Source organism: Coloeus monedula (genome assembly GCF_965178545.1).
Source record: "Coloeus monedula genome assembly, chromosome: 1".
NCBI classification, from domain to species: domain Eukaryota; kingdom Metazoa; phylum Chordata; class Aves; order Passeriformes; family Corvidae; genus Coloeus; species Coloeus monedula.
Window position 1 is genome coordinate 124,271,941 of NC_138781.1, and position 288,358 is coordinate 124,560,298.

General features: G+C 41.0%; 9 protein-coding genes and 1 long non-coding RNA gene across 13 annotated transcripts in view; 5 read left to right on the forward strand and 5 right to left on the reverse strand.

Annotated features, from left to right (window-relative positions):
- The first annotated feature begins 49,363 nt into the window (after positions 1-49,363).
- RRS1 (ribosome biogenesis regulator 1 homolog) lies at positions 49,364-50,588 on the forward strand. Its single transcript, XM_082277172.1, has one exon. It carries the CDS (start codon positions 49,397-49,399, stop codon positions 50,471-50,473), a length of 1,077 nt encoding a protein of 358 aa, XP_082133298.1. The 5' UTR covers positions 49,364-49,396; the 3' UTR covers positions 50,474-50,588.
- Positions 50,589-53,130: 2,542 nt separating this feature from the next.
- On the forward strand, positions 53,131-73,121 carry ADHFE1 (alcohol dehydrogenase iron containing 1). Of its 3 annotated transcripts, XM_082285510.1 has the most exons (14): positions 53,131-53,194; positions 53,524-53,561; positions 55,804-55,847; positions 56,021-56,074; positions 57,264-57,418; positions 57,585-57,781; positions 58,181-58,258; positions 59,392-59,497; positions 60,740-60,892; positions 62,042-62,140; positions 63,089-63,167; positions 63,310-63,406; positions 66,533-66,690; positions 70,298-73,121. In XM_082285510.1, the coding sequence occupies exons 1-14, from the start codon at positions 53,139-53,141 to the stop codon at positions 70,379-70,381; spliced, it is 1,398 nt and encodes a 465-aa protein (XP_082141636.1). In that variant the 5' UTR covers positions 53,131-53,138; the 3' UTR covers positions 70,382-73,121. The 3 variants fall into 3 exon arrangements, with proteins under 3 accessions (XP_082141636.1, XP_082141637.1, XP_082141638.1); XM_082285511.1 differs by lacking the exon at positions 60,740-60,892 and having other exon boundaries at positions 61,997-62,140; XM_082285512.1 differs by lacking the exons at positions 53,131-53,194; positions 55,804-55,847 and having other exon boundaries at positions 53,235-53,561.
- A 9,108-nt stretch (positions 73,122-82,229) lies between these two features.
- On the forward strand, positions 82,230-96,560 carry VXN (vexin; the record flags this gene model as incomplete). The annotated part of the gene is made up of 6 exons (XM_082296322.1): positions 82,230-82,296; positions 85,221-85,276; positions 91,103-91,250; positions 93,737-93,798; positions 95,461-95,546; positions 96,374-96,560. 6 exons carry the CDS (start codon positions 82,230-82,232, stop codon positions 96,558-96,560), a joined length of 606 nt encoding a protein of 201 aa, XP_082152448.1.
- A 20,179-nt stretch (positions 96,561-116,739) lies between these two features.
- Positions 116,740-137,895, reverse strand: MYBL1 (MYB proto-oncogene like 1; the record flags this gene model as incomplete). Its single annotated transcript, XM_082281627.1, has 16 exons — positions 137,840-137,895; positions 134,023-134,125; positions 133,827-133,898; positions 131,057-131,149; positions 129,656-129,876; positions 127,688-127,871; positions 127,394-127,468; positions 125,820-125,921; positions 124,336-124,569; positions 123,662-124,027; positions 123,045-123,187; positions 122,714-122,828; positions 121,004-121,120; positions 120,813-120,917; positions 118,707-118,886; positions 116,740-116,868 (listed from the first exon to the last, which is right to left on the reverse strand). Exons 1-16 carry the CDS (start codon positions 137,857-137,859, stop codon positions 116,740-116,742), a joined length of 2,259 nt encoding a protein of 752 aa, XP_082137753.1. The 5' UTR covers positions 137,860-137,895.
- Positions 137,896-149,091: 11,196 nt separating this feature from the next.
- VCPIP1 (valosin containing protein interacting protein 1) lies at positions 149,092-165,420 on the reverse strand. The gene is made up of 3 exons (XM_082298302.1): positions 162,564-165,420; positions 157,284-157,370; positions 149,092-154,315 (listed from the first exon to the last, which is right to left on the reverse strand). Exons 1-3 carry the CDS (start codon positions 165,250-165,252, stop codon positions 153,444-153,446), a joined length of 3,648 nt encoding a protein of 1,215 aa, XP_082154428.1. The 5' UTR covers positions 165,253-165,420; the 3' UTR covers positions 149,092-153,443.
- Positions 165,421-182,461: 17,041 nt separating this feature from the next.
- Positions 182,462-238,090, forward strand: LOC309573498 (serine/threonine-protein kinase Sgk3). 2 transcript variants are annotated; one of them, XM_082282508.1, is made up of 17 exons: positions 182,462-182,552; positions 211,712-211,916; positions 216,646-216,729; positions 218,651-218,723; positions 221,521-221,596; positions 227,331-227,418; positions 229,293-229,342; positions 230,436-230,493; positions 231,291-231,374; positions 231,471-231,602; positions 232,790-232,902; positions 233,110-233,146; positions 233,259-233,345; positions 234,116-234,211; positions 235,057-235,212; positions 236,270-236,359; positions 236,796-238,090. In XM_082282508.1, the coding sequence occupies exons 2-17, from the start codon at positions 211,839-211,841 to the stop codon at positions 236,964-236,966; spliced, it is 1,473 nt and encodes a 490-aa protein (XP_082138634.1). In that variant the 5' UTR covers positions 182,462-182,552; positions 211,712-211,838; the 3' UTR covers positions 236,967-238,090. The 2 variants fall into 2 exon arrangements, with proteins under 2 accessions (XP_082138634.1, XP_082138633.1); XM_082282507.1 differs by lacking the exon at positions 182,462-182,552 and adding an exon at positions 204,514-204,635.
- A 3,836-nt stretch (positions 238,091-241,926) lies between these two features.
- Positions 241,927-251,390, forward strand: MCMDC2 (minichromosome maintenance domain containing 2; the record flags this gene model as incomplete). The annotated part of the gene is made up of 14 exons (XM_082302399.1): positions 241,927-242,026; positions 242,109-242,239; positions 242,330-242,389; positions 242,702-242,897; positions 243,890-244,012; positions 244,202-244,309; positions 245,541-245,669; positions 246,197-246,428; positions 248,110-248,315; positions 248,627-248,793; positions 249,057-249,233; positions 249,945-250,087; positions 250,617-250,726; positions 251,224-251,390. The coding sequence occupies 14 exons, from the start codon at positions 241,927-241,929 to the stop codon at positions 251,388-251,390; spliced, it is 2,049 nt and encodes a 682-aa protein (XP_082158525.1).
- A 1,047-nt stretch (positions 251,391-252,437) lies between these two features.
- On the reverse strand, positions 252,438-255,787 carry LOC309573989. Its single transcript, XR_014226481.1, has 4 exons — positions 255,667-255,787; positions 254,014-254,124; positions 253,089-253,194; positions 252,438-252,679 (listed from the first exon to the last, which is right to left on the reverse strand). It is a non-coding gene; the product is annotated as an uncharacterized lncRNA (long non-coding RNA).
- Positions 255,788-258,778: 2,991 nt separating this feature from the next.
- TCF24 (transcription factor 24) lies at positions 258,779-261,687 on the reverse strand (the record flags this gene model as incomplete). The annotated part of the gene is made up of 2 exons (XM_082302561.1): positions 258,779-258,892; positions 261,304-261,687. 2 exons carry the CDS (start codon positions 261,685-261,687, stop codon positions 258,779-258,781), a joined length of 498 nt encoding a protein of 165 aa, XP_082158687.1.
- Positions 261,688-276,569: 14,882 nt separating this feature from the next.
- Positions 276,570-288,358, reverse strand: part of PPP1R42 (protein phosphatase 1 regulatory subunit 42) — a gene marked incomplete at both ends in the record, with an annotated part of 14,269 nt that continues 2,480 nt past the window's right edge. Inside the window, 5 exons of the mRNA XM_082285541.1 lie at positions 276,570-276,656; positions 278,061-278,212; positions 279,400-279,528; positions 280,836-280,953; positions 285,988-286,104. Coding sequence (XP_082141667.1) covers positions 276,570-276,656; positions 278,061-278,212; positions 279,400-279,528; positions 280,836-280,953; positions 285,988-286,104 — 603 coding nt within the window. The remainder of the gene's footprint in view (positions 276,657-278,060; positions 278,213-279,399; positions 279,529-280,835; positions 280,954-285,987; positions 286,105-288,358) is intronic.

The following is a 288,358-nucleotide window of genomic DNA, read 5'->3' on the forward strand; positions in this document are numbered from 1 at the left end:
TGCACCTGCATGTGATGACAAAGGGTTTCAGGCTAGATGATCTAAAGGTGTTTTCTGGCTTTAAATCTTCATACTATTTTCCTATCATCTTCATTAACCCATCTTCATTCCCCATTTTCACACCCCTCTTCATAATTTTTTTGTCCTTGATGATACCGAGCCAGCTTCACCAAAAATGTTTTCAACAAAATGCTCATAAGCATTTGCCCATTTAGAGTCTTTTTGAACTCACTGCCATGGTTAATCCAGAATTTGTTTGTGTTTAAAAAGTAATGTATTGATGCACTGAATTTTTGAATGACTCATCTAATTCTTTGAGTAGGTGGACTGTATGCCTTCACACAGTAAAAGTATACTTTAATCTCAGCCACCCAATTCTTTTAATCTTCAAAGGCAGAACGACTCAATGCAACAGCATCATTGACTGCTGTTTGAATTTATGAGGAAGAGTTATAGTCCTGCACCTATGTCATAAAACAGACCTTCAATTACCCTAGAGCTTACCAACATACCTTCACACTTACTCAGTTTTCCTCTGTCTCCAAGAAACTGGTTTAGACCATGGCACAATTCAAGCCAGTTTTGAAATCTCTGGGGCTCTGTGTGCCTCTAGGGCTGCGGGAGCTGGTAAAGCCAATGGCTGTAATATCATCTCTTCATGCTCCTCTTCTCCTTGGCTCAGACTCTTGTCTTCCTAGCACTGACTGGTTTGAATCTGACTCCACTTAATAGCACCAACTCAGAACAAGATCTTGAGGTGCAGGTACACGTGTAGCTGTTCCTGTCTTTGGATCACAAAGTTGGAGGCTGACATGCAGCAAATATTTATTGGTAGTCAAGAGACCTAGAAGAAATCAAATGCAAGGTTTCTTGCTTCCTATGTATGGCCATCAGACAGTAATAACCTACTGGTAAAGAAAAACTCAGTTATGTCTCTTTCTTTTAGAAAGGCAAAATATGGATACGGATATTTCCTCCTCAATCCCAGCTGGTGCACAGTGGTAGCCTCTGCTGTGTACTACTTAAACCTTTCTACTACAATTGAATAAAATCCAGACTGAGAAACAGGACATGAAACTTAACTCCTATATTTAAGTTTCATTTGAGCTGCCTTGTCCAGCTGACCCACCAGCTGTTCCATGTGCCAACATACATGCCTGATTAAAAAACCAGAAGTCTTCCATTAAATTTGCAGACAAAACAGAATAGATGCAGTAGTTCCCAGCCTGTGTTCCCAGTTTGGCTGAGTGTCAGGCTGTCTAAGCACATTTCTTAAAGCAAGAATGAAGGTGGTGTCTGCATCAGATTTGCTGGAGAGAGTCTTTAATAACTGTCCTTAATTTGGTATAAATTACACAAAGTCAGCAACCCCAGCTTCAAAAAATAAATCATAAAGAGTAAGAAAGTGGTATTAAATCAGCCAAATCAATGCAGCACAGGTAAATACAAGTCCTACATGCAGTGTTTGACTCATTTATAATTACTTAATTCCCTGAAATTAAAGAAAAATGAACTGCCTGATTGATCTTATAATTCAGGGGCCACAAATCGCCCTTGTTAATAGAAGACCTGCTGGTCTGGATAATAGAGACAATTGCTAATTTACTTGCTATTCACTATGCTATAATTTTTCCTCTGAACTGAATTGTTAAAAATAAACAATTTTTTTTCCTTCCCAAATAGGAAAAAAAGAGCGAATTTATTACCAAAAGTGTCTTGTGGCTTTAGGGGGAAAATTAAATTTAGAACTTAGACTAGCTGCACAAAATGCTTTATAAATATTTTAAGGAGCTAGCTTCCCCTTTCTTCTGAATATAGATAGGAGCAGGGAACAAACAGAAACAAGGGTTTGGGAAGGCATGTTGTTCGGGAAGGCATGTTTTTCAGGAAGGCTGATGTACTTCTGAAAAGGAGGGAATGTATTCTGCTTGGGATTTAACCTTCTTTGACTCTGTAACCTGGCTTTATAAAACTACAAAGCCCACGGCAGCCAGACTGGTCAGAGGGGAACCTGTTGGTGACTCAGTCTGTAGCCCAAGAACTCCCTGCCTCCTGGCCAAATGTGCCTGCACTGGTCCTTCCTCACCTATAAACTGGGGTATGGCTCTGGCTGCTGCTCCTTGGGCATGGGCCCAGGTGGTTTCTCACTGAGCCTATGCTGTATGAACACATCTATTTGTTAACACCTAGATATGCAATGTTTTCTGTGCAATACCCAGGAAGCAGAGGAGACAAGTCCCACTCTCGTTCTCAGCCTCACCATCAGCTGTGCCTCAGCCTACCCACCCCTGTGCCTCTGCAGAGCCTGGCTTTCCCTTTCTGCACCTTTTCTGATTTAACTGGAGCAAACCTGGATGTCATTAGAGTGAAATAGAACCAGAACACCACCTCCTTGTCTCAGCAAGCAGGAGACAGCTGGGAGCCCAGTAAAGCCAGTCGCCTCCCATGGGAAACACGTGCCTGCCCGAGTTCAGCCTGGGACACACGAGAGGCAGGCTCAGGCTGAGGTGGCTGATAGGCAGACAGGTTCTCCCATCAGCTAGTCCTTCAAGTGGCTCTACTGAAGGAGTATTAAGGACTCTGGGATATGTTTCTATAACTCCTTTGCACCAAACTCTCTCTGAACTAATGTGCCAGAATAGAAGCAAAGAATGTGGATAGTGTGCAAAAAACCCCAAAAACTTGGCCAGACCAGAGGTTTGGATAAAAGCCTGGATCTGGGATCTGGGCACACTTTGCAGTGTATATACAGTATATGTCAAGAGTGACATTTTAGAAGAGCTTAGGAGAAGAAGAAATGATGACTTGCATCTCCCTGAACATAACTCCAATGGCAGTACTAGAAAAGAGCAATCAGCCCTTTTTAACCACACTTGTTCTCACAGAAGAGTCAGGAAATTAAAGATATTTTTTTAGGCAACAAAATCAAATGAATTTTGGTCCCATACTTAAAAAAACCTGGCAGTTTTACCAAACAATAGATATTTTCAATAGGAAAGGACAATTAATTACTCCAAAGAGGCCACTAAATGCTAATAAGCACAGAACTTAGAGATAATAGTTTTCATCTGACAACTGTTCCCATTAAGGGCTGCTGTATTAAGGAATATTTAGAAATCCTGGGTGAAATTTTTAAAGATGAAGACAATAATGCTGTATTGTTGGATGTACTCACAAAATGGGCACAATACATAATTTTGTTGTCATGGTGCAAGTACAGAGGAAAAAGTATTGCACCAATGCAACACACCAGAGACAAAACAGAGCTGCAGCGGTTTATATAGATGAGTAATTAGAAACAGTTAATTACCACATACAGAAACTAATCTATAGCATGCACGCAACAGGGCAGGCCTGGACTCAAGCAAAGACAAATGTTGTCCAGACTTTTGAGCAGATCTGGTCAAAGATTTATCAGAATGGCATATTGTAAAATGGATTCATTTCTTTTGTAAGAAGCTTTGGGATTAAATATTAATCATAAACTCTCATTGAGATGATGTCAGCAACCACTTTCATAAGGCATATTATGGAGAACTATGTGAGTATACTTAGGAAAAGAAAAGTAAATTTTTTATTAATTCATGGAGTGCATGTATATACATGTGCTCATAGTTTCAGAGGGAGAATAATTTAAATATTGTTATTGTCAGTCTATTTTAACCCAAATCTCTTTCTTGTCACTGTGCTACTCTGTAGAAAATCAACCTGCAAGCAGACAAACACATTGCTCAAAGTGCTTGGGAAGCCACAGTAAAAGGTATTTAACACCTGACCCAAGAATTGCACAGGGCTGGTGGTCATAAAACAGAGTCTAAACCCAAAAAATATTTTAAGGTGTCTTTAGTTGTGGATTCAGGATATGTTTGTAGCTGTGGGTCAATGTACTGCTGGTTTCACAGAAGCAGAGAATGGTCGAGGCTGGAAGGGACCTCTGGAAGGCACTTGGTCCAACCCCCCTGCTCAGGAGGGCCACTCAGAGTCAGTTGCCCAGTAATGTGCCCAGGCAACTTTTGAACATCTTCAAGGAGAGAGATTCATAGGTGGCACATTCCTTTTTGTGTTATTACTGAAGCAGAACTCGGCATGACAGTACCACATCAAGTGAAATGAAAACCATACATAAACCTAAGGTTTATGCTAAACTAAGCTCACAAGTTTTTATGTTTTAGACTAAATCTACACAGGTCACTAAAGCAGAGATTCAATTTCACTCATTATTTCTTCAGGAAAAAGAATCCTGAAGAAATATACCATACCTAAAACAGAAAATTATTTCTTTGTTCAGAGTTGGTCACACTTCAGGATTAAAGGTGCTATAAAAAACCATAAGAATTAGTACTATTAACATCATGTGACAGCTTTGTCTAGCACTTTGCTGTTTGTCCCTAGATTTTAAACGAATTTGAGAATTAATTCTGTCACATTTCAGGCATGACCCCTCATGTGTTCTGACACATCCCACTGGGCCATACATGTGACATCATGTTTTCCTTAAAGAAAGGAGTCTGATGTGACCTATACAACTGCACAGTGAGTCACAGCATGCGGCGTTGAGCAGGAAACTTGCATATAACGCTTTTGCAAAATCCACTATTAAGAGTTAATTTTTCAACTCGGGAAATAAAATGCTAAAAAAATAGTAATTAAAAAAACCTTCTAAATATGCCAAATTCTTCTTCACATGTTATGTAGGTCTAGACTGGTGGTTGCAATGTAGGATTTTCTTTTAAAGACTTAAATTAACAGATAGTTAGATAGCAAGAGAAATGTTCTTTTCAAGTTGTTTTTCTTCTTGCAAAAAGACATTCTGAGTATATCTTTATTTCCTAGGCAAGATAAAGGTGAAATTGAGCAAACTGCAACATTCAATGAGCCAATGAATGCATCTCCTTATCCTGAAATTGCAAAGAGAACAGCTCTTTGCTAGGTCTTTTAAGCCATATTGTATCACTTTCATAATGATAGCTGGTTGAATTTCAAACCCACAACACTTATTGAGTTGTTACCTTCATAGCAGTATTTTATCTCCTCTCTGAACTCTTCTGGGTCACAGCAGAGCCTGAGCAGCATCAAGTACACAGCTGTTTTTTCTAGCAGTTTGGTGTTGTGGAGCATCGCAGCACCTTGGAATCAAAACTAACTGGATTTTGGTTCAGCTCAATGTCCGCTGAAGTCAGACACGTACAAGCCATACATTATACTCTTACAAATAAGACTCTGAACTCTTCCAGCCTACCATGAAGTACCTTTAGAGAGCTGCAGCCCTTCTCTGACAGGAAGCACAGTGGTGTCTGTGTGTGTGGGGATGCTGGAGCCAGAGACACAAAGTTCCTTGCAGCCCACTGCTGTGAGTACAGCTCACCACTTTCCATGACTGCCCAGCTTAAAGAGACCAGGAGGTCATGGAAATGGCTTCTGTGTTGCTGCCCATAGAGCTGCTTGTGTTAAGCAAGTCAATGAAAAAAGCGAATTTAAACATCAGATTTGGATTTGTTTTGCTCAGTTTCACTGAGGTGGGAGCACTTGCACAGCTAGTTGGGTAAGCAGATCACAGCCATAGCCTCTGAGTGGGTAGCACTGAAAAGCTGGGGCAATACATCTTCTACTGGCAGAGTCACATCCTGGACAAATTTCCCACAACCTTTTTACTGAGTGTCATACTGCTGTACCTAAGCTTTTCTGGGAGTGGAAAGGAGCTTTTCTAGCTCATTCAAAACTTTCTCAGGTCTCTCCAGGTTACATAGCACTGTGAAGAGGACACACCTCCACAAAAAAATTCCTCCTCAGCATCCAGGAAGTTTGTGGCTGCATTAGTCCCTGGATTGCCTTTGTCTTTGCCTTCTCAGCATTGCAAGATAGTTTGATGCAAGAAAAGAAAAATTGGCACCAATGTGTAATGCTCATACATTGTGATGGAGCATGACTGAGGGCCAAAGATGCCAGTTGAAAAACCTTGGAGTAAATTCAGGAGGTAGCAGATTGTGCATTGTTGGTCAGGGTGCAGTCCAATAAAAGACTTTTGGGGCGAGCCTGCATTGAATAACCTTATCAACTTAAGTTATTATAAAATTATTTAAGTAAAATTAAATGCTGTGAATGCTCACACCATCCTCTGTGTTTCATCCTCCTGATTTTTGCTGGCATGATGGAATATAGTCCTGCATATTTATTTCCCTGGAATCCTTCCTCCCCTGCCCTGGTCAGTCATGAACAAGGAAGAGTGTCTCTCCTCTACAAAGCTCTCACCCCGCTCCACCTCCCTGAGAGCTCAGTGGCAGTTAAAGATTATGCTTCAGGTAGAGACTCTCCTCTAGTTCTCTGGGGAATGAGCACTGCTAATTCACTTTTTCCTTGCCACTGCCTACAACAGTCCTCTCAAATCAGACTGCTCCAGAAGGAACATGGTCAAGTGAACTGAATGTCAGCAGCAATTAAATTTGTGATGATCTCTAAGCAAATATCCTTGCTCAGTAATTTTCGTTTGTTTGTTTCTCTCAGGAAGCTTCTGTAGTCAACTTCTGATGAAGTTTTTTGACTCAAGTGAGCCAGAGCTGTGAAAATAATACATTCACTTGAGCACATTTAAATTCCAGTTATAAAAAGACAACTGTTGCCGGGTGGGCAACTAAATTTAATGCATACATGTTTGGGAACAATGAAATCTACATATGTATCTGTAACACTGCCTCTATCAGCTTTGCACCTTACTTTTACACTGGCAGTGATTTTCTGAAAAGGAATAAATCTGTCTGCTATATAAATTTCAGGATAAGAAAGCTTTTAGGCATACCATCAAAATAAAGTGGTTTGCTCACAGTTCTGTAGATTTTAATTCAAGCTCAAAGTACAAATTTTTCTTCTACTGTGCAATTACACATCTCCATGTTGAATAGTATGCCCTTTATTCAACCACCTCCTTGTATTAGCTGAAAGTTAGCCATATCTTGTCATAAATTGTACGTCTCCATAAGAAATCCATAAATTAGGTATTAATTGAATGGCATTCCCATTCATATTTACGTGTTCTTAATCGCATTAAGCAACTATTTCCTTGAATGCTAATTTTAAATCAATTGGATGTTATGTTTGGAAATTTCATTGCATAATATAGCTGACTGGAGTCATTAACTTGTGCATAACATTAATGTAAAATCCATCTGGAATCTTCTGCTTGAGGCGAAGGAGAAAAGCAGTTTGTTTACAGCAACAGTGATGGAAGATAGTCTCTAGATGCTCATAGGAATTGTATATAATTTGTGGAAGGGAATTTGAATTTATCCAAAAGCAAGCAGACTGGAAGAGAAAAATTTAAGCCGAAATATTTTTTTTCTGAGGAAACAGTGGACAAAGGAGCCAGGTTTCACACCTCTGGTTTCAGGGCTGGATATGTGCCCTCTGTAATGACAGCAGGGAAAGAAGCGTTCAGGTAACAGCTTAGTGATTTATACCTTGTGGTGTCTAGAAAGACTGATCCAAACCTTAAAGACAAATGGAGTAACTCTCAGATTTACACCGTTGTAACTTAGAGCAGCATTTGCTTGTGGGTAGTAGAGGAAATAGGAGACTTACAACTATAGCACAAAAGTCCTTTGTAAGGTAGAGTTGATGTGATTTTTTTCAATAGGTATAATGTAAGTACTTAGCAGAGTGTCTTTCTCTGGCCCCTTGACATTTAAAGAGGAATCTATTAGTCAACTGATGTCATTAGCTAAAGTACATTCTTTCTAAGGATGACACTGATGATCTAATCGATCATCATTATTAAGCTAACATCAATCAACTGCAGGTAGACTACAGAAGCTGCCTGATAGATAAAGTTCCTCTACTAAAGTTGGAGGCAACAGACTTCTTTTCTATTCCTTGCTGGTTTTAAAACTCATAAAACGTTGACAGGCCAAATTCTGCCACTGGTTTCAATGGTAGTGTTATTTTAGATTTATGCTGGTGTAAGAAAGTAAGAAGAATATATTTCCTTGTTTCAGCAATGGGAAGACCATAAAAGTGTCATGGTTGTGGCATAGTTCAGAGAATAAATAAGACTGTTGCCTGTTAGGTATCAAAGACAAAATTTACTGACAATTCTCAGCTATAGACGTCAGTCTAATACAGTGAGATAAACTGTTAGAAATTCCTGGTCATTTTCACAGCAAATTTTAGCAAAAAATTAGAGGATGTTGGAAATTCCTGGTCATTTTCACAGCAAATTTTAGCAAAAAATTAGAGGATATCCTAGAAATAAGATGAATATTGATCTGAATATTGATTCATCCACCCACCGACTGCATTCACTGTGCTCCCTTGATTTGTTGAAGTTATTTTGCAGACAATTTTATATGTATGTTGAGCAAAGTTAGAAACTCCTACAATTATATTAATTGTGTTCAGGGAACAGGATAGTACCAGCTTCTGATTCTTTTCTCGGTTTGCTGATGAGAATTGTGTGAATCATGAGAGTGGGTGTGGATGGACAATGACCTCTACCAAGGTGATACTTCGAGCAGTAAACAAGTGTGAGGGAAGAGGTGAGCTTTGCCAGGAAAAGGGCAGGCAGATACTATCCTCTTCAAGGAAGGAAAAAAGAAGCAGTGCCTAAAGCACTTCTTTAGTCATTATTCAGTTATTCTTCTACAATAATGTAGGACTGATTTTTTTAGTGCTAACCAGCTCAGAGACTGCATGCTCCTCATAGCAGGCATCTGGCACCAAGCTGGGTCTGGAAGGATTATGGCATTCTTGAGCTGGTAAATACACGAGACTGAAGCAATCTCCATTCCCAAGCCTGTGCTCAGGAAGAATCCCCTACTGCTGAGTTTTGAAAGGGTAAACAGAGAAGCCCCTGACCATGAGTAAACAGAATGTGGGCAGAACTTGCCCATTTCAAAGACCCGTGCCCTGATGGCTGCCATCAGAACAGCAGCAAGGCTGTGAAATAACCCCATAAAAGCATGTTTCCCTCCAGTGGCAGTGAGACCCAGGCAAGCAGAGCCTGTGCCATAGGGAGATGCCATACCAGCATCTGAAAGACAGGAATGAAAGGCAGAGGAGCAGCAAGCCAAGATGGGGGTGCCTGTCAGGTCTGCCTCATCCCTGTCAGATGTCAGCTGCCTCCACTGCTTCTAACTATAAATGTGACAGATAGGTACCTCATGCCAATGAGTGCTTATAATCATGCATGATGGAAGGATCTGAGATTATGGTGCTGTCAGTGGATTCTGTGTCAAACTGGAAATTTATATTTAGTATTTACCTCACTTGAAGTTACTTAAGTTATTACCACAGTTCTTAGCCAATTCTGGGCTCCGCTCCTTCCACCCTTATATCTGACTGAGAAGTTATGGCAGTGATATTCAAAAGAGCCTGTGGGAGGCAGACGCCCAACCTCCAAGGAAATTCTGTAGGATTTGGGTATCTCAAAGCTCCTTCAGAACCCGTGCCCACTGATTGCCAAGTAAATGGACTGGTTAACCCAATCCCTCAGACAAGCTGTAAGTGATGGAACAAGGTGTCAAAGAGCTGGCATGACAGAAGAGCTCAGCAGCAAATCATGGGACACCCATTAAGTGATGCAAATGACTGGATACAGGCTGGCTTTACTCAAGATACCTGGTCCAAATGCCACCTACTTCTATTCCAGATTCAGGACAAGCTCTCCAGTCACCTGCATGTCTCCATCAGCAACTATGCCAGGATCACCTTGTCACTGTAACTCTACTGTGAGTTACTACTCAAAGCTACAGTTTTCCAAGGTGGATGACTTCTCACCAGAATAAATATTGCACCAGAACAACTGCCTTTGGGCAGGCTCTGATGGCACATCTGGACATCATTCATTCAGAGAGTGTATTAGTCTGAAGCAAAAAGAAGGATGTGACAAAAAGGAAACTCAGCTTTAGTAAAATCAACTCCACTGAGACAAGAGATTGACCATCAAGTAACAAACATGCTTGCAGGGATTTCTTGCTCTTCTTTCAGTTAAAAGTCATAACCAGACTAGTTCCTTGTTAGTTTTGGCATAACCTGATCATCAGCAAATCATAGTGTCTTTATGGTCCATATTGCCAGAAATGTTGTGTTTGAACCCAATGTAAACAGGAAAAATGCTGGATTCTCTGCCTCAACAGTCCAGTGATAATAGCATGTGATTTTACTCCTTAAGGGTGGACTAAAACAGGAGATTATTGGGCCAGAATTTTATATTTATATTTATAGATACAGATATAGATATTCCATCTGATGTAAATATCTGTACAAGATAAGTTAGTTAGAATCTTGCATCCTATTCCTTTGCAATAGTCTCCACAGTTACCCAGCAAATGAGGTCTGATGCACTCAAAACCTACTGGTGTATGGCTATAAATTATGTCCCTGAAAGATTCCACATTTGACCTTGAATATCATTTGTATTTAACATAGAAATCTAGTTAACAACAACCAGTTCACAATACTCGGTTCTGTATGTTGTGTACAAAATTTCCTAATCTATATATAAAAAAAGCACAGGTTGACAGATACCCTTCTCTCAGACTGTTTTTTGTACCTCTGAATCACATTCTCATCATTTTTTTATGTGCTTATACCAAATTGTGGGCACACTTCCAGATTACCGTTTTAATATCACTCATTACTTTTAATGTTACAAAATGGCAGCAGTGGAATTATGACTTTAAATGAACAGAGTAACCAGTGACATAGAAAGTACTCCAATACTTCATGAATTTCATTAATAAATATTTATTTAGTCTACAGCAGAAGTAAAAAAACTCTGCCAGCTGCATCAAATTGAAAATAAACTGCACCGTTAATCCTTAATTTTCATGGCTCCATCTGGATTTAAAAAAATTTTTAAAACTTTCATGGCCATTTACTGGTGGAAAAATAAATGTAACTTTAGTAAGTAATACTATTAGGTTCTCATTTTAAAATGGTTTAGCTCTGGTTTATCATCAGACAGCTCTTGTTTAACAGGCTGGGTCACCATACCTTAGAACACCTGAAAGACAGAATTTTCCCATGAGGAAAACTTCCTGTTTACATCTAAGAATACTCTGCTCAAATTCGGCAAAACTTTGCAAAACAAGTTTTAATAGAAGCCTATTTCTTTCTTGATACCTTTCAAGAAGAGGAACTGTTGCTTGCCCTGACCTTTTCTCAGAATGATGCACTACGCCTATACCTGAAAGGCTCAAGCTGATTTTTACAGTACCTACTTCTGAAAGGAAGGGGTCTCAGTCCTCAACAGAAGTAAATCAAATCAATGACCTTTACTTTAAATATATCTGTAACATCTTGCAGTGGTCTAATGGTTTTCTCTTTCCCATCTAGGGTTAGAGGGGTGAAGAACTTACCTATGTGTTGTAGACTGTGCAAGTCCTTACTGTTTTTCTCCCAACCCAAACACAAAGTTTCCCAGATTCCTTGGGCACATTCAGCACTGATCTGCCTTTTAAGATACTGGGAAGACTTTATTCTCACTTATACCCACAGAAATCAAGCAGGTGACTCAGCATGTCCTGAAGTTAATGAATCCTCTAGGACTCCCTCCCTAGCTGACTCCTTATTCAGACCCAGTTTCCCATTTCTTCCTGACCCATCATCATGATGTTCAGGAATGCTTCCTGATATTTGAACAACAGAAGTGTATTTACAGACTTCCAGCACACAGCACTTTACAGAAAAATTGGTCTGCAACTTGTTCAGATTATTTGATTATTTGATGGGTCCCTGGCCAGTGTTAAGATATGCAATATTTACTAAAGGCCTCCCCAGCTTTTTCAAAAATTTTTGCCTCGTTGAACATCAGAGCCGAACACCTTTACTCACAGGGGCTAGTTTCTGTTCATGTGTCTAATGTTATTGGAATGCTCAATTAAAATTACTCCAAACACCAGGATGTTTCAAAGCTTGCCAAAGAAACGACCGGAAACTGGGCTTTGCAAAGAAAGCTGGTATCCAAAATTTTGTTGCCATTTAGAAACTGCAAGTAATGAATGGCTCTTTAGATCATATTTCATGTGTTCTCATCAGGAATCCTAACTTACCTTGTGAGCTTTTCTGATTCACATCAAGTTGAAGCTTCCTGGAATTCTCTTGCCCAGCTCTTTTAGCATGCCTGTTTGTTCCTCACTACTCCCCTCCTTACATTTGTCCTTACAGACTATTATTGTCTTAGTGACTACAAAATTCAAACCAGGAGCCCCTGTTGCCCTGAGGTCAAGCATACAGAATCCTGCTGATGCTGCCTGTGAGTTCCAAGATATTGAATCTTAAAACACCTGCATCTTTTGGGGATCTCACTCTAGAACACTTCATTTTGGGGAACACCACGGAGAAAAGAGACCAAATCCTGGGAGGAAAGCAACGAGAAGGAAAACAAAGCCAGAGATATTAAGTCATGAAAAGTAGACTTAGACCAGCAGCATCCATGCTGTTAAACAAGCATTTCACTACTTTGCCCTTTAAAAAATGGACTTTTACATTTTTGTTTGGCAAGATACGGAAATTTGCTGATAAATATTCATAATTCCTTTTTTATTTGAACAAATGGAAGTAAAATGTCATAATTTATGTCTTGTATCTTCTGATGCTAATGAACATATGGTAGAAATAAAAATTTTTAAAAAAGATAACCCAAAGTAAGGTAGAATATGATGAAAAAGAAAATTAAATTGATTTATCCTTGAAAGATAACAGTAATGTTTTTTTATTTAAAAAAAAATATACTAGCACTCTCTGTATTAAATGTTAATTGCCAGAAGAGTTTATATCATCAAATGTTTATGCATCTAAGATGTAGAAACAATAACAGATTTATTCAAATTTTCCTCTGGGGCTCTGGTGAAGGTTTGAATGCAAGTGTCTTATTAATTAAATATGAGGAGAACTTCTGCATCTGACCTGTTAAAATAAAGCATGCCAATTTTGTCCTCAGCTAATATAATTCAGACCATAAGTTTCATTCTTCATTCTTCTGCATCAGAGAGGTATGTGCATAGTACCAGTGATATCACTAGGCTTATGACCAGCAAGATTTATGTTAAGAGAGTAGAAAATCAGTGTAGTACACTTTTCATGCTGTATAACATCCAGGGTTTAAGCATATTTATTTCAGGCATAAATCAAGTGATACATAAACATAATTTATGTGATACATAAACATCATTTACCATTAAGCTTTGTACAAAATCCATCAAAACAGATGAAAATACTTTCTTGACCTCAAGGTCGCTGGATTTCTTCCCTTTCATACAATGATGTGGTGCTCCCTTTCAGCAGAAGTCTATGAGACCTCTCAGACAGCAGAAAATACAGTGAGGACTGACATTCCTGAGAGGGAAAAGGTCAATCATCCCAACTATTTTTAAATTAAAGTTATTAATAGTGCCTGCACACTAGTCTATAATCAGTTGGACTGGGATCTCTAAAGGAGATTCTTCTCTGGATATGAAACAGCCGACTTGAAGTTATCTTCTTTGTCTGACAGGAGGTGAATCCAAAGGCTGTCCTAAATATGAGGCTTCCCTTGAAAGGAACAGAGGATGGAGAAGGCAAGAAAAGCCTTAGTATAACCTAACTGCTTAGTACTACTTTTTTTTTTGAGGGTGGAAGAAAATCCTAGCATTTTCACCTTTCTAATGAGCCTAAACATGAGGCACATTAGTCACTTTCTGCATATGTTTGCCCAGTGTCCTGTCCAGCTTCCAGCTGGGATTGTACTCCTGGGATTGAGAGCAGGAGGTAGCTGGAATGCCCACTGGGGAATAGAGGAGTTTTGCTTGATATTCCTACCCTTAATAAGGCCACCACTGGACGTGAACATCCTTCAACTGCGCTACTTTCAAGTGGCCTAAAAAGTAGGCAAGGGATATCCATGCAGTTTTTCCTTTTACTGTTTTGCAGTAAGTGATTGGAGAGACAGAGGCTGCAATCTGATTAGCAAAGTCTTCCATGGTGGGCAGCCAAGTGACAGGCTGTCCCAACAGTGTGACAGGGCATCTGGGTTTGTCTCCTGTTTTTGTTGGTATTTCATTACTTGTACACAGGGGGATAACAGGGACAAGAGTGACTGGGAACCTTTTCTCTCCCCACCATCTCCTGCCTGCCTCTCCACCTTAAAAAATCCACCCATTAAAACAATCTCCGAGACACTTAGAAATGTGGATATCAAAACTGCTTTGCAGAGGCTAAAGCTGACCCAGCATCTCCTGTCTGGTGGTAGGGAATGCTCTTGCCCTTGAGTTACTGGTCTAAACAGGAGCCACTGTCACACAGAGGCTTAGGATTTACAGTTCCATGAAAAGAAGAGGAAATTACACATGGTTCAACCTGAACACAATTTGTTCCCCATTTTACCAGCCATCATGCAGCCCTAATTTTGAACATTAGCAAACGCCTCTATTTTTACAGCATCTTTATTCGAGAGCTCTGACTTCACAGAAGATTACAAAGACATTTAGAAGCAAGAAAGGAGGAAAAATATTTATGCAGTGTCACCTTTGATATTACTTTTTACAGTGTGCTAGAAGCATTAACTGTTACAAAGATTTGCTTGTTCAAAGTGCTATGTTTATATTAACTTAATAAAGCCTGTCATGGTTTATAACTACCTAAACAGCAGCAGAATTCTGGTACAGAAAAAAGTACATAAACTTTCTAGTCAATGGATAAACTTACTGCATCTTTGGTGTTCCACGGAGGTCAATGCTAAGAGGATAAACCCTACAGTCAGAATAGAAGAAGGTAAAATTTACGTATTTGCTGTGACCTTTGACACCTCGCTACTAACAGCTGCTAAACTGCATAAGTAAAGAGCTGCCAGGAAGAAAAAGGCCATGGTGTCAACACAAGAAGGACTGAGGAAAAAAAGGTAGTGGTCAGAATGATGTAAAGACTGTCCTTTGCCATGCAGGAAAAACAAAGGAAGGACCCCAGGGAAAGCTCTCCTCCAAAAGCCACGTAATCCCTCTCAGGGCTACACTAAGCTTTGTCAAACACCCACCACAGAGCACCTGGTGGACAGTCTTGTTGAAGGCTCTGACCTTTTCCCTCAGCCAGTCAGAACTCCCCTTCCAGACCAAACATATCTACTAGCAGCTATGTTTACCTTGTTTCTGCAATTTGGCAAAAACTGCCCTGTCCACTGGTGAGGTTGGGCTTTACTTCTGCATCTGGATCCACAGATGGGGACTGGGTAGCTGATAGGCAGTCAACAGTAGAACTTGGAGCCACTGCTGGTAGAAAGTGTCTTTACTGAAAAGTTTGCCTTACTTTTTTATTTATGTATTTTGATTTGATGTGCAAAAATGCCTCTAAGCACTCTGACAGTAATTAAATTTACAATCCCCATAGGATTACTCTGTGAACTATGCCAATGTAGGTATTGACAAAAGGTTTTATTGACATAAAACCATATTGTTCCAGCACACAAAATGAACATATGTGTCATGCTGAGGGAGTAGTACTGTTGGTGTACGCTCACCTCCCACATGAAATGCCATCATACCTGTTAAATGACACTTGAAAATGTGTTAGCACTTAACCAGAAATATTTTCAAAATAACACTTGAACATAAGAGTCCTTAACTGCTGGAAACTTTCCCCTAATTTCCTGCTAACATTTACTTGCTGAAGAAGCTCACTTCCCAAACAGATTGCAAGAAAAAATTAGACCGACTGGCTGAGCTGAATGGCCAGACTATGAGTGCTTTTTAATAAGATCTTGACATTTCTCATTCTGACCCCACTTAACACAATGCTTTTCAATTCTGCTTCCTGTAAACATCTTTTATTGAAAAGAAAGAAACAAAAAGTGTAAAAACCTCTTGCGAATATCCAGAGCTCACCCACATTGCGTTAAATACAGACTGCTGAGAACATTAATGTTGCACTTAAGAAAATGCTTGAATTAAAGTTGCCTGTGGTGAAAGTGGTGTATGACTGCGAAACTGAAGACAGTCATAGGGCAAACAAGAAGACTGTGATAATCCCCCATACGGAGATTGTATAGGCAACCTAATCATGTAATTTTGTATATTTTGATGTTTGAAGCTTCCAACCACAGTATTCTGCTCAGTTGTTTTATGTATAATTTTCTAGCTCTGCTAGAAATGCTGGAAATTCTCCAGTGTTGTTTCACAGTGACACTCATCATCAGCAGGACCACAGTCACTACAGAGTCACCAGACAAGATAGGAACAAACACAATTTCTAGAAAGCTCATATCCAGACCCACCTTAGCTCCAGCTTCTGGTCAGGCTGTGACTTGGCCCTGCAGGGTGAGAACAAGAGAGCTGAAGGTGAACCAGAAGCTCAGTCCAGGCATTTCACAAGCAAGCACTGGTATGAAATTCTGCTGGGTTGGTCTGGGACAGAGTTAGCTTTCTTCATAGCATTTCACATGGTGCCGTGGCTTGAATTTGTGACTAAAACAGTGTTGGTAACACACCAAAGTTTCAGCTATTGCTGAGCAGTGTGTTCTCTGCTCCTGGCTCTGCCTCCTGGGGAGAAGGCTGGGGGGGGGCAAGAGGCTTGGTGGTGGAACAGCTGGGACAGCTGACTTGAATTACCCAAAGGGATTTTCCACACCATGTAAGCTCAGCAATAAAACCTGGAAAGACCAGTTTTCAAATGGCTACTTTCCAAACTAGCCATTGCTCAGAGACTGACTTGGCACCTTTGGGATGATTATCCTTCACGTAATTTTATTTCTTCTCTCTCTCTCATCCCTTCACTGACTAAACTGTATTTATCTCAACCTAGCAGTTTTTTCACTTTTTCTCCTCTCCCCCATCCCACTGAAGGGAGAGAGAGAGTGAACAGCTGGGTGGGGACTTAGTTGCTAACCAGGATCAACTGAACACAGAAGCTTGATTTTCCTGTTGCTGTCAGCAGTTACTTAGCGCAAGAGCTGGATACAAGGTGGTCATTCATCATTGTACCACACCAACAATAGCATCAAGAAAAATGGCACTGCTGGTTCTGTAAAGCCTGTGGGGAGAATCCACCTTGCTGGCTTTTACTCAAGCAAGTTGCAGAATCTGATCAGGACACTTCTTTGACCAGTAGAGAAGAGCAAACATCCCTGTGCTACAGGAATCTAGGAGCTGAGTAGCCAGCAAATAGGTTGTAGAAGAGATGGTAGTCACCAGCTAAAGAAAATCTTGCTCCTCTCTTCAAACCTATAACTTTGATTCAAGGTTTAAATGTCAGTGCTTGTCACATCCACTTTTGGCACCTCAGGCTAGTCCTACGATAGAAACATCTCCATATTCTTCTGTGCTTAGAAATGATTTTCAGTGGACCTGACATTTTCCTGACCATAGACTGGGATGACTAATGTCATTTTTTAACTTGCAGTTTGACAACAGTCAAAAAATTCAAAAACTATTGTGCTTCAAAGTGCAGGAAGTCCTGAGCCGTGATACAAATTCTTAGTCATACCACTACCGTAGGACATGAGTTTCCAACAGGATTACAAAGTGAATTGATTTTTTTACTTCCGATGTTCTTAAAGCTTTGGACTTACTTGAAATAACTCATAATTTGGTCTGTATCTGTTTTGCAATTTACTTCAAATTTCAAAAGAATTAATTAAAGGACTCTGTGAAGAGCTCCCCCAGCCAAGTGCAGCGGCCTATGGTGACAAATCAGCAAAGGAGTGTTTGTGATATCTATACCATCACCAGCAAGTAGCAGGCATCACTCTCAGACTGTCTCCTATATGATGACCTCATGACACAGGGATTGATACAAACCATAACCAACATTGCTAACTACCTACAGCAACAAAACCACTACCTATAGCAATGAAAATGAAGTAGCTGTAGAAGTTTACTGAAGTTGTGCAGAATTCTGAATGATCTAAAAATATGCTACTAGCCCTTCCTTGTTCTTTGTAAGAGTGTCACAGTCTGTCATATTGTGAAGTTGGGTAGGCTTTTTTTATTAGTATTAATATGCAGAAGACTTAGTCCCCTCCTAACTACACACCAAAAATACCTTTTAATATGCTGCCAAGACGTAGCCACCTTTTGAAGGTCTGGGGCATTTTGAATACGATTTAATGGCAAGTGTGAAAAACAAATGAGTGTCATAAGTAGTCCCCAGAGATTTCCAAATGCCATAAGCAGACAGAGAGTTATTGATTGTTGCTTAACATGCCTGTAGAAAATAATGGGGTAACAGCATCTGTGCTGTAGCAAATAAAGTTATTCTGTCTGTTGTGCCAGCACCAATATTTGGACATGTCCAGAGCTGAAGACTCATTATTTGTAATGCCAGCTGCACTGTAACCAGAAGGGACAGCAACCAGGCTCCCAAGCCCTTGTGCTTTTGCTGTCTTGCACCAAAATCATGAGGCGGTTCAAGGAAGAAAAGGCAAATCAATAAGTAATTATTTTACAGCCCTCACCACTCTTTGCCCATGTCAACTAATTGAACTAATAAATAATTCATGAGTTTCTTGCTACCTCGATGAAGACAGACAGCAGTTTCCTACAATATGTCATTGCTGTTGATAAAGAGGTGACAAGGATGATCTTTCCACATCTCCTTTCGGTCACAAGTAGACTCATGAGTTTGACAGTGGTAGTTCAGGGTCTCTGCCACGCTGAGGGGAAAGAGGAAGGCCCAGGGTGCTCAGGCTGCATAATAACCGAGTATTATGTATTGTATTCTGTCTGCTCCTAACAATACAGGTGGGCATGGAGGCTGATGTACATGGTCCCCACTCATGTGTGTATCTCCAAGGTAGCTTGTAGAAGATGACAACTGGGGACTGCCAGGGCACTACAGGACCTGGGGGCTCCTTGGGTAGCAGTGGGAGCCCCCCTGCACAGCAGGACAGACCCTGGCAGCCCATCCCGTCCAACCCCAGCCATGATCAGGGCACTCAGGGGGCACTGGGGTAGCCCCAGCTCCAGTCATTGGGCACCTCCCTGGGGATGGGCCAAGGTTAGAACAGGATGTCAGCCCACAGGCAGGGATCAAGATCAGATCCAGTGAGTGTAAACAGGGTCAGACACACCCAGAGTGGTTTGGCTCACTTCTGGCCACATTATCTCCATGACCAAAGGGCTGGGGACTGCCCTCAGCACTGCATCAGGGAATGTACTCGGGGCCCTGGCAGGCAGGAAGCTAAAACTCTCATGAGATGGGTTTGTGAGAGCTGGAGAAAGCAGGTAAGCTGTCAGGACATCTTCATCCCACTGTACTTGGCAGTGGTGAGGCCACACCTTGAATCCGGTGTTCAGTTTTGGGCCTCTCACTACAGGGAATGCACTTGAAATGCTGGAGTGGGTCCAGAGAAGGGCAACAGAGCTGGTGAAGGGTCTGGAGCACAAGTCTCATGAGGAGCAGCTGAGGGAGCTGGAGATGTTTAGGCTGAAGCAAGAGAAGCTCAGAAGGGACCCTGTCGCTCTCTACAGCAACCTGAGAGGAGGCTGTAGCCAGGTGAGGGTCTCCCAGGTAACGCACGATAGGACAAGAGGAAATATTGTCAAGATGAAATGGGGAAGGTTTAGATTAGATGTTAGGATGGGGGTTTTTTTCACAGCAAGGGCTGTAAAGCATTGGAACAGACTGCCTGGGGAAGTGGTGGAATTAAAACAATTTAGTAGATACTGTGAAGTTGTTCGGACCTACAGTCAGTAAACCTCAAATTGCCATGAGGAAGCTACGGAAAGAGAAACTGGAGCCAACTGCACATGGAAGTGGAAATGGAACAAACAGCTGGGTGGAGAGCAGCAGAACAATGGCTGGCACCATTCAAACTGTAATTCAGTGATTAGGTCATGGGTGAAGGTGGTTTTGCCATTGACTTCACTCTAGAACTCCAAACTGCTGTAGGTCCATCAGCACGAGCAGGGTGTAACTTCAGGATAGTTACAAATGCATTTGAACTTTTAAATAATAAAATTGCCTTTGGCCTCCACTAACAACTCACTTCCCACTCTTTTCTCATGCTGTGCTTGTGCCTGTAGCTGTAAGCTAACCATGGACAGTCAGCAGGAATAAGATGTCACTGATGTACTGGCTTAAATAGCAGTTGCTTGGATTTATACCTACCTGAGATCCTACTCTGGAAATTTGTCAGTTAGATTAAGAAAGCTTTAATTCTGAAATCTTTTGTATTTTAAAATGAAAATGTCTTTGTGTTCTAAATCTAAGCCTGTATCAGCTGTAGTTTACTAACAAGGTAATATGAAACATGAAGAACAGGAAGCAATTCAGGTAAATCAGAAATCACTTAAGGTTTGATAATATTGAGGACTTTTACCTCCTGCAGTAGTATGTAATAGCAACTTGGTTAATCAGCAGAGGAAATGCACAGGATCCCTATAAATTATTTAATTCAAAAGTGACTGGAAAAGATTATTAATGAGTGACACTTCCATATAATGTCCTCATGGTGAGACCACCTGTAGTTTAATGAATTAACATTGCTACCAGGATCTTTGCTTAAGTCTTATACATTTAATTTGATGTGTTAAATGCGCCACTTATTTATCTTTATTAATGGGATTTCTATTTTTAGATACGGGACTCAACATGAGCAATGGGACAATATAATCAAAGTGGCTTCCATGATACATACTCTTTACAGGAAGAAGGCAGTTTTTCTATGTGCATCCCTTTCATTCCTCAATTTTTCATCTGGTCTTGCTGCAACTGCAAGTATAAGCCGTGACAGAATCAGCATCTAAAGAGCAGAAGATTATGAAGACTAATTAGGTGATGCAGGAGGCTCAGTCCTATCAAGAAGTTTTTGCTTTAACTTCAGGTAATAATTTTTATTACAAGCAGGGAAATGTCATATTTAATTCTGAACCCTGCTCTGCACAGTTTTATCTGTCTTTCACCTACAGTTCACCCCATGTTTGTAGTACCACACCAATATTGCCTTTTTCATTTCACTAGTCTGATTTATTCCTGGTCTGTTCCTTCTACTTTCAAAAGTTTTGTCCCTCTTTCAAAGAGATTATGGTACAACTGCAAAACATACAGAAACCAAGGCATGAAGGGACCTCTGGAGATCTGATCATACTGCCCCTCAAAAGCAAGGCTTCAGATTAGGTTGCCAAAGTCGCCATCAAGTCAAGGCTTGAGAAGCTCACTTGTAGTGAGGGAGATGTCACCACTTCTCTGTGTACCCTCTTCCAATGTTTAACTGTTCTCATAATGAATTTTGTTTTCATGTCTACAAAGAGAATTTGCCCTGAAATAACTCGTGTCTGTAGTGTCTTGTCCTGTCACCATGCAAGCCTTTTTCCTTTTATGGGGCACCAGATTTTCAAGCACTGTAAATCAGCACAGTTCTGCTAACCCTAACCATCTGCAAAGGCGAACCCAAGCACTGGGAATCTGTGCTTTCCCTACCCCAATGCGACATCAGATCAAGTATCCTTGGGAGTCTCAGCCTGAGAGCCCACAATCAGGGACCAGAGGCTACTATAGGTATCAAACCTCCTGCCTCATTGACCTTCTGAACATCTCTGCAGATGGTGTATAGCAGGGGCACTTGGCCTAGAATGTTTAGGTTAGAGCCAGACAGCCTGAAGACTAATCCATCTTCTGCAAAAGACACAGAAATGCTGGCAGGCTCAGATTGGAAGCCAGAGAAATTTTTCCAGCAGTTTGTGACCTGCTGCCTCCCTTTACTGAAGTACTGCAGCCCCTTCCTGCTACATCCAGTCTCATGGTCTCTTGCACATACATGGTCTTGTCAATTTTGTTCATGTGACATAGCATGCTGGATTACACGGCACAGAAACAGCCACTGCATGGAGTCCACGTGACCTTCCACACTACACCTCTCTTCAAAGCCAATGTATATTTCACCTGGCCCCTAATTTATTCTAACCTTCCCCTAGCTTATGTGAATGTTTAAATACATTTCCTGCTTTGGGTTTAGGGGTTTTAGAATTTGTGGGGGTTTGCCTGTTTCACTGGTGGTGTTTTTTTGGTTGAGTTTGTTGGGTTTTTGGGGGGGGGGGTGGGGCAGGCAGTTCTTAACTGAATAATTAAAGCTTGGGTTAGGAATAAATATTTTTTGATTATTGTTCAAATTCCAGCCAAACACAGTAAGACAACCAGAAAGGTCTTTAAGCGCAGGAGAAGAAGGGGTTTTTTCCACAAGCAAAGAATACAGAGAAGTAATCAGAAGGCAAAGGACCTGTCAGAGTAATGAATGGTCACACTGTCAGCAGTGTCAGCAGTCCGTCAAAGGTTGTGCTCGAGCTGCAGAAGAAAACTGGAAATTAACAAATAAAAAGGCTAGAAAAACTCATTTTGGAGACTCACCCATAAGTAACGCTGTCCTTCCACACCCTCCCTCCTACCCTAGACAAGTAATTACATGTGAGGTATAATAGAGAGCTTGATATAGACTGCTGTTTCAGTGAAGAGATGTGGCATGGATCTGATCCCCTTCGCCCAAGAGATGTGGAAAAAAATGAGTTCAACCCAGGCAATAGGAAGAGCAAACACATAAAACTATCCTTAAGACTAGTTAGAGAAAATTCAGCTTGAATTAAACCTAGGCAGCATGACTGAACATGACTGCTACATATCAGTGCCAAGCACACCATGAAAATTAACTTTTTTAAAATGCAGCTAATACCAACAAAGAGGAAACACCACACTTGGGAAGTGATAAATTCTCGTTCACCTAAAGTGGCAGGTAGCAATCTCAGGTCTCTCCAGACTTTCTGGCACTAATAGATCTTCTAATTTTTTTTAAAATGTGAGTTCTCACTGTTTGTCACATCCTCCCAAAGTGGGAGGTAGAACCGAGGTCACAACATCAATTGGGGTCACTCCTTGTTCATGGGTTTCCTGGGGCTGTAGGGAAACACTGGCCAGAGGCCAGCTAAGTAACCTATCTTCTGATTTCTTCTACTTTTAGCTGATCAATATGGCCATCATCCCAAAAATCAAAGCATCTCCTTTTTTTCCTTGATTTCAGCACTTCATCATTTCACTTATTGCCATCTTGCAAATCTTTTCATAAAACCTTGCTTATTGAAAATGTGAACTCAACCAAGTTTAAATGAAGATTTGCACCCCAACCGGAGAGAGTATCAACTTGAAACTGAAGTCCTATTTGAACTAGCAATTAAAAAAAAATGTATAAAAAAAGTGTCTTCCACAACTCTCCAGCAGAAAACATTAACTAATTTAGACCACTTTTGAAGACCAGTATTGATGCATTTGGAATCAAAGATGTTCAAAAGATATTGCACCATCTTCAATATAAAAATTTTTGTAAATACTGCTTAAAAATATGAAAAATTTACTCAAAAGCCCATTCACTAGGAAAAGAAAAGTTAGCTATGAAAGTTTTTATCACTTCTCCTGCTGACTTAAACCCACAAAAATTACCTCACTCTTCTTACAAAATTGCTTGTTACCAAAACTGTGTCAGGTCTTTCAGCATATATCTGAAAAGAAAAGAGAATGACCCTACATTACAAATACAACTTAAGGCTTATACACCTACATAAAATATTGAAATTATCTCCTGTCCAAATGCCCAAATATTTTGATTCATTTGTCTTATTTCTTGAATGACTGGCTTTATTTTCCTTTCCAAGGAAGGAGAGCAGGATCCTGAGGTAGAGTAAATGTTTTAATACGTAAGTAAAAGCAACATATTGTTCTATACAGAAGAATGAGTAAGATGATCCACTCGTGGTCAAGCAAGTGCCTTTGGTGGGTGTCCAGCCAATTTCCTCAGTGCCATTATCTTCTCTATAATATAAGACACAAAAAAACCCTGAACATGGAAGACCTATCTTAAACATATTTCCAAATAATTACATTCTTGCAATTAATTATGAAGTTCCCACTACACTAATTAGACATTCAAATCCACCTAGTGTCTTTGTTGACACCTTCCACACATCCCCTGATACATCTGTGGATAAGATGCAGGATCCATACAGTTATTTTAGGAACATCTTCACCAGAGATCTGTTGCAAAATCTCACTAATAATGCAGAAATGTACAACTGGAAATTATGCAGACTGATGGTGGGTTTTGCACTCCTTTTGCAAAAATCATCATGAAGCAGAATTCAAATGTTATGCACTGCTCTACACACACAGGGCACCAAACAAGTACATGCCCTTATACTGCCATTTATGTCAGTAACAACAAAATGTGTCTGAAGCAAGTTTTCCATTTGAGAAAGCAGATTCTCTGATTTTGCTGTGATCTTCACTGTGTTCAAAAGGAACAGTAGGTGCATTTTTGGTGCAGAAATTTGCTGCTTGGGTCCTTTAAAGGGGGCAGTGGGCACACACAGATGGTTGGGAAAGGAGCTGTAGAGCTACAAGGAACCGCAGTGACAGTAGCAGCTCCCCCCCCACCCCGAGGCATTCCCTGCTCTGGGTGCTGCCAACAGGCTCAGGGTAGCTCAGTGCTGGCACAGCCAACACGGGATCTCCCATGCCCACAGGAGAACATGGCCAGAACACAACCTGGCCATCCTGGGCCGTGAAGCCCAGGGCTGCCCCAGTGTCCCCCAGCTGCCGGGCTGCTGGCTGGGGCAGTGGGTCCCCAGCTGGTTCCCCACTGCTTGGCCCTCCGCAGTCATTCTGAATTTGACACCCAGCAGATGGTGCAAAGTCATTTTGTGTTCAGTTTGCATAGAAGAACATGTGAGTTCAAGAGCCTCAGGCTTTCCATGAGAGATTCACCTCAACTGATTTTAAGGGCAGAAGCCATCTGCCTGAATGCGAGTGCCTGGTCCCACATGAGGTCCCTGAGGCTCTGCCACCCAGCCTCCTGCACTGCTCCAGCAAGACACAGACTCCCCACTGCTCCTGCAGGATACCTCCAGCCTTTCCATGGAATGGGTCATCTCTGAACACCTATGCCAAGGAAACTACACTGAGCACTGACTGTGTATATGGTAAAAGTGAAATTCCTTTTTGGTTTCAGACACTTAAATTTAGCTGTGACAGATGTTGCCATGGGAGACAAGTGTCTGTGCCTTCCATGACTGCCAGCAGAGCTTTAATCAATACAGTCAGGGGAGGTAAAGAGCTGCCCAGATAGAATTTGTTTACTTTTCGGTGGGCTAAATCACTTGACACCTTGAGTGTCAGGGAAGAGCGAGAATGGGTCTGCTTTGGAAGGGGAGCTGGGATCCAAAGGTAGAAGAAGCAGGATAGGCAGGGTGGAAGCCTTGCTGACACTGGGCACTTTTCTGGAGCATCCAGGAATGAAGAGCTGAGCAGACATGGTAGTGGAAACCAGCATTAGCCAAGAGCCCTTTGATCCCACAGGGATAACTGCATGTAAACCAGTCCTGAGCCCAGGCTGCCAAACCCCCAGGATTCAGAGGGATTTGCACATATCCCTGACAGTAAGCTACACTGTCTGCTCTGAGTAGGAGATGGATTCCTGTGTCAAGGATGGACATCTTGTTATGCTTGCAGCATGTCCTAGTGTACCGTCATGCTGCTTCAGAAGGGTTGGTCTCTCCTGTGGGTCCTATAGCATATCTGCTAGCTCTGAGCAAATGCATTTGATTCTCTGAGGGATTTCAAGTAGCTATATACAGGAGTTTAGGCACCAGGCAACACCACAGAGCATCCTACTTGTAGGCACACAGTTGTAATCTGTACCCAAATCACACTCCAGGTGACCTGCTCAGCTAACTGCCTGCACTCTCTCTGCCAGCAGTGCTGAGAGAGATGCTCCAGAGGCAGTTTGGCTCATTTTAGGTGAGTTAGACAAATACCTCTGTAGAGGTGCCTCCCATCTTTGTGTAGAGGGGTCTAGACAGAATCATAGAATCGTCAAGGTTGGAAAAGCCCTCTGAGACCATTGAGTCCAGCAATTAACCCAGCACTGCTATCCAACCTAAAGCTAAACCATGTCTTCATGTGCCACATCTAGACCTCCCCTGGCACAAATTGAGGACATTTCCTCTTGTCCTGTCACTTGTTACCTGGGAGAAGAGACCAACTCTCAGCTCACTACAACCTCCTTTCAGGCAGTTGAAGAGGTTTATAAGGTCCCCCCAAGCCTTCTTTTATTCAGGCTAAACAATCCCGGCTCCCTCAGCCGCTCCTGACAGGACTTGTGCTCCAGACCCTTCACCTGCTCCATTGCCCTTCACTGGACACACTCCAGTCCCTCAATGTCCTTCTTGTAGTGAGGGGCCCAAAACTGAACACAGGATTCAAGACGTGGCCACACCACTGCCGAGTACAGGAGGACAATCACTGCCCTGGTCCTGCTGACCACACAATTCCTGATATAAGTCAGGTGGCTTTCTTGGCCACCTGGGCATACGCTGGCTAACATGCAGCTGCTATTGACCAGCACTTCCAGGTCCTTTTCCACTGGGCAACCTTCCAACCACTCTGCCCCAAATCTGTAGCATTGCATGGCATTGCTGTGATCCAGGTGCAGGACCTTGGCAGTTTACCTTGTTGAATGTCATACACTTGGTCTCAGCTCCAAAATAGTTATCTAATAACCAGCTAAAGTGGGATGAGATTTGTCCCAACACTTTTTTTCAGAGATGTGGCTGTGCCAGAGATAACTAAAGACTGCAGCACATGATCCTAGTGCAAGTTCCTAGTGCAAGGACTAACTAACACTGAGGGCAGCTACACTGCACATACACCTACAGTGTAAAAATCTGCATCTGGGTCTTCTCAGAAGTACCCCAGCCCTGGCAAAGTTAACTCGCAGCTCCTTGGCTCCTGTCTGCATCCTCTCAGGAACTACAAACCAACAGCTCTCTGTTTTGTCTGCAGCACTTGAATCACTCAAGAAGAAAATCTCTGTGTGCCCTAATACATAAAGGGCCCCACAAAAACAGAAAAGAGGAGCAATTTCCTCATTTCTTTCCAGTAATTTAGTTGAAGCAACAATCAGTCAGCAGGTGGGAGACTTGGGCTCAGTGACCCACCTTCAGCTCCACACACTATTTCTCCAGAGCCCTTTCCAAAGACAGAGAGAAGAAAGCATAGACAGAAAGAATACATGAGAGCATCTAATCAGATGTGTAGAGCACTCATTTGAGAGAGGAGAAATTAGCACTTCAGTTTCTGCATCAGCTATTATTTATTTTGTCAAATGGCTGCCTGATATAAACTACAAACATTAATTGGCATGGAGAGTTGTGGTATCAAAGTTCTTTGTTCTTGTTCTTATACCCCAAGTAACTATGGATCCCAGTGAAAAATCAGTAGAAATTACATAATTCATTTGCCTCTTAATACATCAACTCATCAAAAGCCTATTGAAATATTTCTTCCTGCTCTCTGCATCACACACCCCCACTAATCAGGACTGGAAGTTTGTTAAGGTGATTAATACAACAACACAGTATCTTGGCATTAAGTTATGTAAAGGTGGAGGGTGTAACAAGGACAGAGACAGACTCTTTTCAGTAGTGCCCAGTGCCAGAACCAGAGGCAATGGCACAAACTGAAACACAGGATGCTCCCTCTGAACATCAGGAAAACCTTTTCATTGTGAGAGTGACTACACCCTGGCACAGGTTGTCCAGGAAGGTCGTGGAGTCGTCATCCTTGGAGATATTCAAAAGCCATCTGGACACGGTCCTGGGCAATGTGGTGACCCTTGCTTGAGCAAGAGATTGAACAGGCACCCTCCAAGTCCCTTCCCACCTCAGCCATTCTGTGAGCCTGTGCTTATTTCATTCTCTGGGTCTGGAGAAACACCTACTGACACCTGCTGTCAGTAGGGTTATTGAAGTGCTTTCAGGCTGCGACACGAGCTGTGACCAGAAGAACTCGGGTGCCAAAGTTTCAAAACTGCTGAAAATCCCCACAGAAGAGAGAACATTGTAAAAAGAAAATAGATTACTCAGGCACATGACAAATTCTGCTTTGCCCCTGGGAAAACTACTGGAAAAGGTCACTGATTCAATTTATTTTTGACCCACTTTAAACTTTGTAAAAAGGACATGATTCTGTGAGCTCATTTACACTACGCTGAAGAGCACAGTTAATATGCCTTGGGTGATAATCATTTCAATTAACAAAAACTAATAATTTTGACTGAAAAATGTAAGCAGACTCATATTCTTCCTCACAGCCAAATGCACAGAGTCTCTATTAATTTCTGTCAATCCATGAAGTGCAGTTAGGTTTATCTCCTCTCTTTGAGGCCAAGCTCAGTATTTGACTGCAACCTGCCCTCTTAAAGTCTCACCTGTCACTCAGCAGGAAATCCACAATCCTGGTAGTTTTTTCAGGACACAGTTTGTCCTTCCAACAAAGGGCATCCTGTTTTTCTTTGTTAGGCAGTTTTCCTTTCCTCAACAAAAGCCTTGCATAATTAAAACTGTAGCGCTGTTTTAAGGTGTCTTTAAAGACAGTTGGAAGGAGTGCATTAACAGCAAGGCACATACCAATGGGAGTATAGAATTGTACACAGATTCTCCCTTAAACAGGGAGAAATGGTGAGAAACAAATTGCTGTGCTATGAAAGCTGACTGTGAATCAGAAGCAAATTAAAACAACCATTTTTCTGGAAAAGTAGAAACATAATCAATGGTATAAGTGTTAGAAACAGTTAATAGCAAAACTCTGAAAGGTTTGCATCCTTATTTTTCTATAGCTCCCTCTAGCTTGGTAGCTGGACAAAAATATTTCTAAGTTTAGACCCATGAAGATGTAAACTAAATATAGGATATAAAACAGCACTGTTAAAACAAAAGTCTAAAATTTTCAGCTGTGGGTGTCTTTGGCAATATAGTCACTCTTAGGTGACTCGATGTAGATCTTAGTCATTTAAATAGGAGTTGTGAAACTATGCATTTCTGAGCTCAAGGACACTTTTATCCAGCTGTGTCAGTGTATGGGAAGATGTTCTGAACCTGCTCTTTATTTTCCCAAATTATTTCTTTTAATCTTCTTTTTTTTCTCTGCTTCCCAACTTAAACCTTTTATCCTCTGCTCTTATCTAACAAAGGCAGACATGACTTTGATTCCATACATCTCTCATCTGGAAATTGTCTCCTCTTGCTACCCTCTTCCTAAATTTGATGAGACCAGGAGGAATGATATTCTCCTCTAGTAACAGCAGGAAATACCACAAGGTGTTGCTCAGTGAAGTATTGAGGGTTTTTTGTTCTGTGTCATCTTCCAGTAGCACATGGAATGTAAATTCACAAGCAGCAAAACAGGAGGAAACAAGCACTGCAAACAAACTCCTTCAAAAGTTGGGGACATTATCACACAGCTCTGCCATTACAAGCTCCACAGGAGGCAAACAGCCAGCCTAGCTGTTACCTAGCTAGGTATGGTCTGCATATCTTTGAAGATTTCTCCCTTCTCCAGCTGCAGCAGTTAAGCACATCCTGCAGAATTTATATGTCATTACTGGGGACAGTCTGGTGGAGTAAGGAAATGACACTTCATTATATGCATAAAGAACAAAACTCCCATAAAATTAATTGGGGTCATTCTGCCAGTATGGCAGAAGTCAACCCCAAGTGCAGAAAGTAACAGTAATCACAGAATAAACACCAGCCAACAATACTGTTTCTATCTCAAATCAAGAAAGTTCATTTCAAAGTTGTAGTGGTCACTCTTTTCCACCTAAAATGTAACACTTTTTCAATGAAACTTGACTCACTGGAAGCAGAGTAAGAGCTATCCCTCTTTAGGAAAACAATATATGACTACTATTTCCTCCTATCTATGACTAATCCCAGTAAGAATTTACTCTTTTTATAAATATTCAGGCATCATTTGACGCAATGTTGAAGGAAGATAAATCTGAAACCATTTCTGAATGAGGAAGAATCACAAAGATCATTCAAAGGAGGCAAATGCACTCATCTGTTAGAAATGGGAAGTGAAAGCTCTACAAGGATGGAACACTCTCAAACTATCTGAAGCACTTGATGGATCTTTTCCCACCCTCTGTGATTAATAGAATGCATAAGCTATTCAGTCTCCAAGCATTTTGCTTGAGGAAGCTTTGATTTGAAAAATGAGACAAGTGCTTCCAATGCTGTCATTGATAGGAAATTAGGTGATAGAAGAGAGCACATTTAAGCAGCTCTTAAATATTCATAATTAGAGCTGTCAAACTGCTATACAATCCCCTCTTTCTCTTGCATTTACCCAAACGTTCTGTCAGGAGTAATGAAAACAGCAAAGCCAGGGGGATGTGACAATACTAAAGTACTTCAGAAGTGATCACAGGAGGACAGAGTTAGGAGTTTGGTTTTTTGGTCTAGACCGCAGTACAGACATAACAATCAAGTCAGATAGATGCACTTAAATAATTTGCTATGTTGTGAGGTTTTGAGTTGCTTTACGTTTGATGAATGGTGCCATCACAGTTCTTCTACTTCCCCTCTGTTTCGTGCAGTAACAGAGCATTTGACTCGCCAGCTTTGGATTGTTTTCCTAGAAGTACATTCCAAGATGTTTTTTCTTGTGTCTCTGAAGTTAAAAAAAATAAAATATAAAAAAAATTAAAAGAGAGATAAAATTATCCAATGAAAAATTATAATTATTATTTTAAAATAGATAATTTATTTAATATTATGAAAATAATACATATTTATTAGATGTTTTGATTCTAAAGCCCCATACTGACAGAAGGGGCTCTCAAACCAGGATATCCCAAATACAAAAGTCAAATAAATGAGGGATTTAATTTGTTATGAACTTCATTAACTTCTGTTCTGTAACTCTATTAATTTAGAAGAATTACAACACAGCTCTGCTTTTTTAGTCAGTTCTGTGCGTCGTGTGGGAAGAAACTGCAGAACTTCACCAGTAGGCACGAGATGTGCTTGAGCAGGCAGCCGCACGAGCAAAGCAGTGTTACTGAGTTCAGGTTGCCCCTGACTGCACCACATCTCTGCCATGAACAGTCCCAAAGAGCAGTATCTGCTCAGGGTGCAAACTCTCACCATTTGGTTTATCACCACAAAAACATCTTCTGTGAGCACAGCTACTCCTACAGAAGACAATCTTTGCTTCATGCATTTTTTTTCAAACAGTTTGTCAAAGTATGAGTTCCTCCTGTGCTGGGAGGTCACACAAGCAAGCTGCAGCTGCAGGCACCGGCGTGCAGCCAAGGCCTTAACCTGCTGTAAAGCACGCTGCAGTGGCTCCCAGCTGCCTCCAGGTCCATTAGGCTGTCCCTTTAAGAGCAGCGGGGACAGATTACCATTTGTCACCTCAAATGTGCAACCACTGCTGGCACCATTGCTAAATTGAAACAGAGTTATAAGGTCGACTTGAAATGCACCTGAGAGGTAGAGAGCCGTACAAGGCAGTAATTGGTACACAGTAACATTGTCCTGCAGCCTTGGTACAGGAAATGAAGACAAATGGCTTTTGCAGCTGACGTTTCAGGAGGATGTATGCATGAAGAATGGAATTACTTCCACAGACTTTTGGATAAGTCCACATCCCTACACTAAAGAAAGGAGACGAGCTTGTAAAAATTAAAGGGATTGGCATATCAGTTCTGAGAGAGATGATACATTTAGGGCTAGGGGAAAATGACTGATTCCCAAAGCATATTGATACAGAAATTGGTTTTATAACAGGAAGGAATGAAAAATTTCAGTGTATGCAATTCTCTCAAAAGGGAACAGAGTCAAGGACAGACTGTCCAGGTGGTAGATGCTGAATGCCCCAGTGTGTCCAGCTCTGACATCCCCAAAAGGCGGACTGACTCACAGCTGCACATCACAGACGTGTAATGAAAGATCTGGCAGACTAAAAGAAAGTGGCCCCTACTGGGGAACCAAGATCCAACCAAATTGTTGGATCTTTATCCCAAAGTTATGCACCCAGATCATGTTGGAAACGGAGCAGGCAGAATGAGGGTTTGCAATGAAAGCAGGATGTGCTGAATGCATAGGTAATATTCATCCACATCTGCAAAGAGGTTGATTGAATGTGAAACTTGCAGACAAGTATAATGAAATTTTCTGCATTTGTGATAGTTCACATCTTGAAAGTTTTTGTGCTCAATCTACTATTTCAAAAGCCTTTCTTTAGAGTCAGAGGAAGGAGGAACTACAGTGTTTTCCCTTCAAACTGGATTGTTTTGCACCACCTTGCATCCTCCTTTACAACTCTAGGAAAAAACAAGCATTTTGACTTGCAAAACTGTAAAGGACTCTAAGGAAAAGTGGACTTTATGGTTTGTTAGGCTGGATCATTATGACAGTCTTTCTGAAACAAGCAAGTCACTATTCCCTGTCCCTTTATTCAAGTGGTGGGTGGATACTGAAACATTTCTGCTGACACTTTTTGATTTTATTTTATGTGGCTTCATGCTGAGCCTTAATTTGCTGGTTTTTATAGCTAAAGTGTAAGGAATAGAGTTGAACAAATGTTACTAGCCCCCCTCAAAAACAAAACAAAACAAAACAAACAAACAAAAATTACAACCAAAAAAAAAAAGCAAGCAAAAACCAAACCCTGCTGTGAATATTGATTTGCATTTGTGAACAAATCCGCTGGGATTACAGTCCTAGTTTATCTTTGACAGGCAATCCCGTGAATTCTCTAATGAGAAGCAACAGCAAATGTGAGCAGGGAGCGTTGTGCTTCGGGCAGGGGGCAGGCTCAGGTCTACTGCAGAGAAGTGAAGGGGCCTTGGCCAACCCCCTGAATAGTGGCCACCCTTTCTCATGTAACAGGACCCGGCTGAGGCTGGGAGGGAGCCGACACAATCTGGCTTCCCCTTTTGCAAAGCCCAGGACAGTACTTGCCCTCACACATCAGTAGCACAATATTGTTCAGGCAACTCACACTGAATTTCTGCCTCAAAAGACACAAGAGGAGAAAGTAAAAGCTATTTCACACCTTTTTTTTTTTTTTTTGCCTTGACATTCCCTTCATGGCTGGATCCGAAGATCCAATCTACAGATGGTTTAGGAATCACTTCTGAATTCCAGTAGTGTGAGCAGGAGCAGAGTGCAGCCTGGTGTTACAACAGTACATAAAGCATATGTTATATAAGTGCTCTCCAGTGCAGGGACATCCCTGGTTTTAATGTTGTACTGAAACGTTTTACAGTATCTTGGTCTCTAACCATGCAGAGTAAGCAGGAGAATACTGACAGCACTTTAGAAACACAGCAGCATGGAAACAGAATGAAATCCAGAGCCACTGAAGACAACAGGAAATTTCTGAAGGAGCTGACCTGGATCATTGTGTACCACCTTTTCACAGATATTTTAAAGATATATATACTGCTTTTACTCTGCCAGAGCCCAGCAGTTCTGTACCTGAAAGCCCACAGTTTCAAAGAGAGCAAAGAGCAGAAATCTCCTCTTTCCCTCATAAGAAAAACTCATTCACTTTTAATGTGATTTTCTGCTGGTCCATCCCCTGAGCTGACTCATTCTGAGGTCAGACAAGTGCCACTGGCACATAGGAAGTGCAGGGTTCCACAGGTAGGGAGATGGGGGAAGAAAAGGTCACCACCACCCTCTTTCAGCAGCACCCAGCCCCTAAACCAGGGGAGGGGTTTAGCTCTATCATCACTGCACCCTGAAAGTTCCAGTGCACGAGTCTCCTGGCAGAGGATGAAATACATAAATCTGCCATGAGAAACTCCAAATAGGACAGAAAATCACTTGGAGGAGCCTCTGTGAGCACAGGGCACACTGGGTAAGACCAGTTTCACTGCTCTGCACAACCCCTTCTCCAGATCATAGGTTGGATAACTGGCCATGTCAAGAACCTCAGGTCAAGGACTGGAAGTGGATGGCACACAGATAGGGCAAGAGGAGAACGTTCATCAAGGGCAGTCACACGAGTCTGTCCAGCTTACTGGCCTGCTTTTTGCCTTTAACTCTCAGGAGATGAGCAAATATTTTCAAAGAATTCCTTAAGTAACCTCATTGCCAAACCCATTTATATAGACCCATCATCATCTCAAAGCACTGAAGAGTAGAAAGAAAAATAGACTATGAATAAAAATTTTGAATAAGGGATGAAAAGAAACAGGAAAGGAATGTGGAGGAGAAAAAAATAGCTTTTTCAGAAGAAATAAAAATAAGGAAATGAGAAAAAAAGACTCTGGATAGGGAATATATACATTGTACCTTGAATGGTCTCTATCTGTTGAGGTCCCACACAACAAAGATAGGATCATCTTACCTACTGTGACACCTACTAATGAGGGCTATACTTGGGTTACTCAAATTGCCACTAAGATTGCTGAAGAGAAACAAGCACTTCTAGGGCAAGCTTTGTCTGGTCTCAAAGAAGTTACCCAGAGTATCTTGGTATTTCTTGTTTCTCTCGACTGGCTCTAAAAGAAGCCTGAACAACTAGCTGTGTGTGGCTCCCCAGATTGTAGGCACCTAAAGCTAGTTGAGGTTATTAACACAGTAATATACCCCATGCTCCTGCATGGTCTCTTCTGCTTCTTGATGTTCCCAGGGACTCTTGAGCTCCACGTCTCCCACCTCCCAGAAAGAGGTGCCCACCACAGAAAAAGATGTCATGCTGCCAAGCTGAAGATCAGCTGAATGTTTTGGAAGCCAGGACCTGGCACACCACTAGACGCAAGGCAGGCAGGCTTAGATGTCTCAGGGTATCACTGACACCTACTGCCAGTTTCTAACCATAAAGCCTGGCCAAGCAAAAACCAGTGTATTCCCCCCAGAGTGAAAACTTTGAAAAATCATGTAGAAATGGCCCACTTAAATTTGTAAAATACAACTGCCTGTGGTAAACTGTCCTTCAAGGGCTGGGTTCAGGTTTTGTGTAAATCCACTGAAGTCAGGGAGAAATTGTAACGGGAACAGAGCACAAGCCCATGTAGAATGACAATAGCAGGCACATTAAGTAGCATACTAATTCAGTTCACTAAATTGGGCACTATCCCACTTTATTTAAATAATTATAGTGAAAGAGACATTTATAGAATGAAAAGTTTGGAACAAAGTTAGATTTAAACAAAACTGAATGAAATAAAAAGGTGCATTTTCAGTTGGCAGAAAGAAATAGGCTATATTTGGATTTTGGTCAGAAATGCAAGGACTGTTTTTATAGCCTCTAAATATGGTAGCAGAATTCTGAGGTCCCCGGTACTGGAAGTGATTCTGGAGGCACATCCTCTTTGGAAGAAGATTAGGGTAATTTTCCACACATTTGTGTTTATTAATAGAGGGGGAGAAGAAAGATTCAACTGTCTCAGAATTGATGGAACCTTGTAAGAGCCTCAGAGACAGGAAAAGCTTCTCTTCAGAGCCTGTACTTTCCACTCTACCAGGCATCTTGCATCAAAGTATTGCTGCCTTCAGCAATCCACCTCTTCACCCCAAGAGAAATTGAAAAATTACTAGGAATCCCTAATCCATTTGAGAACATACTTTTGAATCTGTTTTCAGGCAGGTGTTCAAGTAAAATGACATTGAGTTCAAGTCACAACTATTAGCTAGGCAACAAACAGGGATGGTCTCAGTTTCTATCCATGGTGGCCTTCCAAATGTTGCTAGCAGAACCTGGATACCCTTGCTGGACAATGACATGGCTCAGCTATTTTCCTTTTTTCTTTTTTCTTTTTAGCTGACAGCCTGGGTTTTGGTATTTTTGGATGGATTTGGGCCAACAGCCAAGTGACCTTGAGCTCATCATGTTCTGCCAGCTGTTCCGTGATGCTGTCTGCCTACTTCTCACCTCCCTCCCCATTCCCACCTGCAGTGCACAGGGGTGTCAGCTCATCCCAGCAGAACAACTTTCCTTGCTCCCTTCTACTCTGCAGAGAAAGGTCTTCAGACAAGGCCATAGTTTTCAAGCTTATTGGCTTCAGTGGAATAACTTCAGTTTCTACCTGCACAGCAAACAGAGTGAGGATGTGCAGTGAGCATCACTGATGTACTAGTGAGGAACTCTGAGGTGACGTAGCTCTTTTAACACTTTTGTGCAATCTTGTGCCCTCCACAACATCTGTGACCTGAAGTTTCAGCAGGATGAGATACTTGCCAGGGCTGAAGAAGCAGTGAAAATGGGAACTGCTGAGATCCAGAGGTGTGACTGCAGCTCATACTTGAGTCACCTTCAGCTGCCAGCTCTGGCACTGACAGCAGTATTTCTGCACAGACTGTGCATACCTGCCCAGGACCCTGGGTGAGCACTTGGCTGCAGACGTCCTCAGCGTCACAGCTCCCTTGTTACCTGTACCCCAGCCAGGAAATTTCAGGTGTGCTCAGGATGGAAAGGCAAGCCACAGTCCATACCCTGAGGTGCACAACAGCAAAGGTGTAAACCAAAATGCATGGAACCTCTTGGTACTTTAGAGATCCAAGTGCCGTTGTTGGCTTGCTGGATGGAAAGGATGCAAACAGACCACACAACTCTCCTGAAAACCTCCTGTATATCTACACATGCACCAACCTCCCTGTGAAACAGCATCAGGTTAACTACATGCATTCATAGAACCATTCAGAGGCTTTTAAACCTTGTGATCATACTGGAAGAGGAAAGCAGAAAGCAGGGCATTTATTTATAATGAAGGCATTTACAGAAAACTCTTTTATCTGTTTATCTGTGGTACCAAATAGAGGATTCTGAGCATGTGCATCAGATAATGCTGAAAAATGTATCTACATTATTTTTGTTAAATATCTCATTAATGTGAAAGAAAGACTAAAGGTCATCTGTCAAATGTAGTTGTGAGGCAGGAAAAAAATCCTCTCATGTTGCATATCTTGAAACCTTTCAACTCACGATATTTTTGTTGAACAGAGAAAATGTGATCAATTAATCATTCAAAGTCCTGTGCCTCATAATGGAAATCAAGAGTTCCTTTTGATGATGAGTTTAAGATGCTTTTATTAACCTGTCTCAAGATGGTTGATTGCTTTCTAATGTGATGAGATCCTCTCCGGCACTTGAATTTTAAATATTTAGAGATCTTTATTGTCAAATGCTTCCCAGTAATACTTCTCAGTAAATGTATTACTGTGCAAATTAAGCTCAAGTTAGTTTCTTATAAAATTTCAGTATTCTGTAAAGACTAATCATGTTTTACAAAGTACTTGCTAAAATAAAGGTAACTACCAAGAAAACACCTGGAAATTAATGAGGAAGTAGGTGGATCTCATTTTCTTTTTAGACAAAGTTTCTGGGTATGTAAATACTCTAATTTCTAATTCTAACTGCCTCCAGGCCTCCAATTAAATTTTGGCTCACCATAACAGTGCATATGCAAGTAGAAATTAATTCATATATGCTCTGGTCCTAAGGAGCAAAGCCATTTTCAGCCTTAATGCTTTCTGATACAAAATCTATTTTGCATCTCATTGACTATATAGATTACATTCACATTTGTTTCACAATTCTGTTACACAATTAGAAAAGTTCAAAGTGATGTCTTACTAAATGAGAATCAGGCCATTGCACATAAATTTTCACTCCTGTTTCAGGATGTCAATTCCTATTTCATTTACACAAAAGTGAAAAACAAAGAAATCCATTTAAATCCACTGGACTGTATAAATGGGAAAACAGAGTAAGAAAATTTTAAATTAGATGAGATGAGCAGCAGTGTTCCACATTTAAATGGCTACATGTTTTGTAGAGCTAAAATATATAGGATTTTGTTCATACACACTTTTCAAAACTCTGACAGCTTAGGCCTTCTTCTTGAAAGACAGTTCCTGTACCAGTTCTGAATTTATAACAAGGAACAGAGCACAGTTTTTCATTAGGTCAGGCCAGCCCCAACTATTCATGATAGAGGAGTTTCCCGTACCCTGTTTTCACCTGGTGATATATTAGAAGACAAATTATTAAATCACAAATTAGGCTGCTATCTGGTTAAATTCGTATGACTTTGCTTTATTGTACAGCTATACGACATAGTGCTCAATTGTCTCATCTGCCATCTGCTTTAGTGTCAAGATGTGCTTTTTCCCAAGTGACATTCTGTTGTCAATTGCAGCATTCTTGACATTTCAAACTGTCTTTGTTGAGAACTTTGTGGTCTACTTAAGGTTTCCACAAAAAGTGTTGTTGATCACCACTACAGGACTTGCCATTGGTGGCAGCCAAAGGGATTGTTCACCCTGCCTTTTCTAAGCAGCACCCTATAAAATTCTGAAGCTTTGCAGTCCTTTCTCCCAGTTCTCTGCCAGTTTCACAATTCCCTGCCAGTTTCACTTCTGAGTGAAGAATTCAGATGGGTTCACTCACTCTGTTTGCTATTTTGCTCTTCACTTGATCTACATGTTCAATATTCCTCTATTCATCTATACAATGCAACTACGATATCAGAAAATTAAAGTTGGTCCCATTCCATGAGGCCTTAGTCATCTCATACAGGTCAGGACTGCAAGAGTTAATATGTCATTGAGACGCTCAGTTTACTGTTTCCAATTTAATTTAATATGGACTATATTATATTCTCTACTGTATTATATTCTAGAAGGGGGAAGCTCTCATTAGGCAGCAGTTGTGCACAAAATGATGTTATACTGCCTCATGAGCTGAATATGAATCAAGCATATGAAAAAAGAGAAAAAAATCCCAAGCCATTCTTACTCTCTGGGGTACTAAAAGGAAGGCAGGACATCCATTGGCTAGACTTGGGAGTTATGTTACTGATTTTCATTTTGGGTATCAAAGTCTAAGAAAGATGTAGGCACATTTGAGAGCTTTTGGGGGACAGCACAAAGAAGAAAAAGTCTGAAGAACCAACCACAAACAAGAATGGCTTAGAGGCACAATTATCACTGCAAACTTCTGTAGGTCCTTCCCCTTCTCAGTGCTGTGTGTGATTTTTGAATTCTTGACACAATCCTTCCAGCCCACAAACACTAATGTGTTCTCTTGGGAAAACTTAAAAAAAATCTCAGGAAACTGTAGGGAATAGGTCGGAAAAGCTGCCTTCCTGAGGTCTCATTCACAGTGCCTGTGTGAGTATGTAATGCAAGTGACGAGAATGTTACCAATTGTCTGAAGTGCATGATTATTTTCCCCTTCCACACCCTTTTCAACTGCTTAGCTTAACTGTACTCTCTGAGGGTACCTACCTGTATCTTGCAGATACTCAGACAATTAGTAACATCTTTGTACCTAACTGTGCCCTAACTGTACCCTCAGAAACAAACAAAACAGAGCAACTGTGGTTTGGCAGCTGTGGCCTTCTAATTAGTCTCACTGAGAGGCTGTGCACAAAAGCGGCTCAGATAGCTGGCAAAGCTGATGCAACTTAAGGCAACACCAAGTTACACCTGTCAAGCATCAGGCTGTAGACCTGTACAGTAACAATGAGAGAATTTGGTTTGTAAAAGCTTTCTGCATCAGGTCCCACATAGCTTTCATAATGAATTTAAATAACCTCTCAAAAAGTAGTTTGTACCATACAGAAAAAGGTCACGAGAGCATTTCTGTTTTTACAAGTGGTAATTAACATGTTATTTGGCCTTGCATTTGTTAGTTTTTATAAAGTGATGTACATGGCCAGCAGTTACTCAAGGACTCTGTTGTACTAAAGTTAGCTGAGAACAATTTCATTGAGAAACCCTAACAGGCGCATAGGTGGACTCACACTGAGAACAAATACATGAAGTGTCTATGGCAGGCACTTCCCAAAGGTTGTGTACGTTGAAACAAATCACACATCCAACAATCCCTGTTCTATTGGCACCCATGCTCCTTCATGCTGATACCATGAAGAGAATGCAGGGTTTTACGATTTTGTGCTCAGTGACATACACTACTGGAGAATTTTGCTTTCAAAACTTGCAGCTAAATGCAAACCTCCCTTCAAACCCTTAAATCAGTAGGACTCTTCATGTGCCTGAGTACCTTCCTGAATCAGGCTGCAAACAAGAGGAATTTCCCCACCTAGTTCAGCTAAAGATGAAGCTGAGAGATGAAGCAAGGTAGCAGTCAGCATATTTTGATTTGTCTGAACAGTTCTCATCTACCATTAGCTCTCATTATCTTAGCAAGCCCCACTCACTGCCCACATGTGGGGAATCTAGCTAAATTTTGCTCTTCTCTAACACAAGTGGTAATGTATTAGTGTGCTTTCAGTGCTGCTACAGCAAAAGTCTGCTACACATTTAACGTCAAAATGTTTTCTGGACCCTGAAAGCTGTACCATCCCTTCAGTTTTCAGACAGAAGCATAATGTGATAGAAACTTTTCCTTGAAAATTGCTGTCATGCTAGCACCCTGAAAGATAGCAAAACAAAGGAGTATTTCAAGTCATTTCGGGGGCTTGTACATCTGGGCTTTTGCAAAGAGCAAGTTTGCAACAATCTGCTAAATTTTCCAAAATTATAGTGAAACAAACACTGAAGCATAGCCTGTGTCCTGTTTGATCACATCTCAGCTAATCTGCATATAAAAAAATTGGTGGATTTCTAAAAGGAAGGGATCAAAGCTCCAGTTCATAAAGTTCATAAATTCATGCTTAATATAGTCTGCTTGGGAAAACACAAGTGGCTAGCTTGCAAAACAAAAGTAGCTAGCTGAAGGGAGGCAGGAAAACAGGTTTGCCAGGATATATTATTTTTATATGTATGTAATTTTAAACTAATGTGATTTACACAGAAAATGCAAACTTAGATGCAAAAGCATAAAAGCAAGATCCAGTTTTTCCCCAGAGGACAGCAATCAATACTGCAGTCAAAGTGCATTTTCCCTTATATGTAAAACGAAGGTTTCATGCCACCTTGAAAACCACTGCTAAATCCATTGAGATGATGACCACAAATCTTTGAATTTCCAATCCAAACCCAGCCTTTTTGTCTAATAAGATGTTTGATAGTATCCATCTACTTTTCTTTTTGTTCAAATTGTTTGAGTTTAGAGGGTTAATTTAAAAGACAGGCTTAGTGTCAGGTGCTTTCATCATAATAATCCATAGCCTGAACATGATGTGTGAATATTCTCCATTCAGTCCTAAATCACCTACTGGGTTGTTTTTTTCTTTCTCTAATCAGCAAAACCATAATGAGAATATGCTTTATCTAGAGCTGTTTTGCACAGCTTGAGTAAATTGGAGTGAAGGAAAAGCTGTGGTCATTCAAACCGTTTATTTAAAGAGATGTTGCTCACCTCCTTCTTCCCTACTGATCTTCGAAGAGGCATTTATGAAGTATTTTTCCATGTACCTTTCCTCTTCTTTCATCTAATCTTTCTGATTGTAGATGTCTGTATTTTCATTGGTGTAGGATACAAAACCCAGGAAAGGCCTTACCAAGTGAGTGAAAAGCAATTGCTTTCCAATATAAAACACTGCCCACAGCAAATGTACAGCTGGGATTTTCCACGATCCTCTAATTGACAAGTAACATCAATAAGGGTTGAGTCACAAGCTTCATTCACAGCTCAACTATTTCTCAAACTTACCATCAGCTCTTTCTCAAACTTACCAACACCTGTTTCTCACACTTACACACCATTCACACTTATTACGCATTTAGATCAGTGCATTATAGGAAAGTTCAGCCTGGCTTACTCACACAATTTGGTAGGCACATTTCCCAGGTCCCCAGAAGTGCTCTGTAGACCTGCACCAGAAACTCATGCTCTGACACACCTGGACACTGCACGTGACTGTTCTGACTACCAACAAACCAGTCCAGAGACAGGCTGCAGGCTGATTGCCTCAGAGATCATGGGAATTCAAGCTTGGTGCATCAAAGAAGTAACTAGAAACACTAATGGGCATGATCAGGGTAGAGCACAGGCTATGAAGAGCAGCTTCAAATACAGGAGCAAGTAAGTAAATATAGTAGGCTTAACAGGCTTTGTAGATTGAATTGAAGATCTCCCTGCTCATTGCAGGCAGTTAGGACTAGGTGGCCTCTAAAGGTCCCTTTCAACCCAAACTATCCTATGATCCTGTATATGCTTTAATGCAGTGAAGAAAAAGGAACAACAGAAGGAAATGAAAGTGACGAGAGGAAAACAAAGATCCAGGTGATGGGTTCTGTGGAGAACCTCCAAGGCACTCCAGATAACGTGTTCTGGATGAAGCAAAGCAAGAATTTGGAAGCCCAGAGAGGAGGCAGGTATAACATCACCTTCAAGAGAAAAGGAAGGTGTCCTTTGTCAGAGCCAGGGATATTTGGGCAGCTAGAGAATGTATATGTTTGGCCCTGTAAATGCTATAGAGAAAGGGGCAACAAGGAGCAGCAATGCAGCCCAGCAAATGCCTGTATTTCCACACACTGACAGGTAGTCCCAGAAGCAAAGACTGAACATCAGTTGCATGAGAAATCCACAGGTTTTAACGCAACAGTTAACAGTGTTGTGGATTAAGTAATTTGTGCACCCTTGGCTAAAGAAACAAACCTTCCATTTTGTGCCTTTAATTTATTGTGTGAATATATTTATCTATTTTCCTTTTATTGCTCCTAACTACTGCTACACACAAAATTGCCTTGTCCTGCTTTAAAAGTTCCTCAGTAACTCAGAAAAATTATAGACTGAGCAGTTCTCACAGTACCTGTAGGATTCTGGAAACTGAGAATCTATCCTGTTTTGTCCCTTTTCATGTAGTGCAGTTGCTGAGGAACAGAGGTACATTGCAGAAAACAAAAAGAAAAAAGATGCACTGTGCAGAACAGCTGATTTGGGGTTGTGGCAGCATCAGGGAGGCTCTGAGCAGCTCAGAGAGTCTTATCCCCTCCAAGGACTCAAGACTGCAGATTAGGACAGGGATTTCCTGTCCCAGCTCTGAGGGCTCTGATTCAGCAGCAGCAGCAGCAGGGAAGTTACCTTGTGATGGCCAACATCATTCCTGCTTCCAGTTATTCCCACCCCACCCATCTGAGATGTTCCCAAACCTTTTGCAGGAATGACTGAGCAATCTATGTAGTAACTTGTTTAGTTTATAGTATATTATAATAAGGTAACAACAAATTGCTGCCTTTTTCCCTTAACACAGCAAGCTGTGAGCTCTGGTTGCTACAGGAAGAGGGATGGGAGATCTCTGCAGCTACATGAGCAGTTAAGCCACCTTTGCAAGACAGATGTCTTCAAGAAGAGGTATGGTAGGCTGTATAGATACAAACCATGATTGCTTCTCCAAGGGAACACATCCCTGATTGTGAGTGAAGCTGTGGCTAATTCCCTCAGGAAAAAAACCAGTTTGAGAGATTGCTGTTCCCTCTCAAACGCCTAGCCACGAATTCACACTCCCACCCCATCCCAGAAGCTATGCTGATTCAGCTACCCTGTGAGCATGGCCTAAAATGTGTGAAATGACTATGTTAATCTCTAGGACTTCTTTTTCAGCATAAGAACTATTTTAACCAAATCTGTCGTCACTTGGTAATGATGTAGAGCCACAGCCCTAGGCTGTATGACATTCAAAATTAATAACATTTGTTTAACAGAATTTCTCCTAATTTACTCTAAGCCACAATATACATCCTAGGTAGAAGATCACAGAAGTTTACAGATGATTCTTGGCTTACAAAAGTCACCTGTGGTTACATGTAGTTGAAATCCTCCTTAGTATCTTGGATTGACCCTTTAAAGTGCCCTATTTATGTATACAAAAAGATCTAAACCAAGATTTCTTTCCCATTTCATTAATAACTACAAACTGGAAATCTATTAGCAAGACCTTGAAGTCTTTAATGTATCTTTAAGAACAAAATGGTCTAAAACCACACTGAGGACAAAATTCCATCCTGACAGATCAGCCTTGCTGATGGATGGAAACATGGAGGATAAAAGGTTACACACCATGTTTGGGAAGCCTTTTTCTTGCTGTCAAGTAGTGCTGAGGCTTTGAAGACTGACTTTGGCAAGCAGGACTTCAGCATGCATCTCCATGTCATCCAGCAAGGGCTGGGAGAAGATTCAGGCAGTTGAGGTGTGTGAAATGTTGCGGTATGTGTATGAAATGATGCTTGGATGTATGCCTAGTCTCAGATACAAATTTCCCCAAGAGGTTCCTGAAGAATCCTGGTCCTGAGTGCATTGCATTGTCTTGCTTTAAGATCAGGTCTCATATTTTTTCCTTTACCAAAATCAATACCTGTATCTCTTGCAATAAGTGAATGATGTTACCTGCATAGGTTTAATCACATGCATGGAGTATCTGTACATGCACATAAAAGGATGAGATTTTCTATTGAAAACATGTCCCAAGAAGGCCACTGCTGGGAAATGGATTATTTCTGACTCACAAAAGCAAGAGAATACAGGAACTGGCATGGTCATTGTCAGGAGACATACATTTACCCTTCTTTCAGATTCATGGTATTGAACCTCTTGCTCCATTTACTTTATCTTATGTCCTTCTGCCAACAAAAATCAGTAGTGACTATGGCACATCTTTTGTGTTATGGATGAAGACTTATATGTTTCATCTTGCTTCCAATGTTGGAGATAATTCCAACCGTGAACCCAACCCAAGAACAGAGGAACTTGTTTTGTTCTTCTGTTTACAAGTGCACACTTAATCAAGGACAAATCTCTGAGCATAACAGATTTGTTCTAAAAGAAGGAAATGTGTTCATTGGCTTTTTTTAACTTGTAGAAGTAATCTTATGCCAAAAAGTAGGTCTACTCTAGACAGATGATAAGAAGGACTGACCCTGGAAAAGGAATGTGTTACTATGTTGCCTTTCTTTCCATCACTGCCTGGTAAAGTTCTCATTCTGTTCTGCAAATTATCCTAAAAAACACCCAACAAAACCAAGCCACACCATTGCTGGTATTTCTAATATTAAGACTGTGCTACAAGAAAACTTTTTCAAACAAAAATCAGGTCACAGTTAAGCTCATAAAAAAGCAAACCACATCACAATCTGTTCTCAGTCTGATTCCCTAATGCATAGCAAGATAGGCATCAAGCACTTGGGAAGGCCTCAAATTAGCTTAGCTTTGTTTTGTTTACCCAAAATCAGTTCAGTGAAACCACAAAGTCACAACCAGTCAAATGATGAAAATAGGTTCTGGTCCACCCATCACTTTCCACAGTGCCTGCAGTCATCCAAATCTCCCTGCTATCTCACCAGCTATCTATGTTCTGGCTTCTGCACCAAAAATCAGGCTCTGCTTAGCTATCCACTTGTAGCTGCATTCCAAACTACCTAGTCTTAGGTTTTGGAACTAGAGCTACAGCCTCCTGAGTTTCATCTGCATCGTTTTTTTCGTAAATACAGCATTCTGCTATAATCACATTAAATCTTTGGACAGGAAATTTAATCCTGCTCATTTACAAACCAACCAGAAATGTTTTTAAATGTGTGAGCACAGATAATATCATCACCATCAACATAACTTGCTTAGAATTAAGCATGTTCCCTATGAGGTTCCTAGTAAGGCCTTACAGTGGTGAAACTATGAAAAGGAATGCCCCATTATCTGCAATGAGTAATTTAATTCTTGTAATAGGAAGAGCTTTGACTACCAGATGTATTTTTGTTATACTGCTGAAGTCAACTCTCACATTTTATAAAAGATGGTGCCTTCAATCTTTGTGACTTTTTTTATTCCTTACAGACAGTTTTTTCACATTATATGGACTAGTGAGTAGGAAAGAGCCTTTTTTTAGTCAAATTTGTATTCCTATATTTTCTTATTTCGACTGAAAAAGCACTTATATGTCCCAGGAAATAGAATACATGCTGAAATACATGACATGTATCATACAGGGATTAAAAAAATGTATCAGGAACCAGAACTGGGTCCATAAATTGTACTTAATATAGCTTCAGTGAACAAACAACTCCCTTATTCAAAAAAAATCCTACAGCACAGATTTTTACTTCAAAATGTACTGAACAAAGTCAGTGGAAGGGAATAATTCGGAGATAGTGGGGATATTTTAAGGGCACTTTCTATTATTTTCCAAAATTATCAGTACTTTGAGTTTGCCTGATAAAAGTGTTCTTCATAACAATCCTCACAGCAGGCTTGTGAATTGATTGAATCATCTTGTAACTACATCTACTGCCATCCAGAGGTAATTGGCAAAAGTTTGAAGAGTTAATCTAAGTTAATGGTATCACTAACAGTGAGACATGAATCCTGTACATTAGAGCAGCTCCTATCAAACACAAACTTCAAGCTGTAGCCCAGCTGAACAAAAACTACAAAAATATAAGTTAAGTAGGATAATTCTTTATTCTTTCTCACAAGAAAAACAAACCTGACAGTATATTACACCGATGTTGTAGTTCTTTTGGTACATCACGTATATCCTGCATTATGCTTTCAAATAATCTTTTGGACAAGTGTTTCTGCAAATTATACTCTGCCATCTTACGTTTCTCATGCAGCTAAATTTTTCATGTGGTTAAAAAAAAAAAAAAAAAAAAAAAGACCCAAAACTCTACAGCCTTCTTCACCCCAAAGAAAAACTGCGCTTTGCAAGAGCATCCAAACCCTGTCTGGTCACCTCACAGTAAAGAAAGCAAGCAAACAGTACAGCATTAAGCACATATATGCACATACTATGACATGTATGGCTATTGTTCATACAGAAGAGATAAAGCACCTCAAGGAAAGGGAGAGCAGAGATGAAATTGTTTAATTATCTATGGATTGTAAGTGCCCACAGTTAGCTGTTGTCAAGCCCTATAGCTGAGCACAGCCCACAGGCAGTTTGTGAAATGTGGTATTTGATATGCCAAAAGGAACACAGGAACCCCAGAACAGAGATGATCGAAATGAATAAACACTTCTAAAAATTCATTCTTTTAAAAATTTCTGGAAAAGTCTTTTTTAAAAGCTAAATTAAACATGAGATAATAAAAACATTCATTTCCTAAAAGCTGCTTCTATAACTGAACATTGGTATTACCCTTTCATCTTTTGGAAAGCCCAGATTTGCAGAAGTACACACACACACCTACTCCCTTAAGAGAAGCCATGTATCTGGTTGTAATCCCCAGTTCTAAGTTGGGAGCACAAGCTCAAAGCATGACTATCATTACTACAGTAAGTTCAGAAGCTCCTCCTCAGAATGGGACAGTTTCCCAAAATATCCATGACTATTTACAAATCTTTGTTTACAAATCTATTCCAATATTCTTCCAACTACCACCTTCCCAACCACACTGGGAAATCACAAACTGCAAACGCCAAAAGCAGGGTCACACTCTGAGGTGCAGGTTCCTGGAATACATTAAAAGGCTGGAATTCAGATCAACACAGCAGATCAAAACAGCAGTTTCCAGAAAGTAATTTTTACCTTCTGAGATTCCTCTACATGTTCTCAGGTAAAACAATAAGTTAATTCCTGGCATGCACTCCTTCTGCTATTCTAGTGGTAATCATTAACAGTTCAAGCAACTTTGGAAGTGCAATAGATATTACCAATTATGTCCCCTCAGCCCAAGGCATCTGCCTGAAGCATTCTGGACTTTGTAAAAATACAGACCAAAAGAACTCCGAGAGTTAGCTGCACAAGGATAAAACAGGAAGGTACATGGATCAGTGTAAAGGTACCGACCAGACTGCCAAAACAGTGGCACCTTGCAGTACAAAAGTTTAAATTTATGCCTAAATCTAGATAGTGCCTATGCATCTCTTCAAAGAACTGTCTTGAAAATTAATTTTATCTGCAATTCCAGGTGAAAATATGAGCTGTCCAAGACAGGGTACAAAATATTATCCAATGCCATCTTGTGGTAAACAAGAAAATAGTCCATGCCAACCAGCTTGGATTTAAACACATAGGGACTCTGTTGCTCCATAGTACACAAATCACGCTGAAAACGGCTGACTTGGGGAAAAAAAATTTTCTTAGTTAGACTGTGGGTAAGTTGTGTTATGTTAGCCATTAGAATTTGAGAATCAGCTATTTGTCCTCATCTTACAGACACGGCACTTTGTTTTAATTTCAACAACACTACTGTGGTATTCCACTCAGAATCATTTCCGTCACTCCAAAACTAATTTAAAGGCACAGATACTAACTTAGAAGAGAATTGTACCTTGTATAAAAACACCCATCATTTCCCTCAACTACAGCTAAGTGCTATCGTGAGCTTGTCTTTAGGGCACCAGGGATCAGCCCAAAATGTCATGGCCACACAAGCCAAATCACTGTATAGCTATAAAAGGATTCTTCTGTAGCCCATTTGTTTAAAAATATCACGGAGGTATCTTTGACCCAGCTGACCTTTAGATGCATGCCAAATCACCCTGATCACCTCATTTATAATTATGTCTGTTGAGACATCTGCCAGGTGATATTGCTTCCCAAATGCTGTTCCTCGCCTCCCTTCTCTGCGGGGAGATTTACCCACAACACCTGTGTCAGTCTCTGTGGAGCGGCAATACAGTACTTGAATTTTGGTGCTGCAAGGAGCACTTAGAGGGACTGTTCCACAGCAAGGAGAATCAGACAGAAGCATATGCTTTAAAAAAATCATCAACAAACAAACAAACACCCCCCAAACAAACTAACTAACAAGCCACAAAATAAAAAAAAAATTCTAAAAAAATTAAAAAAAAAAAAAAAAGGAAAAGTCAGTTCCTGTGTCTCAGTCGCAGTGTTTGGATGCCATGGCACATCCCTAGTGCAGGCAAAGGCAAGGCAAGCTGCGGGGCCCTGTTGACTCTGCGATGGTCCCACCCCTCTGCTTTTGGCATTGGCCTTCCGTCATGTGCTGACTCTTCCCACTTATTTTCCACCTCAGCACCACCTCATGGTGGAAGCAGGAGACAGATTTGGGGCCACCCTGAACCTCACACAACCCCAGCCTGGGAGCCACCGGGGATTTCATCAGTATCATTGGTGAAGGGTCCAGAAGGTTAAGTCCCATGAGGAGCGGCCAAGGGAGGCAGGGTTGTTTAGCCTGGAGAAGAAGAGGCTCAGGGGTGATCCTATCCTTCTTTACAACTGTGTGAAAGGAGGGTGTAGCCAGGGGGGGTTCGGCTTCTTCTCCCAGGAAACCAGTGACAACACAAGAGGACATAATGTTAAAGTGCACCAGGGGAGGTTCAGGTTGAATACTAGAAAGAATTTCTTCACCAAAAGGGTGATTAAACATTGGAATGGGCTGCTCAGGAAGGTGGTGGAGTTACTGTCCCTAAAGGAAAGACGGGACGTGGCACTCAGTGCCCTGGTCTAGTTGACATGGTGATGTTTGGTCACAGTTTGGACTTGATGTACTCAGAGGGCTTTTCCAGCCTAAGTGATTCTGTGACTGGAAGCACCTGTCCATAAGCCACGGCCGCAGGGTCCCGTGGCAGAGGAGCTGAGGCGCGGTGACACCGCAGCGGCGGCCGCGGACCCGAAGGTCTGTGGGGAGCCACAGCTCCCTCTGGCGGGCCGCCGCAAACGGGACTACATCTCCCGGCGGGCATTGCGCCCGCCCCGCCCCCTAGGGCCCGGCCGTTCCGGTGCGCTGACCCGGCGGAGCTTTGCCGCGCTCCCGGAGCAGCGGCGGCGCTGGTTGCACGTGGAGCCGCCGCTATGGCGGCCGTGCGGGTGGAGGCGGTGCTGGCGGCCGCCGAGGAGCAGGAGGCGGAGAAACGGCGAAGCATCACCGTGGAAAAGGAGCTGGAGCTGGAGTACGACCTGGGCAACTTGCTGGCGGTGGACCGCAACCCCCCGCCAGCGGCGGCGCTGCGCGGGGCCGGCCCGCGGCGGGAGGCGCTGCTGCGGGCGCTGGCCCGCGACAACACGCAGCTGCTCGTGTCCCGGCTCTGGGAGCTGCCGGCCGAGCGCGCCGGCGGCGCCGGGGGCCCGCTAGTAGCACAGCTGCCCGAGCCCACGTTCCGCCTGCCGCGAGAGAAGCCGCCGCCGAAGCCGCGGCCGCCGACGCGCTGGGAGCAGTTCGCGCGGCTGAAGGGTATCCGCCGCAAGAAGAAAACTTCGTTGGTGTGGGACGAGCAGGCCAAGGAGTGGCGGCGGCGCTGGGGCTACCGGCGGGCGGGTGGAGACCCGTCCCGCGCCTGGCTGGCGGAGGTGCCTGCGGGCGCCGACCCCGAGGAGGACCAGTTCGCCCGGCTGCGGCGGGAGAAGCGGGAGCGGGTGGCGCGCAACGAGCTGAACCGGCTGCGCAACCTGGCCCGAGCCCACCGCGCCGGGAGCGCCGTGCCCGCCGCGCCCCTGCACCCCACGGGCCACCAGGACCGCGACGAGCTGCGCCGGGTCGCCCGCGTCGCCCGCGTCTCCACCGCCTCGCTCGGCCGCTTCCAGCCGCGGCTGCCGAAGGAGTCGGCGGAGCCGCCCTCTCGCAGCGGCGGCAAGAAGCGCCGGTTCGAGCCGCTGCTGGGCAACCTGGCGGCCGAGCGCAGCCGGCAGCTGGAGCTGCTGCGGGACATGGGCAGCAAGAAGCCGGTGCTCGACATCACCCGCGCCGTCAACAAGCAGCTGCGGCAGGAGGAAGCCGAGGCGGCCGCCGCCAACAAGGGCAAGAAGCAGTCGAAGCGGGGCAAGCGCGGCCGCCGGCAGCAGCGGCCTGGGCGCAGCGGCAAGAAGAGCGGAGCCCGGCGGCAGCCACAGCAGCAGAAACCTGCGGGCGGGGGCAGGAGAAAGAAGGCGTGAGGGACCGTCGTGTGCAGCATGGGCTGGGGATGCCCACCGAGGCGTGGGAAGGGACTGTTGCTGCCAGCCTCCTGCCCCGTGCTCTATTCACACACGTATCTGTCAATAAATGCGTTCTGGCCTTTATAAAATACCCTGCGTTTGGCTCTTAGCTAGTAGACAAGGAGAGCTGTGCTCTCCATCCAGGGGAAATCGGTGTCCTGTGAAGGGGGTCGGGAGCCCCGGTTCCCCCCAGGCTGGCAGTTTCACAGTGACTTGTTTCACAGGTAATGTTGCTTCACAGTTGGCCTGCAGCATTTCCGCCAGGACAAAAGCTGAGCCAAGCTGTCCCATTTTCAGGTAGCTGGGCTGGGGGTGGACCGCAGACGTGACCTGGAGTTTTGATGAGTAGCAGCCACAGATCCAGTTGAAGGATGTGGCTGCTGCTCTCTGCCTTGGGCAGGTGGCCTGACGGTGGAGCTCGTGCTCTGTAAGCCAACTTCTGCCGCTCAGCTCTCTGGTATTCAGGTTCAGTTACAAAAGGAACGTGGAAATTTACTGTATGGATTTATTGCAGGGCCTAAGAAATTGTACAGGTTTTCTAAAGCATTTTATTGATTAAAAAATAAAGTCAGTAAAGACCAGGCATTGAATTCAGCAGAAAAGTGTTTGTATTGTAAGGGTTAAAACCTAAATTTCTTCTAGTAACAGTAATCCATCATTTTATAGAAATATTCTTACAGTGTTTACCAAGCAACTTGAGAGCAGGTAGTAGAAATTCTCTCAGACTTCTGCCCATTACTCTTTTGAACTTTGTAGTGTCACATATACTCTTGAAATAGAAAAAAAAATCTGCTGTCTCAGTGTGTGGCTTAGCTACAGGAAAGATGCTGTTCCCTGGTAAGAAAGTTAGTAAAACAAGTTTTAGCAATCTCAATTAAATTAGGTTTTCAAACTTGGATGGTTTTGAGTGGTTAATGATACTGTAATGCCTCACTGCAAGTGAGTTTTTGAAAAAGCTGGGTGACTTTAGCAGTTCTCCTGTCTCATTCTGTAGCACTTCAGTTAGGGTGGTAGCTTCAGTAAAAAGCATCAGAAAGTAAATCCTTTGTGTAGGGGAGCCACTGAGGGCAGAAGGGGTCTATATACACCTTGGAGCTTGGATGGCATTGATGAACTTACCAGTGCCCAGCCTATGGCCTTGCATAAGGTGTGTTCTTTGCCTCTCTGATGCTTCTTGCCCATGTGCTGAGCAGTCTGCAGCACTGCAGGCTGCTTTGGACTTGTCAGTGGCAGGAATGGTCTTGTGGACACAACCCTCTGTTATCAACCCTTCAGTGTATCAAGGCAAAGCAGGGGCAACAAACACTTGGACAGGTGGAAAAGGTTACATAGAGGCATTCCAGACCTCTGATCTTCCAGGCATTTCCATAGGGCACATCTTGTATGTGCTGAGCCCGAGAGAAGGGTTCTTTTCCCGTATGCATAGACACCTGATAAGAATTCTGTGCTGCTTACAAGGCTATTGGTCAACTTTCTCCACCAAAATCCTGTGGAGTTTGTTCATTTCCAGCAGCAATGTGGTCACCTGAGCAGATGTGCAGGTGCTCCTGTGGTGTTGCCACTTCCTGGCTCTCACAAGTGGGTAAAGGTTTTGCAGCTTCATGTGGGGGCCTGAGCAGGCCACTAACCTGCTTTCCCAAGCTCAGCACCTTGCAAAATCATGACTTTTAGGCTCATCTGATCTGCTCATAGAATCATTGAATGGTGTGGGTTGGAAGGGACCTTGAAGATCATCTAGTAAGACGTAAGAGTACGCAAAGGCAAAATATTTACATCTGTTACAGTGATGCTTTTTTTTCAGAATTCAATTGTTCCATTGCTTAATACTGGTATACTACTCTGCTGACAGCTAAGCAGCATAGCTTACAGCATCGTAAAAATTTGGTTATAAAATTTTGATCCATCCTGCACTGTAATTTACCATAATTTCACAGAATCACATAATTGTTATGGTTGGAAGAGACTTCTGGAGATCATCTCATCCAAGCCCCCTGCCAAGGCAGGGTCATCCAGAGCAGGTGGCACAGGAACGTGTCCAGGTGGGTTTTGAATGTCTCCAGAGAGGGAGACTCCACAGCCTCCCTGGGCAGCCTGTTCCAGTGCTCTGCCACCCTCGATGTGAAGAAATTCTTCCCCACGTTGAAGTGAAGCTTCTTGTGTTTAAGTTTATGGCTATTCCTCCTCATCCTGTCACTGGGCACCACTAAAAAGAATCGGAAAAGTATTTCACTTAATTTTAAACTGCCCCATGCTCTGGACCATGGCTTTTTTATTATTATTTTCACTCTTCAACTCTATTACTTCCAATATTTTTCTGTGACAAATACTATGATACACACTCAGTCCTAATTAGGTTTTAGTCGCTCTTATTGGCATTCTGTGCTGTGTGTTTTAGCAACCAGGTTTTGCTTGCCTTAAAACAGGCGTGAGCGGGGTTTTGCCAACGCTGGGACCGTGGACTGGGGGTGCTCTCTGCGGACACTTCTCCCCTCACCCGTGCGAGTCCCTGTTTGTGTCCCCCGTGTGTCGGGAGCTGTCCCGGGAGGAGGCGCTGCCGCCTGCCCGGCCCCGTCCCTGTCCCGGGCCCCGTCCCTGTCCCGGGCCCCGTCCCCAGATCCGGGCGATGGCGGCGGGGCGGGCGCGGGTGTCCCGCCTGCTGCGGCAGCTGGAGCGGGCAGCGTGAGTGCGGCGGGACGGGGCGCGGGGGTCCCTCCCGGGGGTCCCTCCCGGGGTTCCCTCCCGGGGGTCCTTCCCGGGGGTCCTTCCCGGGGGTCCCTCCCGGGGGTCCCTCCCGGGGCCGGCGGCGGGCCGGGGCCGCGGCTGGAAAGCGAAAAGCGGCGGCCGCTCCGCCCCTGCGGAGTCCTCCCGTGCCCGCTCCCGCCGGGCTCAGCTGCAGGCCCTCGCAGTGGGTGCTTACAGGAGATTTTTAGGACGTAGTCGTTCGTCTGCTTTAGTTTTCCCCTTTTAACCATACTTTTTTTTAAAATTATTTTTAACATTTTAACTAGTTGTCGGTGCCCGAGCCATGGCCACACTTATTCCCAAGGTAAGACTTAATGTGTGTCTCCAAAATAACTCTGTAGGAGATCATGGCCCTGCAGAGGGCCGTATGTTTTCATGTTACCTGGGCAGAGGGTGCAGGTAACAGTGGGAAGGAACAATCTAAAGGAGAAGGTAAACAGCCTGTTACTTTGCAATTGTAAGGTGGTAGTGGTTGTTGTTGGAGAGAGTCACTGTTCCCACATAAACCACAGTTACTGCCTCCTGTCCCCTCCCACCCCATACCGTGGGGCAAGCTGATCTGAACTTGGCTCTGGCTGTCATCACCTGAACTATCTCAACTTTAGATCTGCTTTTGGATACACATCTTTTACATTAGAAAAGAAACAGGAAGCAATATGGATAAAAAGTAGCTTTTCACAGAGGTCTGTGTTGGCCTGGAGAATAAAATCTCCATAGGCTTTTAATACAGTCAGTCCCAAGAACACAGCTCACTTAGGCTAGGATTGTGGACTATGAGCAGGGGAGCTGCGCTGAGTAACCCAGGTCACCCTGGGAGGTGTCTCTGTTTGCCTGGACTGTAGTGAGGCTAGAAGAATAACTATCTTTCAGCCTCCAGATAGTTGCTCAGTCTTCAGATCCACTAAAAATTAGTGGTTTGGGCATCAGTAATATGTAACTCTAAATAGTGTGGTTTCATATGCTTAAAACACTTCTTAAAGAATTGGCATTGTCATTTTACATATGGAAAAGCTATTTATATGTTCAGATACTTGTTTTGCCCAAGACCATCGCACAGCAAAACAGTAGTGCAGTTGAGAAATAGAATCTCATTCTTTTGCTTGTCTGCTTGATGGCCTACTCAGTCAATCCAAGCTAAGCTCTTGCTAAACAGAAGCCTGAGTTAAGAGCCCTCTCTGAAGGTTTTAGGCAGCAATAGAGTCTATAGTGTAGCAAGATGATATCAGTTCAGTAAATCTCTGAATAGTGGGAATAGGTTGAACAGTGACTATAGCTGGAAAAAAAAAGTTCTTTGCCTTTCCTGGCAGTGTTTGAGGAAATAGTGCAATTTTTGAACTCAGTAAAATTCGCCCTGAAAGTTAAGTTTGGTTCAAGAATGTAACAGCAGGGCGTCTATTATACTATCAGAAAACAAGAGAGTAAATGGTTTGGACATGTCCTTAGCCTGTCAAATTAATGACTGAAAGTACAGCAGACTCCAGCTCCAGAGGTCAAACATGTACAGCCTGGCAAAAGGTGGCAATGAAAGAGCTGATAGCAGCTGGCCTGTGCTTGAATAGAAAGTACATAAAGGATTTTAATACATCTATTTGTTACTGTTGTGGGTCAGTGCTTCAGTGCACCCCAGAGTGTTTGCAAGACTCATTATCATGGCTTCACTCATTGGATCGGAATCCAAATTGCGTATTTTCAATTAATATAGCAGGCGTAAAGCATGACTTCAGCAGGAAGAGCAGAATGCTTCGCCTGATCTTTTCTTGAAGAAGAATGGGCAATTCCAGTTGATGTAGTTTGTTTCACTCTGTGGCAAAATCAGGATATGCCAGAAATTGAGTTTTGTGATAATTCATGCAAAAATGACATGGTGGAGAGAGGTTGTGACTGCAATAATGTCCTTATAAATATCTTTTCTTCTAAGTAAAGTTAATAGTAACACACTGATTCCTATTTATTATTAGCAGTGCATGCAGTAATTTTCTAGCAAGTAATTCAGTTTCACCTGCAAGTTCAGGAATAGGCAGAAGTAAAAAGAAGGGTAAACACCTGTTAGTATTGCTCCCATGCATACAAAAGTTGTTCCCTATCCAGGTGGATGTAGAGGATGTCTCATGAATTTGTCTTAAATGTTCTGAAGGTTATCACGTAACCCCTACGTATTTCTAGCACCTCTCAGCTTGTATGTAGCAGCTGTATGTATGCTCAGTTCTACTTACTGTGTGCCGTTCTGGTCTTTGTGGACTGCAAACAAACTCTCATGCAACCTTCCTGCTAATTTATTCAGTTTTTATAAGCAATACCTAATTCTTGAAAGAACTTGAAAATACTTACTTGTTTTGTTGGATTATATGAGTGAGATCAAGTACTTGGATCATTTAGTCTCATAACAACAAAGGATGACATGGTTAACTGCTATCCAGACAAGCTGAGATGACCTGTGCAAATATATTAGTGATTCTAAAAGCAAGGGAATCTGTCAACTCTTGAGCTGAGAAACAGATTTAAATCACTTTTTTTTCCCTAATTCTACCGTTTTATTTCCATTCCAGCCCCTGAACAGCCCACCCTGGGGAATACAGACTATGCATTTGAGGTAGATTTAATAATAAAATATATTTCCTTTAAAAGTCGTATAAACAATATTTCTTGACAAATACAGCATTTTAAAAATATTTACATTATTAAATATTCATATTTCACTTTGAATGAGTAGGGCCAGATGCCATTTTTGTCGAGAAAAAAAATGTTCTTTTTTTTTTTTTGTAGATGGCCATTTCGAACATCCGATATGGAGAAGGAGTCACAAAGGAGATTGGCATGGTAAGTTGCCATGGTATAAGTCCATCACTGGTGAAAAGTTATTTCCTCAAGGGCTGCCAGTGCTATCAATCCACTTAATAAAGGAATATGGTGTGTCTGAATCTCCACTGCTTTGCAGTTATGTGTGGTCCTATGTATCAGTGTAAAAAAAGGTTGGAACATACTGTTGGTTAAAGAGCAGAGTCATGGTGCATCAGTGCTGCTGTGGTATGAGTACCTGAAATGCAGCTCAGGGGGTAACTGGGTCATTGATCATTTGCTAGAATTATGCAACCATATTTTTCTCTGACAGGGAATTTAATTCAGAAAGTTTTCAGTCCTGGTGACTCACTAGGATTTTCTCAAGATCACTTTAATCTCTCTAGTGCTCATTAAAATAAATCAGAGACTTTCTGTTAAATTATCTAGATATTCAGCTCTCAGTTTGTCCTGTGTAAGTGTAAAATTTTTGTTTCAGCAGTGTGAGATGGTTCACCTGAGTACATTGTTCCAGTATACTCTTATCTCTGGGTTTTTTCATTTATCATTTTTCCTCCTTTCTTGGAATTTCTAGCATTAATAGATCTCTTTTTTATTTGCAAATTTGTAAGGCAAGATTATAGTCAGACAGTAAATGAATTACACAGAACCTGTCTTTATACAGCACGAGAATTATTTATACATATTATATAGCTATTGTGACAATTAATTTAGCTAAAATTAGGAAATAGCATTATTTTTCTTCCTTTTGCCGCCTCATTTTGATTTTTCGTCAATAAATTAATAGTCAGTATTACATTTTCAAAATTTTAATGCTGTGCTTTGGTAGGCAGTTAGTGGAGACAACCTGTGAAAAGGCCTTTTTTATTCTCATGGGAACTGAGGGAAAAATATTTTTTAAAGTATTTTACATTTTACTGTAGTTTCAAGTGGTTACATTTGGTTCAGCAGCTTCAGTTTTCTCTATCATAAGACTCCAACTATATAAATTTGGTAACTTTAAACTTTATTCTGCTTTCTGTATTCTACATGTGTGTGGTTAATGCTCTTTTTCTTCAGCTGATATGGTTTTAAAAATTTTACAATAACCAACTATTTTTAAGTCAGAGTTCTATTATTATCAAATGGTTTGGTTGATTTGGATTAGTGTTTAGATAGTGAAGTGTTTGATTTTATACCAGTTGTTTGGTTTTTTGATTCGTTATTGTAGGACCTGCAGAATCTTGGTGCTAGAAGAGTTTGTTTGATGACAGATAAAAACCTCTCCAAACTCCCTCCTGTAAATGCAGTATTGAATTCCTTGGCAAAATATGGTATAAACTTTCAAATGTATGATAATGTCCGTGTGGAGCCAACAGATCAAAGGTACAATTCACTTCTGATAGTGCACTTCTCCAAGTAGTGCCTAGGCCTTTGCAGGATTCCATATGGCTGTTTAAACACCTCCTTGTGGCCTGCATGCTGGTCTTAATAGTTTCTCTGTGTACTGGTTTCATCCTGACTAATTGGAAAATCTTTCTTGGGTTCCAAGTTTCCTGGATGCCATTCAATTTGCTAAAAAAGGAGAGTTCGATGCCTATGTTGCTGTTGGAGGTGGGTCTGTAATGGACACCTGTAAAGCTGCCAACCTGTATGCAGCCAGCCCTTCATCAGAATTCCTGGATTATGTCAACGCTCCTATCGGGAAAGGGAAGCCTGTCACTGTGCCCCTCAAGCCACTTATTGCAGGTAAAGCATGAGGAGGGTGTGTGGAGAGTTGGGGCCAGGGGAAGGTGAGTCGTTCTACACTCTCTGATATTTCTACTGAAATCAGTTTACCCTGACTGTTTCAGCTTCCTTTGGGCTTACTTCCCCTCTGGTTGTATTCAGTAGCAATTTTGCTATTTACTCCAGTGGAGGTAAAATCAGAGGTTTTGTCATTACTTTGTCTTGTTTAGCTCAGTTAGACTACTGAGAAAAGAGATCAAAGTAGCGTTTCCCTTTGATCTGCTGGCTTTGGATCAGGGATACCTCCAAGATTTCCTGGGTCTTGTATTTTTGGTGGTGTTACTATTGTGGTTTTATTATTTATTTTAAAATATTGTATATTTCTTAATATTTGTTGTTATCCCCATTCTTTCTTTTAAGTTCCTACAACATCTGGCACTGGAAGTGAAACCACTGGTGTTGCCATTTTTGACTTCAAAGAACTAAAAGTTAAAACCGGTGAGGTTTTGGTGTTTTGTTTTGGGATTTCTTTGTTTGTTTAGTGAGGTTTTTTGTATGTTATTCAAGACAATTGCTTTTTCAATGTCTTTGTTATTTCCCTGCCTTGAAAGGAAAGGATACTGCATGTCATTTCAGGTGTCATTTTGTTTGATTCAACTGCCACAGGCAAATTTTAAAAGCTCAAAGGTTTCCTTCTTGAATTAAATTTATAGCATATTAACATAATGAAATACCTATGTAATACAGTGGATTATAGTTGGAAGTCAAAACAGGAAACTAAAATCTTTCAAGTCCTTAAATGGCAGAAAATGTTAATTGCAAAGGAAATTTCTACTTATATTCAGGGTCAACCAACTGTTCCTTATTTCCTCTGTCTTTTTCTTTCTACTTTTAAGACTTCTGTTTCTTTGTTGTATAATTGCAACCAAATGTTCCTTTTCCTGACTTTGGAAACATCAGGCCTGGGATGCTGTGCAAGTGAGGGACACTGTCTTCCTTTAGCCTTTTCATCCCTGGCAAATAAAGATTAAGGCTAAAATGTCATCTTGATGTTCATAACTGTTTTAAGGTTTTGCTTCTAAACATGTGGATTTTATGTGCCACACGGTCTGCGGAACTTGGGACCCAGATGGGTGTGCTAAAGAGGTTTGACAATAGCTCAAGAGTTTTCTAGTCTATACGTAGTCAGTCAGTCTGTGTCTGTCTCTGTCTCTCTCAAAGCTACATCTGTGCTCCCTTAACCAAAATGCAAGGACATGGTTACTACAGATGCTGAAGACAGCAATTGGCAATAGCAATTGATTGTAGATACAAACCAGTTTTGCCCTCTGACTGTCCACAGACATTTTGCAAGGCTGCTCAGGGAGGGTTGCAAACGGAGAGAGAACATTGTCTGGTATAATCCACATCAGGCAAAAGTCTCAAATCATATAACTTTGTTAGAGAGACTTCATCATCAGTAAGCTTTACATTCACAGATACTCTATCCTCCCTTCTCTCTCTTTGCTTTTGTGTTCATAGTTTCAAATATATTTTCTCTCCTTATTGTCGTCTTTGGAACATTAAGCTTATCTTGTCCTATTTTGTTGAAAAAAACCTTTAACTGATTTTCCTCCCTTTACACATTGCAGGTATTGCTTCAAGAGCCATTAAGCCAACACTGGGTATCATTGATCCTTTACACACACTGTCTATGCCTGAACGAATAGTGGCCAACAGTGGCTTTGATGTGCTTTGGTGAGTTTTCTGTGTAGGCTGCCACTTGAGTTTATTTAAGTTTTGTGTCTTTACTAAAATGATTGTAGAAAAAACATATTTTGAGAGCAGAAAAGGCTGCTCTTTTTTCCTCTGTTTGCTGTTCTTGTTAAGCTGAGCTCTCTCACACTTTCCTCTTTCTCAGTTTCACTGCCTCCCTCAGAATGTACGGAAATAAGTCCTGCACTTGCAGAAATGTGAATGTTTTTGCTGTGCACTGGAGAAACTGTTTGCTTCCAGAATAGCTGTTGTCAGGGAAGAGAGTCCAGGTGTTCCTTTTTAAGAGATCATGGAGATAGATGATTAATCACAACTGTAATAGCATTTATCATGTGTCACAGACATGGCAGAAAACAAGAATTTTCTAGCAAAAGCCATGATGTGTCAATCAAAATTTGTAAAAGCTAGTGAGATGCTGGCAGGTCTTCACCCAGCTGTGGTCATCTTTGGAACCAATCTCATAAGTTTTTTTTCACTTGGCACAAAATTTTCTTCATTTTAAATCTACAGCTTAACTGCACAAAATGCATTGACATTTCTATTTGGAGAGTCAGAGTTTACTTTGCTTCTGGGTGCTATGTATATTAAAGTAATAGATGTGTAATGAAACTGCAGTTTCTCAAGCTTGGCGAAGGACCCTGGACTGCAATGTCTGTCAAGCAAAAAAGGCATTTGTTCATCAATGAAAATGATTTGTCTGTAGTTTTGTTCACCTAAATGGAGCCATGTAGGCAGTGCCCCTTCTTTATGTAGTTGGATTCGTGAGTATCTGGGAGATGAGACTATTGGCATTTCCACTTAGCGTAAATATCATACCCATAATTTTTTCAAGACCAGTACTTCTAAAAGAAAAGTACCTTATGAAGCTTCCAGTGCTAAAGCATCTTATGGTTCCTGTCCTACACAAAGGAAATGCACTCATTGCACACGTACAGCCGTCTTTAGTGAAAAACAGCACAGGTGCCAGTGCATCCAGCCAGGCTTTTAGCATGGTGTGAGCTGATAGAGAGGGAGTGTGTTGAGATTGCCTTCTGTGTGTTTGTTGGAGAGGGAAGTGCTCTGGGGATGCCCACCCAGCATTCTTCCAGTTGTCTGTGAGATTGTATTTCTTGTTTCAGCAACTGTTGAACACTAGAAATAAGTAAGAACCTGCATTCAAAGGACAGCAGGGCAGTAAAATGGAGCTCCCCCCCTTAAATAATGGATTCCTTATCTTTCTGTTAGCCATGCCCTGGAATCATACACTGCCCTCCCTTACAACGAGCGCAGTCCCTGCCCTTCCAATCCCATCCACCGCCCAGCCTACCAAGGCAGCAACCCCGTCAGCGATGTCTGGGCTCTTCACGCTCTGCGCATCGTCGCTAAGTATTTGAAAAGGTAACCCCTTGAACAGCCATCTCCCATGCACTGTGTTCAGTCTTCAGTGCCCAAAAAGGGATGCTTACAAGAATGTAAGTTTTAGGCTAGAATAAGGCAAGCTGCAACAGTAAGCTTTCATTTTCTACCCTGGATCTTTCTTAAATAAAGCAAAGTATTTTTCAAATAAAATTTAAAGTAAAATTTGGATTAGTAGTTTGTCTTGAGGAGGTAGCTTTATAATTCCTCTGTGAATCTATTTTAGAAGACCTCAGTTAAAGGTATTTCAAGCTGTTCAGTTAATATGGGAACAGCATTTCATATTTTTTCAAGAATGTCCTTTCTATGACAGTATAAGGGGAAAATGTAACAAACTAAATAAAATACTGCTGATGTTATTTCTGTGGAAATTAAGATACACATCCATCAAGAAGGTAATGACATGCACTTATGAATGTGCAAAATTTTGCATTTATTGCAAACCTGTTCATTCTTAGGATAGCTTCAGTTTAGAATAGATATTGACTTAGCTTAAGAGTTGGTTTTGATCCCTGTCAATAAAGTTTTAGCCTCTTTACAGCTTTTGCATACCATGCACACTTCTATTAAAGATCAGTGTGGGGTTTTTTTTGTAGAAGACTTTTCACAGTACCTAGCAAGTCAAAATAGTTGGGTTTTGTTCCTTTGAAATCTATTCATGAGACTTTTTCTCCTTTTTGTCAAACTACACAAGGAGCCTGAGGCATAGGAAGGCAAGGCATCCTGTCTTCTTCCCACACAGGTGGTAGAGTCTAGAGCACCACCAAATGAGATGGTGAGAAAACTGCAGTGATCCTGGAGCCATACACAGGATTACCAAAGCTCCTAAGTAGAAGTTTTTAATTCACCACTGAGGTGAATATGGTTAAATTCACTCTATTCACTTGTTTTTTGGAAAAGTGAAAGGAAGCTTGCCCTTCACTGAACCAGTATGATCTACTTAAGTGATCCAGATGCAGGATTGCTCTTTTACCAACGTGGGAATTGATTCCATTTCCAGCATGTTTATCCCAGTTTATCATTAAGATTTGTTCTATATCTGTCCATAAAGAAGCTCCCTCTTCCTTCTCCCTCCTGAATCACCAGTCTGTTTGTGATTTCATTGGTACCATTTGCCTCCATGGTGCACAGAGCCATCAGAAACCCTGAAGACCGTGAAGCAAGAGCCAACATGCACCTGGCAAGTGCTTTTGCTGGTATTGGCTTTGGCAATGCTGGTGTTCATCTCTGGTGAGTACAGAGAAATAGTAACCCCATCTGAGGTCAGCTTATAGCTAGTGTTTGTTTCAGATTGTCAAAGATGTTGTTGCCTTTGTTGTTGAATGTATACTAAGGGATTGTTGCCTGGCCTGTGATGCTGAAGGACCTGTGTGTTGTGATAAACTGATGGGCTCTTGGCATTTATGTGTATAAGGATTGTGTATTCTCCAAGGGTTGTGATACTCAAAACCAGTCACGTCAAAATTACGAAACACAGCCTTCTTTGCCTTCCTTGGTAGTAAAAACAAGAGTAAAAAAAGTCAACGGCATTTAAAATGTTAAATTTCCTGCCAGCTGTTCCACAGTGAGGCAGCAATGATGTAATCCCGAGTTTTTCCTGAATTGATGCGATAATCTGGAAGTTTGTCTGTGGGGTAGACAATCAGCAGCCTTAAATGAGCTGTAATTAATATTGCAAGGCAATATAGCTTCATTTGGATGAAAATCTCAAAGAAGCAAAGCCTAAAAGTGAAATGTGTGCAGAAGTTATTAGCAGTCATTCTCTTCAGAGACCTTCCTTTCATTCCTTTTCTTTGAGCAAGTCTACTCTTTTAATTATACCTTAAAATTAAAGTTTATTTTTCTCAGGCAGTGTGAACCCATAGGTATGCAGATTGTGATATTTTTGGCATATCTGTATTACTTCAAGAACTGACCATCTTTCAGTCCAGTCACTGAAGTAATATAACTTCACACTCACAAAGTAAGGAGGTACTGTTTTTTACAGCTAGGTCCCTGAGGTGCAGAGGGATGAGGGTTGTCTGTACCTTATATCCACACCATTCCTCTCAATACCTTCTGAGTATCTGTACTGAAGAGACTTGCATACTGAAAACTGACCACACAAGGGACTGAACACAAATTTTCCAAATACTGGTAGAGCTGCCCTAACCACTCTCTCTCTGCTCTCTGTTCCAGCCATGGAATGTCTTACCCTATTTCTGGTTTGGTGAAAACTTATAAACCAAAGGATTATAATGTGGATCACTCTTTAGTGGTAAAACTTGTTTATTTTGGGGATTTATTATACATTTCAATTATCTGTTATCTGTCATTAATGAGCATTAAAGTCCATTGAAGTTAAAAGTACATGTCCTGTTGAAGTGTCTAATTCTTTTTTTCTTTTTTTTTTCCCCCAGCCACATGGCCTTTCTGTGGTGCTGACATCCCCAGCAGTGTTTGCTTTCACAGCACAGATACATCCTGAGCGGCATTTAGAAGCTGCAGAGATTCTAGGTAGGAATCTCTATAGGTACAGTTCTCATGTACAGTTCTCATGTACAAATGGAATTCTTTCCAAAATGATATTCCAAAAAATGTATGCAAGCAATTGTCATTTCTTGTTGGGAGGGGTTTAAGTTTGAAAAACAAGATTCTGGTGTTACATGTAATGCAAATTAGATAGAATAATGCTGAATTTTGATATTGAATGTTGTGATTAGAGGAGCAACCTGGAGAAATCTGATTCTTGCCAGAAAACTGGACAGCTGAAACTAACTGGAGGTCTGTTACAAATCAAACAAGAGTAGCTGTGATTACACAACTCTTGGTGCTTTGTGGAGAGTAGTTACCATAAAGTGAGCTAGTACTCAGGCATTTGTTAGCTAAAGGAAGGATTTTTCCTAACAAATTCCCTGCTGTGGCAATGAATTAGAACAGTGATATTCTGTCACTCCTGCTCTTTTTCCATGGCACACAACTGTGGGTTTTGGTCTTTCTAATGTAGGCCTAAGGTTGTTTGTAGGTGTTGGAATTTCTCAGTGGCTGATGTCAAGGGAAAGCTTTTCTGGAGTAGCTCTTCTGTGGACACACATGTAATGGCTAAGAAGAGATTAATGAACAAAGTGGCCTTTTCTGCTTTTTAGCAGAATAAAAGTGAATGCTGCAAGCTGACAGCTCATTTAAAGGTTATTTTCTCATACAGTGCCTTGTTATGTGTGCAACCCATCATCAAAGGGTGTCCTAAGAGAAAGGATAGCTTTTTATTGCACCCCCAGCATGACTATGTGTAATAAACCAGCTTTCAGTGATGTAGTCTCAGCTAGCTGTGACGGCATGGCTCTGCAGTGAGCTAATTTATTTACATGTAAAGTCAGGGTTTCTGTCGGCACTAGGTTCTGTGTCATAGCTAAACTGCTGCTAATACCCATGCTGGCTAAGGAGCAGTCACAGTCACGTGCACAGCAGTGCAGGGAGTGAAGAAAAAATGGTTAGGCAAACTCTCCTGGTATTTGGGAAATTTGTGTTCAGTCCCTTGTATGGTCAGCCTTCTGTGTGCAAGTCACAGCAATCCAGTCACATGTATGACTTGCTTGTGTAAGTAATCTGAAAGCATTGGGGATTTCAAGAAAGAGTGTGACTTTTATATAGACAATGAAAATATTACAGTATTTTAAAGAGGGTGTAAAACAACATGGTCAGAAAAACTACATTGGGTGAAAGTTCTGTTTATTTCATAAACAGTCTGTGAGGTTGTTCAGGCTTCCTCTAAAGTATGCTGTCCTGCCTGTGGCCAAAACTGAAACACAAACCTAGCTGGAATCATATACTAAGCTAATAAATGTCTGTGTTCCTACAGCAATAACACACAACTAAAATTAGATGAAGAAAATGTGTCTGGATAACTGGTCAGCACAGCATATCAAAAAATTTCAGCTCTGGCTCTTGATTTTGAAACAAAAGACTGAAAAACAGTTCCTTTAAGTTTTGTGGTACTAACTGCTGCCATAAATTCTGTCTCTAAAAGTTCTGTTAATTTTCTCAGTAGAAATTATAACTACGTCATTGTGTGTCTTGCTGTAAAGAGACTCTGCTGAAAACATGTCACGTGGAACTGAATTTATTAATTCCCATCTGGGGTGTTTACTTCTGAGTCCAGTCCAGAGTCCAACTGACTACAGTAGCTGATTCAAATCTGTCATGTTGCCAAATGCAATGACTAAGAAGGTATTTTATGACATGAAGCAGATTACTAAATAGTTATGTTGTGTGTATGTACAGCTGTGAATTTGGGTACAGCCAGAAAAAGCTTAATACCTCCCTGGGTGGATTCTAATACAGTTGAAATAGGTGTACATGTGGCCAGAAATTTTCTAAGTGCAATCAAAGACTGATGTATCTTTTAGGTTGAATGAAAAGAAAGTACTAGAACTATAGCAATATTTTAAAACTGCCGATCACATTTACTGTCATGTTTTACCCTCCTCCCTTTTCCTTTTACTTTAATATCTGAAGATAGGGTTTATGTTCGAGTTACCCCTTCACAGCAAAACCCAGGATAAACTCAGACTTCATGGCACAGTCCCAATAGCACAAGACTTTGTACCAGACTGTCATATCTTATTCATCAGTTTCTCCCAGACATTATTTGCTACATTACTGCCAGTCTTATCTGAGTATCTGAGCTCTTCAAGTGAGCTTGTAGGTCTCCTGTTCACTTAACTCCCTTTGAATGTTACACTGAGCTGCATGAGGATCACAGGAAATATTTTGCCTGTAGCTATGTATTGCTCTTACTCATCTCTCAGTAAGGCACTTGGACCTAACATAGTTCCGGCGTAACATCATTGAGGTTACACGGAGAACCAATTTAGCTCGGGTTACTTTGAAAGAAATCATATGGAGGAACTTGGGTCTCCTGTCTGGACATACTTTTATTATTACTTTTAACTAAGTCCTGAACATTCATTGAAGAAGGGGACACCAGCTATTCTGTAAGAAATATTTGTAATCTTTCATTTTATATTGATGTTTTCATTACTGTTCAGTGTATGTTTCAAAGAGAGCAGTTCCTTCTCGTCAGTTCTACAGTACCCTGCAGAAGTCAGCGCAAATTCAAAGAGCAATAAATTTAGAATTTACTCAACCCCCTGAACAACTGCCCTGCTGTCTCCTGCCTTTTCAGCCTGCATGCTGTAGTCCTCTCTGTGAATGTGTAATTGAACAGAACAGTCCTCTAGATGTCAGCAAACTCAAGGCCTTAAAATTAAGTTAGGATTTGGCACACTGTCCATACAAATAAATATCACTGACGTTCATGCATTAGCTTCTTTCCTCCCAACAGTTAGTCAGACTGAAAAGTGCTTCTCCCTGTAAGCACAGAGGGAAAGGAAGTTAACCTCATGTGGCAGTTAGTCTTTTTGGCAGCAGTTAGCCTGCTTCTGATCTTGTTGTATTTCACCTTTCACAAACTATTCCAACTGTAAAATGAAGACTGATTCCTCTTTTTACTTCATGTTGCTTTTAGGGCAGTGGCTGTTATGTATGGATATGTATTCAGCTGATATTATGATTAAATTAAGTCCAGGACAGGCTTCCTCTGCTCTCTCCACCCTACAGTCAAGGCATTATGTCTTATTTTAGGAGCTGACATCCGCACTGCCAGAATCAAAGATGCGGGGCTTATTTTGGCAGACACTCTCCGGAAATTCCTATTTGATCTGAATGTTGATGATGGCTTAGCTGCAATTGGTTATTCCAAAGCAGACATCCCTGCATTAGTCAAAGGCACTCTGCCTCAGGTAAGACAGAGAGCAAAACAGTTTTTCTTGTCAAATAAAATAGAACAGATTTGGGCAAAAACAGAAGTGCTTCTTTTCAAGCAAGTTTTTTTTTCTATTCCTACATGAAAACTATTTAAATTGAGAAAATTATGGATAGTCAACTGTATTTTGTTTCACTCCACAGTTTAGGTTTTTCTTTTCAGTGGGATGGAGTGCATGCTGCAGTTTTCACATGGATTCAGAAAAAAAGGGCTAAGTGTTTTGCTAAGGGGATTTTTTTAATGTTACAGTTTTTAAAAAGAGGATGTTTTTCATAGGCCTTTGATCTTTGTAGTAGATACTGTTTTTTCATAACTACCTCTCTTAATTATGTATGCAGGTGGTCTATAGATAAAGCCTTAATACTGAGTGCTATCTGGTAAGAATGACCAAACTCACTTTGCATTAAACTTTCCATATTGAGAAGTTGCATTTTTCTTCGCAGATGGCTTTTTTGTTCCATTGACCCCCATCAGAATTTGAAATAAGGTCCCCTGGGATGATATAGATTAAACTTGTAATACCCTTTATTGTTTCAGTGCTTACAAAGACACTGCAAAGAGCAACACACCACTCTTAAAGCAAAATCCAGTGTCTTCCTTATAAAAAGACAGTTTTATTCAAATACTATGGACCTAGTATTTGTTTTCCACCAAGTTGCAAGTGAAATATATACCATGGAGAAAGTGAAAATTTTGTAGGCCGAAAGATTATTCACTTTTTACGGGAGATTCTGTATAGTTCTTCTCATTCATTAATCTCAGAGCAACTCAGAGCAGTTACATTAATAGTAAATATTAATGTTCCTGTTTTATACCTGAGAAAGTGACACAAAGGTGCAACTCTTTAGGATCACACACAACAGAGTAGTGGCAAAGCCAGGAAGAAAACTAAGGTCTTTGAGTGCCCATCAAGCAGGTTATGCATGTATATTGTTATGGGGCATTTGGAGGGTTTGTTTTGATAAACATGTTTCTTTAAAATAATCACTGAATGTAAGTTTTGCATAGCTGGGGGAGGGTTCTTCACCAAAAGATGTTGAAGGGTTTTTCTGTCATCTTATGGCATCGGTGATTAATTGTACTGTGTAAAATGAGATGACCTAATAATTTCTCAACCCATATTTTTTCATATCAGATGTAACATGATGAAAATGTATCAGTATTCCATAATAGTCTGTTAATAACCACAGGGTTAATCCATACAGTTTATATTTTTGTATCGTTTCTTTACCTTTCATCTTGCAGTAAGTTTGCTTTGTAATATAACAATGGCCCGTTCACATCAGCAAAGCAGTGTCGTGCAGTGGTGATTAGCACTAAGAAGTTTGCAAAGTATATTCCATGCTCTGAAGTGCAGACTGCAGGGAAAAAAGTAATCTGATTGTTGGGATTTGGGGTGGGGGTTCTCTTCGGACAGATATCTATGCTTGAAGTTAAAAGAGAATTTTATTTTCCTTCCTAAGTGAGTTTATTGAAATTGATCTTATTTACAGACAGCAGTGATTCTAGCAAAGAAGATGCTGTCTCATGGTTCAAGGTGGCTGGCCCTGTGGTGGTGTTTGAGAGGAGATGGGGGCACTGAAAATGAGAGATGGTGGAAGGGCTGTTCTCTGTCACCCACCCCCTGCAGATGTCCCGGAGGCAGCTACAATGGGGCTGAGCTGGAATGATGAGTCCGGAGCTGCTCGGTTTGGCATGAGACCGGAATGCACTGAGTCAGACTGAGGGAGCCTGGGCCTTGCTGTCTGGGCACCAGCAAATATCAGCAGCCTTGTGCAGAGGTGGTGCTGGTGCCTCTGTGTCGAGGCATACGGGAGGAGCATCCATTTGCAGCCTTCTGTCGATAGAGCTGGGAAATGCTCCAGTCTGTCAGGCTGTCAGGCTGGCTGTCTCCTGTCACCCAGTGTGATTTTACAGATAACCCTGGACATCTCAGTGCGCAGAGCTGCAAAACTGGCTTTGGCCCAGAGTGTCTTAATATAAGCCTGATGAATTTATGAATACTTGAGCACTGTGTTATTTTATTACGCATATTACGAGTCTGAAAAAGCAACACACTTTTGCCCTAGTGCTTTTTGAATTTTCCATTTGGTTTCAAAACTGCATAGAAGAATCTTAGTCTTCTCTTTGGCTGGATCTCTTTGTGTAGCAGCACTGGTCAGGGATGGGGGAAGAGGTACCATTTGATTGCTACTTATGCACCAGTAGAGCTTGTTCTGTAGGTAAAATTATGCACACAGAGCTGCACTTTTCAGACTCCTCACAAGCCATGCTAACCATGATTATGAACTGTGAATACCTCACAGCTGGCTTCCTCACCATGCTAGACCACTTTTTCACGTTGATTTTGCAGTGTGGTGGCCTCACTTGCTGTATAACCACATCCAGCCTGCCCACAAATCGCATCCCGCAGGCTGGGGGGAAGTGCAGCGGCTGCAGCGTCACCCTGGGCAGTGGGGTGTGCTCTGCTCCCAAGGGGCTCCACTGAGCCTCCCGCCCAGGCAGGGCACTGGGGAAGTCCCTTCCTCTGCATCCCACCCTGTGCCTGAGGCAAGGACCTTGGCAAATGATACCCACTGTCTGACATGTGAAAAAAGGGGGGAAACTTTAAAGCTGGAGGGCAGCATCTTCCACAAGGGAGATGTTGGAACAGGTTGCAGCAGAAGAAACTCTCTCTTGCCAAAACACACCTCATCTAAAGATAATGTGTTCCTAGTGTAGGCCTGGACTTTGCAGACATTTCTAACTCTCCCCAGTATTTTAATAAATGTTAAAATCATTGGTTGTTGAAAACATGAAAGTTCTAGTCATAACCAGTATGAGTACACTGATGTTAGGCCCTTTCAGCTGAATGTTTCTGCAGTAACTGGGTACCTACACTAACACAGCTCCTCATCCTCAGTAGCACAGGGCTTTTCCAAATTGCAGCCCTACCTTTGTGGTTATTTTGTCAAGCAGAGCAGTGAAGCACATACCTGAGTTTCATTTCAGTCAGTAGGGCTTTAGCACCTGAAAATTCTGTTGAATCAGTGTCCAAATGAAGACTGGCCACAACTACTTTGTGTTCTGACTCAGAGGTGTGGGGCTGTTTATTAAGCAGTTTCATACTGTCCCTTGCTGTGTTTCTTTTTCAGAGTCTAACTTACAAGTGCTGTTTATTCTCCCCATTTACAGCAGCTCCTGGGCCTTGAGAGATGTTGTATTTTTAAAGTCTTGGTCCCTAAAACTATAACTCCTAGTTCAATGCTGGCAAATGAATTTTAAAATGGACTATATTCCCAGGATAATGTCCTCTAGTGTACTGACATCTGCGATGGAGAAGGCCCAGGTTTGCAGTGCTTGACTCTGCAACTGAGCAGCATTCTGATCTTGCTTCTGTGTATTTAATTCTAGGAAATTTGAGCTAATACAGTCTTGAAGTACTGTACAGTTGATGATGCTTCAACCTTAATTACTTGATTACTTCTTTGCAAAACCTTGTTATTCTCTGTGAAGGATGTTAGTATAGAGACACATAGTTCAGCTGCTGTTTGATTAATTTTATTGGTATCCATTTGTAATCCAGTTTTTCTTTCATCTTGCAGGAGAGAGTGACCAAACTATCACCACGTCCCCAAACAGAAGAAGACTTATCTGCTCTCTTTGAGGCTTCCATGAAACTTTATTAGCTTAAACATTTTGTTCTGGAAAGTGTGGTCTATTCTAACACAGAGGGAGTTCTCATAGATATGGGACTGAACTTGTTTAGAGCATGGAAGAATTTGGGTACCTTTGACTTCTGTTCCATTGTACACTGCCAAAAAGTCACGTAATTCATCTTTAACTAAACAGTGCTTTGAAGTGAGGACTTGACTGTGGTTTCTTGCTTGCTGAGTAGTCAGTGGTATTGACTTGCATAAAAGTTGGAGCAGATTTCTTGCATTACTGAAGGCTTTTTTGTGCTTTAGAGGTGGTCAAAGGTGGAAAAAGGTTTTAAGGGATATTTCAAACCATTTTTCAAATTATGCTTCTATTTAAATTATCCATTATTTTGTTTTAAAAAGTCATGCTAGTGAAGAAATAATGAAGGTCATAGTTAGGGAGGGGAAGTTCCCTGCAGAAAATGTTAGCTTACTGTATTCTGTTCTGCTTTATCATCTTTTTACCATCTGGTTTTGCTAAGAAGGCTGTTGAACTGGGGCACTTTTTCATTGTTTGGTTAAGAAAAATCTACACACTTCTTAGCTGTTTGGAAAAGGCTGCTTGAAATTTTGCTTTGGGTTAAAATTCTGACATATATTGTCATATATTTATCTTTCCTCTTATAATCTCTAGAATTGTCATGTATTTATCTTTCCTTTTATGGTTGATATGAGGTGTTCATCAGAGGAGCAAAACTGGAGTAAAGCATGATCACATACTCAACAGGAACCATATAACAGCAAGACAGCCTCCATCAGGATCATTCTGTCTCTCTGGAGGCAACATCTCCCTTTTCCTGTTGTGTTCTGTGGAAGGAAGCGCTCAACTGTATCTCTCTTTGCTGTGAATCAATTGCTTCTGCTGAGCTCCTGCAGGTGCTGTCCCTCAGAGTGCAGTCACCAGCTTGAGGAAGTGGCTGTGTGCTGTGGTTCAATATTAAAAAGTGGTGGTGAAGCATTTGGCTGCACAGTGCCCCACGGGGAGCAGTGATTAAGTGTGGGAATGAGCGTGCACCTTCTGAGCAGTCAACCAGCTGGTTGACTGTCAACTGAGAAAGGGAAGTGGGGAAGGGAGAGAGGAAACTAAAATTTTAATACTGTTTTCCTGCATTTAAAAAGTTCACGTGGTTGTGTACACAGTTTGTTTAAATCGGATTCTGCTTCATGTTGGACTCTGTCAGCATCTGATTCATGCAGCTGCCACAGCACAAGACAAATGAGAGAAGAACCCCATGATTTCTGGTGTGCATATTTCTTTCTGCTGGGGAGGGAGCACTTTTCAGTCATGCTGTTGAAGTAGAAGGCTCTATGCTTACACCTTTGCATTTGTGTATTTGCCTGATCAAACTAGTGCTGTCCTAGAATCTGAGGACAGAGTGTACTGGATATTGATATTGAATCTGTTTCAGTGCTGTAAAAATAGGTGGATGGATACTTCAGAATGGGTTTGGTGGCCATAAGACTGCACTGCCACTGTGTGGTACACATGTGATTTCCGAGGTTCTTCTGAACCTTTCCCTCTGCTGAAATTGCCCACAGGTATCTCTGTCATGAAGCCTGATGTTGTAATAGCAAGGGATTCGCTTTATTATATTGTGCAAAGCTGCCATGTTTGGAAAAAAACCTTTTTGTAAAAACCTTTTGTCAAACCCAGTTGTTCACAGTCAGTCTGGATGAGGCTCTGAACAACTCGATCTAGTGGAAGGTGTCCTTGCCCGTTGCAGGGAGGGTAGAACTACATGATCTTTAAGGTCCCTTCCAGCCCAAACCATCCTATGGTTCTATATAAACTTTTGGCCTGTTTTGTCTTTCCACTTCTGTCTTTATCCAGTCTGTAGTAGCAGTACAGATTCAAGAAGAGACAATGTTTTTGTCCAGGAGCCTTATTCATGGCAGTCATGCTGTGTTGGGGGGAATATACTTTCTGGGGAACTGAGCAGCATGTGATTTCATCACTGCAGCAAAGTACTTTGATGGGCTAGTTAGGGAGGTAGGATAACTTCTTCCAGCACACTTTTTAATCTGCCTTTTATGCCAGTATGGCAGTTATTGGCAGGCTGCATTTTCAACTGCCAGAACCTCACACTTAACTTCCTGTACCCGGTAACCTGCAGCTCCTGATGGTTTTTAAAATACCCCCTTTGATGCCCATATTTTGCAGATGAGACAAAGGGGGTTATGTAATACCTAACCCTAACCTAAGCAGATGGTGCTGTAAGAAGGGCCATTTCTGTTTTCCACACCTCTTTGGCAGCATCAAGGTCTTCAACTGGCTTAAATTGGTTGTGAAATCTCTCTCAAGAGACATCAGCTACATGTAAAAATCTCTCTCACGGACATTAGTCTCCACTGCCAATTATTAGTTACATGTAGAGATTTTCTGAGGAAGAACCAAGGGAGCTCAAGTTGCCCCAGAATGCTGTCTTTCAAATAGTGACAGGGTGCCACACCCTGGCTCCTGGGCAGTGGTTGTTTTATTCCCAGCTACGTGGGATTTTTCACATATTATTTTACTCAATTAGTCTGTACTGGTATTTCTGTGGGGAGCTGGGGTAACACTGTAATTGTGTGTGCCCAGTGGTGATTGGGCATGTGTGTGAAATCTGGGAGGCTTGTTCTTGTGGCCCCTGTTACTGCTCTGTTACTCAAACCCTCTGTGATGGATCTGTTACTTTAGATGATGCTGAAATGCAAATAACAAAAATAAACCTAAGCTTGTTTGAAAGTGTTTAGGAGCAGCATTTAACTCTGTATTCTCTGAAGTCTGCACAGGTAAACACAACCTAAAACCTGGCCCATGTGATTACTCACTCAATCCATCTACATTGCTTAGATTAGCTTTGGGGAGCAAGTATGAAGAAGTGCATATGAAGTGCTGGTGAAAATAGTTTACCAGCAGGTATAGTTTTATCTGGAGTACCAAATGGAAAACCCACTCACTTCACAAGGTAGAGCCTGCTTGCTGCTTGGGATTTATAGATCTGTGACCAGCTGGTACAGTAGTTTGTCCATCCCCTAATTTCCCTTGTCTTTTCCCATACCGGTGCTGATTTTCTCAGCAGTTAAAAAGACAATGAAGCAAAAAAAAGTGTAACTAACATGCCTAAATCTTAAAAAACTCTCACCATCATCCTGTGTGAATAAACTTGGAGGAAACTGCAGGTAGGTTAGTGTGTATGCTCATTTCTGTTGCACTGTCTTGTGCCATGGCTGTCATCTTCTATCTTGTGGTTGGCTTTCCATCTCCCTGAGACCTGAAAAAATGGATGAAAAAGAGCAATGGTTAAGGGACACAGCCAAGCTCTGTCTAGACCCTTTCCATAACCCCTGAGTAAATCTGCTTAAGCATCACTGTGCTCCAGGACACGTGCAGTGTGCCTTGGATTCAACAGCTCCATCCAAACAAATCCATCACTGCATTGAGCATGTCTGTGCAGAGGGGACAAGGGCATCCTGATGAAATGCAGCAGAAAGCCTAAAGGAAGGGTCTTCATTTTTCCTTAGACCATCCCTGCATGCTTCCTAAATAAAAATGAACTTAATTTAAATCCAAGCACCGGCTAGAGAATGCAGAAAGTGATGCCACCATTTTCCTGATGTCTCCAGCAGCCATAACTCACACAGCATTGTGCAAGCTGCTTGTCTGCTGCAGTGTCATCCCTGAGCGGTGAGAAGAGGGTCTTCCATACCTTCCCACCCCTGCTAATCCTGCCTCAAGATCTGATTTAATCTTTGACATAACACCCAGCCACCTATAGAAGAAGAGGTTCCTCTGAGCAGTGGTATGACAAGACTGTCAGTGACCGAATTTGCAGAGGTCTCAGCTCTCTTTGCACATGCATATTCTTCAACCTTTCTGTTTACCTGCAGTGTACATGTGAGGAATCGCACAGGGTCAGTTTATCATAAAATGTTTAGTGCATAATTTTTAGATGTTGTGGTCCATGAGAATAAGCAGAAGCTTCTATGGTTTGCTCTGAATTTCTCAATGAAAGTGAGACCAAAAAAAAAAGCCCCACACCTGGGTTATCGTTAGGAAGGCTACAGTTCCCTTAGATGCAAAATTTTTGAATGCAATTTTATACTTTGCCAGTTCTAGTCTTCCATTAACCCACTGAAATGCCATTCAGATTCCTTTTTTCTCCATAGTATTGAAAAACCTACCACAAGTGAGTTGGTAGAAAATGTCCAAACAAAAAATAAGAGGGAGAACCATTTGACACAGCTCAATGGAATGTTAATCAGGTTCTTAAGTTAACCACTTTCCTAGTAATAGGAGAGGGGGATGAAAAAAATACTTTCAGTCTTTGATTTCTATTGAAAAATTACATGTACCCCATTTTCAGAGAACTCTTAAGTGCAACAAATGGCAGCAGATATTTTCCTTATTTCTTTGAACATGAGAATTAAAAGGGAAAATTAATTTACATCCATGTGGTGGCATAGTGAAGTGAAAGCAGAGGAAATGTGACTTGTATCCTTTGGAGATAATTCACATGTTGATTCGTGTCACCCTGTAGAGCCACACAGCTTGGTTCCTCAGCCACAAACACTGGCAGTACACACCCCCAAAGTCAGCTGAGCAGCAAAGGAATATTGGTTGTGCCAACACTGTAGTCTGAGCTCCCATTAAATGTTTAATTTAATCGAGTATTACTTCATCATGAAATATATATCTCATAGCCCAAACTGGTTTATTGATGGGGAACTTTTCCTCTGTGTTCCCTGACTTGCAGTGACTTTGACCTACTTTAACAGCGTACTTGTGCTTTTTCTGGGGTACTCAGTGTTTGACCATACAGCCTTAAATTAGCAAGTTGACATTGAAATGCTGATTTACACCTGCAGTCAAATGGATAACACATGTTGAAGACTGATTGTCAGCAGCTCCAATACGTTATTGCTTCATTCTCTGGCATTGTTGCTTGCCTTTATGGGATTTAAGGACAACATTGTGTGGCATTGTTGTTATGGTTATGGACACAGCTGTGGGGGGCTGACACTGTGTATGGTCTTTGTCATTTATCTAAAAGCTGACATCACTTTCAAAAAATGACTCTGAAAGTTTGGATGTTTAAATGTTGCTGTATATTTTAAGACAGCATTGGGAATAAAAAAGCTTTTTTGCTGGCATAAAAAAACCAAAACAGTTAACATTGAATAACTTGCTCTTCTGACCTTTTCACCTTAAGAAAGATTAATGGTGGTTTAGATTAGAACTTCCCCCCTGATCAGGGTCTGAATGCTTCAGGGATTCAGACAGACAAAGAAAGTAATTTCACCTCTAGGTCACCAGCACAGACCTATGGTGTCTCACTAGTGACCACTAGATGATTGCTCGGCAGTTTATGTGCAACAGTTGGTGGTCATAATCCATTTTCCAATGGACAGGTCCCTGCCTCATGAAAGCTGTCACCAGGTGCTTATCCAAGCAGTGAAAAATGGGAATTAACATGAACAGTCTGAATTACATTTGCCTTGCACTACTAAAATCTCAGAGCCCCTGTAACACCTGTTGCAGTGGATCAGTCCATCTCCAGGAAGGATTGAAGCCGTGCCAGTGCTGTGCTGTGAGCAGTGGCATTTTGGTGTTCCCTTCTGGAGGGCTGCAGCCTCTGCTGCTTCTGCCTCTGGAGCACACAGGTCTCATTCATGCACAGTCACAGTGGCACCACTTGCATTTAGGACATCCTCGAATGTCACGTCCCACAGCTTTCATATAGCCATCTCCCAAGTTTAGTTCTTGGTGTGGTCAAGCTGGAGTACTTCATACCTATTGTACTTGTATTTTAAATGGAAGACCTAAAGTTAGGACTCATCAGTTGGTAAAACTGAGCACAGAGCTGGTGGGCAGGTTTTGATAGTAGAGTAACTGTGCCTTCTCATGTCAGAAATTATAATGTCACCAACCGTAAAGCCCAATTTGGGGGCCTGCCCAACAGAGCTGAGCTAAAAACACCAATGTGCCAGACAAAGGCAGCACAGGATTGGCTGATGGGCACTAAAGGTCTGAGCATGTCCTTCACCAGAGACATCAGCATGCACACAGCAAGCCAGGCATTGGGAAAACCTGGTGTGTGTGCAGACATATGAGTACAGTTGTTCACAGCTGAGGTGTTGAGCCTGAGTATATAACATGGTTACACATTACAGAGAAAAAAGTTGGAGTGCTAGGATCTAGGAATCTAGGAGTTGAGAGGATACAGAAACATCAGACTTCAGGGGGACATCTAAGATGAGAATATGATTTTTAAAAATATTTTAAAACACCTGAAGGATGAGGATTCTAGACTTGTGTTTTGTTATTAAGGAGAATGTGCCATGTCCATAGCAACACCCACAAAAACTCCTTCCTGTTCTCTTTTGGGTTTCTTTTCTCCCAGGGTTAGCTCTGTATGGTACTTTCCTAGTAGTGGACAGAGCAACTGAACAGATTGCAAGTAGAACCGAATTAATAAAGGCAAATGCTTAAGTGTAAAGGCTAATAGGACAGAGGAAAAGGACAAGTAAAGATCATCAGTTCTACAAAAATCAGAGATCTCGGGGGCTGCTGCGTGACTTGAAAAGTACTGACCTCTATGTAGCTTATAAGCTTGAAAATCCTCTCTTATGTATTTACAGCATTAATTCCTCTTGTTATCTGAGGTGATCTACTTTAATCAGATTCCTACAAACAAGTCAAATGCTTACAGCAGAAGATCTTTGACACCCCTACTGGCAGTGTCAGTGGAGAGGACAAAGACTGAACCAGCAGGAAGATCAGATAAATTGCCTCATCTCAGCAAAAACTGGTTTAGGATAATTGACATCAGAGTGTCCCTGCTCCAGACTCTTGCCTGTGTGCTTCATGGTCATTTGACATACTGGTTGCACAAAAGATACCTCAAAATAATCACATTTCAAAGACACAGCAATTCTGAAGCCTCCTCTGTCACAGTGCCATCTCCTGTGCTACCTTGCTTCTTCACACAGGCTGCATAACTTAAGTCTGGATCAAAAGGGGACTCCTAAATTTGATCCTGCTTTTGTGCCTTTAGTGCACCTTCTACTTCCTATTTTCTAAGTTTCTAGTCCCGTGGCCTCTGAGTCCAAATAATGATGGTCATTGTTTTAAATTCAATCTCATTCTTACACAGAGCTTAGGCCAGAGGAGGCAGTGCCATCTGATATCGTCCAAAGACCTTTCATCCCCATGGAGCACATGTGTTGCATGTGGCAAAAGGAGCTTGATGGCTGTGTGAGGACACACTAGAGACATGTAAGGTGACAGCTCAGGTTGCCTTATTCTTTAGACTTATCCATTGGAGAAATCCTAAATATTTTGTGCCTGGTTACCCAAGAGTAGGTTTTACTGCATATGGTGTGAGTATGCAGTTGCAGTTGAAGCAAGAGGGTTACCACTGCCTAAATCCAGGAACCACAGGACAAGATTTGATTAATGTTCTTGTTTTCCCAAAACCAGTTATGTTTATAGCAGGAGAGAATAGTCAAAATAATCTTAAAATGTTTTAAAGGAAAAAATTGGGAGTGAAAGAACCCTATCCAAAAATCGTTGTGCTTTATCAGGGGAATAAAGACCTCACTGTCAGTTAGCTTAAAATTAATAAATCAAGGACAAATGTAGTTAAAGATTAGCATCTTAATAAACTATTGTTGTCACAGCTCAGTTTGGACATATCGCTCCTTTGTTGACATTTTTAATGCTTTCTGTGGATTACCAGTGCATGACCAGTATACGAAAGCTTGTTAAGCCTCCACGTGCTCAACCTGGCCTTAGCTTTAATACTGGCTTAGTGCAATCCCTGCTGTTGGCACAACCTCTGCAGGCCTGAAACCTTGTGGTGCTGGGCATTGTGTTTCTACCTAATCGTCATATGGACTTACTCAAGTGTGTTTTACAAGCTTAGGGCAAATTTGTGAATGCCCAATTATCTATATGTAACTTCTGTAAGAGAAGCCAACCAGGGGTTTTGTGGTTGGGGTTTTTTGTTTGTTTTTTTTCCTTTTTTTCAGAATTCTGCAATATCTTTCTATAACTTTCCAGGTCTGGCTGGTATTTCCTTTCCTGGTTAGCAGAGAAGCCTGTGCACTCATCTTTTCAAACTGCACAGCTCTTGAATCTCTCTCTCCTGGTTCCCTGTAGAGAATTTAAAGCTCAAAATGTTTTTTGAATGCCTCAGTCTTATTCCCATTCAGGAAAAATCTGTTGCAGCAGCTTCTAGACAGATGCAAATTCACATGTTACTTTTGAAAATTCTTCACTTGTTCACAGACCTTTAAGCTGTGCGGTGGTACTTCAATTTTGAACTAATTTTGCTGTCTGCTACAAGTGTGAGGTGAAGTTACTAATAGTGTATCTGTCTCTCTATTCCTTTCATTCAGAGAAAAATAACAGATTATGTATGAGGAACTGACTTTATAGTTTGCTTTTATGGTTGGTTTTCAGTTATTTGTGGTTGTAATTCTGTGGCCCTAAACTGAAACAAAGCAATTTTCCTTCTACAAAAATTGCTGCTGGCATTGCATCATGCAGAAGTGGTTTAGGGTAGATGCCTGCAGTATGCATGTGCAGTTTTATCCCATCTTATTTTTAAATGGTTATCTGCACATCCCTCTGGTACCCAATCCTATTCCAAAAATACATGGGGTTTATCCTTATCATATTGCTCAGCTAACAGCAAGAAATAGGCTCAAGTGGCTCAGTACAGATTAGATTTGCCTCTTATGCAACAAGGTACAAGAGCCAGGGACAAGCCAGAGACGTGCCTTGGGAAGAGCACTGTCTTCTGTGGGCCAGGGAATCCCTTGGCAATACCCCTTGCACATGTTGAGAGTACCAGGTTGCTTCCCACCAACTTCACTGGAAGAATACTGCATTGAAAAGGGATTCATTTGTTCACAGAGGCCAGTAAAAATAAGGTCTAGAGGTTTCTGATACTTATCTTAAATAACTCAAAGTTTTAATTACAGTTTTTATAACCATGTTGTTTTTTTTTTTTCATTTGATTCCTTTCAAGTTTACCAGCTCTGGCATACTTGGTAAACAGGACAAGCATCTACACTAGTTTCTTCCAAATATGTCCTAACAGATTCAGGCTTTGGAAAAAGCACCCTTGCCACCTCCTCAGAGACATTTCACCAGTTTATGGGATTTTCTGCCATTTTTACAAGGTTTGATATGACTTCTGCTGTTTTCAACAGTTTTTTTTTCCTTTCAGCCTCAGCAAACATTTCTTCTCTCCACCTTTCCCTCCTTTCTACCCAAATTTCCAAGAATAAAATACCTTCCCTGTCCCAGACCTGCAGATAAGGTTAGATGGGTGTTTAGTCAGACAGCAGGTGTCTGTTCTCAGGTCCTGAGTTCTCCTCCTCCTTCTCAGTTGTCCCTGTTCACTTTTGGTAACCTTGTTCTGGCACCAGGAAATGTTTCGATCCTTTACTATCAACACCAAGAGTGGGTATTTGGTAAACTGCTGTATCACAGCCCCCAGGGAGGAATTTGGATTCCGCGTGTTCACTTGGGAGTCTCTGGTCAAAGACATGCCCTGGTGCAAAAACTTCTTAGGGTCTTCTCATGGCTGCAGTGGCACTGTGGGAATTAAGTTAATAGCATATTCTTCACCTTAGCAGAGAAGGAAAGGTTTGAGCCTGGTTTCTAGACATTTTATCTAGTTTGGGGGACAAAGAAATTATTCACAGAGTCAAAAACTGTTTGGTTTTCTGCTCCTACCACAGACTGGAGTAGGGACCTGGAGGGAAATACCATGTGAGACTGTCTGATGTGGCTCTGCAAGTTCCTAGGTTGAATATTGTGGAGTATTATGTCTGTCCTCCTGAGCCCTGTTTTTCTGTCTGAAAGTGATGTCAGTGCCTTTCATCAGCTCTCTGTGCAGTGATTTGTCCCCAGAGCATCCTGTGCCTTGTAAAGGTGTGTACCTGCCTTGTAATGCAGTGAATGCCAGCTGGTAACCAGCTCTAGAGTCTCACTTCAGTTTCCACATCCCACCAACCCTCAAAGGATGAAGCACCCAATACTTGTTCTAATGTTAAAACCCCATCTATGATTTGAAAATATCTGTAGGTCATACCTAGAATTAGGAAAACAATGACTTAGGTCCAAAAGTGCCCCTCTTCTCATAGAACTCTGAATATCTGAAGGTGAAATAAAGGAGGGGTTAGATTTGTTATAGCTTTTTTTTTTTTTTAATCGACTATTCAGTGTTGGTCTTCATTATTTTTTTTTTTATCCTTTTGAAAGCTTTTAAAGCCTCCTGCATAACCGCCTCTGCCCCATTCAGGGCTGAATGGACGGTGCGCTGATCTTTTTCTCGGTGGGTAATGGATTTGGGTTGATTGCTTGACACAGGGACAATAGGGGGGTAAACAATTGCCTTCGCACCCGTGCAGCTCCCCATCTGTTGAGTGCGTGCGCCTTCAGAGGCAGCCGGGCAGGGACAGATGAATGCGCCAGCCGAGCCTGATGTTAATGACATCAGTCATACAAGCAGAACATGTGGCGCAATAAATCAAAAACTAATTGAACTTTTGGTTGATTATATTGCCGTCCCACTGCCTGCTTCAAGCACGGCGCGGCTTCCTGGGACAATGCCGCCAGCCCCGCAAAGGCTTTGCTGCCCCTGGACAGCAGGAGCCTGCCCTGGGAGGTGACAAGTGACAACAGCTTCTCTTCGCTCACTGCTTTCTTGAAACAGCGATACCTTCCACTCAACCAAAATGCTTCCAGGCTCAGGATGGCTATTTGACCAATATTTATTATTTCAAATAAGAAACGTTCATCAATATGACAGTGACAGCCCATGTTCACTGGCACTTTCCATCTGGGACTGTTGGTGGCAGACCTCTATAGAAGAGGACAGCACACGTGTTAATTAATTGTTTTTGTGTTAATTAGACAAACACGTGGTAGCAATGAAGGCTATTCATTAGACTGATATAATTTAATATCATTATTCACACTTGAAAGTGCTCCAACTACATCAGTTGCTGGAGCCTGCAAGCCAAAATTCTCTGTCTTGGGTGTCCATGGCAGCATTAAGTCACCAGAAGTTGAGGGGGATGATATTCATAGAGGTGGAAAGGAACAATTTCTGATGGGAGTATTAAGAAATGAAAAGCTTTGGCAAGAAACCCCTTTATTGAAGTGCATAAATATGGGATTAGGCCCCAGAGCCATCAAGTCAGGAGCCCATCTATGACTGAGACACCTTCCCTCCCTTTGCAACCACAGAAGTGTAGGGGGCATGGAGACCTATGCACATCTGCCTTTTGTAGACATCTGCTTTTGAAATTTTACTTTGAAATGCCCAGGATTCCAGTATTTGTTTATGAAATGAAAAGGTAAAGCACAAAATGCTTTTCTTAATACACCTAGAATCATCTCCTCATTATATATAGGGACCAAATTTTTATGGTAAATGTTTTAAAGTACACATTTAACTGAATTTATTTCAAAAATCCTTGCAGTACTTCTGTAAACATTTGTTTGCCTATAGATTAGACTTTAATTATTAGCTCTCTATTGCAGAGGTTTCTTCACACTGGTAAAAGGAAATGTAAAATAAAATGCTCCTATCTGAGTAGAGGCTTAAGTAACAGCTAAATTAAATCTTTGTGTTAATATTATTCATCGAAAGGCAGATGGGAGCAGAAAATGTTGCAATGAAGAATATGGAATGAGATGAGATCACAGCATCAGTCTGTCCTTTGTAGATCTGGACAATGATCACAGAGCCAGATTGGATTAGTGAAACCTATTTACCAGAAGTTCAGAGCGGTTGCATGAAGCTGAAAGGCAGTCAGTAGGGAGAGGTGGAAAATGCACCAGATTTACAGCTGCAGCGATGAAAATTTAGAAGTTTTCACCACTGTGATTTCATCCAAATGTGAGTACATCAAAATCTAACAACTGCTACGGTGCTGTCTTTTAGAGGGATGGGACGATTAGCAACGGGGAAACGTTTGAAGTGAGCAGCTCATCTGTTCTGCCGTGCTGTGCTCTGCCTGCAGCCCAGCACTCACTGCTGCTTTCTCGAGCTAATCCATGCAGGTGCTTCAGTATTGTGGGTCTGTAAAATCTTTGGCAAAATTGGGAGATCTGGAATCGGTGTTGCTGTACCTATGAGGTAACTGCTAAAGTGACAGCTTGCAACTGTGTGGCTTTTCTGTGTAATAGAAAAGAGAATTAAGTTCTGCAAGCAGTTAGAAGTGGGTGAAGTGCATGAATGTTGAATTTAAGTCTGCTGGCTCAATAAGTGGAACATTTCCAAAGCCATGCCCTGGAAATGAATGCATGATTAACATTAATTGCTTCTAATGAAGAGTAAGAACCGGACAAAGCCCAGCCTGCATTTGATTGAACAAATTAGTTTAAACTCAATGGCTGCATATTTCAGCAACAAGAAAGCAGGGAAAAGCAGGGAAAACAAATTGTGGGGCCAAATCAGATCCTTACTTGCAAGCTGCAAGCATGAGCTCTCAGCTGCTTAATTTTGGAATATAAGTGGAAATGACAAAGTGAACCATTACAGTAATTGTATTTGTTGCCCGAAAGCCGGGCTGTACGTACAAACATCCCTTTACAGGCAAATCCACCTACATTCTCTTCCTTCTCCAACTCTCTGCAGAAATTCGTGTTTGCAGGGACATCCTCGCAGCCCCACTGTTTGCATTGCTGCCATTGTATTCCCATGCAAGTGGGTCACTTCTGGCTACCTCTGTGATTCACCCTTCTTTCAATGCCTATTCAAGTAATTGCATGTTTGCTGGTGCTGCGACTTCCCTTTCATGCCTTGCCTTCCTTCAGCCCCTGTAAGCCTTTTGCCATCGTTCTGGCAGATGACAGGCGATGAGGGACTGTGAATCATATGTACTCTGAAAGTAGGTAAATTTATTACTGTTAGGCACATTTATGTGTTGTTCGTTTTGCAACAGCCTGGGTAGCAGCTATAACAGCACAACAGCACTTGCTTCTGGTAGAAATCTCTAAAAACTGTACTCCTCACACTGTGTGGTAAAATACCTAAAGTACCAGAGAGACAAACAGATAATTCCTTGCATCACTAATCTTTCCTGCACTTGAGTGTTTTGCTTATGAGTAACTAGTTTAGTCCTCACACAGTGAAATTCCAGAAGTAAAGGTGATGGAAGCTGCTTCATAAACAACTTAAACAGCATATTCCTAGGTTTAAAAAAACCCAAACCACCTTCATTATGTTTGTCTGGCTTTCATCCCACACTCACCACGGTTTAAAATATAAAATGTGTCCTGCAGGAGAAGACAGTAAGGATCCCTGAGGATACCACACCGTGCAGAACAGACCATAATCGTACTGACAGCTTAGCACACTCTGGGCAGGCAAATAACTTACTTGTGATGAGTTCAGTGTGGAAGTGCCCTGTGCTGCAATGGGCTGCCCCAGGGGCCCTCCCATGTTCCTGTCCAGTTCCATTACAGCCACAGCACAGGCCAGAATTTCCTCTCTGGTGGGGTCCTAATGCTCGGTACTTAGATCCTCACTGGGGTGTGGAGGGGTGGCTGCTAGACACACACAGGCTCTCTAGGAAGCGTGACCTTGGTCTCGCTGCCAGCTCTGCTTGTAGCAGAGCCCTGGAAAGCCCAGTCACTTGTTATTCCTGCCATCTGAGGAGAGGAGTTTGGCTGCGGTAACAAGCAGCCTTGGATGACCTCCAGCTGCTTCCACAGCTCCAAAACTCTGCAAACGGTAATACATAGCAGCGATAAGCACTGCGAGTCCTGGAGTTAAATGTATGCCAACAACGTCAAGGAAAGCTCACCTGGGGAGTAGGAGTCACCCATCATCCTATAACAAACCTTCCTGGCTCTTCAAAGCCTTTGGATTATACACAGAGCCTGAATAGGAAACCCCCATTCACGTGCCTTGCCCCCAGGGTCAGCCTTTAGAAACGGAGTTAATTCTCCACATTTGGCAGCTTTTTGCAAGCCTGTTTCTGTCACCGGCAGCTAAATCCTGCAGCTCCAGTAGCCTGAACACAAGGCAGGGTAAGAAATGATGAGAGGGAGAGCTGGGAGTATCACAGTCTTTCAGGCCAGTTTCAAGTCTAACTCAAACAACAAGAGTTTAAAGAGCCTTCACTTAGTCCAGTAAAACTGTCACCCAAAACCAATTGCTTCAGTCCAGACAAAACCTTGGCTTATTGACCTGGCATCCTGTGTGTCTATTGGCTAGTTCTATGATTTTGGTGTCTTCATGGATCTAAGAAATAAAATTGAGAAACAGACTTTAAGCAAAATGTCCCAAGCTAAAGAACTGAACGGGTCAGTTTGAGGATTGAAAAAGAAAACATTAGGCTTAGTGCAAATGTTGTGCTTTGGACATCATGCAGTAAAAGTGAAATAATGTCATGAGGGAGTTTGAGCTTATTGATAAAGCCTATAACTAGATAAAAATCATAATAGTCTCCAAGTTAATGTATATACACTACTGAAATATTGGCAGGTGGAAGGCCAGATCAAAACTGAGAAAGGAGAAAGAGTGTTCCTCCTGGAAGCCTATGGGAGAGGTGCAGAAACGGGATAGGCTGTTGCCCTGTGTCCACAGATGTCTGTATTGTAGCTAGACCATAGCTAGACCATAGCTAGAGTATGGTCTCTGAGACGACATCAAAGAAAACTTTCTTTTGGATTGTTTCAGCTGGAATCTTCCTTAAACCCTTTCTTGTTCCCCCTCTCTCCACCATGCCCCCAGTGTGCTCTTACAGAGGACTTTTAGAGGCACTTGTCCACCTCCACAGCATCCTGACCATGTTCCTGTTCTTCTTTTTGCAGCATGTAGTCCTGCCCGAAGACGAGGCAAAGCTACGCAGCACATCCTAACAAAGAGTGTAAGAAAAATCTCCTTTCCTCTCCCTATTTTTTTTAATTCTAGTTGGCTATGCTTACCCTTAAAAGTGCTGTGGGTAAATAGGAAGCAGATCCTTCAGGGTAAAGAAGTGCATCAGTGTCTGATGCAAGGAGTGGGCTGCAAAACAGAAAGGCGAGTTTCTGTAAAGCTGCAATTCATTTACAGAAGTGCTTTGAAACAAAAAATAATACAGTCTTGCCATGAAGAGCCAGTCAAAATGAACATAGTGGCTTATCAACACTGGCCATCTGAGGGAATCACAGACTTAATTCTTATCCATAGAGCCTTCACAATAATTCCAGAGAGACATGCAGGAATGAAAAGTAAACAAATCATATCAGTACACATGTTAATCAAGCAGCCAGTATCCTAGGGAATTCGGGAGAAAAACACTGTAATTTCGACCCTAAAGGTTGGCGCTGAGCCATCCAGGGAGGAAGTTTGTCCCCTGGTCCCAGCAGTGCTTGCCTGCCCTTGCCTCAGCCCCAGTGCAGAGGGCACAGAGGAAGCTTTACCCACTCCCTGCAGGCGAGGCACCCCCAGATTCAAATAACTGAACATTTTTCCTGCTCTGAGTAAATGTCTTGCAAGTTCGGGTGCTTTCACACATGGGTGTGAGGTTTCTTGCCTTCAGAGACAGTTTTCCCTCCTTAAATCTACTTGACCCATTCACAACCGCTTCTACAATCCTTTTAGCTGATTTGCAGGAATGACAGTCTCTTCTGCATATCAAAGTACTTCTTACAAGTTTGGGACTCTTCTACCAAAGCATTTCTTCTCACCACAGACCTGTCTCCCCTCTAGCATTTTGTTGAAGTATTTTGCTCCACGGTCTTTCCTTTTTCCATGCCCTTTCCTACTTCCCAGCTCCATCCTCATTTTTAGAGAGCCTTTTCTTTGTATTGCTGATTCCCTGATGTCCCCACAGAACTGTAGGTCCTCATTACCACACTTATCTGTGCACTGGAAAAAAAACTCACTACACTCACTCCCATCCCCTCTTTCGGTTATTAAAGCACATCACAGGATCCCAGTACATCACAGGACACCTGAAGTGGTCCCCAGGAAGAGTCACTAACATGTCTGTCATTTTTTTGGGGTAGAAACTATGCATGTGTGTAATTTTACCAAATTGTGACGGTCTTGGTTTTATTGGTTTTGTCCCACAGCTCAGGCGGAGATTTCAGAATTACTCTTCATTCCAAAAGAGGATGAGTCAGACTGCTGGAGTGTTACTCAAAATAAGACATTTTGAGATATCCCACTTTTATTTGTTAAACCTTTGGTGTATTTTGTTTTCCATGCAATATAAAAACAGCAGAAATTGACCAAACCAAAAGTGAACTATTCTGACTTGATGAAACAGAATGCTTAGATAATTCACCACTTTTTTTTTTTGACAAAATTTCTCATAGAACTATTCAGCTGAAAATTTTCAGCTGGCTTTCATCAAAATCAAGGGCAATTCTATGTCTGTTATCATGTTTCAAATCTCAGTAGATAGTTGTTTCTACTAAATGGAAGCATCTAATATTTAATTTGGATTGGATCAGCTGCTGTGGCAGCACTGTACTCGTAAAGGCCTAAGAAAATAAGATAAGAAAGTCCCTGTTTTGTTGCTGTATTTTAAGAGGATTGTTTTTTTTTTCCTTTGGGGTTTTCCTGACCCCAATTAAGGATGTCGTTTGATTGGCTCTTAGTCATGATGCAGGCAGCATCGCATTAGCAGTGGGAGCACCAAGCCTGAGGAATGGTCTGCAGCTCCAGCTACAAAAACAAGGATGGCTCTCAAACCAAAGTGACTGGCACAGTCACCTCTTAGACATTCCTCTTCTTCAGTGGGATGCAACTGCTTACAGCTCACAAGTAAGCATTGAAATAAATTGCACATACTGGAATAGACGTGCCTGTGAGGAAGTTGTGATTGCCGATTTCTAGACCCACAGAAAAGTCTCAGAATGATTATTTATTTTTCACTTTTACATCTGCACCTGCAGTCAGAGCTGTAAAAATGCCTCAGCTGACATACAGTTTTCTGCTCTAGTGATTGCAGTGGATGCACAACTTTAATCCTCAGCAAGGACAAAAATAGCAACTAATGTGGACATCTGCCAGACTTTTTTTTTGCAGCAGAAATACTCAAGCAGTGTAGCATTAAGTGATTTAACATTCAAATTACTGACTGTGGGGGGTAACTTCCATCACATACAAGAAGCCATCCCAAAAGCATGATAATGACTGCAGGAGGGTGACAGAAAGGGGGAAACACCTTTTATTTTAGCTGAGTGTTTCACCAATATGTATATTTGCAGTTCCTATTGCCCTATTAAAATTATTTCCAGTGATAGTAGATCCTTCCCTTCTCTTCCCTTCCTCTTCTAGCCCCAAAATCCCTTGGGTAGAACTGTCTGGACACCAGTACCTGGCTACTTTGCAAGAAAGTAGAAAATACCCCTATGCATGCTAGAGCTGCCATATTAAAAATTAGCTCAGCATTAGGCCATCAAGAAGAACTTAACTCTACAAATCTGGATTTTTCTCCCCTAACACACATTTTGTTGTTCAGACTCTAACTTTCAAAGTTTTATCCAAAGCCAGATATTTCATTGTCACCTTTTCTGGATGGTGTTGGTTGGCAGTGGGATTTTAAGTCCTGGATCAGGATGGTTGGAACAGGCTCTCTGCAACCATCCTGTGTCCTCCATGCCCCTTCCCTCTTAACACAGCTAATTCCGACAGTAGGCATGCCAGGCCTCAGTGCTCTCATGTGCATGGCAAAGAGAGCTTGCTGAGCTCTGATTGCAGAGTCGGTGTCCTGCAAACAAACGGGGCCAGTCAAAGGATTTACAGGTTCCAAAAACAGTAGGTTTTTAGAGAGCAGTTTGCTAATTCCGCATAGTTCGGCTGACTCTGTCATTTGCACAGATTTAAATCTCCTGGTATGTCTAGAAAAGAAAAGTGACTCCCAGTTGATCCTTCTGCCTTACCCTAGGTACCCTAGAGAAATGTCAGCTCCATTTTAGCTCAAAACCAAGCTACAGCAGGTTTAGTTTCCTGACCTAGATAAGTCTTTACATATTACAGTAATGGGTGAGGTAGCCAAAGTCACTGTGAAATCTTGAATTAGGAGATAAGGAACTCCCAAGTGTGCTACAACCAAATGCTGCAAAGATGTTCACTAAAGACATGTTATTGTCATGGGTTATTGTCATTCTTTTAAATTTTGTGCCTGCTTTGCTTTCTCCTAATTCTTATCTCACATAAGGTAAATAAGTAAGTAATGAGTATTTTGGACCAAACCACTACAGTTATAGAGACTGCACTGTTGTCTCCAGCTGTAATAGAAAATGAAACTGTAACTTATTTATACAGATTCTACTGCTTGAAGGCATTTTGGCATTACTGACATCATACGTAACAAGGAATCTCAAAAACATAGACAATGTGCCTAAATAATTCTTGCTATTAATCAAAATAAAAATCCTACTTCTTTTCCCCAAGCCATATTTCATTCTGTGCAACATGTAGGCAGAATGCTAAGTTTCAAGTCCGTGGTGGTTTACACTGATCAAAAGAGCCATTTCCAGGGTTAGAGGTGACTGCAGCCAGCATCCTACTTACCAAAAATGCTCTTTCCATGACAATGCAAAATAAGTGACCTCAGGTGTCTCAGCAGCAGAGGTTTGATGACATTTTCTGTCACACACCAGCTAAGTGTGTCCAAGAGCACTGGGCATTTTTCCAGAGATGGTGGGAAAAGATGAGCTTTGTGACGTTCCTTGAAAGCTGGAAGAGCTCGGTTCACACGAGGCAGACTCCAAGGACTGTCATTAGAGACCCCTGCCAGCCACAGTCTCATCATATTAGTACTGAAGACAGGTGTCTCCACTGGTGTCACTGTGGTGAAGGGGGTGATGCCCTGGTAAGCAGCTTGCAAGGTTTGTGCGGTCAGGGCGTGTGTGGACACAAGAGCCTGTAGCCTACAAGGAGCTGCTGCAGAAGGATGGGGAGGTGCTGGACCTGGTCCAGGGGCAGCTGGAGGGAGCCAATGCCAACAGCTTAAGCAGCAACAGGAGGCGTCTCACAACCAGCATCACCCTCATTTCAGAAACATTGGAGCAGTGCTGGGGCTTGGCTCTTTTGGCAGCTCCAGATTTGTGATCAGTAGAGCTGGGAGCCAGCTGCAGCCTCCTATGGCATCTGTTTGTCTTCAAGGACACCAGTAGTCCCTTTAACTTAACACTGAGCATGTCTTTAGGTAGTTTACAGCACACAGAGTGTGTTAGGCTGTGTGTCAAAATCCACAGAAATAGGAGAAAAGTCCTGTTCAGCCTTGGATTAGGCTTTGGTTGCCTTACCTGCGTTTTCCAGAAGTATTTTTGCCTGTTGTTGGGCAGTTTCTGCTCCTCATCCTACTAGTCAGTAGGATTTAAGTAGTATAGCCTTCTCTAGACTCCTGAGGGTACATGGAGACAAAAGATTTAAAAGTGGTCAGGTTTTTCTTCTTTCCTGTTTTGGAAAACATGGGTTTGCATGTGGTTTTATGTCTGTGTAAAAAATCACCTACACAGAATATTGCAGATTAATGGCAAACTGAATTAAAACTTAATTAGAGGAAATGGACAATTTGGCGTGAGGGGAGATACTTGAATAGGGTCTTGTTTTTATCTTGAGTGTGTGTTAGAAGGCAGAGCAATAGATAGAATTAAGGCTTTTTCTATGCCAGTAGTGGGCCAGTCAGTTGTTGGTCTCAGTCTTGAGACAAAATAACTATATTTATATCTAAAACATGTAGACAGTAACTACCACTCATCAGTTAGATGCAAGTAACTGCTTTTCTCATGATCTTCCAACACAAGTAAGTCTAATAGGAAATACTCTGAATAGTTGCCATCTGTCTTGTTTCCTTGCTGGTTTGGATCTTCACCCTGTTTAAGTGGTTCTCTGTATGACAGCAGCAAGTCTTTAAGGAAGGGTGGAAAAACACCAACAAAGTATGAAACACTCTTTCCGTGCTCTTGGAACTTTGATCTTCTTGAGAAAACTCTTTCCAGACCATCCTGCATTACAGTCCTGATGAATCCATTTCCTTGAGGTGCATCCCTGTTTTTTCAAACTCACATTAGCTCTGGCCTCCCCAGTTGCCTGTGACAGCACAGTGAGTGCCATGGCTTAGTGTCTTATTGATTAGAAAAGAACTTGATTTTTTTCATGCCTGTTTTCAAAGACTGTTGGAGATATGAGGGGGAGGGCTGGTGCTCAAAGTTGCAGCTGTCAGTGAGTTTTGTTTGAGTGAGCTAATGTTTGTGAAAATTAATCTCTAGGAGCCCAATTCCTCACTGCCTCGTATTCTCTGTAGTCATTTACTAGGTACAAAATGTAAGTTCAAAAGACAGGACAGACCATAAGGAAACAGCACTTTTAATTCACATTGCATAAGTTTGACTGGTTTTCCAAGATGTGATGCAATAAGAAATTAAATCTGATTTATCTCGGAGGCATATCCTATACAGTAGAGTTTGGAAAAGAGCACGTTTCAGTCTCCTGAGGAGAATACAGAAAGGTGCAACTAAGTAGCTGGGTCCCAGAAAGACCCAGCAGGATTTTCCTATACTTCTATACAAAGCACAGAAGCTGGAGCCAAACAAAATCCCACAAATCCCTCAGTCCCCACCTGACAAAATCCCTTTTGGATGACAGTAAAGCAGTGGGAGGAACAAGCAGCCTTTCAGCTCCCCCATCACCTCGACAGACCACCTAATTCCCAGGGCCGGGTGTAATGGGGTGGTTTTCCTCTCCCCTGTAGGTGGTGGCCATATCGGAGCGCCAGCCCCAGCAGGGCGAGCTCCTGCATGTGCTGTACGAGGCGAGGGGCGAGGAGGAGGCGCGGGGCGTGGGCTGCCTGCAGGGCGGGCAGCGGGGAGCCTGCCCCGCCAAGGGCACTGCCCAGCACGGTAAGTACAGGGAAAGGGCTTTATTCCTCCGTGGCTGGAGAACATTTTTAGATACTGCAGTCTTCCAGTTTGCAGAAAAGCAGGAACTTTATTACGTACCTGGAGGATAATTCCATGCTTAAAATATCCAGAGGAATTAGTGAGATAATGACCGTGGCATTGCTCAATTTATTCAGAGTCATAAACTCACTTTATGCAGAGTCATAAACACTCCCTGACAATACTTTAGAGATGATAAATTGTAAATTATTGAGTTTGCCTGAGTCATCTTATTGTATAAGATCCCTGTTCAGTTGCTTAGAATTAGCCAGAACATAATCATTTGGGATGAGATTTCAGATTCTGGATGTCAGCCACAGACCTGAATTTTTGGCAACCAATACTTGTTCAGCATATTTGTAAGAAACCGTGAAGGAAAAATAGAGCTTGCCAATACAAAACCAAGGAGATGAGTAAACATAAACAGAGTGGTCATGCAGCTCCTCCAACACTGCTGTGTTATGTTTGGAAGATTGAAGCTGGAGCAGGGCTGTGCAGTTTCACATGGGATGGCCTTTTAATCAAAAATACATCTTTTGCTCTCCTTTGCAATGTCACCCAGATGCAGGCAAGTCATATGCCTTTAAAGAAATCCCAATGGCATGTTTTTCCAAGAGAAACTGCATATTTAGGTGTTAAAAGGTACAAAATCTCTAAAGCAGGTCCATGAACATGCATGTTCCTCATATCACCAGCCTGCAACCACACTGCACATAAGCCATCCCATTAAGAACACAGACCAGACAAGAGAGGGGCCTGGGAAACTGGGAAGGAAGGAACTGAGCCTGAGACCATAAGGAAAGATCTCAAATCAGGACCAGAGCCAAGATGTGGCTGAAAAAAGAACTGGAGCTTCAGGACTGGAGCAGGGACAGGAGGAGGAGTGGCTGGGACTGGCTACAGGGTAAAGGACAGCAGAGAGCCAGAGAGCCAGAAGGGAGGGACTGCTGGTCACTGCTGTTAGGGGAGATGAGAGGTAAAGGATGACAGAAAGGTGCAAACGAGAAAAGCTGTAGGAACCTAAAAAGAAGAGCAGAAAAGGGGAAAACAGGTTTCATAGGAGGAGAAAGGGAAATGAGTAGGCAGAACTTAGAAACTAAGTTTAAATTAGAACAAAAAACAAACAAACAAACAAAAGATCACAGGTGAGGCCATTAGCATGTTTGTTGCTAGCATCAGAAATCCTGCACAAATAGCAAAGCAGGACAGTCCATTCCAGCATGTGAGAGGGTACTTCTGGAAGTGGAATTCATACTGCATCCAGCCATCACTGTCCTGAGGGGAGCAGCTACAAACCTGAAGCCATGAGGACTTTCTTTTGCTTAGATATTTTGCAAAAATTTGCGAAAACATTATCTAGTAAGAGGAATGGGCTGAAGGGAAGAATCCGACAGTATAAGAGAAAAAGAAAACCAAACAAAAAGAAAAAATATGGGCATTAGCTGAAGCACTGATGCCTGGATCCACTTGCTGAATACTGTTAGTACCTAATATGCAAGATGAGAGGAGGTAATTGTATTAACTTTGACGTGAGGGATACAGTAAGGTACCTAATGGAATTACTGGAGGGAGGGTGGAGCAGGAAGCAAGAAGCTGGTTAGGATATTTATCATAGTCAAATATTGCCCCCAGAAGGAGAAGACAGTTCTGATTGCCAAGTCGTGCTGGTGACAGCACTATAAGCAGCACCCTGGCTGTTTCCATATTTGCTGTCATTATTTATATTCCTTTGGTGGGAGCAGTAGAGAGGTCCACACTCCCACAGCCAAATAGGAGCATTTGGCTGCAAGAAAAAAACTGGCATCCCTCACTCATTTATTTCTTTGGCACAGTGAGCAGGAATGTCAGTGAGTATTTATCCAGGGATAAGTTATTGGATGAGCAATTACTTGAAACTGAAGGGTAACCTTCAGAGTTGAGGACAGCAGAGAGAGATGTCACTCAGCCACAGGCAAAAAGGTGGAAATCCCTCCCTGTGACAGGGCAGACATAGCCCACATCACTGCCTAGGTTAAAATAACTCTCCAGGGCAATCCAGAAAGGAGAGAATGATCTCCTAGGTAGGACAAACCTGCAGTGGGGGCTGAGGAGCAGTATTTGGGCTCTTTGCCTGTAGAGATACATGAGTGTTTACAGAGGAGGAAAGGGCTCCCACTTAGCTTGGTCTGCTAAGGGCAGTTTCATCATCTCATTTGAAAAGTCCAGGAGCAAGCTGAGAGACTTTCCAGAATGACTTAAGCAATCCCACAATCACTTATTTTGACATCACAATAGATGATCATAGTAAAGAAAACTCTGCTCTTTTGGCTATAACCAAATCTGGTGGGACTATAACCTGTATCTGGGCTCTGTCCATGTCTGTGTTTTACTGCATGGAAGGAGGTTTTTCATACAAGCTGTGCCAATGGGATAATTGCAGATAATATCATGTTTCTTATGCTTTGCAGTGGGAATTACTGAACGAGAGTCATCCAAGTCCTATAATCACCTGTTGGACGGAAAATCCTTGGTAAGCAAATAGAGCAAGACCAACTACCAATGCATCTTAAAACCTTGTACCTGTCAGCATGTCCCACAGTAACAGCATGTCAGTCTGTTGCAGTACCTGCAGATTTCACAGCCTTTGTTAAAGCTTGAAACATAATTTATGCCAGAGGATCCCTTAGCGGAGAGCAGAGGCATAGGACAGAGAGATGCCCCTCAGGGAGCAGGAAGAGTGGTGGGATGGAAACAGGCATGCTCCTCTTCTGGATACTCAGCCACCTGCAACAGCTGGGAGAAACTAGCCTCTTGTCTCTCAGGGAATTTCACAAATTGGGAAAAAAAAAATTTCTCAAGTGGCACAAGCATCAAATAATTTGTACTCTCCAGTTCACCAACCTGACATGATAATCTCAAAAGTCAGAAACTTCAATAAAGAGTCGATGGGAAAATCATTGTACAAAACCCCAAAATGTGTCCTCTAACAGACAGAAAAAATACTTTGGTTAAAAATTACTCACCTTTACTAAAATGCTCTCCCTCCCTTCTTTGTCTTACAACCCCCCCTAATTTTCATAGTCCTTGCATTTAATAAAAATGAACTTTTTCAAAGAGAAAAAACTATTTTGAATAGTTTCTGGCCAACACCAGACCATGCTATCAAAACTTTATGGCTTCAGAGGCTCTTTTGGATGTCTGAAGCATGCTTGCTAGCTGATAGCTGGGCTACACGAGAAAAATGACAGTACAATACTTAAGGATGGTTCAAACTAATGTTATTCAGTGTAATGAATCTAATCGAACCTACCAATAATTAACACAGTTAAATTTCAAAGGATGCTTGCCAAAGTGATTTCAAATGTCTCTAAATCTTAGGATACTTGAAAAACACATCTAAATGTACCCAGTCTCAGATTAATCCTAGGAGAAATAGCCCTAGAAAGCTTAAGACCAGTTATGGTAGTGACAATAATATGAACATTTTTTTCAGGATTGCAGGTAAAATCAGTAAGTGTTCTTATTGCCTGAAATAATGAGATCACCTCAAAATTTTTGACATTTTTTTCTGTTTCAGGGCAATTCACACTTTAATTTACCATCTTGGAGGATATGCTATTCTCAGAGACCTGTTTATGGGAAAACGTGGCTCAGTTCTGGTGGGCAATTTAGGATCAAATAAGACAAGGAGGAAGTGGGTGATCAGGCACTTGTGGGGCTGTGGCAGAACTGGAGCATAACCAGGACACCCCATACCACAGAGCAGCACCCAACAAACAGGGAAACATTTCTGAATGCCCAAGGAGCTGTGATGGCTGAGACATCTGCTTCCCAGGCAGCCGTAGAGGTGGAGACCTGCAAGAGACAGGCTGCTCAGTCTGCACAAAACCTCCCTGCCTCAGGAAGCTAAACAGAAAAACTAGGGAATGAGAAGTTCTGCAAGCATCCCTTCTTTGACGGGAGGTAGAACTCTCACTCCTGCAAGGCCTGTGCTGAGCTCAATGAGAACATTCACATGAGCAACTGGTAGTTGTGTGGGTGAGAGTGGGGCAGTCAAATCCTTAACCTGCTTTCTCTTGTTAAGAGATTTACAGTATTTATTGGTTTTCTTAAAACAGCCTCTTTCCTCAGATGAACCAGTGTCCCTACTCATCAGTGGTATTTCCTAATGATGTGCTTTATCCTCCCACAGATTCCTCCATCTCCAGTTGCCCATATCACAGTGAAAGCTGTGGCTGTCACAGGCTCGCCCACACGCAACCACGCTTCTGTGGAAGAGTAAGTCCCTTCCCACCCTCCAGCCATGCCTCTTACCTCTTGTTTCCCAAAGGCAGGGAAGATTGGTAAAAGATATGCTGATTTTATTATCAGCCATGGCCATTTATACAGCTATCTCAGTGCCCATTACAGCTCTACTTTATCACTAGAAAAAAATCATCCTAATTCAAAATATAAGTATTTTTCCCCTAGGAAGTCTATAATATTTGCCCTAAAATGTAATTACAAAATGTAATTAATTAAAAAAAATTTATGTCTTTAAATCTGATTAAGGAACAGCTTGACCATAGTACAAATGCACTCATCAGCAGGGAGTTAACCCAGACATGGATCTGGGTGGGATTTGAGATGCCACCATTGTCTCCTGAGGGACAGTAACTAGCTCAATGTCACAGTGTCCTCGCACTCCATACACTCCTCTCAGCCAGTGGAGCTCACCACTCCTGGGCACCACCACATGGTCCCTGGGACTTTGGTGGAAGGGCCCAGCTCTCTCCTTGGGCAATCCCCCCGGTCCTTGTTGGGTGGCAATTGCTAGAGAGGATGCACTTAGAGTGGTCCCACTTGTAGTCCGTTCCCTTGTGTGAGCGTTCCCTCTGACACTGAGAGAACAAAGGCCACCAAGCTGAGTGGTGGCAGCTGCAGCATCCAAGCCCCCAGACCCACAGAGCCTCTGCTCATTCCAGACTTACCAGTCCCAGAGATGGGCCAGGTATGGATACACCTTTCTAGCCAGGCAGCTCTTGGTTCTGAGTGCCTGGTCACCATCAGCAGGGAAGAAGGGCCGGGGAGAAGCCCTCTGTACACATCTGTGTTTTATTTGTTAGCCACAGGCAGCGCTGGAGGAAGACAACAGAGTATGACCTGGCCCTGCCACCAGGGGCAGAAGCTTCCCTACCGCTGACAGGAGGCAACCTGTGCGGGACACCCAGCCTCCTGAGGAAGATGTGGATGAAGCACAAGAAGAAGTCAGAGTACCTGGGGGCAACAAACAGTGCTTTTGAGGCGGACTGATAAGGCTCAGCATCACTTGGAAAGGCAGAAGGTCCTTCAGCAGGACAAGGTGTTTTTAGGATCGATGAGGGAACAGACACAGCACAGCTCATCCAGGAAAATTATATCCTCTTCTTACTTGATGCCATTGCCTCAGAACAATGGGAGAAAGACTAACTAAGGTAAAAATGGTGAACATGATGCAACTCAATGGCCTTTCCTTGTTGCATTACACTAAAATCCCAACTATCCCACTAGATTTACATCTTGACACAATGATGCTGAGACTACTGCTGACCCATTCACCATTTTCTATGTCCTGTCTGAATGAGCTCAGACTTGCACAAGAAAAGCCTGCCAAGAGGTTTGTGTATTCCTGCAAGGCAACAGGTTGATTACAGAGTGCCATTAAATCCCAGGGATCTACCACTGCTTGTCGTCTTTCCCCTCTCATATCATGAGATAAAAACCACACCTTGTGATATGCTTGGCTGAATGACACATGATAAACATCTTTTTTCCTTCAGTTTTGATGTTTCAAGTCAGGAGTAAAAGATGCAAAAATTCTAAAACAGTGGGCCAGAACTGAGCAAGTTTGCAAGCATATGTACCAAGTTTTGCTATATGACAAGTGATTTGTGTTTTAAGGTGTCCTGTCAGATCAAACTATGAGCAACAGGATAACCTCAAGGGATACTTTCTGCTGTAGAACCTGCTTTTAAGTGAAATGCTAGTCAGCAATTTACCCTCTACCCACGTGGCAGAGAATATCACATTAAGTGCACAAAATACTGGGAGGAAGGAAAATTTGTAAATGGTGCAACTAGGTGACTAAGTGTGAGATATTTGCATGTAAGAGACCTGTGCTTATGAATAGATGGATTTAATGGAACTTGCTTTAAAAAAATTTCTCCTTTTTTTTTTTTTTTTTCCAATTTAGAAATTCCCAGTCAAGTCCCCTTCAGCTTTTCTCCCAAAAAAGAACAGAACAGTTTTACAAAAAAAGCTTTCACCACTGTTATGGACAATGTTATATTAGTCATGAGCAGTACTTGCCTTCTGTGAGTGCTCTCCTAGTTATTAAAAAAACCACTGGTTTCCCTAAATACAGAACTTTATATTTAAAGTTGGAGGAGGCGTATCTCCTGTTGTTCATAGTATTGATGGCCTCTAATCTAACTGCCAGTGCACCAAAGCGTAAATTAAAAATAAAGGTCTTACCCTGTGGCAGCAGCAGAGGGAAGGAGCTCCCATCTGAAACTTGCTTGCCTGCAGCCAGTGCAGTGAAATGCACTGAGATGCCATCACAGACAGTGCCATGATAGTGAGGGGCAGCTGGCCCTGGTCAGGGGTCACCAGCTCAGGAGTACCAAGGGACCACCTGAATGGGAGGGAAAGGCAGCCAGGTCTTCTGACTTTGGGTTGAGTGGGGTGGAGCAGCACACAGCAAAGGTTTGCAGCTTAACATCCTGAGCAACCAAAGTTCATGGAATGGGAAAACAAATAGAGAAGCCCAATAGCTTTTACACAGAATACGTCCCTGATGGCTCCAAGGAGGGCATCAGGGAAAACCTGTTTAGGGCTGGACATGGTGGAAGCGGTAGTAGGATGGGGATGGAAGTTCTTACTTTAAAAGGTACTGTGGCTTTTCATACTGCTGGAGCCAGGTCAGTCCAGAGTCTGCCAAGGAGAGAGAAGCACTACACCTTAATGAAATACCTCTGTCAGCCCTCTCATTCAGCTGTCCATCACTGCTTCAGTCACAGGCTCCTCCTTCAGAGGTGCTTAACTAGTCAGAGGACAACTTTGCACCTAGAAATCACACAGGCTCTCCCTCCTCTTTACCAAAAGTAAAAGTCCTTCTCTGGTCCAGCAGCCAAACACTGGGATGATCTTCTCTCCTGCTTTTATTTCTTGCTCCTGGGAAAGAAGGAGAACAGAGTTCCTTGTGAACCACTTGCTGACAGTGGTGACCTGGTATTGACCATGTGTTCTCTGCCCCGGCGTGCAAGAGCAGTGCCGACACTCACTGGATGCTGCACACCCGAACAGCACCAGAGCAGGTTTCTCACATGGACCCAACCCACCTTTAAATTACAGCCTGCCACACTGACCCTGTGCAATGGTCTGAGCACCCTGACCCTGCCAACACCAGGTCCTCTATGACTGAACCAAGTTGGAGCCGTGGACAAGAGTTTCCTGAAACACCTTTTACAAATATCACCAACCACACTTCAGCCCCCTCCTCAGACCATAGAAATCCTGCCAGAAACCCATATGTGTATTTTTACACGTAGGTAAACCTAGTAAATTCAATGCTCCCTTGCATAGCAATACATACATTCAAAGAGTAGGGAGAACAGCAATTACTAGGTCCCTTTTTTGGTCTCATTTACTAAACAAAGCAAAAATAAGGATGATGGATGGACACTGGGAAAAGTTCATTTGCTGAATTAGATGTAATTAAGAGAGTGAGCATTTGTGGTATCTGCCCTTGTAGCTATCATGGCCCATAAAGCACCCAAACACAGTCCAGGACAGCAAGAGTTTTGTCTGTTGAGAAAGTTGCATTGTAGTAGTAGTATTTAATTTGTTAATTAATAGCTTTAAGCAGTATGAGGATGGAGGTGGAGATGGTTAATATTTCTTCTTAAAAATTGCTCTATCTTGATATGTGTATTTATATTTTTCTTATTTATTTAATTTATAATTTGGATCTACAAGAGAAGGAGCTGTTTACAAGAAGCATATTCAATTTCCTTGTATTCCAGGGACTGCTGTGGAGATTTTTTGTATTGTAGTAGATATTTATTTTATTGATTAAAAAGTATGTTCTATTCTTAAAAAAAAAAACCAAACAACAAAATAAACACGTAGCATGCGGTAACAGACAGGTCTCAGACACTTAATAGTTTTTGGGAAGCATTTAGTGGAAAGTAAAGGAGTGCGCATGGTGCTGAATAAAGGTGAACACCTGATAGCAAAGAACACAAACTTTGTTCTCCACAGCCTGAAAGTGTGTTTGTGAGCAGCTCCAGTATTGCACAGGTGGCAGAACCATTGTTTGTTATCAGACGTGCAGAGAAAAGCCCTGGCACTAGCAGCAGTTAGAAATCAGGTTCACCTTTACACACCTGACTTCGAGCACATTCCAGACACGACACTTGTGTCACCTCACTCCCATCAAATAAGAGTGCCAAGAAAGAGACTCCTCAAAGGTAGTTAAGGCTCTGGTAGAGAACAAAACCAATTGCTCCTTGTCTTCATCCTACTAGTTGTCAACAAAGTCACTGAACTTACCTCAAACACAACCCTGCCTTTGGAGAGCCCCTGCTGAACCACAGCCCAGCCAGAGCTGGATGGCACAGGACTGCAGGAGCCCAGCCTAGGCAAGATGACTCAGGACTGCAAGTGGAAAGACTTCAGGGTACAAGGAAAGAAAGCATATGGTGTTGGCATGGTGCACCAACTCTTCAGAGACTTCACAGCTCTCCATTAGAGGATGACTTGTTCCCTGCTTGCCACACTGCCCGTACTCACACAGGTCCAGTACAAAGTTGTCATGTTTCTGGTCTTTCCATTACAGACACCACCTATGTTTGGTATGAGCAGCTAGGGAATGTCCTCTCAGTGAGTGTCCACACCACAGGACTTGGCACAGATTTTTTTCCAGGACCTGGCCTCTGCTGAGAACTCATCTGTGAATAGCTCATCTTTAGCTGTGCATTAAAAATACCAGCATGAGTATGGAAGAGAATGTGGACATGCAATATATTTTCCAGATGAAGCTGTACAGAAAGCTGTGTTGGGTTTACTCCAGCACACTGTCAGAAAAATGTGAAATAGTGATTACAAAAATAAGTGAACTGTACCATTTTTCCACCAAAGCCAGAAGTTGTTAACTGTGCAGTCAAAAGCACCACCTCTGACACTACCAGACACAAGCCTGTTGTCATAATTTATAACATCTGCGAGAAGATGCATTTTTCAGACATGTTTCATGTCAATTTATAATTTTCTGTTCCCCAGAACTAGAGACTGACTAGGGCACCAACCTGGCAGAAGGAGACTGCAGGATGACAGTCTATCCCACTTATCGTCATTTATAATTAATTTCCCACAAATAAAAAGGTTTCTAATTTCTCCTCACCATTTCAAAACCATCTTTGTGATAGAATTACTCACTAAAATATGCATAATTACTTTGCATACCACTTTATTTAAATAAACTGTAGTGAATTTAGGCTAAGTTAATATATAAAATAATTTCTACTGATGCATGAAAAAAACCACCCCAGATATGCCACCCACCTTTCTTCCCCTTTTGCTCTCACCTTACAGGTCCTGTAGCAAACAGGGTTGCCAGAAGAGTCAGTCACAGACACATCACTGTTTGAGGGAATACCACACACTCTATTCAGAAAGTATTTAAACTCAAACATTGACATCAGCAGAATAATTTTACTTCTGTAAGTTACCCAGTCAGAAAAGTTGAAATACCAGAACTTACACAAAAATTGAAAAAAGTCAGATTTCTCAGATGAGATCCCTGCTAAAAATCTCTACAAACAATACAGATGTCAAATAGACCAATTATTTACGTGAAGTTTTTAAAATCCCAGCTTTAACACTGTAGATGATTCACAAGTGAGCAGCTCAACCCCAGACCTCACCCAGAGGTGAGTAATGATGTTATTCTGGGTAGTCCCAATCTCCTCCTTATGAGTATATCATATACCTCCTATGAGTATATCATCAATGTACTGGTAAACTTTCACTCCCTCTTCTACTGGTATCTTTTCCAATTCTTTTCCCATCACATGGTGAGCTAAGGTGGGTGAATGCTTGTACCCCTGAGGAAGCCTAGTGAAGGTATATGATTGCCTCTGTACACAAAGGCAAACTGATCTCAATCCCTGGGCTGCAATGGCACCATAAAAAACATGTCTTTAATATCAATAGTGGCCATACCCCTGGATGGTGGCTGTGAGCTCACCGATGTTTGGTGCAGCTGCTCTTAAGGGGTCTGTGTCAGCACCGAGGTGGTGGTAGTCTACAGTTCATCTCTATTTGCCATTTGGCTTTTGAACTGGCCACACCAGGGAACTGAAAGCTGAGTGAGTGGGGATAACAATTTTCCAATTTTTCAAGTCCTTTAGGACTGGGGCAATTCCCTCCCAGGCCTCCAAGGGCAGTAGATAGAGTTTGACGCTTGTTAGTTTTGAATGGGAAAGATTTGGGGCCATCTGCAACAGTCTAACTTGATGGTTGGTGGTTCCAAAGGACCACTGCTGCCCTAGATAGTCATGCCAAGCTCTCCCCTTCAAAAGATCCAGTCCCAGTTAGCTTAAAGGGAAGCCCCCTGTTGCCAAGGTAACAGTTATGCTATCCTCTTCTCCCAGTAACATTAGACTAACAACTGCAGTGGTAGTTACTGGTTGTGACAGCCCTAACACATTCACTGCAAGCAAGGGATGTTTGGATGGGACAGCTCCTCACGTGATGGCATCTTGTTGAGTCAGGGCTGATATGTGAGCCCCAGCATCCACTAAAAATGTTAGTAATTGGTTTTTGGGTCGGGGAGCTACTGTCAGTGGATGTCTCCACATCCATCTTCAGTGAGCTGTCCAACATAAACTGAGCCACCACTCCCCCGCACACCTGAAGGGAGCGGAGCCTCTCGTTTCCCTGTTTTGGCGTGTTTAGCACATGTTCTTCCCCGCCTAGGATCATACTACATTTCTCTGCCCTTGGTTTCTCAGACATTTTGTCCAGCCTTTGTAATACCTCTTCCAACTTGCCCAGGGGAGACCATCCATTAGTTTTAGAGATTCCCTTCTGCCAACCTTGCGACCAAATTGCCTCCCATAAGTGGGTGCTCCCACCAAACCTGATTGGTACAGGGAGGAATCCTGTGTGAAATCCTCAGAATAAACAAGGTGGTCCAGATTACAAAGATGCAGGAGCAGCAATGTTGAGGCCCTGCCAGGATCACCTTGGCATGCCTTTTCCAGCCCCAGTGTTTGTGGAGCTGTAGGCTCTTTGACTCTCTCAACCCTAACCCTAACTCTAACCCTACTGGCAGCTTGGCACTGGGCCAGAGGTCCTCACTGCCACAAGTGGCTCAGATTAAAGAATGTGGAGCTGTCAATGGTGGCACCCTGCCCTGATGTCCTTGTAATGCCTTTTCAAGCGTCAGTGTCCCTGGAGCTGTAGGCCCTATAGATCTCTGAAGCCTAAACCTAACCTTCAGGGCATCTTGTCACTGGGGCTGAGGTCCCCATCCCCACAGCTGGTCCAGATTAGAAACATGTAGGAGCAGCAACGTTGGGGTCCTGCCGGAATCGCCTTGGCATGGCTTTTCCAGCACCAGTGTTCCTGGAGTCATAGGCTCTTTCACTCTCTCAACCCTAACCCTAAGCTACATGGTATTCAGAACTTCTTCTAAGTGGAAGAACTCTTATTTAAATATAGGGGCACACAAATCACTAATATAAATACTGAAGTGTTTTGAAGGAAAAAAAGGAGTGGAATATTTAATTCAGTTAGATGAAGGCCCAGAAAACCTCAGGAGTTGAGTTCAAAGGGGGACAATTCAGACTGAAATGGAAGCAGTGTGAATGATGTGCCTCTTCTTAAGCCATCAGGCTGAGGTCCCTACTAAAAGAGACATCATATTTAACAGCCTTTAATTGATAAGCCCTGTGGAGTAGTACAGAGCCTCAGAGCTGGCCCAAAGGTGGCAGCTCAGTGTAGACACTTGCTGGCAGTCCCCAGTCCCAGCCAGGTGTTTCACCACATCAGACCTCCTGTCCTGCAGATTCACCTGCCTAACATTTGACTCTGCTTTATTTTAGACTGATATTTTCCTACTGAGCCGTCAGGTTTTGCATAGCAGTGAAACAGCAAGAGCTAGCACACAATCTATTTGCCTGATGCTCCCTTTTTTGGGGAGGATGGGGTTCACTGGACCATAAAGCAGAAGAGACATGCAAAGGCCCCTGCAGCATGCAGAGTTCTTCACCCCTGTGTCTGACGAGGCACTTTTGGGTGAAATGAGCTCCCAGCATGGCTGATGCTGCAAAACCAAACACTTTTCCTGTGATGTGCCAGCACAAGCAAAGGTGGGGCTTAGGAAAAAACAGCCTCCTCATCAAAGCTGTTGCCTGAGTAACAAGGACCACTGTACATACAGCAAAAACTTCCAAAATGACAGCCCAGTTTGGCAGTGACCTTAAAGATTACCTAGTTCCAAGCCCCTGTCATGGCTAGGAACACCTTCCACTAGCCCAGGTTGCTAAAAACCAGCCTGGCTTTGAACTCTTCCAGGGACAGGGCATCCACAACCTCTCTGGGCAACTTGTTCAGTGCCTCACTACACCCACAGTGAAGAATTTCTTCCTAATATCTAATATAAACCTACCCTATTTCAGTTTAAAGTCATTCCCCATTGTCCTGTCTCTACATGCCCTTGTCAAAAGACCCTCTCCAGCTCTCTTGTAGCTCCCTTTAGGTACTGGAATGCTGCTCTAAGGTCTCCCAGGAGCCTTTGCTTCTCCAGGCTGAGCAGCCCCAACTTTCTCAGCCTCTCTCCAGGTGCTCCAGCCCTCTGAGCATCTTCATTACCTCCTCTGGACTTGCTCCAGCACATCCAAATTTTTCTTATGTTGCAGGGCCCCAGAACTGGACACTATAGTCCAGATCGGGTTTCACACTACTTGTCTATAATGTACCCTTCTAAATGGTGTTCATCAACATTCAGACTCTTACAGTGTCTATTCATTTAGTCTCAATTGCAATACATAAAAATCCAAACCTGGCTAGCAATTTTTCAAAATAATTTACAAACAGAAATACCAAGTTATTTAGCTGACAGCAACATATTGAAGTGGGTCATCCCATTGCTGAAGAGACACAAATATTCTAGGGGGGAAAAAAAGGCATAAGAAATAAGCCTCAAATAATTTTCCTCCATGGACAAACCCTTTGACATGGAAACTTCCAGCAGCTGTCATGCTGGGCTTCTGTGCCTCAGTGCACCAGCCACATGCAGCAAAGACAAAGCTGATGCATGGCAGGCAAGGTTGTGAGTGGAGGTTGCTGTCATCCATGCTGGGGTTTTGCAAGAGGACCTTTATTTTGTGACTGTTGCACCCACCTCAGCTGACACCTGACCCATGCACTCTGGCTGTGAGGCTGTTTTGGAGCCAGGCACAAGGCTCTCAGCAGACAAAGGGTCTCCGTGTGGAAAGCAGAGATGCTCAGTGACTGTGCAGTGCCTCAGGTAATGCCCTTCCTTCTATGACCTCTGCCACCTAAAGAAATGAGACAGTGTGACAGAGGAGTCACACCACCTGTGCAAAACAGCTACGGTCTGGTTGCCATCATTCCAGCACCTGTTTTGCCCATGTCAGTCCTCCCTGTGGGTAAGGAGTGGGAAACAGCCATGCAGTCCCTTTCCACAGGCCCTGTGGAGCAGAAGGACTTGGCCCATTCTGCCTTCCTTGTGGCTCACAACATTCCCAGCCATGCCACAGCCAGCCCCCTGTGTCTCCTCATGCCAGGGAGGACGGGTCAGTGCAGTGCTCACACATCAGTTGTAGCAAACATGTGGAATAGGGTCTTGCCCCATTTGCACACCAGCCATGGCAGCTGGACACATCGAGGGCCTCTCTGCAACCCAGGGTCTCAGCTTCAGCTCCCAGGGCTAACAACACCCCCCTACTGCCAGGCAGGAGACACCTGTGTAATGAAAGCTTAACCAGGGTGATCAGTAGAGATGGAAACCCTCTGAATCCAAGCACTGCGGGGGTCAGCAGCCTCAGCCCCATCAGTAAAGGGCCAGTTAAACCCTTCCTCACCCAGCCCAGTTGCTAAAGCTGGCACCAGCAGCTCTGCACAGATAGCAGTGTAAAGAGGAAGACTGCACGTTCCAGCTGATAACAACCTCTGTGCAAAAGCAAGAGAAATGGCTTATTCTCACAACTCCTGGTTTTGGCCATGAACAGCTGGCTTTCAGCAGTCTTGCCACTACACAGCAGCCCCCAGCAGGCATCTGGAGTATTCTATGAATTACCAGAGCAAACATCACACACTAGCATCGTCACAACACAGAGCATGGCTCTGACACTCAGTCAGCTTCACAGATTTTCTCAGCCTTCAGGTCACCCCACTGGGTTGCCCAGGCCGATAATCAGCTTTTGGGGGTGTACCACCTCTCAGAAACCCTGCAGAGATTAAGAGGGTTGTGGATGCTCTTCCCAGTGGGTGGGAAATCCCTGCCCTTCCTTTCTGGGTATCCTCTAATGAAGAAGAGAGGCAGGCAACCACCCAGGTGTGCAGAGGTAAATGCTGCTTTACTCAGACACAGGCTCCATCTTCGCATCTCTCTCTATGTCACCAGCTAACCTGGCTGGCACCATCACCTTCTGACTCATAGCTGCCTGCATTTCTCTCAGGAGAGTGTTGGTATTAACAAGCTAGCAAATTGCTGTTCTGCAAGGCATTTAAAGGCTCAGTAAAAGCAGACATCAACAAAATAAAAATCTACTCCAGCTAATCCAAGTGCCTAAAAATAGAGTACAAAAACTGCTCTGCTGTGATAAACCCACGTGTATTTATAAAGTCACAGAATTGTATCACAGCCACTGAGCTGAAAACTTCAACAGTGACTATTAATATAAGATGGGGGAAGGTATGTTTCAAAAGCCAGACAGAACAGGCATAAAGTTGACACACAGCTCCTGATGGCCCATGGACTGCTCAGTTTTCAGCAGTCCACCTGAAACACAAAGCCAGCACATGATGCAGTCATCAAAATGCTGAAGGAGGCTCTGACCAGTCCTAACTTCCCTGACTGTGCCCTGCTGCCGTGGAAGCCTTCTCCACAGGCTCAAGGAGGGGGCTCACTTTATGCCAAAGGAGAACACTTGCCTTCACAAAAGGGACACAGCTGTGCAAACTTCAGCATAGTCTGTGTTTAGTTGCTCACAGTTTTGGACCTGATAGTTTCCATGAGGAGCAATATTTTTCAAGGCAATTTGAACACTTCCTTATTCCAGGATCTGACAAATGCTAAAAAGCCCTCTGCCCTCTAATCTCTTTTATGATGCACCATAATAGACTAACAGATGTTTGGGGTGAAGTTAGAGATGAATGAGATTATGGAGCCAGTTTTATGCAATAGTCAGGTCAGCCATTTACAGCAATCACTTTTGTCCCTAGAAATCATCAGGTCAGCACCAAAACCCCTTTAGTAGTTCTGCCACAGAGCCCACAGCAGAAAGAAAACTCCCAAGTCATCTCCTCAGCATGTAGTTGTGCTCCCAGCTGGAGGGCTGTTAGTTTAAGAGGATTATTTCAGAGAGAAAGTAACACATGCATGAGGCCTGCAACATCCGTCTTCGACACAGGACACAACAGCTACCTTACGGAGAAACACGTCGCGTGGTCAAGGAGATCTTGCCTGCGCTTGTTACATAGAGGGCACTGTTGCACAAAACCACCACTGACACACACACTTTCCTCTGTGGCTCAACACCTGCTCCCAAACGACAGTGTAGAGGTGTCCTGCTGGGGCACTGAGCCAGGGGACATCTGGCTTCACCCTCTCCCAGCCAGCAACCCTACCACAAACCACCATCACCCACTGCAAAAGTAACTGTTTTATTTCCTTTCATTTCCCATGAGAAAATAGCCCAAAGCCCATCTAATCAGGGCAAATGCACACAACTATTATCCAGGTTCCTGCATCTTGATAACCAGCATAGGCATGGGGACCTGTCAGATGTCACACACTGGGAAATGAAAGGACTTCCATCACATGATGGTAACAGTACTATGCGAACTCATTCTATCACTGTTCCATAAACATCCAGGATAGCTGGACACCTTAGGCTGCGCACAGCTGAGTTAAGAGGGTGCCTGTCACCACCAACACAGACTGGTTGTGCACTGTGACCCATGGGCAGCACTGCACCTCAGGACACTGGAGTTGCTCATGTACCACATGCTGCAGAGCAGGGACGGCAAGCCAAGAACAGCCCTCATGTCTGCACCCTTGTGAACAGCCAGCTCTGAGTGTCTATGTTTTATTTAGGTGGCACAAACCTCAGCTAGCTCTCAGTGCGTGGTCCATGCATGAAATTCCTCATGGAAAACATTTGACACAGTGCAGTGTGATAAGAAAAATATTTCCACAAATGCTTCAACATCTTCCAGTGCTATAAGGCATCCAGGTGTGGATTTAAACAACTTTAAAAAGTAAAAACTAAATATTTCTGTGTTTCCCCCTGCACAGGCTCCAGGCCAGGACTGTCAGAGCACCTGTGTGCCCCTGAGCACTGCTGGGACAGACTGAGCAGCAGAGTCAGGGCAGTGCCTGCATCCCTCACCTCCCCAGTCCATTTCAAACCTTTACCAGATTTTCAGAACCAACCTCCTCCTTTCTCACTCAAACCCAAAGAGAGTTTTTAGCATACTGCCGGGTATGAGGTCACAGCAAGGCATCCAGAGTAGGGAACAAGTCTGGCAGCTAACCCAGCAAATGAAGGTCACTGCTATAAAGCGATTGAGGTGTCTGAAGGTCTTTCTTCCCTCCAAGATCTATGTTCCACCTGCTTGGCAGCTGTCATATTGCTTAAGTAAATCAGTAGCCAATAGCTTCATTCATGTTCCATAAAGAGCCAGAAAGATTTTCTTCTGGGGTTATGCACAGAAGAAAAACTGTGGTTCATAAGCATCATGCTACAATGTAGTCACTTCTATCCTGCCATCACACACTTTTGTGAGACAAAAAATTGCAACAAACTCTGCCTGAAAATATTCTCTCCACAGTCATTAGACATACAAACATCTCCCAAATGACCTCTCAGATTTTAAATTTAATTTTAAATAAAATTTTAAAAATTCAATTAAAAAAATAAAAATAAAGCCTAATGGGGAAAAAGTTACCAGGGTATAATGGCAAGTGCTTTGGTCCAGCCACTACCTGAACTTTACAGCTGCGTGCATGTGGGTTCAACTCCAAACTTCATGACATCTGATGTCAGCAATCAGTAGACACACAGACGTGCTGGCACTCTAGGTGGTCCTGCTCACTTAGCTCTACATTTTTCAACTAAATCGGCATTATCTTTTTCTCCCATCCTGCCATAGTCAGACCTTGCACAATCATGGTGAATTTTTTCAATGTTTTTAATTATTTGCATTTTTGACTGTTTAAGCAGAGCTGGCTCCAAGCACCTTTGCAGAACATGCCTTTGCTGTGAAGGCAAGCAGTCTCTAGCAATAGAGTTTAAAGGACATAGAAGGATGAGGTAGACAAGGATTGCTGCTGACAGCCAGACCCAGTGCTTTTCCACCTGCAGAGCTGAGCTGCTATGGGGCAGGGAGGCAGGCTGGAACTGGAGTGCTCACACCTCCCTTGTCACAGAGCCTGGCACTGAACCACGGGAAGATGAACAGGATTAGAGGCTGCAGGTGCTCCTTCCCTGAAACTGCTCTTACAACCACTAATTCTCTTCAGGGCAATATTTCTCTTACCTTGCTGTTACCTGCTCATTTAAAGCTGGAAAGAAGAGGAATGTGCATGCTTACTCCTGCCTCCCCCAAGGGCAAGGAACAAAATGCTAACCCGTACAGGGCCAGGCTGGGTTATAAACACAGATGCTGATGACTCCTGGGCAAATATTTACCAGCAGGAAACATTACAGAATCACAGAATATACTGAGTTGAAAGGGCTCCATAAGGATCATTGAGTCCAACTTCCAGCCCTGCACAGGACCATCCATAAAACTGCTGACAGTGTCTGTTACGAGCTGAACTGAGGCTCTGGACCTAAAAGCTCTAATGAACATGATTTCCAGAGGATTCAAATTCTGCAGCTATTTACAGACACATGGTTGAGGGCCGTTCACTGTAAGCATGAGATGGGAGGACCTCAGGTGAAGGGAAATTCCACTTGACATGTTGTTTGTACCCATCTTTGCTCCTGAGCCGTTGCTGTGGGAGGGAGCCAGATGCCACACGTTGTTCACCGAAGTCCTCAGGAGCTCTGCAAGGAGAGAGGCATCTGCTTCCAGCTAGCCCTGGCTCTCCTCTCTGGGGCCAGGACCAATGGAGTCCCTTTGCCTGCTCAGACTTTTGCTGCCTCCAATGCAGCCTGAAAAGGGCGACCTCGGGTGACCCAGGCCATGTTTGCCATTTTTCCCCAGTCAGACAGACAAAAGCAATGGAAGATTTAATATGTTTTGCACATTTGCCCAATGCAATTAGCAACAGGCTCTTAGCCGAGGGGCTGCATTGTCACACTCAGCTGGAGCCAGCTAAGCTGATTTGTCCGTGTTCGCAAAACTCCCCTTTCACAGGCCAATGACTACAGTCAAAGGACAAACCGATGAGGTCCCATGTTGGCCCCAGCTGCCAAAAGGTCCACCCCCTCCACCTGGCCCTACAGGGAGACTGGAAATTTCTTGGTCACTGTTGGGCAACCAGGTCCACACTGCAGGAGCTTCCAGGCTCTTTCATTCTCCTGTTCTGCACTGGAAGTCTTCTGCCCCAGATTGGCTGGCCAAGTGGATAAAACACCCGTGCCAGCACTGTGGGCCAGTATTTGCAAACTACACGATGTACAAACACAAGCATAACCACCACTTATTGTTGGCCCAGGGGAAAATGCTTGCACTCTGCAGCGCTCACCACAAGGCACAAAAGGAGCATCAGCTCAGCAAACACACGATGCTCCACACCCACCCAGTCACTGAAAGTTTGCTAAAGGAGATGCTGTATTACCAATAATAACAACAACAACAACAAAAAAAAAGAAAGAAAAGAAAAAAAGAAAAGGGGGGGGGAGGGAGGGAGGCAGGGGAAAGAAAAGAAAAAGCTAAGAAAAAGCTCTCCTCTTCCCGCCAAAAATTATGCAGCAGCAGGTCCACAGAGTGTCTGCCAGATGACCCGCTTGTCACACTCATAATTGCTTCCCATCTGGTGTCTGGAGCACACAAAGCCTGGCCGTTTGCCAGCGCAGGACGACGCACAAACTGGCCTACTTCTGGTGACACGGGCCCTCCAGACACCGCTGATCTCCTGTTTCCGTATGGCTGAGGAGAACGTGGCATTCATTTGTAAATTGCCGGCGGCTGATTTATCCGGCTATTCGGCCCCGCTCAGCCCAGCTCGCGCTTCCCCTTCGCTGAGCGGTGCAGCCCCAGCCTCGGCGCCGGGGCGAGTCCTCTCGGACACCGAGTTGCCACAAGCACACACTTGCCAGCGTGAGAGGTACGCAACAAGGACGCTGTCCGCCCGCACACCGCTCAGCTTTGAGATGAGCGCAAGCCGACTCATCCCTACGCGTACATGGAAGCGCATCCTCAGCTGCTCCGATGTACAAAGCTGATTCCTTTTCCAAACTCTTTCCACCTAACGTGTATGCATAGCTCGTGCTGTTGTCGTGGTTTGAAGCTGGCCACAGCTGTTCAGACAGTTCCTACAAAGATGTCTGAGATACTTTGTATCACTGCTTATGAGAAGTCCTTCAATAAGCACTTTTCCCCGAGTTTTCTTTGTCTGCTCTACCAGTATGTCCTATCGATAATTTTTGAATTATTTTTTATTTAATGCCTACTGGTGTAAGAACTTGATGCCCTCAGAAAGCTGAGCAAATATTCCTCGATCTATGTGACAGACCATTTCAAAGCAGAGTGCACAACACTTTAAGGGGTGCTCTGAAACTCTGATGGTTGTGCAACCACCAAACATCACTTTTACAAGGAGTAACTATGACCAAGTAACTGGCCAACGGTGGGCAAGGAAGTAAATGCTAACTAAGCAGAATTCTCTCTCCCCAAATTCTCTCTCCCTCAGACCATGACACGGGACAGTCACACATGTCCATCACTGCCAGCCAACACACAGCCCATTTCCATCTTGCTTGCACTAAGGCCATTAACATCCATTCTCTCATAATCAGGGGGTGTGATGACACAGGAAATCAGAAGTCAGGTAAATAATCCAGAGGACTCTAAAAATAAATCCAAATTAGAACCCAAAATTTCTGTAAAACATAGTAGCAGGTAGACAGAACTCCCGTTGCAATAGCAACTGCATCACTGAGGTGATTACAGCCCAACAGTGGGCACTGTCAGAGGGCTCCTTTCAGTTCTGTACCTCATAAAAAACACACACAGCAATGAAGCAGAAGAGAAAATGAAATTAAAGAAGAAAACCACACCACCAACACAAGCTGAAACTGAAGAATGCCATATTCCACATCTCTTACTCCAGATGCAGAGAAGCTGCACGACTGCGGTTTCTTCATTAAGGTGATACAGTGGGTATGAGCATTTGGATTTTTACTTCATACAAAAATGTAAGATTGTGTATAAATGTCCAAAGCTTACCTGTTCTTCCAACACATCATGCTAGCAGAACTACAAGGATCCCATTGTTCCCTTCAGCTGCAGGGCAAGAATCCAACCCACTCGAGGGATCAGCTGGCTGTCTCCAGGGGAAGCCACACAGATCAGTATGCTGCAGCTTCAAGAGGGACCAATCTTTTGGCTCTGCTGGCACAGAAACAGTAATCCACAGCTTCCTCATGAAAGTAAGCATTTAAGCCCATAAAGCTTCAGCTTATCCAATGTCAAGGAAACTTATGAAAAAAAATTAAATGAAGTCTAGCATTAGAAGACATTAGTGTGTATTTTCTGCCTAGGTAATGAACCATATCAGAGTATTCATCACAAAACCAAATGCAAGAATCAACTTCAGTTTCAAAACTTTTGTTGTTGGCATTGTGTGTCTTGGTCATAGGTATGGTGCAACCTTGGTCCATTAATATTCAGTGTTAAAACCCTTATTTCACAACGCTTGATTCACTCAAGGCATTCGATCAGTTTTAGTTTGGTGCAAATCTAGTAGCATTATTCCCATGTAAAATCTGAGTAACAGCAGCAGGAACTGGGATTATTCTCACCAATCAATTCCTTAAAGACCACTTCTTCCAAGTAAAAGGCAGACCCATAAGAAAAGCTTCCAGTTTTCATATAATAAAACTTAGGATTGTAGATCCTGCCAAAGCTGCCTTGCTGGCTGTCCATCTGCTCTACTTTGTTTCACTGAGGAAAGTCAATACAGAAAAATTAATTTCCTGCATCATTGGACTTTGCTTTCCTTTACCTACACTTCACCCCCATTTCAGACAACAGCAGCCAGCCACAACACAAACAAAAACCACCTCACTCGTCCCAAGTGATGGAAAACTTCACACTTGTGTTGGGAAAGATGAAACAGGAAAACCTTATAAATATGATTGCCTGACAAAAGATTTTGGGAATATGAAAACTGTAAGCGACATCGAAATGAAAGCCACCTTTGAGATACCAAGTCTTAGTTACTGAACAACTGGAAAACAATGGTATGGCCGACTGAATGTAATCCCCTCTTGATTGAACAATACCCTCTGCTTGCAGGCAGGTCCAAGGGTCAGAGCAGACCCTACTAGCTCAGCAGAAGGGGTCCAAAGAGTAGTTTTTAGAAGTTAAGATGTAACACTCTATGGTAATATAAGAACTCTTATAGGCTGTATGTAAATGCTATAGGATTTGTATCTTGTATTAGATTGGTTAGTGACAATTAGAATATTCAGTACAGAAGATGATTTATTGTATTGTAACCAGGACTTCAGACATTCATGCTCTCTCTCTTACTACACTCTTACTATACACTCTTACTGTAGACTCTTACTATTCTCTCTTTGCTTACCCGCTTACTCTCTTGCTCTCTTGGGCCTGCTCAGAGCTGCCAGCTGCAGCTCTAAGCAGTGCCCCTGTACCCACGCCCTTTGCAATAAACCGCATGTTCCAAGACCTGACTACAGAGATCTCTCGTCTCCATCCGTCACCATCCGACCGTCCGAACCCGCACCGAGCGTCCCGAGTGACCCCCCTGCTCCTACACACTTGCAAACAAATATGAGCAGGTTTGCAGGTTACTCATATAGTGGCCTGGCTACGACAGCTAAAGCCCCTGTAACAGTCAAGAGTTTGCTCATACAGCTTAAAGCTAGATGATACAAACTACCAGGACCTGTTTCTGAAGAAATGGCTCATGTTAGTCCCTCTTGTCCCTTTCCTTCAACAGATTGCCTTAATTGTCATTTACATTGTCACAAAACTGGGAAAGGAAATCAAAATTTTGCATTGAATGTCCATGTTTCTATCAAAATAACAGTGTTCAAGTCTTACACTAACTCAGACTAATACATGTTTGTGAGAACTACTTAGGAGAGGAAAAAAAATAAAATCACACTGCACAACTTACACTTGCATTTACCTCCCAAGACTCAGGCACACATACTAAAATACTTCTACCCTACAAATGAAAGGAATGTAACTAAAGCTTTACACAGTCAGCATTCATTCCTCAAATTGTCTTCTATACATAAAAATCTGTGTTACAGCTTTGAGAGACAAATATAAACTGATAATCAGATACAAGTAGGCTTACATGCAGGTTGGACTGAAGTAGATATTGCCAAGGGACTCCAATCTGCTGTGTAACCCACTGATTCCCATGTCTGCTGCCTCTGCCCAGTTCAGAGAACACAGGTCTCTTGCAGTTCCACAGGCACACATACATGTTGCTTTAACGAGCACTGTGTGTTACAGTTTTCAAACAAAAGACACTTACAGTAACCTGGTACATAGATGCTTTATTTCTGACATTAACGCAGTCTGTATTGTGAGATTCTCTTACATAAAAGAAAAGTTTGTAGTACAACAAAAACTAAGATAAACAAGGCATTTGTTGCACATTATGTCAAACCTTAGAACAAAAATATGGTGTAATATGTATTTAGGTTTCATGCAAGTTTGGCTGCTGCATGTACAATTTACCTATAAACTGAAAGAAATGCAAATGCACACAACATTCAAAAAGTAATAAGATGCCTGACACGAAAGATTAAAACCTTCCTGCTAAAGCAACAAAGTAGGAGTTAACTAAACGATCCAACCAATACCAACACAAATTATTACTACTTACCATAAATCTATGCTTAAACTTGGTATAGGTAGTTTTGATGATACCATTTCTACTTCAATATACCAGCCAGATTCTAGATAGTCATTCTGTCTTAATGTCTGATTTCATTTTTTGTGAATTAAATGCTGTCTCCAGAGTTACATGTTGCTGTTAAATCTGTTCTGGTAATGCACACCTAAATCTAGTATTGCCAAGAATTCCAATTGGCTCCTCTAAATTTTGCTAGGTGAGGAGTAATCCTGGCATGATGGGCCTTTTCTGATCCCTTGCTTATAATAAGATTCCCACCCCCCTTAAAATTTTGATGTGAATTAAAAATTGCTAAAAATGTTTGTGCCTACTACTATCAGAGCCAATATCAAAAAGCTCATAAAAACAAGGATTGTATAAGCTTTGAGATGCTTAAAAAAAGTTTAAGTACCCATTACCTTCCTTGTGCCACTCATCACATGTTAAAATTCTCCATTAATTAATTCTTCTCTACCATCTTTGATATTAAAGTGTTAGGAACACTTTCCACACCCTGCATAGTACTGGTTGATCTCATAAAGTTAACTAGAGAACCTGACATCATGTAATTTTACATACAGTGCATATGATGCTCGCTCTTTCCATCTCTCATAGCAGCAAGCCGATTCTGCCACAATCTGTAGCAGCACACCCGGGAGTGGAGAGGAAGAGTGTTTGAATTATAAATAACTAAAACTACAGTGTACAATTCTATTTACCTGTCAGTATCTGTTGAGAGCACTCCATTATAACTTGCTCGAAATTAACTACATAAAAACCTCTACAACAAAAGCAAACCAAAACATTCCTTCAAAACCAAAAATAAAGACATAAAATAAGTGCAAATACCTAAAATAGGCAACTAAAGCAAGTGTTGTGACCTGTATACCTTTAAATAAGGACAAAGATTTTTCATAAATAAAAGAATGTTCTCTTTGCTCTTCAAACATTTAGTCAGTATATAAGGGTCAAAGTTAAGTGCAGATACAATTGTTTTGAGATCCAAGGTGCCAAGTTTCTTTAAAAAAAAAAAAAGAATAAAATATATATATTGAAAATGCATTAGTTTTTAGTTCCTATGCAGGACAAAGTACTCCTCGGTCTCATATAAGACCCCACCATTTCTTTCTAAATATATTTAAACAAAGTACAGGAACAGTTGCTGTACAATACAGGAATACCTTGTAATTATGTTGTAGACCAACATGATTTTAGGGCTATAGTGCAATCTTTATGTAGATGTAACATACAGTATAGATTTTTACACTTCACCACTGTAATTCTTCTGCTATTTCATATATTTTAAACTTGTCCTTTTTTCTTTTTAGCTGTTTTAACAGGAAACAACATTGGCCTCTAGACAACCTGCATACGTATAAATATCTACATTTAAGCTTTAAAATGGAAATAAATTATAAAAACAGACTCCTTTCCAATTTACAAAATTTTCCTTGTTCCTACATACTGTACAATACATTCAACAATCATCTCATTTTGAGATTTATGAAGAAAATACTGATGCTTTACACTAAACTTAATTCAACCCCTCTGCCTACTTCTAGTACCATTTGCAAATAAATATATTTAACACTGTAGTTAATTTCATTGTTTTGCAGCATACCAAAAAAATTAGTAGTGCAACTTTCTATCCTTCCTTTGTACTCCTTTCCATTGTGTTTCTTTATATACTAGAAATATGCTACATAAGCAAAAGCACATTCAGTCATGTATGTTGCTCGTTTGGAAACCAGTAACAACCTATGAACCTACTCTATATTGAAAATGCTCTAACAGATAAAAAAAGCGATGCAAGTCAAAAGAATAAATATGAAAAATAGACCTAAAAACTGTATGTTGTCAGTACTGTAATGTATTTTACCCTTCTTTATATTATAGGGAGTTACTCTTTTAATATTTAAAAAATTCACTGCAGAACTGTTTGCGGTATCCCTTCGTAAAGAATGTAAGAGCTTCATGTCTGTTCTTTGTCAGTCAAAAGAAGAAAGGAAGCTTTAAGGTAGCTTTAAGGTTTCCCTTGGCAGACTCTCTCAAAGTAAAGACTTAATTCCCAAGTATCGCACGGGAATGGCCTTCAGCATTGTTTCAGTTTCAATGGAAAGAGATGGTTGTCAGCTGCAGTGACCATCACAGTATCAGAGACCTTGAATTGCTGTTGGTAGCTGTGTATGTGCTCAGATACCTTCGTGCTTGCTCAGTCATGATAAGCTGGTCTTCCGTTTTTCCATAAACAACTGCCTCCCAGTCACGATTTGGCTGCATAAAATAAAATTCTGTTAAAAAGGTTCTTTTAACAAATTAAATACTTCAGCAATTCTCATACAATGTTTCAGAGTAATAATAAGCTATTAAAGCCTAGCAATAGTATACTTTACTGAGAGGATCCAGTTCTACAGTACAATACCTAAAACCTGTGACAAAGCTTCCTCTCCACCCTTAATCCAGCTCCCAAGCAGCGCATCTGGGTTATGCTTCAAGTTCTAACACACAAAATGAAAAACACTCTTCAATAGTCTAACTAGTTCAAAATTAATACATAAAAGGGAAGCTAATTAAGTTCTCTTCTCTTTGAATATCTTCCTCTTTAAATGTGCTAAGTTCAGCAGGCAGAAAAACACATTACTGACAGCTGTCTGGAGACACCAAGGAAGATAAAATAATTTGGCAGCTGAAAAAGAAGATTGTGAAGAACTTTACTGAACCAAGCGGCAGCCATGGAGTAACAGTCAGATTTTTGGGGAATATATAGGAAATGGCAAAGGAATTAGGAATAAAAATGATGAATGGAATAATTAAGCTACTAGTCCTGCTTTTTCCATGAAGCAAAGACTACACCTTCACATGATGTACTGAACCTCGAGCTGATTCGTTTCAGCTCCAAATTGGACCTGGCACTGGCTGGTTGTAGCATGATGAACAATGCAAGATCCTCTCCCTCCCACATCGAGCTAGAAACTGATTCAAAGGATCAGTTCTGCATATAGATTCACAAAGAAAATTATCTATATGAGTTTCTCTGTAAATTTAGCAGAACTTGATTCATGAAAGGGACTTAGGGTTAGAGAGGCCACAAAACTGAGAGGGAATTTCTCTGGGGAAAGAGAAAAAAGAAAAAAGATGGTTCAATGAAAATATTTGTGAGTATACTATAACTCAGCTCCCCTTTTAAGTATTCCAAACACCATACTTCTGGGCCAGATAGATGTATTCACCTTAGCTGCAATTCACAGGAAAAGAAATTTTTCTTTTTTTTTTTTTTAATTTTAATATCACAACTAAATGAACTTTGTTCTTCCTTCTCGTAAGAAAAGATCAGAAAGTAATAGTGTTGTCTCTGAACTTGAAAACACCATTGTTAAAGCAATTAAGTAGAATATGGAAGATCAGGCTCCAGGTATCCTGTCTTTTTTTTTTATTTATTTTTTCATTAATACAGAGCTGTAGATATTCTAAGAAGACAAAAAAACTTTATACATTAACTCCCTATGGGACAAACTGGAATTGGTACAAAGTAGGTCAAAGAATCTCTTCTTAAAGCTGGTGGTCAGGACCTACACAGAGGAAAAACTAGGTTCCATGGTTTTACCAGTATGGAAAATATATGGATGTACAAGAACAGGGCCGTAACAAGAACAGTTACCAAACAGAACCCATGGATGAACTCTGCTTTAATGAAGCCCACTAGGCTTATTATGAAGAGTAAGCACCACAGAAATTTGAGAAACTAAACTCCTAAAGAAGTTTAGTTTGCACCAGGCCAAGTTTTCTAACTCCTAGTCTTGGGCACCCAGACCTGTTTTGCAGGTCTTCCCTACCCTGTTTTTGTTCCCCCACATCTAAATCTTAGTGAAACATCAGTTTGTTTCACTGAAACAAAGTGTGAAACATCAGGGTTGTATTTAAGGAACTTAGCTATGAAAAACACTTTGCAGACAAATGACCAACTTACAAGAAATAAGGATCATGGAAACACTGACTGAAACTGGATCACTGATTTCAACAATTCTAGACATTAGTGCAAGACAGAAACAAAACAACACAAAATTTCTTTATTAACCCACTAACAGAACTAACAGAATTCTTTGCATCCAGACCTGAAGAGCTTTCTCCATTTTGACATTTTTTGTAGCACATGCATTCAGTTTCTTCTTAATTACTGCATTTGCTTTGTTTGCTGTATTTGTATCCTGTTTTTCTGATGTCAGGTTACATCTGTTGTCCTGTATTTCCAACAATGGTGTCATTAATAAAGATGTGGTATATGCATTTTTTGACTATTGACAAAAAAGAGGGTAGGGAACAGGAATAATAATTAGTAATTAATACAAAAAGACTTCAACAGCTGTGTTCAGAGAAGCCAAAATGTAAACAAAGCAAATACTACCAGAAAGACCCTAGGAAAGAATCTGAAAGAAAATGTAATGAGCCATATATGAAGAACTAGCCTGGTCCATACTGGAATCCACAGTCAATACTAAGCATAGTACAACAAGCAGCTGCTAGCATGGTTTAGGCATCACTGTGTAGACAGTTTCTTTACTCTAAAGCCACACTACTCTGATAACATTTTGTTAAGAGCAAGATTTGATAAAGTGGTAACTACAGAACAGTTTTAAAGAAAAAAGCTTGTAATTCACTTCTAGGACAACCCTCATGAAAGTAAGGATAAGGAGACTAGAGTCAAAAAAGTAAGATCACATCAGTTTCAGTGGGAGGAACTGCTTTAAGAACTGAAATAAGCACTGGATGGATCACTCCAGAAGAATTTTATATATTGGTAATGTCTATGGAAATAAAAAGAAATTAATCCAGCTTCAGTATACAAAAGTGCAAGACATATATATGTCAACTTTAAAGACCAAAAATTAGATGACAGTAACAGTGGCATAAGTAGCTGCATTCTTACAAAAACACCCCATTAAACCACCTTTAAATATTTATTCTACCTCAGACCTTATTCCTAAATTATCATCATATGGATACACAATTTCTACCTCAGGATTGGTATATTCTTCATTTTTAAATAAGATACTACACTATCTCTCTTGCTAGGAGTGAATGTTCCTGTTGCACCAGCATTTCTCATGAAAATGACAGAAAATCAACTTTCCCCCAGTCCCCTGCCTTTAACAGACCACAACCTCACGGTGCATCTTAATAAGCTAGACATCAGCGATACACAATATACCGTGCCTTAGCAAGATATTACTAAGAGAACACCAGGCATTTTCGTTATGACTGGAATGGCTGCAGCACCGCTGCTCCTCACAAGAGATGTTCTTGGGGAAGCTGGCAATTCCCACTAGGTGGCAGAGCACCCAATACCCAACAGGCAGATCCCAAGGCTTGGCACAGTGTAAGAGGCACTTCAGAAGGGAATTTGGAGAACCAGCTAGAAAGGAGCATGACTTAAGCGCCTTACACAGTCTTTAAAAAAAGACCTTGGCTCCTACATTCTGAATATAGCCTTAAACCTAATCAAGAAGCACAGACATTTACTCTTTAAGAATTGAACACATACACGCATTAAGAACTCATTAGAACAAAGTTTTCCTACAAGACTAAAGAATAAGCTATGCAATTATTCACCTGGAAAAACATTGAGCTGCTTTTTAAAGGACAGAGGGGCCAAAAGAGCCCCATATCCGATTTCTCAGTGTCTTGGTTATTGAGGCAGAAGTATTAAAATTCCTTTAGGCAGAGGGAGCACACAAACTTCATCTTTTACATGCTTGATATTCCTTAAAGTATTCCCCTACTATGCGAAGCAGGAAAAACTTGCTGCCTAACATGCAATTATGTATTTTCAGAACACATCTGCCAGATTGTCAAGCATGCATAGCACAAGAGCAAATGTCATCTTCCTGGTATATTACAGAGAACTTCAGCATGCTGTGTATGTTAAAGTTTACAGGTAACCAGCATGGAAACAGCTTTGCTACAAACCTGTAAAGCATTCACATTATTTTACCTACTCTGAAGGACTGAAAGGAAAAATTCATGCATGAATTCAAGCCCAATGCTCACCTATTTCTTAAGTACATAAAATAGCATTTCAAACTAAAGGTATTTTTCACTGTCTAGATGCATTAATCTAGCAGCTTCAATCCAAAAGTTTATTATAGTTGACAGAAGACACACAGTTCCATATTAATATTGCTGCCAGTGATGCTCTTCAGTTAGCTTCATTTCATTCTTACCTGTACATCTAAACTATTATCTTCTGTTAAGCGCTGGGCCCCAACCTCTTCTTTTTCCTGTGAATCTAGGACCAGTGATTTTCTGACTTTTTTAGAAAAGTTGTGCTGAAAGAAACATTTTGCAGAGAAAAATTGTAAAATATTATGTAAAAGCAGTTATTCCCTATTTGAAATTACTACTGTCATATTACCTCCTGCTTGCAGTTTTTATACAAAGTGTCATCTTCCTCCTTGGGAAATATATCTGTTCCAGTTTCCTCTTTCAAAACTTCCCTAATGTCTTCCTCCGAGAAGGCAAGTGGTTGTGACTAAATGTTAATTAAAATTGAAGAAGAAAACACATGAAGTCTATTAGTTGCCAGTTCCTACCATATTCCACTTTCAGCTAATGTAGGCCAGAAGAGGGATCTTGCAAAACATAGCAAGAAAGGACCTAAGCTACTGTAGTTAAAAAACCACAGGGCTACATTTCAAAGCTATGAAGATTTTTTTAATTTCATTTTACTCCACATTATTTCTAGCCAGATAAAACATATACATGCACACAGTGCCTCAAAAATGCAAGGTAGCATTGAAGAAAAACTACTTGTTTGCACTTATTAGTAATGGTTATCCACTGATAGAATAATTTATATACATTAAATACCTACAAAAACACATATGTGTATATATACATGCATAAAAACATACTAAAAAACTGTGCTAGAAATGTATAACTGTTGTTATGAAAATAATTTACACCAGTTTTAACACAAATCTTTGAATAAGACATTGATAGCCCTAAGTACAGTACAGAATTTCACAGAAGCCATACAGATGGCTCCTTTGTGTACCAACAGGAGAAGAATTCCCTTAAGCCCTCAAAATTTGATTTTGAACAGGAGGTTAATAGTGGACAGAAACAGGAATGCCAAACCACTCCATTTGCATAGTGAGGGACTGTGAATCTATAGGGTAACACAGATGGTGCCAAGCCCCGTGGCAAAGTCTGAGCTACCTTCTGTGTTTGCAGAAAAGAAGTAGTCAATATATATTGGCTGGAATTTTTTCAGAACTTGAAAAGCATATGTCTACTGAATTCCAAAAGTTATTATGCATTAACATACCTTAGCTAGGCTAGGAAGAGAACAAAAATTGAATTCATTTGGAACAAACTAACAAAAAAGGTAACATTATCCATAGACAACAAAACCAAAAAAAAAAAAAAAAAAAAAAATCTGTGACAGCCAGAAGAATCAGAGGATCATGAACTGCTATACTAAAATTTTGGGATTTCAGATGAAGAAGACTGCTAACATCACTCAAGATTATCACACTGTGGTAAACACCTAATTTCAGTCCTAGTGCTGTAGAAGAACCAAAACCAAAGAACAACCCAGCTCTTACATAGTCCAGAGGATTCAAAGATAATGCAGGTTTTCAAGTGAAATGTGAAAGTTGTTTAAAATAATGAGCTCAGTCAAACTCATGTACAGCAGCTTGCTCTTACTAAGTTACCCAGCTGGAGAACCCACACCCATTCATTGTCGAACTTACAATTTTTCTTTTGAAAAAACAGAACCCTAAAGTATTAAAATCTCAGGCAATTATGTAACCACCTCGTAAGAGATACAGTGTTAGCAAGGCTAGGTAAATTTAAAACAACTTACAAACATGAAACTGATGCATTTAAGATTACTGTGGATCAAATGATTATATGCACCAAATTACTGTTCAAGAAGATAATGCCTCCATACTACACAAGCCTAACAACCAAATCCAAAGCGTTTTTGAGTCACGTTCTAGTTGTTCTCTAGGATAAGAAAATGCTTTCTAGGATCACAAGGAGGCTTACAGTACCTCAAAACCAAGAGGACATTTAGACTTCAACAAAGAAGAAAAGAAACAGTATCATCACATACCATAAGTCTGAGGGGGCCATACTTTTTTTCCTGAGCAGCCAAAGCATTTTTAAAAGGAGTTGGTGTCCTTGGTGTTGAACCCAAAAGAGATCTTCTCATTGTGGGAGTTCTAAAACTATTCAAGCATATAAAAGCATTCATATACACATTTTAATATTTTATCATTAGCAATGTAATTAAATTAATCTAAGAAACATTTTAATATACTTTAATTTACACAACGGGTATCAGCACCATGAACCTGAAAGTACTGAGATCACTATAGCATTACCCCACGTGTACTAAACTTTAATTTAGTAACACCACCAGATGTTTAATGTCATAAACCTACCCCACATTTTCCTTTTGATCTTGTGGTGTCATTTCCTTGTGTAGAGGAGTCGTAATAAGAACTTTCTGCCCACAGATTGGAGTCGACGTAAATGCAGGATTTTCAAAGTTAAATTGTTCATTTCCAGAGCAAGTGTTGAAAAACTAAGCACAAGAGGGGGGGAAAAAAAAGCAACCTTACAGAACAAAATTTCACCACTGTGCTGAACAGCAAAGACCCCCGAATTATATACACATATCTGAAAGACTTTTACTGACAAACCCCAATACTCTATTCTTGACTTACACTTACTGCTGAAACCTTGATTTTCTTCTTAAAATCCCTACTACTTACTCAAGCCACAGAGACAAAAGGTCTCTATCAACAATTATTCGCATGAGAAAGTGTGAGCTGAGACACAGGTTGTCACTGCTGCTGCCACCCTCCCCATCAGTCTTCAAAACAGAGGTTGTTTAATGATTTATTTTTAAGATACTTACTCTTATGCAGATGCTGTAAGAAGTTATTTTTGACATATTTATTTAGGCTACAATGTACTTCTAGGGAAGAAACTACTTATAATTTATAACCCACCCACTACAGTCTTCACATTTAGCCATATTTAAAGATGCACTCACCTGTGATGGAGAAAATGGTAGTGTTTTCACTGGCGTCCGCTTGAGTGCAACATTGACGGCATCGTTACACAGGCCATCGTTCAGATCGGTCACCGGGGACTGCCCAACACGCAATCTCTTCTTCTTTCTCAGGATAGCAGGTGGATTGCTGAACTTAGTTAAGTTTGAGGTTGTTGAAAAAACTGTTTCCTCATCCCCACTGATGCTGCTGTGGTTTTTGCCATCAAGCATAATACCGACATTATACTGGCACTCAGCAGCCCCTTCACTGGGTTGAAGCCGCATTAGTTTTACTGGAGCCGGCTTGACAGGGGATACAACAGCCTCTGAAAGCTCAAAACAGGTATCACTCCACGCTACCGGATCCTATGAGGCAAGATGCAAAATACAGGCAGGCTTATCCAAGATTACTTCACAATGTCCAAGATAATCTATCAGCCCTCTAGCTCCACAAGCCATATATTCTTCCCAAATTATTCTCCCTGTCTTTCATACAATCATAAAATACTGAGTATTTTAAAACAAAATTGTTTTTAAAAAGGCAATAAATCACTTGATAAGGTGGAAATTATAGACAAATACAAAATAAGGCAATTTTAACAGTACTTTACACATATTGTGTAAATTGACATTCCTAATTAAACACTTCTTTTTAAGAAGGAATACAAACTTACAATTTCCATAAGGTCTAGTGTCTCTGCAAATTCTGGAATGGTTTGTAGAGGTGTTAACATTCTGTTTGCTTCTACACCCAAATACTTAGGTGGTGAATTCTGCTGAACAGGTGTGATGCGGGTCTCGTCCATGCTGTAGAAATCACTTGTTTGTTCCTCGAGGCTACTTAGTGTATTAGGCATACAATCTTCCATGATAAAATTTCCAGACCAACAAGACAAGCTTCCAGCTTGCTAAAAAGTTATCAAGAAACATGTTAATTTTATTCAACTTAGAGGTTGAAAAGAGTCAATTACGTGACTGCAGGGTGGAAAAAAAAAGTAGTGTGTGGAAAGACTAAGCATAACTATTAATTTTGGCATTTTTAAATACCAATTATCTGTTTCAATTAATGCAGTTAGTCTTCTCTTTACATTAACATACTCAACATTCTCAAATTGCGTAAGATTTTTATCTTACCTCACATTCATATCTTATACACACTCATAACTTAGGTAATTATGGGCTGTATTGGAAGCCATCTCTGATGCAAGTTTCCTGCGTACCTGAACACCAATATATTATGAAGTCATCTTCAATACAGAACACAGGTAAATTTTAAGATTAGAAAATGTTTCTAGAGCGTGAAATACTAGTTGTTTGATCTGGGTTTTTTTAATGCAGATTTTGCATTAATAGTTTAGTAAACTTCTAAAAGGTTATTCCATTTCAGTAGCCTGCTTAGTACCCAAGAAATAAATTTTAATTTTCACTGGAAATCTAGAAGCAAACCAGATTCTACTAGATAAGTAGAACACTGCACTGTTTCAAAAGAATGCCAGGAATAACTGCACCACATAAAATCTCAAGTTCACCTGTATTCTAAACTAGGGATCAATATGGTTGGGTTAGTTAGGTGTCTGATATGCAAAGCTCTCTGAGGAAGCCAGTGACTGTCATCTGCAAGTTACCCTAATTCTACAGAATTAGGGAAATTCCACTGAATTTACACACAACTTGTGTGCAGTGCATATTTATTTACTGTTCATCATGTCCAAATGTGGATATTAAGTATTGCAAGCACTCACACTGAAGTTTGAGGAAAATATAATCTACAGGACATTTCAAAATCAAATGGGGCAAAACCTATGTATTTTTCACCTTTCTCTACTGAGCAGATGATCAATATTACTGATGTATAAAACGGAATGGCAGTGATATAAAATGTGTTACATCTTCAAGAGGATTAAAATACTGGGTGTTAGGAACTGCCAAATTGCTGGTCTTATTTCTGCTGCCTTCACAGTTTAGAAAACTGCACTAAAAATAAGTTCTCTCAGCTCTAATACACAGATTTTTGTTTTACAATGCAACAGCCATAGGTTTGATTTTAGACGGTCGGGTGAAAAAAATACCACACTAAACCAAACAACCGTTACTGAATTTCTGAGGATTAACCTCAGTAATGCATATTCAAATATTTAGAGAAATTTACATTTCTTACAGAAGACATTTGTTTTCTTCTGATTTCATTCTCTGCTGACATAAGTAGCAATTCAAGTTCCTTTATTTTCTTTTCTTTATCAGGATCATCATCAATAAATGGCTGCAGAAAAATTTAAGAAAGAAGCCATTACTATTTTTCACTTCCACCACCCCTTCACGGTAAAGACTCTATATTATAACACAGCTGTACTTTTAACAGGAATCCATACATAGAGGGAACAGAACTGTTCAGGTTGTATCATATTTTGTAGTACAGAAGTCACTCACAAGCAAAACAACTACAATAATCAGGAGATGGATCTGATGTAAAAGTGGTGTGTAAGGTGGTATTTTAACTGGATTCTAATATGGCCTATAAGTTATCAGCATGCTAAAACACTTTCTAAACTAAAGTCAGTATATTCTGTCTTTAACAGAACCAAGCCTCGGCACACTGGTTTATGTGCTTGTGTTTTCACATGCCTTCTAAAATTTTGTGTTATTTATCCTCACTAAGTGTGCAAGAAAGTGTTTCAACTCAGCATTTGCTGACACAGTATCTATACAAACAATCCCACCACTACTATCAGAAAAGAAAATTAAAGAAGTGGTTTTGATTGGTTTGTTTGCTCTTAACCTCCTTAACACTTTCCATTATTGCTATAAATATATTGAAGGATATACACTATCCTCAATTTAGAGAGTACTTCAAGGAGCAGAAAGTATCTTATACTTTTCCGTGTAGGGCAATCCAAAGTGTCAAAAGCCATACGAGGCTTTGTTGTGACTTGTATTCTTATACCAAATCAGGAAAGAAAATGCAACATGAAACAGATGACCTGCATGGGGAATCTTCAGGTTAGGTAGAGCTCTACAGAACTCCCCTATCTAACACAAACACAACGTGTATTATTCCCTGTGTCAAAATACATTTTTTTACTAATTCCAAATTCACAAAAATTCTTCCAAGGAGTCATATTAGAAACCAAGATCTATAGTCATTCTGCATCACATAACGAATTTCAGATATATTCCAACTGAACCCAAAGAAGCAAAAAAAAATATGTCCAACTTCTATTTGCTTTAAATTTTCTTAATTCTTCAGCATTTAGAATGCTGCAAAAGAGCATCTTCAATTGATTGAAAGATGTTTATCAGTGAGAAAGAAATAAAACCTAATGAGAACAAAAAAGCACAGTCAGAAGTACAAGTCACAGTAGGCTGAGTTTTTCAGACAGAGTTATATTTATTATATATACGTAAATAGTAAAGTCTTGTCTTTAAATCTCTCATAAGCTAGGTAATACTAATATAGGTCACGATTTAGCCTCCAGATTTAACAAGTAAACTATGTTTTAAGCCATATTTCTGTCAGAAATAAGCACAAACATCATGTTTCTGGGATTTATAAAGAGAGCTTCATTTTTCCTACCTAAAACTACCAACTACACTAGCAAGCTTACTTACAGAGGAAGCTATATAAATTTAGGTGAGTGAAAGACTAACAGACATTTTGAAGACACACATCTATTTATTTTACTGTATAATATGCAGTAAATTCTCCTTAATTTACAAAGGATGTTAACAATTTACCTGAGCTATGTTGGAAGAAGATGGAGCATGTTCTAGACAGCTGCCTTCTGGTGAGGCATACTGATATGCTGGAATCTAAAAAGACATAAAACATTTTACAAACCCTCAACAAAAGGAGGCTATAAAATTATTACTAGTTTATTATACATAAACTATTCATGATTTACAAATCCTAAGTTGCCATAAAATCACAAAAATACAAAGATCTTCAATCTTTCAGGTTTGTTTCTCATTTCAAACCAAATCAATTATTTGAAACTGGGAAATACTAATTATTCTAAATTTTGAACTTACATGTGTCTGAACAGGCACATAAAATTGATTCTGAGCGTGCAAGTGTTCCATAGTCAGGCAAGGTTGGGGCTGAAGTTCAGCAGAACTAGCGCTTTCAGACTTTATAACACTTTGCAAATATCCTTCCTGTTCCACCTTTCTTCGCATTGTTGAATTCCAGTGATTTTTAATTGAATTATCAGTCCTAAAATGAAAGTATAAAACAGTGACTGGTTTCCATATCTCAAATTTTAATATATGACACAATTTACAGGGTTTGTAGAGTAGGTTAATCTGAAGCCACATATCCAGAAAGCTCCAGCAGCTTAAACTGAAAGTTCTATTATCAGTGGGGTTTTGGCATAATGACTAGAAAGCTACCCTTTTTAAAACTTCCTTCTACTAAACTTCAAGTGTGCCGGAAATTAAAATTAAATTCAGTTCAACTCTATTACAGAGGGCTTTTAAGTGATCGGGAGGAATTTGAAGATACCTCCAAAGTGTTAGAGGTCTTTCTATGGGTTCTGACTGTAATCATGAGGGGGAACCTTTTTTCTTAGATATGTGGAATAACATAGTGGACACAAGGTTATTTACCCCTCTGCTATAAATTCGCAGTACATGTAGCTAAGACAATCACCCTACTGTCCCACAGCATCATAAAGGCACTCTGTCTGGTGTTTGCCACTGGAAGATATCTCTTCTAAAATTGACAGCCTGCAACCCCCACTCTGTGTTTTATGTGCAGCTTTGTGGGAGAACATCCTACTGTCTCTTCATGCCCTTGATCATGGATAGGATAAAACAGGCATGGCATTTTGACAAGCATGCTGAAATCACTTTTAACACTAAACAAACATTAAGGCAAAAGTAGACTATAACTGCATTACTGTCTAAAATACTAGCATTATTATTCCCAGCCTTAGGTAGAGGTACGTAGGAACAAAAATTGGTTAAAACCCCATTTTTCATTTAAGATCAACTCCAAGAAGTATTCCCCTTTTTCATCCCACTAGTGTTGGACTCTACAAATCTTCTAGGTCTGTGATCTTTAGCACTCTTTAGCTAAGTCTCAGATTTGTTGACAACAAACAAGCTAAATAGGAATTCTTCTGTCAAACTCATCTTCCCTCTCTGAAATTCTATTTAGATGCCACCTTCTCATTCCTCCGAAGGATTTATTATGAGCCATGGATTGTGCACTTAATCAAAACACAAATTTTTTACGCGCACATCTCTCATTATGCCAAGATAACAAATGTTGACATTCCTTAGGCACAGCTAGACAGTCACCTCTTGAACACACAAACTGAATTCAGAAACCTTAACACTGAATTTCAATTAACAGTACAAGGTAAAAGAATTATTTCATTAAACTCTTTACACACTACAATTTTGTTTTCCACAACCATAGAAATTGGAAGTCAAACTTGAAAGAAATAGAAGGCGAACAATGCATACGATTCACTCAACTTAGAGACTTCATGATAACCAACTAACTTTGCAATGCATGACTCCTAAGCCTGGACTTTTGAAGGGTACTAAGACTTTCTTTTACGAGTGTCCAGTTCAACGAGTGCTACTCAAAAAAAAAAATCAGATCTTAAACCAGGAAAGTCACCCTCAAATACACATTAATGAAAACCCTTTGATATCAAGTTTGATATCAAATCATTCTTCTACTACTACTTGCAGTTAATTCAGTTCAACTCTATTACAGAAGGGTTTTAAGTGATCAGAAGGAATTTGAAGATATCTCTAAAGTGTTAGAGGTCTTTCTATGGGTTTTATGTCTTTTTAAGAATATATACCAAATTCAAAAGATTTTTAGCATCTATCAAGATAAATATGTTAATAATATCATAATATAATAATATGTGATGTAAGTTTCAACAGATACTCCCTGACTAACAAGTTAAGATTTGAAAGGGTACTGAGATGACCACTCTTCAAATTCCAACATTTAACACAAATAGAGTTGAAAAGCACCTTCCAGGAAGAAGTTTTGCTATTTCAGCCCATCGGTTTCCCAAACGCTTGTGAGCTTCATAGATTATTCTGTCCTCTTCTTCTGTCCATGAAGACTTTTTTACCTCAGGATTGAGATGGTTATGCCATCTTTCTCTGCACTGCTTGCCTATTCTTCCTTTCAGGTGTTTTGCAATTAGAGACCAGCGCTTTGGACCATACTTCTGAACTAATTCAATAACCTGGAATACAGATGAAAGCACATTTTAATTTCAAAACCTATTTTACCTAATCAAAGGCTGAGAACACTGATAAACTCACATTTTAGAATAGCATTATAATAGTCAACTGATATTAGGCCTAAGGAGGCAGACAGTGACTTGGGGGTTTAAAAATGATTTTTCAAGAAATCAAAACATTACTAACTCCAAATTTTCTGTGTTTAGAATATAAGTGTATATTGATGAAAACATACATTCGGAAGTTTCCTTTCTGTCACGCACTGCATAAACTGACATCATGAAAGGCCAAAAAAGAAACCAGTAAAGATATTTCATTTGACTACTTTCAACAACATACATACGAAGAAAAACCCACACCTCTACACCTAGAAATGGAATGGAAGTTGGGAGTTTTTACAAATTAGAAGCTTTTCCTTAAAAAACTAATGAGAACTGCGAAAAAAATAGATTAAGAAGACAATATTCATAAATTGACAAATAGTAATTTAAAACATCTTAGAACAGTTTTAAACAGTAGGAACAAGAAACATATTTGAAATACCACAGGAAAGCTGTATTTGCACCTCCCTATCAGGCAGTCCAGGTTTTGCAGGCAAAAGGCTGCAATACAGATTAACAACAGTGGGGTAAAAAAGGAGCCTAAAACATTGTGATAGCTTCTTTACAGAAATAAATGGTTTCCCAGAACATTCCAAGCTGGAAAGAACCCAGAAGGACCATCAAGTCCAATGGCCCATAGAGGGATCAAACTCACAACCTTGGCATTATTAGCACCATGCTCTAACCAAATGAGCTGATCTCAGGGTTGTAACAGTAGATTATGAAATAATTTCCCTTATTCCCAATCCCTTCAAGTCTGGTGGGTTTGAGGAACAAAAGATGTAAATGAGACCTTTGATCTTTAGTGCTACAAAGAGATCCCCCTGCTTGGTAAGCTAGAATAATTCAGCCAGCACTCTCACTAATGGGAAATGAAATTCTTGAGCAGTCCTGACATTCCATCTACTTAAGAGAGAACTTTTTTCTTCTCATACATCATAATGCAACATAAGTATGTCACCATGTCACAAGATGTATGAGACATCAGCTAAATGGGAATGAAACCTAAGAAAAAGTACACATTCTTAGCAGCCATATGCCAATTTTATTAAAGAGCAGAGTATCAATTAGTTTTTGTTACCCTCTGATCTTCTTCTTTAGTCCAGGGACCTTTAATCAATTCTGGGTTTAGTACCTTCTGCCATCGATGCTGGCACTGAAAATCTGAACGATTCTGAAAGAGTTTTAGAAGACCAGTGTAGCTGTTAAACTCTTGAATACATAAAGCTGTAAATACATTCTAGCATGAATTATTAGCTTATTTCAAATTAAAGGACTTATTTAGAACTTTGTTCTAAGTATAATAGTTAAATTCTCCCTTATTATTTCTTATTCCATTTGCTTATAAAAACTCTTCTCCAGAAAAAAACAACCTTGCATGAAGCTCTAATCTAATTACTTCAATGTACTAACTTGATAACCAAATTCAGAACTTACTCTCTTTAAAGAAAAATGTGTATTTATTTTTGCCCTTATTACTTCACACTTTCTCTAAACTTTGTGGTTGATCTATTTTTGACATTATCTGTAACTTAAATAAGTGGAGAAACTTTTTAAGGAAATACTTTTTCTTTCAAATAAAAGAATACACTTTTTGCTAAATCCCAAATTAATGTATTCTCAGCTCTTTACTTGAGTGTTAAGGAAAACAGATTCATATCAAATTTAGTTAACACATACTAATTAAACACCATTGCTTTTGCTGGTCAGGACAGATGGTGCTTTTCTGTAGCTTCACTAAGGATCTTTTGAAATATTGTTCCCAGTTACGAAAGAGAAGTAACTTTCACTTAGCCTCCTAGACCCAGGACAGCATACTTTTTTACTGGGACATGATTATTTACTTGCTTCAGTACAAGCTGTTGGATAGCAAATACCAATTGCAAGGTTTTGCTGGTCTTGTCTACCAAGTAAAGGTGTTACCATGCTAAGATCAAGTTAACAAAGCAGCAGTCTATAGAACCAGAAAAAACACCCAGAACACTAACACCTGAAATTACACTGTTCACAGTATCTTCAAGCTAATCACAAGTAGTAACTCTATGATTAAAAGCACACTACAGTTTTTTTACAAAACATCATCATTTCCTGGTGAAGACAAGCTGTAAAAGACTCAATATAGAATAGCTGTTACTATTTTGACAAAAGAAAAACATTTTAAATTGTGGCCTTTTAGTGCTTTTATCTTCCAGACATTTCTGAAATCATAATATGATTTGGAGAGAAGAGCAAAACAAATGATGGGATGATCCAGTATAATCGTTTCAGTCTGCCTTAGCCACAAAAAAAACGTGAAAGTGATTACAAGCTACACTCCCACTCTTGAGAGCCACCTTGAAGCCATCTTCACTTTTTTGGGGCAGAATGGAGGGAATTTGGAGGTTTACCTGTGCCCAGTCCAGCAAGGAAATGAGGGTTTGAAAACACAGCAGTTTGAGATACCCTTGGTTTTCCTAGCAAAAGATCATCAGTAACAAGGTAAGAGCGAATTATGCCAGCCTCTATTATCTGGCTGTTGCAATAGGTTGCCTAAAGCGGCTGTGCAGTTTCCATCCATGGAGATATCCAAACCCAAACAGACACTGTCCTGGGCAGCGTGCTCCAGCTGACCTTGTTTGAGTAGGGGCCATGAACCAGATGACCTAGAGAAGTTCCTTCCAACATCAATGATTCTGCAGTAGGCAACCTGATCATGCAAGTTTCCTATGATAACTGTGGAATGTTTTTTCAACTTCACTTGAGCCCAACTGAACAACATTTTTTTTGTCTCCAGAACAGATTATTTTGTTTTCAGCTGAAGAAGTTTTTATTAAACTGTTAGATCTGTTAAATGCAAATTCATACTACACCTGCATATCAGTATCACCAAATGTATTTTTAAACAGCTTAATATAAAAGCTTTTTGATTCTCCTCTGCCATTCACTTATTTCACTGATTTTTATTAGGGAATAACATACATGTAAGGAATATGGATTTGCTTATGCATGACTTAAATTTAGAAGCTTTGAGTTTATTCCCTGATATCTATATTGTGCCACTTGCAAAAAAAATCAGAAGCATCACAGTTGCACAAAAATATGATGAGAACAATGCAAAGTTAGAGTTGTTCAGCATTTAGAATTCAAGTCTTTTTTTACCTTACAATGGAATTTCATACAACCACATCATCCCAGACAATATTGTAAGAACCTCAAAGGTAGGAGGAGGTGTAATTTTTTGATTTCTAATATTTGACACCACTTCTAGGAAGTGATTTCAGCCTTAGATTCTACTATGTTTTTACAGCAGGCATTTTATAACATTTGTTCAGAAGAGAAATAAACACCATCAATTCTAGTTGTAGGTACTTTCTACCATTACCTCACAGAAGCAGTGATCACTGAAAAAAAAAATCAAATCCAAACAAACAAAAAGACTCCAACAAACACATACAAGTAAATAAACACATGCACCCTCTTGCCTATGGTGTTCAAGAAATTCATCCTGCTCCTTTCAAGCAATCATTCAAATGCAACCCACTCTTCTAGCTGCTTCAGAAGCAACCTGTGAATTCTGGATATAGCCACCACAAGTAATGGAACCAGTAAGATACAGGAATATATTCCATAATGAAAACAAATAGCAAATGTGAACAGAAAGCATTTCTGATCATTTCAGACTGTCACTGAAGACAGTGCCAATAAGGTTCTTCAGGGTCTGAGCTAGATCTCAAGTCTATTTTAGAAGCATCCTCTAAAATAGTTTTTACTGTTACATGCTTCTGATCTATTTCACCTCATTTCCCAGCTAGACATATGACCAAAGTAAATAAATATTAAGAGAACTTAACTGAAACAGAGATTCAACTTACTTGTAGATGACTAGCAATGAAAGCCCAATCATCTGTACCATTTTGTTCCACCAGCTTCTTTAGCCTTTCATCCTGTTAAGACATAATCTCAGCCAATAAATTTTACATGCTACCCCAATACAATAATAACATATTTCATGAGCTAAGAAGATTAGGTAGGGATCAGACTAAAGCAAAAAAAAAAAAAAAGTATTACCTCTTCACGGGTCCATTTCACCTTGCTACATATCTTCTTCAAACCTTTTTGCTGTGGTACTTCATAGTCATGATCCATATATTGAAAATCATCGTCTTCCTCACTGCAAAGTACAACAGAAGAGTGAAGATGATCAAAAGAGAGTTTAAAATACCTCTGAATAACCTATTTTTTCTAATTACTTGTACCTTTTTACCAATCTGTACATATTGTTCTAAAATTATATATGGGATTTGCATGATATCAAGGTCTGCCTCCAGCAGTTCATCATGTCAAAGTACAGAATTCATTTTAATTTCAAGGCCACACATTGGACAGATAACTCATTCCAAGTTGAGACTTAAATTTGAAGTAAAAACTACTTTTTAGGATTTGTGAATTTGTAACACATTTTTTCATCTTTCTTTTACATGAATGAGCTAACAGAGTGGTTTGTTAGGCTGCAAAACACATTCATGATCCACCTCCATGACTGAAACAAACACAACAAAAATGTCAAATAAGTAAATGTCAATTTGAGATTTTAAGTGGGCTCCTGACTTGACTAAAAGCGTTGCCTCAGTGTTACAGGAATTAGATACAAATCTCTGAAGACAGATACGTTCCAGAAGAAATAACTTCGACATCAGCGCTGAGCCTCAAAGTGCAGACCCAGAGGGGCAGGCAGCCAGGCACCCCTGAGACTCCACGTAGATGACGCTCCATCTACTGGAGAAATGCGGAACTCCACAGCCTGGATAAACAAAGCCTTCCAAACAGGCGGCACAGGGAAGTGTTTCATGGAATCATCGCTAAAACTTGTGTGTCAGTGACTCATGTTAACATAAATTCAAACACATGTGGAAACCTAGGTCTAACAACAAGGCCTGCAGTGCCCCCGCATTAATTATACCAAAGGCCCAAAGAAGGGACTCCCATCCAAATACACTGCTTAAATTAAAATCAGTTTCACAGTGCAATTTTTTCTCCATTTTATTACTGGTACAAAGCACAATAAAAATATAATAAATTCAGGTTCAAAACAAAACGTATTAGTTGTGCTCATCCTTGACAGTTACTTCAATTTTTCAACCACAAGTATAAAAAAACTCCTTACCCAGTAATGAAATTAACCTGTGCTGGTGTCCTAAGAACAGATTAGATTGGAGATCTCTCCATTATTTTCCAAAACACGCAATGATCAGCACAGCATGCTGATTAACCACTTACACATTATTTGTTATTTCCCATTAAGTCTGCTCCTGTTAGCCACAGAGAACATACTTTACTCAAAAGCATTACCACAGGATAGCAAGTGCCCAACTCTTGCAGACTTGCTTCTATGTCCTACACCATATGTTCATTTGCCCTACTTAGCTTCATGATGCAGCAGTTAAACATAAACATATGAAAACTCTGCTGAATTGCTGAAAGACAAGGCAGTAGACTTGTGGAAAGGCCAACAGCAAGTTCTTCACTGTACTTTCAAAAAAAATGAGCTGCAAACACAATGACTATAAGAGGTTTGCATTAAGTGGCTTAAGACTTACAAAAAGAGAACTTAAACTCAGAAGTAACTGTTTTCTTCCCCCTACCACCTCCTTTTTTTTCTTTTGTCCACAGGTATCTGACAAAGTTCAGGGATATATTTTAGGATAGTAACACCAAAATATGTTTCTCATAATACCATTTCATACCAAGCAAGCCATACAGTTCACTTATAACTAAAATCTGGCCTTCTTGTCAAGCCCTTTGTCAACACAACCTCCTCACCCACTGCACAGCAAACTAGCTCATGAGCAGTCTCCAGTTACGTGAACACTCACGGGGATTTAGAAGAGGAGGAGGGGCTTCATATACACGCCAGTGACACTGGTGAGAGCGCCGGTGCCAGACAACGTGGGGGCCCCATGGGCAGCTGCAGTTTAGAGCCCTGCACTGGGAACTCTCTGGCATCCCACAGCCAAACCGCCGCAGCCGACAGTGCCTCTGTGCACCAAGCAGGCACTAACCTCTCTTGCACCTCGATTCCACCTGAACAACCACCTAGTCCTGAGTCTTGTTTAGAATAGTGCTACAACAGACTATAAATCAAATACAGATGAATGGCTGGCACTACTACTTTAAGCTTTCAATTAAAATGACAAGATTTTTAAATGTGGGGTTGTTATAGCTCATTTGACAATTCTTTTGCAGTTATGAAACCGTGCTAAAATACAGCACCAAAGTGGAAGGCAGCCACCAAGTTTCATCAAATAAGACATCTGGGACAATAAAGTACGTATTTTGTGAGATCTGTTCTAGCTGTCCTTGCAATTCTGAGTTGAGAACCATTAAAGGAAAAAAATCAAGCTTCCAAATGCAACAACCAAGAGCAGTTTAACATAAAACGAATATAAGATTAAATTTAATACCATTTCGTGCAAAGTTATTACACTTTCTCCTTACTCCACACCTAGATTAAAAGTCTTGAAGTCACTTTTATGTAACCTCATAGCTTCAGTGATTTAGTTTTGGAGATACCATCATCAGACACTGACACAGCATGCGCCTTGGGCTGTCAATCTCTAACCAAAGCTTCCTCTGCTATCCACAACCCGTTGTATTTTCAATCATGAAACCAAGGCTCTCCACAGCCATGTGAGATAATACAAGTTAAGCTTGACAAAAATGAAACTACTGCTTGTAATACCACAGGTGAAAGTCCCTTAAACTACAAAATGCCGATTAGGAGTGCCAAGAAACACACTATCTCCGAGCTATTCTTTGAGACAGCCAAACACAGCTTCAGCAGTCAGTCTCTGCAAGCAAAGCCCTTTGCAGCTTACACAACTAGAATACCAAAGCATTTCTTTCTTGTTTTAGCTGCAGTTTTGCAGAAAAATATTCTTTTATAATTTTTTCCATGTCAGAAGAAAACGCAGAAGCAGTTTTAATATGTGTAACTTTGAAACCACCCCCAACTCCATTAAAAGTATGCATCCACAATAAACCCCAGATACCATAGATAACTCACCGGGTATCCTTTCCTTTCTCAGTACTAATCCTTCTCTTACATTTCTTTATCGCTTTTCAGAAACCGATTTAAGCCAAGACTAACCATTGCGACAAAACAGTTCTCCAAGACCCACCTTCTGAATACAAAGCAAAGACACACCCATTTTCATATCAATAAAACAAAAGATGTATGAAAGCCATCTAGGGCAGCTGCTGGAGCTCTTGAGCAGAACATTATCTCTCAGGAATATTTCAGGCTAGATTATGACATCTTCAATCAAAGAATATGTCACACGAGAGAAAGTAGGCGCACTGAAGACATTGGGAGAACTCAACAGGCCCAAACTTTACATCAAGGCTGTGCCAAAGCCACTTAGGAGGTGAAAAGGAGAAAGGGTTACTCCACCAGAAGGAAAATAACCAGCACGGAAAGCTACTGCGGAGACAACGTAGCTGTTACTGACAAGCTCAATTGCCCAGGTAAGTTACAACAAAGACGACCTGAGCGAAAGCGCAGAAATGAGGGCGGCTGCCAGGGCAAAGGCGGGATCTGTACCCGAGGTGGTGCCCAGAAGTCCGAGAGAAGAGATACCTGCGAGAGTGCCGGAGGGGGAGGGAGGTGGGCAGTGACAGCCGACGCCGGGGCAGTGGTAGGAGGCCGAGAGCAGCGTGAGGGGCGGGGCGGCACCTGGCCGGGATCCCGGGGCGCGGGGGGAGCACCTGGCCGGGATCCCGGGGCGCGGGGGGGGCCACCGGGACTCGCGGCAGCGGCGTGGAAGGCAGCACTGCCCGGGAGGGGATGGGGGACAGAAAGCGCAGAGCGCCCCGGTCCCGCACTCACCTGCGCCGTCTCTCCGCCATCCTCGGCGCGCACCATAGGGGGGGCCGCCACGGCCGCGGGGCGCAGTACAGAGCCCCCGAGCCGCCCGGGCTCCCTTTCTCACAGCAGGGCAGGGGACGTAGCGGGGCACCGGCGGCTCAGAAAGGCTCCAGCCGGGCAGGGATCCTCCCAGGGCCCGCTGCTCCCCGCGGTGCCCGCAGCGCCCCGGCGGCCGCCCTCAGCCCCGGCCCGGCCCCGGCGCGTCAGGCATGGCTCGGCCTGGCCGCTGCCCGCAAGGACGGGGCGCGCAGCGGCCCCTTTCTCGCCCCTACTGTGCCTCGCTCTCCGATGCTGTCAGAGTTGCCGCGGGTTCCGGCGGCACCCGCCGCCCTCCTTCCCTCCGTCTGCGGGCCGCTTTGCTCCGCTGCCCTGCCCTGTGCCCGCCCGGCCCCCACCGCGCACCGGCCGCCACCGCCGCTCGGGCTCAGCCGCCGGCGCTCGCGGCGCGCTCGGCCGGTGCCGCCCGAATCTCGCGCGCAGCCTCCCCCCCGCGAGCCGCCGTTTGAATCTGCGCAGGCGGACTGACGCCCCATTGGCCGCCGCCGACCGCACGCGGCTCCGCGCGCCGGGCGGGAGGGGGCGGGGCCTCGCGCCGGCGGGCGGGCGATGTGACGGGGCCGGGGCGGGGGGAGCGGGGTGGCCCCGCAACGCCCCGCCGCGAGCACCCGCGAGCCGCCCCCGCGCCGGCGGCAACGGCGGCGGCTCCCGACGGCAAAAGAATGAAAAGGTAACGGCGGGGCCGCCCCCGCGCGGCAAAACCGAGCGTCTCCTTCGAGCCGGAATCGAACCAGCGACCTAAGGATTCCCGCGGGCCGCGCCTCTACAGTCCTCCGCTCTACCAGCTGAGCTATCGAAGGGAGCTGGTTATACCGCCGGCTGCACGGTATAAAGCCTTTCTTGGCGGTGCCACCGGTGATGTACGTCGTAACTAGCGCTGGAATTCCCTTCCCGGGAACAGCTGGAGCATAGAGACGCGCTCGGGACGGAGACATGGATCTACGAGCGGCCCAAAAGTCCAGCGGCGTCTCCCGCACCCTCGGCCCTACTGCCGGTGGATCCGTCAGTGCAGGGGGCGAGGTGCTCTCGGCCCGTCTCGCTCCCGCGCCGGGGACGAGCTTTCCCGGCGTATGAGGGCAGCGCTTCCCGCTTCCCTTCCTTGCCGGAAAATCCTTGCCCTGTGGTTGCTCGCGTGCTTGAGGAGCGGGAAGCGCGGGTCTCATCCATCATCCACCCAGCGCTCTTACGGGGCGCCTGCTCCAGCCACGGGCACGGCCCGGGTCTGTTTGGAAGAGGTCACCCCCAAACAGAATCAGGTTCGAAAAGACTTCTCAGATCGTCAGCTGCATCATGGCACTGAGTGCCAAACCCAGTCTTTCCTTGAATACCTCCATGGGCGGTGACTACACCACCTCCCTGGGCAGCCCATTCCAGTGTTTAGTCACCCTTTCCGTGAAGAAATTCCTAATGTCTAACCTAAACTCCCCTGGCACAGTTTAAGACTATGCGCTCTCGTCCTGTCACTAGTTGCCTGGGAGAAGCTGAACTCCACCTGGCTACAGCTTCCTTTCTGGTAGAAACATGGCATCGCATCCTCGTGTAGCTGTGCTGGTGGACAGGTGGACTCCACAGAGCTCCTAGGAGAACACGGTGGGAGCACCTGCTTTAAAGACAGGTGTTGGTAGCTGCACGGTCAAAAAAACCAGAAGGATAGGGACAGCATTTAAAGGTGCTCAGTCATGGTGGTCACTTGACACTGGGGTGCTCACATCCATCACAGGGCCAAAACCATCTCTTTTTATTAATTGCAATGTGATTTTTACTTTAGTGGTCAAAATAAATCACCAAAACGGCAGATGGCTTCTTATCCATCATCTTCTTTCCAAATACGTTTTTTTTCAGTGATGTACTTAAGGAAATTTGCTAACCACCACCATCACAGAGGCAATGACTTCCTGAAGCTATACCATCATGAAGTACAAGCTACATTCCAGCAGAACCTCTGTGTGTTGTAAGTATTTCCCTACATGAGTCTTTACCTGGAACTATAGAATGATTTGTGTTGAAAGGGACCTTAAAGATCATCTAGTTTCAGCCCCCATGCCATGGGCAGGGATATCTTCGCTAGACCAGGCTGCTCAAAGCCCCATCCAACCTGGCCTGGAACACTTTCAGGGATGGGGCATCCACAACTTCTCTGGGCAACCTGTTCCAGTACCTTATCATCCTTAGTGAAGGGTGATAACTTTTTCCTAATATCTAATCTAAACCTACTGTCTTTTAGTTTGAATCCATTCCCCTTTGTCCTGTCACTACATGAGGTGCTCCAGTTATGCTTCAAATTGTATTTAAAGAGAGATGCTCCACTCCCTTAATCATCTTTGCAGCCCTCTGCTAGACCTGCTGCAGGAAATCCACGTCTCTCTTGTCCTGAAGAACCCAGAATTGCACACAGCACTCCAGACGTGGCCTCACCAGGGGTCAGTAGAGGGGCAGGATCACCTCCCTCGCCCTGCTGGCAATGCTCTTCCTGATGCCACCCCAGGGTACCACTGGCCTTCTTGGGCACCGGGGCACACTGCTGGCTCATGGGCAGTCTATTGTCCACCAGGATGGAATTCACAGAAGTTATCTGAATAAATGGAGCCGTGTGTGGAGTCTGTACATCCCCACAGCACTATGGATGTTCCCGGTACATCCCCAAGGCGCTGCCGATGTTCCTGGTACATCCTCACGGCACTATGGATGTTCCCGGTACATCCCCACTGCATTATGGATGTTCCCGGTACATCCCCACTGCATTATGGATGTTCCCGGTACATCCCCACGGCACTGTCGATGTTCCCGGTACATCCCCACGGCACTATGGATGTTCCTGGTACATTCCCACTGCATTATGGATGTTCCCGGTACATCCCCACTGCATTATGGATGTTCCCGGTACATCCCCACTGCATTATGGATGTTCCCGGTACATCCCCAAGGCGCTGCCGATGTTCCTGGTACATCCCCACGGCACTATGGATGTTCCCGGTACATTCCCACTGCACTATGGATGTTCCCGGTACATCCCCACGGCACTATGGATGTTCCCGGTACATTCCCACTGCACTATGGATGTTCCCGGTACATCCCCACTGCACTATGGATGTTCCCGGTACATTCCCACTGCACTATGGATGTTCCCGGTACATCCCCACGGCACTGTCGATGTTCCCAGGGCCTGCGGGCGGGAACGCCGGGCTCGCAGCGCCCCCTGCGCGGGCACGCAGGAACTGCAGGCGGCGGCACAGCCCCCAAGGCACGGGAGGGCAAAATCGCGGCAAAACCCACCAAAAACCAATTTTCAACCGCACCACAAACCTACTGTTACAAGGACGAACTCGTATAATTGCATCTTTCACGAAGAAAACACATTCCTTGAGGGTTCTATTTGTAGTCTTTGCTAATAGGTGTTCAGCACCAACCTATATTCCTTGTGATGCACTTTTAGTATCCAGAGATGACAACACAGCAGGTTTCCCCACATCAAAGCTCTGGCAGGAGTCTTTGAACTACAAAAGCTGTAATGAAAAAGTAATAAAAACCACCCTGAGACAGGATTTGTGTCATCAGCCTCATACAGTATGAAATGGCATCTTTTAGCACTCATATTTAATTCAAAGTGAAAAGGAGTCTGAAATAAAAATATTGTCTAAATAGGTACCTTCTTGTATATTCCCATAGTAACACGTGTGTTCCTAATTTGCAGGAAATAGATCCTGAAAGCATTAGCTGAAGCAAATTGCTAAATTAATAAGTACTGATGGTCCTGTTGTTAAAAAGAATAATAGGCTAAAGATGTAGTTTGTTATGACATCCAGTAAACATTCTCCTTGAAGTACACCAGTAAGCACATACACACCTCACTTTTTTTTTTCTTTTTTTTTTCTCCTGTTACTGTCCTGTGTGACGAGGTCTAATGTTTGGCATTTCTTTTGCTCCTACATGACAAAAAAAAAGAAGCATGAAGATGCATCCCTCTCTCTCTATCTCTTCTCAGCTCCTAGTAGCTTCACAAAACCAAGCCAGAGGTCTACCTTTCTCTTCAGAGCCCTTATAAGAAAGAAGGCACAAACAGACACTGTAGCAGGATACGGACTGTCCCCTCCCATCCCATCAGAGCTGTCACAGCCCACAAGCCACCAGGCTCAGTCTTGATAGGCTTCTGATAGGACACTCACCAGCCAGCAATATCTGAGTTCCATTGTGCAAGAACTGCTTTCTGCCTTTGTTTGCCCTTTCCAAGACTCCCTTGTGACAAAGGAGAGCTCGGTTCCAGCCTAGACCCAAAGAACATGACCACGTGCAAAGACTTCACTGAAGGTTCAGGGTGTCAGAGTGAGGCAAATCACTCCTAGGTCACAGACCCTTGAGTCACAGTGGACATACTTCCAGTAGCATTTTTGCCACTTTCCCATTACCTTAGAACTGTTTAGTTGAGTCTCCTGACAAACCAAAACCAAACAACACTTAAATCAGCTGTTGGCATTTGGATCTTGCTTGGGTTTTGTAGTGTTGGCCAAGTACTAATAGCAGTGGGCAACATATTTCCAAAGACAGAACACTTGCTCTTACCCAGATGATTCAATGGGCAAAATGCCCTGGAAGAGGGAATGATGGTCCTATCATTTGTTCCATTATTTATTCCTTCTTGTATAGTTTCCTGCTGATCCACAGGGGAAAAAACTTCTATGAGACATTCATTATGACCTTAACTAACAGCAGATTGTTCCTGCTGGGAAACAGGTCCCTTCCCGTGCAACACAGATACTTCTAAAAATTTCACCAAGCTGCAGTGGTATGAAGGTACCACACTATAAGGCCATACGTTAAGTCCATATGTGTATTATTTGGCTCATTTTTTACTGCTCCAATCTGGTGAGAGTTCAATCTATTTCCTGATAAAGCCCTTAATGAATAAAAAATACCAGTCATGACCCCACTGCCTATTGTCACAAGGAAATTATAGAAAAACTCTGAAGTCACATGCAGAAGTTTGTAATTCTTTGCTGCTATGCATCAGAATCTCATTGTGAATTCAGGCAGCTAATTCAACATTTCTGTGGACAATAAAGCAGTACATGGATGTTCTCCGAGAGGCTTAATATCATTGACTTGAAGTTAAGAATAATCAGTCTGTCTTAAATGTTCTCCCTGTAGGTTGTTTGGAAACCTTACAACAGAGGAACCTAGAGTCTTTGTGAAGATAATTCTCAGCACAAATAATCAACAAGGCATGCAACTGACTTCTTGGTATGAGAGAAGAATCTAGAAAAAAATCCTACAAGGTAAACTCAATAATCAGTTTTTTGAATTGTGGAAAACAAGTGGCTTATTTCCTCAGCAAACAGTTTCCCAGCCAGTTGCTGCCAGTCTCACAGAACTAAGATCTATAACGTAAAAGAAACACTTGATGATTGCTAAAATAAAGAAAAAGCTCAGTGTAGGTGACTTCACAGGTTTTTTTACCAGGTACTTTCCTTTTAGTAGTCTTCAATATTTTATCACCAGTTGCTCCAATGACTGCAATCTTCAGAGCTCAGCACTGGCTGAAACACCAAATATGTTTGTCAAACCACATGTATCCATCAAGTCTTCAACCCAGCTGCTTGACTTGGTCTCGATTCAATGTCACAGCACCACTCATTCTGCACCCAAGGTGTTCTTGCTTGCATCACCCTGGTGGGGCTGAGCTTCCTCCCCATGTTTCAAGAAATTCCCAGTGAAGAACAGAAGGATATGCACCAGATACTCTTTTAAATTAAAATAGTTCTTCATATCACAGCACCTTATTATCTGCATCTGTTCTCTCTCAGTACTGAAGATTCCAGCTTGTCATCCGTACTCCAGTCATGCATGTCATAGTCAGTTCAGAGAAGCTGAAGTTCAGAGCAATTTCCACTTGCTGTGTGCCTTCAGAGTCATACTTAGTCTTGTTTTATTCTTTTTTCCAACTGCTTGGTATCAAAGATTCTGAAGGACAATATTCTATTCATGGCTGATCTCATTTTGTTGGAATTCTCTCTAAATGCTTTTTGTAGCATTTTCTTAAAATGTTAAGTCTTAAAGGATCAACCCCTTCACCCAGAAGAGTTAGCAAGTTCTGGGCACTTTGACTCAACCTATTTATACAGCCTTTTGGAGAGGGGAAGTACTGTTACTTGTCTAATTCAACCAGCCTGTGTTCAGACCCAGAAGAATTGCATGTACTTCGTGATTTCATGAATTTTACTTTACTGTATTAACATTATTCATGCTAGAGTAGGGAGGGTGGAAACAAAAAGCTTAAAGGCTACCATATCACAAAAATACCAAAATAATCAAGTGTATCTGGATGGGCTCAGAATTAACTCTGGTGCATTAACCTCCCTGACAATCATGCACACAAAACATCTTGCATGTTTCCAAAGCAGCCTATATCAGCTTATCAACGAGGCTGTACAACTACTGAAAGAATTCTGAGGTGGCCTTGAAATCAAGCCTTGGACTGAAAAAAAACAAGCACAGTTCCCATGCTCAGAATATCAGTAAAGCAGCTCCAGGGATATGGCCCTGCCAGAGACCAACACTAGGATCCTCTAGCACAGAGGGCAAGGAAATGGTGTCATTGCACAGCTCAGACGGATGCTGTCACTTCGAAACAAAGCTCTAAGCCTCACCTCATCTGCTGTGCAAAGTACAATGGCAGCTACACTGATTGACAGTATTCCTTTGATTTGGCAACCACACTTCCTATGGTTTCAATGGCATGAGCATTAACTTAAATGAGGCACTATACAAGCAAATATTAATTTTTAGGGGCTAAAAGCAGTACAGCCTTGAATCAATGGAAGAGAGAAAAAACATTCCTAAGCTTACACTTAGACATCTCCTATCATCTTGCTATTAACTCTCGCAATAATTAGTAATGATACCACTGCTAGCTTAGATTATAATATTAATCTCAGTTAACAACCTTTCTAATTTCTCAAATGCCACTTGTTTATTTTGGAAATTATGGAGGAATAATTTTAATAGCTCTGGTCAGGCATGCAAATGTTTTAAAAAAAGAATTTCACCAACATATTTACAACTTTGGAGACCAAAGGGGACACTTGCAAGTCACTTGTTAATCAGATACTAGCATTACCCCATGGTTTTAGAATTACACTTGAGCAAGTCATCACTAGAAATGCAAGAGAAGTCAACTTAATTCTTAGATTTTTATCAACTCCAGGAGTAAACAATTACTCTTAAAGAAAGGGACTAAAGCAGTCAGAGCCAGACTGAGCCAACCTGACAGTCAGGCAACACTAACACTGTCCTGGCAACAGCCTGAGCTAGATTCAGCCTAAGGTCAATAGTATCCCAGTGATAGATGAAAAGCAGTTGGCTTAACTTTCTACCCAAAAATCAAAAGTACTTTATAAAAAGAACAGTGTTTTGACCCCCAACTTCCCAAACTAGCAGCAAGACTCCCAACACTGATTACAAAAATAGGAATCACACAGACAAATCTGCCAGTATCACAGCCAGCACTCCCAGAGGTGCTGGCCTCTGCTGCTTGCACAACTGTAGTTTACCTCTTTATCCAAGGCAGTGTTGCTCCCATGCCCTGCAGAATTCCAGCAGAAGAGAGATCAGAGGGTGCTTACGAATGCAAAAGACTGCACACCTCCATCCTGGCTCCACTTCTCCAGGTAGAAGAGGTGTCATTGAAAGGTTTGAAAGGTCATTAGTTACTGCAAACGTATTTTCTGAGTTTGTGAAAAGATGCAAGTTTATGAGAGTTTACAATGTAGAACCTCAGGGTTAGGGTTGAAAAGAAACAAAATGTTAAATAAAAAAAAGATGATTTTCACAGTGGCAATAGATACCTGGGACTTTTTGGGCTGCTTGCTTAATAGCGAACTGAGAGTTCAAAGTTTCCAGACTGAGGGAATGGGCTAGCTCAGCTGACCTCAAATGCAGGGAAGAAAACAAATCAAAAAAAGATGTTGGTGAATATGGCAGGGTAAAGTAGTAGTTATGGTTAGGAAAAACAGAGGGACCAAAGAAATAAATACTGGCATTTAGTTTCTTCCATTGTACCATGGCTTGACTTTTCTTAATTTGAAAACAAAAGAAGCAGGTACTCTTGACCTTTATTTCCTGCATCCCTCTTTGCTGCCTGCAAAAATAATTGCTATTTCCAGCATCTGTCTTAGGAAGCCAGGAAGGGCCTTATTCTAAGACACAGTGGAGAAAAAAGTAGTATTCTTGTATGTGCATTCTTGTATGTGCAATGTTCAGATGTAGGATTTGGTATGAACTGAGCAGCACTTGAGCAGATTTGAACATACAAATAGTTAGAAGTAGAGTTATTTCATTCATCACATGTTTAAGTTAAGCCCTTGCCTTTTCCGTGTGTTTTTTCTCACTGCCACAAAACCTACACCTTCATGGGGCAATGTGCGGTAAGGTCTCACCCCTTCTCTCCCATTGGGTTGAAATGTATATATTTGGCAGCTTCTGCTCCTGGGAGAAGAGAAAGGTGGATCTCAGGGAAATCCCCAGATTTGGAGTGAACCACTGCAGCTTCTAAAATTGCACCATGGAGATGGAACAACATAAAACATGGTTGCCCTACAGAACTACTAGGTGAATTTTTAGGAACATTGATAAATCCTTATACTTCTTCTTCCCTTCTCCTGAAAATGCAGGTAAGTCCTCCCATCTCCCAGGAATCTCCCTTTGTTCCTTTCTGTGCTGTGTAAGGTTTCTGTGCTTGTAATAAGGTTTTCATATACATCAGCCTAATTTGTGTGAAATGTGATCATTTGTTGCCTCTCAGTATCCCTAAGAGGCGCAGTATAAACAGAGGACAATAAACTTACAAAAACACCCGTGGTAAAAAGGATATACAACAAAAGTTCAAATGACAGATGAAAAGCAAACAGGAAAGGCAGCCCAGCATCAGAAGAGACCTCTTGAGGATTTGCAGAGGTGGCACAAGTGCACGTGGGAAAGGAGAATTTAGGATCAGGAGGTACCATCTGGCAAGTATTGCTCTGTATTTACACAACAATGTGACAATCTGAAAGAAACTTCATTTTAAAGAAAAACTTAAACACTGACTTGACAAAATAGCCTATAAAATCAAGTTTTCTTATTCTGAAAGAAGTTGCTTGAAGCATGCCTTAAGGGTTTGTAAGAAGTGACTGTGCATTTCATGCAGCCAGACTCCACAGACTGTTGGCTAATAAGAACCACAGCACCATTTAAATCTTCTTATAATTTCTGGTAACTTCCTTCCATCTGCCATCTTTCTTTTAATTTTTCACTTATTGAATATAAGTTTCCAAACAGCACAGACCCAGTCCAGACCTACAGGATCACTTTAGAAGTGAAATTAGATTTGCCACCAGCAAGACAAGCCACTAGAAGTATTATTTCCAGCAGAAAACAAAATTAGGTAGTCTTTTAAAAATAGAGGTGGATAAAGTCCAAATACAAGTCTCTGCAGCTATCTCACAATCAATGTTTTTCAGTAACAGAACAGAGAATAATAGTCTTTTCTGAAGCCTCTTAAAGTGCCTGCAAGTTACTGCAACAGAGGTCACGCTTACACCAAAGCCTAATTCCCGTGTTAACAGATGTTCAGAATAACCCAGTGTACATCAATTTAAGTAATTCAAATCCAAATAATCCATTTCAAACCAGCTGTAGCAACAGGGTTTCTGCAATGTCAGGTTGGCCATCAAGTCTACTGTGAATCCAAACACCTACTTTTCTTTATCTATTTCCGAGTAACAAATGCTCAAAACATCACAGACCTGTAGAAGCCAATATTTATCAAAGCCTCTACATCAAGCAAAGCAACATAATTTCAATTAACTTCTGCAGTCAGCACAAGGTGTTTGAACTGACTGTGTAATAGCAAAAGCACCTTCCGTAACTCACTACACACGTTGATGAATACCCAAGGTTCACTCTCACCCTGGCCCTAGGGATAGGGTTGTATTTGAGGAGTCTTACGGTGACAGGAAGCTGGGGTTTTACAGCGACGTTACAACAGATTTGCTGTGAACATGCATAAGTAAAAAAAGAGACAAACCAACCAAACAACAAGTAACAAGCCAAACTCAACAATTCCAATCCAAAATAAAAATTTAGACAAATATTAAGACTGTACAATTAATTGCAGAAGTAAATGAAAAGACTTTGAAAGCACACTTTGTTGCTTCATACATTCAGTACTGGTTTTGGCTCAGATTATAAACACTGTATTAATAAAGACAAGCAAATTTCTAGCTTAGCATTAAGCATTTAAGCTTTTGAAATACAAATCTTCTGAAGAATAATTTTCAGTTCTTCATGATATGACATGCAATCAAAATTAACTCTGCATATTTACACCCATCATTTTAAAGAATGCTTTAATGCTAGCACACTTGGAATTAAAGCCTTTCAGTAAATACAGGAAGAAGTAACACAAGAGTTTTGCAGATCAGTTTTATGGCTTCTTTCTAGGCTCAGAAGTTTTGATTAAAGCCAATTTGTGAAACAAAGTACCATATGTAACTGGTGAGAAAAGCATAGAGATAACTTAAATAGTTGCCAATATGTTCATCTTTGAGTATTACCAAATTTTCAAAAGCCTTGTTCTTCCAAATCATACTATTCATACTTCAATATTACATGCACACATTAAAATTTTGCTTTGAAATACATTTTGACCAATGTTTCAGATCACGGATTGCAAGGTATCTTAAATGCTGACTCGGTCAGCATTCTTCTACATCTTCTTGGTGATAACTTTGAAAAAAAAGACTCATGTCATGAATTTTGGTCTCAAATATATGAAACATATATGGTTTAGAAATCTCTCAAAGGTCCTATACATGCGATGAAATATTTAGAACAGGTATGAGGTCAAAATTTTAACTTTTTCCTTAAGGACCTTTTCTTTCAAAAACGTTGTTTTTTAAAATAAGCATTACTAAAGGAAAATGGATGACATCACATTTTACTTCCCGAAGAGTCATATCAGTTTTTCAACTTCTGTACTAGCATTCATGTATACAAGTATAATGCAATCTATATGCAAAATGCAGAAATTAATGTATTTTCAACTGACTTATTTTGTAGGCATTAAATAAACAAGCTAATGTGTGAAAGGCTAGATAAAAGTTGCACCTTATAAGACCAATGCAGATGTTTTAACTTACAGTTTTAATATAGCAATCAAAGAAAATTCCAAATACTGTACAGTGAAGTGTAGTATAGTACACTATATACTGTTATAATACACTATTGTTACATTACAGATAAAAAAATCAAATATAATTAGTACAGCAATCACAAATAAAACAAACCAAACCTTGCTGGATAACAGCCAGTACTGTGAAGATGGTATAGTTTCTATGCTAATTTGTTTTTAATTCAACATGTAAAGCACTTACTTTTTAAAAAGATTTTTTTCTAAATATATACACTATTTTAATTCCTATTTATACATTTTAAATAGCATTCCCTCCTAAAAGTGCACTCCTTCATTTCTTGGCAATAATCCTCATCAAACGTAAAATAATTCTGAAAATACCACTCTTGTTTCAACCTTTTATTGCTCAACCACAGGCATAAGGGCTCAGAGGGAATCCTGCATTCTAAAGATCTTAAGCAACTTCTTCATGAAGCTAAACTGATATCCACAAGCAAAACAAAGAAACCACTCTCTGTTATGGCTTTTTTTAACAAAAGGATTAACTTCATATTAATATTATTATTATTTTACAAAAGCATGTAGATTCTGAAATTTAAAAATAGGAGCCAAACAAATGTAGAGATAACAGTGGCATCTTCTTAAATCATTCATTTTCCATACTACTCATACCAAGAATCACCCTCCCAACTGTGATCATGAATTTTGTATACCTGGCATTTTCAGCGCATTGAAAAAGTAGCGAGCAACTCCACTAACCTTGTGACAGTGACAACAGATTCTACTTTATGAATCAAGTATTTTGGCCTTGCAGAGTTGTTAGCACACAGCCCTGTGGCACTGTGCCTCTGTGACACTGCTAGAGCACTCCATCAGAGGCAACGTTCAGCTTGTATTTTGTAGCCAGCACAAAACTAGTAAACTATATGAGATTCACAAAGCCAAAAATGCACACAGTCGTTTTGTGACTACAACAGGGAAGACATCCCAAATACATTTCTTTTGATTTCATTTGAAAATCTGCTATTTATTTCCCCTTCCTGAAATGCAAACAATTCAGAGAGAAACAGCACCATCAAAAAGTCAACCTTACTAAGCACCCAGCCATTTGAAGTAGTAAAAGTCTTGCATTTCCCTGGAAAACTGATCTGTTCTCCCAAGGCTTCCCACATGCTCATCAGCAATCTAGTTCATTCCCCTTTTTATTTTTGTACTAGGCCTGTATTTTCAGTAATCATCTTCTCTTCAGGTTATACATACTAAGCCATAGCAACATTTAGGATTTTCTAATAATGTGTCTTCTTTGCCATGAGACACAGTGTAGAAGATGGTTGGCCTTCAGACAAGAAAGTAATCAAAGTGGGTACTCAAAACCAAAACCTCTTTCCACAGGCAATTTGGTGGAAAGAATTTGGCTTGCTTGCTTTTATTTTTTGAGCAAAGGGCATCTTTCTTGACATTTGAGAAGTCCTACTGACACATCTTCTCATCCACAATGAGCCGAAGTCTTCCCTGCCCTTGTACCCCATCAGCATTTTCCTGACTCTAACAGGGAATTCTAACAAGCACACTGGTGCTCCTTAGACAGGCACACAGATTTGTCTCAACTCACATTTGCACCCACTGGCAGCAACCAAATGAAACATCTGTTCCAACTTACACTTCAGAGTTCTTTATTTCACTTCTCCTGCACAGTCACACATCTCACTGGCACATAGATGAGTTTAGCTTCACTTGAGAGTATCAAAAGCTGTCTTTCTCAAAACCACTGATATTAAATGCATGAAAAAGCCACGTGAGATAAGAACACTGCAAAGAAATATGCACAATCCTGCCTTCCAGAATTCACACCAGTGGATCTTGTGATTGACACCATTTTACCAGTCCTTTGAGACCATCTTCTTTTAGGAACTGGAGGGTTCTGATCTACACGACTTGAGTGGGCCCAAAATGACACTAATGGTGAGTCAAACAGAGCTATTATCTGTTTCTATGTCTATTTAGATCAGAAGGAAAATGTCAAATTACTGCTGAAATGGGAAGTGTGTCAAAACTAAACCAAGCCTTCCCCTTTACACAGTAAAAGGCACACAAACTTCTGCAGTCTTACCAGAAAGGCATGAAAGAAGTAAGCATTTTTCCTTGAAATAAGAATGATGTGCAATAAATATTTTCATTTATTTCAAACTTGAAATTCTCTCATATACACTGCTTGCTCATTATTTTTCCAGCCAAGGAAGACTTTTTTCAATAAAGAAAAGGTTAAAACTGTCAAAGCAGTGGTTACCTGGTCTAAAATGCAAGAGATCCAGGAGATTCTTCCCCCTCAGCCTCTCCCAATTTAAACTCTTTCTCAGGAACAAGTCATTGCTATACTTTTCTAACACTGTGACAAAGCACAAGCCTCTACTCAACATTTTCTATATAGATGTAGCCTTCAGCCAGCTAGACTGATTCATGGGAGACTAAATGTTTTCAGAAGTCATGGCAGGCTTCCAGCTGCTGCATGTGCATCCTGTTTCTCATTGAATAAGCCCTGCCAGTTAATCAGTGCATCAGCAAGGTCAGTTCTGGCAAGCCAATTACTTCATACATTCCAAGTTTCCAAATTGCTAAACTTACCAGATAGCAATTTGAGATCTTTACATTTTTCATTTATCTGTGAAAATGTGATATTTATATTCTACCTCTAAGTAGTGTACGAAATAATAAAATATTTGTACCATCCACATAAAAAGTTAACCAACAGAGGCATTTTTCATTAACAAGAGAGAAGGGCTATTCTTTAAGAGACTTGCTTCATTTCAGTTCTACATACAAAAATAAATCCTTCCTCATGGGACATTTTATCATACTAATGCTTAGAACTGTTTAAGTGATTAGAAATGTAAAAAGTGAGGAGACTTTTCTGAATACAAACATATACAACACAAACCACATTTGTGAACTGGTAAAAACCTACATGTGCACAAACACAGACTTCAGTATTTAAATGCTCTTAATTCCTTTGAAGCTGTATTAACATCTTTTCATCCATTCAATGTTATTTTACCATGAGAAGAAGCAACAATAGTGCATTTAAATGACTATGAAGATAGGAAGCAAAGTGCAGTATCAGAAACACATTCCATCCTTAGGGAGCGAGCACAATGGCTGCTTCTTAAAAACTAGCACTACAGGTCTGATGAACACACTACTTAAGTGGATACCAGCTCTATTATCACTGATGCAGAGAAATCTGCATCACAAACTGAAGTGAGGCTGAGAGAGGTGGGTAGTCTTTATAGACACTGAAACAGCATGTATTCCTTGTTCCCACAGAGTAAACAGTGAGCTTCTAAAAGTTCAATTATCACCAAACACTTTAGGATAATGTGTGTTAGAGAGTCATTTCCTTCCAATAAATTGTTAATTTGCTTTTAAGAGGATAGCTGTTATTTCATTTTTGCCATTTCTAACCAATGCTAGCAACTAAGTCTTCTAAAAGAAATGGATTTGCCACTGAACATTTGTTCTTACTTGCAATTGCCAACTTCTCTCCCATAATTGTCTCAAAAGTTGCACAACCACCTGACCAGTTTGGTATCTGGGAGGAAATAAAGACATGCTACCAAAAGAGCACCAGAAGTGGTTGTGTTGGCTCAGCCAGCCATTCATAACCACACCACATTCAATATATCATCATATGCTATGTGGTCTTTTTTCTAACTTGCTTCCTAACTGACAATAGGAGAACTTAGACTTTAGTTTACTAAAGTTACACTTATTCCAAGATTTCTGAGATGAGGATATGAATGAAAAAATTATTACACTGGAGAAGTGCCAGCACAATGTAATTAAGGTACTGTATATGCTGCATTATCAAATTGAGCAGAAGTTTAGTTTCAGTTACTTTTTGAAATTTATGTCTATTTTATGCTTATAGTGTATTTTTTATTGGAATTAAGTACCTGGGACAGAATTAACTTTGCCATGTTTCTAGTTTTGCCTGTTCTAGCCCTTCCAGTAACCTTATGCTAGCATGGTAAGAACCTTGCACAGGCTTAAATTTTAAGACTTTTAAGAAATTAAAAATTACAAAGAATTTTCAAGAACCCACATGTACAGCAGATATTCATCTCAGTGCATTTCCTAATAACTAGTTTACAGGTAACAGAGCCAGCCTGGGCAGCAGTATGGTAATATTGAAAGCTATTGCCAATCACACGCTTATCATGCACTGAATAAGATGATATAATCTTTGACATACATACAAGATTTAATAACTAATCACTTTGTGTGGCCCAGCCAATAAACATTACATTTGAACAGTAATTTCTTCTACCCTTATTAGATTGTAACCTATCAAGAGTGATCCATTGGCTCAGTTGCATTAGTGATTCCTGCATCTTGACTATCCATCTCCTCAAGCTCCTCAACGGAATTTCCCTTTTGTGCTTTAGACCTTGCAGGGAATGTTGTTCCCACAGAATTTACCATGTTACCATCAGTTGATTCAGTATTCAAGAGTTCAGTACCACCTGGTGCAGAAAACGATTCAGGTAAGGCAGCCTGAAAGCTCCCAGTTTTAGCAGTTGAACTCACTGCCTCTACTTTTCTTTGAGATACATCAACTGATGCTGACTGCTCTGTATTCTGATCCCGCAAATGTCTATCCATTGAAGCCTGAATAGAAGAGACCATTTCCTGCAACTTTTTTCTCTGTGCCTCAATCAAAGTGGGGTCAAGCTGCCTGCTGTCTCTCATTGTCACAACTCCTGGAGCAATTCGAATAAGCTCACTGTTACCAGAAGCAGCTGTGAATACAGAAGGCTCAATTTTAGCAGAAGGACTGAAGTCCGTTTCTGTGCTATGCTTTCTTAAAAGTGGTGTTTCCCTGGCTCTTTGATCGTGTTGTTGACTACTAGATGCAGTTCCTAGGGAATGACCCTTTCCTTGAAATGCAGTTATGTTATGTAGTTGTTCAGATTTCTTTTTCACTACTCCACCACTACCCAGCTTCAGCATTCCATGTGAAGGACTTGCTTCCCTGCTTCTTGAAGTAGCTTCTGCTCGCACTTGACTTAAGGCCTCTTTAACCAGCTCTTCAACATCAGGACCGATCGGGAAGTGCCCAGCAGCATCCACACACAGCTCTAATCTGTCTTCTGCTGCATTGTACACAAAGTTTTTACCAGGCAGATGTGGGAAAGTGCAGTGCTTGCCATCAGCCAAACCTATAAAGATAGGAAAAGTTAATAAAAGTGCTAACGTATTTTAAGGCATGCTCTGAACACACAGTAATTACTGTATTTAAATTTACTGAATCAAGTATGTAAAATCAAACACTGAAAGTTACTACTGTGGAAGAAAAAGCTTAGGCTTTTATGCCATACAATAGCAACCACAGTACACTGCAAAGATGCTGCTGCCTTCTATTATGACTCTGATGAAGAGACAGTTCTGTACTATTACAGGATAAAACAACCACACCACTACAACTTGCCGTTCTATCCTTGCAGTAATGTAAAACAAACCAAACTCCATCACTACCACCAACCCACACCTCCCAAAACCACACAAAACCAAACCATCAAAAACCAAAACCAGAAAACTGACAAGAAGCACATTTCAAAACACTGTCTGGAGAAATACTATTTAAGACTCCTTCCATACTACTTAGAACTGTAGTAGGATTTCAGGTTGCATAACTGCTGCTAAGCCTGAGGAACTTTAAATTTGCTATTTAGTCTTCTTTTTGGAGAGGAAATGTTGCTAGATTAACTGAAGTGTTTCAAGCTTACTGTATTTAGTAGACCTGGAGATTATAACTATTAACCTTTACAAAACAAACATAATGCATAATATTTTTTATCTGCTGTGTGTTTAATTGTCCCACTTACAGTTTGACCAATCTGTTAAAACTGAGAGTTCACTAGATAATTTTAAGTTCTGAAGCTTCTGTGTGTCAAAAATTGATATTCATTTCTTACAGTTTATCACCATAAAACACAAAATAACTCTTTCAATTCTGTCCCATGCAGGCTGTGGTAAAAGCAGTAAGGTATCACTTTAGTGATGGTGGCTTTCTGTGAGTTAAAAGCTATCTGCAGATGAAAACTTTGCTGTAGTCATTCTCCTCACTTTAGTTCCATCACCTGTGCATGGAGAGCTACAATGAAAACAACACTGTTTAAAAGGTGCCAGGAACAGGTAAATTGTTGGGATTTTTCCTCTGATTCTCAAAATTTATGAAGAAAACCACCAGAAATTATTCAGAAGGGAAGAAACACAACAAGCAAATTCTATTTCTGTGTTGTCAAATACTATGTTTTCAAAATGAGTATTCTGGGAATCAATGAAAAAGGTCATTCAATAATTTGAGAATTAACTGTTTTCATACTAATGAACTGACTGACCAGTCTCTCTCATCCTCCACAGCTTCTGATTCACACGTGCACAATTGCAGAGAACCTACAAATAAGATTTTATTCTGAGAGCTTCAGACACATAGCTCCTTTATTTACATATCCATGGGAGCCAATAACCAAACAGCCAAAACGCAGAACAAAATTTAACCTCAAACAGCTACCTGTCTAACTTAGCCTGAAGAACATCTTTTAAGTACATAATTTAGCAGCTCAATTTTCATTTGCAAAAGAGGGAACTGCAACAATTCCTATGACTGACCAAAACTGCCTCAGAAACTGCAATCCCGAAATCTCAAAGTAAGATCTTAAACAAGATCTATTAAATCAAACTTCAACTGATTAACAGTACCTACACTTCACAGACAGCTTTGTTCCAAAGGTCCAGTATGATAGCTGCATTATTACATTAGAAGATTACAAATTACAAATAGATAAGGAGCTTCTTAAAGTGGAAAGATGAGTCAGATTGTCGCACACTGGAATTGCAAAAGTGCGCTAATGCTGAAATATGAATTGTACCTACCAAGATAGTCTGTATTTGAAATTATTGCACTTCTTTGCATGCAGGCATTTTACACTACCGTCTCCCACAGCATTATTTCTTGGGACAGTCAGCTGGGAAAAATGGCTTTTAAGTCAGACATTTTCTATGAGTTGAGTTAAAATTTTTTGGATTCATTTCAGGCTTTCAAGTCTGGCTAGCCATTAATTGGTCAAAAATGCCCTTTCCATCAGGCACTGTTTAAGCCAATTCACTTTCCACAAACAATACACCAGTCTTTACTGTACAAGCATAGTAAAAGAAAGAAAACTAAAAGGAAACAGATCTGCTATAAGACACTTGCATGCTAACTCTATTATCCAGGCTAATAATTCAGTGAGAGATAATGGGCATTGAGTATACCACACATTTTAATTAATTTCCAGAAATAAGTAAGATAAAGTTAAGGCTGATAAAACCGCCTAAGAAAAAAAATCAAACAGCAAGAAAGCAGCAAAGGAACCATTATAGTACCTGAAAGCACAAGGGCTAAACTGTGAATGCAAAGATTTCATCAAGAAAATAAGAGAGAAATTTTTGAGAGAATTTCTTTGAGAGAAAATAATTCCTTAGTACTTTCTTCTCTAAAGAAACAGTTGCTATTCTTTGTAGGCAGCATTTATAAAGCCACCTAAAAATCAAATAAACTCTGCTTGCTTGGTTATTTTGCACAGAGCCCAAGACTCAGCAACAGCAGAACGGGATGGATAGCTTTGCTTTTGAACAATAATCTTAGGAATATGAAAAACAAATTTAATCAACCATTTAAATTTCAAACATACAGTACCCTGTATAAAACATCTACTAAGAAGAACATGAGAAAGATAAAACTCTTTATCCAGTAAGCGTTTTAAAGTATAACAGGAGTAGGTCCTATGATTTTCTTGTTGTTTGATCTTTACAGGAGAAAAAAATTAGAAAAACAAAAAATCAGTTGACTTTTTTTGGTCATACTGTCTTAAAAAAAAAAAATAGTTGTTTGTACAATTCAGGGAGGGAAATTTTAGAAAATAAAGAGGTTTAAGTTCAATGAAGCATCTTTAGTCAGATTCCCTAGTCTTAGTCTGTCTGAGGGAGCATTAGGAGTTCCCTGATCTTTTCGGAATGAAAATTTACCATAGTAATAGAATTTTAAAAAAATATTTATGCTTACAAGTGACTCAATACCAATTTACAATTTTCAGGATTTGAAAACAGAGGAAAGAAGGAATAAAAACAAAACCCAAAAAATACCTGTTGTTTTCTTCATTATGCTGTAGAATACTCCACCCTGCTGAAACAACTGAGGAAGCCCCTTCGCGTAAGACCAAACATCTTCTCCTGGAAAAATGAAACACAATCATTAAAATTTAACAGTTTTATTTTCATATTATAGACAATGGCTGAAAATGTAACTCCTTAAATCAAAAGCTGAGTCCTCACTCTCCTCTATGCAATAAAGAATTTGAATTTTTATTGCAAATGCACAGAACAGGAGCCCGGGACATTGAGAGACTTTCAGAAAAATAGACCACTATCTGCAGTCAAATATCCTACATGTTCTAATACAAAGGTTCCCAAATTTGATTTGATCCAAAGTGCAGCTTCTGGTTCTTTGCCAGGCCCTAAAAATCAGTCTCCATTCCCTTCCTATCTCTGCTTTCAACATTAAACTAGGAAATTATTAACACGCTTCCAAAATTCAAGCACATATCCTTGCTCATTAAAACTTGAATTCCCTACACCTTCTCAAAAATCAGAGCTCAATTTCACAACTGCCACACACCAGACTTAACACTGCAGCTGAGACACAAATATCCATCCAGGCAGCTGCATAGAAGGTGTGTCTGTACCTTGCTTTTCTTGAGAGTCGGAAGCAAAATACCAACCATGAGGCCCCGGCAGTCCTGTATAACCAGCATTTTTCAACAATGCCAAAAATGGCATTGAAATGTGGTATCTTTAAAGGTCACAGAGTGAAAAAAAACCAACCTAGACTACATAAGGAAAGGAATATAAGGAACAGAAAAATTGGGTTACAGTGATGGAATATCAGTGACCTACCAGCACCTGCTCAATCAGTTCAGATCTGCATTTTGCCTGTACCATTTCCTTATTTTGCTAACCACTTACCTGCTCCGGAGAAGTGACGTGTGCTATGTAGCTGTCTAAGCAATGCAAACAGAAAGTACTGATAAATTCCATTCTCCTGATGCAGAAACAACTACTGCGCATACACATTTTCCGAAAAAAATTGATTTTCCCACTTTCCATCAAATATTATGGAAACATACAGAGATATTTTATATAGAAATCGCCCCCTTCTGTAGGATTGAAATCTCAATAACCACATCTCTCAAATTTCTATTAAGATTGGAGAATGTAAATCTTCAACCATAGTTAACTGGATGTACTACTTGGATAGAGACAGCTGGAATGTGTGAGGCTGTAAAATATAACCCACCAATATGTCTTTGCATGTTGTTATAAGGAAAATAAAATAAAAGAGCTATTTTTAATAGCTTCCAAATACTGAATATATGGCACATCTAAATCCCTCCTTGCATTTCTTTACTGTATATCTCACAAGATAACTGTGACTTACTCTCCTGTCCCACCCGCCTCAGGTGAGAAAGTATTTCACCCTCATGATAGCAGCATCATATGCTACATTACGCTTGGAAACCCTTCAAGCCACTCTCCAGCATTGTGTTTCCATTCCCTGGCAGGCACAAAAGGCACAGGATTCTGTACGCTTCCCTGCTCGTCTGTTCCCCTGCAACTGTTGCTCACCTCTCCACTACAGGCATTACTCAAGCCCCCATTCTCTCTACAAAGGTACAGTGCACATTCACCACATTCTGTCTTTGGACGTTTTAAAGACAGGAGACCTATATTATCTGATTAATTTTGAAAGCATTCCATCAAATCATATATGCTCAGGCTCATCGCATTTGCACATCAAGCTCACAAATTTGGCCTTCACTTCCAAGAAGAACACCCAAGTAACAAACCAACTACTCTTCTTTCTTATATTCCATGATCTACTGAAGGAAGTCTTCTGTCACTGCTAACTGCATCCTTATTCTCATTTACAGTTTGAAATGCACATCCCTATACACAGTGTCTCCAGAGCATCACTACTGTGCCTCTTCCAAGTTTTCCTGATGGTTTAAACACTGCCCACCAGAATCAAAATAATAACCACTGCACTGAGAAGTAACAATACAGCTGTCAGTTCACTGAAGCCTGAAGAAGCCACAGACAGCAAGATTCCATACTGAGGACTCCTTTACTGCTTCATCAAGCAATAGATTATTATTTGAAGGGCTCCCTTTCATTCCACAAGACAACCACTGGACTTCTAGGAGAAGCCCAATTTTAGACATTAGTGACACTTTTCAAGGAAAGATTCCCTATTTGCCAAGGGCATGATTTTTCAAGCCTTGCACAAGGGAAGCATAACTGTTTATATAGCCTTTTATGCAACACTAACAAGGACTACATGCAGGAAAGCATGGAGAACAGGGCTCACAATACAAAAGCATCAGCCACGAAAAGAAATACAAACTAAAAATGCTGTTTTGATAGACATCTCCCACTGGAAGACCAAAAAAGCCCACAGTTACAACTGGACTTTCCCAGATCAGAAGAACTAGTATGTGTGACTCAACTAAAACGACATTTGAGGTTTGCACATTTTTGTTTTTAGTTGAGTTTTACTGTTTGTTTTGGTTTGTTTGCCATGGCAGTGAGATGTTTATAGGTCACAACTTAATTTGGATAATCATTTAGATTAAAAACTCCCTCAAGACACTACATTTATCAAAGAGATTATGTTCTCTGCGCTGTTCCTACTCCAGTACACACTTCCTCAGACCAGACCCCAACCCCCAAACATTAAGGTATGGTAACAAATCAAGACTGTCCTACCCACAAACATGCCTTGTTTGCTGGTACAAGTTAGCCTGCACCTGCTGTAAGCCCAAAGACTGTCATTTCAGAGAGCAGAGAGAACACCCAAAGTGCAACACAAATAAAAAACTCAATTGATAAACATGTTATAGAAAACTACAGCTGGCTTCAAAGCAAGCTGTTTAATTCCAAGAAAATCCTGGTATCAAATAATACATTTAATTTAAACTTGTCTTTTTTGATTCCTTGTGCACGGATGAATTAATCAACGAAAAAAAACCCAAGCAAAATAGATTCATATCTGGCTTGCATGTATTCAGAGTGCCTCTGCATGGGTGTAATTAAATCTGGTTTAAAATACAACATTTTAAATATGTTAATGTAAAATTCCAATTCCTTTAATAATCTCCCTATAGAATTCTGTATTTTGAGCTAAACAAAAAAAAGAAGAGAAAGCTTTACAAAAAGTCATGCATAATATGTTAAGTGGTCCAGAAATTACAGTATTTAATTTCCCAGGGCTTGTTTTTAAATTATATACAGAAAAATTAAAGAACACGATCTAAAATTCTAGTAAGTAGCTGAAACCAGAAAAGACCAATTATAGTAGCTGAAATAAGAAAGAAATATTTCAGCCTACAGGAGATTCTGTAGGAAAGAAAATCTTCTAAGCACACAGAATCAATAATTATGGATGTTTGAAGACACACTTCCACTATAGGCACTGGGGAAAAGAAAAGTGTGTCTGGCCCAGTGAGCTATCTCAACAGCATCGCCCCTCTACACATTCTAATCTGACTGTATTACAGGAATGCTTTTAGCAGAACAAAGTCACAAAGCTGGCTCTCAGACTTTTGCAGCAGTTTTTAGCAGTACAGAAATGTCATTGAGAAAAACTAAGGCTTCTTGTCCCAAAAAGACTGAATATGCCACCTTGAGGAACTGCCACTCTTAAGAAAATGCAAGGACTTAGGAAGTTTGTTAATCTCTTGAAAAATCATAATCGTGAACAGTCTAGTAACAAGGTTTTTTCCACAAGTATTTTTAAAGGAAAATAAAGACCCAATCAGAAGAGTGATAATATAATAATAGCATTTTATTCAGTAGCTGAACATGGTTTTATAACTGGTTGGTTCATCACTTGCTGCTGCTTTTACTTCTATTAGTAATGCATGACAGATGCAGCCAGAGAAGGGTGAGGTAAATTCTATTCTAACCTGTGCTCTTAAAGCAGAATCTAACAGTAATGATGGCCAAGACAAAAAGTCATTCTTGCATACAAGATCAACTTACAGTTTATGGATAAGCACCTGTAAAATAATGACACACCTTAATGCTGAAGTAGCCAAGATATTTTTAAAGCAAGCCAAAGTTTTTTGAAGCCAATAACTATACTTTCAGCAGTATGTCCTGCAGACAGGAAAGCACTCTGTTAAGCTTCATCTCAAAATTAAGACAACTTTTAAACCTAACATTTTCCTGCACTTTGGAACTGGGATGTAAATGTCAGTGTGACAAGGTGAGTAGTGACTCAGCTCACTATGTTGCAAAGGAGTAAACAGTCACACTTGGAAAAGAATCAAAGTTCTGCTTGATGAACTTCTGACATACCACTCTGTGATTACGTAATTGTTTCGTTTCTGAAACATCACATGCTTCAGCCACACCAAATCCCTCCAGCAAAAGAGAAGGCTCCCACAAAAAAAAACAAACCTGTAAACATGACTATTCAACTGGTTCGTAGAGCTGAATGTATGATAATTACAGTTCTACTTCCTGCCAGAAAGCAGCAGTAACTGTGAAACCTGATGAACAAACTACACAAATGTGGGTCCAAGTCTCCTGAGTTCAAAAAGGAAAATAAAAAACACAGGCACCTGAGAAAAGTCCTTTTGTCTTGAATTTTTAACAGTCAGATTTACATGACTAATATAAATATATTGCAGTATAGCTCTGCAACCCTATGTCCAACCTTTGAAATTCAGATCCATGTTTAGATTCTTTCAGTTTCTCCTCTGCTTATATTCTGAAATAATACTTTTCGCAGCCCTTTAAAAAGACCAGATCTTCACTTAAAATAAACAGATTACCTAAGTAGAAAATGTCAAGTTGATTTGCTTAAACCAAGACAACTCCCTGTGGGGCCAAATATCAGGATTTCATCCTACTACAAAGGTGAATTTGTTCCTCAAACTTCCAATGAGCAGACACTCAGCATCCCCTTCTCACCTCTGTTCTGAATGTATTTCCTGAAACCTGAGGCAGATGTAGGAAAAAAGAGACTATGTAGCTTTCACACATACACTTCAGATGTGTGCCTAATGAGAGGCAGGAAAAAGAGAGAGACAGGACGGCAGAGGGAATGCAATCACTTCTAAACAGCAATTTTTAAAAGAGGACTTTATAGCAAAGGAAGAACAAGTATCTCATATACCTCATACATGCATTTCTAAAAGTCACTGACAGCATATTAAATGCTCTTCTAGTAAAGGAATAAGGGAATTAACCTGAGTAACCATGATTTAAGAAAAAAGGAAATTTGTATGTAACTGCAGTTTGCAAAATGTTATCTTCTACTTAAAAACACAATTTTGAAGAATAACACAAAGTCAGCCTTACCCATGAGCGTTGCCAGAAGACAGAGCGAATACATCTCCTTGTCGACTTGCTCTTGCAGATCCTTTGATGAGATCTTACTGGTCACAGCAACATCTTCGTGCTTCACAGCATGAGCTGAGTGCGCTGAGGCAGCCTGCCTGCCTTCCTCCTTGCCCTTCAGGATTTCTATGGCAATCCTGTCACCGTGCTGCAAAGGAACGGGCTCATTCTCCATGCCTTCTTTGGGAGGCAGAAGCTCTTTTGGAGGAAAGCCGTAGCGAATACATTGCAAATATGGGGGAATATTAAATTCTCTCGCTATGCCTTCCTGGAGCTCCAAGAAGGTGGTAGTGCACTTCAAGGTAAGCATTGACTGCCTCCCATCATTGGTGGTTATTCGAATTTTCTTTTCTTTTGCAGATGTTGGAGAATACGGGGTTTTGGTTGGTGTAGCAGGTGCAGACGAGGGCCCCTCACGAACAGCCCCAGGAGAAGCAGTCCTGGGTTGCCCTTTATGCTCTTGTTTCAATTTTTCACTTTTCCGTTTCTGCATTACGGAAGCCTGGTCCACAATGTTCTGCTGAATAGTTCTTTCAGCTTTGCTCATATTCAACTCCTCCTTGTGCAAAGTTTTAGCCTTCTGTCCAGTCAAAATTATTTTGGTTGGAAGTTGTGACTCTAACTCTTGGCCTTGCTGTACATCATCAGCTCTTTGAGCATGAGCACCATCGATATTTACAGGGGTATAATCATCAGGGTTCTTTTTGGCAGTTTGATGCAGTATTGTGTTGACAACTTTCTGAACAAGAATCTCGCTACCAAATTCACCAGGGAAGTGCTTGGTAACAAGTTTCATGGCGACATCATACACGTTGCTGTTCAAAGAGGTGTCACTTTCGTACTGGAACCAGTAGACAGTCTCTCTCACCACTCTTCCACCCCACTCTAGAGTTATAGGAAAAGCTTCAGGCAGATTGTCATATTCTTTACCTTCCCAGTAGTGCTTGAATCCACAGCCACATTTGCCACCTGTAGACCTAGTATTAGTTCTGTCTCCATCAATATACAAAACAGACCCATCTTCTCTGACACGACGCATTAAGTTACCGTGGCACCAGTTACAAACAGTCAAATTACTCAGGCCATAGTCTGGTACCAGCACATCCTTCACAGGGTTGTAAGAACACACCAAACTGTTCAGGGGAAAGCTGTAATTTTTGTCAGGCCTTAGCTGGCCGTGGGTACTTTTTGCCAGGTTATACAGCTTCCCCCCAGGAGCCAGCCACTCTGGTGGAACGTGATGCTCTGAAAGAGCCCCACAGATGAGGCACCTGTGAAGGCGGTTGTCCATCACTGCTTTTTTGGCAGCTGCAGTGACCTCTTCGGGCTGGACCCCTATTACACCAGTCCTTCTGTAGAAATATTGATGCACATCAGCTACAAGACTGGGGTGGATACCGTGTTTACTCATGAAAACCTCCTCCATCGCAGCAACAAGCCTCATCAAGTACTTATCCTGTAAACTTCTGTCTCCTCCAATAATACAACCACCATCCTCCTCTAACATGATATACTTTTTGATGAGGTCTTGAGGAACTCCCCAGGCTTTAGGAAGTAGCTTCCTAGGCAGCTTAGGTAAAGCAGCACCTTTTATTCCAACAAGAGGAATATAATGGTTACGTCCTGAGCTACTCCACGCAATGCAGATCGGCTTGTTCAACATGCCATCTTTTCCCATGCATTTTTCCAGAGGTATCAGACCGGGGAGGAACGTTGCTGAATAATCTCCAGAGCTTCGCATTCCGCTCAAGGAGTCTAACAGGATGATAGGCCGGTGAAGCACATTGGCAAGACCAAAGATGTGAATATTTCTAAGGCCCATTGGCACACCTTCTGGTGGAACAAACAAAGGGTCACATTCATTGATAATATCCTCCCACTCTGCAGCATCAATAAAGTCATGGAAAAGCGCCTTGTAGTGGCTTAGATTCTCCTCAAAATGCTTCTTGAGATTCTCTCTGAGAGCATGCCAGAACAGTTCCCTGCCAACAAGGGCTCGTGAGACTGCATGGACAAGGCAGTGGCCATCTCCATCCACGTGGACAGGAATGAGGCACTCTTGACTGTTGTTGGCCTTCTTGATGTCCTCCAGGGTGTCGTGCAGGTATATGAGGCTGCCGGAGCGGTCCTTCCCATAACCCATGGTTTCGACGTGCTCTGGCTCGATGAGGAAGGCGCGGTCGCCCAGGAGGGAGCAGTCAAATATGTCTCCCTGGTTCATCTCCGTGAGGAGCTTGGCTTTGCCAGTCTGCTTGTCCATCCCATAGCGGGCCAGGATGGGGGCCAGGAGCTTGCAGTGGTAGTTGGAGAGGCCATTGACTTTGACGAGCTCAGTGTTCCTGCGGGGCGGGCCGGCGCCGCTGACGCCCAGCAGCGCATTCCGCAGCAGGTTGTGCAGCACCAGGTCGGGGTCCGTCACCTCCTCCACGGCCAGCAGCTGCCGCTGCTCGTGGCGCCGCCCGCAGTCCGTGCACTCGATGCTGCCGCTGCCCTGCGGCCCGTGCGCCGGGAAGAACAGCCGCGCCTGGCATTTGGGATCGGGGCAGGTGCCCGAGAAGATGCGCCGGTCTCGCTTCTTGGAGGCGGACGGAGGCGGCGGCTGCGGCTGCTGCTGAGGGGACGGCGGCGGCGGCTGCTGGGGCTGGGACATCGCTCCGCCCGGGCTTCACCCGCACCCGCTCCTCCGCCGCCCTCACAGGCGCATTCCCTGCGCGCCGGACAACGACCGCCGCCTCTCAGACGCCGCCGGTGCCGCCCGTGCGGTACCGAGCGCCGCTCGCCACCCCCCGTCCGACGCGGAAGCTGTCGCCGCTCTCACCGCCCCTCGGCCGCCTCAGTGCCCGCAGCGCCGCGGCCTCGCGCACTTCCACGCCGGCGGCGCACGCGCGGTGCCGCAGGGGCAGACGGGAGTGGTAGTTTTACCCGCCGCAGAAGCCCAGGATGGGGAAGGGATCGGAGTACCCAGCGGAGACTACAGGGACCGTGGTGCCATGCGGCGGACGGGGGAGGGAAGGGCGGGAGAGGGGCGAGCCCCGGCGGGGTTGCTGGGATGTGTAGTCCGCGAGCGGGTGGGCCGGGTGGGACGCGCAGGGCACTCGGCGGTGCTTGTTGCGCTTCCTGCGGGAGCGCTGGGGGTAGGAGTAGGGTCTGAGGTGACACCCCACATGTACTTTCCTGATCTGTCCCGCTCGGGTGTTGGTCTGAGGTGACACCCCACGTGTAGGTTCCCCCTCTGTGCCCCGCGGGTGCTGGTTTGAGGCGACACTCTTACGTATATCCCTCCTCTGCCCCCCTCGGGGGCTGGTCTGAGGTGACACCCCGCGTGTACATCACTCCTGTGCCCCGTCGCCCCCCGCCCGATAACGCCCCGCAGGAGCCCCGAGGCGACGCTCCTTCCCGTGTCACCTGTCCCCCCGGACAGGCTCCGGGGCCGGGAGGCTGCTCAGCTCCAAGAGGCTGCTGCCGACAAGGGACTGACAGAAAGGGACAGGGCGGGGGCCGGCCCCAGCCTTCCCCTCAGCAGTGACGCTAAAGGGGAATCTGAGTGCTTGGGGCAGCCCCCGAGGGCTCCCTGGCCACGGAGGTTTCCAAAAGCACCGCAAGCAGCGTCCCCTGCCAGGCAGCATTCCCTGCAGGCGTGGGCACACGGGCTCTGACCCCAACCTCTGCCCCGACAGCCGCCGCAGCCAGGCCCGGGTGGCGGCGGCCGGGCTGTGCCTGCCCTTTGAGCTCGTCGGGGTTTCGATTCCCCCGGAGCCGCGCCGGGCTGCCCGTCCGGGCGGTGAGCTATCTGAGCGGAGGTGTTCCCTGGCTGCCGGCTGCTGATAGCGACAAAACAAGCCTCAAGGAGACGCGAGAGCAAGCTGTTAACACGAGTGATCCCTCCAGTTGGTGCTACGTGAGGAGATAATGAGGGAACGGAGCTGGCGCTTACGTTATCTCCAGTGGCCGTTGGAAATGATACTTTTGCCAAAATGAAATGGAATAATGTTCACAACTTCCAACCTAATTACAGTGGGCTGGCAGTGTACTCATGTGGAGAACTCAAGGAGGGATACTGTCAGCAAATGGGGGACTTAAGCTCTCTGAAAGCTATTCCAGATAAGAGATTTATCCTTAAATTAAGGGGAAAAAAGCTGAATGTCAGAGGACAAGGTGGTACCTCACAGGGTATTTCCAAGTCCCAGTGACCTACCCCTATGAACACAAGGGCAAAAAAAAAAAAATGACCACTTCCTCCCTCCTCCGTCACCCTTGTTCTACCAAACAAACACTTGGAATTTACAACCCAAGGCCTCACCTATTCTATAGTCACTCAAATGATCTAAAATTAGAATAAAAATCATAGAGATTTTATCATAGAGATAGTATTGTGCTTGTACTTTCCAATACAAAGGGCATGTTTCATTTTCATTAATCCATGAAAAGTAATTTATGCATCTGACATTTAAATTATAAAGATTCAGATGATTAATACATACAGAAAAAAAAATCTGTTTCCGTGCTTTATCACAGGCTTAAGGAAAAAAATGGCTCCGGGCCTGGCCCTGTGACAGACTGAGTACTGACTGAGTACTGCCACCTTCCAGTGACAGCAGCTGAGCTGTGCATGCTCATTCCCTTTCGGTTTCAGTAATTTGTCAAGCACAGAAAGTATGTGTATGTATGTGTGTGTGTGTGTGTGTAAATGTATGAATTCCACAGTGTAATCTTTTACTGATCTTTTAAAATATGTGGCAGGTCTGAAGAGGAAAAGATTAAAATTATGAGACAGATTTTCATTCTTGCCTGCTACTAATACTTTTTTATGTGTATGACAGTAAGGTAGCAGCATCACCAGCTCCACAATCCTGCCAATGTGCCTTGTACTTGGGGATAAATCAGCAGTCTGTGCCCATTCATTCCTTAGTCTCCCCTGCATAAGTAGCAGGAACACAGTAAAAATGCAAATAGGGAAGCCTCTGTTTTCTGTGAAACTCTGTGGCAGCTACTGAGAATGGGCACCATTCAGGGCATCAGCCGGTGACAATCCTGTGCTAACCCGGCCTTCGTTTTGAAGAAATGTCAAAGAATTTTGGCCTCTGGAACAATCCAATTTTTCACATATGTGAAATAAACACTTCTGTTAGTGTTTAATAGTACTTTGTAGTCAATAATAGGGAGCACCCTGGTGAAATAATTCACTTGTAGTGTCAAAACCAATGGAACTTAGGATGTTTTGTTTACTTCTCCAACCAGATGTTTTTATGAAAGCACTCTGACTGTAAAGTCAAAAACATTTCTCCTTTCTATTCCTTACATTAGGTTCACTGATAGATTCCTCTACTGAATATAATTTATCTTTTATGGTGGCTTGACCGTAATTAACATGAATGTTTTTGATGAATGACATTTGTAAGTTTTCCAGCTATATGCAGACTTATGAGCATGATTGATTGCCCAAGAAATTTCTGCAACAATAAACTTTCATTACAGAATCTTTGATAAAAATCACAATTCTCTGGCAAACTAATCATTTATGCAAATTAAATGCATCTTTATTTACAAGCTTTATACACTGTATCTGGCAAACAGGATAAGGAAGTTCTGTGTTGTATCACTGACTACATATTACACAAGTAACTAAATCTTTAAGCAGTCTTAAAGGAATATTTCAGGAAATACCGTGTCCTGCCTTGTTAGTAAGTACCCTGCAGAGTGTAGCAATGAGTCCTACCAGAGATCACGGCAAGAGCCATGCTATTTTCACAGGCAAACAACATCACAGTCAAGAAAGTAGGATTGAAGATCATGCTGATTACAAAGTTAAATCTATTTGTAATGGGTCAGAAGAGTGATTAATTGTCAGCAACAGGACATACCTGAACCCGTGCCACTTCGTTGATGAGAACCAAGCACTGACAGTCAAAATACCAGGCATTCATTTCAGGCCCAGGATGGAAGATGTAAAAATTTCAGTTTGATCTTCACCCGGTGCTGTTCCCTCTCTTCTTTGTCATTTACCCTCAGGAAATGGGTCATCCCCAGGTCAAAGCAATTATTTTTCAGAGGCGCTTGTTTCTTTGGAAGAGCAATGACAGAAGTTTCCAGCTAAACAGAAACAAAAGGCTTGTGCAGTGTGCCAAAGAACAGATCATGATAAACTAGAAGATGGTCTATGTTGTCAAGAAGTGAAAGTTATTATCAGCCTTCAGCTATACCTCAGCACACTCTTCAGAAAGGATAGCTAAAATCTGGTGTTTTCTTCATTGAAACCCTTGCAGAGCTGATCCTGCCTAGCCTGCAAGACTAGCAGTTTAGCCTGACCTGGCCCTGAAAGCTCTCTACATTTACACTCAAGAAAAGAGGAGAGAGAAAACAAAAGTATGAGCTAGAGGGAGGATGGCAATATCATCACACCCAAAATGAATGCAACATTTTTTTATTTAGATGTGATACCCTAGCGTCTAAAAAGCATGTGTAGACCCACAACTGGATAGTACTTATATCATAAATACTATTAGTAGTACCAGCTACAAGGAGTCAACAACAGCATGTGCTCCACTGCACAGAGCAGCTTCGAGTATTGTGTGGGCTCTTTACTTCTTGTTCCTGTTAAACCAATGTGGCACTCACTTCCAGACTGCTGCTGAACTACATCTTTTGTCTTGCCCATCACTTAAGCAGGTGCTGTTAGAAGCCCCAAGCACTCACCACCATGCTACCTGCGGTATTCCAGAGGGGTGTTGCTCACAGGCTGCCTCATCTCCTGGTCCTCAGAGGCAGGGTGCAGCCCAGCAGTGTTCTGGAAGGACAGGAATGACCGCTGAGCAACTTCAGCTTTCCTGAACCTTTGGGTTAATTAATAGTTAGTCAATGGCAGTTAGAAAACAGCACCTGACTTATCCTGGGGACCGGGACTGGTAACTCTTGTCTTGGATGCATCCAACTGAATAACTCCCATATCCCTCTTCTACTGCCTTCCAATGATCTCCAAAATTAAAAAATGTTTTCCTTCAGTTGCTTTCACAGAGTCAGAGCTTGAACTGCTGCCATTGCACCAGGTTCAGCAATCCACGCTACTATTACATGCTCTCTGTTAACACTGAAGTCATTCCTACACGAGACCAAATTTGGGTTGCTCAAAACGTGGAATGTGTGTTGGCAAAACATGAATGCATTAGGAAAACAACATGAAAAGTGAAATACTGGGCAGAGGTTCCAGTACTAATTACAACCATCCAAATAACCTGCTCAAAGGCTTTGCTGCAGCAAAATCAATGTTCACAGTGGTGGTTCAGGTACAGCCTTGTCCAGTAAGAACAATTCTACAGCTGACTCTCATGCCAGGTAAATCTCAGCATCCAAGACAAGCTGTTCAATACTGGTTTGTGTTTGTTTACCTATGCTTTCCTTTTATTTCTTGGCTCAAAATCTGGTTCTGAGGCCCTATCTTGAAAACATTTCAAATTGATTTCACATGCAAACTCCTCTGCAAAGTTAAGGCCCCACATTTTTTTACTCCGCATATCACTTTGTGAATTGATGTCAGCAGAACTGGCACACAAAATGGATTCATCACGACTGTCAGTGTTCAGGAACTGTCAATAGAAAATCAATCTTTAGGGCAGTAGACCGTTATAAAAAAGGAGAATGTAAGTGTTATTAGCTTAGATGTGTAACCTGATTATATGGAGGCCTCAATGGCAATTACTGTGAATGTTTATCTGCTTTCCACTCTGCTCTGTCAAATACAAATTGAACAAATGGTACAATCCCATTACACTAAAAGATAAATGCCTCAAAATAAAATAGGTTGAGCAACTAACACACTCCCTGCCCTATTGATTTGTATGTTCACAGTATATGCAGTCACTGATCTCATCAGCTGTTAAAGGTTTACTTAAATCTGTATGACTATCACATGTATTTAAGTGTCCCAATTAACTGTCTGGTCCTAAGTGAAATTCTCCCTGCAAATACCCAGTTTAAAGAATGAACAGCATTTCCAGTACAGAAGAATTGCCAAGTCAAGGATATAAATGGGGGACAAAGACATCAAATGCTTCTTACAGAGCAAGTAGCAGTGATGCCTGACTCATGATTATGCTTCAAATTTGGAAGTATTTCACAGGTTGAGAGCCTGTGTTTTTCAGAGTTGAAGGCATAGGAGAGAACCTGATTCACAAATACAAAATGGTAGGAGTGGATCAACAGGCTGAAAAAAAAGAAAAACAAACAAAGCCACTCTATCCTTAGATTTTCTCCTGGGGGTTTTTAAACTAGATGTTATAACACTTCAAATTTAAACTAGATGAACCCTTCCAACTGGTTTTCTGCCCTGTCCTTTGGCAACTGAGCTGAGCATAATACCCCATCTTCCAACATGCACAAACAGCCTTACCACCAGTAGCTAGATATTCTAATCGTTTCTAGTTTTCTGATAGCTCAGAAGGTCCTTGATCCTTTATACACCTATAAGGTCTAAACTACAGCTCTCGTGTTCATTAATTCATTGCAGTTCACTAACAACCTTCCAGTAAGTGGCGTCTTCTACCACACTTTCTTGTCTTGGATGTGATTTCTAGGTATTGAAATAAGTGAAAAGGAGGTTTGCAAAACCAAAGAAACAGGTGTCTACTACTGGGCAGGAATTTCTTTGAAGACTGGCTTTTTCTTGCATCTGATGTAAAACGACTCACAGTAATAATGAAGATGTACCATCTATTAAAAAATATTTTTAAAGTAAAACCTTTTTTTGTCTTTGAGAATTATTTCCGGTTATAAACTCATTAGCTTCTATCATGGAAAATGCATAAAGTGACTTTCAATTAACTCTCATCCTTCACTAATTTTACCAGGAAAAAACCAAAAAAATCCAAGAAAACCAAAACCAAACAACCAAATTGCTCCTGGGGCCTTTGCTATTTCTGGTCTATATAACCTATTTTCATAAAACTATGGATGGTATTTACCTCTTTCCATACAACACCGGTAGTCCGAATGCAAAGCTACACGCCAAGAGCCCTGGGGGAGGGACCGTGCCTTCCCCTGCGTTATGGGCTGCGTTCAGCTCTGGCAGTAGGTGTCAGCAGACGCACACCAAGGGAACCTTGCCATCATCCCGGGAAGTGCCGCGCTACACGGATCATACATTAGTGCTGTAAGGCAACACTACTTTGTCCCTCTACTGCCTTTTATCTGACTAACCAGATAACGAAAAACAGCGGGTCCAGCTGCTGAGCATCCTACGTGATTGCACATCACAGCAAATAAGCAGGACGAGCTTTGCTTACGCACTGATATTTCATTTGCATAGCAAGCATGGTAGGATGGTTCACAAGACAGATGCTGGTCTCGGAGAACATTTTGTGCTGGAGAATGACAGGCCACCGTGATTTGCACATTGAGAACACGAGTGCCTGTTCTGAGGTCCGGAACTCATCAGGCAATTGGATCAAGTAACTGCAGAGGAAGGATCTTCCTTGTGGTATGACTTTACCATAGAGCACTGCGTAAGGATGATTGAGGAGATAAAATTTTAAGGGGAGGTTTTCAAATAAAATCATACTAAGGTCAAGCTCACTACTCAAATTAAGAGCTATCTGCAGGTACAGCAGGAGGAAGCTCATTCACAGGTAGAGTTTGAGAAAGATTCTGTCGATACAGACTGTGTCAGGCATCCTGTAGGGAAGGCTTTTTACATTTGAATCTGAGCAAATCTAGATGAGTAAACTAAAGTATCAAACCAGTTGCACAACTTGGTGAAATAACAAGACAGTGAAAGAAAGACAACTTTAATAAAGCATCTTTGGAACTCTCCACATTTCCAGATAATACTGCATGAGAAGGAAGTAAAAATCAAAAATCATTCAGAAAAAAATCTGATGTTACATGTGCCCAAACCATCTCGATTCAAGGAATAGTAAAGTGTAGAAAAATCACTTTAGTTAAACAATGACCTTGACCCCAAAACTCAAAAAAACCCATGGCAAAAAAACCCCACTAAATCAAGTTACCAAACAGAAAGCAGGATGGGGAAAAAAAAAAATTCCAATCATGCCAAAGCAGAAAGTAAGATGTAATTAAGGGGATATAAGGATAACACTGTAAGTGCATTACTTCTGTTAGGAATGGTTGACAATGCCAGCCCAATATGGTCACCTATTTTCTCTCAGTGAGGGCAGAGCACATACAGGAGAAGTGATAGCTGTATGATCTTGGCATTCGTGAGTTTTGGTATCCTCTCTCATTACACTTTACAATCAAGCTGGCAGAAAATGTACTGATCTGATACTGCTGTGCTAGATAGAAAAGCCACGATTATAGCAAACTTATGTAACCACAGCATATGCAGAGCAGCTGGTCACTACCAAACTGTAAAAGCATATCAAAATGAGGTTATGCAGGCATCTGTCCTCAGTCTCTTCATTAATTACATGCAAGATTATACTTATCAAACTTGTGGGAAACACCAAGCTGGAAAGAGTTTCAAGCACTTTGAGGGAGAAATGTACGGTTCAAAATTCTCTTGACAAGCTAGTGAAATAAATAGGATTAGAAGTCAGCATATATAATGTTTTATTCTCACTTATAATCACAAGATAAAGGAGTACATTTATTGGAAACATTTTTCAGAAAGGATTAGGGCATACAGTGAATCACAAACTGATTGTGAGTCAGCCACGTCATGCTGTTATGAAAAAGCAAAGCTTTTTAAACGATTAAGAGTATGAGCATGTGGATACAAAAGGATACAACATGGCAACTTGCAGCAAGCACAGTGAGTGTTAGCACCTCATTTCAAGAAACATGAGAACCAAGAGGGAAAACTCCAAGCTAAATGTACAAAAAAATAATATTGATCTAGGAAAAAAAAGATTGAGAGAAAGAATGGATGTCCTCATGTAAGCATGCAAGAGCTAGGTAACTGAGGCAGGTACTACACAAACTGGGAGTAAGAGTCAAGATCTCAGTAAAGAATCATGATACAGAAATAGAGAAAATGAGAAAAATATGTTAGAGATAATATGGGTTCATGAAAAATAGTCTGGTCTACTCGTAACCCTTTCCTAGCTTTCTGTTTGTGAATACGATTGATAAATCCACACCTCCTCTGATGGTTAAGCTTTGTTCACCTCTTGTTTATACCAGGAGTAGCCAGCCTAGCGCTCAAGGTAAAATTTGGGCAAATGCTCCTGACAAAGACAAACAAAACATGCTTTGCTGAAAAGTAGAAAAAAAGCAAAATGAGAGTTTGAGAAAAAGAGACTGAGCGATTACCTTCTTGTATGTGAGTTAGCAGAGCTGAAAGGTTTAGCTAGTGTTATAGTAACCTACAGATCAAAGAATATTTGACTGAAGCTGTTACCCCTCCCAAGAGCATTATTCCCAACTCAGCTCTTCCAAAAGCACTTCACTGGCTCTCTGTATTGTGGGGAGAAAGAAACGCATGTGGAACCTCTGGTATGGGGGACACCTAAGCAGCCTCTGGCAGAGTGGGAAACACCAGCTCCTCAGAAAGGGAATCCCAATAATCCCTCTTCCTTGTTGCACAATACCAGACCCCTCAAAGAAATCCTTCCACAGGGAAACCTACTACAGTTGCCAGAATAAGATAGAGAAGAAACTAGAGGATACATAACTGCACCCAAAACAGTGTCTTTCAAGCCTAGGTGCAGGAAAAGACAAATAAACCTTTAGGAACAGATAGGATCTGAAAATTCTCTGAAGTGGAGAACATGGCGTTTTTACCACTGGTTTGATATTGATTTAGGTTTATCTAATCCCTACTTTAATTATTGTGCCTCAGTCGCTCCCTAGGACTCCAGACTCTTTCCAAACAGACTTTTTGTAAGCAGCCATCTCCTATCATGTGTGCCAAAGGATTTCTCATAAACTTCCAGCAGTTGCCACCATCATATAAGCTGCTTCAGATGCAAATAGCTACTGGTGTTTGAAATGCTCTACTGACAGCAGATCCATGGACTATGGGTCAGAACACCTGGGACATTTGTTGTGTCCTTCCTGCTGGAGCTCCGCAAGAGTTGATTAAAAAATGGCTGCTTTTAGAGTGGAGTTACAGCACACTGAAGACCCCAGGGTTAAGTAGATATCTCTTACTCACTTGCACAGTTCAGTTACGTATGCCCACTAAATTTCACTGTGCTTATGTCTGTGTGCAAGATCTAAAAAAAAAAAAAGAAGATGAGTTATTCAGTTCTTTCCCATTTTGCCCTACAGTAGAGATGTCATCCATTTCTTTCATCTGGTTGCATTTGTATTGCATTACAGGACAGAAAAGTTCATAGAACAGAAGACAGTAAAAATGAGAAATCAGAACAACAAAACTGAGGGGAAACAAAAATTTTATTTCATTTTTAAGTTATACTCTCACTATCAGCAGAGCTGGAGAGAGTGCCTGTTAGTGATGAGTGAGCATTAAGTAACAACAATTCCAGCTGACACATATATAAAAGAATTCACATACACAAACTTTAGTAACCCCTCCACTTCACTTAGAAATGGATTACAGCTTCCTTACAGTCTTGTAATCTTGCCCACTCAAAGGGCTTACTCTTTTCTGTTAAAGGTTTTAGACCCTAACTCCAATATTAATACAGATAAGAACATCTCCATGAATTTGTGGTAGGTTTTGTATCTGTGAAAGCTACTTCCTGATAACTCATGGGAAACACATGAGGCAGGGACTTTCTTGTTCCCCAAAATGGTAACCACAGCTGGGACAGAAAAGAGAAGGGAGAAGAAACAAAAAACCACCTCATTAAATAAATCTGTTTTCTCAGTGAGATATTTTCTTGCACTGAAACTTTAGTAAATTAATTCAATTTCATCTTCCTGGAAATTTACAATGTTATATCACATGACACTTTTTTTTCCCCCATACCACTAAGATTTAATCCCAATTCTCTTTTATACAACTATGTTAAGAAGCAAAAGTAGACTTAGGGCTTCACTTAGGGTCTCTAATTTATCATCTGCTTAACTATTACAGTTTGCATTGAGTAAGATGACTATATGTCCTCTCATTTTGTTTGTTTTATTCTTTGGATTTCTGTTTGGAGGTATCTCGATATAAGAATTATGTTTCACCCTGGCAATACATATCATACTGCCCTTTTTTCTTGTCTTTTTGTAGACAAATGCTTATCATTCTTGGCTGAATGTTTGAGAATGGTTATTTAATATATTTAAAATAAAATGTTTCAAATTTAAAAACCATTTTAAATTTTAAAATAATTTGTAAAGAGCTTATTACAGATTTGAAGACTATACTGTCTTGCATTATTTTAGTTAATTGCGCTTGCAGAGGTTGGCTTTTAGATGCTGTAGCCAACATCACTGATGTTTCAAATGTTCAAATAGCTCACAGCAGCAGGGATCCTGAATGCAAAACATGGGCTCTGCTTTGTATGCAAAAATTTAACAGGCTTGTGGTGTGAATGGGATGAGTCTTACAGTGCATTCAGTAACAAAAGCAGAAGGGCAGTGAACCTTCTGCTGTAATTAACTTTGAACTTTACAGAGAACACACTACAGCATTAAATAGCAACACAATATGTCACAACAATTGAGTAAGAGGATATGATTGAGGAATAACAAATTTTGGCTTTGGAAGAAGGGAAAGAAAATAAAGTGTGGTTTCTACCTACCTAGACAGCGGATATGATGCTTAAGTGTGTACCTCTCATCATTCCAGGGAAAGAACTGTACTTACTCACTTGAAAGCTGCTCCTAGTTAAGGGCAAAGCAACAGGGCTTACATGTCCTGAAATATCATCCACAAACTCGGCAACATTGTCCGCCAGTGCTCATCATGTCTCAGGATCAAACAGCAAATGTCTATTATTTTATAACAACTAAGGAAACACGTCTCTATTTACACGCATCTCAATATCTGTCCACGAACTCCAATTCTGCAAAAATCCGATCTAGATTTACTCATGACACTGATAAGTACAAACTAAAGTATGAAACTCAAAGCATGCAACAGTGCAGGAAATATAACCAACTTAAAGTGGTGGCTATGAGAAGAGTGACCTCTACTCCTCTGTACCTGTTGTGACTTGGGTGTTGATGTAAAAGCCTAATGGCAATGCTTTGGAGAGGATGATTTTTCCTTGAAGGCACAACAAGAGGTAGGGATCCCCAGATGTAATTTGGTAACTAAGTTCCAGGAAAGTAATAAAGCATTTAAATTTCCTTTTATTTAACATTTGTGTTAAGTTTTCATCTTAATTGCTGTAGTTCCATGTTTCAAATGTTGAATAAAATGTGTGTTATGCTACCTTATTTGAGGAAAGCATTTTCAATACTTGTGTCTTGTAAATCCCTATGCTAATTAGAAATATGAACTGTTAGGTAGCCTCCTGAAGACGAACTTTACCATTCCTCCGGGAACTTGCTCTGAAAAATTGGGAACTTATGTGCTTGAAGATAGGAACCTCTTCATGAACATGGATTCAGTGGCAGATGAATCCATGTCACAACAAGCCTTTCTCATGATACGTAATCATTGATTTATTTCCTGATTAGTATGTGGTTGTGGGGGACCTAACTAGCCTGAGCATGTACTGTCAGGTCTGCTGAACAGACAAGCCTAGGTAACAGGTCACCTCATATAACTTTCTGCTCTCTACTTTAAAACTTTTTAAACTTCTTTTATTCCACTTACCCTTAGTCTATCTCTATTTCTTTCATCCCTACTTTGGCTCATAGCCTATTAGCGCTAGAGAGCTTGCTACAAGTCTACATCAGCTAACAACCATTTGTCTTTGCAACTTCCCCTCTGAAGTTCAGCCCGTGCTATTACGTGGCTTCTTCACGTGGGAGGAGGCAGAAGTAGGATGCATGAAGGCAGAGTTGCTATGGGGAAAGAAGTGCAAAGGGAAGAAAGGCGGAGATATGCAAATCGGTGAAGCAACAGAGAGAATGAAAGTATAGCAAGAAGGCACAAGTCATGGTGACCTCACAAAAGATGTTTCTCCCCTTTGTTTGGCCTCTTATAGTAAGATGAGAATGCATCATCTCCACAACTACACACTTAGTGCACAAAGGGTATACTCTGACCTCAGTCTGTGCACCAGACTGTTGATATTGACGGGAGTTTTGTTATGCTTTAAAAGCAGAATGCCATCATCATCATCTGTTTTTTCTGTTTTCTCTTTCTGTGTTGCTGGTGCTTTTAGATGTGCTGTTCGCACATTGACCTGCGTGTAGTTAAACAAATCAACCTGTCTGGAAGGATATGCATAAGAGAAGAAAACAAACAATGGAGCAGACATGAGGGAGCAAATGAGGCACATCTATTAGCTTTGTTTGCTCAGCAGCCGGCCTGAGACTGACCTTTTAAAGATTTTCTAAGTTTAGTGCTTCCTAGTATGCAGGACATAGCTTTAGGGACATTGAGGATGTACTTTTGTCCTCGCCACGGAATACCAGAGCAAGAGGAAAATGTGCCATTCTTATAGGAAAACTAAGATGGAAGAAAAGGCTGACTGTAGTGCCAAGTAATTTATTCTTTTTTTTTTTTTTTTAAGAGGCTTTTACCGCAGATGAACTCTGTTCACATTGAAGTGGAGGTGGTTAAGATTCTCTTTGATATTTAGGTTTTCTGCTGTGTCTGTACAGGAGTGCAATAGCCTGACTAGCAACAGAAGAGTCTTTGGTGGAGAGAAATAAACTTGGAAAGAGCATGAACTTGTAGCTGCTCAGGAACTCCACCACCACGGCAAAGCCATGGCAGGGCCAGGGTTGCATCTGCACGTTGTGGTCTAGACTGGAAACTTTCCCCCAGTCTGTCAATGTGGCAACCCATCACCTGCAAGAGGACCATGTCTTTCACAAGCTGCCTAGTTTGTGCCAAAATGTATGTGAAGCAGGAAAAAATGAATTATATCAGGTCAAAGAAGGATTTGTAGTGTTTTTGCACACACATATACAAAACCGACTAGAAGAGACTTACAGTGCTTCAGACTCCTCAACTGATAAAATATGCTGTTTACAGCTGACCTTTTGTGTTCCTTTGTGCAATCTCTGTGTTAAGTGGCAGGAAAACTCTAGAAAGAGTTGCTTGTTATTGTTAGTTAGCTAAGGTATATTTCACTTAAGATGGATGCTTTTTACAATTTTTAATTTCTGATAAGCAATAAACAACACAAGTATACCTGGTTAGAGCTTTGGAAGTAGGAATTCTGTAGGCACTTTATCCAGCATTTAAGAAGCTCAAGTATGTTGAGATGATACATCAGGTTGTAGGTTACTTTGGGGTTAAACAGATTTTTCCTTCCTAGGGAGGGGAAAGAACATTTTTTGTTCTATTTTTAGTTTTGTCCTGATATGGGAGAAGACCTTTCAAGACTTTTTTCTCATTCATGTTCTTTGGGAGGGAATGGTTACATCTATTATTCAGTCCTGTCTCTACTAATTTAATCCAATGCCGAAATAGGGTTCTAATACTGACAGATTAATTCCTGAAAATCTAGGCCTTACAGGAAATGTTTAGTTGTGTTAATCAAACCCTTTCTCCCAAGTAATAATATAGCAAGAATCACTCATCACTTTTTAGCATTACTTCTGCGTAACAGGGGTGGGTCTCTTCAATGGGTCAAACTGCATAGCCTTTTGGTCTGGAGATTTGCCTTTTGGAAGTTGTCCTGAAAATAGTTTTCTCTCTGACTGTATTCTAAATAATTACACATGCAAGATGGATCAAGGACACCCACGTGTACATAGTGTTGAACATATGCAAGCCTTATGAGAAACAAGGTTACAATGTTCACAAAAACACAGAGTCGTAGTTCAGGTTGGAAGGGACCTCTAAGGGCCATGTAAGTCCAACGCACCTGCAATGAGCAGGGACATCTTCAGCCCAGTCAGATTGCTTAAATCCCCATCCAACCTGAACTTGAATGTTTCTATGCATGGGGAATCTACCACTCATAGGCAGCCTGTTCCAGTGTTTCACCACCTGCACTGTAAAATTTCTCTTCCTTGTATCTAAACCTACCCTCTGTCTATTTAAAGCCATTATCCCCTGTCCTATCACTGCATGCCCTTGTAAGAAATCCCTCTTCAGCTCCCTCATAGGTCCCTTTAGGTACTGAAAGGTGCTATAAGGTCTCCCTGGAGCCTTCTCTTCTCCAGGTTGAACAACCCCAGCTCTCAGCCTGTCTTCATAGGAGAGGTGCTCTAGCCCTCTGAGCACCTTCATGGACCTACTTTGTCTGGACAAAGACTTGTTCCAACAGGTCCATGTCTTTCCTGTGTTGGGGACCCCAGAGCTGGATGCAGCACTTCAGGTGCGGTCTCATCACACCAAGGAAGGGAGCAGAATCCCCTCCCTCAGCCTGCTGGCCACACTGCTTTTGATGCAGCCCAGTATACAGTCAGATTTCTGAACCACAAGAACATATTGCCAGGTCACATCCAGCTTTTCATCCACCTCAAGTCCTTCTCCACATGTCTGTTCTCTATCCATTCATCCCCCAACTTGTATTGATACCAGGGGTTGCCCCAGGTATAGTTTCTTGCACTTGGCCTTGCAGAACCTCATGAGGTTCCCATGGGCCCACTTCTGGAGCATGTCCAGGTCCCTCTGAATGGCATCCTGTCCTTCAGGCCTGTCAACAGCACCACTTGGCTTGGTGTCATCTGCAAATTTACTGAGAGTGCACTCGATCCTTTTTGTATATGTCATTGGTGAAGACATTGAAGAGCATTGGTCCCAGTATGGATACCTGAGGGACATCATTTGTCCCTGATCTTTACCTGGACATTGAGCCATTTACCACTACCGTCTGGATGCAATCATCCAACCAATTTCTCATCCAATAGATAGTCCACATATGAAATTTGTATCTCTCCAGTTTAGAGAGAAGGATGTTGTTGGGGCTGTATCAAAGGCCTTACAGAAGTCCAGACAAATGACATCTGTGTAGCTCTTCCCTTGTCCACTGCTGTAGTCACTCCACTGTATATTGCCACTGGATTGGTCAGGCAGGACTTGCCCTTGGTGAAGCCATGTTGGCTATCCTGAATCACCTCCCTATCCTCCATATGACATAGCATAATTTCTAGGAGGATCTGTTCCATGATCTTCCCAGGCAAAGAGATGAGGTTTATAGGTCAGTAGTTCCCATGATGTTTAAATGTACTTCAACGTTCTATTTCAAATGATATAAATAATCTGGTGATTTTCTGAGTTCATGTTTTGAACTATCAGCACAGTTTTAAAGAAGCTGTCAGAAAGAAATGTTTGACACAACAGCAATTGCTGTAGCAGCTTGAGTGTACAATTCCAGTGAGTGGTGGTAGGCTGAAGAAAGATGAAGACTAGAAGTGAATTTTAGGTGCAGTCAAGTGACTAGGCATAATGATAGATAAAAAGAGTATTCCTACTAAAAATATGTTAAAAAAATCCCTGAATGAAGAGAGGAAGTTTGCATGAAAACACAACCATCTTGGCAAGAATTGCTTATACCTACCTTTCCTCAAAGATGTGGCTTTTAGATTTACTTTTTCATCTCACTCCTTTGCTTAATTGAAAGCTGGGAAGGATGGAACTATCCAAACTATATTGAGGGGACATGGTAATTCAGGGATCATTGTTTTAAGATGTGCTATGACAACAGATTAACTATACTAGACCATCATATTGAGCTCATTCTCTGAGATTCACTTTTGCCTATACTATAGTCTCTGTTTTCTTTCCAGCATCTCAGGATGCAAGAGCTGTTGTCCTTAGGAGTCTCTTCCCTTCCTTTTATTACCACTCAAAAAATTCACCTATGCCCTGACTGTGCCTGGAACAATCTCTCTCATCTCACATCCTCTGAGGCCTTCCTTTGTGAAGCCTCCAAGCTGGCACTATCTCCTAAGTTGTGCCACCTGGGGACCTCAGTAGGCCATACCCAGAACCATGAATCTTATAGACAGAAGTGCTTTGAGGCAGGATTGCACAAATTAAGGGTGAGGTGAGTTTTGCCTGTGCTGCATCCTGTGGTAGTTTGTGGAGAAGAAAGTATGCCAGGAAGCACAGAAAAGCAGCCAAAAGAGAGATAACAAATGTTGCTTGAAACAAACTGATAACTATTTTTACCACATCCTGTTGTGAGAAGTGAGCACTGAAGGTGATTATCGAGAAAAAGGCAAAATAATGCCTACAGGACAGAGTGGGGAGGATGCTTCTGTACCCTAGCTGATGTCTCCGATGTCCCTCTCCTCCATCCAGCCCTATTGATATACTTCTGTTGCCCAAGTGGATAAAATATCGGCATCGAAAACCATCGTCGCCTTCTGTGCCAGGGTGTGACAGCTCTGCAGCGGAAGGAGCGGATCCGATGGGGCACGGTCCCCGCCAGCGGCCTGGCAGCACCGTCAGCTCTCGGAACCCGCTCCCGAGGCGCAGCCTGCGCGCCCGCTGCGTGCTGCATGTGGGGATGACGGCGTCGCCCTGGATTATCAACCGGTTTAGGGGGAGGATCGCCGTAATCCGTCCCTGGATCGCACATCCCGCGCTAGCCGGCAGCCGCAGGCTCTGCGGGTTCCTCGGGCAGCTGCAGCCGCGGGGCCCCGGGCGGGAGCAGGGCCGGCCGCGCGTCCCCGCCTGACCCCGCGGCTGCCGCCGCCCGGGGGGCGCTGCTCGGGGCGGGCCGGCGGCGGGGGCGGCACCGACAGCGGCACCGACAGCGACACCGACAGCGACACCGACAGCGGCACCGACAGCGACAGCGGCCCCGCCTGCGCTGGCGGGGAGCGGCGGTGGCCCGTGGCCGCCCCGGGGTGGGCGCAGCCCCGCGAGGGGAGCCCGTCATCCCGCGGCCGCGGCGGGAGGAGCGCGGCTGACGCGGCAGGGAGGAGGAAGCGGCAACTCGAGCGGGCGGGCGAGCGGACGGACGGACGGACGGACGGACGGGCAGCCCCGGCCGGCGGAGGGACGGAGGGAGGCAGGTACACGGGGTGCAGCCGTCCAGGGGTCGTACCCCTTCCCACGACCGTGGTAGAGCGGGGCCGTCCGGAGCCGCGGAGGTTCAGCGGCCGCGGGGACACGGGACTCACTCGGGGACACGGGACTCAGGGACGTTTCGCTTCCCTTTTGTTGCAGCCCGAAAACGCCTGCGTGCTTTGCCTGCACCGCCGGCGTTCCCGTGGAGCGTGTTCGGTGCGGGCCTCGCCGGGCTCCTGCGGAGGGGCCCGGGGCGGCTGAGAGTGTTCCCGCAGGAAAGCGCTGCTCCGCGCGGACGTGCGGCTCCAGCGGCAGGGATCCCCTCGTGGACAGGGGACAAAGTGCTCGCAGGCGAATAAACAAACAAACATGGAGAAACTTCTGCTCCCCCCCCCGCCCCCGTCCCCGCCTCTATAATTTTAGATATTATATTTGCAAAGAAGTTTTAAAGTCATTTGGTGTTTCACATTCTCCTCTCTTCTGCATATGTACATATACTTACTTTTTTTTTTTTATTCCCACCCTTCTCCAGCAGTGCTACTAGGCTCCTGCTAGTACTCTTGCCGTAATGTTTTAATGGATTACTGCGAGTATATGTAGTTTTACGTACTATGCTTTATTTTGCACGGCTGGTTCGGTATGGGAGGGTTTGATTTCTGGGTTGCAATTACGGACACCACCAAACTCTATTTCAGTTCCACTACTTAATTCCATAAAGACAGTAAAGTTATGCTGGAATCAGACATTGAAGAGGTAAAGAATGGCTGGGCGTTTACATTTAGAGCAGGTGAAAGAGCCCTTTTCCAGAGAGTCCTTTTCCTCTGCCCCAGCAGGATGAGGAGACCCTGGTTTGCTTTGCTTTGTGCTTTTCAGAGGAAAAGCAGTGAATGTGGTTTGAATCTGCAGTCCCTCTTTCTGGTGGTCTCTGTGCCAGAGAGGCAAGGGCTGGAATTGCTTCTTTACTGGTTTAAACATCTTCGGCATGAGAGAAGGTTGGCGGCACAGAGAGAATTAAAATAATGCTTTCTTCTCCTGTGCAGAAGTTGCAAAGTATTGGTGCTTCCTGCACAGATCTTTTATGGGAAGGTAAAATTCTGATGCAGACTTAAAGGATTTGAATTAAGGAGAGAACTGGTCGAGCTTGAAGGAGTATCCCATAACATTCACCTGCATGACTTTTTTATTTGCAGGATGTCTGCCTCAGTGCTTTTGTGAGCATTGGTCAGAGCTCCTTGGCTTCTCCTTGTGAGACTTACATGCTCCTTCAAAGCCTTTTTTTAAATCTGAATTCTGTCAGGCTCTTTCCCTTAATTTTTGAGATTGTATGAAGAGCAGAAATGTGCACTAGTTGGCAGCAAAAAAACAGTTAGTGATCTCTGCATTCCTCTCAGTAAGTGCTACATTCTCTTTATTATGTGCTCTAAGCATTGAAATAGCATTGACATTTATACTGGATATTCAAAATAGATGTTGACAGCCCTTGTATTTAATTTCTTTCATGCTAATCTAATAAATTCAGTATCTATTGTAATCTTCAAAGAGGATTAAACATTTCCTGAGGGAAAGGAAAGTTAAGTGGGCTGGTGAATACATGGGCTGCATCCAGAGTGCTGCACGACTTGTAATTCACTGGTTATGTTGTTCTGAGGGAATCTTCATCCTGATAATCAATAACCCATAGGAGTTGTTGCTTTTTGTTATCACTGTGTGCATTCTCATTCTCAAAGGACAGGTATCTTTCTAAGAAGCCTGACAAAGCTGGATGTTCAAGTCTCATTGAACGGAAGTCTTCAAAGGACTTATGCGGGGACAGTAGTTGGGCAGTTCCTCATCCACTCTGCTTATAAAATAATGTATTGCAGGGAGCTAGTAGTTCAAATTTTAAGATGTGAGCACTTTAAAATCACTGCTCTGTTCATTTTTTGACTTTTTTAAAGTCAATCCACAAGTAGGTGGATAATTTGACTGTAATGGCATGTGTTTAAAATAGTGATTGGTGGTTTTTAATATGCAGAATTGCTTCAGCCTAGCTAGCTGGAATAGCTGCAAGCCTCCAAAGCTGACTTGACCCAGCAACAAAATATTTCAGTAGGGTATGCTGAGGGCCAAAAATAAAGTATATTAAATAAAATTACCCGGGTATTAGCAAATAAAACTAGATGCAAAGCATCTCTTGTTTCTCTTGGGATCTAGCATTTATGATGGAAATCATCTGTCAATCTAAAATGCCATGCATGCTAATTGCAGGTTCATGTTAATCATCACTGTATAAGAGGGTATGTCAAATCTTATTTTCCATCCCATCCATACAGGATAAGCTTCTAATAAGCTGTGATCCTTAGGCCACATCCACGAATCGGTTCTCTCCTGGGTTATCCTCTCTATATCCCAGATCATTTTCCAGATGGTTTCAGTTTTATAATTTTCATGCAAGTAACTAGGGCTTTTTTGTCCCATGGCTACAAGCCATTTTATACGCAAATGCCCTGCATTTCTGCTTGGAAATAGAGCTCAGATGACACATTTGCAGTCCCAAATTATTTTTTTGTTTTGGCTGCCTAAGTTGTCATTTAGAAGAATGTTATTTTGAGGGAATGGGTGCTTCCCAAAAGGAAAGTCACTATTGGTTGGTTTTATGACTTCATTTTTGGACATCCGTAAGTCATTGAAACTTATTCTGCTATGATTTTTTTTTTTCCATAGACCAAGGAACTAGAAACTGCTGTAAATAATGTATGTACATATATAGACTGAGCCATAGTAAAGCAATATGTTGTTTTTATTTGAAGTTAGCTCTATGAGTATTTGAATTGAAGGATTCATTTTGTTCTAGTTTAAGTAGTATCCATATGCTAAAATGTCCTACAAAGCAAACACACTTTCCAAAGTAGAACCGAAGGGCTTCCGCATGCTGTAAGAACATTTTAAAATATGTTAATCAGGTTCCTGCTTGCATTCCTAATTCTCAAACAGAATTTAATCCCCCAAGTCTTCCAAACCACCTAACACTGAGTCTGCCTGACTCTGAAAGTGTCTCAAAAATATTGGATCTCCCTCCTTGAGCAGAAAGTTCTTAAGCGCCTTATCTAGAGCCGCTGTAGTTGAGCATCAAAGCCCTTAGGAGATGAAGAAAGTAGGGCACCTGGCAAGCACGTTGTAAACACACACGCTGATGGCATCGGTTGTGTCTCGAAATGCGGTTGTGTATTTCCTTTTGAGAACGCTGTGGGAAGAGGAGCCAGCACTTACCTTTCCCTGAGAGCTGCTGGTGGCGGGGTTTGTCTAAGCAGTAGACTGTGTTCTGGTAGTTGAAACCAGGGCTCCTGGTCCCTGTGCCCGAGGGGTTCAAACCCACATCTTCTCTCACCTCTGCAGCTGTTGAATAGGCTGAAGGAGGTGAGCAGAAGGGCACACTTCACTCCCTGTGTTCAGCCTGGGCTGTCTTGTGGAAGATGCAGAAGGCTGCCCGAGGCCGGCATGAGGGAGCACCAGAACCTTGACTCGGTCACAGCAGTTTGTGTCCTACTGGGAGGAGGGCTGGGAGCTGGTGGCTGCTTGCTCATGATGATTATCAGAGGTGAGCATTTCCATGACATCCTGTATGTTTCAAGAGAGGATCAACACTTGACTAATTTCTCTAGGAGAGAGCTGGGCCCAGGAGAAGAACAGGCTCAGAGATCTGGAGTGGGTGGTGACAGCTGTTTGTAGTTCCAGTTTAGAAGTTCAAGCCTGCAAGCTGAAGTGGGGAAAGTGTCCAGTGTTTCCTTCCAAAAAGTCCCATTTCCAGTGCAGGAATCTCCATCATGGGCCACCACTTTCACACAGTGTATCTGCATGGCAATAGGTGTCACCCTGCCAGTTTTGTATTATTCAGGTTTTTAGGTGGTGTTTTATGTGTTCCATGCCACAGTTTTGTGTGTTTGTGTCCTGACCTGTAGCTCCATTCCCTCACCCTTATCTGTGTTAGGATTCTTTCTCCCTACTCTTTAGCAAAGGAAGAAGTAAGGTTTTATCTTTATATGACCTTTTCACTCCAGTTTCTCAGACACCCTGTGAGCATCATCTGAGGAGGAGAGGAAACTTCCTTATTCCCTCATATTTGAAATGCTTTGCTTTGCAACTACAGTCTTTCTGTGGTTTATGGCAGGAAAGCACCTGGGGGTTGGGGGATTGTGGGTAAGCAAGATTGATGTCTAAATTTATTTCACAGCTCCTTTATTCAAAGAGATGTCGCATCTTACTTCTTGGCAGCCTTGTTTGAAACTGTGAGGGCAACTGGCAAGCTGCTAGTGCTGAGTGCCTTGCCAAATACTGTTGCAAAATACTGCCAGTGCAGAAGTTGCATAGCTTTACAGACTGTTATGTTTCTCTTGGAGTAAACCAAAGGGGTACCAGCTTCTGATCCTTTGCCTCTGCTGAGAAGCAGGACCTACATGTTTCCATCACCTTATGAGGCACCATCATGCTGCTTTGCTGCTGCTGTCTCTTCTAGCCCATGGGATTAGTTTTCTGTCAGTGGTACTTCTCCATCTCTTGTTCACTGTTGTGAAATAACCAAGGAAAAAGAACTATTTAAAAGATCTTCACTATATTGTTAATTGCAAAATAGTTTGGAACAGACATCAGGCCAAGGAAAGCTTTGCCTCTGATCCTGGACTCAATGTTGCTAATGCAGCAGGTGCATCAGAATAGATTTGCTGTGCCCCACGGAGTTACACCCCATATTTGAGTGTTTATCAAAGATCCAGGCAACTGAAGTCAATCCCAACTATTTATCAATATAATATAGAATGCAAAATCTGATATCTAAATATATGCAAACTGTGTGCCATTTATTGAGACCTTGTAACTTTGTTGTTAAATCAAGGCATGAGTTGGAAGCACAGTTTTTATTTTTCAGGAGCTATCTTGATAGCTATTTCAGAGCTTTGCATCAGTAATGTGTGCTCAAATTGGTATTTTAATGAGAAAAAGGGCACTTGTGAAGATTATTGTCTTGTGGTGTTGTATAATATATTGCATTATGATGACATTTCTGGATTCAGCAAGGAAGATAAGCTGAAGGGGTAAGTGCTGCTCAGGGCTAAACATCTTAAATCATGCTGTTACTCTGGTTAGAAGGAACCTTGGAACGTGGTGGGTTAACTCACCACCTTGAGTTAACTCCCCACCCTCAATTCAGACAGGGCTGTGCAGGGCTTTGTTTGCCTGGGTTTTGAAAACCCCCGAAGACAGAGGCTCCACAGCCCCCCCTGAGCACCCTGTGGTCAGTTATCCTTGTGGGGATTTTCCTTCTCTCGCAGTGCACTGCTCTGCACCAGCCAGTCTGTCTTGGTAACCATCTCGAAGACATTGTGAGGCTGTTGTTTGGTGCCCCTCAAGCCTCCTCTTCTCAAGGCTAAGTAAGTCCAGTTGCCTCCAGCTCACCTAGAGAATGTGCTGCAGCCCATGACTTCTGTGTTTTGGCTTCTTCCATACCCTGTGTAGTTCCTGCTGAAGTGGAGGAATGTTGGATGCATGTGTTAGGATGCAAGTGTACGTGGTCTGCATGATTCTGAACTACTGTGTGTTTATATTGCAACAGTTTAGGTTTAGGCTTTTTTTTTTGTTTGTAAATCCTAGTGTTAGGTATTTATGAACTGGGATCACTATCAAACCCTAAAATATGTTTTATACTAAGTTTAGTAAATAAGTAAGGACTGAACATTCAGAAAATGAATGCTTTTACTCAACCATGGTGGAATTTCCAGTTTATGGTATGTGTTTTGCTTTAATGCTGGGAAGAGCACAGAAGAGGGACAGGAGGTAATTAAAGAAGAAAATAACTCCTGTACTCCCTTTGGATGGGACTTAACCATACCTTGCAAAAGCAAGATGCATTAAGTCTACAAGTTTGGAATGCTGCCAAAAACTACAAAACAGAGAAAACTTAGGACAATTCAGAAATAAAAGCTACCTGGCAAAAGTACCCAGACTGTCAAATGCCTTGAAGACAAGTGCATCAAAGAACTAGGAGACTTCTGCTTCCTCGCTGCAGTAGTAGTGGTGCATCTTGAATATATTGAAGTGGGGGGGGAAAAAAAGAAAGAAGCCATGTTTTCATAAAAAGGTAAATGAAAAGAGCATATAGCATTAAGGAGTATGTAGTAATGTTTTATGAGAGGTAAGAAGGGAAGCAGAAGGGGGTTATTTGGAGTCATAGTGGATGCTGATAGCCTGGAATCCAATTATCCAATTAGCCTCCTGATTTTTTTTTTTTTTTTTTTTTTTCAAATACTAGGCCCTCCTGTTTCATTGAAGCAATAAATGTAATGCTGTTAATTTAATGTCCCAGTACTCTTGATAAATATCTTGTAAATAACTAACTTGTTTTCAATTCAATTGCTCTTTAAGAGGGGTCATGGATTTTTCAGACTAGTGTGGAAATGGTTAAGCAGCATCTTAATATCTAAATTTCACCCTCCCAAATCAGCCTTTGATAAGAGAATATCTGTTGTCTTTGGAATTGTTGGGACTAACACCTCTTTCCTGCTATCCTTCGGTTTTCAGAGCCCTGATAGAAAACAGATGGGGTTTCTCTGTCAGGGAACCCCAAAACTGTCCCTTAGTTGTGTCTCTTGAAAATAATGCGACACTTGCAGCAGTAACAGAAAACCAGACAATTACTGTGCTCTGGTGAGAGAATGTGGCCACTGTGCTACAAAATTTTCAGGTTTCTTGGTGTAAATTGTTTGTGTCAAGAATGAACTGTGCTGTTTCCAATGAGGTTTTGCATCTTGTGTATGTGCCCACACACATTATATGTAACTCTAAAGGCATATGCCAGATCGATTGGTTTAACTTCACTTTTCTTCAGAATTTTTTGAAGGTTGGCTGCCTCTTTGGTGCTCTTTTCATGTTAACTAATAGGTTATGTGGTGGATGAATAGGATTCTTTATAGAATTATCTAAAACCAGGCACTGATTTATTTGAAAACAAAGGGTTTCTTTAGAGCTAAGTTTAAGCTGGCATTGCCATGAATCCTAGAATTATTCTACATTTAAATGAGAGAACAGTGATGCACTTGTACTTGGGCTTTGAACAGCACAGAGCTGTTGACCAGAGGCTTGGAGACTGCTGAGCAAGTCTGTTTAGGTGCCTTTGCCAAAGTTTCCAAGCCTACTCTTCTCTCCTTACAGATTATGAGAAGCAAAGCTAAGAAGGCACTATAAGTTGCACTGATCAATTTGTTTGGAGGAAGGCAAGTTTTTTGCTGGTGTGTGATCAAAAAATGTATAAAAACCTGCTCTGTAGCAATCTGAACACATACTTTTTCTCTGTTTTGTTTTGGGGTGTGTGGGGTCTAGAGCATAGCAGCTGAACAATACCTCACTTGTTTATAAAAAAACTTGGGAAGAAGGGGTGAGAAAGAAGAAAATATTTACAGTAGCTTTCCACCCAATTAAAATCAGAAGGCAGTCTAAAAAGGAAAGAGTTCATCTATGGTCCAAGCCAATTAAAAGTAAATTTTGCTGCTTGGATGTTAATTTACACATCCAAGGCAGCAATGTAAATTTAACTAGAAGCTTAACCTCATCAGTTAAGATGAACTTCAGAGTTGTGATTAATTTGGTTTTGGTCATAGCATCTGGGTGTTTAAGCACATTTTATGTGAATTGACACACAGAAATTCATAAACGCCTTAAAATGTTAAATCTGTGGAGTACTTCAGCAGAACGTGTAAGTAATGCCTGTCTCGCAAACACAGCTCTGCAACACGAGCTGGCTCGGATCCTCAGTTAAGATATTCTTATGTTTTATGCCCTCAGCCATTTCCCCCCTTGTTTAATTATCTGGGAGTAAAACCAGATTTCTGTAGCTTCTCTCATGTATTAAAAGGTATCTCGAATTTCTGTGCAAATGCTTTAATTGTATTTGTTGACATTAGTTTAGATTGTTTGTGGGGTTTTACACATACAATGTGTATTTATTTACAAAGAACTGAAATAGAGGTAGAAGGAGGAATCTCATAACACTTACGGGTTTTGCTCAGAAATTAAACTGCAAACTTGTCAATGCGTGCAAAAATCAGTTTACTGTTTTACATAGGAGCATCACTTGAAATGACCTCAAAGAAATTTGATCATCAACCGCCCAGTCAAATCCTGGATAATTATTCAGGGAACCATGCTGGATGCGTGATGTGCACAGAGTAAGAAACAAAACAGTCCTTGACAAGGAATCTGAAGGGGCTGAATATTTCAGAAGCTACAAAGCATAAGGAACAGAGGACAGACTTGCAGCTCAGAATCTAGACAGGGACACACACAGACATGCACAATTTGACACTTCTTTGGGAAAAGAAAGTTCATTAAATGAAAATATGTTGATATTAGGAACTGGCAAGGAGAAACTGGAACATTCTTTGTCTTGGTTACTGCTCTGTGACATGGCAGCTGGAAAAGATTGAGGACTTGGGTGTTTGGCCCTTTGTTTTGGTTTTGCTGTTTTAATTTATATGTCAGAAAGTCCCTAGACATAGGTCCTCATTTAAAGAAAAGAAAGAAAGAAAAATAAGACAGATTATTAGCAATGTTATTTTAAAGCAGTTGCAGTTCTTAAGTTAAAATATTGTGATAGTTGTTCCCGTGTATTTACAGATCTACCACAGATGTCCATATGTCACATCAGATGTCAGTTAAAATGGTCAATATGTTGTCTCAAATCAGCCAGTGCCTGGTGTCTAGACACTGAACGCTGTCACTCCAGTCATGCTTGTTGCTGCAAAGCATTTAGATCAATCTAACAGTGGAGGAAAGCAGTGTTGTTCTGGTCTGCTGTGGCTGGTGTGTCCTGTTTTGGTCTCTGCCACATGGATGCCAACAGCTGGTCCCTGGATTCCTCTGGTTTAGCTTAAGATGAGTCTCTGTTACAGTATTAGTTCAGTTCAGGAGTGTCCTTTTGGAGTACGTCCCTTGTGGTTCACTTTGCCGGGGGGTCTTGGGGAACATGAACTGGATTCCCTTCAGATGAAGTAAGACTGGAAGATGTTCTTCAGGAGTGCTACTGAACATGGGGCCGGTGTCCTGCCCACAGGACCAGGCTAAAGCTGGGTTGAAGCAAAACATAGAAATCCTGCCGTGCCAACATGGGTCATGTGGGTGCTGCATCTTCAGCATCAACTGTTTTCCCCTCTGTGGATGTGCTTTTCTTGTACTGCATTACTTGTTAAGGTAGACATTTGAAACAAAAACTGCAGCAAGAGTAGATCCAAGCACCTGGAGCCTGCCTTTTCTCTTGACTTCAGGTGCAGCCTTGTTAAGCCATTGCTCATGAAAGTGTAACACCCCTCTGAAATGACTCTCCCTGCAAATGGCAGTCTCATTTTTCATCTTTGTTTTTCCCAGTTTCCTGCCTGTCACCTGACTTCCCTCAGTGCTTCTCTCTGGGTTTCAAAACTACTTTTCCTTCTCCTCACTTCTGGTTTGCCACCTTTGCATTCCTCAACCATTGCTCCCAGCTATAAGGTCTCAGTCTCAAGTAGTCTCTGCCCCAAAGATGCAATCTGTGTTTGTGAAGAAGTGTTTGCTTCAGCTGTTTTTAAAGCTCTTTCCTGGTGAAATCTCTTCCATTGCTTCATTACCCTTCCAATATTTTTTTCATGCTCTTGTCTCCCCTCCTCCAGTGTTTAAACTGAACCTTCTCTGTGCTCATTTTAAGCTCATTAGAACTTGTCCTGAAGAGGCAATGCCCTTCTCTTTGAAGTAGTCTTCCAAGGTAACAGCCATCCCTCAGGTGGGTTCCCCCTACCCCACCCCACACTAGCTTGTCCATCCACTTCCCTGTAAATCACATTTTCTAGACCAGTTTTCATTCAAATTTCTGTTCCCTAGACCTGCTCAGGTAGGACCACATCTTTCCTAGGTATTCAGACACAGAGTGAAGTAGAAGGACTTTTTTGAGTTCAGCAGATTATGCTCAGGCTTCCCACTCCCAAGACTTTTATTTTGTATCTCATAGCAATGTTTGTGTTTCTTAGAACAGCATGACATTTGTCTCTTGTGACCTGCAGTAGTCTGAGGCCTTGTTTCCCATCCTGTATTTCCATATTAGACGTTTCCTGCCCATGGGCAGTATCTTGTACATAACCTGCTACATTTCACTCCATCCTTCCAGATCACTACCTCTGTCCTGACGATGATATATTCAACCTTTGTTTCTCACATCCAGAACTAATATTTATTCTTCCTGCATCTGTAGCCGGGTTGTAAAATACCTCAAGGCAGTTTCAAAGCTTTCCTAAAGGGAAGGTGTGATGTCTGTGATTCCTCTCCTACCTCCCTACAAGGCTGTCAGAGGAAGTTAGCGATGTAATTTAACAAATCTCTTTTGGCTATTACTTTGGATTATCTTCCAGGTGCTGCTAATTGATCTGTTTTGGATTGTTTTCCCCGGAATTTGAAGTTAAACTGACTCACTGGGTCTTTAATATTCTTACCTGTTGTTTTTTGTTGCTTTGGTTTGTTTATTTGGGTTTTTTTCCATTGTGCACACATGCACACATTTCCATTCACATGCTCTGTCTCTCTCCTGTTCCTCCTGAAATCTTACCTGTCATTACTATTTTTTATGACAGTCACTGCTTGCACTTGACCCTGTTGGTGAAGACTGATGTCCTAAACATGATGGTCTACCGGATGTCATCTCTCATCAGCTTTTCTCTGTGTTGACTAGGGCCAGGAGGTTTTTCTTGCTCTTAAACTATAAACATATTGATAATAAGGATTTCTTTTTGTTGCTAGTCTTTTTTTTTTTTTCGTTCTAATTCTACCTTAACCATGCTGATTCTCTTAACTATGTACTTCTGCAGATTTTATATTTATTGCTAGCAATTTGACTATGTTTTCACATTCTGTGTCTGTCTTGACAAATAAATCTTGTGCTACTTCTGCTGTTTATTTTTACAGGGCACAAGCACAGATTATCGTGTTGTTTTGTAGAGAAATTGCTGCTTCTTTCTTGTCTCCCCTCTTAGTGTCTCTTGTTTTCACATTCTCTTTGCTACATTCTTGGGGTCCCCCACCTCCCATTTAATAAGGTTTAGTCAACTTTTCTTCTGAACTGGTTGCTTTCCATTTGTCTAGAAGCAAATCTAAAGGATCTGCTGCCTTTTTGAAAATTAAAAAAAAATCTGATTTTGAAACAGATGTTTAAGCCTAAACTGAACTAAAGTGCTGTCAATTCACAGGCTTTTGCTCCTTATATACCATGTGACTGTCAAGATACCACATGGTAGTAGATTCCCCATTCAGGCTTTTTGGTTTTACTTCTAAGTTGCTAACTGTTTAATATGTAGATTTGAGATATCAAACAAATAACCCTGGTGCTGGTAGGTGGTTTTTAATGGCTTTGTTGTTGTTTAAACTGATTAGCCCTGTCAGTGCAAATGCCTTGTTCTTGCAAGGCTTCAGATTCTGCCGACTGTCATTGTGCTTGTTGTCTGTCATTGTGCACAGTGACAATGGATCTACCATAGTGGGAAACATCAATTTAAAACCTAAGGAGAGTGCATCCTTTCAGATTTACAGAATAACAGAATAGTTTGGATTGGAAGGGACCTTAAAGATCATCTAGTCTCCATTTCTGGTCTGTAACCTCAGCCCATTTGTGAGATGGTCCAGATTTTGTTTCACAAGTTGTTGATACTGTACAGAGGTCAGATGCTGGATCCAGACTCCTCCAACCATGGATTTATTTCCTTGGCTCGTTGCAGCAATGACAGTAGAACATTTTAGCTGAACCACTCCATCAGAACGAACGGCTGTTTGACGTGGGTGTCCGCAGCAATTAACTGAAATGCCTCCCCTTGCTGTTTTGAAAGGGGAATGCTGTACTGCATTCACTCCCGAGAGAGAACTTTGCATATTCACCCTTGGTGACATCAAAGATGCTAAAGGCATTGGCTTGCTTCACATCCAGGGTGAGTGAAAAAGGCACCCACCCTGCTGCGGGAAGCCCGTCAGTTCAACACTTCCTCCAAATTAAGGCTGTGACATGTGCTGCCACACTTTGAAAAGAAAAGGATCTGGCTAAAATGTAAGACAAATTCCACAATTTATGTGTTCAGAAGATAGTGACAATTCTTCTCTGAAATAATTTTTTGTTAGTATCTGATTTACTTACTTTTGTAGTAAATTTGTCCCCTCCCCCCCAAATATATGTTTGGGGCTTTTTGTTGGGTAGTTTTTTTCTTTACAAAAGAAAATCTCAAAATAATAATTATTATTTTAGTTATAAAGTAAAAGAGTGTGAGTTATGCATGTTTTCCTCTCTCCTTTCAGACACTACAGGAATTTGTGGCCTCTCCTCTCAACTTTCCTGGACACGTAACAAAACAAAACTTAATATAATCCCATGTAAATTAAATAAGTAATCCAAACACCTTGTTTCCATATTCCCACAATTCTAGCAGCCATACAGGTATAGTCTGGCTTTACCTGTCCACCATGGCAGGCATATTACTGCTTTCAAATTTTCTTTTATGTGGAACGTCCAAAATGTCTTTTTCTTTGGTGTTTTCTTTGATGTTTTATTTGTTTGCTTTTTGTCTCACTCAACCACTGGTCCTTTTGTTAGCTGATAAAACTTCTACTGCCTCTCTTTTATCCCATAAATTGCTCTGGCTTGTGTGACTTGAGACATCCTTCCCATAAACCAGATTTGAAAATGTAGTGGTAGTTTAACTGTGCAGGTTCATGTTACAGTTTAACCCCAGCTGGCAACCAAGTACCATGCAGCCCCTTGCTCACTCCCCCTGCCCTGGTAGGATGTGGGGGAGAATTGGAGAAAGGTAAAACCCACAGGTTGAGGTAAGAAAAGTTTAAGAATTGAAATAAAGTAAAATATAATAATAATAATAATAATGAAAAAGGAGGAAATGGAAAGAGAGGATAAAACCCAAGAGAAAGAAGTGATGGACAATACAATTGCTCACCATCCCCCAGTGCCCAGCCCATCCCTGAGCAGCGATTGGTGGCTCCTGGCCAACTCCCCCAGTTTATATGCTGAGTATGAAGTTCCAAGGTATGGAATATCCCTTTGACCAGTTTGGGTCAGCTGTCCAGCTGTGGTCCCTCCCAGCTTCTTGTGCACCTGCTCAGTGGCAGAGGATGAGAGCCTGAAAAGCCCTTCACTTAGGGTAAACACTGCTTAGCAACAACTAAACATCAATGTGTTATCAACACTATTCTCATACTGCATCCAAAACACAGCACTGTACCAACTAGCAGAAAGAAAATTAACTCTATCCCAGCTGAAACAAGGACAGTTCACAATGCATGCAATAAAGTGTGTATGAAAAACTTCATTGAGCAATTATGCCTATAGGAATGCTGGAAATAGGAGTCAGCAGTAGAAACAGCCAATTTCCTTACTGTGACGTTAAAAGAATCCTGATTACTTCTGCATTTCTCTTCTCAAAATTAGTCATTATTCCTGTAAGAGTGAGAAATAAACAGTGGTTGTATTTTCTGACTTTGGACGTGCTTCTAAATCAATCAGTGGAGGTAGATGGGTGAAGGATGAAAATATCCACAATTACCCCAGCTTTATTTTAACAGAGGTGTGTGGTGAGGATCCCTTGGCTGGACATTGCCTGCCATGCCAGGCTCCCCAGGGGAGGTGACTGCAGCAGCAGGTGAGTGTCCCTGTGGTTCTGGTGTGGCAACAACTGCTTTCAGGTAGGCATAAACTGGTGACAAACAAATCAAAAAAAAAGAGCAGCGTAGGCCTGGGAGAACCACAGTTATGTAAAGGTGAACAATGAAACATTATTTCTCAAGTGGGTATTTTGAAGGGCTGTTACCGCAACACTTTTTATATAAATGAAAGGTACATTTGAATCGGAAGCAATTTGGTGTAGCAAACTGCAAGTGACTCATCCCAGACCTGAGGGGAAACAGAGCTGCTGTGACACAGAGACGTTTTTGAGTGCTTGCATGGGATCTGCTTCAGACGATCCAAGAGTGAGAGATATTAGTACCATCCTCCAACACTGCTCCTGTTAGCATCCACTAGCAACGTGCATATTCCAGTTAGGAGATCCTCATCACCTCTGCAATTGCAACCAAACAGAGGTTGATTGTTGGTAGCTTCTTGAATGTTACACAGATTCCACACATACCCCATATTTTAGTACTAATGCAGTAACAATGTATTTAGCAAGAGCTTCAGTTCAGGAGATGAACATCATGAGTTCTCATGGCTTTACAGAATCTTTTATCTTCTTTCTAGAACAAAATTTTTTCTTTAATTCAAAGATTTATAAAAACATTTAATGAACCAGGTTGACACAAAGATTGTCATGTAATTAGAAAACTCTGACATTTTGGTTTTTTGTGTTCTTGTGCAAGCTTAAAATTGTGCTGTCATCTTAAAAAACTACTTTAATTTGTACAGCATTGCTGGAGAAAACTGTAGTTGGAATAAGACTTACACCTGATAGATCCAAGAGTAGCTTGGGTTGTGTGCAGGAACATTTTCTTATGAAACATTTGAGTAATTTGAACAATGATTTCAAGAAAATACCGTGTCTTTAAAATAATCTGGTTCTTACTGTCCCTTTTAAAATGGCTGTATGTACATCAAAGCTAAATTTTGTGATAATTTCTCCTCCCTAGTAGTCATGTTCCATACTGTAACCTACAATAGCTTTCCTTGTTCCGTGTGGTCCTTACCCTCCAACACCACAACACCTAACATCAAAAAATTGTTGACCTGAAATACTAAATCTGCTATGTTCCTTTTTAAAGCTGCATAATGGAACAGTGGTCTTGAATTAGTATTGAGATTAGAGGGATTTATTTAATTGTACGATATTCCATTAACTGGCTTCTGCTAGATTGCCATATTATAAAAAGAAAGGTAAGTTAAAGAAAAAAATTAGTTTAATGGAGTCCAGAAGTGGATCATCTGTACCTGCTTCTCGTTGCATTGGTTTTACCTGGTATAAGAGGACTAGATGCATCTTTATGTAAAGTATTGCTGATGTATCTTTATGGCTGCTGGTGTGGGGTTCCTCCAGGGCAGGGGCTGGGCATACCCCACATAGCTTTATATAAATCTTTGCTGAAACTTGGTAGTTCAGACCCACACGGACCCTTCAAACACTGACCCATAGTTCCCAGGACTGAAAATGAGAAAATGAAAATGTTCTTGGAGAACAAAAATTGGATTCCATAGCTAGTAGATGAGTATACATCTTCTCTGTGGGTCAGGAATAGGGTTGGAAATCTGGCAAACCTGGGAAATGACTAGATAAGTAAGCAAAGTAAGGTCAGCAAATAATAAACTCTTGAAACATTTTTCTTAAATCTGTGTCTTGCTTTGATAGGTTGTTTTTTTTTTTTTTTCATTGCTGCTACATTTTTTCTACTCTGAGTTGGTGCATAGCAGTGCTTTAGTGGAACGCATGTGTCTTTTGCCATAAACAGTTTGTTGGAAGTATTAATAGAATAGCAAAAACAAATCTGGTCTATTCTGTAGATCCTAGGCTGCCTTTAAAATGCTTTTAATTTGGAAAAAGGCTGTGAGCCTTTTGTGAGGGGACATACACACCCCAAAACCAAAGCCCTTGTTCAGTTTCTTTTGAATACAATACCAGTAAATAGCTTGAAAATGCAAACGGGGTCCTTGTGTTCTTGCTCATCTCTACAATTTGAGGAAGAACTCTTGACTTTCTGGGTAGACCCCACCTACATAACATTGTGTGCCAGAGAACTTGTTTACCAAAGCATGTTTGTTCACCCCAGCCTGTATTTGCAATTCTAGTAGAACGTGCTGTAGCTGGGTTTCAGGAGGCTGAAATAAGAAACATCCATACGGAATTACCACTTAAAGAGATTTTTTTCTTTTATACTTAGCTTTGGTATACCTTCCTGCACAAAGTGCTCAGATCTCCTGGAAACTCAGAGACTTGGCCTATTTTATAGAACTGTATTTATAAATGGAATTCCAGAGTCTTTGTTGAGAGTGAAATGCAGGTCATACAGTGCTGTCAGTTGGGGGTTTTTTTTAGCAATTTATACTTCATGGGCTGTATTTGATAACTTCAGCCTCACAGTGTTTACCAGTGCAGTAATTTATTACTGTGTTTTATGCATGTCTGCTGAAACTAGTCCCAGAACATTTCAGCATGTACCAATAAGATGTATATGTGATATGTCAAGCACATGTGTTGCTATATGCCTATAAAGCAGCTGGTTATCTTTATCCTTTTGTTATATATATTTTTCCTTTTTTTATATATGTATTCACCCTTGTAGGACTTGGTGGTAAGCCAGGTCCAAGGTGCTTCTTTTTCCTTGTATTCTTGAAACCCACATAAATCTTTTGTGATTCCATGTGAGCATGTAGAGGTGGCTTGAGGCAGTATCCACACTCTGGGTCTCTGAGATAACTGATAGCTAAGGTAAACTAGGCTATCAGGAGTTCAGCATTCATACTGTTCTTCTTCTGGTAGCTGAACTAGTTCGTGGAGGTTTCACTTGGGCACCTGCTCCATACTGCACACTTGCAGTGAGTGAGGACAGCTGCCGGGCAAAAAAAGGTAAGGGCCATGTGCCCTCTGATAGTGGTTCTTCTCCTAAGGACACAGGTATGGTTGGGTGATGTCTCCTGGTGCAACCCTGCCAGCTATTGGAGTGATAAGTGAACAGGATGTAGACAGCAGGATTTGGGTCAGACTGTTCATGTACACTGAATTCACCATTCACTTTAAATGCCTTGCATGCTAAGTAATTTTTAGAAACTAATCATTGAAAAAAGTGAAACTAACCTGAAAAAAAAATACTCCATATATGGTAACAGTAATATATTTTGGTGTGTGCATGAGGGAAGTAAAGAACTTGAGGAGGAAGAAGTGAGGAAAATAGAGATGCACGTATTGAAATTGCAGATACTGTATTTCACTGCCTGATACTGCTTTTTTACTTTGAAATTGCATTGTGCATTTATGCTATTGGCAGAATGCTTGGTTGTGTACTAGTGTTCCTTTTTAGTAAATACTTCAGTTGATTTAAACCAGTTTTCTTCTGAGCTTCTGTGAGGAATTTGTTTGATGTGGTGCTGCTGTCATTTTTCTGGTTTATGTTATACACACTCTGTGATGTTCATGAAATATGCAGTTTATTATGATTTTTCTACAGTTTTCCATCATTTTGATTTGTGGTGTTTGCTATGCTTAGGGGAGAGTCCATGTAGTGTTGCAGATCGCTGTTTTGATATTCATTAACCTCTGTGCTCCGGGACATTCTTCTTGTAATACATGGATCATCATCTTTGTGTCTGGAGTGCTGGAAAACTGGCAGTTCACTATGTCACTATGAATGAAGCCTCCTTTTACTTGCCAAGTTCTTAGGCTTTGTCAAGAGATAATACTAAATCTTTCAGCAGTGTTTAGGTGGCTTGTGGTAGTTTGTGGTGGGTTGGTTAGTTTGCTTGGGAGAAGGGTTTGAAATATATGTTTGCAATGAATCAGTCTTTTAAGTATTCATTTCATTCCTTCAGATTGAAAGACTGTCATCTGAAGACATTCTGTAGCTGATCTAGAGTGCAAAAAGAAATTAGGGAAAAAACCATTTCCTTTGAGCAGCTCATGTAAAATTGAACCATTACTCAGACTCCTCTAATAAGCACAGGCATGCAACTATGAAAATGAGTTAAATGAAATCTATTAATATGCATACATTCATTAAGTGTTACAAAACCAGCTTTGGTAAAGAACAGTTACCTGGTGATACTGTTGCTTGCACCTGCATTGTGAGCTTTAAATCTTGCCCAGCTGGCAATTCTTCCACAGTTCTAACTCTCAGGCTTTCAGCTAGTTCACTTTCCCACTGAGTGTCTTCTCTTACTTGATTTTGTCCATGGTAGCCTGTGTTTTCTGGTAATCTCATGAGTCCAGGGAGTCCAACAGGACACTGTTTTCTCCAGTACACAGCTCTCGGGTGTCACGCTTTGCAGCATTGAATGCCTGGTCCCAACTGGCCCATGCTTCTTCTAAGTCTTGTTCCTAAGCAGACAGTGGGGTGTGAACATAGCCTAATTAGCCACCAAACAAGGGGCTGGAAAGCAGTGTGAGAGTAACTCACAGAACAGGGTGGGTGCATATCTGTCTTCATAGATTGTTATGGGGTCTTTGTGGCAGCCAGAATCCCTGGTGTTAGACAGTATTTGCCCAGAGTTTCTGTGCCTTTGTCATTGTGAGGCCCATCCATTGCTGCCTGAGACCTTTCAAAATGGTGATGTCCTCAGACTGCTCAATGCTGTGTAGGTGGGTAAAACCTGCGGGGAGTTGGGTCCTTTGATTAAAACAGCTGGCACATGTGAAGTTAACTACAGTGGCCATGTATTGTTTCCTGAATGAAGTCTAAGTTCAGGGCCTGATGGGCTAAAGGCTAACACTAATTATTTAAAAGAGCACTTCATATCGATTACCACATCATGTTCGGAAGGTTATAAACAGACACATTTGGTTTAACTGGAATTAAGAGTTGGCAAGATACTGACACAGAAGAAGTTTTAATTCTAAACACCATCTCATTTTAGTGTCCAAACCCGCTGACTATTGACAGTCTGTTTTAGGGCAAGGAGGTTGTGTTTTCCTTAGTGTGAGGAGTAGGATAGAAAGCTTGGTGTTAACAGAGATAGGCTGAGATACTCCTTTGAAGATGCAGGAACTGAAGTGGAAAGCTGTGCTATTGGTGTTTGAAGCTGATAGTGAGGTAATGATTTTGTTACTCAATGACCTGCTGTGTTTTAGAAGTAACTAACATTTTTGGACTAGCTTGTCAAGTGGTTTGGGCTGTGCTTTTTGTGTGAATTTGAATGTATACAAAAGTTTCACAGTATATTCCTATGAACAGTGTTCAGTAGCAAAGCTGCTGGCTGCATTTAAACAAGTCATCTGTATTCCTGCGTGTCTTTGTCTTACAATGTTTTTTTTATGCTCTATTTTTGTCTGTGTAGTTCTCTTGATGTTATAAAATGAGACTTTTGATCTTTGGTCAGGGACAAGGTATTCATACTAATTTAAGGACATTTTCAATAAAAACAGAACTGAATAGTTCATATTGTTGCTACCTGCTCATCCTGGGCTTGGAGAAACATGTTAAAGGTACTCTGCATTTCTGTGACCTCTTGCATTTGCAAGATTGAGATGGGTCCTTCATTTCTTTTCCCTTTTCTTGTATTTTCCACCCCCACCACCCAATCACTGATATTCCTTGAGCAAAGGCTTAAAATAGTTGGGATGACAGCACACTACATGGATTTGTAACATTCCTTAGAAGCAAAATACTGCAAAGCAGTGGAAACGAGATTCTCTGTGTGTATTACTGCCCAGAAAACATAAATGGGGAATGCAAGGGAGTTCCTGGGGACAAAAATGTCAAAATGAATGCTGACCTTTAACTTCTAAAAGGCAAGTTGAGTTCCGTGCATTTCTCTGTGTGCTATGTAGTTAACCACCGAGTATCCACCTTGACATTAGAATATTAGCCTTTAAAAGCTCATCAAGCAAATCTGTAAATTACAGTTTATTTAAATTTTAGGACCTTAACAGTGTTTTGCATAGTATGATGCACTAGACAGATGAACGTGCTGTGGAATTCATTCAGACAAATTACAATTTAAGGATATGTACAGTGTTGCTGATCTCTAATTACCTACTCCAGAATAGGGAGAGGAACTGCATAAAATTAACTGCTCAACAGCCCAGTCTTCAGAGAGATTTTAAGTCCAAGGAAGGGCAAATAGCTGCTCTTTAGTCAAAGGTTTAAGGTTTAGATTGTGTGGACAGGGAGACAGAGTTAAATTATCTCTAAGCCAGGGTCATCTTCTCACCTTTGCTGGGTTGAGGCTGTACTGTAAATCAGTCAATAGCTCCACTGAACTGATCTGCTGACGAGTTAATGATTAATCAAAAACTATCAACCAGACAGAAGCGGAACACTGCTAAACAACTGCAGAGTAAAATAGCTCTTGAATACAGATTACCTGACTAAATTATTTGCCAGTGGGTTATTCTAACTGACTGAAGTTCAGAAGCATTCTGGTCTGGGGCTCACCATGAGAAGTCCTAACAAAGCCTCTTTAAAACTTCTCCATGACTGCAGAGGCAAATACCTTGCCAGATCTGAATGAGCAGGAGAAGGCTGTTGCAATAATGCCGAGTCTCAATATCTAGCAGTACCTTTCCAAAACCACAAAACTCCAAAATCAGGAAAGGGCAGGTTAGGATGGGAAAATTCCTCATTTCTTCCTGTGTGGACTCTACTGAAATGGAAGCTTGTGATCCAGTTGACTTGTAGCTTGTGTGTACACAGTTACAACACACTAATCCAAACACTGACGTATTTTAAAAACTGCCAGACTGCTTCTCTGATTTGTTTTTGGAGAGTGCTTGGATGACTGTCAGTGCCTGACACATGAGTGTAGTATTATGTAGGAATACATCTGCAGCAGGACTGTTTAGAAACAGGATCTCCCAAATTGCTCCTTGCCGGATACTTGCCATTACCTGTGACTGTTGAAATGAGCACCATCATGTCCTGTCAGGCCCAAATACAAATCTTGTGAAGACAGGCCTGTGGAACGTGGAGCTTCTCTATAATCAATACAACAGTTCCTGATGACAACTCGTGGGGTTTTGGGGACTCCCTGGTGTTGCCTTGGTGATACAGCAGAGTGGGCTGCAGTATTTGCACACTTGCTCATTCTTTACATGGCCGTTGAAATCCCAAGAAACATTTCAGGTATTTATAGGGAGGAAGCTAAAATGGCATAGGCTTTTAACTCATCCTGAGTGTTACCATTTACATTAGATATTCCCTGCCTTTTAAGCCTTCTCTGAATGTTTGAAAGCATAGCAGATCCTCAGTAAACATGAGGCTTTAACTTAATGGGTGTTGAGGTCTTTTCTGTTAAACAGAATCCACGCTAACTCCTGTTTGTCCTGCACTTTTAGATCTTGTTAACAAAATAAAGTGAGGAGTGAGACTGTCATTAAAGGAGGGTGGGAGTTTTTTGTCTAGAATTTATATTTTTATAACTGTTTTATGGCCTCAATTTGCTCAGGAAAAACTTACCAAGTTACACGTAATTTTAAGAGGTCCAGTTGAATTTTAACGGGGGTATTGAAACTTACCCTTGAAATTTCAGAGAGTGCAGAAATAGTTCCCTGTATAGTGCTACATGTTATACAAATCTGTCTCATTTCCCCTGTGTTACTCCTCCTGCCCATACAGAAAAAGAGCTGTAATTACGGCAGCTGGTTGGTTTAATGACGGCCTTGCCGGTGGATTGTGGGCACCCCTGGACACACTGAAGAGTTAAACTGAAACCCCTCGTGTGCGCAGGGGTGTTTTTAGGTTATTTTTACCAGAGCGCTGCTGTTTTTCCAGCGTTTCTGTGGGGAGCCGCCCAGCAGAAGCAGGAGCATTCCCCTAGGGGCTGGGGAGGGGAGAGGGGACTGAAACCTTGGGATTGGGGGAAGTGGAAACTTGCCCCTAAAAAAAAAAAAATCAGGTTTTGTATTTTAGTGGTTTTATATATATATATATATATATATATGGAGCGGGAGGGGGAGAGGATCTCGCCTCCCGGCCCCGCCTCCCGGCCCCGTCCCACAGCCCGGGGCAAGCCGGGTTCTGGGCTCCGCGCAGGGTTGCGCGGGCGGGCGGGCAGCCTGGCGCCGCGGGCGGGGAGGGACGGGAGTCAGGGAAGGAGGGAGGGAGGCAGGGAGGGAAGAGAAGAAGGAGGGAGGGAGGAAGAGAGGGCGGCCGCAGCCTCCGCGCCCAGGCGGAGCCGCCTTTCCCTTTCCCTGGCCGCCGAGCCCCGAGCGCGTTATCCTGCGGGGGCGGGAGATGGCCGCGCGGGGCAGCGGCGGCGGGCGCTCGGCCGGGAACGGGAGGAACGCCTGAACTTCCTAGAAGTCGGGGAGCCGAGAAATAGTTGTTGGGGTAAAGGCGAGAGAAGCTTGGTTTGGTTCCCGAGATCCTCGCGGGGCGGTGAAGCCGGTGGCTGCGCCGGTGAGGAGCAGGAGGAGGAGGTGGGTGCGGATCCGTGGTACCCGGGGAGGGGAACCGGGGCGGCCTCTGCGCGGTCGTTCTCGTCCTTCCCCGAGTGGTTCGCAGCCAGGGCGTGCTGGTGTTTCGGGGAGCAGCACTGAAGCGTCTTAGGCAACGCTGCCTTGTCGGGATTCAGGTACCCTTGAGGAATTTAATTTTGTGGAGGTTAATTAAAAGGCTGTTGTAAAGTGTTATGGCTAAAGCTGTTCTGACAGCTCGTCCTTTTTTTTTTTTTTTTTTAATGTGTGTGTGTGTGTTTATGTGAGTTTTCCTCCTCTAGCAGCTCGTAAAGGTGTAACTGCTGCTTCTAAACGTGCAGTAGTTTTGCAGGATGGAATGTGCCTTTCTTATTCCCCTGTAAACTTAGAATACGTTGTTATGCTGGTAGTGCATTTCATCACAGTACAACAGTGTCACCTGAATGCCCTTATGGTTCTTCCTGTGCTGGAGGTTTCTGTGAATATCACTTGCTGCAGTATCCTTGTAGCTAAGGTTTTTTTATAACTTCTTTCAGACATTTCAAGTGGTTTTATAGACGCACAGAATGCGACTGTATTTTTAAGCGTTGATGTTACTCTATTTTTGATTCTTCTAATGTTAGTGTTGTTTTAGTCTCAGTGTCTAAATATAGTTCTCAATTTGGTTTTTTTTAATGGTCTTCACCTGCAGATCAATCTCTTCAATGACTGTAATATGAACTAATGGTAAAAACAGAAGCTGCATATGGAGGAGTGTTTTCCTGAAGGCTTTAAGATACTTCAGATTTCAGGAAAAATTGTTACTAGCTTTTGGAAAGCACTTTGGAAAGTTCACTGCTGTTAAGGTAGTATCCGTGCATGGTATTTCTTATAACTTAAAGCTAGAAAGCTGACCAGTTTCTTAAAAGATACTTTGAGTTCCTCATTTAGATCAGAAATCCAGCACAATTGACTTGCCCATGTCAGTGAGAAGTACTGGTTGCTTTAACAACCTTGGCAAAGCTGAAGAAGTAGGCACTAGTGGTTATATGATAATGTAACATAATAATAGTAACAACATAATGTGTTAAAATTGCTTTCCAGCTTCAAATTCCCACCTGTGATGTAAATTACGGCCTCACCACATCTGATATTGTTGCACCAAATTCTGTTTTCTGTACATAAGCAGCTAATCTCTGAATCTTTGTGAACTGAACCTTCTCATTCTCTGTGCAGCACAGAAATATGTGAGAGGTTAGTGTATGCTCTTACCTGTGGGAGTCTGTAAACGGTCCCTGAAGAATGACATAGAATACTCACTGTGGTTGCACCAATGTAACATGATGAATCAACTGGTGGTGAACTGGACACGCAGTTTGTATGTTGCTAAAGGGTCTTTCTCTTGCTTGCCTTTCATATTCAAGTGTTTAAGTTGTTGCCTTTTCATTATCCAACAGATTTATGGTTCTAAGCAGCCATCGGTTCTGTAAAGCACAGACTTCAAAAGTGTGATTTCTAGATGGTGGCCTGTAGCTTGAATTTACATATCTCATTATGTTATTATCCAGTTATATTCTGTTATATGTATTTTACCTTTTTGCCAGTTATAGTACATAAATCCAGGAACTCTGTCCATGTTCAATATGTTAGCAGTAGCATCAGTCTTAAACAGATCAGAATTCTGTGTTTATGTAGTGAAACAGAGGGAGAGCAGTTGGTGACTTCTGTTGAAGGTCATGTAAGAACATGTCCAGTATATCTGGAATTGAAATGTGGTGTTCTCTCGTTTAATTTTCATCCAGAGGGTAAAACGAGGCTGGATTATTTGCTTGGTGTTTATTGAAGTCTGACTGCCCTCTTACGTAGAACTGACTATGTTGCAGATGGCTGCTGACAGCTGTCTGTAAGACCTCTTCAAAGGAGCTTACAGTGCTGTCACTATAACTCTTGAGCTCTGCTATCCTTAGGCATCTGCATTAAAAATTTAATTGGACCCGGTGTGTCAGCAGGCTGAGAAAGCACACCAAGAAGTGTGCAGGTAGCAAGTGTAAGACAAACTGGATTTTTTAATATACTCTGTTGTTTGTGTAAGTTGTACCATCTGAGGCACATAGTGATCCTTGTGGATACTATGGACACAGCCTAAAGTTGAAATTATTATGGAGCTGTGTTTAGGATTAAAAGACAGCTGCCTCTTACTGGTGGTGTTTGTTCTTAAGACCCATTTTATTACTCAGGGTTTGCTTACCACAGCAGAGAACCTGTGTTCTGTCATGTAATAAATATGAATGCAAATAGGTCTAGTCCAAGCCACGGATCTTGTTATATGCCAGTTAAGAGCAACTTACTGGAGCTTCTTTTGGGAGGTGGGGCAGAAGGGATGTTCTTGGATGCAGCACAATCGTGGGAATGCAATGCTTGCCTGACTTCTCCAAAGGAAATTTGATAGAGACAAAAAGAGGGTAGTTACTTATTTTATTCCTTTGGTTGAGTTTTCACTGTACCTGCTGTCCTTTTCTGTAAGTAGAAAGATTCAGCTGAATCGGACTTTGCCCATGTTGCTGCAGAGGAGTGGTGCTACTAGAGATTTTTAAAACTGCTAGGTAGTGGGTGGATGTGTAAACAGGGAGCAGGCTTTTTCCTTTATAGCAGTGGCTGAATTCTCAACTCCCTCAAATTTTAGTTAGAAGGGAGTGTGGAGATAAGCCAAGGATTGACTAGAGTACTTTGGTTAGTGCTCTCTTTTTTAATTCAGGTGAAGTCTTGCTAGAGGTCTACCCTGGTGTCTAGTGTTACTGTATTAAAAATCATATGTAATGTGATATTTAAAAGGATGTCTTCTGTGAATGAAACCTGTTTTCTCTAGAACCTCATTATTGAACCACTTCTGGCCATCCCTGTCTCTTTAGAGATTAGCAGTCTGTGTTTTGCTTTTGGCTTTTTCTGAAGCGTTTGACTTCATGTACAGTCCCTGGATCTCCTCATCCTGTATTTCTGTTGCACTAAATTCTGAATATCTCGTCTCCCATTTCCTGTGTGTCGGTCGCCTGTCTGGTAACAAGAATGGGACATATTTCTCCATAGAGAGTTTGAGAAAAAGTTGACTTTCTGGGTTTTCTCCAAGATTGTGTAAGGTCCAGTCATATGTTGAGCCATTATCAGTGTATGTAGAGAAGACTGAGGAAGTGATGAAAAGTATGCCAAAGTTGATACTTTCTCTAAAGTTAAGGAAATAGGGTAGTGTTTATAGTGAATAATAGGACTATAGAGAATAATAGGACTACCTCCTGTGCCTTGCTTTCTGTTTCTTTGTGGGCAGGGTCCTTCTGTAATTGGAATCACAGGTGAGATTTTCAGCAGCTGGTTTTACTGATGACTCAGTCCCAAAGTAAGTCCTTCAAAGCCAATGATTAGTGTATAGGGAAGTGCCTATACAGTGTTCCAGTGTTGGGTTCCAATGGATATGGATCCTGGTGATTCCTCCAAGTATGCTTGCAGGAAGTCTTTTGGGGTTTTTGTCTGTTCTTCTCGCTGCTTCCCTTGTGTTACTTAAAGAGTGAGTGTGATTTGCACTGGCCTTAGAGGTACTTAAGGCAATTTGGCAGCAGTTGGAGAGGCAGCTACGTGATCTAGCCTTGGACATTCTGGGCAGAGGTTGAAGCATAAGCACCCAGAAAAAGGATCTTTTGATTATACATTGGTATCATCTTTGGGCCACTACCATTTTAAAAAGAACAGAAAATGTTTCAGTGCAGAATAAAATAATCTGATTAAACTTCAGAAACCTTTTCTAATACAGTTTGCTTATGTAGAGGTGAGTAAAAGGAGGATGCCACATACTGCTAAACTATGTCATATTTGCCTGTTGCATGCAGCTACTAGGAGGCTGCACAGAAGATTTTATAGTCAGGCATTCATTTGTGGATGTAGTAGATTTGTGTATGCTCTCATGGTGTCAGGGTTCTGCTATTGCCAAGCTCTTGCTTCACCAGAGGCAAGGGTCAGCCTGAAAATTGATGTTGTTGTGGCTTCCTGCAGGAAACGGTGAAAATACTGCTGGCTTTTTGACAGCCCCCTTGGAGAGAATGGACAGTGTAGCTGTTGATGGGCTTGAAACTGTGCCAGGAGGACTGGTGACTTCTGTTCTACTCTACCTTCCTCTGTGCCTTCTCCTGTTCCAGGCTTACATACTGTAGCAGCTTAAGTTTCAGCTGTTTCTGGACAACACTGGTCTCAGCATCAACCTGTCTTGCGCATTATCTGCATTATCTGCGTCTTTCACTGGTGCCCAAGTTTGATTTGAGGGGACTTACTTTGATACATGGTTTTCTGACATTCCCTTCCCTTTTGGTCTTTTATCAAAGTTGAGCTGAGGAGCTGCTTGTTGTTTGTTCCAGGAAACGCTGTAACCAGAGGTAGAGACTTCTCTGCTGACAGGGTCTGTTAAATTCACTTGTATCTGGCATCCTTCAAAATGCTGCAATTTCCACTTTTGAAGCTGTGGATAAAAATAGGTCTCTACTGTTTTCTCTCCATTATTACTTCATGTAGTTTTCAGAGCATTAGTGGTTTTACCTGCTATTTAACCTACAGCTGTGTTCATAACTACAGCATGGTAAAGATTAAGGCAAGTCTATCCCTATTTCAGACCTACAGTTCAGATGTAAGAAGCTCTCAAGATCTGATGTGCTCGAGGCAAATAGAAACTGAAAGAACGCTCTGATCCGCTGGAGCTTAGTGGCAAAGTGAAAATGCAGTTCTTCCAAGTTTGTCAGTTCAGCTTAGTGTTGATTACCCAGGCACGGCTCAGAGGAGATGCCTCAGGGTAAGAAAATAATCACAGCCGGTGATCTTCCAGGCAGCTTAAAGAAAGAAATGTGAACATTACAGTTTTGGTTTCTCAGATGATTTATTCTGCTTCTCACCAGTAAGAAGAACAAACTCTTCCTGAATTAATCTGACACTTCCACCTTTTGTTTTTTCAGAGATCTTTCAACTTCAGATCTGACATAAAGCTCAGTCTCCCAAGACTACAGCTTTTAATCCATATGGCTCCTGTACTGGAATTTAAAACTCTGACACTAAAAATAAGAAACTGAAGGGATGAGAGAAATACAGCCTGTCTTGTGAAAATGAGTGCAGGCATCTTGGAAATCTTTATAATGAGTGTTAGTTTACGAGAGGAGAAGGACAGTGAGTGACATTAATCAGGGAACACCTAATCCATTTTAAAGCCTTGCTTGTTTTTCTGTGATGAGCAGGAAGACAGATAAAACACAGGGTCTTACGCTCAGTTCCTGACACTGACCTGAAGTGGCTAAAGATTGACACAAGTGCTTAGTAAAGTCTAAGCTTAGTGAAACACTTACTGGAAGTGGTGCCTGTTGACTGTTTTAGTGGACCTCTTATGATGGAGAAAAGGTCAGTAAACCTTTACATCTCAATTTTAGTATGTGGCAGTGGGAGAAGACCACCCTTAATCTCATGCCAGTATAAAATTGTGGAAGGTGTGCCTTCTTGTAATAAAGCTTTTAACAGTAGCTTTCCAAAGGAGAAGAGAAACCAATTTGAAACTCATGGTCTGTGTAACTGGCTTGGATGAAGCCAAATAAAGGTGGGGGAGAGAGAAGCTTAACCCTGCTCAGCACTAATTGGTGAAGTAGGGAACAATCAAATTAAGGTAAATGCAGCTGTAGCTAAAAATAATTTTCTGAATGTGTTGCAGTATGGATGATCTATCACTTAGCAGTGATTACAGTGGTTTTAAACATTCCTTTTTGTTAAAGTCATCAGATAGATCTTTGAAAATTAACTTAATTTTAAATGGCTGTAGGAGAAATAACAACATGAAGTTTGATGATCTGGCTTTTGAGAGCAAGAAAAATAGTCGCTTGACTGACTGAGACTAGTTGGGTATCAAGAACAATCTTTTCACTGGATTCCAGGAGCTTTGGCCTTTGTGCCAACATAAATACGGGTGTCTCTCTAATAGCAGAATTGCATTGGATTAGTTTGTGCTTTTTGGAAATTTATTATATGAAATATAGAGTTCACTTTTATACTTCCCTGTTTTAAGAAAATAGGGAGTCATTGTTGAACTGGGCACTCCTTTTTCCTCTGGTTATTTTGAAGAGAACTGAGGTCCCCCTCTTTCTAAAACACTTTTCTCATGTTTGTAAGTTGGTTGATCAGACACATCTTGTTCTAAATCTGTGCTGCATTCAAGGAAGCAGTTCAAATGGCTGTAGTGTGCAGACCCAAACAGAGGGTTGTAGCCATGCAGCATTAATTTTGGCTGCTCCTAAGCACTGCTGAAGTTCCTGTTGTTATCAGTGGGGTCCAGTAAATAATGTGCTTGTACTCAGGGCAGGTGTGGAGAATACTGTCCCTCCATGAGTGAAGAGGCATCTGGTTAATACTAAGCTTTCTGCCTTTTTGATGGCTTTGGTCTCTTGTGTTGTGTCCTTCTTACAATCTGCAAGGAAACTTAAGTGTTCCACTGAAGGGAAAGGGTGACCTTACACCCTGTGTTCTGCCAAACACAAAGTATGCCCAGTATGGGGAGAGGGGCAGAGAAGGTAAATATTCAGACAGACACATGATGCTGCCTGTGTCCCTCTCTAAAATTTGCATGAAAAATTAGTTTTTCTCATTTCATCATTAATCTGTGATGTGACATTTATATGCACTCAGTATGTTATGACAAATCTGAAGTGCCCTTTTTTGGTAGAGACTCGTGCAGTTGAAAACCTTTGGTATTGAAATAAATTGTTCTGAATGTACAAGTTGGTGGCATTTCTCAGATAGCTGATACCAGGTTGTCATCTTCAATTATTTCTTTGTGCCCTTTGTTCCTACAAAGTATTGTCTGTAGTGGGCCCAAACTGTTTCCAGTATGTCTACACAGTGATTTTTTGGATGATTTCAGTGAAACGACAAAGGACTACAAGCATGAAAGTTTACAGAATAGACATGATTGTGGCTTTATATGTGCATATTAATGTGCATTTCCTGCCAGCAAAAGTTTTTGTCACACAGGTTTTTAGCACTGTGAGTTAAGAGTTCCTGTACTTAAATTTTCCTTCTATGTTTACTTCAAGATTACATGATGGAATTCACATTTTCTCAAGAAAAGCTGCGGATCTTGGATCAGTACCATTGACAATACCTCCTGATTGCAACACCTGAAGCAGAGTCCTGTAACGAATCTGTCACAAGAAACATACAATGGATCTCAAAGAGAGCTGCCCAAGTGTTAGCATTCCCAGCTCTGATGAGCACAGAGAGAAGAAAAAGAGATTTACTGTAAGTATGTAAGAGAGTAAGCACTGTGGGCAAATGCATAGGCTGTTGGTGCCTTGCAGTGCTGCTTTCTTTTCTTCTACTAAGCTTCGTATTTTTTTCAGTAGGTTTATGGAAATCAGTTTCCTTGCTCTTGTGAGCACTGGCTATAGTCCAGTGTGAAAAGTGAATATTATACAATGTTTACCTGTTTGGCTTTCCACAGAAAGAACTTGCCTTTATAAATTTCTGCCATTTTTACCCCGAAATAGCTGCATTTGCTTGTGTAAAATATCTAAGTATCTAAATACAGGGAAAGCATTTTGGTACCATTTTTGGCATTCTACATGACTTTTCATGAAGACATTTATTTTGTAAAGGGGTAAAGTGTGGATTTGGTTCTTGGCGGTTTTTTGTTTGTTTTAATGGCCATTCTTTCACAGATATTGCGTTATACTATTGTAATTTTTTTGTGTAAAATGAAAAAAGTATAAACCATCAAATTTTTTCAAAACCTTTTTTCTGTCTTCCTTCCTGTTTCTGATTCTAATGCTTATGAGTTTTTTCCTATCCTGTTCCCATTTCCACTCCTTGTCATTCCTCTTCCTCTTCCTTTCTTTGCCTCCCAGTTTGACTTTCTGGTTGTGAAGTCTTCCTATTGTGTGGGAAATTCTTTGCATTGCATACTGAAAAATAAAGTAGTGTGGTGTGGATTTTTGTTTGGTTTCTATATAAACCTAAATGACAAGATCAAAATACTTCCTTGAAAAGGCTCAAACTATTTCATTGCTCTTGTGCAACTTCCTCCAAGGTTTTTTTTTCACAGAGTGAATTAGTCACTCTCCAGATGAAGAATGCAAACACCCTTTTATGGAGTTGCTTTCTGAAGAATACAACAAAACAATGGTTTACTACGAGTTACGTTATCTCCCTTTCCTCTTCACCTCCCTTCTTCGGTGAAGAACAGTGCTGTTTGATTCTACAAGTGTGTCAAGATGTAGTTTGGGGAGGGAGTGTGCTGGTAAAGGGAATAAACAAAAGAGAACTTTACTAATTCCTTAAACTTCTGGATGCATGTGAAATTCAGGTGAGCGGGAAAACCTTCATGGAAGTCTGAACTTGAGCAGAACAGGTTTGTTTTGTTGCCTCAGTGCTGGCAGTTCTGCTGTTAAAATACGCCAGTGTGGTATATTGAGCGTGTACTAATGTTGTGGTTTCCAGGTCATTTTACCTAAAGGTCTGTGAGACAGCCTGAGCAGTGTGAAGGCATTTTCTTTGGGCGTGCCCTTTAGAAAGCTATATGAAACGTCAGAAATGGGGGGCTGAGGGAGGAGGGGAGAAGGAATCCAGCCCAGTTTACTCTGTGCAGAGGTACACTTTGTGTTGCTGGCTTCTGCTTTCTGTGCCAGGGAGTAATTAGCAGCTTGACAAGAAGTGCTTTTCACAACCAAGCTTTCGAATATTATCACATATATTTTAGGATTTGATAACAGAAGTGAGGGTCATACTAAACTTCATGGTAGAAACTGTGAATTCCAGCATGTGTCAGTGCTTTTACTGTGTCCCCTCTTCTGTGGCTGTGTGTAATGACAGGATCCCATCAGTACTTTGATAGGGAGTGAGAAAGGGATGTGGGGGGGAAACAGTTCTTAACAAGTTTGTGGTAGGTATAACTGTCTCTTTTGATGGCCACACTAGTGCCATTTCTATAAAGAGCAGTAAGAACGTTGGAGTGAAAAGAAAGGTCAGTGATAAAGGCTAGGAAAGATTTCAGCTGACTGTATAGTCTTCACCTTACCCTTGCTCACAGTATGTATCCCTGCTGCTTCTGAGACACTTCTAGAATCTTACTGGTCTGAATAGAAACTGTGAATTTCAGCTCAAACCCTCCAGTGGCTCACTTAATGCTGGCATGGAAACAAGACAAGTATGAGTAACTTCACTTTTGCTAGCTCTACTTTTTCCCCTCACACTTACTCTGATAAGGCATTTTTAAAAACAATCATGTCTCTGAGCAGTCATTATTCTGATAATTAAATGAGCTTTTCAGTTTTGTCTCTGGAAGTGAACTTCTCATTCCTCCTGAGCATTTTCATGATCTTTTATTGAATATTTTATTTGGTTTGGTTAAATACTGGATACTTTTGATATATTTATTACCAATTTTTTTTCTTTTTTCAAATAATTACATATTTGCATTTTTTGGGTGTTCTGGAAGGGAACCTTTTTTGCTTCCACTTACTTCCTGGCAACCAGCCTCTGTGTAAATCCACACTAGTTCACTGTCCTGTGTTTTTCTGAAGATTCAGCACTCACTTTCTTCGTAGAAAGAGTGAAGTATTTCCCTGTTTTGGACCATATCTAGCCTATATTAATTGCTGTTCTGTCCTTGCTGCATATTAGGTCATTCTTTTGCCTGTTTTGACAAATAGCTTTGTTTTGGGTTTCTTACTTTTATCCCTATGCTGTTTGATGTCTGAGGCTTAATTTTCTCTTCTGACCTGTTCTCATCTCTCTTCACACCTGGATCATACACAGGCTTATTAAAAAATCTCTTTCAAGGGTGCTGTTTGTGTGATTAAATCTGAAAACTTTGTCTTAGGCCTGTGATATATAATATTAAACCCCAGCCCTGTGGAAACTGGAGTTTTTGGTTTTTTTTTTTAATTTGTTGACAATAAATAGTTTCCTTACTTTCTCAATGATTGCTCTCTCAAAATTGGAAAACAGCCTACTTTTTTATTTTTCTTTGTTTAATAAAAATCAAGTGTTTAATCCAGGAGCATGAGCTACCACAACAGAGTTGAAGGCTTTTCATTTCAGTGACTTCTGTGAAGAAATTTTGCTGCATCCAGAAATAGCTGGATCCTGTCCTGTCTGTATCTGGGAAGATAGTTTACAGTGATGCTTTCAGGAATTCTGTTTCTTTTTCTTCTTTTTTATTTTTTCAAAGCTTTGTGGGTTTGCATCGTGTCTGTGTTTAAGGAGTTTTCTAAGACCAAATTTGGATTAGGAGTAATTAGACTTAAAAAGGTTATTATCTAAGTAAGTCTAGATTCCTCCCCCCCCCCCACCTTTCTAGAAATAAGCATTGCACATCTCTCTAATCATTACATAGGTGTAGCTGAAATTAGTCATACAGCCCAGACATGTCATGGTTTTAGGTTTTACCAGATTCTTTGTGGATATTGTACATGTTCTTACCGCTCAGTGTTTCCATAACTGTTGAACTTGCAGCTTTTCCTTTGTTGGGGTGTGCAAGAGCTTTGTTAGTGGTGCGAACTGGATGACCTCATACAGGCTTTTTTATGCTCTCTTTTGTAAAAAATGTTGATTATATCATTGTTCTACAGCTACTCTGAGAACAAAACTGTGTTAATTTTGCAGTTGCCAAGGAGGTGGATATCATCTCATATCCTAAGTTATGCTTGCCTGTGCACTCTGCAGTCTGTGCTGTCTGCCTTGGCCCTCTGCTCAAGTGTGCTGGCATTGATTTGCCATGCAGTCATGGGGAGCAGAGGTGTTTTGTGTTTGAACATTGCTTGCAGGACTTGATTGCTGTATAAGATACCCAGTTGAGGAGGTCAGTGCTTAAGTTTTGCAGCTGAAGCTTTTGCTGTCGACAGTGTAAGGAGGTTCTAGAAGGGGAGTGGGTAAGTTTTATGCTAACACTTGTTTTGCAGTAATGAGGCAAAGTGGGTTTTCTTAGAAGATCTCATTGGCATTTTGCTGGATGTGTTCCCCAGGGTCTGGGACTGGGAACAGCTTATGTGAGCAGTTAACACAGCATGACTGCAGCCCTCAGGCTGAGGAGCGGATGGTGGGGCTGCCACTTCCCCTGTGGGAGTTAGAGCGTCAAGGTGCTGTTGCAGGGCAGAGGGGAGACTGGGGCATTGGTCCAGTTGTCTGCACTGGGTATTGACAGCCCTCTGCACTCATTTCCTTGCTGTGCCCATCCTCTTCCCTGGAAGAATAGCTGAGCTCCTTCTGGAAGTACAAGAAAGTAGAGAAGTGAAGACAACTAATTGCCTAAGAGACAGGAGAAGCCTGCTGGACACACAGCTGTCAACCAGGTTTATGAATCCAGGGACTGACAATCTGTCTAGTTACTGAAGTCCTCTGCTACATGGCATTTGAAAGGCCAGAAGTGTCAGCAGGTTCCAGCCATACCTCCCTTCATCCCAGTGCTGTGTATTATGTTATATGGGCTGTATTTAAGCCACAGCACTATTTTTTCCTCCCTGAACAATTGTGCTATCAGCCAGGGTTCTTCTGTATTCAAGGTGTTGGAAGGAGCAGTTATCTTTGTACCTTTCATATGTACTTTCTCTTTAGCTTTTGGTGAAGGCAGTCTTCAGTATTTTTAAATGCTTTGCTTCCTTAATACTAGTCTTTACTATGGATTATCAAGTTGTTAACGAATTTCATATTAAATTTTAATAGACTGCTGTCTGATGGCCAGGTGTTCTTATTGGATATTAACTGATTTATGAAACTCCATTAAATCAATTTTGGTGTTAGTTTTTGCTTACCTTGTTTAAAAATTTTCTGTAAAGTTAAAGTACCAGATTCTTTTAATTGTTCTTTTAATAATTTCTGTTGATATCTGTGTGACTTAGCTGTAAGAAATGCATGGTTCAATAAGTTCATTTACACAATAAATTTAACAACCTGCCCTTACTTCCAGCACAGGATTAAACCTGGGAGGTTTCTCTAAGCTTTGTGGGCAATAACACTGTCTTTGTTCCTACAGGTTTACAAAGTGTTGGTCTCTGTTGGCAGAAGTGAATGGTTTGTCTTTCGACGGTATGCAGAGTTTGATAAACTCTACAATACGGTAAGCAAAAAGCAAACCATGAAATCATACCAGAATAGCAGAGTAACACTTGCAGTGTTATGGTTTGAGTTAATCCTCTCTTGAGGAGTTTAAGTCAACATTTAGTAACCATAGGAGCCTGATTAAAGATGATGATGGAGTGGGTTTTTTTAAACTCTGGTTTGTTTGAATTTCAGACTCAAAATCCACTTATTTGTCACTTTTTTTATAGTTACTTGGGATCATAGCTTAATGAAACTTCCAATTTAGTGGTTGTCAAAACATCTAAAATGGGCATTTTTTCATGATAAAAAATTGCACAAAACATCTAGATAGATACATTTCTCCTAAAATAAGTGTTTTTCTGTGAAGTGCTGAAAGCAATGAACAAATCCTTGTTTCTTAATAGAAATTTTCTAGTCAGTCATTCATGGCAATTCACACCTGCAGTTTCGTACCAGGTACGATTTTTTGCACAAAAAATGTGGTCAGTGTTCCAAATAAAATAGGCCCCTTCAGCAACTAAGTATGGATCTCTTGGGTTTGTTGCTAGAAGAGAATTTTGTGCTTTTTACATAGTGGGCAAATGGGGCAAATAGTTGCTCAGATATGAGTCTGAGTTATGTGTGCTGTGTCCATACTTTTCTCCAGTTCTTCATGTTTAGAGACAATAATGCTTTCACAAAAGAGGAAGTAATTTCCCCCTAATTCCCGTATTAAAATATTACCAGCTGCCTATTTGTGCCTCCACTTCCCTTCCCTTGTCTCTCGGGGGAGTGGTCAGGCCTTCTCTCTTCTGCCTCAGTGTGCATGGATTTGCATGTGGCAGTGGCCTCCAAGTGCAGGTTGTGAGCTTGGAGCTGCTCTATGAGGTTTGAGCTGAAACGCCCCTGGATACCTATCCATGCTATGCTTTGCCTGCACCTTGCAGGGATAGGCCTGTAAGGGATGTGAAACCAGAATATCCTCCTTTCACAGGGGGTGTTGGTGATCCTTTGCCACGTTCTCTTGCCATTCAGATTAGCACTGCTCTGCTGAAGTTTGTTCAGCACTGGTCTCTCTAACATGGCCAGAGGGGAGGTCCTGGGGAAGCATAACCAGGAGGGCATTTAGTCCAGTTTCTATTCAGTGTAATTCATACAGTATAGTACACCAAAAAGAACTTGTGCTGCTAACTGGAAGAGATACTGGTGTTGCTAAGGGAAGAATTGCCAGCTACTGTATTAGAAAACTACTCTTTTAAAGAGGATGAGAGTACGATTGCTCTTTTGGAGCACTTGAAGGTGAATTAAATGTAGTTGAGGCTTGACTAGTGTCAGGTTGGTTTCTTTAATATATAGTTCAGTGTTGTTGTATACTATCTTCTGGTCAGTTTATCAAGTATAGTAATAATTGAGATATCAAATGCAGAATCATAAAATAGACTGTTATCTGTGTGCAGTTTTGATGTAGGGGTAGACCACATGTGATTTGTAAAGCTTTAAGATTGTCATTTGAACAAAACTCAAATGCCTATATCCCCAGCCCATCATAAGCCTCATGCATACAGCCCTGTGCAAGCAAGCAAGCAAGAAAAAAACAGACCCAAGAGAGATAAAGAATTGATGGAGGAAGGAAGAAAAAAGGAAAATAAGAAAAAAAACACAGAATTTTTTTTTTTTGTCCTGGGGCAAATAATTTTGGCATCATTGCTCTAGTAGTCCTTAAGATGAAGATGAGATGGCCTTTGAATTGAAAAGGGTATGTCTATTGCAAACAAGCTGAGTACAGGTTGTTCTGGGTATGTGTTTTTCCCCCATGTGTATGAGCAGAGATGGCACAGCAGAGCAGAATTACTAATAATCAAGTGTTCAAACTGTTCATCAGAAAACAAACAAAATGCAATTATTTCTAGGTACTTTAATGTCTAAGCACAATCCAATTTTATGTGTTTTGTTTTCAGCTAAAGAAGCAATTTCCCACCATGAACCTGAAGATTCCAGCTAAAAGAATATTTGGAGATAATTTTGATCCTGGTATGTCATCATCTTGTTATTCATTTTGTCAGTTTCTTTATATGAAAATTGATCTATTCCAGCCTACAAAAAGCTATCTTAGATGAGTTTTGCAGCATTCCTCAAAACAGTGACTAAACCAAAGTTTAGTCATGCTTCAGTCAAGAGCAGGAACTAGTGTGGGTAGGTGTTTTACCTTGTGATAGTGAACAAAGCATTGCTTGGTTGCCCAGTGCCTCTCTTGCACTGAAGGCTATAGCTCCACCCAACCCTCCCATATTCAGGATTGTGAGAGATTCTGAACTGTCAGGTGTGATCTCTCTCCTATAAAAGCAAAAGCCGAACCCCAGACTCTTCTTAAGTGTTATGTGTAGTCCATTTTAAACTTTCTTTGTGTGACTTACCCCACAACCATCTCTGAAAAATGAAATAACTCAAGGATTTATCTTTGAGGACTTGTGAACTCTCTATCTAAATGTGCTTCCTTGTACAGTTTAGGTGAAAATGAACTTCTTCTGTAAGTGGAACAACAGGAAGCCTGTCTGATGTGAACATGTTGTGCTCCAGGCCCTCATTTAGCTTGCTCTGTACACAGCAAAATACTAATGAAAGTCACTTGCAAAGTGTGTTGAATTAACCTAGGTGGCACCACGGATAAGTAACTAAAAACACAAATGGGAAGGCCAGGCCATTGCTCTGTGTGTCTGTACTATTCATTCAAGCCGTTTTTACTTCAGGGTTTTCCTGATGCCCTTTGGATCCCTGTCACCCTCCCTTGGCTTGCTGCTGTGATCAGTTTGTAGTTTCATCTCTTCCTGCACCTGTTTCAATAGTTTCATTTTCTCCTTTGCTGAGGAACAAATGGATCCAAAGCTGTTGAACTCTTCGGATGTGTAGGTTTAGATTTTTTAAAGTTTTTACAAACCAACCTAGTTTTTAGCAGTTACAGTTAATCATCTGGATCCTGCTGTGAAATTCTGTTTTATTTTTTATTAAAATAATCAAATACAAGTATCCAGGCTCTGATGTTCTCTTCTGATAAAGATGTAAATGATTGCCAAAAGTTCTACATGTATTTTGTCTACAGGGACTTTTTGTTTAGTTCTGGTTCCTTTTCTCTGACCTTGGGATTCTCAGAGCTGGCTGAAGACCAGAGAATGTAATGCAGTCTGGTTTGCTGTACAGGCAAATATGCAGGTGGATTTCTTGGAACCAGATTTAGGAAACTGGAGTTTTAATGGGGGAAAAAACCTCAACTAAAACTTTATTAAAATTATATATGTAAAACAAAGTCCTCAAACTTGTTTTAAATTTCCGTGAACTGCACTGAAATCCTTGAAGCATGACAAACTAAATAGTTCTCAAGATGCTTCTTGCTGGGAGGTAGGGTGGAGATGGAGCCATGATGCTTATGTAAATAATTCTTTTTCTTAACACTGATTTATTGAAGCTTTGATGTAATGTTTCTGCTGGCTCCTGAAACAAGTTACATATTTTACAAATATTGAAAAGGTATTTTACTTCTGTAATCCATCCACAGGTATGGAGCATTGTACTACTGCATTGAAATGCGGCAGAGTGAGACGTTTACATCCCTTTACCCAAAACTTACCAAAAATACTGTCATTTAAATTGCCATTTAAATGCTCCATTTTTATTGGCACTTAGGTTATTTCAAAATTAATCTTGTTTTAACTTGAAAAAATGAAACAGAAACCAGTGAGAATACAGAACCTGCAAATTTCAGATGTTACAGCTGTTTTATCTTCACCAGCATGGATAGCTGTGTAGGCTTAGAGTGACTGAAGACACTGTACATCTGCCACACTGAAACTGCTGATGTTGGTGACTCCCATAATATCTGTATGCAAATTACCTTCCTGTTAGTTGTCAGTAATTTGAGATTATTAAGTACCCTAGGAAGGGTTCAGGGATTATATCCCTGGAACAATATGGATGTTTTTCTTAATATTTTAAATACAGCTATTAATGAAAACTTAATTTTAACTTCATATTTTAATAATTGTCAGTAATCTGTGTATGACAGTCATTGGAATGCCTTAAAAGTTAATACATGAGTTAAATACTCTTTTTCCATATGAGTTGTTGTTGATATGAGTATTGAAAGATAAGATTTTTCCATTTTACACTTTATTTTATGTTAAAACTCTCTGTTCTAAATCCTTTGTGTATCTTTCCATGTTGTACAGAACAGTTACGTGTCTTAAGCTTTAGATAAGGCAAGGGATTCTGAGGATTATCTTTTTTAATGTTGGAGATGATGTCCAAAATCTAAAGGAAGGTATTTTATTTTGTTATCTTTATGGCTGTATCTGAGTGCCTGCCAACAGGATGAATTGTGTTATTTTCCCACTGCCATATATATATTATGGAAATATGCTGCTTGGTGGGACTGTTCATGTAAAGACTTGTGCAACTGATGTCAAGTTTTGCCTGTGGGTTCTTGGGGGTTTTGTTGTTGTGGAATCAGGTCCTGAAGGGCTCACCCACACAACAAAGGCTGCACAGGTTAGCCCGCTGTGGTTACACACTGTTCTTGAAGCACAAGGTGGCACTTCTAATCCACCCGGCTTTCAACATTTTTAACATCTGTAGTGTTACAGAGAAACTGAAATTTGTTCTCTCAGCTCAGTTCGGTGTTTTAAGCTTGCAATTTTCATACATAGAACCAATACCATTCTCAATCAGTCATGGGGCAGTCTCCTTTTAACTTACTTTAAATCCTAAAAAACCTGAATAAGAAAATAAGTCTTTCTCACAAGTTGACTGATGATTCTAACAAATCTGTTTTTTTCAGATTTTATTAAACAGAGAAGAGCAGGACTGAATGAATTCATTCAAAATTTAGTTAGACAGCCAGAGCTATGCAACCAGTAAGTAGTTTCATTTCTGTTTTATAAGGGCTGTTGAAAAGACATGAGATGAAAAGACATGTTTAATACAAAATTTCAAATTAAGTATTTAACCAGAAAATGTATTTCACCTGTTCAGAACTCTTCAGTATAAAAAAAAATAAACTTTATATGGCCATCCATTCAGGAAAAATCTGCAGACTGAATAATATAAAAGTGTTTTTGTTCTGTGAAAGCCAACCTACAAATTTGCAGGCAATTAACTGATATTAATTCCAGGGGTGCAGATTCCACTGTAAACTGTTGCTGTAGGGCAGGTGTTTGTTTTGCCAGTGGCTGTACTGTTTGAGGGCCGTGCTGTCGCTTGCTGCTGCATTGCTGGCAGTCAGTCACTGCCTGCATCCTTTGTTTTTGTTAGAGCAGCTCACGTGTGCTCTGGAACTCGTTTGAGGCATGATAACCAGGTGGCTTAATTAGCTTGCTGAGATGGTTTGGGATAACCAAGCTGAGCTGCCTAAAGGAAATGATGAATAAGCTTGTTACCTAAAGTGTTCCCAGCAGAAGAACTGCAGATGTGTTCACCACCACCAGTGGTGAATGGGAGGTGGTGTTAGGACAGAGTCAGCTTCAGCTAAGTCTAGAGAACAGCACTCTGTGTGTGAACTCATCGTGGGGCAAATGGGTGCCTTCTTTCAGTTGAAAGCTGTAATCAGTTTAAACTAAATCCATGCAGCTTTCTGTGTTGCTTGAACTGGTAAAATGGTAAAGCTCTATGCTTGGCTTTAGTGTTGAGTAAATGTCTTTAATACATACACTTTGTTTAATTAGCCTATTTGTACAGCCTGTGAAATTGCCCATTTCCCACAGGAAAAAAGTAACTCTAACAGAATATCGCTGCAGTTCACAGCATGCAACTATTTAATGTCCTGTCAGCCTGGAATACGTTCTTCCTTTCCTTTTTAAATAAAAAAAAAGGAGCATTTTATATATACTTGTTTTTTGATTGGTGGAAAAAAATTAGTAACAGTCTTTACCAAAGGATACTTTTCCACCAGAACAAATACTGTGAGGTTTGTGGGCTTGGTGCTGTTCTTTGGGAAATAATAAAAAGCATTTTAGTATGATAAATTATTGAAAACTAATCTGTTTTGTTTCATTAGGAAAGGATACTGGTTTATTTAGGCCAATCTCCTCCTCTGTTTGGTTGTCAGTATGTCCAATTATCAAATATTTTTGTTTCAAAACATACTATATTTGTTCTCCAAAGGTAAATGGTGGTTTTTTGTTATGGACAGCAGAAATGTTGTGCTAAAAAAAAGGCATCAAACCTCAAATCCACCTGCCTCCTTAAATTTTTACGAGCTTTTAAAATTGTTTTATGCTCGAATGTAACTGTAGAAGAATCAATGTTCTTTAATATGGCACTTGGCTTGCCTGCTTCTTTAAACTGACTTAAACCAGGGTTAAGACACAGGTGTGATAGTGTTTGGTGCTGTTGAAAGTGTAGTCAGTAACAAGCTTATTAAACACAGTTCTACAATAAAAACAATGAATAGACACCAAAGTTTGTGCTGTTCTCCACCCCACACTTGAAGAAACAGTGAACTTAGCAGGAGGAAAAGCCTTTAATTCACAATTTAGTGGAAAAGCATTTAATTTTGTAGTAATTTGTATGTTGTTTCTCTTTTAATCGCTACAAGGTGATTGTTTTTGTGATGTTAGCTTTTACTTTTTGCAGTGTTACATTGCAACAAATCATATCAATAATTATGTAATCTGTCACCTTTTCTGTGTGCCAGTGAATGTTGTTGGAGAAAAAAATACCAAATCTTTGATCTTGGTGGTTGGGATTTTTTGTAAAATCTGATGGAAGGTACTCAAGGAATATGTGATGACTGAGTCTTCACAGATAGTCCATCCTTGCTTTCTTAGACTGTTTTGCTTTAATGTGCTAATTAAATTTGGTACTAGGTGAAACAACTTATGTAAAGTTAGTGATGTACAAGGAGGACTTAGTGGGTTATGCATTCTCACAGAACCATTAGGAAATCCACCTTCCACTGCATCTTTTAAGCATTAAAACCACTATCAACATGTCATATATTTTAAGTCCTGCTTAGGAAAATTGTTTCACTAAAAGCTTAAGGATGATTCAGCGTGTTCTCATTTCTGTATGGAAGGCACCTGAACATCTGAAGTGAAAAGCACAAATGTCAGATTCAGTGTGTCCAAGATGGTAATATTTATATTATTCTTCAAAACATGCAGCACTGTCTTCTTTTCCTTCAGTGAACTTTTTTCTTGGGTATGGCACATTTCTTGAATATTGTATCAAAGCCAAACCTTCATGCTCAATAAAAAATCAAAGAAAAACCTATAGTGTGTTGGAGTGATTAAAGAGACCCTGGGACACTTGATAAGGATTTTCCTGCAGTCGCTGTCAGGTGGAATACAGGGTGAGATTACTGGCTTAGTCCAAATTGGGAATTAAGTGGGCTAGCTTCAAGCTGCATTTCCTCAGCAAACTTACTGTGAGAGACAACTTGCTGTCACAGGTAGAGTGCAGGTGTTCGAAGGAAAAGTGGCAGAAGGGATAGAGATCTGATAATGTGTCCCACTTGCTGACTGATGTTCTTAATAAGAGCTGGGAGTTGTTTTCCTAGTGAGCACTGTGAGCCTCCCTAAAACACTGCACAACTCCTGAAAGTGGGCTGCTCACCCCCTCAAATGTAGGCCTTCACTGAAGTATTAATGCATTTAATTGCTGTCTATCAGAACATGTCCAAAGAAAACCTTTTTGAAAAACTGTATAATAGAGGATGCATTAAAGATATAATGCAGTTATTTTTAAATAGTCCAAAGTAGCTCCTTTATGAGAATGAGAACATTTGCATAACACTTAAAGAACTCAAGGATGACAATACTCTGCAACCTGTGGGGAAATGAGTTATCAGTTCTGTAAGTGAGAAGCAGGGTCTGAATGTGTTCTGTAGAAGAAAATCAGTCACTATTTTTTTCTGATTTCAAAATCTGATTAATATAAAAGTGAATGTGAAACCCTTGAATTGTAGGGTCTTGCAGTCCGTGTTGGGGAAAGCAAACCTTGCATTACATTATTGTCCTCTTTTAAAGTGTTACTGTACTTTACTGTATTATGGCTTTTTGAACCTTTGCTTTCTGTAAGAAAGACATGGGTCCAGGTTTACTTTTTAAGAAAACATGGCAAGAAGAGGGGGGAGCTAGGCACCATTATTTAAATAAACTGTGTCTTAAATGTTACATTTCTGTCACTGGCTATTAATTTTACAATTTTGCCTTGAAGTTTGTGTGACTTTTTGGATTTGTTCATATTTCTCTGACTGTGTCTTAAATGTTACATTTCTGTCACTGGCTATTAATTTTACAATTTTGCCTTGAAGTTTGTGTGACTTTTTGGATTTGTTCATATTTCTCTGTGTGCCCAAAATTTTTGTGCGGTATTATATTGTTTTTGTAGGAAGACTAATGCAGAACAAGTATTACATAAGCAGCTGTATTTAAGCAGAGCTTGACACCCTTTTGTGTATTCAGAGATAATCCATAAAATAAATTTATTCAGTCAATCATAAAAATCCAGACAAAACCAACTTTTGCTGGTAGTATGGGTACAATATATATTGAGCTTTTTAAATGGTTTTCTCATTCCTTTTAATTTCATAGGTGAGGTTATTTTAGGAATAGTTTCCATGTATTCTAAAACACACTGAGTTAATCCATGTGAGCTAAAACAGCATAGGAATCCTATCAATCTGTATAGCATTGTGCATTACCTGCTGCAATCTTGCCTAAGAAATTGGTACATTAAACTTTTTATTTTTAATCAGTAGTTCTTTGCAATGCTTTTAGAATTGCCAGTGTGAACAGTGTAACATCAATCAGTTATGATTCTGGCTATTGTGGATTGTGGAGATTGTGGAATACCCTGCAACAGTACAGCAGCCTTTTCCTGTGAATTGATATTTTTATGTTTTTCCTGCTGTGAATTCAGTCATGGATAAAGTTACTGTAGTAACTATTTGAGATGTATTACAACATGCTCTATTTAATCAGCCAGTTTTCCAGAATAATTCATGCTGAAAGGTAATTAAGGTTTGTTTCTGTTCTGTCTAGTGAAAAGCATTAACCATAACTTTTTTTTCTTGATTTTGTGATATCCAAACGTTCTGAAACTTAAATTGTTGCATCATGACCCAGAATTACCACAATGTTCAAACCACTGTGATTTTTGTCTTCCTGGCCTCAGGATGCAAGACAAATGCTGAAATAGATCAGAATTTGGAGTTCTTATAAAATGGGAAGAATTAAACTGAAATGATGGTGGGAAATTATGTGAACAGTCTTGTTGCTGTGCTTTAAACCTGAAAGGCTGAAGGAACTGAAACATATTTCAAATAGGACTTAGGAATACAGAATGTAAGTGATGAAGACTGGGAGCCTCAGTTAGCATAGGTATGAGGTAGGTTCAGTAGTGCTGACAGGAAATTAAGGGAGCTGGAGAAGTGTCAGAAACAGCTCATCTCTTACTTCTGATCCTCATTGATCAGAGGTGTGGAGAGTGAATGGATTGAAAATAGCAAGTACATCGGTTTCTTACATAAAACTACCCTATTTTATATATTCTAGGGACAGATTAAAAGAGCAGCTCCATAGTAAGTTAGTGCTTTTCTTGTACTGAATGGCTCATGTGGAGTTTCCTATCAGTGACTGTCCTGAGTCCTTCTCAAAGAACTTTGTCTCTGAAATGTAGGTAAGATTTCTTTCCTCGATAAGAAGGTTGCCTTTTAGTGAGCTGAATGAACTTGAAAGATTCAAATCATCACTTGAAGTGGTTTATAGACTATATGTGATAGCCATTTTTTAGGAATTAATTTTGCCTCAGTTGTATTACATTATTCTTTACTTGCACTGTGCTGTGGTTCTGAAAGATGTTACATTCTTTTGAACTGTCAATCAAGCCTTTCTGGAAGCAGGTTCTTGGAATTTTCTTACTTTCCCACTTTTCTCTCAGTCCTTGTCCCCCAACTCCACCAAGACAGAGCTTGAAACTGCTGCTGAAGATAAAATGCATCTCCTTAGGCACTGTGGGAAGCCAGTCGACTCTCTTGCTAATTCCTGAAACATTTGTGTCCTGCAGCTGACTGGAAGGATTTCTTAACGCTGTTTTGACAGTCCCCAGCCAGAAGGAATTCTGAATACAAGATCACCATCTTCTGCTTTAAAATGAATGGGGACAGGAACATTAGTGCTGTGTATCTCTTGGAACTTGTGTCTTTCCTTGGGATACAGATGATGTATTTCATTTGCTATTGTATTTGACAATTAAATTTAGAAAGCAAAAATTTTAATTCTTCCGTTTTTTGGAAGAAAGTTGGTTTCTTGGTGGTTGCTAGCCAGTTAGAATTCATGCTTGCTTCTGATAATTATCTTTAAATGCAGTTCTGCAGTGTTTCCTTCTGAAATCCTCACATACATATACTTTAACATGTCAGGTTTCTGCAAGTGAAAAGTTTTGTGCTGCCTATAACACACTTGGCAGTTGAATTATGTTGCTATGAAAGAAAGTATTGCTTGTACACAGTCCTTAATTACCAGAACTTAAATATAAAGCTCTGTAACGAGTAACTCCACTATATGCTGCTGTCCAGTCCTGTGCTCTGTTTATGGCTGAAAATCATGCAGATTATTGGTGTGCTAATGAAGTTAACTGTGTTTCTAGCCCAGATGTCAGAGCCTTTCTTCAGATGGATAACCCAAAACACCAGTCGGATCCATCTGAAGATGAAGATGAAAGGAGCAGTCGGAAGGTAATAACACAGAAGTAGAACAGTCTTCTAAATTTTAGCTACTTGAGGGCAATCTTCTTTTGTATATTATTTACTGAAAACTACTGGTAGGTTTTGCAATAAATCCCCTTCCTTCTCTTTTTAAACAACTCAGTTCCACTGTGGGCTGTAAGCTATTTTTCTGTCAGCTGTGAACTTCAGAGAGGAGTAAAAGTGATTGCTGGCTTTGTCTTGCTTATTTCCCCCTTCCTATATGGGTTAAAGAAACACAACTTTAGTCATAGCTTAGCTGTCATCATTTCTGCACTCTGTTCAAAGTCTCTTGCTAAGAACATCTGGCAAGGAGCAGGGGAGATTGAATGTTTAATTGTCTTTTTGTTTGCTTGTGTGTTCTTTTTTAAAGATGGGGAGAAACAGAATTCTCTCAGGGGAAAAAATGCAGTCTTTCTAAAAGTCACTTAGGAGTAAGGATAGATTTGATTTCATTTCACATGTAACACTGTGTGAGGTCTGAAGTTTCTTTTGTCACAAAAATCCACTATATAGCTGGATGGATTATCTGAAAATTAGTTTACAACCTCCAGAAACAGGGCTGTTTGAAAAAAGGAGCATGTCTAGGAAGGCAGAAGTGCCATATTTAAGCTTGTCTTCTCTATTACTTACTACTTGGCATAATGGTGTGATACTAATTCTTCTCTTCTTATTCAGCCCCTGTTAAAGATGTAAGAGTTGTTTCAGTTTGTGTGTGATCCACGGGAGATTTAGTGTGTTCTGGAAGTTTGATTTCCAAAGTCACTAGTTTAAAATACCAGTTTCCTCCTCCTTTGAAAGGTATTTTAAGTAATGTGGAATGATAAAAACCGTCTGTGGAAAATTAATGACGTGTCATGCCACAACAAATTCCAAAATAGGAAGAGAGCTACTGCATAATGGCCTGGACCCCATATTTTTGGTGGAAAATTCACTCTATAGTTGCTGTAAATGATGAAGCCAAACAACAAGGAACAAAAAAAAGCCTGAAAAACAAGTCTTTTTTACAATAGCTCTTTTAAAACTGTCCTGTACCACTGTCTCATTTCAGTGAGTAGTGGCATTCAGTACTGCTGTCAGGCCATTCTCCACTTCTGGAGTACTGGTTTGTGCTGCCTGACAGCCTGTCCCCAGGTAACTTGTATTTGAGTGCGGTTTATTCTTCTGTGTTAAATTCCAGAATCACAATGAGAGTACAGATACTGCTTTTCTAAATCAAAAACAAAATGGAGAAAATTACCTAAATGACAGTGGCTTCCTCTGCTCCCTTTAATTTACAAATTTTGCCTGGGTGTGTACCGGTAAGATTAATGGAATTCCAGGAATTGAGTTATTTAACCTTAATGTCAGGATAGAAAAGGTTGGTAATGTTTTTCTTGGGGTTGGAAGAATGTTCACTTTTGTGTTTTTAAAAGCACTGTGTCTTTCAGTAAGTACTCTTATATGAACAGTGTGGGTTTAAAATTAATTATTAGTAAGAACTTGGAGAATTTGGAATAAAAGGCAGAAAATATATTCATAAGGCAAGTACAAAAAAGGTTTAAGTTCTGAATGAGGAACAAGTTGTTTATTGACATACTCTTCAATTTTTATTTCTGATCTTTTCCTCTCTGTCTGGACACAAATATTTTATTACCTTCATCCTTGAACAGGATGTGTGTAGAAAGAATTTGTGACAAGGTGATGATGGCCTGGTATTTCAGTTCCCAACCTGGATGTTAGATCTCTTTAAAATTCTAAGGTAACAAATGTAAAAGTATGGATTGAGCATATTAGTAGAGTATTTTGAAATCAGTATTGGTTGAAAGATAAGAGAGAAGTTAAGAAAAAGAGTTACAAGTAAACCTCTTTGTTTCTCCCAACAGTTAAACTCTACCTCACAGAATATCAACCTTGGACCATCTGGAAATCCTCAGTAAGTTTCAATTAAATTGAATTAAACGTAATTCAATGTAATGTAAATTTTTAAATTTAATTAAAAGGGATTAAAATTAATTGTAAAACCCAAAAAGTTAGACTGACCTTGGGAGTGGTCCCACAGCTTCTGAAAACAAGTTTGGTTTACTGCATGGCAAAGGAGCAGCTTGCCTTGTTGGTGCTACAACCCAGTTACTACAGTGGTAACTTGTGTCTCTGTTTGGTGTCTTCTGCAGTTTCTGTTCTCAGTTCTGTGTAAATCTGCTTTTCTCATCTAGGAGATGACTGCTATTTTGGTTTTGCTTTCCTCAGATTTGTTCTGAGCTAGCAGGAGGAAGTGGTTAATACATTGCAGTAAGAAATGAAATGTAAGAGTCCTTCCCTTCGGGGGCAATAAATAGAGAGGTGTATGGTGATGTAATTTGTTTTGGAATTTGAAAACGTGGATAATTGTTTTGCTGACAGAATTGTATTCAGGAAAGAGTAAGGGAATCCTGGGAAGAACTGAAAGGAGTGGTGATGTGGGAAATGGAAAAACTGAGGGTGAATTCATACAAACACCAAGAAGAAGCAGGTATTTGGACTTCCCTCCTCTTACTTAAATTTAAAATGAGGAGGATTGGGTGGAGGGAAGAATGGAATAAATAAGAGGGAATAGATAACAAACTTGGTCCTTCCTTTCCTCATGTAAGCTTTAGAATCCATTTGGACTGCTGCAAATAAGAAATAAGCTCCAGTAGAAGTCATGGGGAAATGGAGACTTAAAAATGACAGGAAACTAGACCATGGAGAATGCAAGAACAGTCTCACTTCTCCTTTACATCATAAAGTTAAACTTAGTAAATAAAATAAACTCAGAGGATGCAACTTGAACACTTTCCCTAGAGGAAAATGGAATTGCAAAATGGAGAGGAGTCATCGTGTCTGAGGACAGGTCTGCAGAAGCAGGGCTGGGTGGAACAAAGAAAAGGAGGGTGCTTACAGGCTGTTGTTCTCACTTTACAACTTGAGTGCTACACTACACTGCTGTACAGCTATAGAACTGGTAATTTCTACCCAGATGACCTGTCTCCTTCCTAAATATCTTTCAGTGCTAAACCAACAGACTTTGATTTCCTGAAAGTTATTGGGAAAGGCAGCTTTGGCAAGGTGAGCTTTTATTCCTCTGTCTTATAGTGGTGCAAGGATGCTTGCTGGTTTCTTGTGCACAGTGACTGGAGACTTGGCCAGAGGTTCCAGAAGTGGTGTTGGTCTAGGGTAGCCCATAAACTGTTCTATTGGATTCCCATTGCTGCTGCTTTGTGGCGCTGCCATTTTTTCCCTGGTGCAGTTGTTGCCTGCCTCAGCCACTTACTGGGACTAACAAAAGGGAGAGTTTCCCTTTCTCGTTAAGAGCAGTTGGGATCCTGTTTCCCCCAGGGAGGAAGGGAGGTACCCCTATGCTTATGCAGCAGCTGGAGTACGAATCCTGCTTTTCCTCTTGTTGTCATGGACTATTTTGCAAAACCCCTGATACAGTGGAGCAGTGTGAGCAACAGCACATTGGAAAGTGACTTAAGTATTGATATTTTACAAAGGTGCCAAAGATAATCCATCTTGAAATCTCAGTTTCCAAATTATTTTTCATGTTGTTTTTCATCCAGTTACCTTTAAATTTTATCCAAAAAAAAAAGCTGAAATTGATCTTGATAGAGATTTAGCCGGTCATGGAAAATAAATGTTGTAATTCAGTCTTTCATTATACCACTGTCGGGATAAATTTTTACTGAACTGTAAGCTCACTCTATTGGCAATTACATTGTTGATGGACTGAATTGGAAGCAAAAAAGCTGTATTGTGGAAAAAATAGCATGAACACTTTCCAGTTTTGCTGAAATGATAAAATACGACTAATAGTATGTGAACTGCAACAGTCGCATTTCTTCTTTTTTTTTTAAATTTCACAGGTTCTTCTTGCAAAACGAAAACTGGATGGGAAATACTATGCTGTCAAAGTGTTGCAGAAAAAAATTGTTCTCAATAGGAAGGAGGTTAAGAAAAATAGTCTTTTTCCACCCACCTCCCTTGTTTTTTCCCTTAATTACAAAATCATTCCTGTTTACTTATTGATCTCTTACTTCTTGCAGCAAAAACATATTATGGCTGAACGTAATGTGCTTTTGAAAAATGTGAAACATCCATTTTTGGTTGGATTACATTACTCATTCCAAACAACAGAAAAGCTTTACTTTGTCCTGGATTTCATTAATGGAGGAGAGGTATGTGGTGGTTTTGTTTGCATTTTAGTCTGTCTATTCTGCTGATTCTAGGTGTGAGGAGTGAAATGGTCCTTTACAGTGGACTGTGATCAGCATTCTTCCAATTTTGAAAATCCTATTATTATCTGCTGATGCTACAGACTTCTGTAGCTATTTGGACCCTGTTCCTGTTCTTGTTGACAATTTCAATCCAAATTTATTCATGCTTGTCAGATAGAAATACTGTATTTTACAGTTATATGAATTTACCTTTATTACTAATTAATCTTACGTTTACATTTTTCATCATGTAACACTGTCTTCCTCTTGCATCGGCATTAGCTGAGATGCTGATACTTCAAAAGGGGAAGCAATGAAACTTGACAGCTGAATTTATTATATTGTGTCAGAGTTGGGACAAGATGGGCTTTTCTCTTGTCTAATGTACTATCATCTTACTTAGACTGTATTAGTAAAATCCTGATTTGCTCTACTCTGAATTGTGGGCACAACTTAGTTTTGTATTGTTTCAGAACTTAGTTTTGTGTTGTTTCCGGCAAAATAATATACAGTTCAAAACAGCTTTCAAATTTCAATGGAAAGCTTGGAAAGCTAGAGTGGCTTTTTATTTTTCCTAAACTTTGTAGACAGAAACCAGAAAACTTCATTTTTCTTAAAACCTTTCCACATTGAATGTGTAGTATAGTTGAATCCATATGTTTATGATTTAATCTTTGTCTAGACTTTTGTATCTGCTCAAATTGTTTGCAGCCTGACAATTCTCTGTAGTAGAGAGAATTGGTGGATCAGCTTGGAATATACATCTCACACAGTGATCTACATCTAGATTATTTTGGAGTACAGTTCTATAAATAATTATGCAAATCTTTGAATACAAGCATTTACAGAAATGAAAGATGACTTATTTGATGCCAGGTTATAGTCTGCTTGGAGGCAGTCTTGCATGATTTAGTCTTGCCAACTTCTATTCATCTACCATCCATCTGAGCTACAAAAGAGAAGCAGGGAAGAGAGTAAAGCAACAACTAAGTCAAAGTCATGCAGTAAAATCAATTTTATTTCATTGTACTTTTTTTTTTTTTAAGTGGACAACAAAATAAATTACTCTTCACTGTAAAATTACATATTATTAACCTGATTTTGTTTTGTCTGTGTAATGTTCTTATTTCCTATTTGCATACTTACAGCTGTTCTTTCACTTACAAAGAGAACGTTCCTTTCCTGAGCACAGAGCCAGATTTTATGCTGCTGAAATAGCCAGTGCACTGGGCTACTTACACTCCATAAATATAGTGTACAGGTAAGTTTCTGAAATGTATCCTTGTCCAGCAGAAATTTAAAACAGGACAAATTACCAAATAAAAAACTCTCCAGGAAATCATCTTATGGGAAACCTGAATGTAACAGTTTCAACAAAACTTGAAGCTTTCAGCTGAAGAATAAAGCCCCTTGCCTCCAAAGCTCTTGTGACTGCTGTTTTGATTTACTACCTTTTCTTTTTTAATAGGGATTTAAAACCAGAAAACATTCTCCTAGATTCACTAGTAAGTATGCAAGATTATTTCTGTTTTCTGTGTTCTCTCACAAAATTGACACTTCTGTGTATCCACATAGTGAGCATGTTCTCTTTTTAACATATCACTCTTTTTTAAACAGGGTCATGTTGTATTGACAGACTTTGGACTTTGTAAAGAAGGGATTGCAACTTCTGATACCACTGCAACTTTCTGTGGGACCCCAGAAGTATGTTGACAACTTTCATCGGTTTTTAATCAGTAATTAATGGCTGTTGACTGTTATTCATATTTCTGTAACTGGAAGGTCAAATATTGTGTTTTGTACTGCTGGGAGGTTTGCATTCTTTTAACAAGCTGAAACCAAACCAAAGACAAGCTCCCTACAGATCTATTTGTTGTTGTTCTTGCTAATCTGCAGTGTCTACTGCTTGCTAGCCACATGTCCATAACTCATCTCTTCCTTTGTCTCTTTTTCCAGCCTTTTTCAAATACTGTTTTCTCCCATGTCTCCTAACTGCTGGGTAGACACAGGACAGTTAGCTTGTGTAACAGCTGCTGCAGATTTGTCAATATGAATCTACTTACCATATCCATTGATTCTTAGTAAATGTATAGGGAATTGATGTCTGCGACTCAAGCAAATTATTGCATATGCACGAAAATTTGAAGCTGCTGACTGAGTTATTGAACTCTGTTGTCTTTTTACTGCGAAAACTACACTGCAAAACTTAAAATGGGGAAGGCTTGAACACGTATGAGGGATTCACTGAACTGACAGGATTAGAAACTTTGGTAATTTGATAAACATGCTTTAAATTACAGAAAGATCTTTAAAGGCAGTGAAGGATGAGTGAGGTGTAGTATTCAGCTGAAACATTTAATTGTTATGAAGTAACTTTTCTTGAAAGTGTTTACTGTGATGTGACTAAAACCTAGGTTTTATCCATGCTAGCCTAATGCTCTAAAATACTGCTTGCTTTTTTTTTTTTTTTTTAGTATCTTGCACCAGAAGTCATTAAAAAGCAGCCCTATGACAACACAGTAGACTGGTGGTGCCTTGGTGCAGTTCTTTATGAAATGCTTTATGGGCTGGTATGTATCTGATATGTAAAGGTTGCTTTTTTCCCCTCTCCCCTTTTATTTGAGGTAACCTTTGAGTGTTGTTAAGGATGCTTACTTTTTAGTAATATTGGAATGCTCCATTTAAGGAAATTAGCAGATTGCCTTGTACTTAACATAGCACCTGCGTTTCTCTTTTGGATTTTACATTGCCTCTTGGAGTCTTGACAGTTCGTGGAAAAGCAAAATCGTAGACATCAGCAAAATCAGTAGTCATCAAAATCAGTATGGGGACTTTGAGACTAAACTGAATCAACAGTGATAATACACAATTAAAAAAAACCCAGCTTATAAGTAAAATTTTTTTAAATATTGGAATAAATAAAATTAAAAGACTTTTTTTTTTACTTAGGTATCCCAGGTTTTCTCCTAGCTTTTGACAGCATTAGAACAAAAAAAATCTTGTTACGCTTCTTCTAGTCATATGCGATTACTCCAGTAACAGTCTGTTCTTTCAGTTTTCTTGAGTTTTGTCTCCTCCCATAGGACTTTAAATAGGGAGATGGATTTGTTTTCCCATTCTCAGGTTCTTTCCAGGCAAGTTCAGTGGGAGCTTTGTAGCTGGATGGCATCTATGGCTACTGATGAGTGTGAGAACACATTAGGAGTAGAGGAGGTGGGTGGTGGGAAGTTATCAAGTGTAAAGTTCTGGCAGTGGTGGTGACTGAATTAGAAGTTAGCAGTGCGTAAAAAGAAGGAGATTTCTGCTTCACAGCTAGCAGCTTGTATGTCTTAAAGAATCATTTTCTGATCATACATAATGTATGAAACAGCATTGCATATGGCTTCAAATTCATGTAGAACTTGTATTTTTTTAGCCTCCTTTTTACTGCCGTGATGTTGCTGAGATGTACGATAATATTCTTCACAAACCCCTGGTTTTGCGCCCAGGAATCAGTCTTACAGCCTGGTCTATCCTGGAAGAACTTTTGGAGAAAGATCGGCAAAGCAGACTTGGAGCAAGGGAAGATTTTGTAAGTAGTGTCCTAATTTATCAAGCTCAATTTCATTTAAAGGGACCCACCTAATTAATGTGCACAGCACAGAATTAATAGTTGGAGATGGAAATTTAATTTCTACATCTGTCTCTGTTTTCCTCCCTTTTAATTCTTCAGTAAAGACACCAGTGGGGTCTATCCCTGGAAGTTGCTGGGGATAAGAGAGGTGATTGTTGTGGGGTATTTTGAGCTTGGTTGCTGCTGTACCTGCCAGCAAAGGAAACACAGTTGCTGGTATAGCAGTCACTAAGGTGCACAGAAGTAGGTTTCACTGTTCATGGTGAAACCAGGAGATAATCAAAAGGAAAGGCTGTCATGTGGTAATATTAACTAACGACTTGGGAACCAGTCTTCTGATGAAGAGGATCACCAGTTCCATGCGAAGAGCAGCTCTCTTTTTAGCCTTAAAATCATGGCAAACATTTTCCCAGTGTAGCAACAAAACCTTTGTTCACAAGAAATTGATGTGAGAAAGTTACAGGTATCTTCAGAACTGTGCAATGAGCAATGATCTAGAAGGACCATTCCACCATCCATTAGTGGTGGAATCTTTGTAGTCTTTGGCTTGCAGTCCTTACGTTAGCCTGTGGACCTTGTAACTGAGCAAGATGAAAGGATGGTAGCATTTAGCTTAGCTGTTTGCTGCTTTGTAACTAGTAAGTATCTTGCAGAGTTGTTGAGGCAGCTGCATCTCAGACCGTGATATGCTTTACAAAAACTAACAAAACTTTAAGGCAGGAACAGATACTAAAAGAAAACATTCTTGCCCTGTAGTAGACTTCAAGGTCATTGATTTTGAGGCTTAAAAGCAGAAAGAATGATCCTAAAAGGAGCGGCACTTATAGAGGCGGTCTAACAAATTGTAATTGCTGTTTTTACCAACTACAGCTTTTATTGTAAAGTAAATTTTGAATAAACAAGATAAGGGCATGCATATGAGAACTTCCCTATGTGCATGTAGTATGAAGTAATATTTACTGTCACGCATAGGATGGAATTATGAAATATCTAAAATCTTGATTGTTTGCTGCAGCTTGAAATTCAAAAGCACCCATTCTTTGAATCTCTCAGCTGGACTGATCTTCTTCAGAAGAAGATTCCGCCACCGTTTAATCCTAATGTGGTAGGTGCCTGGGGGGGGAGGTGGTGTTAGTGCTTGCATGTCAGATCGCACATCCCAGAATATTCTGAGCTGAAAGGGACCGACAAGGATCATCAAGTCCAGTTTTTAAGTGAATGCCCCATACGGGGACTGAACCCCTAAACTTAGTGCTCCTAGTACTATGCTCTAACCAACTGAGCTAATCCATGCTTTTTAGGTTTATCAGATCATTGAGAATGTAGGATTTGGCCAAAACTCCAACCTAAATGAAAAAAACCCAGCCTTTTAATAGCTATTTTCAGTGATGCAGTGGTGTGCTTCCTTAAATTTCTTTTACTTAAATAGAGAAGAACAACAAAATAGATAGCCTTGAGAGTTAAATTTGGAATCTAAAGGACAAATACAAGTTTAAAACACTGTATTAATATGATGACTGACAGCTCCTTCTGTTTTCTAGGTTGGACCAGACGATATTGGGAATTTCGATGCAGTGTTCACGGAAGAAATGGTCCCATATTCAGTTTGTGTTTCTTCTGACTACAGCATTGTTAATGCCAGTGTCCTAGAGGCAGATGATGCATTTGTTGGATTTTCTTATGCACCACCTTCTGAAGATATGTTTTCCTAGGAAGTTAGAAGTGAAGAGTGGTTTGGAAGTCTTGGGTTGAACCAAAATGTTAGGATTACAGACACATTCCAAAATAGCATAAATAGTGCCTCGTTTTGTATGTAGGTTTGAAACCTATGAACAAACTTTCTCTGCTGTATAGGAGGAATTTGGGCATTTTGGATCGCTCTCTTTGGGGTTTGAACTGTTTGTTCCTGCTGCAGAAAATATTTTTTAAAACCTTTAAAAAGCATTCTCTACATATTTTTTAAGCAAAAACACTGACTGTTCTCCTCAAACCCTTCAAGTTTACATTCATACCTATCTAATTTGGCTGGCACAAACAGCAGCAAATTTAGTAAATTTATAAATGCTTTTGTACTTATTTACAGTGACTTTGTGCTTGAATTGTAACTATGCAAATTGTCTTTTGTATATCCTGGTTTAAAAAAAGGTAAATGTTTTCCTGTTACCAGTTTGGAATATGTGTTAATTTACCTGTCAGCACTTAAATGATGTAAGTTAAGGACCAGGATTCTTAAAGGACTTGTGCAGAATGAAAACTTGGTCGCCTAAAACTGGATTGTTGCTCTTGCACTTGCTGAAGTACCCATTGACTCAACTGGATTATCTGACGTATGGGGGATTACTCAAAGCAAGGACAGAACAAATTAACTGGATTGATTTGATAACATTACTTATTACATGTTCTACTTTTCTTTCCTCCCTGAGCTAAGTATGTCTATATTTCAACTACATTAAAAATATTTTTGGTTAGAGCTCTGCTTCTCCAAAGATCTAATATGCAATAATCATGGTTACTTTAAAAGTAAGACAACTAGCTTTGACATTTTGGGGGTGGGTGGTGAGATGATCATGCCAAATATTAGGGATTTTTCTCACAGATTGGTAGTTTAAAACACACTTATGTTCCAAATTGATTGTATTTCAGCGTTCATAGCTACTTGTCTTTGTGTTCCAGTTTGCACCATTTTTAAATTTTCACTTGATACTGGGGGAAAAATGTAAATTACACTGATAATTTTAAGAATGTGAAAAGCTATTGTATTTCTCATAACATACATGTGTATGGACAAACAGATAATTCTGAACAATTTCTGTTTAAAGAAATTTTTTAAACAATGCAAAAATTGACTGCAGTTACAGTGTATAAAAGGCATATAATGGTAGTAGTTTTATTATATATATTACTTGTAAATAACAACTTATTTTTGTCTGTTACTCCAAAAATGTTCAGTGGTTTTTTTTTTGTTCATAAATACATTCAGTTAAACGCCTTGATTTGAGAGAAGTCTGGTAAGATACTGATACATCATAATGATACATAAATTGAATGAATGTTAAATAAATTTCAGTATCTATGTCGCCTTGTTTTTGACAAAATAAGCAGGTAAAAGAAACAGTGTTTATACTGCATCAAGATCAGATAAAAATTGAGAACCTAAGAGGAAAGAGTGTATCAAATCATAATTCTTTTGAAATAGATGTTGTATCAATACGTTAGAAAAGTGGAAAGTAAAACAGGATTCGATGCTTATCTCAAGGAGTATCTCCTAGAGCAAGTCTCCTGCATAGCAGTTAAGTGATGTTTAGCAGTTGCTACATAAGTTTTGGAAGGAGCAATTGGGTAAAAGAAGTAAGAATTGACATTGGCAAGGAAGGAAGGAAGGAAGGAAGGAACTGTATCATTTGTGGGAGCAGAGTGGTGGCTTGGCACTCGTTTTCTGTAGTTCTCTTCTGCAAGGGTTGGAAGTAGCTATGTGGCTGTTCAGGACAACCAACTACTACATGAACCATTTTCTTGGCATTAAAATAATTTGGAAGCAACAGCCCTGGGGTTTTTTAGTTTGGGGTTTTAGGGGGGGGTTGGTTGGTTGGTTTGGGTTTTAGGGGTTTTTTGTGTTGGTTTTGTTTTGTTCTTTTTATTTATTTATTTTTTTTTTAACATGGCTGTCTGAGGGACTGGAAAGCAGAAGTTGATGGTATGAAAGGAAGTATCCATTCTCATACTGAATGTTTAGTCTGTGTGCTCCTGAAATTATTGTGAAATTCTGTGGCTACTGTAACTACCTTCTCTTTATGGCAAGGAGGTACAGTGCTGTGGAGAGATGGGAAGGAGAGGGAATACTTCAGAAATTGTTGTGGGAACTAGAAACAACCCTTTTTAGTTTTTGTCTTGTATTCCAAGATGTTCATACCTAGCTACCTGACTGAATGAGGGGGTTTGGTTTTTTTTCTTTTTGGTCAGAATTCAGGGGTTCTTTCCTTTAAAAAAATAGTATGGCAGTGGCAGTTGAAATTATTTCTGCAAGAGCTGCTTAATAATTGCTTACTAAGCTTTTTACTTCAGCAGACTCTGCCTTTTTGGCAAAGTGCAAATGTGTTCAACACATTGCTTGAAGTACTGAAGTTTTTTAAATTAAAGGTTAACAGACTGTACAACATCAGGCAATAAAGCCTCACAGTATTTCTGTATCTAGTGCTCTTGTTCTGTATCTCTGTGCATCCCATGGGGATGGTTTCCACAGTACAACGTGAATTTGGAGTATCATAGTCCCCTCACCCAGGGCTGAGCTGAAAGGCATATATGAAGCTCTTGGTAAAGCCTAGAGAAGAGAGTAGACCTGTCAGGAACAACCTGTGCTACTCCTTTCATGTTTTGGCTGATAAGTAAGAAAGGGAGGCAAAATTTGCCTTTTTGTGACTAGTGCAGGGGGGCTTTTTTTGCCTGTCTGCGGAGAAAGGGGATTGTTCTCCCCTTCCAGAGAGGGAACCCAAGCACCCCGTGAGGAGCAGGCCTCTCTCCGGTGCTGTGGAGGCCGGGAACGGTGCCGCTGTTGTGGTCTCCGGTCTCTCGGCCTGCGCGGGGAACGAGAGAGACCCCACGAAAGACGGATTGACTGAAATGCATGATGGCTGTACAATGTGAACTGAAATACGACACAAAGAGAGTTCAGAGGTGCTCTCCTGGGAGGTAAGTTTGGGAGTGGCTAGCATGCAAAAGGAAAGCAGTTAAATACGCAGTATGTATTAATGAGAGAAAATGGTTCTGTAGGTTGTTTCAGTACTTTGTACGCTGTCAGAGCCATGTCCCGTGCCCAGTGTGCTGCCCGTGGGTGAAGGCAGCTTCTTGGGGCCGAGTCGCCAGTCCCGGTGGTGGCCGCGGGGCTGCGGCAGCCGTGGGTGTGGGGTGGGCTGGGAATTGCCTTCCCTGAGGATTTGCACTGACCACGGGCGCTGCCCAGCGCGGCCGAGCCTTGCGGGCCGTGGCGCCGCTCCCCCGCGCCGCCCGCTGAGGGGCTGAGGGGGCGGCGCCGGGAGCCCCGTCCCGCGGGCACAGGCAGCGGCATCGCGGCCCCGCAGCGGTGAGGGCAGCCCGGCCCCCTCGGTGCCCGCTGCTGCCGCCCCAGCAGGGCCGGGGAAGGAGGGGGCACAGGAAGCCTGGTGAATAACTTCGGTGGAGAGGTCTGTGAGGAAGGGGTGGGTGCGGATGGCAGGAGCCTGAAGCCAGGCGGGGGATGCTTGGTGTCCGTGCCGGATCCAACGCCTGGAGTGGGGATAGCTGGCTGTGGGGACACTGATGAACACCATCACCGTGGTCAGGCTTTATTTTCTGAAGCTTAGGCGATGGCTGCTCAGTGCACAATGAGCTGGGCCATAGCTCAATCCTTCCTAGTCATATGTGGTGTCCTGTGTGTCCAGCCCGGGTAACAGAGGATCCAGGGAGGTACAGTGGATCTGTGTGTGTACATTTAAGCCCTTCTTGCTGAAGATTTCAGGGGATGGAGTAGTAAGTGTGCAGGAGTAATCCCGAAGACACGGGGGGTGGGTGGGGGGGGGGGGGGAGGAAAAATCCCTGTTATAAATTGTCTTTTAACTTGTGCATTTAATTTGTTACTTCAGTCACTAAACACAGCCCAGCCCACAGGGTACAATTCTCAGGCCACAGGGTTTATGCTGCTGTCACACTGAAGTTGCGCTGGAATCCAGTTACTCCTCTCGGATGTCGATCTGTTTGTCATCCCACAGTCATTTCTGTGAACTACTGCAGGGAATCTTTCATATGCTGTGAACTTTGGTTCCCCATCAGCTCAGTAATTCCATGTCCTATCCTTTACCAGGTAGCTGTCTTATTTTTGAAGATTCAAGTGTTGTTTCATATTGGTCATCTACAAAGAGGACTAAGGACATTTTGCAGAAGAAAATATGAAAGATATTAAAACAGATGCATATATACAAAATACCATATTTTGGCCTTAGTAGTGCTCCTTCTAAATTCTGCAAAGTAGTGCTTTATGGTACAAGACTCTACTCTTACAAAAAGAAATATAAAGAGATGTGGGTAATACACAGTGAAAACCACACCAAAGAACATGGTCAGCCTGCAAACCAAAATTGTAGTTGTAAAAGCTTTGTCAGTGGGAATCAGAATTGAACTTCTGTGTACCTGCATGGAAATAAATGCAAGATCAGCACCTTAAGTGGGTGCCACAGGAGATCACAGCAGAGTAGGAAAGTCAGATTTTAAGAAAGGAGATGTTTCCCAGTTTCACACTTTTAACAGCTCTGATAGACTTCTCAAATAAGGGAGTTAAAATTTTAAGTCTTACTTTTGATAGACTGATTATAAAATCTACAGGAGAGGTTAAATTAAATGGAAACTTTAATTTCATGAGTTAGGGAATTAGAGTGAAATAACTCACTAAGGAAATGAAAACACTAGAGCATTCTTCAGAAATTTACTCTAGAAATAGGATATGCTTCAGTCGTTGGAAAGAACTTTGAACTGAATGTTAAAAATCCTTCAAGAATTTCCTAGTTTGAAAAAGAGACTATTTTAATTTTGTGTGGCTTTGTTAATATGTACCCTTATTATTACTATTATAGCATGGCCAGTGCTACCATAATTTCTTCACAGTTTATTCCCACAGTTGGATAAAGAGTGCAAAGATCTTGAAAGATGGAGCCTGAAATGCAGAAAATGAGGGAAGTTGTCCTTGTCTACCTTGACAGAAGTGGTGGCCTTCAGAAATTTGTGCATGATTGCAAAAAATATAATGGTATTACTCAACACATAGTCTGTTAAATTAATACATAATGTTACACAAATCTGTTATTTTAAGATACTTTTTGCTCCTACAGACTCAAAACAAAGTTATGCTGTTTATCGTTTCATTATTTCAATTAATCCTTCTGACATTGCTGAATTGGATGCAACTCTTGGAAACTATATTCTTCATAATCCCCTACAAGCTGCACAGATTTTTCAGTCAGTAAGTGTATAACAGATGAGTACACAAAAGTGCACCATCTAAATTCAACAAGATTTTCCTTTCTAAAATGAAGTTATTTTTCCATCACAGGTATGTTTCGTAGCTATTAAGACATTATCATTAATTGAACAATTGCAGACAGAAGCCCAGGTGAGTCTGCATTGGTTTTCTCCATTTAGATCTTGAATCTTCTAAGTATAGTGAAATATTAGCAACTATTTTTGTATTAAGTTTTCATTTTCCCTTTGGTTGCAGTACTATTTATAATTAAAATTAGCTGGAAGTCTCACCCAAACATATTGCAATTGTGAGATTAATTAATATGAAACGTAGTTACTCTTCATGTGTTTCTGAATTTTTTTAGCAGTTACGCATCACATTGTGTGTTTGTCCATGAAAAGTAAAGCAGTTTTAAATAAAAATATGTTTTTATGATACTAATGCAATTGTGTCTCTTGCTAGATCAGTATATTGCTGAAACCAACACATTTGCCACCTTTACCAAGTTATGTTCTGAGCCTTTCTGCATATCCCTTTAATTACACATCTCAAAGATTTTATATGTCTGATGGGATAGTGATTGCAATGGGAACTGTAACAAAATACACACAAGGAGCAAGATTTCTTTGTACTGAGGAAACCTGTCCTTTCTCTGAAGGTAGTAAAAAAAGCCCAAATTAATCAGTACTATTTAAAAAGCTTTTAAATAAATTTGATAATAAGATATTAAAGACCTAGCATAACAAAGGTATTTTCCTATATAGTTTTATTATGCATGCATTTTTGTAATGAGCATAGCAGGATTTTTATTAATTGAAAGGAGCGGACTTACTCAGCATTATTAAATGTTTTAGAAGAATATCTGTGCCAGCAATCCCTTTTCCTAATGCTGGAGATAGTTTATAGGAGAAAACATAAGTCACCAGTATAACTTGAATGTATTTAATATCTTAAATAACTTAATACTTAAATGTCTTGAATAACAATAAAATATCTCAAAAGTAAATAAACAAATTAGTAAGATACCTTTTTCCTTGGAAACTGTTTCTGTCTGTATAAAAACACCACAGCACAGTATGCTTAAGTGGCTGGCAAAAGCTTCTAGCATAAAACAAGTTTGCTTTAATGAGCAGCTGACTTCTGTGGAAGTACTACTTTGAGTAATGTTACTGAATTGCTTGTACCATTGCAGGGTGAGGCCCTAAATACTTTTAAGGCTGGTTTTTTGCCTCTTCTGTAAGAGAGACCATACTGTTATAAAAGAGATGCAAAATCCCAAAGTTTGGAGACTGCAGATTAAGTCATACTGACATCTTTATGAGGACACGCACCTCTGTTAGTGACTATCCATGTCCCATGTCATTCCTACGCCAGGCAGAAGCCGCAGTGGCTCACTCCTCAAGAAAGCCGGGCCAAGCTATTCAGCTTGGGAATGTGCAGTAGGAAACTCTGCCATCTCGTGGCCAACCCCAATAAATTATATGGATAATTTTAGTGGAATATGTATGGGAGGCTCATCTGAAGAGACACGTAATAAATTTGGAATTTCACTGTCCAGTATTTTAATTGCTTCTGTTCTTCATGGGAAAATAAAAGGAGGGCATAGCATTAGTTTTTAAATGGTTGGTAACTTATTACTTTTTTTTTTAGGATTTAGGTGCATCAGGGTGCATTGTCCTGGAGCTACAGAGTCTGCTACAGTGAGGACTGATTTTGTGTGTAGCTTGTGTTCTTCACCACTGCAGGAAGACATGAAATTTAGAGTACTTGGTGGTAGGATCTATGTAATCTGACTTTTAGATCTTGTAGTTTCCTACTTCTGTTACACAATAAGTAAACAAAATATTTCCAGAAATGGAAAAGCCCATGGCTTTTTCCACAAAAGCCCACTTAAAATACACCAGTCATTTAAAAAAATATGTTTTCAAGAGAACTAACCTTTCTTTGCCTTTGTTTTGAAAGATAAACAAATAGTTGAAATGATTGATGCTAAAATGCTGAATGCTTTGAAAGGATATTCCAATGATAAATCACATTTTAGGATTCAGGCATTTACAGTGTTCTTGAGAGGTAAGATGAACTTTGGAGTTTTGTCAAAAATGTTTTAGAATTGATCCAAAGAATCCCTTGCAATTGTAGCTCCATTTTTTGGGTTAAAATGGTGAAAGTCATAATTTATATTGCAGTTCTTTCTGTACACCCCTCCGTAATTTTATAAAAAGTAGCTAGGTAACAAAGCAGTGTGCACAGAGCGTACATCACAAAATTCTTGTGTCACTTTTACACCCCCATTGAATTAAAATCCCTGGCCAGCTTAGCAGTGTCTTATTCTAACTGTTGCTTGTTTTTATCTCCTTTCTACTTCCTTTGGCCATGCTGTTCTGTACTAATTTCATGCATTTTTAACACCCTTCCTCAATCTTTTTTCCACATTCCATCAGGATTTTTGGCTTCTACTACCACTGCCTTCCACTGCAAACATTAAATGATTTCTAATGTTAATATCCAACTGAAAACACAACTCAGCAACATATTTCCATTAATTCTTAAAGAAACCCCAAACAAAGAGACAAACAACAAAAAAACCCTCTGCCATTCCAAAAGTCTAGGGAATTATATGATTCATTTCTTGAAAACTAAATAGAAAGAACTAGGAGTGCTAAAATTATATTAAAAATTTTCATAGAAAAATCTATGGTCAAGATACTGTGAGTTGTATGCATTAAATTTCCACTGGCTCCAGTGATCAGTGTGGTTACAGTGTTTCTCAGGCTGAGATTGATATCTGGTTGGATCTAATTCTCATTTTCAAAAAATAAATGGGATTTTGTTTTCTAAGCTGCACAGAAATATAAAGATTCACAAAGCTGTTTGTGTGTCTTTTTGAAATCTGTAGTTTGTAACTCCTCTTTATTGTGTTGGGTTTTTTCTCTGACCTTTTATAGGACAATGACTGATGATGGTGGTGCCACAAGTTTCAGAGTAGGAAATGTAGTTGTAAAAAACTGTCCATTTTCTTTTCAATGGAGGACTAAATGCATTGTCCATTTTCTTTATCATTAAGTCTATTTTCCCTCACCTGGTGTGCCTTCCTTACCTTTTGCACTAAATAATTAAAATTGTATGTTTCATTTTATTCTAGTCCATTATCGATCTGGCATTCAGCTGTTTTCTGCCAATGTTAAATCATCAAATCAAACGTTCAGAATGTGGTGTTTTCTGACCATGTCTTTAAAACTGCTTTTATGCCCTAACATATCTGTAGCTTTGCCCCCCACACTTATTTTTTTATTATTTCCAGATGAACTGGCCAATAAAATGACAATAGGAAACCACTACAGGATTATAGGAATTCCAGCTTGTGTGCAAAATGGTCTACAAGCTACGGCATGTGTAGAAGTCAATAGTGTACAGCTCTATAAACCAAATGGTAAGAAAGTTCCATTAAACACTGGCTTAAAAAAAAGTTGGAAAACCTCCTACAAAAAAAAATCTTGAGAATTGGTATAGTTTTTTATTATCTAGAGGTCCAGATTACAAAACCATTCAGGGACGTTCCTCTTCCAGTCTGAAATGTGTACTTGCTGTTATTTGAGGATGTCTGCTTTTGCCCACTTTCCATGCATTGGGAAACTGCCTAATTATTTATTGTAGTTCTTCAACTTCTCTTTCCATCTTCACCTATCCATTGGAAAGTACTTTGAAATCATATAAAATGCACCTGATATTTCAGTTTGTTTTTCCTTTCTTATTCCATCAGTTCTAGCAGATTGTGTCTGCTAACTTTTTAGCAGTAAAATTAACTGTGTCAGATGCTTACATTCTGAATTTGTGCTTAATACAGAGATATGTTTGTTCTTGGTAAGTTTTGTATCAAGACTCCAATGGTGATTTGTTCTAACATACCTGCATAGATCTCTTTTATGTGTTTGTTCACCTGTACTTTGTTTCCATTAGGTCCTTCTTTTGTCAGTGACAATTTTAAGTATCTGCTCTCACTGACTTCAAGTTCATGCTGGAGGTTTACTGCTGTCCTGGCCAACGTCTTTGCTTCTCAGGTTGTTCCACCAGGCACTTACAATACTCTTAAACTTGCAATATTGCTGAGTCTAGTACAGACATGTGAAAAAGAAAATGCAGATTATCTGGATCTCTTGGTTGTAACAAGCGACACGCTAATAATCGACAGGTAAAGAGATTCTTTATTTTTTTTCACATAAATTAGAATTTAAAAATTAGTATTTTTAAAGCTAATAGGATCGGTCTTACATGGAAAGCTAGAGACTTTGTTTTAAAAGAATATACAAGGCTCCAACTTAGTTAAACACTCAGTTTTTATCCCTAGGACATTTTTTGGCTTTTTTCAAGTGATAAATCTAGATCAGAACTTCATTAATTATAAAACCTCCTAAAACTCTCATAAGATTACAGTAAGAATTTAACACTAGCACTGTTTTGCAGAGCTCAGACAAAACATTCTTCTGAAATCAAAACTGAAGACTGTCCCAGAAGCTGGTAATGCCAAAAAAAAAGGGCTCAACTTTTCAAACCTTGTTTCAATGTAAGCCTTCTCATCACTGATTCCCAGCTATCAGCCTTTTTAATAAATAAGCAGTGTATAAATAGATACTTACATTTTTATCACTCTTTTTCATAAAAACCATACGAATAAGGTATGAAAATTCACATACATCTTTACACATAGATTATAAATCTGGTTGTTGTTGCCTTTAAACATTTTTCACTATGCATTTATGTATTTAGCTATTCATGCAACTATAGACTGTTAACACAATTTTACATACACTGCAGAAAAGTACAATATGCTCAGCTTTACAGTTACATTAATTTAAACCAAACTACTTTCTCCTTCCATAACTTAAAAAAGTTCTCTGAAAGGGGCATGAATTTTATTTTCATTTGGAGTTCTTCAACCCACTCACTAATACCTTTTGTTGTGAAAAAAAGAACCCAAAACTTTGACCATTTCAAAATTTAGCTGCAGAAATTTGTTCAAATTTTAAAAATTGTGATCTACAAGATTTCTTTTTTCCCAGGTTAAGATTAAGATTTCTTAAAAGAAACAGGAGTTCGGTGTTTTAAGAATCAAACCATCTGGTTAATATTAAAACAGTTGCACACTGTAAATCATGATCAGTATTGTAATTGGTACTGTCTTGCATGTGCACAGTATTTACTGTCAGCAGCCTGTCAAAGTAGGCTTTTCCTACATATTTCCATTGGTGCAATACCCTATTTACTAATTCTTACTGATTTCATTTAATAATTTTCTCCCAGGTCGCAATACTAGGACAAACCATTCTCTGACATCTTAAAATCATTACGAGCCTTTGATTGTGGAACCAGACAGATAATTTGCAACCTCTCTGTGCCAAAGAACACAGTACAGGGGATGAAAAAGATATTCTATGCCTTCTTTCTCCAAAAGAATTGGAGGGTACTGTGTAACTCAGGAAGGCAGAGTTTACAAGTTCCAGCCTTTTCATTTTTCCTAGATGGCCAGAATTACTAATCCTCTAAACTTTTACATCACTGGAAAAGTTTCTCTAGCATAGAAAGAGGAGTTAACAATGTGGGGTTAAATTATGAGACGACTCTGATTTCCTAGGAATTACTTCTGCACACCACGATTTGCCTCATGTTTAATCCGTAAAAAATACAGTCTCAATGACAGCTGTTGGAAAGCAGGCTTGAACCTCTACTTTTGTACTCAAACATTTAGTTTTGATGCTGATTTCACATTAAGGGTTTTTTGTTGTTGTTTCTAAGTAAATCTTAATACTTATTAAGTTTTTTTAAAAGTGAATAATTTAACAATTTATGACTGACAGAATTATTTAATCCTCCAGGCTTCTGAATTACAGCTTATGTCTTCTGCCTCGTGGCATACGACACCCACCTTCTAGTGAAATTTTTCCTTCTGTGTCCAAAGATAAACATGGAACTGGAAGTGCCAGTATTCAAGCCTGCAGTGCTGTGCTGGCCAAGGGTGGCATCTGTTACATAGGAGACTTAAGTTCATATAAAAAGGATAAACTTGAACTTCTGCAGTCTGGTAATCTCCCACCTCCTAACAAATGAGGGGACAGAACTAAACAAATGTGCAAATTCAAGGCTAGGTTTGTTCCCCAGCTTATGGCCCTCAAATGCTGCAAAAATCTGTGCATTGTTTTTAATGGGTCTGTGTAAGACACAAGGACAAAAAAGCCAAGGTCCTGTAAACGTAAATCTGCTACACTACAGACATCCATTAATCATAACAATTCAGCAAAATCACAATTGTGACTGATTTCAGATATGTGTGGGACTAGAATTTATAGCTAAGCTGAATTGGTAACGTAACTGATGAATTTTGTCTTATCCTAGTGCTAGAGAGCAGAACAACAACAGTATTTATTCCTGGGAAGAAGTATGGAGAAGAGGCTGACCAACAAGTTACTGTTTCAGTTCAGACCAACTTTTGGTCCCATGTAGATGTGGACTCTTCCTCAAAGAAACATATACAAAAGGAGAACTTTCTAATTGGACAGATGGTAAAGCACATGCCTAACAATTGAACTTGTTAGTATTTCCCAGAAAGTCACAACTTAAGTAAATTTAAATCAAGTATCTTCTAAAATGAGATAGCTTTCCCAAAAAAGTATTGAAACAAAATTTTACTAAGTATTACAGGTAATTCATTAGATAATCTTGCAGTATAAGTGGATATAGGATATTTCAGATGGAAAACAATATGATGCTTCTACAAGTCAAAAGCCCAAAATAGATGTTTTCTTTCTATGGGTCTTTTCCTTAGGATGTGAGTTTGATTCCAGTTAACCTTGTAGATGGTTTTGGGCTCTTGATCTACAATGAGTTTCCTTCCTGTCACCTGTCTTCTTCTGTTGTACATCATGTCTTGAGAAGAGCCATTAATCCTGAAGCCATGCTGTACAAAGTCTCACAGCAGTTCAGAACACAAGATTACGAGGAGGTAACAGATTATACACAATAATTTAGAAATGCATTATATTTGTGAATATCATACTAGGTTTGGCATCAGAAAGTTCTCTCTGCACAGTCTGCTTAGTTTTAATACTCACTTTTTGCCCTTCCCCCACCATATTTCCACTAGCACTAAGAGGATCATTGACAAAAGCAGCTTCAGTTCTTGAAAAGGGTCAGTATAATAAATACAGTTTGAGCGTGTTTCTGGAAAACAGACTAAGTTAACATTCATATGTGAACAGATCTCCAATATCTACTTTTGGCCAAAAGGTTTACAAGCAGTAGCAGAAATTAATATTCCATTCTAATTAAATTGTCAATAGCTGTAGCATAACTAACAGATGATTCCCCCCAGAAGTGTTCAAGGCCAGATTGGATAAGGCTCTGAGCAACCTGGTCTAGTGGAAAGTGTCCCTGCCCACGGCAGGGGAGTTGGAACTGGGTCATCTTTAAGGTCGCTTCCAACCCAAACCATACTATAATTCTATTTACTATCCAAGATCTGTCCTTATTGTTATCCTTCATATTTTCCTTATTCAGCATAGCCAAATGGTGACAACTGTCTTTACTATTAAAACTATTGGTAGAATATATTGTCCAGCCTGTATTACTATGTCACTGGTATATTAAAAGGTGTGAAAAAAGGTCAGTTCTTTATTTTCCAGTTAAATATTTAAAATGTATGCTCTCTCTCTAGTTTATTTTGTTTGCTAGGAATCTTCATGTTGAACTGAGTTCAGAAGCAGAAAGTCTCATTCAGGGCTATTATCTTGCAAGTCGCAGGGTGAGAAGAGATTCCATTCATGGATCAACGTTATCAGCCTCTGCACTAAAAATTCTGTATGTCCCACTTTTCATTTTCAAAGAGAAATTGTGCTCATCTGCTCAGGAGCTTGTTTAATAAAAATCTAGATAAGACTAATTTTTTGATCAAGCATAAATAATCTTATTTATCATTTATGAATGCCATTTATTTTATATATTGAATTGTTATATATATATAGATACTGCTAAAAGAAACCCAAGTTCAAACAACTTTGCCAGGCAAAAAAAACCCCCCAACAGCTATTTACAAAACACGTATCATTATTAAAGCTATCTAGAAAAACAAAATGGGACTTAAATAGGCACTGCTTTATCATGGGAGCAAAAAAGTATTAATGGATAATATGCCAAGTTCCACTTTTTAGCACAAAAAGTCAATGCATATGTATTTTGTCAGTGATAAGTGTAACTGCACAGCTAAAGTATGAAAAAAACCAACCCAGCATTAACTTTTAATTACGCGAGTGCTTGACACAGGGCGATACACATTGCATTCATGCCTGCAGTATTTTTTATTTCTGACATGCTTATATTGATCTCTTAGGATCTCACTGTCTAAGGCTCATGCCAAGCTCAGTTTAAGACAGACAGTACTTGAGGAAGATGCAGTGATTGCCATCTTGTTACTTGAGTCATCGCTGACCCTAAAACACGGTAAATAATGCACAACAGTTCCTTAGTCTTGGGTGCATCACCAGCACATTTTGTCAGTCTGAAAAAATTCTATATCCATTGATTGCAGTAAGTGAATTTCAGATCAAAATCCAGAACTTCCATTGCTGAAGACTGGTATTGAAGAAGTCTGTCAGTTTGATTTCTCTGCTGAGTCTCATTGCTGTATGTAATGAGGCCACAGGCCTGAACCAAGCCTGTCCTTCATGCTGGCTTATTTGAGGCATTGCTCCTCTTAACACTGGCTGAGGTTAAACTAAGGACAGATTTCCCTCCCTGGGGAAACCAAAACCAAGGGTTGGAGGTTTTTTTGTTTATTAAGCATCAGTCATATTTGTTCACACACATGTTTGGAAGTGAGGTAAGAATTATGATCTAGGATTGCATTACTAAGTAATTTGCATCACAGCTTTTTTCCCCTCAAAGTACTGGCAAATATCAAGCCTTTCAGCTTAAGGTTTAATTTCTTCTTTGCCTAGGCACATCTGTATTATGTGTAGCACCAAATCCTGTATTTCCATTTGACATTACTGATGAAAACTCCCTGCAACAGAGAGATATTTACCTCATGCAGTGTCACCATCAAGTGCTGAAGTTTATTGCTGCCTATAGCCCAGGAATTCACATTAACACTAATGAAGAGTAAAATTCCCACTCTAAGTAAAGCCTGAGGCTTTGGCTTTTTGAGAGACTACAGTTAGAAATACAAAATTACTTCTCTTCCTGGCTACCACTCTCCATTCACAGCTAAGTAAGGAGTAATTTAGGATTCAGGATTTTTATTAAGACTACAACTGAAAATTAAACCACCAGTTCAGAATCTAATGTTTCATTTCAGCTACCTGAATTCTGCAGTTTTTCTTGTTGCTTCTTTTCAAATATATCACCCAAAGGGTTAAGGAGCTTTAAGAACATCAAAACCCTTCTTTTCCTAGTTTAAGTTAACAGTCTTTAATTCTTCATGGTGTATAGATTTTGAAATGTATAAAAGTATTATCATACTGCTTCATGTTCTGCGTCCTTTTTTACACTACAGCAACACGAGATTCTACAACGATGCCACATGCTCCTGCCACCAAAACCCAAATAAAACAAAAAAGCCTGCAAAACAAACCACAAAACAAAGCCCCTAGCCCTCCCCCCCCCAAAGCCTTCTTCCCCCCAGCCTCAAAAAGTACCCAAAACCCCAGTGTTTCCACATTATTTTGTATAGACTGCAAGGAATAGCAGAGTGCTACAGGTAAGTGAAAAAATAGTATTAGACAACCTGGTAGGCAGGTAGCTCAATGAATTCAACTCTACCTCACTGTAAGTGGTAGGCCATGAGGTGTTTGAAGCACAGCATGCTTCCCCAGCTATGGGCTTTCCTGTATTTCATCTTCCTAGTAAGGATATAGCACTAGACAATCCTCAGCAAGTCTCACATCCAAGAGATACACATTAAATAGAAAAGCAGCAGTAAAACTGTAGACTTCCTGTCAAATCTGGACAAGCTGAATACTTAAGGCTTGTGTTCCTCCTACCCAGGACATCATCCAGCAGGATCACAGTGCTACTGCTCCCATAGCCTCAACAAAAAAATAAGTCACTGAAAACAGAAAGCCAAGATTTTATTCATACCCTCTACTAACACTGTAAACACTCATTTAGACAACACAAGTTTTCCCACATTTTAATCTTTGCTTTATTCACTTTTGATCCATTTATTTGATACACTCAAATATTCATACTAAGTTCTAAGAATGCCCATAAGGCCTCTTTCTCTTTCTAGAGTGATAGTCTACCCTGAACTTCATTCCAGGATTATTCATTTTCAGTGAACAGCTACTCCCCTGGCGTACTGTGGAACCAAGCAGTATTTCTGAAGAGCAGGAAGGGCAATGTAAGCATTTCCAAGTGCATTAGAACTCCGTATTCCAGGCTGCTGTTTTCAAGCTAAGAACAATAACAATAATAAGTTAGTTTCCTGTATCCTTAATCAATCTTATACAAAGGTATTACCCTCACTGGCATTTCAGATCTCGAGATACACATCAAAAACATTCAGATGGGTAAACGGCAAAAGTCTCATCATTGTGCCAGCAAAATTACTCTTTAAGAGTAGACTGAAACAGAATTCCTTTATAAATCTCTATTTTTGAGAAGCAACATTAAGGGATTTTCTGCAAAAAGAGCACTTATCCTTGCCTCTCCCCAGTTTCTTCCATGATCTCTTGAAAACTGGAAGACTTGTATCAGTCCCATAAGGACAGGACAGTGGTCAGCATGGCCAGTACAGGCTCTCCCTGGATAGCAGTACAGCCTGCAGGAGCCTCAGTACTGTGACAGTAAAAAAGCAACTGACCCCCTTAAACACCTGCACTTCTAGAAGTGGGTGGACTCTCCTGCTGGCTCTATGTGCACGCACAAGGCTGGAAGATGGTGGAGGTGGTCATCTGATGTCACAGAACCTTGAAAGGAATAAATAAAATCAGAAATGACAGGAGCAAATCAAACGGGAAACCCCTACTGATTAGCTGGCACATCAGATATACAACACTGCTCATCACAACATTCAGTTGGGTAAACGGCAAAGGGTCATCATCACCATGCCAGCAGTTTCCTGCCTATGTAAGACAGCTTTTTCCAAGTACTAAATACAAGGGAATTGGTTAGGCTTGTCTCAAGAGCTGTACTTCCATAAGCTGAACCAGAGCCTTGGTTTTAACTGTAAGCACAAAACAGATTGAGTATAGCCAAGAATCAGAGAAAAACAGCTCTGTTTGGGCACAAAAATGCAGGTCCCTCTCTTACATTCAAACCCCAGATCCCAAGTATCTTTCTAGAGGTCAAGCTCACTACCACAGTCACCTCTCCCTTTGGAATATATTGCAAGACTGACACAGGTTAGGTGCCAGCATGATTTGTGATCTGAACATACTGTTCTTCACTTAATTCTCTTCCTTTCAACTAACATCCATGAATTCTTCAAATCAGAAGTCATGTTTCCCCAGTTAAAAACTAGGTTCTCTGGTACAAACCTCTCCCTTCTGACTCCTTTGGGATTCTTGGATTGCACCTGCTTTGTTCTGGGGAGCAAATCTTGGGAGATTTTATAGCTGCCATAATACCTTTTGTTAGAATTTCAATCTCTTGACCCCAAATACAATCATATTCCTCCTTTTTTCATCTGTAAGGGAATTTTCAAGCCATTAAACAGCTTCAGAACTCTTGATCTGGATTTCATGGGGTTTCCCTCAACATCTTAAAGTACAGTAAGAAATATTTACTTCCGTAGCTCCAGAATTCACGTGGCATCTTTCCACTTGCAAAGCATGGCAGAGTCCAGACTGAGGATTCCCAAAGCCAGTAACAAACGCATCTTGAGCTTCACTTTCTGCCTAAAACAATGAAAAGAAGATGTTTGATTCAGAGAGCTCTACTGCTGAGCCAGTAGCAAAAAGCATTAACACTTCTTTGGGGACAGTAAGCCAGTCCAAGAAACACCAGCCTCATGCTCTCTTTGTAATTACCTGGGACAGAGCATCAGCCGAGATCAAGGTTAAGTAGAGGCACGACCATTTTCCTAAAGCAAGCTCCAGTGTGAGAAATGACTGATTGCAGGATGAGTACAGTGCTCCTAATGACCAGCCAGGCTGGGCAGAGGAGCACCCTGGCAGGGTACAGCCTTTAACCCCAGTTCACGTGCGACACTCTGGGGAACTCACTGATGTTTTAGCACCAGTTGAACTGAGGTCAGCACTCACACTGCAGTCCTGGCAGGAGAGCATTACCACAGAGGCTGCTGATACCCTTGTGGCCCTGTCCCTGCCAGACCCCACCAGTTCAGATCTGTGCCTATAACCTGAAAAGGGGCATAGTCTGGGTCACCTCACAGCCCTTGCCCAATTCCCTAAAGGAAAAAGAAGGTAATTTATCTTTTGAATTATGACAGGCATTTGCTGATAAAAACGATCTCTCAGCAAAACCAAGTGTCTTTGAATGTCCAATCTGTCATTTGTTTTATGATTTGATGAGCCAAGTGACAGCTCGAAGTAACCACCACGTGGCACACACTAATTAGGTCCATCTCACTCTCCCATGGCACCCGTTCTCCTGGGAAGCCTGTGTGGCTGGAGTGTCAGCCTGAACTGTGCCACCCCAACACCCAGGGGACACACAGGCACAGTTACAACAGCGTGACAATCACTCCTCTTTCACGTGATGGCGTTGGCTGCTTAGAAAAGCACCAGCAAACCATCCCTGCAATTCCTGAGATTACAGCCATTGCTTTGACCTGCTACGTCGGGATTTCTCAAATTAACCGCCTGGGAGCATTTCTAATTCCTCTGAGAAGGCCAGAAATCACTCTACTGTTTAGACGAGCATGTGCCTGGACTGCCGAGCCAGAACCTGCTCCAAGGAGGACGGCGGAGGTCGGGCGGCTCTGACGGAATCAGGCGGATCGCTGCGGATCCATCCACACGGCGGGATCACGGAATCACAGAATGTTAAGCGTCTGGAACGGACCTCAGCGATCATCCAGTCCCAATCCCTTTCCTGCCACGGGCAAGGACACCGCCCGCTAGACCAGCAAGGCCTTATCCAGCCTGGCTTTACACACCACAGCCTTCCTGTTCCAAAGGCCGCACCACCCTCACAGTAAAGAATTTCTTTCCAATGTCTAACCTAAATTTCCCCTTTTTCAATTTGTACCCATCAGACTCGGCGGCCGCTGCTGGCGCTCCCACGCCCGAGGCCGGGCACGGCGGAACTCTCCCAAGCCACGGAGCGGCACGGGCACGCCCCACGCCCGGGCATTCCCCCCTCCCACGCACCGCCCGGGGCGCCCCTCGCCATCCCGGGATCCGCCGCAAAAGGGGCCCCCGCAAACGCGGGCCGGGTCCCGCCACATCCATCCATGCACCCACCGAGACACGCACCCCGACTGGAGGCGGGCAGGCGCGGTCGCTCCGGTTGCGACCCCCTTGGAAAAGGCAAATCCTGGCCGGGATCCCGCTAAATACGCGGCGCGCCGGGCGGGGCGGGGCGGGCGCAGCGCCTTCCGGCTGCGCGCGCACAGGGACACGGGGAGAGCGGCGCCGGGCGCGTTTGGCGCGTCCTGGGAAAGCGGCGCCGGGCGCGTTTGGCGCGTCCTGGGAAAGCGGCGCCGGGCGCGTTTGGCGCGTCCAGGGAAAGCGGCGCCGGGCGCGTTTGGCGCGTCCAGGGAAAGCGGCGCCGGGCGCGTTTGGCGCGTCCAGGGAAAGCGGCGCCGGGCGCGTTTGGCGTGTCCAGGGAAAGCGGCGCGGGGCGCGTTTGGCGTGTCCAGGGAAAGCGGCGCCGGGCGCGTTTGGCGTGTCCAGGGAAAGCGGCGCGGGGCCGCAGCGCTGAGGGAAGAGCAGCCGCGAGCAGCAGCGAGAGCCGATCTCTGCGCCGCAGCGTCCGCACAGGCAGCGCCTCTGCTGTGGCCGCGGCAAGTTCACCTGTCCCATCTCTCCGTGAGAAAAACCGGGATGACAGTGACCGAGGTTTGCCGAGATCTTCTAGGCTCCTGCATGAAAAATGCCACCTTTTGATAGCAATGTATAAACATTGTACAGCTTTATTCCTAAGCACGTGCATATTCCTAGTGCTAAATGCCAAACACTTGTGATTCAGTATACGAGGATATGAACTGTTCCTAGGAATTGTAGCACTGGAATCAAACATCAGGCTTGAAGCAGACAGGTTCAGAGGATCTGTTGTTATCCTGCTGTGTAAATTTCTAGAAGATAAAAGCTCTTGCCCTGGTCGAAGGGAGTGTTTTGCCTAACCTGGTGTCTTGGTTCTGAAAGGAAAGGCATAATTCTGATGCAGAATAATCTGTTTCAAGGGAAAAAAAATCCCCACTCACAAATATGGGGAACTCTTCTTAACTGAAAAACTGCTGTTGTAATTTTGCATGTTCTTACTGGCCTGTAATAATTCCATAAAATGCTGAAAAGATCTTAGGGATGTGGCTACAGTAAGTGACTACAGTGCTTGCTGCTCCAGTTCTCTGGCTGCCTGCAGAACATTGTAAATATTTAATTGTAAATACTGTAGGGGTCGTGGAGAGCTCCAGATTTCACCATACTTTCTAAACAAAAGTTGTTCTTGCTAGTATTTTTTTTTCTTTTTCCCTAAATGTCATTTTAAAATTTAAAGTCTTCAGAAAAGAGACAACATCTATAAATTCAGAATATTATCATGTACAAGGAGAAACTGATACAGGTCTTGTAGCTCACTGATAAAGAGTCTGAGATGTATTCTCTGGGCCATCCGTTCATAATGGTCCATGTTTTTAACCCTTATTGCTAAAGCATTTTTCATGCTTACAGAATCAACTAGGTTGGAAAAGACTACTGATCACCTTTGACTGATCACTACCTTGTCAATTAGACCATGGCACTAATTGGCACATCCTGACTTTTCTTGAACAGCTCCAGGAATGGTGACTCTACCACCTGCAATTCCACCACCTCCCAGGGCAGCCCATTCCAATGCTTAACAGCCCTTTCTCTGAAGAAATTTTTCCTGATGTCCAGCTGAACCTCTGCTTCTTGGATAAGCAGTCAGAATCTTCCAATGACATTTAAAGGAATAAGCCTTTAAAAACACTGAGGAATTTTTTTTCCCCCTTTCTTGAATACTGTCCCTTCCAGGTATATTAATGAGGCCACAGGCCTGAACCAAGCCTGTCCTTCATGCTGGCTTATTTGAGGCATTGCTCCTCTTAACACTGGCTGAGGTTAAACTAAGGACAGATTTCCCTCCCTGGGGAAACCAAAACCAAGGGTTGGAGGTTTTTTTGTTTATTAAGCATCAGTCATATTTGTTCACACACATATTTGGAAGTGAGGTAAGAATTATGATCTAGGATTGCATTACTAAGTAATTTGCATCACAGCTTTTTTTCCCCTCAAAATGCTGCAGGGACAGGTGAGAGCTCCAGATTTTACCATACTGTTTTTATGAAAGTTGTTCTGGCTAATACTTTTGTTTTCCTAAACGTCATTTTTAAATTTAAATCATGAAGCCTTCAGAAAGAAGACAGCATCTATAAATGTAGAATGTTATCGTGTACAATGAGAAACTGATAACAGATTTTGCAAGTCGAAATATATAATATTCACTGAATAATATTTAATAGAGCATTTACCTCAGCAATAACAAACCATATGAGAAGTACAGTGTTTTATAGAACAGTTACAACAGATGACATTTGTGCATTTAGTTTCAACTTTTCTTGCCTAAATATAGGTGTTTAAGCGAACAAGTGTGCTACGAACAAGCCAACACTTTGGGCTCATCTGCTCCAACATGTGAACCCCTTAAATGAAGTGAGCTGTGGAATGGTGAGCAGACACATGGTTGTGCCGGGGTGAGCACAGGCTGAGCCCTGTAACATGCAGCACAATCCCACGGGTGGATGCAAGCAGTGCCCGATGCACAGTGCTCTGTGCAGGAGGGACAGGTCTCTCAGCATGTTTTTACTCCATGAACATGCATCCATGTTCCCAGCAATAGCTACAAACATGTAGGACTATCCAATGGGTGAAGCCCTGACCTGACAGCTGTGGTCAGGGGATTTCTGCCATCGGCTTTAAGCAGTGGAGAAAGTCTGTGTGGGATTACAGTTGCTGTTTTTAGCCTTGCCCTTCTCTTTTCACCCGAGCCTGTTTTGACCTGTACTTGGCCAGTACCACATCACTCCTCCTCTCTTTCTCACAGCACTTGTCCCTGAGAGGACAAGGATACTTACTCTGCTGTCAGCTCTTTGCCACTGCTGCTCATGTTGGTGCTGGCTGCAGTCACCACCTCCCACTCCCCCCCCATTCAGATCCCAGCAATGATAGAAACCAATGATGCGTCACATTAACTTAATGAGGTATTAATTACATTTAAGAATCAATTCCTTGTCCTCTACAAACAGCATTCAGGAATGATAGTTTGTCTGTAGATACTATTTTTTAACTTAAATATATATATATAAAGTGTAATAAATAACCATTTTTTTCAAAGCAAGAAGGGAGATTAGATCTGTGAAGATGTTGATGTTTCCCCATGGTTTGCGCTGTCTCCTTGTGCCGAGTGAGTCAGAAACTGTCCCGTGGCTCCAATGTACAACCTGGAACGCATGGGCCACTTCTGCAAGAGAGGAGACAAGCACAGCACTGAGACACCTGGGATCTTTGCACTCTTGACTGCAGTTCTCAGCAAAGCTTTGATAGAATCATGGAACAAGAAAATAGGAGATTGTTTCTATCACCAAACAGTTCCTGTTTTGTCATTCACTGGAAGATGTTTGGAGCTTGATAAGGGAGCCTCAGGCAGGATATTTGCTTTGGTAATTAATTGTGAGGCACAGCTCCCAACCCTGCTGTGCCCCAGCAGACAGGAGCAGGCCATGCTGGCCAGTCATTCTAGCTCAGTTTGTGTCGTAAATCTTCTGTTAGTAGAATAAAACAAAGCATTCCTTCTCAAGGCACCAGGGATACTATGGGGATACACCTGCACCTGTAGGGATTGCAGCCCTGTGTGCACACCCATCCCTGCTCGCTGGGCCCCACAACCCTGCCTGCAGCACAGGGGCTGCTGCTGAAGGCTGTGAGTCTGAGGGAATTTAATGTAATTGCACCTTGGCAGTCTTCAGCGCTCACAGCTTCTTGTTCTTGTCAGGTCCAGCTGTTTCAGATGAGACAATTCATCTTTACACTCGCAGATTTTTGGAATCATCAGTTACTGTGGTGTTAAATATTTATTCTGACAGCTCAGGTTTCTTAACCCCAGCAGGTTACTCACTGCAAGCAGCCCTGTGGTGCAGGTGGCCACAGCCGGGCACCCAGAACTTGGGAGGGGGCATCCAGCTCCATTTGCTGTGCCAAGTTCAGTATTAGAGAGGCAGATGTTTGAGACAACTTTTCACACACATTGGATGCAAAACCACCTGATATGCAGCCAACACGTTGTTCCAAAAGAATGCCATTTTTAAAGATTCTCTTGGGAACAGATTGACACCTTTCCTGTGGGTAAGGGGCACCTAATAATACTGCAGATAAATTTCAGCTCTGCTGTTCAAAGACCCAAAGCAGCAGCATATTCTCGCTTGGAATGTGTGGTATCATTCAGTAATTCAATTTCAAGTGTGATGTTATGAGTTTGTCACCAATAAACCATCAGAGTTTAACATTATTAACCATATTTTTCATTCAGTGTACACACAACTGTACTTGGATATTTAACTTTCCTCACCATTTGCATTTACTATGTTTAATCTATCAGTTTAGTTGAAGTCTTTATTTCTAAAGGTTGTCTCATATACTGTGTTTTGGGGTTTTTGAAACACGTATTAGGATTTGACTGTGACACTTTCATCAAATACATTCATAAAAAATAATTGCTTAAGTGAATCCAGGCTACTCTATTCCAGTAGCCTGGGAAATGGGCATCTGGATCATTTAACTGCTGTAATAACTATTCGAGAGTATTTTTCTGCTGGTTGTAGTTGGCAGCTGATAAAAAGTACTGTAAGAGACCTGTGTCCTTTCACTCTGACTGAGGGAACTAACAGAAGCTAATTTGAACTTATTTTTAAATACGTCACAGAATTTTTTTACTTAAATTATAGCCATCTTCTAATTGATATAGAGGTTTTGCTTTCTTTATGAGCTTGCTAATCATTTAAATGCCCTCAGAAGCCTACACTCACATCATGCTGTAAAATACTGCAACCAACACCGTGAACAAGGAACTCTCTGTGAATTAGGTACTCTTTAGAAATTAGAGATTACTTCACAAATTAATCTTAATTAAATCATTCTGAATTCAGACTCTTAAAATAAAAAAAAAAAAGGAAAAGAAAACACCCCAGTGCTCTAACTCACTCTCTGCGAGCAGAGCCAAACAAAATACCCCGCGGTGTCTGAGCCCCATCAGTCAGTGAGCACTGCATTTGGAAACAGTTTCCAGCCCAGTCCTCTCCAAGAGCAGTTCCCCCTTCTCATCCCCTCTGCATCGCTGTGATTTTTGTTTGACAAAGAGAAGAGCATATACCAACTAGAGAAATGCTTCAGGAAAGCACTTTCATGGAAGTAATTAACACATGGCTGATAATTAACACTGCTGTCTGCACTGGGCTGCCTTGGCAGCAGAACCAAAGCAGGCCCAGCCGTGGCTGGGTCACCACTGTGGGACAGTGTCACCTCACAGCAGGATCCAGTAGGTCTGAGGGGATCACCAAGATTTCCACACAGGGACTGAGAAGATGCAAGTACTCCTCTGGTGTTGACCTTCCCTTCCAAAAACCAGGTCCCACCAGGTTTGGACCTACACTAGACTTGGTATTTTGGCACAAAGTCCCTGAAGCTGGAGGAACAATGCTCCAAGATATTTCCATCGGACCCCTAACACCTAGGCACAATGGTTAGTCTGGACAGGATTTCCAAGTATTACCTCTAGGCAAGGTACAGGAACTTGAAATCTTTCGTTTCATCTGCGTATCTAAGGCCAGTGTACTCACTCGCTGACAGAAGGTGGTAGCTGCTCCTCAGCTCCCCTACCTTGACAGGGTGCAGGTATCCATCCCCGCGGAGGGTGCCCAAGCCCTCTCCCGGTGACTCCTCCTCATCCTGCAGGCTGCGGGTGAGGTGTGCGATGTAGGTGGTGGCCAGGAGGAGCACATCCAGCTTGGAGAGCTTGGTGTCGGGCGGCACGGAGGGGAGAGTCTTCTGCAGCTCGAGGAAGGCGTGGCGCAGGGTCTGCACCCGGCTGCGCTCCCGGGCGGCGTTGGCGGCGGCGGGGCGGCCCGGAGCGGCCCCAGCCCGCGGCGCGGCCGCCAAGGGCAGGCAGGAGGTGCTGCCGGCAGAGGAGGGCAGCAGGGAATTGGGCTCTGCGCCCGCGCTGGAGATCTCCTCGCTGCTCTCCGCTAAGTGTCCACACTCCATCGGTGACTTCCCCGGCAGGGAGGGCCCTGCAAGCAACAAGAGCATCTCTAAAGTGAGATGCTGTGCTGGCCTGGAGCCAGCACGTTCTGAAAACAAGGATGGTCAGAAACGCAGGCACTGCCTGTGCTAGGAAAAGCCGAGATGCAGCTCTGTGAGCCACTTTTCCATTCACTGCTTACAAATTCAGCATCACACACGGTACAGAAGTTAAAATCTTCACAGTGATAAGTATTTAATTTTTTGACAGTATTACACAGAGCAAATTTTTTGAGTCACTCATAGCCCAGAGATGACTTCTGAGAAAGCCCAACAGGCACTGCCCAGAGGCACTGCCACAGTGGTTTCCATTTACAACCAAGTAAAAATTAGGCTAAATACAATTTTTAAGACATATTCTCTCTATGACTTGGGATATGGAACTGTTAGTATATTTTCTATTTTAGCTACAATCATTTTATCAACAGTCTTATAGGTGGTCAGTGTTCCATGGACTACAGAAAGAAGAATATCATTTTCAGATGCATCAGTAAGTGAAGCCACAGAGCACAGTTTTTGAAGGGCAAAACTTGGCCCATAATTTTAAAGAATCAGGAACTGACTTCTCCTGACCTCCCACCCCTAATGTTACTAAAAAAATCGTGTGGTTATCCTTTCTCATCTACATCTTCAAACTTCAAAAGAATTTTGTATTTTGGCCATTGAGGGGCAAAAAAACCCTTTAGAAAACATCAAAAAAATTCTTTTGAGGAAAGCTGAAAGCAATGACCACAAGGTTTTTTCCCAGCTTTCAGAAAAGCTGGTCAGTCAGCTCTGCCTGTAATACAACTCACAGTCCTTTAATTCATTCAGTTCCACAGAAAAATTCAATCAATATTCCCCAAAGTGCAGTACTTAATTGGAATAATACCTGATCCTGTTGTCCTCAGCAAAGCAGCCCTCGTGGGTGTCCCAGATCCCAGCTTTCACGTGTTAGGGGTGTCTGTTCCTGTGACAGCCTGGCTAGACAAGGGCAGGAACAAGTTATTAAAACTTGATTTCATCCAAATACTGCATAATTAAAATTTTAAATAACATTGATAGACATAAATGACTGAATATCTACATTTACAAGAATTAGCTCTTGATTTTGCATAGGACTTCAAGCACGCATTGAAGTCAAAAATTTCTATCAAAGACAAGGAAAGTTTTCTAAATAATGCTTTTTGCAATGCTATAACTTGATGGTATTTAGAATACATTTTTATTGTTATCATTTTGGGCAATTAATTGTGATTAATTTGCTATTGATCTGTCTCACAGAGTTTTCTCATGTAATGTTCTCTTCAGTAGCAGTACAGGTTAGACTGAAATTATTTGTGAAATATTCTGTGCACGTTATAGCTCTAAACCAAAGGAAAAATCTCACTATTCTTTTTTATTGTTGTATTTATGATCAATACAAAATAAAACTTACATTAAGACTTCATGAGGGCTGAAAAATGGTCCTTACATTGGCTATTGCCTCTAACTTAAAATAGAAAGAATTCCTATGTGCTTTTTTCTTGGTGTTTCTGCATTGTGTTAAGGCACAGTCAGATCTGGATGCATTTCAGTTAAAAAAAAAAATCATCATTGCAGAGATGACATCAAGACAGTAATTTAAAATAATCACAAAAACTGGCAGAAAAATCCAACAGTTTATGTTTAGTAGCAGGATTTCTCATCTGCCATCCCATCAAAATCCCACTGGTAGGAGGAAGTCTTCCCCGATTACTGGAGACATCCAGATTACCCAAGGATACAGACGGACTGGGATAGTAAAAATCCCTTCTCCTCTGCTGAAATACAGTACTGGGGCTGGTTTACAGTTTTGATTTTGCCATGCTGTTGTATAACCACATTTAGAACTGGAATGACTTCGAGTGACATACAGTACATAGTAATGCACGTACCTAAAAACCTCATCTCCTTGGGTGACCCTGGAAGTAGGAGTTTCTGGTTTAGGAACTTCACATCTATATGAGATGAAATCCCGGGCCTGGAAAAAATGTGCAAAATTTCAGCTCTAGAAATGAGAGATTTCACTCTGAATTAAATTTATCCACTGTCAGACTTCCCATCAAATACGAACAGCAAATGGCCTGGGAAAATCTGCTACACAAAAGAAAGGATCTGCTGTAGGTATGTACATATGTGTAGCCAAACCATGGTGGTTCCTGGATCCACGGCCAAGATCGCTTCTGTTGCACAATGGGACTGGCAGCATCACTCTTCTCCCCGGCGAAATCAGGACACACATTCCAGGTGCTTCAAACCCAGGCGTCACCCAAACCTCGTGGTCCAAAAAATGCTGCTAAAAACTAAAGTAAATAAAAAGCCTCTGGGCAACAGTCATTTTCCTTTTAAAATTTTATAAGAAAGAGGTTTGGTTTTTAAAATAATGGCAGTAATTTTTGCAAACACCCACTTGCCACCTGGTGTGCTGAGAGAGTTGGGAACAGGGCTGTGAAAGTAAGTTAAAGTATTTGTGTTGTTTCTAAAGCACTTCTAGTGCAGTATTTCTAATACGTGCAGATTTATAGGTGTTTTTACATAACACTACAAAGACATGATTGGTTTGACATCTTTTACCAAAAAACCCAGCACAATATTTATTTTAATCTTATATTCTGTATGAATAAAACAGCAATGAAGGCAACCTGCTCACACAGACAAGGAAAAGATGGAAAACGCCGGAGCAAAGCACACAAACTGAAAACAAACAGTTGGAAACCTTAGATAAACTTTTCCGTTGCTCCATAGGAGGAAAAACATAGTGAATCTGAATTATTTTGCATCGGTTTTAAAGAGACCTTGCCCTCTGTGTAACTCCGGTATCGAAAATCCTTTCTCCGGAGCAGAGAAATAGGAACTTGCCTGTCGGTGTGCGGGGGCAGCACCGGCGCTCACGGCCCCGCCGGCTGCTGCGCCCCCGTTCCGCACCCCGGCGGGGGAACCCGGCTGCCCGGGACCTGGCGGGACCCCGCGGTGCCCGGCCGGGGATGAACTTACCGCTCCCTCCCGGTGCGGAGGGTCCAGCCCGGCGCGGCCCCTCCAGGCGCCTCCGTCCCGTCCCGTCCCGTCCGGCCCCGGTGTTTATAAGCCGTCGCGGCCGGTGGGTGCGGCGGGGCTGGGTCGCACCTGGCCTCCGGGCTCCCCCCTCCTGCCCGGGCGACAGCGACCGCCCCTTCCCGGGCGGGTGGGTCATCAATCACGGAGCTGTCGGGGCGACATCGCCTCACGCTCCCCTCGCCCCCCGCCCTCCCCCGCGCCCGGCCCCGGGTCCGTGCGGGTCCCGCCGCCCCGCGCCGCCGCTCTCCCCGCTCGCGCTGTTTTTCTTAGGATAAAGTAACGGTTTTGCTGGAGGAGAGAAATTCAATCGCTGGGCTGGGAGCTCGGGCGATGCCCTGTTAAAAGCAAGCCCTTTCTCTCCGCTCCGCCGCCGCATCTCCGGCTCGCGGATGTTCCCGGGGCGGAGCGGGTTCCCCCGGGCGAGGCTCCGTCCCGCAGCCGCGGGGGAAGCGGGTTTTGGCTGCCCGGGCACCGCTCCGGGGGACCGACCCACACGGGATGGAAACACGAACGGGATGAGGCGAGCCCGGGCGGGCAGAGAGGGGATTTAAAAGGGAGCGAGAAGCGATTAAAAATCAGTAACGCTAATGAGAAGGGACAGTCAAAATAAATACCGGGGTATGGAATTAGCCCAGAATAACATTTTGAACGAAGCCCGATTGTGCGATAACAGAGACACAATAAATCAAGCCTCGGGAGCAGTGGAAAAACAAAGTCTGAGCGATTCGTTACCGGGTTTGCAGCCAAGAAAATTAAGGACTTAAACTTTAGCGATTATTGGAAGTCCCGGGAAGGGACGAGACCGATGAGGACCCGGCGGGGGCAGGAGCAGCGCAGGGGAGCCGGACACCTGCCTCCAGCCCCGGCCCGGCCCGGCGGCGCCCGCAGAGCGCCCGCCGCAGCCGCCGGCCCGGCCCGGCCAAACGCTCCAGCCCGAGAATTCCACCAGCGCCACGCTGGGGGCGACGGGCGGCTCTGCCCGCGGGCGGGACCCTGCGCTGCCCTGCCCCGCCCGGCCCCACCGCCCCGCCGAGGCCCGGCCGCCCTTTCTGCCCTGGGCTGGCATCCACGGCCTCAAGGAGCCGCCTCCGCCGGGCCGGAGAGGGCCGGATGGCAAGGAATGCTGTCGGGCTGCTCTACAGGTTCTGAATTTAAGTACTGAATTTAAGCACTAATTTCTAAGTTAAGTATTTAAATTCATCTATAAACTTAAGAACTGAAACTGTGCCTCAACGTTTACCTTTGCCTGGTGCTGGCAGCCTCGGTGGGAGTTTCCCTTCAGCCATCAGGAGCTACTCTGACAAAAGCTACTGTTGTCGGTATGTACACGGCCGCGATGATGGACTTCACCGCCACCACGGACCATCCTTTGGCCTCCAGGGTGCAAAAGAATGAAGATACTGATTCTCTGGAGGACAGTGGAGTAGCCTTCAAGCAGCCCCGCTAAGCCATGTTTTGGCCCCAAAGGTTTCCACGGCTGCCTCCAGCCCAAGCGAGCATTGGTGAATTCTTTCTGCAGTCAAAACCTCTTTAAAAATTCACTCAACAGACACTCCTCTGCTCAGTCAGCCTCTGGGGCTCAGACAAGCAGCTCTTGAAGATATCCTTAAGCTTGTACTGAAAACAGTCTGACACTGCCATGTGATGCGGAAGAACTGATCCCAGACTCCCTGGGGAGCAGGGAGACTTGCCTTCCAGCCTCAGTTCCATTGGGGCTCCTCTGTCATCTTGTAAGTGCCAAACACACACCGACTGAGACGAGCACACAAGTCTGGGGATCAGCCCTCCCACACCCCAAGATGTTTCTAGGTCTGCTGCCCACCTAAGAAATGCCTACTCAAAGAGGACTTCTCCTCACTAGGTCATGGGACGCTCAAATAAGTCACTGACAGAGAACTTCACAGCAGGTGTCCCATCTGCCCTGAGATTTCCCAGCCACCCTGAATTAGCAGATTGTGAGTGCTGTGCTCTTCTGCTCTGATTGGATTAACGACACCGTATTTTTTTTGGAGTTTCACACTGCACAGAGAGTTCTGCCTCAGTGCAGGAAATCCAGTGGAAGGAGCAGGAAGACAAGTGCTGGTGGAACTCCCATTACCATCTTCAGACAACACCAAACCCAGTTTACTGCAGAGTGTGATTAGGGAGACTGCACAGTGAGATTTTGAGCACATTTGGGGACACTACTCTGGCTTCTAGCCCTGTTACCAAAAAAGGGGTGATTTAAACATATTTAAAAAAACCCAGAGAATAGAAGTGTAGAAATAGTTGTTCTTTGCCCCATTAAGATTTTCTCCCATCAGATGATGCCTGCTCCGTTATAAGCACAAAGACATCCAATGATTATTTTCTTGTATCAACCCACTATTTAAGTCTAAAGCTGTAACAAGTTGCTGCAGCTGTTTCTTTTTCTTCTTTCCCAGACAAATGGCTGAGAATTACTTTTCCTGCCTTACCTTCCACAGTATATCTCAAATCTGAGAAATGCCAGAGCCACAGAAGAGCCAGATTTCCAGTGTGATTTAGGTAAGAAGAAGTTCTACCAGAGACAGAATGATGTTTTTCCAGGTACACTCTGCTCCCTTCATGTCAAATTATTTTCTGGTTTTATGGCTACAATTCAGCACGAACATTCAGGCTATTTCTTTCCAAATTGTTCATTTTCTCCCATTCCCATTTCTGTATAAGGATTTCTCAAGTGTGCTTGCCTGGTATGGTGCAGCAGTTACTGCTGCTTCTGACAGAGACTAGCAGAAACATTGCCTGTCCAAGTAAAACAACTCCGGCAGGAAGCCACACACAGATTGTATCTGGTCAGATCCCACAGATTCCAGCTGTAGCCTGGGAGCAAATCAAAGGCAGGACACAGCCACAGCAGAATAAAAATAAGTTGCAGTTCACAACTTTTGCTTCTTGGGGAAATCTCAGCATTTCATAATGGATTCCAAAGCTAAACAAATATTTTGAAGATTTCCAATTAAATATGTTTTCCCCCTTGTTTCAAATGCCATGTTGATAGCGTACTGTAGAACCATAGCATATTCCACAGTTATGTTAAATATGTCATATTACAGTGTATCAATATACTTCTTATAGCATTTTCCAATAAGAATTACTTTAAAAATGTTATTTAAAATACGTATCAGAAGGGCTCCATTCTGGTGGGTAGGGGTGGGTGTGTACATAAGTGTTAGACCATGGTATCAAGATTTTGTTAGGGATTTGCTTTAGCTAGACAAGAGTTGCTTGGCTGTGGAATTCTCTGTGTGAAATCCCATGACACATGTTCTATCGGAGTAATTCATTCAGGTCTTCAATGTTTTATTTGTTGTACAAGAGAGTAAAATCTTTAATCCAGAAATATTCAGAACCTATGAAAAATAAATCATGCTCTAGATGGCTTACACAGCATAACCCACATTGAGAAATACTAACAATCCATTAAATAGTTTTAAATGGGTGTGCATAAGGCAGAGAGAAGTGTAAGATGCAAAGATAACACCATGACATAGAGATCAGGAGGCAGCTTCCTAATGTGCTACACTGAGTCAGCAATCAGCAGTTGACACTGTGAACGATCAACTTTTTTTTTAAGGTATGCTTTTCTGTCTTTCTTGACCTGAATATCATTGATGACTACAGCTAGAACAAGAGGTACCGTGCTCAGCTAGTACTGATTTCAGTAATGGACTAACAGCTACACATCTGAGCTTTAATTCATGTTTGGAATGTTCTCATTCTGAAGGCAAATGACTCACCATCTTTATGTGCTGGATTGCCTGGGGTAGAGTTGATTTTCTTCAAAGTGGCTGGTATAGGGCTGTATTTTGGATTAGTGCTGAACACAGGGTTGATAATATAGAGATGTTTTTATTATTGCTGAGCAGTGCTAACACAGAGATGAGGCCTTTTTCTACTTTTCAAACACTGCCATGCTGGCCAGGAGACTGGGAATGTGGGAACTGACAATATGGGAAGTTGGGACAGGTGACCCCAAATGACCAATGGGATATTCCATACCATATGACATCATGCTCAGTACCAAGTGGGGGAAGAAGGAGTAAACAGGAGGATGTTTGGATGTTTGGCATTTGCCTTCCCAAGGAGCCATAGCACAGGATGAGCCCCTGGTTTCCTGGAAATGGCTGAACACTGGCCTGCCCATGGGAAGTGGTGCTTAAATTTCTTGGTTTGCTTTGCTTGCTTGTGTGGCTTTTGCTTTCCCTATTAAACTGTCCTTATATCAACCCATGAGTTTTCCAGCTTCTACCCTTCCAATTCTTTTCCCAGTCCCAGTGAGGAGAGTGAGCAAGCAGCTGCATGGGGCTTGGCTGCTGGTTGGGGTTAAACCACGACACTTTAACAGAAGCATTGGCACCTCAGCATTGCAGTACCACTCATTTACTACCTTAGCTTTGGAAATCTCATTCTTTAAAATGAAGGTGAAGACCTTGGTATTCAAGGGGAGACTGCATGCAGGAGTTAAATGTATTTTAATAATCTGTATCAAATTATCTTTAGCTTTATAAATTATAACAAAATACACAAAACACTCCATGCAAAAAGACAGATCCTCATTTCCTTATTCAGGAAAAATTCCTTTCTTACTTCAGAGAGGGCCGTAAGCACAAGATGCTGAGCTGCCATTCACACAGAGAAACTGCATTAGGAAAAGTTTTTTTCCAGGGGCAATTTGTAATCTGGGCTTTCCTTTCCTTATCTGTAGGTTTGGAATTTTCCTATATCAGAAGTTTCGAGCATTTATTTAATTACTCAAACTAGTGCAAAGCAGCCAAACAAACAGAATTTGAAGTTAAATTAATGAACAATACTCCCAATCAAAAAATCAGCACAAACATAATTAATCCTCTTGTGCCTCCTCTGTTAACTGTTCCACATTATTCACGATACCTGGAAAAATCCAAATGATGGAAATTATTTTTTAGGACTACAGATCTTCTCAAAAATCATGTGCTAATAGCTTCTTTCTGCTTGAAGTGAGAAACCAATAGTATGAGGTTCAACAAGGCCAAGTGCTGGATCCTGTATTTGGGTCACAGTAACCTCAGGCAGCACTACAGGCAGGGGTTAAGAGAGCCTGGAAAGCTGTCCATTAGAAAAGAACCTGGTTGACAGTGGGCTGAACATAATCCAGCCATGTGCCAAGAAGGTCAATGGCATCCTGACTTGTATCAGGAATAGTGTGGCCAGCAGGACCAGCGCAGTGATTGTTCCCCGTACTTGGCACTGGAGAGGCCGCACCTCAAATCCTTTGTTCAGTTTTGGGCCCTTGTATATAGTTTACAAACACACTGAGGTGTTGGATCATGTCCAGAGGACAGCAATGGAGCTGGTGAAGGGTCTGGAGCACCAGTCTGATGAGGAGCATCCAAGGGAGCTCAGGGTATTTAATCTGGAGAAAAGGAGGCTCAGGAACCTTACCACCCGAAAAGAGGTTTAGACAGGTGGGGGCTGGTCATTTCTCTGAAGTAACAAGTGACAGAACAAGAGGAAACGGCCTGAAGTTGCACCAGGGAGGTTTCGATTGGGTGTTGAGAAAAAATTCTTTGCTGGAAGGGTGGTCAAGCATTGGAATAGGCTGCCCAGGGAAATGGTGGAATCATCATCCCTGAAGTGTTAAAAAAATGTGTAGATGTGGTGCTTGGGGACATGGTTTAGTGGTGAATATGGCAGTGTTAGGTTTACAGTTGGACTGCATGATTGTAGAGGTCTTTTTCAACCATAATGACTCTACTGTGAACATGTGTCTGCACAATTGCTGAGTATCATATAGGGAAAGAAGCAGCTACTAGGTAAGACACTGGCTAAAACCAGTTCATTTCTTGAGGAAGTTTAAGAATTAGGCAACCAGTTTAGCCTAGCACATGCTGATGTTTTTACATGCTTTTGAGACAAAGCATTGCTTCTGAATAAAGAGGTAGTCCCCTTATTTTTCTGAATGTTCTTAGAAAGCAGTGTTAAGTTCAACATACTAGTTTTTATCTGGTTTTGAGATTAAAAAGACACAGATAACATATCCAAAGAGACACCAATATCTTTCTTTGTAAGCTTTGAGGGGAAAAAGAAAAATCAATATTGGCCAAATCTTCACATCCTGTAACTTCTGGCTTTTAGAATTCAAACTACTTCTGCTGTTACTTCAGATTCTTCCTCAACCTACATCAGAGAGATCAGAGAAGACAGGTCAGATCTTCATGTCACATCCACACCAAAGCACCTATTGCTCTCATTGTCATTAACACTTCCCGGGAGCACTCAATATTTCTAAAAAATTATAAGCAGTGTTCTCAAACCCTGCTGATGAGAAAAAAAGATCTTTACCTATTGCAAGGTTATTCACTGTTGCAGTGAAAGCCCTTTTGTTTTTCTTCTCAGTGCCAAACCTGGAGCCAGAATATTCTGAATTGACAGAATCTGTCCATTTGGGGTATTGTACATTCCTTTATTACAAAACTGACTTTTTTCATGGACAAAAATGGTATTAACATTTTTTCCTACATAAACGTGTATCAAATACTTTCAATTTTCAAGCTCCATAAGGAAAAAAACTTATAAATAATCAAAGCAATTTCTCATATAAACGAAATCAGATAAGATTCAGTCTTTTATTCCAAAACATTTTCCTACAAACTATGTGTAACTGATTATACCCAGCTTTACTGGACATGTAATCAGTGGTTACTATGGTAGTCTAACATATTAACTCTCCAAGAAAGGAAGAGCTTATTGATTCAAAACTCTTTTTGATTTAAAGTATTAGTCTATTACATGGATCATTAAACAGCTGGCTTGGATTTATCTTGGTTCTGATGCAGCAATTAATTCTGCTCAGAATTAAGAGAACAGAAAGATGTAGTCAGTCGTTTCCGTAGTCTCTGGTTACAGTGTTGTTTGAGTGAAGAGGTGAAGTTCAAATACTACTTTTTTAACAATGAATTCCTAGAATTCTTCAAGGCCAAGTGACTTAAAATAAATTTTCACTGGTTTTTTTTCCCTAGCAAAAAAGTATTGCTTCCAGTTACAATACATAACATTTATAATTTTGTGACTGTAAATAAGCAGGTTCACATAATTAATCATTTTGCCTCAGAGCTCTGTTAGTCATGATAGTTACTTTGCACACCACACCAAGATAAAAAATCATAAGAAAAACAGGGAAGAGAGCCTTTCAGATGCACTTACTTTTACCAGTTACAGCCTGAATACAATCACATACTATCCCATATTAACAGATCATGTCTGAATCCTCATCCTGAAAAATCAATGGACACATCTTGATCACTGACAGTTTTCTGGCTACTTTTTTCCCCTGTCTGCCCCATCTCAGAACTTTTGAACTGCATGGCTTTTATAGCTGTATCACAGGCAGTGCTGTGTACTGCTTTATACCTGCATATATAAAGAAATAATACAGCATTAAATTAACTTACACCTTGCACTGGTTTTAATGTGATATTTAAGAAAAAATAATTTTTTTTCATCAGCTATGGTTTAAAAGTTCAAATATGAACTTTAGATCAGTAACTCAAACACTGTGTGTTTACATATATTCTGACTATGGTAAGAGCATTATCAAGGGGAGGTATTTGGGCAGTGATGTCTTTTTTTTCTTTTGGTACTTCTAACACACCATCAGTACTGTGGAAGCTCTAAAAGCATCAGAATCTTTACTGGTAAGGCCTGTAGGCCTCTTAAGTCCTAGGAACAGTTTTTGGTGGGGAGAAATTCTACCAACAGTAGATGATGACCAATTTAAGAACCACTAAGGCAAATCTGACATATCCAAGTCTTTGCAACTGGGTGAGATACATCCCAAGGTGCTGGAAGTGAATTTGAGGAGGTATAGCTACTACTAAGGAATTAGTAGTTGTCCAAAATTAGTGGTTGTCCATTTGGTGTCCTCCAAAATGTAGTAGCTCACCATGCTAGATGAGGGCACAGTGACTGTGTTTTCACCTCAGGTTTGTTAAAGCAGCTGCTTTCAACTTTTCAGAGAGGGGAGTGTGCCTACACAATGTATGACCGGCTACAGGAAGGCAAATATTGAAACAGTGTTTATATCATTGCAGTAAATTAGATTATTGAAACTGACTTCAACAGAGTTATATTGAAATTACAGAATTTATTTATATATTCCTATTCAAGCAGCAGTCTTTATTTTAACCTCAAATTACTTTTTAAAACTCCCATGCAGATATGTATTTTAAAAACGTGAAAACACAGCATTACTTCTTTACTTTTTAAATTAGATTCATCTTCGTGTTATTAAAGTGATTTTTATAATTTTTCCAGTTAATTACATAGTAAAAAATGTGTAATGCTAATGCAGCAGACCAAAAACATTATGAGGTTTTGAGGTTTTATCTCAACAGTAGTCTAAAAGTACTGACAACAAAAATCTATGAAAAAAATAAATACCGCATCCTGAATGTTTCATTTATCTAGTATCTATTAAGGTGAACATGTAACACCTGAAAAATAGATATGCAAAGATCTGACTTTGCTTTTTGTTTACCATCCTAAAATAGCTTTTCATTCCTGATACAATTTAAATGGAGCCAGTTAAAGGATGCAACTCACCCTAAAATCATTAAGTAGTCCTCTCTCATTCTGCATTCAGTTTAAAATGTTACTGACTTACAGTTGGACTCGATGATCTTCCAACCTAAAACATTCTAAATATTCATGTTTTTTATGGAGAAGATTTCAAACAGTCTGGTTTCAATGTTCTTGAGAGCACCTGACAGCCTGCAGCCCCAAATGTGCCCTTGTAGGTTGTTGACCACCTACTGGCAGACAAGTCGCATGTGCCATTTGGTTTTCTAAATGTCTAGGAAACAGCCTGTATCTCCTGGAAGAGGGAGCAGACTATTGCAAATGTGTTCCTGCCAGATTGCCAGTCAAGAATGTGTCTATGCTCTATCTGGTCAGCCAGACATGTAGGAGTACATGTGGTCTAGCTGGCAGTCTGCTCACCAGCAGATGTGCTCTCTCTCCATGGTTTGAGAAGAATTTACTCTTTTCAAGGGCACAGAGGTCTATCAGTGCACATGTTCCTGCCAGTGTGGTTTAGATCTCTACTCCTTCTCAGCTTTGGGGACAGCCAGCAGCACAGAGAACTGGAGTGGGGAGGCAGGGCATGCGCAAAAAGGGATGCCTTTTGTCACTGCCTTTAGGACACTGGATGATGTGGCAGTATTAAATATTACAGATTGGGCATATATTAGACCTACTTCTTTTTGGGGATTTTTTGTTTTTTTTAAATTACCACTACTGAAAGAAGTTTAGGCAGAAGGCAATGCCATTTGTATATCATCTTGTATGTTTGTGATGACAGTTATATTCTTCCGACTGAACAGAGTATGAATGATGGGAATGATGGGGAGAATCATCCAGCACCATATTCAGCAAGGCTGTAAACATGGATACCAAAAATACCACTAGGGTATAGATTATTGTAATGTTAATTATGGCTCTGCAAAAGTAGTTACACTCACCTTTACAGGCACTGCATATTCTCCACAAAAAAAAAAAAGGGAACCAACCACTAAACTGGCTGAATTGTCTGCTGAGACCTTGCATGGGCCACGGTAACCAGAAATTGCTGATACCTGACCTTCATTCCTATAGCTCTGCTTCAGCAACACTATTTAATTTCAGAACTTCACTTTATCTCTTTATCCTTACACTTTATCTAGCATTGTGGTGACTCCTTTCATATCCTCTGTTATGGCTGAATAATTCAACAACAAGTAAATTCCTTACATTTCTCTTCCACAGCCTTCAGCACTAAATGCTGATTGATACTCTCTAGACCTCACTAAGAAGATGTTTACATTTTTCCTTCAACACCATCACCAAGAAAAGGCAGTGAGATGGGCTGCTGGAAAAGGCACTCAGTGTCTGTTCTAAACATGCTCTCAGCTCTGGCAAAGTGCTCCAGCTGGTATCTCTAAGTATTTAATGCACCTAATTCTGAATACATTTGGAGTGCTTGTAAGCTCTTCAGTTGCAAAAACCAACTTGAGGGTGCACTGGTTTATATCTTAAATCCGTATTTCTCCTTCTCCTGGAGCCAAGACTAAGGATATTTTTTATTTTTGAATTTTCAGATGTTTGCTGAAATTCATATTTAGTAAGAGAACAAGAATTAGGTCACCCAGAGGTAACGTATTTCCCCACCTCCCTCTCAAAAAAGAGAACTATATTGTGTAATGTGAAGTCCATTATTGCAAAGTTTATATTTTGGGTATATATCATTATAGTCTCAGTATAATCTCTCCCCGAAAACCTGTCATATAATAGGCCTTAATAATTCTATTTGTTATAATGCTGGTTGGACCCATATAAACAAAAGCCCAGTAAACATGCAGAACATGCAGATTTCTACCTGTTATCAAATATACATTATCCTGTGTAGATTTCAGACCACACAAATCACTGCAACTCAAGGCATTTATAAATATTTATCTAATTAAATACAATGCTTATATAAGCACCTGCCTAAGAAGAGGGAGAACTGACATTGTTCACTGCAAGTTCCTTCCTTTCGGACTAGAACTTGAGCTATACATGATGTGCATGGTGGCAGCAGAGTGGCTTATAATTAGTGGGCACAATCCAGAGTATTTATTACACGCTGACGATATCATTTAAAGATATTTCCATATTGCTAATTCCGTAACATATGCTGGAGAGACAAAAGGTGACTTTCCCACCCCATTCTGAATTGCTACAAATACCTACCACAATATTTAATTCCATGAGTAAGGCAATGTGGGCAGAAACTGCTGGTAACAGATTAGGTTTACAACATCAAAATTTCAACAACTTCTCTACTCAGGGAAAATTAATAATATTGGTGTATCCCATTGGAAGGTATTAGGTATCTTTAAAATAGTTAAGTGATTTGGTTTCTTTTAATTACTTCCTGCCAATATCCATAATTTTCTCTGAATGCCCAAAACTAACTTAAAATTCAATATAAAATTGCTATTGTTTTTCTATCATCAAAAAAGAAAGATTAATGACATATTTCAGTAATCTAGTAATAAGTGGCTTTTTTTATTGTTCAAGCTGTATGCAATCCTCAGTGGATCTTAGATGTAGGTTAAAAAGGTATTTAATGCCTGTTTTTCAGTTGCCAAGGTCAAACATCACCTAGTATGTATAGGGAAAGAGGAAACATCTGTTGGAATAATTTATTTGACTAACACAGAGGGTAGGATTAAAATTCACTAATTTCTTTGGTTCAATACTGAATTTCAATTAAACAATACAGGTATTTGTTCAGTTTGAAAAAATGTCCTTCCTTTACTTGTGGGCACATTCATGTATATCCCTAATTACTGGATCTGGCAAGGGAATACTATGATTTACCATTTTTTCCTATCTGCATAAACTCTGAGAATGAATATTTCTATTCTTTGAGCTTTTGGGTTTATTTTCCCAATAAATATTCTAAAGAATTCACAAACCTTTAACTCCCAAGACTCTCTTGTTTCTATGGAATTCTTTTAGTAACAAGATTAGAATACATCTCAGGATTAGTAATTACACATGAAATTGTAAGGTACAGCAACCTTCAGCATCTAAGATAAAAGTCCCACTTAAAAGTTTTTAAAAAATATTAAATGCACATCATCTGACTGCAGTTTCTTCAAACCTTTCTGCAAAAACAGTCTAAAATCTTCTAGAATAACAGTAAAAAAAAAAATCACTCAAATTGTTTAATTAACAAATGTAAATTAATAAAAATAAAGACATTTATTTCAATCAAGTATGGAAGATGCACTCTTTGCCTTTCTAGGGTCAAAAAGGATTTCAACAGAGCCGGGATGTATTCCAGCTTTTTCACACTGAGAAAATTTTTGCCAAGCAAAGAAGCTCAACAATCAGACAGCTTTTTAACATTGTACAGCAGAATCGGAATGCTTTGTCTCCAAGGGAATAGCAGAAGGTCTTATAGAAGAAAAGATGATGTACATGCACATTCCATGCTTTTTTAGGACTATGGGGAATGGTAAATGGAAAGCACAGTTTTACTCAGCCTGGCCCAAAAGACAGGATGCTAATAAAGATGACATGCACGCTGACAGAACACTGAGCATGCAAGCAAACCCATCTTACAACAGAATTGAAAAAACCACAAACATATTTATATGGCAGGAGTATTAGTCTGTATCCCTTTAAATTTCAGAAGCCTGGACTATTCACTGGAAAATAATAGTGTGCTACTATAGTAGTACTAACACTATTACTTTTTATAATAACTAGTACATTGTTCCTGCAGTTCTTCTTTTTAACTGCTCCACTGCTTTGTGCTTTCCGCAGCAAGAAATAATTCGAGAATGGGCACATATATGACAAGTTCAGGGTTTTTTTAGGCCAGAATATATCCATTGTCATGTGATGAACAAAGATTATTATTTGAAAGAGAGCAGCTTTATGATTTGCAATTCTTCTTCCCTTCTCAATGGAAAGGCAGCTATTTTAATCAGAACAAATAATCAGAAGGAACAAAAGTGATGGAATGGAAAGTGGTAAGTTGTCAAGAATAAAATAGCATTAAATGTTGCTCAGTTAAATTGTCAAACATACTAACAAATTCTAACTTGGATGTAAATATAAAATAGAACACTATATATACTAATTTAGTAACAGAAGCATACCTGTGTCAGTTGCATGTATTTATTTATTTTATCTACGGCATTGTATAAATGATGAATTTTTTTTTTTGGCTAGTGTAGCTGATAAATAATAAAACTGTTTGGTTAAAAATAACATTAAATATCTGGACGGAGTGATATTAGGTCCCAAATACCTAACTATACTATTGCTACAGGTGAAACTGGAGCATGGCTGTTAGAAGTAAGCTGTAATGATGAAAAGAGATTGTTTCTCCTTCTGCAGATGACTCCATGCACAGGATCACCCTTCACCAACGGTGCTGACACCTTAACTTACTTCTGAGAATTAGCTTCGATATTATTTTACCTTTGTGGAAAATGATTATAGTTAAATGCATATGACAGAAACTAGTAACATTAAAGTTACTACTATTAGCTAGTCTACTGATTTATAACCAGAAACTGAATTGTATTATCCTGTCTTTTAAAGAAATAAAGACAATAAATATAATGTGTTTAAAAAAATTATTTCATATTAAACTCTACCTTCCTGTACTCATTTTCCAACTGATTCAGCAAGAGCTGTAAAAGAATAACCAACATAACTAAAGGGAAGATATTTGAGGAACACACCTGAGTTTTCATCTGACTACTTCTTTCACGGATTCCTGACAGAGGTTTTCTTGCAACTTTCTGCTTGTGAGACAAATCTAAAAAATCTGCTTTTTTTTTCACAGAGTGGCTGTCGTGAAAAGGAAGAGTGAGATACGGTGTTTCAGAGTCAGCTGCAGAAAATAGAAAGAAAAAAGGATTAATTCAATATCCCAAGTCAAACCATATCTGTTTAATATTCAGTGTGATTGATCAGAGGTTCCAATATATCTCGTTATAGAAAACAGTGTAATAAACCTTAAGGTAAATACTTCAAATTTGGTAATTGAGAACGGAAAACTTTGAATGGAATTATGGAAGGTGCTTCAAACACTGATGAAGGTGAATATTAAAACAGGTATTCCCAGTCAGGTAGAGTTATTTGAAAGGGAGTAAATTCAATTACATAGCACTTCCTTATATCAGTAGTTACTCAGAAGACCATTTCAAAACCATTGCCATTTACATATGGCTTCCAAATACTGAGCAGACCAAATATTTTAGGGCTGGTGCTGGCAGGCAGAGAATCAGCCTTCATGTCTTCCAAAATAACATATTAATTTATCTTCTGAAAGCAACAGTGTAACTGCCACCAATTTTACTTTATAAATATGGTAATCCAAACCATTTTGACTAATTTCAAGTCAAATGTCTGTATCCAAATACTGCAAGATGGCAAGACATGCTGTTAAGTCATTTATGTTTTAACCTGCAGTCAACTCTGTAACAACCACCACTTCCCCATCATTTTTAAAAAAACCTCAACATTTATTTCAGGTTTTATTTTAGTTTCAACACTAATTTGTTTTCCCACTTGAAGAACATGTTGCCTTTAAACCTCAAAAAGGCTTTAAGGCTTTTTTTACCTCCCAGACATTTTTTTTTTCTTTCCAAGTTTAAAACTTGGACTTCTGCTACATCTATCTTGTGAAGGCCTTTAAAGGACTGACAATATACACAGATCAAATAAGTATCAACAAATATATTTTAAATGTCTGATGAATTTCATGCATATTTATTCAAGAATGCCCAACATTTTTTAAACATGGGAAGTAAATGTGAATATTTACACACTCAAAATGTACTAGCTACTCCTTTCCATGACTCTGGGAGTTTGGGATGTGAGGGAAAAAACCAACACATGAACTAGTGCTAAAATTAAATTTTATATTGGAAAAGCTCAATTTCTATTCATGTCTTTTGGACTCATCATTGGTACAAGTTCCTTACATACAATTCTTAGTATATATATTTTTAGCTGCTATTTTATGATTTCTGTAATTTTTAAATAAGCATGAAATAATTGATTAGTTTTTCTTACAAAACTGTACATAGGCTGCATGTTCATCTATTATTCTTTCATTGCTTTTTTTCCTGGCAGCTCTGGAGGCTTTCCAATTCATTAAGAAACGTCTTTCCGTTTCTTGAATTTCTTTCCCATCAAGGGATTCTGCAAAAGAGAACATTTTCTGTGATACAAAGTGAACTAAATGGCTATACAAAGTTGTATGTAATGTGTATTGGCTCTATATTCATTCTCTTCAAATATTTTTTTTTTTCTAGTATTCTGGTAAAGAAAAAAATAACCAATAAAGATTTATGTTCATATTCAAGCTGCAAGAATGATTTAATATGTCTTAATTGCAAAAAAAAACCCCTACATTTTTTATAAATTTCAAGGGAAATACACATATTTCATATTTGGTTAACATGCAACACTTCTAGAAAGTTCTGAAGAAAGGATATGCTCTTACATACAGTATAGATAGATGCAAAAATACAGGTTCAGAGGGAAACTACATGTCTTAGCAATCAAGGGATTCTACTGATCATGAAGACAGTCACACAGATTTTCCTCTCTAATTAACTTTACTCACTTAGGTGCCATAAACCTTTTGCTCTATGATTCATTGGTTGCATCTGCATTTTTGAGTCAGCCCAAATGAAATACCTCAGGTGGCTACAAATTTAGGTTGCATTAGAACTGTCCTAAGGCACTGTTATTTTCATTGTGCAGATAAGCTGTTTCTTTTTCTTAATGGCCAATACTTTGTACTCTGAGAAAAATCAAGTTCCGTAATTCTAACTTTAAACATAATTGCCACATTTATCCAAAAAAGTAAAAAATTAGCAGGGTTTTTTTTTTACTTATTTCTACAGTACAACTGTTTAGATATAGAAGAATAACTTTCTTCCTTTTATGCTAAAGTTATCTTATATATAATATAATATATATAATCTTATATTATATTATAATATAAATAATATAAACTGCACCATAAGGGTTAAGATTAACAAATAACACCCATAAGTGTGAACTGCTTCTAAGTTTAAGGATGAATGTTATATGACAAATTCAAACACAGTAAGGTGGGATCTGCACAACTGGCGCTCTACAACAAAAACACTTTAGCAACTACTACACATTGATAGGGGAATGGATTAAACTGATCTTTGAAAATCAGTTTCACAACATCTGGAATACGAACACAAAAATTGTCTTGTAACAGTCTCACCAATCATCTATTACAAAACAAATGATTACTACTACTAATACCAAAAGCCAAACAAGATGGCTTGTGAAGCTGATTACATAAGCAGTTTTAGCTTTGTATATAAATTAAAAATGTATGATTTGACACATATCTATAGCAGTAACTGTGTTTACATACATAGTGCTACTCAAGAACAATTAATTTTTCAGTTATTTTCTAAAAGAGTGGGGGTTATGGGTGGGCTGTTGATTCAATTTTTTACCTAAAGTCTGTGACTGTACTATAATCCTGTCCCTGTACTTTGGGTTTTGGCAGATGGGGTTTCCCGTAAGATCTATTCTGTGTAGCTTTGTCCATTTTTTTAATACAACCTCCAAATCCTGCAATTGAAACAACAACAGAACATTGTGATTATGTTTCCCCCTCCAGAATAAAATTCAACAGTGATTCGTTCAGCCAGGCCCAAATCCTGCACACAGAAATAACTTCAACAAGACTATTCACATTAAGAATGTGCATTTTCAAGCAGATTGGTCCACAGCATCCCCTGAATACATCAAAATTGCACAGAAGAACTGGTGATGCAGCTGGAAGACACACCATTTTTAAGGATACAGTAACGCCAGCTTTGGAAAATTACCACTTCAATCTCACTTATAAGCACCTAAAGCCTAGGAAGTACCAATGAAAACAATTGTATGATATGTAATGTCTGTTAATGCATCACCAAGGTCTTACAGAGCCCTTAGAATATCAGCGTGTGGCACAATAAATACTTTATAAAGGACAGACTAAAAAAAAAGCTAAAAACCAGAGTATCCAGAGTGGACTGCCTCTCTCTTTATATATATGTAGAACTGTATTTTACAGGAGAAAGAGTAATCTCTCCCTACCTAACTGTGGGTGGTCAGTTATAGTATTGGCCTAAACAGTGAAATTAGTGAAATATACCTTGCTCCATCTGTATTTCTGTCTGTTACCCAGGGACAGCATGACCTAGATGAAACTATTCTGTCTTTTAAATACAATAAATTCAAGGTAAAAACATGCAAAGTTTAGCAGATTGGTCCTTTCTACTCAGACACCCTACTTTATGAAATACTTTCTTTCCAAAATTTCATTTAACTCCCATTCTTCACAGGCTTTTCTTGTATGTATGAAAAGCTTATGGAGGGATTCAAGACTACCTGTACAAATAGAAGAGGAGAGAGAATTTATGTTCTACTGTTGTAATAATTTGGAAAAATCTACTCATCATGCTGTGACAGATTCTAAACTGCAAAGTGTGTGAAATTTTGTAGCTTGATGCCAACAATGAAGTCTCTAGTAATGCAGGTATCTCTTAGGTCCTTCAAATTTAGAAAATTGCTTGGGTAACACAAGCAGGGAGAATTCTGCTTTTGCTGGCTCATCTCCCTTGGTAGAAAATCCTCTTGGAAATATTCTATGGGTTACATAATATATGTTAAGAAAAATCATGTGGAAGAGAAAGTGGCAGCACAGCTTCATACCTCCAAATCATATAATTTTTGGTCTATCTCTGATGATGGTGATTATCATCTATTGTTATTCAGTGATAAAAATGTCTTCTTAGAAAAACAGAGAGCAAAAGCCTGGTTCTGTGAGGATCAAGACTGATAAAACAATGCAAGAAACTCTGAGGACCAATGCACACAAAGAAATGTTAATAATTCTTGTAATGTTATGCAGCAAAGCTTAATCAGCATGTATCCGAACAGCAACATGATAACCCCCATAGTTTAGGTGCTAGCACTTAATCACAAGCAAAATATTTTAGGCTAGAATTATTAAAAAAGAAAAATCATTTAGCAAGTATATTTATTTATTCTTACCTAAGCATTCAGACACTATAATTGAAGCCTGTAATGTGTTCTAGATTTCACTAGAAAGAATTTTTCCTAGAAATAGTTTTGCAACACAAAGTTGTCTATTACTGAAATAAAATGTATACAGTTTAACTTTGATGAATGTACACAGAGTCCTGTAGATTTTTGTTAGCTGTTACTTACTTGATAAATGACCCAGAACATGCTTACTCCAATGTATGTTTATCTAAGAGCACACTAATCCTGTGCTGAAATATGATTACCCTTTCGATACGCTCTAGTTGTTCATTGCCTTCCTGTCTCTAATAAAGTGCTTTCACTTCCCAGCCTTTCAATAAGCTGTACTAAAGGGACCAGACACTCTTCTGGGCAGGCTCCGTTTGATAAATGATCATGTCATGCTATCACTTTGAGGTCTGCTACAAAATACTGACGAGCAAACTATATTCCATCGGGGAGGGTGGGGAGGGGGAAGGGCAAGTGCCCGAGCAGGCAGCTGGAGTGCTGGCAATAACTTTCTTACCAATTAACGGTGGCCATTTAAGAATTGGTATTTGACCAGTATGCTCCAGTTTTTATCGGAAACATCTAATCCAACTGCCCCAGCTACATCTACAGACAGCAATTTGTCACCAGTTTGATTACCTGTCATAATCTATTTGAGAAAATCTATAATTTTTCTCTTGTTCCTGACTCAATTCTGAAGTGAATGAATTCATCTTTCGTGATATCCTCTTGTCATAATCAATACTGGGCAGAGGTTGAATAAATTAAAGACTTGGGAAATACAGAGTTTTACAGGTATTTCTAGCTATATTTTTTCTACCTATCCAAACACTCACACAAGTCATAATCTTCCAAAAACTAATGAACTTAATAAATAAATAATATGTTGGCTTTTTGTAAAAAGGAATAGTTGTGGGGGGTTTTTTAATAGACATAGTGTTTTTAAAAAATTTCCTTAATTCCAACCCAAATACACTGCAGTCTAGAAGACCTTGTGATCCTGACTAAAGCAAACCAGAACCTCAGTAGGATGAATAAATGAAGTAGCAAGCAACAGAAAACAAAGAAAAGCCAATTCTATTAAAATCAATTATGTTCTTGAGAACTGACCTACAACATACCTTTTGCATATGGTAGCTAGTCATAGTTATTTTGCATGAATTAAGAAAAATTACTTGATTTTCTTCTGTCTACTGTTCAGACTGCATTATATAAACTTCAGTCAAGTGAAACCAGGTCATATGCCTTGATGTCTGTTAGTTATGCTAACATAGCCCTGAATTAGCCACAACCTTAAGTGCTTGAATTTACTAGTCCTAATTTCCAACTGTGCTGAAATCAAGGTGGCATGGTTGCAAAGCAAAGGAAAATGGGTTTTCATAATAAAGCGAAAAAACTGAGAGAAATGTTTAGATATTAAATAATTATATAAAATACACAAAACTGAGAAAAGTCTACATAAGATTGCATATCATACATTTCTCATGCCTTTCATATTTTCATCTTTCACAAAGATTCCATGTTATTCCTGCAGTTCACCAGACCTGCTCAGACACAGATAGCTCCTCTACAGTCTTTCTTCCCACCGGGTGAAGCACAACTGGGTACAGAGCTCTCCGACACTTCCATGTCATGCAGCACTGCCACGATCTCTGATCAATGCCAGATATTCCTGGGGAAGTTCTTGATGGCAGTGATGGGAAAGAAAGAATGGTAAAAGAGGGGACATAGTGCTTTTGGCATGAAAAAGAGGTATACATCAGAGTTTTGATAACAGAGGGGCAAGAGGGAGGAGAATGGAGGCAGCTTGTGTGGGAATGAAAGAGCCTTTGCTGTGTGCAACAAGTTCAGCCAGCAGAACCAGTTAAGTGTATAGAACTGTATACTCCTAAAATCCTTGCAGCTTTCACAGCTGTAGAATAATGTATGCCATGCAATCATGAAATTCAGGGATGCAAAAAAGTTGAAACATACTCAAAACTTCCCTCAGCTATTTTTTTTTAACAGTCAGCAGCTGTATAAGATTGTTCTCCTACTTGGTGTATGCTGTGAGCTAAAGCCTTCTACACAGCGTTAAAACTGACTTTTTAAAAAATACTTTGTATGGCTTACTGCACTTTTCAACAGTTTGGTTCTTATTTATTTAAGAATTTATATCAGTGATAAGTAGAGCCTACCAAAATGTAATCCCTTAAAACTCAGTAATTGTAGCTGGAAAGCTGGATATCCACCTGCATTACACTGTATATTAAACATATTTGATATGTTCATTAATTTTACAGGTCTGCAAAGATACGAATAGAAACACCTTCCCTGTTCCATATATTTCAAACAATTATATTTTTTAAACAATTGGAAGATTGTTTAGAAAACACAAAGAACAGTCACTTTCAAAATATACCAGAGCTTAATCTGAATGTAATGGACAGCAGCAGCAAACTCAAATGCTAATTGCATAATTTTTCAAATATTGTGACCATGCAGCATAGAAATCTACATTATTTGGGTAAATATAATTCTGGTTTTCCTGATGATTACATAATCAAGTTTAATAATGAATAAATAATATATACACAGTTACTGAATAATGCAGTCTTTTTGTCTTATCCTTATTCTGTTTCAGAGGATTCTGTTTTTTCCTCTGAGATACTGAAAATGCTGTCTCAAACTGGCATCCTAATTCTTAAAATTAATTGGTTCTTTGGCTATGACAATTTCTTTTTAAGATCATCACAACAGAAGTATATTTTATTTATAAGAAAGAAAGAGCCAATATAAAAATCTCTGTAATATGTTTTATTTAGAAATGGATTTCTTTTAAAAAGGGAAGCTTTGGGGAGATTGCCTATTTGAAAAAGCTTTCTGCTATTTTGATGTAACCAACATATTCAATGTGATTTTAATTCTTCAGCTAAAGCCTACATGAATTGTATTTTGATATAAATTCAATCACAACTGACATCCAGGACTTGAAATACAAAGCATTAATAGTCCTCAAGTAAAAAAGAAGGACATCATTCAACATTTTTTAATATTAAAGTGTAAAAAAATGAAGAGTCCAAAGAAAATATATTCATCTATATAACTAATAGGTTATGCACACGAAATACTGCAATCTCCTCATTAGTAAAGAGAACTGCCAAATTCTCTCAACAATCTGTTAAAAATACATTGTGTTCTAAGAAGTAGTAAGAATAGTTATTCTAATAATTACTAACCAATGAAAGTTAAGTTTACTAAGGAAATAAAATGTATATGCAAACCAGAAATGAAAGAGTTTATTTTAAGCAAGACTTTGTCTTGGTGATTTGGGTTACCATTTAAGCCCATTAATTTCAGTATTAATTAATAAAAATAGAATTTTTGACGTCCTAGATAAATGCTTCTCCATTTTTAATCTCAGTAATATTTCTATATGAGAAAAGACAGCATGCTTGACAATCCAGAGATTTAGTAACAGCAGAAGTAAAATTTCTTTTTACTCATAAATTTGGTGATAAAGATGAATGTGACTAATTTCTTATCACCCATACTTAATACAACAAATATTTATTTTAATACCTTCATATGTTTAAGTCGATTGTCGACTGCTTTAAGATAAGAAAGATTTTCCAAAACTGCCAGCTCTTCTAATTCATCAATGTTGTTATTGCTGATATTCAATACAGACAAAGATTTCTGAAGGAAGAAATGCAGAAAAAGAAGTATTTTTTTCATGCCATGTATGCTTCAAGTTGTAAACTATTACAGAAAATTATCTTAAAAGATGAACAAACATATGAAGAAGAAACATGCAAATACCACCTCCACGTACTATACAGATTGTTTTATGTTGGCTTTCCATCTTGTCCTAAAATGTAATTTATTCTGCTTTTGAAGTGAAACCAAAGTAAGATTGTTTCTCAATTATTTCAGGAATTCTCAGTAAATACAGAATTTTTGTTTTTCTTTAAACATGTTCAAGTGCTTTACGGAGTTCTGCAAGTGCTACTAACTCTACTTTTGAAGTATGAAACATACATTGAAACTGACTGCCTTTTTATAGAATCATAGAATGGCTTGGGCTGGAAGGGACCTTAAAGATCATCTAGTTCCATCCCCCTGCCATAAGCAGAGACACCTTCCACTAGACCAGGTTGCCCAATGCCCATCCAACCTGGCCTTGAACACTGCCAGGAATGGGTCATCCACAGCTTCTCTGTGCTATTTGTTCCAGTGTCTCACCACCCTCACAAAGAATTTCTTCCTAACAGCTAATCTAAACCTGCCCTTGATCAGTTTCAGGCTATTACCCTGTGTCCTATCACAACACACCCTTGCAAAAAGTGCTTCTCCAGCTTTCTTATGAACCTCCTTTAGGTACTAGAATGCTGGTATAAGGTGTCCCTGGAACCTTCTCTTCTCCAGGCTGAACAACCCCAACTCTCTCAGCCTGTCTTCACAGGAGAGGTGCTCCAGCCCTCTGATCCTCTTTGTGGCCCTCTCTGGCCTTGCTGCAGCAGGTCCATGTTCTTATACTGTGGGCCCAAAGATTGCATCTGAACTGCAGAGCTGAAGCCCTTATGTGATACCCACATAGTCTCATTCAACAGCTGGACTACAGCGTTCTTCTTTCATGCCTGATCCTACAAACCTCTCAGTATCCATACGTCTGCTCCTTACCCCTTCTCTGGAGCAGTACTGAGTCACATATTGCACTTTGCTATTTGTAACAGACAATAGTTACGGAGATCTTTACATTTTAGATAAAAAGCTAAATGTGTTTCGGGTGTTTATCTCGGGAAATACTAATGTAGTTCCACATAAAAAGAAGAAGTTTATATCTCTAGAAAATGAAAAGGGACACCTAATCCAGTGAGTTTAGAATTATACAAGGTATAGGACTTACCATTAGTTGGAAAACCTCCATTTCAGCAGTTGATACAGGAAAACTAACTCCCTTCAAAAATTTGACCAAGATCTACATTGCAGACAGAAATTACCAGTATCATCCTGATAAGCCAGGTTCATAAACTTAATCTTCTCAGTCAGATTCATGACATTGTCATCATGAAAACATTTGCCTGTGGTACACAGAGAGCTATACGGCCTCATGTTTTTATCTCTTTCATCTCTGACGCCATTAAAAGAGCCAGAAACAGATGAATAAGAAGTAAAATGTGATGTCTTAAAAAGGCTCCAAACACTTAGCACTTGGAGGATAAAATAGAATATTTTTACATTTAGCTTCCACAAAGATGTTACATTGTCAAGAATGCAAGGTGATCCTTAAAAAACAAAACAAACCCCACTTCAAAAGGCCTTAAATAAAAGCCACGAAGAACAAAATCTAGGCCAGGCTGCTGAAAAACACATGAAGAGTTTATTATACATTATTATCCTGGGAAGATTATAGCTATAAAACTTCCCTTTACTTTGATAATTTCTCCAATATAGAGGGAACAAAGTACAAATGCTCTCATGGTAATGACTCATTTCTATTAAAGAAAAACAGCAATACATGTCTTGAATTACTTAACCTCAAAACAGGAAAAAAATAGAGCTAGGTTAAATATTTATGATATACATGTGAACAAAAGAACTCACTTTTTAGTGAGTTTTTCATCTTCACAAAAAAAGGCTCATCAAACCCTGGCTACACTATGGGAGATACAGCAAGAGGAATTTTTTTAGTACAGGACTACATCCATTAGCAAATAAAGCCTACTTTTTAACCTTTTCAACTATATTTTTTATGTTTTCTGAGCAATTAACATGTTGAAAGACAACTTCAAAAAGATTTCCTGAAATCTTGATATAACACAACATAGAAGAACTACAGAACTAAAACTGAATGTTTTTGATTGTGTTGTTCTTAATATCCAGGGAAAAAAAAAGCTGTTAGTGCCTTTTTTTTCCATTCCATTTTCTACAGAAACACAAAAGGCAGTAA

Coding starts and splice junctions, on each gene's coding strand:
- ADHFE1 (XM_082285510.1), top strand. CDS start 53,139: ATGGCGGCGGGGCGGGCGCGGGTGTCCCGCCTGCTGCGGCAGCTGGAG. Junction 53,562..55,803: donor TGGCCACACTTATTCCCAAG/GTAAGACTTAAT, acceptor TTTCCATTCCAG/CCCCTGAACAGCCCACCCTG. Junction 57,419..57,584: donor GTGGAGCCAACAGATCAAAG/GTACAATTCACT, acceptor TTGGGTTCCAAG/TTTCCTGGATGCCATTCAAT.
- VCPIP1 (XM_082298302.1), bottom strand. CDS start 165,252: ATGTCCCAGCCCCAGCAGCCGCCGCCGCCGTCCCCTCAGCAGCAGCCG. Junction 157,371..162,563: donor TCTTCTGGCAACGCTCATGG/GTAAGGCTGACT, acceptor TCATTTTTCCAG/GAGAAGATGTTTGGTCTTAC. Junction 154,316..157,283: donor CATAATGAAGAAAACAACAG/GTATTTTTTGGG, acceptor CTATCTTTATAG/GTTTGGCTGATGGCAAGCAC.
- RRS1 (XM_082277172.1), top strand. CDS start 49,397: ATGGCGGCCGTGCGGGTGGAGGCGGTGCTGGCGGCCGCCGAGGAGCAG.
- LOC309573498 (XM_082282508.1), top strand. CDS start 211,839: ATGGATCTCAAAGAGAGCTGCCCAAGTGTTAGCATTCCCAGCTCTGAT. Junction 231,603..232,789: donor ATTTCATTAATGGAGGAGAG/GTATGTGGTGGT, acceptor GCATACTTACAG/CTGTTCTTTCACTTACAAAG. Junction 233,147..233,258: donor ACATTCTCCTAGATTCACTA/GTAAGTATGCAA, acceptor TTTTTTAAACAG/GGTCATGTTGTATTGACAGA.